Consider the following 274,642-nt stretch of genomic DNA (forward strand, 5'->3'; position numbering starts at 1 on the left):
GCGCACACTGCTGTGGGGATGTGCATTACCCACAGGGTGTGATCTCGGCCACCGTGTCCTAGGACAATCCCCTTGTTCGTCATTGCAGGTGATGCTTCAGAACCAGGAGTTTTTACATCTGTTTACTGGAAGAGAGAGTTTTGGGAGCAGAATATTTTGTGCTGGTTGGAAATTGGAGTTAGTATATAATACCTTTCCCCAACGGAACTGTGAGAACTATAGCTTCTCACACTCATCCAGCCTGGAAGCAGGCCTATCTCACACACAAGAGAACATGCACTATCTGCCACCCAGTCTGGAAGCAATTGTATAGTGCACATGAGAGAATGAACTCACCAACCACCTTCCAGTCTGGAAACAACCCTGCTACACAGAAACAAGGGTGAATGAGATGTCTAGACCCATTCCCACACACACAAGAAGAAAAATGTGTCCACCATCACCTGGCCTGGAAATGTCACCCTGACGCACATACAAGGCAGCTCACTCCTCCTTGGCCTGAAAGTAGTCCTTTCCCCATATTCCCAATACAGAGTGTTCATGGCCACCACCCTCTGGTCTGGAAATAGCTGCACCACCACCCCCCAGGCTGAAAGCTTCCCACAAATACCCGAGAAAGAGAACATGTGCCCCTTGTATTGGTATCCTGGAGTTTCCTCATCCCACCCGTACACACACAAGAGAATACATACACTCTACTATCTGCCCTGAAGGCAGCCTACATGCACCAACCTCACTCCTATCTTAAACTAGTCCTGGAAGACAGCGTGGGTTCACTTTGTTCTTATTCATTCAGCTTAGCCCACCAAATCAATGTGTGCTCCTTTTGCTTCCATGCTGTCCCAACAGAACATGCCTTCACACCTACACCTGGTCCCAAGAAACCCTTCCCAGGAGAGCACACCCACATTGACAAACTGTAATTGAAATAATAAGGGGGAAATAATTGCCTGTAACTCTGCTTTTTTGATACCATGACACAGGATTCCCACTCTTGAAGCTGAGAATCAAGAATGTGAATTCTGCGTGAATGGTGTCTTTAAAGAAAACATTTTCTGTTTATGTACATCTGTCTGTATAAAGATTAACGTAAATTGCCTGCAGAGACTCCCAAAAGTGGGGAACAACGGCAAGATATTTCAAAAACTCAAATTCTCACATATATCAGAAAATTTAGTGACATTCTAGCAATCATCATGGAGACTCAAACAGACATTCTGAATTTTTTTTTTAAACACACAGCAACCAAAAAAACCCAAACTCAACATTATGAAAAAAGATTTCATTGGAACTTCATTCAAATGTAAAATCAGGGGCTAAGCCAAGATAGTTCTGGCATATTTAAATTTTAAGTTCGTAACTTTTGGATAACAAATTTGTTAAAAGTTACTTAAATTATGTATTGCAACAGACTTAAAATGGTAAAACCACTGACAGTTTTAGAGGTTGTAACATTTTAAAATAATTTATCTCAAGGCATTAATCAAAAAGGGAAGAAGGAAGAAGACCTCAAGTTACCAAAATACAAAAGGTATGTACTAACTGAAAAGATGTGACTCTCATTCATAATATAAAAACAATTAAATTGAAAAGCAACAAATTTTAAACTGCTAAAATATTTTTTAACAAAATGCATAATTAATTTAAGGAACTCTCTGCCACAAGATCCTGCTGGTAAGAGCTTATGACGATTTAAGAAATGATTAGGCATTGATAATGAGACCATCCATAGTTACATTAAACAGAATGAAAAATATCTTGGAGGTTGGTGTATACTCTAAAACATGAAGCTTTATATTCCTTCTAAAATATTTTTATTCCAATTAATGGTGATTAAAGGATGTAGAATAACAGGCAACACACAGACACACAAGTCAACTATATGCAATGTAAGCACCACGTAGAAGTCATCTTTAAGACGGACTTAAATATGGCCTGAGTAGGAACTTTGCAAGTGAGCTCAGGAAGATTGTACCATGGAGTATTAAATGACACTGGTAAAAGCACCTGTGTTCTGTCTATACTAGTGTTTTTTCTAGAACCTGTAGAGTTGTCTCAGTGGGAAATTTTCAGACTCATGCTAGGGTTGATAAGGCCTAATTGCCTAGGATTAGGAAATAACATCCTTTAAGGTCACTTATCTTGCACTTTTTTCTGAAACAGCTGGTATCAGTCATTACTGGATACCATCATAGGGCCTAATCACATCAGCCACACTATCAGAGGCTTGTTCACCTGCGCATCTACCAATGTGATATATGCCATCATGTGCCAGCAATGCCCCTCTCCATGTACATTGGTCAAACTGGACAGTCTCTACGTAAAAGAATAAAGGGACACAAATCAGTCGTCAAGAATTATAACATTCAAAAACTAGTCGGAGAACACTTCAGTCTCTTTGATCACTCAATTACAGACCTAAAAGTTGCAATTCTTCAACAAAAAAACTTCGAAACCAGACTCCAACGAGAGACTGCTGAATTGGAATTAATTTCCAAACTGGATACAATTAACTTAGGCTTGAATAAAGACTGGGAGTGGATGTGTCATTACACAAAGTAAAAATGTTTCCCCATGTTTATTCCCTTCCCCCCCACCCTCACCCACTGTTCCTCAGATGTTCTTGTCAACTGCTGGAAATGGCCCACCTTGATTATGACTACAAAAGGTCCTTCCCCTCCAGCTCCCCCGGTAATACCTCACCTTACCTGATCACTCTCATTACAGTGTGTATGGTAACACCCATAGTTTCATGTTCTCTATGTATATAAATCTCCCTACTGTATTTTCCACTGATTGCATCCGATGAAGTGAGCTGTAGCTCACGAAAGCTTATGCTCAAATAAATTTGTTAGTCTCTAAGGTGTCACAAGTACTCCCTTTCTTTTTGCTACAAACTGAAGCTCTGAACAAAGGACTGAATGACCCATCCAAGCTGTGGATGTATTCCAGATACTTGACTTAAGCCAGTACTTTATTCCATCATTATTACAAGCCTGAACCAAGAACTTTGCCATTACCGTATGTAATTGATTCCTTTAAACAATTTTAACTCTTTCTTTTTATAAATAACCTTTAGATTTTAGATACTAAAAGCTTGGCATCAGCATGATTTTTGGGTAAGATCAAAGTTATATATTGACCTGGGTGTGTGGCTGGTCCTTTGGGATCAGAAGAACTTTTTATTTGATGAGACTGGTTGTAAAGAACCACTCATCTCTGAATCCAGTGGTTTTGGTGGTGATATAGGAACTGGAATGCCTGAGGAAACTGCCTTTATATTTTCTTGTCAGCCAGTGTGGTGAAACAGGAGTTTAATTTTGTGGCTGGTTTGGTATACCTTATAAAAGAATAACCACCAGTTTTCGGTTGTGTTTGCCCTATTTCTCAGCAGTTCATCCTGAATATGGCATTCTTAGTTGTGACCCACTAAGGCATGGTTACACATGGTTAGCACATATCCATTTTGTAACTGGGTAGTCTAACATGTTTGCTGTGTAGATAGAGTATCAATGGTACAGAAAGGAAGGAAACTGCTTCTAGTAAGAAAAATATTGTTGCACCAGTTAGCTGCTATGGAAGACAAAATCTCAGCAATATTACAATATTCTTTCTAGAAGCAGTTGGCAGATTTTGGCACATTGCACTCCACTTTCTACCTGACACCTTTTATAACCTTATTTGGAAGATCCTGCTTATGTTTCCTCCCAAATAGTATCAAAATCTCCCAGAAATTTTCTAATGGAAATTTGTATGGATGACAGTTTGAGAAATCCAAAGAAGACAACCACAATATAAGGTCAGTATAAGGCAATTGAAGTCATTGGAGTAGTGATAGAGAAATATGCATTCTATGACAAACCGTCCTATGCTGCTTAAAGCACATGATTGACAAAGGATGTGAGGCAGATCCAGAAAAAGTCAAGGCTATACTTAAAATGCCACCACCTAAAAATAAGGTAGTTCCTTGGTATGATAAAACGTTGGGGGGAAATTGCAGGATGACATATTGGAAAGAATCTGAGAGGTCCCAAGTCTTTCAAAATGCTGGGTGTGATCCTGGATGTTGATGTAGTAGTCTAGGCTAGGATAAGACCTATCACACAATGTGAGATCATGCAAGTCTTGCAGAATACACAGAAGGACAACTTAAAGACCCTCTCATCATGCCCACAGCTATGTTCATTATGCCTGTGAAAAGATAGTACTAGATTTGTGTGAAGAAAAGGAACATACCTCTCTAGTAGTTAGTCATTATTTTTCTAAATTGTAGAAATCCTAAGTCTTGCTGCCATTATCAGGTCATAGAAAATTTTAAAAGATATATTTTCTTGTTTGGGCATTATAGAAGAAATAATTACTGGCAGTAGACCACAGTTTCCCAGCTCTAACTCCCAAGCTTTTGCTATAGAGTATCACTTCACATACATCAATTCCAATCTATCTATGGTACCAATTTAGCCCCTATTACCAATAGTGTCCATGCATCTCACAGTCTTTAATGTATTTATCATCACAACACCCATCTAAGGTAAGGCACTACTCTTACCTACCTGAGGTACAGAGAGTCTCTGTAACTTGCCCAAAGTTAAACAAGAAGTCTAGTGAAGTGGAACATTGGACAAATGACCAGGGAGGAGTATAAAAATATTGCTCAGGCATACAGGAGTGAAATCAGGAAGGCCAAATCACACTTGGAGTTGCAGCTAGCAAGAGATGTTAAGAGTAACAAGAAGGGTTTCTTCGGGTATGTTAGCAACAAGAAGAAAGTCAAGGAAAGTGTGGGCCTCTTACTGAATGAGGGAGGCAACCTAGTGACAGAGGATGTGGAAAAAGCTATTGTACTCAATGCTTTTTTTTGCCTCTGTCTTCACGAACAAGGTCAGCTCCCAGACTACTGCGCTAGGCAGCACAGAATGGGGAGGAAGTGACCAGCCCTCTATGGAAAAAGAAGTGGTTTGGGACTATTTAGAAAAGCTGGATGAGCACAAGTCCATGGGGCCGGATGCACTGCATCCGAGAGTGCTAAAGGAGTTGGCGGATGTGATTGCAGAGCCATTGGCCATTATCTTTGAAAACTCATGGCAATCGGGGGAGGTCCCAGACGACTGGAAAAAGGCTAATGTAGTGCCCATCTTTAAAAAAGGGAAGGAGGAGGATCCAGGGAACTACAGGCCAGTCAGCCTCACCTCAGTCCCTGGAAAAATCATGGAGCAGATCCTCAAGGAATCAATTCTGAAGCACTTAGAGGAGAGGAAAGTGATCAAGAACAGTCAGCATAGATTCACCAAGGGCAAGTCATGCCTGACTAATCTAATTGTCTTCTGTGACAAGATAACTGGCTCTGTGAATGAGGGGAAAGCAGTGGACATGTTATTCCTTGACTTTAGCAAAGCTTTTGACACAGTCTCCCACAGTATTCTTGCCAGCAAGTTAAAGAAGTATGGGCTGGATGAATGGACTATAAGGTGGATAGAAAGCTGTTTAGATCATCGGGCTCAACGGGTAGTGATCAATGGCTCCATGTCTAGTTGGCAGCCTGTATCAAATGGAGTGCCCCAAGGGTCAGTCCTGGGGCCGGTTTTGTTCAATATCTTCATTAATGATCTGGAGGATGGCGTGGACTGCACCCTCAGCAAGTTTGCAGATGACACTAAACTGGGAGGAGTAGGGTAGGGATAGGATACGTTGGAGGGTAGGGATAGGATACAGAGGGACCTAGACCAATTAGAGGATTGGGCCAAAAGAAATCTGATGAGGTTCAACAAGGACAAGTGCAGAGTCCTGCACTTAGGACGGAAGAATCCCATGCACCACTACAGGCTAGGGACCGAATGGCTAGGCAGCAGTTCTGCAGAAAAGGACCTAGAGGTTACAGTGGACGAGAAACTGGATATGATTTAACAGTGTGCCCTTGTTGCCAAGAAGGCTAACAGGATTTTGGGCTGTATAAGTAGGGGCATTGCCAGCAGATCGAGGGATGTGATCGTTTCCCTCTATTCGACATTGGTGAGGCCTCATCTGGAGTAGTGTCCAGTTTTGGGCCCCACACTACAGGAAGGATGTGGAAAAACTGGAAAGTGTCCAGCGGAGGGCAACAAAATGATTAGGGGACTGGAACACATGACTTATGAGGAGAGGCTGAGGGAACTGTGATTGTTTAGTCTGCAGAAGAGAAGAATGAGGGGGGATTTGATAGCTGCTTTCAACTACCTGAAAGGGGGTTCCAAAGAGGATAGATCTAGACTGTTCTCAGTGGTAGCAGATGACAGGACAAAGAGTAATGGTCTCAAGTTGCAGTGGGGGAGGTTTAGGTTGGATATTAGGAAAAACTTTTTCACTAGGAGGGTGGTGAAGAACTGGAATGCGTTATGTAGGGAGGTGGTGGAATCTCCTTCCTTTGAGGTTTTTAAGGTCAGGCTTGACAAAGCCCTGCCTGGGATGATTTAGTTGTGGATTGGTCCTGCTTTGAGCTAGATGACCTCCTGAGGTCCCTTCCAACCCTGATATTCTATGATTCTATGAAGCAGGGTCTGGAACCCAGGTTTCCCCAATCCTACAGTACCTGAACCAGTGGGTAACCCTTTCCCACTATCCATAATGGAAATGCTGCACAAACCAAACACTGAAAAAATTATTAACATTTATGAAAATTTCTGTGCCTATATATAATTTATTTTTCTGTGAAAGTTCATTTAATTTTATGTTTACATATAAAACAATGAAAAACAAGTTTCTCCTTATATTTTTCTTTGTACATATTTAAAAGTAAATCTGTATCATGATCATATTTATGTGAAAATATATATTGTTTACAGCAAGATTAGTTATCACCAGTGGAAATATTTCACTTTTGATACTCTAGTCAAACTGAGGAGTTTCTTCTCACTTTTGCTCTTTTCCTTCTTAGTGTAGGCATCACATGTATGTGGTCATACATCATTAATAAAGGATACTTATCTGACAGCATCAAAATATGTATGTTGTCTATGTATTAGATTTAGCACACAAATTAATGGAAATATTTGCATATATAGCCTTTACAGGATCAGGGCGTAAATTAGTAGCAGAATCAAGATAAAAGCCTGAAATCCATATTTCCATTCTTCTGCTTTAGGAGAATGACTAGAACAAGTTCCGTTCCCATATGTGATATCTCTTCATTTTGTTGGCAGGTTTCCAACCTAACAGCTGGAGAACATAAGAATATTGCTTAAAAGGTGATTGGACATGCAAGAAAACATGAAACAAAATGGTTTTAAAACTATTAAAATTTATTCTGTTAAATTATTAAAAGATGTTGGTTGGTTATTCATTTTTTTGGGAGGTGGGGTGAGTTTCGGGGTCAGAAGTTTTGAATTTCTTCTCTTTCAGTGAACCATTTTGAATCCACTGTGAAAACCAGACATTTTTCCAACATACTTACATGAAAAATCACATGTATTTGGGCTTGGAGAGTTTACTTATTTTAAAAAGAAAAAAGAAAAGGAGTACTTGTGGCACCTTAGAGACTAACCAGTTTATTTGAGCATGAGCTTTCGTGAGCTACAGTTCACTTCATCGGATGCATAGCATATCGTGGAAACTGCAGAAGACATTATATACACACAGAGACCATGAAACAAAACTTCCTCCCACCCCACTCTCCTGCTGGTAACAGCTTATCTAAAGCTTATCTTATCTTTTCATGGTCTCTGTGTGTATATAATGTCTTCTGCAGTTTCCACGATATGCTATGCATCCGATGAAGTGAACTGTAGCTCACGAAAGCTCATGCTCAAATAAACTGGTTAGTCTCTAAGGTGCCACAAGTACTCCTTTTCTTTTTTCTTTTTACGAATACAGACTAACACGGCTGTTACTCTGAAACCTACTTATTTTAAAACACTGCTTCATTATGTTGTGTTAAAGAACATAAATAATTTATTTTTACTTCGGAAGGTAAGACTTTTTGTTTTGTTTACCTAACTGAGACTATATGCAAAAGTACACGTGTTTTTTGGTTACCTTGTACTCCCCTCACTGTTCTCCCACCAGTTTGCCTCTTTCATCCATCTGTTTCATCATGTCATAAAGCCAGGACTGTAAGATTGCAAACCCGCTGGGTTCTTTTTCCTGCATGTTTGTGTAACACCTAGCAGAATGGTATCCAGATTCCTGACTGGCCCTCTTGGATGCTATTGTAAAATAATAATTTTCTATTCTATCTACTTCCAGAGAAAAACAACCTAGTAATTTTGTTAAATCCACATTGGAATTATACGTTAATATAATGAATCATCTGTGAAAGTAGCCTCTTTCATATATTAGTTCCTACACGTATGACACACACAAAAATATTACACACTAAGTATATAAAACATATTCTTTCCACATGAGAGGACAATGGACACATGATCAAACTGTGGACTCCAAGTTTGCTACTTAAAACAGGGCAGGTAACAGTCCTAACTGTACCCATTGTATGTCCCTTTTCAAATGGCTACTGTTATTTTGTACAAAGAAGCTAACTTGAAACTTACCTCTGATGGTGAAAACATATTTCCTTTGTGCTCTAAGAATCAAGTTGTTCAGCAGAAAGTGCATTCTTGCTGAGCAGTGTAGGTAGAACTGAAAGGCCTGTGGTGTGTTATGATTTGGCTTAACCACTAAAAAGTAAAATGAATTTTAACAATAAATCTTGTTTAATGCATCTTTTTAAATAAAACTGCATGGTTTTGATATTTTCTTCAGTTTTCACTTACTTTGTTTTAAGATATATTAAAGTGCTTTAAAACTGGTGTTGAAAGAACAATCAGAATTTAATTATATTAGCCACAGGCGAGCATAGGCTGCAGTTTTCCAGTGTGCTATTCCTATGTGAAGATCTTATCATGAGTGAGAAGACTACAAATTGGCAAAGTGTTCCAGATACATATAGCACAAAATGTAAAGTTCTTTGCTCTTTCAGTGTTAGAGCTAATAGCATATGGTGAACAATGAACTCATATCTGCAGTGCAAGTGGGGAAAAGAGCTTATGTAGGTTTGCAGGAGCTGGACCATTGAAGGTCTTATAGGTCAGAAACAGAATTTTAAAATCAATCCACTGCTTCACAGGGAACTAGTGTAATGAACAAAGAAACTACAGTGTGTTCTGAGGCTTGGGAGCAAGTTAACAACCTGACAGCAGCATTCTTCAAAAGCTCTGCAAAAGTGCCATAGGCCTAGTCAGTGTTTGCATTCCTGAGGCATCCAAAAATATGTATTCCAAGCACTTGGACATATTATTACTTACCTTCTACTGATTCTCTCTATACAACAAAAACAGCAGCAACAACAAAGCTTTACTGTCCAAGAATATTCTGTCCCTTCATGTTTATGAATATTCTTAAGTAAACTCTACAGTAAAGAAATTACATTAAAACCTATTATAATACTAGTAAATAGGAAATCTCTTTCCCATATTTGTAATCCATGCACATGCTTCTGCATTCCACACCAGAATGTGGATTTGTGGTGCTCCCAGGATGAATAACTGTGAGTGGGTGGGGATCAGGCAGTGACTTTCCTCTTGTTCAAGTCCAACAGTGCCAGAGGGGAAGCCTAGGGTCAGGAGAAAAGTTTCCACGCACTCTAGTATCTCTGTCGGAGGGGGAGATCAAGATCCTGTGGTGAATTTCCTATGCCTCTCTCTCTCCCATCTGAGGAAGAGATAGGGCTAGCTCATGAACAAGAGCACAGAAATGCAGGTGACACCCAAACATGTGGAATCCCAAGCAGTCACTTATTTTTCTTTTGCCTAGGCTGCCACCAGGCCCAATTCAATAGCTTTACCACACCCCATTACTCATGCATGTTAATCACTGTGCATGTAAATCACTGTGACCCAGGGACCCTTTGGTGCCAGTTAGCAGATGGAATAAGGGGTGCATAGGGGTTTGATGTCTACATAATAGTTAGCCAAAGGCTAGCATGTGAAATCTCTACTGAGAACCCATAGCCGGCTGGTCGTCATCATCATTGCAAAATGTATGTAAGTATATTATGAAAAAAATTATGTATCTATACTGAAAACTGTGTTCTTAAGATATAGAAGTATAGGCTGGTCACCAGAAGGTGGTAAACAGATTCTAGTCAGGCAAGAGGTAGGAGACACAGTCTACACAATAGCATAATTTGCCCATCCCAAAGCAAGTGCACATAACCCACGGGATCCCCAAAATGGTGACTAAGCACAGGGTCAAGCATGACTGATTGTTTCACGGCTGTACTGTCCTCTGGGTTTCTGTGCCTTGCGGATAGCCAATAGCATCAGGGAGCCCCTATACTGAACACTGTCCCCACATTTTCCACAGAAGTTCATCCTGGAAGATATCTCGCTGCTGAGGGTGACCTGGGAAGCAAGGGAGGTCTTCTACTGCAATGCAGCTTCTGCCCTGGCCCATATGCAGCTTGCCTGTGTGCAGCAATGGTCCGCCTGCCCCTCACGGCACCATGGCGCAGACAAGTTAGCCTTACTGGGACAAGGACCACAGTGGCTCTCCTGAGAAACCTGTGCAAGCTCATTGCCCAAGTTCTGGATGAGACCTTTGAAGAGATCACTAAGGCTGATTAGAGCGATGTGAGAAAGCACATCAATGACCTATTCCGCATCTAGACATGCATGTAGTCCTAACCCTCCTCGCCCCAAGAGCCCACACCAAATAACTTCCTTCCCAAAATAAAAGCTGCTTAACGGGAACCTCCTCTGGTGTTTGTCCTTCCCCAAGCACCAGCCGCTGCAACTGGATTACCTTCCTCCTGGCTTGAGAACAGCTCCTGGCTGCATGCATCTAGGGATTCTGGGGTGTCTTCCTCCGCCTCAGCACCCTCGCTCCCGCTTTGCTCCTCCTCCTCCTCCTCCTACCTTGTTGAACTGGGCTCTGAAGTGTCCATGGTGGTACTTGGAGTGGAGGTGGGGTCACCCCCAAGTATCTCATCCAGCTCTTTGTAGAAATGGCAAGTCGCAGGAGCAGCACCGGAGTGGCTGTTTGCCTCACGGGTTTTGCTGTAGGCATTCTGCAGCTCCTTCACTTTAACCCTGCACTGCAGAGTGTCCCGGTCATGGCCCCTTTCCATCATGTCCCTTGATATCTGCCCCAAGGTATCGTAATTCCTACAGCTGGAGCGCAGCTGGGACTGGACAGCTTCCTCCCCCCAAACACTGATGAGGTCCAGCACCTCGCCATTGCTCCATACTGGGGATCGCTTGGCGTGTGGAGGCATGGTCACCTGGAAAGATTTGCTGAGAGCACTCCACGCCTGGCTAGGCAAACAGGAAGGGGATTTTCAAAATTCCCAGAGAATTTAAAGGGCAGGTCTGACGGTTGGTCACCTGAGGGCAGGGCAGTAGAATTCAAAGTGATGACCAGAGTGGCTAGAACAGGACTTGTGGGACACTTCTGGAGGCCGATCATAGTGCACTAACAGACCAGGGCATCCACACTGGTGCTGCAGCACTCCAGCGGGGGTGCATCAAACATTATTCCACTCGCTGAGGTGGAGTACCAGGAGCGCTCTAGCCGCAGAGTCAGAGCGCTCTATGTGCCTTGCCAGTGTGGACGGGTCATGAGTTAGAGCATACTGGGCTGCTTTAATGCGCTCTAACTCGCAAGTGTAGCCATGCCCTTAGTCTGGTATATCAGGAGAATGCAAAAAGTTGCACTGTAAGCTTCATCTAGTGGACAAGCCATGAGTATGCTTGTCTTGGGAACAGAGGATTAGAACTGGCCTGGTTGTTAAGTGCTGGGAGAAAGACTTTAGGTGAGCTAATCTTCATGAGACAAGGAGCATGCCTTGCTTCTCAACCCAAGGCTCTGGAAGGTTTGTTATGATTTTATTGTATATGTCACTAATTGTTTCCAATATTTCTACTTACGTGCTATTACATGAATCTCTGTTCTTTGATAAATAAACTTAAAGCTGATTTCACTATAAACAAATGTAAGCACTGTGAGTTGAGCAGAGCAATGGTCTTGAGGCAAAACTGGTAAGCTGTGTTGTACTGTTCCTTTGGGAACAGCCGATATGTGAATTCAGTGTGTGTCCAGTGGAACAGGAGTGGGCACTCCAGGGGGATGCTTGGACAGTTTGGGGGTTGCAGTGTGCCTATTGCCTACCTGAAGAGGTGCAGTGGAGCATAAGTAGGCCGAAAGGGGAGTGCTTGTGTTGCCTGTGGCTGGTGGAGTCAGAGAGGTTGTCCTTGCAGGCACAACCAAGGCTTCCTCACGCTAAGGGCTGGTAGTAATCAGGTGTTTTACAACCCTGGGTATCCTCAGGAGGCATCACAATCACATGTGAAATCCTCCCCTCAGAAAAATCCCCTTTTGCTTTGGAATCTAAAAAAGTTAACAATTGTTGCAGCGGAGGATACAGTTGCTATCTAATGAGTAAGAGTTAATAAACTGAAGTGGTAAACCAACATGTGAATTATGAAGGTCTTCCCTCACTAATGGGAATTATTCAGTGTCCCTCAGATGCTCATTATGTATTGTTTATACCCAGCAGTAAAGTCTGTCATTGCTTCAGTGGCATTAGCTGGAAATGATATTCTGTGATCATACAATAAAAGCTATTGAGGAGTTTTGTTCTTTGTACTTATTAATCTATCTCTCTATATGTGCATGTGCGCACACCTGCTATTTATATGAGTAACTATTCACCCTATTTAAAGTAGTGAAAACCTTGAAAACATCTTGATGCAAATTGATTATGAAGAAATCGGAATGTTGACACAAAGGACCAAATTTTGCCCCTGATGTTAATCCACTGACTTCAACAGAGTTACTTTAGAGATGAATATGGGTCAAAAGTGTCTAAAATAAATGTAGTCAAGGTTCAAATTAAAAAGTCGAGCATAACAAGGCATCTGTTGAGTGCTTTTAACGATGCCTTGGTGTGCCTTATTGTGATGCCAGAGTAGCCTTAAGGTAAAAATATGAAGAACTATACCATCCTCATATAATAAGAAGTGTCATAGAGGCAGAGTTAGCATTAGTTTTTCTGGTATGCAAAGAAGAGATCAATTAATCTGATAATCTGGCTTCCGGTAAACGATCCAAAAACAGTCATTGTTTTGGTGTTAACTAGGAATACACAATGCGGGATAACAGGACCCTTACATTTTGAATGCTTTCAATCACACCCTCTTGTCTCATTGAGATTTAAAGGAACTCTAATGTAAAATTTAAGGAAATATACTTGACAGATTTTTAAAAATATTCCTGATAGTATATTTTCCACCATACAAACAGTTCTTCTAAGTTCATTTGAGCATTAGGTTTTAATATACAGAGCATACAAATGATTAGTATATATTGTAAATAGCATTTTTTTTTAAACATTTTTATCAAATATATTTTAAACCTATTAAATAGTACACTGATAAATTAACACTGTTCTACTTAATCTTGTAAGAATAATCATAAATCGTTAGAAATTACATAGCACCTTCCATCCAATAGTCTTAATATGCTTTGCAAATGGTAAGGGCAAGTCCATGTCTGGTCTTACACAGATTTGCAACTGGGTAAGAAGGTACAAGGAACTTTCCCCCTCCTCCTCCTGTGCACGGACTGAGCAAGTTGCAGTCCTTGAATGCCTGGCCAAAAATTTCAAAAATGGGCGCCTAAAGTTAGGCTCCTATGTCCATATTTAGACATCAAATTAATGCAGCAGGGTGCTCAGCACTTTTGAAAATCTGGCCACTTATTTAGGTGCCTAAATATGGATTTAGCAGCATGACATTAGGCACCTGTTTTGGTCCCTGAGTAAAAGAGATGTGCCAAGCTAGCACCACTACAGACACCAGCCTCTCCAAAAGGATCAAACCTTTGCCTTGTACCCTGTACCAGCAAGCTGAGCTGGCTCTATGGAGAAGACAGAAAACATGTTATACCTGTTCAAAGGGTGACACAGCAACCTACACGAAGGGCCACTGTTTAAGGCAGGAGTTCCTATATGGCAGAGTTCCTCCACCTATCTATGGTTGTGACTTAAAGCCATGGTTAAGCCGAGTTATAAAAATATTATTTTATCCACTGTACTGATTGGACAACTGAGGCACAGAGTTATTAAGTGACTTGTTCAAAGTCATACGGGAAGCCAGTGTTAGAGCCAGAACCCCAAATCACTAGTCACTTCTGAAACTCTTGGCCTAAATACGTGGTTTTTTCCCCCTTTTTTAACGATAGTATTAATTTTATAAATAAATCAGACCTATTATTCTGAGTTGTTTGAAATAAATGTAGATCGTTGTGGGGTTTGGGGGTTTTTTTTTGTAAACATCATACGTTTCCCCAGAATGATAGTTAAAAACTCACTTTCTTAAAGGTGCAGTTGTTAGGAAAGTGACTGTAAAAATGGCATTGTGGGGACCCATATTTGTTGTCTCTTACTGATTTCCATATTAATTGTGCAGGGAGCATCTTTTTGGTCTGTGTTTGTACAGCACCTAGTACAATGGGGTCCTAGACCATTAATGGGGCTCCTACCTGTTACCATAAATAATTAGTAAATAAATAATAATAAAATAATAATAATATAATATATTATATTGTTTTTCTCTACTTCCTAACCCTGCATACCCGGGCTCTAAGAATCAAGCTGGGTTCTTTCCTTCACCAATAATAAAGGATTTGCTGCTCACGTTATGCCCTCAACTATATCTGTGCCACCCCCTCTCTTCCAATTATGTTCTGATTGACATCATTCAGTCTCATTATCTTCAGTGGGTTTGCACAAGTGTAACTCATAGCAATTTAGTAAACAATTCTGTTGCTATATGAGAAGGAATAGAATACAGTTTATTCTCCCACAATTATGTTGGCTCAGTCATGCTGCTGTGTTAAAACCCCAACATATTTTAAGATTTCAACAAAAGTTTATTTTAATCTATAAACATGTACATTGTGTCGTCTGCTTTTTACAAAACTTACTTTATATGAAGAAACCACAGGGGTACAGGTTGTCCAAATTACCGTGTTTAACAAATATATATAACATTTAAGGTCTAACTACATATATACAGTGCTGCTCTGGCAGGATTCTGGAGGCTTTTGAAACACAGAACACAGGGAGGACCACTAGATGACTCATAGGTTATTAAAGGGATACTGTACACTACAGTACATAATTTTTTTATTAAAGAAGGGTAAGATGGAGTTAAATAAATGTGTGATTATGTATGTTTAGACCTAGAAACTGGCTTATTTGGAAATTTTCTAGGATCCTGATCAAATCGGTAACTGTTATACAACCCGTTTGGAAGGTTCTTTAGAATTCTCACAAAGACATTATCTGCATTTATAGTAATCATAAATTTACTTTGGTTGGATATTTTTGGTTGAACAAGGCACTGTTCTTTGGACTTTGGGATTTGAGCAGAACAGACTTTCAGTGAAAAAGGATGCCTTTCAGCACTGGGGTGAACAAGACCAACCTTTTCCGGACTGTGACTCACCAGGCTAAAGAAAGAAAGACTAGGATTAGCCAACCAGTTTGTCCCATGGTACCTCAGTAATAGCACCTGTTCCTGTCTCCTGTAAAAGTCCAACCCTATTCATAGAATCATAGAATATCAGGGTTGGAAGAGACCTCAGGAGGTCATCTAATCCAACCCCCTCCTCAAAGTAGGAGCAATCCCCAACTAAATCAGGGGATTCTGCTGTGCATCCCTCTTTCTTTTCTTTTTACCATTTATGTCCTATCATTTTTACTTTTTCAGGACTTCAAGTTTGATCGAGTATTCCAACTGACTAGAGGGCTGTATTCTGGCTGTAAGAAATGAACCCAACCTGATCCTAGTATAGGAAAACTGGTGAGGGAAAGGAGAAAAGACTGGTTTCACAGCTGCAACCCAAACAATATGACCAGTCATGCCAATTGCTGACCTGGTGAGAAAAGAAAGAGAGCAGCTAAGTCTCAGACTGCAGAATCCTGATCCTTCTGCTGTCAAAAAGCTGAAAGGGATTTTTTCTTCCTACCTTTCTGTTCTCCCAGGTGTATGTATGTCTAAATGTAACTGGATCCACCCTTTTGTAAATGTTTAATAAATATTTCAAGTATGGATACAGAAAAAAAGAAAACCAAGTCCCTTGTGCAAACCTATGTACCCAAGTTAGCTGCCAATTGTGGAATATGAGTTCAAAATAGCCTTGAAAATCCTGGTACTAGTTAAATACAACAATGCGAACAGGAACAAAAAGTAATAAAAACTTATTTTAATCACTAATGAAAGCAGATATAATTGTGAACACATAGGCTGTAGTACAATCTACCCACATAAAGTCTAAGGAATTGGGCTGTAGGCTGAAGAACTGGGGAAATTAAATCCATTCCCCAGCTGACAACCAGGGAGTGGGGTTAATGTGCAGAACTCCCAGGTGGCTATTCCAGCCTCTGGATGGGAATAGTAGCCACCAGACCCTTCACATCACATACCCAGTGGTTTGTGTCCACTGCCCATTTTCCTGCATGCAGCTCCTGTTGGGGTCTTAAAGGATGTACAGGCCCTCTCTACTGAAGTGGAATTTCATCCAGGGAGCAGACCTGTGGTTACAGTGATGCAATTTTTATACAATGTTGCCACTTTTATAAACGTTGTAAATCATATTGGGTGCCCTGGTAAATGGTATCTGATTTACATACCTCAGGCTCAGTATAACAAACTTACAGGAGTGAGGAGATGTTTTGTTTGAAAACGACTGGACACACGCAGCTGAGAGAGTTATCACACAGCATTTTAAAATTCTGTTTTCTTCTTTTTGTCCACCTCTCCTGAGTATTTTTGATCTTTACATCTGCATGAATGCTTATATAACACTTATTAATAGTGCATCACTTAAAAAACTCATGTAAGTTTTTCAGCAACAGCACTTTCCTGATGCTTCCATTATGCTCTAAGATCATTATAGCACTAGACCTCATTCCTCCATTTATCTTTCATTCTAATGGCCTGAAAAAAGCAAGAAGAGACCTAATAACTAAGCACTAATTATTGTAACAAATCATACAGTAGTCCTGGGAATTCAGTCACAATCTCTTATGGGCATGGAGCTCTTAAAACTCTCTCTTTCTCTCTTCCTCTGTCATGTTCAATCATCATTGCAGTATACTTTTTAAAAATTAATTTTCTATAAGAAAATGAATCTAAACAGAGCAAACAATGGCCTTCTTCTGAATGTCAGACTTAACATGGGAGTAAAATGACATGTTGCCTTTTGATATGTCTGATCCATATTTACTGTCAACTTCAACTCACATTTATATAATATGAATATTTTAAAACAGTCATTACTATAGCTGAGTACTTACTTGAGTAAATATTTTACAACCATCTCCCTCATCATATTCTTTTAAATGTATATGTTTGCTGATTAGCCATCTGCCCATACAGTGGATGAGCAGAAAATCAGATAACAATGGGAAACTAAAGTGATTAGATGGCTTTGTTTTGGATATTACCTATTCGGTAGCAAGAAAGATTTTTCTGAGTTTACTAGTGTAGTATTGGTAAGAGTTGGCGTTTTAAAAATGGGATGATCACCTTCCCATTTTTACATTAACGTCAGCCAAGGTGTCTTTTGCCTTACAATTGGGTTAAGTACAAGACAAAATATATCTTGTTATAGAACAAGGTAAAGGTCTGGGGAAATGCTGAAACTTATCAGGTCATTTTTGGAGCTTTAAAATGAAGTTAGATATACAAATGAAAGCAACAATTACAAATGTTAAAATAAAACTGATGGTTCACACTTAAAATTATCTCATATTTATAGGTTTCAGAGTAGCAGCCGTGTTAGTCTGTATTCACAAAAAGAAGAGGAGTACTTGTGGCACCTTAGAGACTAACAAATTTATTTGAGCATGAGCTACAGCTCACTTCATCAGATGCATCTGATGCATATTTTCTAAATGGACAACCAATCTAATTCTGAATTACTGAGAGGCAATCTCCACTCATTGATATATTTTGCTTTCCACAGCCAAATCTCTGTACAACTGTTCATGAATGATGTATCCGAGTATTTGGATTCTAATATCTAAACTGTATTGTTAAATCTATTCACCTAAATTTGAGTTATTGCTGATTATGTACTCTATGTATCATATGACTTTTAAAAACTAACTTTCTATTTGTGGATAATCTAAGCACTATACCCAGATGTACATACACTCTTTCCCCAACCTATATATATATATTAACATTAGCTTTAATAAAAATGTTAAATATGTCACTGAGTTTGCACCATTTCACCATTATGTTGTCATTTTATATTTATTTATTAGCACATGTTGTTCCTTCTGTTTATTTACCATTGTGTGCTGGATTATTGTTCATCTGTTCTTGGATCTTGGAATGCTAAATTAGTACCGTCCCTGGAATCCAAGAGCAGCCACAGTGGCTTTCTGTTCTGAGCACAGTCTGGCTGGACTGGAGAATCTGGGCTTTAAGGCTGAGCCTGGGTAAGAACTGCAGGATTTAGCCTGACATCTCTATAGAGAGAAAATGTTTCTTTGTGAAATGTTTACCATTCCAGTCCAGAGAATAACACTAATGCTTGATGAAACTCTCATCCAGCTAAGAGCCTCTGCTGCTGACATCATAAACTGTTTTCCCAAGAAAAAAGGAGTGTGAGAGCTTCAATGGAATAATGCAATGGCAGTGGAATTCTGAGAGCCATTTACTTCTTGGGTGTTTAATCTTAGATTAACTATCAGTGCTTGGAAGATCGTCCGCAGCTGTACAGTAAGAATGGCAGACTCATGAAACCACTGGGGAAGAACAGTTTTCCTTGTAGGTGCTGAGGCAGGAGAAGAAAGCTTATTGAAACATCACATGAAGGCTAGAGGAGGGTTTGGTGGAGGAGTTTTTCTTACTAACGGTAATGGCTGTGCCTCAGGGCGGGGGGCAGGGATGAGTACTGAACCTGGAGGGAACGGCTATTGAATTTACTACTCAAAAAAATCCTGTTGCCTATGTAGGGGAGAGGCGATTACAGAGCACGTGACGCAGGGGGAGCAGGAGGAGGATTTACTTTGGATATGACGTACCAAAAGGATTATTGGACCTGTGACATAGTAGAAAGCAGATTACAAGGAACATTAAGAAGCCTTTCATGGCAGTAATACAGTATAGGCATTGCATCATCAAGATCCTGGAGACCTTAGGTCTCTAGTGATCTCAGTCTGCTAAGAGGTGTTTTAAAGAAATATAAAGAATTAAGGAGAGTGACAGTGCTTTAACAAGACAAATGTTTGCCTCGCACATGCCCCGCATCAGCCAAGATTAAACAGTGTGAGGATGGTGCTGTGTCAGTACCGGAAGAATGTGGAGATGAGCAAATCGACTGTCACAGATGATTTGACAAATTCTGATTTGCTTGTAGGAAAATGTCTGTTAATCCTATTAGGGAGGGAGAGACAGAGCAAGTGAAAGTCAGTTACTTGGAGCAGCTAGAAAAGTTCGGATTACAGGTGGATCTGATTTATTTTCAAGCGTGTGTTTTTTTGGTCTTCCGATGCTATTAGTCAAAGTCCCTGTAATTTCAGGTGTCCGATCAAAGAATCGGTTCCTCTGAACTTCTCCAGCAGGTGTAGGAGTTGTGTACAGCCAGCCACTCACGCAGGAGATGTCCGCTCTAGCTGAAGAGAAACAGCATTCTTCACGTTCTCAGCCTAGAGGAGAGGGAAAGAGGACCTCTTTCCCTTTGCGCGCTTGGGAAACGTTTGTTGTAACTCTTCTTCCCCAGTGTACGGCTGTTCCACCGGCAAGGACTGACTTAGAGGCCCTGCTATGACCTGAGATGGAGACACATTAGTTCTAATGTTCATGTTTATTTCTATACGCACAGGGGGATGGGATGCATTTTACCCAACTTAAGGCCAGTTTTCAGCATCAGATGTTATCTACAGCTGACTTTCAACGTGGAGTCAACACTGCTGGGGTTGCAGGCTGGAGCTTTGCCCTGGCTATGATGATTTATAGGATCTTACTGGGGGGGCTAATACTTCCCTTGCATTAGCCTGTTTGGTACTTATGTGTGTTGATTCTGACAGAGCAGCGTGGCCTTTAGGTTTTTACATGTCTCCTGACCCCTTAATGCCTTAGCCAACGAGTTGTTTGTCTTTGGGGCTTTGTCGGGAGATGGTTAAGGCCAATCCTCAAAGTTGTTGTTGTGTTTTGTGTTGTTTTGCACTATTGGACTAAATAATAAAAGGAGCAAAACAGCCGGATATTTCTTTTCAAACGTCCCGATATCGGCTCGATGTTTAAAGAGCGGTCAAATACATGCCCCCAGCCTGCCCTTCCAACGTGGACTGTACTGTTCAAACGCTGTACATTTAAAAATAAAAGCCAGGCCAATAGGGACAATGTAGACTCCTCCAGTGTGTAATATACAAATTAGTGCACCATTAGGTAGCCTCACACACAGCTCTTCCAAGTGGTGCGATAACTCATTTATGAGGTTAAGGCAAAGAGAGAAAAGGAGAGAGGGACCAGGGGTGTTTAATTTTAAAACCCAATCCGCTGATCTTTTTGGAAATTGAAGTTAGAGATTAAGGACCCGACCCCTCTCCCTCACCCCATATTTGCCCAATTGTTCCGATGCCATCAGTGCGGTTATTTGCAGAGTAAAGCTCTACTCGGGGAGTCAAAGTGGCAGAATCTGCCCTTACATTTTCGCACAAGAACGCGTGCCAGCGTTCGCTATTTGGGGACTGAGTGGCTAGTTTGTGTGCGTTTGGGTTTTTATTTTTTTTCTTCCCTTTGGGTCTGACTGGCATTTTGGCTGTTATGGAGCAGAGTAATCCCATAACTTTTAAAGTTGTGTATTCAGAGTCTAGACCAAAGAGAAACCGCCCCTTAAAGTGCAGTCGTTTATTGCACGCTTTCACTCTGCCTGTGTATTTACACCTACAGATATCTATAGATATGGACCCACACTTTGAACTAGTCCCTAAGAAAATTCCCTGGAAAAGTGGGAAGCAACTGTTCTGTTTATAACGTTTTGCTGCCTGTTCTCTTGCTAGGCATTCAAATATTACATTAATTATTGCTAATGCCTGTAACAAAGTGGACTTCATTATAGTTCAGGGGATTTTTACCCACTTTCAGCTAACATCCATAGCAAATCTAGCCGCATTTTGTACACACATAAATTGATGGATCTCTTTTTTGTTTTGTTTGATAAAGGCTGATTTTGAACGGGAGGGACATTACAGTTGTCTTGTCAGTTAAGTATGATTTGAAAGTGAGTCTGTGTAGTGCTTTAGCCTGCCCTCAGCAATCAGGCTTTAGACTCACGAGGCTTTGATTGTAGGAGTTGCCTTATTTGCATTGATGAGGATGAGCCAGCTGCTGGAGCATACAGAACTGCACCTGACACAATCACTGAGTTCAGGATTAGCACAGGGAATCAGGAATCCACTACGCTATATGGCAATCTCAGCCCTACATTAGAGTCACTCATGCAAAATGACCCAAATTTGCAATGAACACAATTAGCAATCCAAAAATGCATGTTAATTTAGGGGCTGACATTTTATTGCGTTTACTTATTAAATATAACGATTATATACAGTTTAGTATGCAAGGCTGAGAAAGAATATTAAGCTCTCCTCCCCCCCCCCCAACCCTAATAAACATTTGAACTGTTAGATTCCCCCTTGTATTTGGGAAGGCACTACATTTTGTATTTTGCAATACAAAGGCTCTTTTCCTGCTATTTGCTTGCAATAATAAAATATGGAGCAACTGTTTTTTAAAGGATCATTTCAGATTTATAAGATAAAAATCCTTTTGTACAGTTTTCCTTCTGTGTTCAAAACCTACACACACTTAAATCACTCACTACTCTTCTTCATAACAGGAAGATGTTTCATCAAAGTTAAACTGGATGTGTTAGATTCTAACAAAGTAGGGTTTTCTTCCCCACAAGATTGTTGAGTGTATATTATAAAGAAAAAACTGAGGTATGTTTCCCCAGGAATTTAGTGTATGTAGGTATTGAAATTCTCACCTATGCTTTGAAAAAACATTTTGCAAAAACTGAATAAGTGATAATTCGGAGCAAAAGCTTGCAGTTCAAAAGCTAAAGCTCCCATTGGAGAACAGAAAATTTAATGAGCTTTTAATGGAATGCAATGCTCAGAGTAGTAAATTATTTGTTAGTTGAGGATGCAATCAGCATGCTGATTAAGGTTGCTTGGTTTTTTACTAAACATTAACTGAATGAAAACGGTTAGTCCTTGTTGTTCTGCTTGGGGGGCTTTGGTGAAGCAAATGGACTTTCAGAACAGAGATTGTCAATAAAGGTGAGTGCTCTCCAGGTGTCATTTGAATATGGTGATAAAATACTTCTGATAAATATTTAAAAGCATTTTAAATCCACAATGTTCGCCTAGTGTATTGTGATCTCTGTTTAAAGAAACAGTGGGCCTAGAAAGGCCTCAGGACAGATCCCGTTTCTTTCTCTAGATATATAGATAGATTTTATATTTCATTGCTAATTTTAAAAAAATGTTACTTTCAAAATGCAAGTTTAAACATAAATGTATGTAAATTATAGATTTTGGGGAATTGAGCCTGCAATAGGAAACAAAAATAACTAGGACACTAAAGAAAGAATGACTATTCCCTGGTTAGATTAGAAGAAAACGTATAAATAAGCCATTTTAAATCTAGCTGAATTTTATATGTAATAAAATAATAACTGTAAACAAATTTTTTTTTTGCTAAAAAGATGTTATTCTGAAGGAAACCCCATTTTTATATTTCAATTATGTCTTCTTCTTTTAGTGAACTGGGGGGGGGGGGGGGGGAGAGAACAGTGGCATTAACACCACAATAGAGAGGCTGTTTATTGTTCTCTTATGTCTGTTGACTGTAAATATTTAGTCCATTGAATCTTTAGACAAGTCTTGGATTGACTGTGCTTCTGTTTTGAAACAATGTTTATCCTTTTGGTCATCTGTTTGCTTTGGTCTATAGATTTATGAGAGACAAAGGGGAATTAAAAAAAAGAATGATAGACGACGGGCTTTCCATTTTATGTTAACGATTGCAAAGTTCTTCTATAAATCCCAATTAGCTTAATCATCGCGTTGTCCACTAATAATGATCAGGTACCCTTAAAATCCAATAAATAACTATCTATGTGTTTTAACTATTCCTGTTTATGACCCAAGAGGTTAAAAGCCTTTGACTGGCATTTGACTTCTGACCTCATATAAATGTTATCTTATCAGTTCCTGCTTGTTAGCTTGTATTGAGTGCTTGTCCCTGATGGCTTTTAGATAAAGGGGGTTTTATTATATTTCCTATTGAAACTGAACCATTTGCTTTGTTCTTAGTCTGTAGTTTCAGCCCACATAGTAACCTTGTAACCTAACAGTTTTGCTGAATGGGCTGAAACCCAAACTATTTACAGTTTATATTCAGTCTTCTTTTTATCTTAGCTCGCTGGGCAGAATCTGATGATATTGTCATGTGGCGATTTTGTTTTGTTTTTATTAATAATCATAAATGTAGATCATACCTACAAACTAAGCTCTGAATATCAGAGAGTTTTTTTTATAGACAATTTAAAATAATTGTAGGTTTGGTCAAGGCGAGACGAGTTAATCAGACCATGTCTGGAATCCCAAATCTCAGCAATCTTAATGAAAGAGCCATTCGATACATATTTGTTAAAATAATATATCTGAGAATTTAAAATCTATTTTATAAGCTTTTAAAAGAAAAGAATGGTGTAATGTTGCCCACGTCTTTCCTTGTGCACTGCAAAATGAAGTCAGGATCTCTTCTTGGCGTGTTTTTCTGTTGAACTGTGTGTCACACGTACACACGTATAGACTCGTATATATCGGTATGATGACTGATAGGTACAGTAGGCATTGCTACTGTCATATACATATGTAATGTGCACTTGTATTTATATATACCTAAAATGTATTTAATAATTTTTATCACTACTTGCAGGAATTTGGGGGGGGGGGGGCGGAAGGGGAACAGCTCTAGTTCCTCTATCTGATTTGCAAAAGAATAATGTATTACTAAAGAATAGTTTAGATTGATTTTCCTGTAGAAATTGGACTATAATCATAGGGAAAGAATGAAAAGGCAGCCATCTTGTGGGCGTCATCTTGTACTTTTTATCCTTAGTTCTTTTCCAGTCAGCCTTTATTTGGCTATGATATTGCCTTTCACCTTAATTAGTCTTGAAGATAATACATGATATATAAAAATATATTTATATCATTCCTTATGCTAGAGGAAAAGTTGCATTCCCCTTTGGTACTTCAAGCAATCACTGTCTAGTGGTTACAAGAAAACTACGTCTGTCTTGATATTTACTCATACATATGAATGAAACATCATTTTTGCATTGTAAGGATCTGTGTTGTAACGGATTTACAAAAAGCAAAAATGTAAGCAAAATTTTATTCTTAGGAACAAGATTAATTTGTCTGCAAACTAATATGCAGATATACCACTCAATAAATAGGAAATCTGCTGCATGCTCCCATTTGCAAATTAACTTTGGGGATTCTGATTTTATGATACCTATTGCTGGATTTTAGTTATTGTTTTGATTGTTAATACATCCGGCGTTGGCACTGATCAGCATGAGTGCTATGAATATAGACTTTATTGAGATCATATTTTAGTAAAAAGTATACTTACTTCCAATTCCAACTTTATATTTCAACTATTATATTTTTAATTTTGGACATAGGTTAAAGATATCAACTGCAAAAAGAAAAATATTCTAAAAGAATACTGGTTCCTATGTAAATTAAGATATGATCAAGTGTTACCTTCTGCCTTCATAAACAAAAATTCTGCATTCACTGGTATGTTTTTTGTTAAAGACGAAAACCAGAAATAGTACCTCAAAGTTATACCAGTAAACGTGTGAGAAATACCAGCTGGACATATTCATCAATGGAAAAAATGTAGTCAGTGCTACAGACATTTAACATGCAGACACTTTGGTTCAGTATAAATAGCCATAGAGCGTATTGATTATTGGCAATTTAGAAATAAACTGTAAGAAGTAGCATGAAAAGTAGCGGGGGGTTGTTTGGAGACCTGCAAAAATATATTGGAAATTAATTTTTCATTCTTCTTTCTAAAAACTAGGTTTGAAAAGCAAAACAAAATAGCAGCACTAATTAGTGTTTGTTTGTTCAGCCCTTTGTAAATACAAAGCTCTGTCGAAGTGCTAAGTGTTATTAATAACTCTGAGAACCCAGATAATTCGTGACTTTGGAGTTTTCAGAATAATAATATGCACACAAAGTCTACTTTCCATCCTCCGGGGAACATAAACCAAACTTTTGTTCCTTCTATTTCGGGGGGATTTTTAGAAAGCTTTTGCAGACGGTAATTGCAGAGATCTATTTCCAGGAGGAAAAATAAATGAGGATTAGGAGGGAAACAACGATACTTCCCCCAAGAAACCACTTTCTAGTGTGTATTAATAGTGTAATAGACAAAAGTGATTTTTTTACACTCTTTTACTTATCAGATAGTCCCTCTGAGTCTGCTTTGATATGGACCATACTCTAATGACACTTAACCATGGGGAAATGGTTTGTTTAATTTCTAGTGAATGTGGAATTAGAATAAATACGTTTCACATCTATATTTCATCTTATTTCGTTATGGCACGAAAAAGTCACTCTACTTCAACAGTACCAGACACTGAGGGAGTATGGATCTAGACAGAACTCTTTAATTACTACTCTTACTGTGTTCTATTACATCCTCTAACATAGTATGAATATACAAAGAGAAATCCTTCAACTTTTTTTGTCTCCAAACACTAAACTTACTGTTGTTCTAGAGATTGTTGTGCAGTGTTCTTGTAAATGTGTCAAACTTTGTAGTACCTTATGAGCTTGCTTTTTATTCATCAGCTATGGTATTAATTCATGTGACAGGCTCTCCTCCTTTCTTTCTTGAATAGGAACAGAACACCCTACAACGGATTAATTTCCTTGTATGTATTAGGATAATTAACTCATTCTCTTCCTTTTAATGGTATTAGTATTAATGTTCTGTAGAATGGATATGCATATTTCTCCGAATCTGTTCATATTCCGACTCCACGCCCCAAATAGTCTCAACTAAATTCAGATCGCTTATCTGATTGTCTCACCACTTACAAAAAAAAAGACACAGGTCTTTTCAGGTGATGCACCTTCCCCACCAAAGAGCCCCAGTTGCAATGCAGAGAGCTAGCAAAACAAGTTTGTTTGTAAGATGATCGTGCTGAACTCTCGAAAGCTGTAAAAAAGCCGTTTGGCATAAAGTCCCCTAAATCGGACCTAAATCATTTTTTCCGGCTAAGAGAGAGGAAAATAGCTAGAGAGTCTGGGGAGACACGTAAATCTTGTCCTGGGCTTTGTTCGGGCTAGGGCCGAGGGGTTGATTCTCAGTAACTCCCAGCGTATATAGCCTGTTATTTATGTCCTGGGCCCCCTGCAGTGGGTGCTACCTTGTTGTGTATGCGAATTGCTGCCACCCTTCCAAAACACCGCGCAACTCGGGAAAAGTCAAGCACGGAAAAGTCCTGATTTTCATTTAAATAGTCAAAACCATGATGCATTTGGGCTATTATGATAGGACAGCTCCCATGAAAAGATTATTTGAACTACAAAGGCATTCATTTAGGGCTCGCGATGCTGCAAAAGGGCCTGCTAGAAATTAGCAGCCTGTCCTGGTATTTGGAGAGCAAGAGTGACAACTTATTGGAAGTTCTCAAGGAATCATTTATATTTCACACTCCACTAGGCAGCTGATTTGAGATTGTCTGTTAGCATAACAAAGGCTCTGAGCCTGTGAACTTCAGAAACCTTTCGACCTCTTAGCTACTGGCATGAATAGCCCCCAGCCCTGCCTATAGAGATCTCCCAAAGCTCCCCTGTTCGTGGCTAAATTGTTAATCAGGGTAATTTAATATAGTTTTCAATATGCCTCATCTCTTATTGGGCAAGGTATTCACAGATTTCCCCCCTCCCGAAAAAAGCTCTCTTTCATTCAAGTGTGTGAGGGGCAGCTGCAGAGAGAACCCCCCCCCCCCCACTCCTTTCGAGTCCCCCTTGAACTGCGATGTAGCCACCACTGTGGAGATCAGAAAGGGAAATTCACAAGCAGCAGCAATCCCTTTCCCTGGACTCCAACCTGAACCTGAAATTCCCGACTGTTTACACCAGCCTCCCCAGCCCTCCCAAACAGACACAACAAAAAACGCGGGTCCAGCCATAACTGAAGCAATTACACCGCCACAAAGTTCCCATATGCCACACCTCCCCTTTTCCCCACACAAGGAACCCCATCACACACAACAGTCATATAGCCACCTTGCCATTTGCCACTCTTTATACATACATACATATATACACACACACACTCCCTCTGTCTCTTCGAAAGTAAATTTGTTTGCTGAAAAAAGACCTATCACACATACATTCATTTTAAGCCAATTAAAATTAAAACCTAAGAGGCCTTGTAGGACTTTATTCAATAGTATGAAAAACATGTATGAAATTCAGATTTTGCAATACTGATTGATCTCAAAGGAGACAAGAAATGCCTTTCCTTCAGTTTTCACCACTGCAGCTCCGAAGGAGTAAACCCAGCTACACAGATACATTAATACAGGACTCTTATTGCAAATCATGCTTCTATTTCATATAAAGCTAAATTAAAAGAGCTATTTCAGAGGGGCAAAAATACTGAAATCACTATTTACATTTTTCCCACCTCCTCCCCTCAAATTTAAACAGGCTAATCCATGGCTTCCAACTGGGCTAGTGACTTCAAAATTAAAATCTACACTTGATTTTTGTCCTTTCAGATATCTCCTTTCAGTCTGTGTGGTTCTTTATGTGTAATTTTTGTTCTTCCCTTGTATTGTCTGAGTTGGGGATCAGTATATTGCTTGCAGTGCATCCTTGATAATCCTGGGGCAAATTCCTTTCTCCTTCTCACACCCCAAATCTGGTTATTTTAGTTTTCATCTGTGTTTTTGACTCATTGTGTTGACAAAGGTTGCTGAGCCCAAAGTTTCCCTGGTTCAAACTTTACAGAGTGTTAGAGGTATTGATTTTGGATCCCCATCCTTTGGTTTTCTGACACACACCCGATTGCTGGCTACACTGATCAGAGCTGCTGAAAGATGCGGGGACAGTGCTAGATTATTTGCTTACAACATTAGTGAAATGATCATGGGGACACAGGGTCTATTGAAGTCAACTGGAAATTTACCATTTACCTTATCTGCAGCATGTTCAGGTCTTAGATATGCAATATTAATGGATATCTTTATGTTTTTAACATCACATACTTCTTGTACACAGTCTAATATTTATTTTAAAGCCCTAAAATCATGTCCCAGTCACATTAATATCCAACAAGTAAAGGCAGCTTTGAGTAAAGAGCAAAGAAAACACAGCTGTGAATATAACATGTTGAAATCTCAAAAATATTCAGTATTTTTTCTTTCCAAGAAATAAAGCTTCCCTCTCACCCCTCCCCCCCCCCCGCCCTTTGCTTTTTAGATTTTAAGTGCTTTTGCATCTGGTGTGTATAGTAATAATACAATGTTCTTCTTAATTTTGAATTTCCTTATTTAAAGTCTACAGTTCCCTTGATGTAATACTACTGTCTACCACTAATTTCCAGATTTTGGCAAAATATGTGCATAAATGTTTCCAATAAATAGACATAACTTTTACTTTCCAAAAAATGTATCTTGAAGATTTAAACATGAAATAAATAAGATTGTGTCTTTTTATAGCAATTCAGGGGGGAACCTCTTGTTTCTTTTAACTATGAGGTGGTGAAATGACATCATTTACATTTTTTCCATGCTTTTGCTTATTATCACTTTCCTTTTTTCATTAGCTTTTTTCCTTCATTAGAATTTATGATCCATAGCCATCATTACACTTTCACATCTCTGAGTTTCTGTTGAATTTTCTTTGAGAGGTTAACAAGCATAAAGAAGGAGAAAGGATGTCTTTGCTCTATAGCATGCAAAGGTACATTGTATTAAGAGTGTTTGTTTTTTATTTTTATTTCAAATTAGTTCCAGAGTCTTAATCAAAATAGTTATAAATTGAGTTGGAAATCAAGTTCATTTGGGATTAAGGAATAATGTGAGCTTCCTCCCAGAAAATAAAGAACTGTTTTGCTGCATATCAGGCTATATTTTCTTTTGGTAGTTTCAAAGCTGCTTCCATATAGTGGTACAATTTGGGCCTGTTGTATTTGAAAATAAAGGATGTATATTTGCGATGGTGTTTGACAGGGGGAATGAACGCAGACACCAGAACAATTATATTACAATCCCTTTGGGAATGCCAGCACCAAATTTAGCCAGACTGATGGGGCACTGTCTAGACGGTCCCTTTTGTGTATCAGCTGTTTTTTCCCTGCTTTATTGTCCTCTCTGAATGTATGACTTGAACCTGCATATGGATCCCACACATAACCATTCCTGCAACCCTACTTTGCTATAAAAACCTCTTATCAGCATCAGGATAATAATCAAATGCTTTGTGTATCTAATACACACACACACACAATTATACAAATAAATAATAGTATTTTATATGTAGACACAATTATACTATTTATTAGTGTAAGTACATGTGCAAAAGTGCACTCATACTAATAAACAGTATAAAATACATGCACACTTATTGTACTAATATATAACATACACACACACGTCTTATAATTAAAATGTAGTTTGGTAGAATTATCAGTTAAGGTCATAAGGCTGATGAATAAGAACCCTGTGTAGTGGCTGTGGTTCTGGTGTATGTCTTTCTTATTAGAGAAATGTAGATTAGGGTAGAAATGTTGCTCTCTTTTCAAATACTCCACCTCTTCCCAAAAGAAGATAGGAAATAAATAAAACAAGCAGGTTTTGTGAAGAGGCAATTAGGAACTATCTTACACATAGATTACAACCTTTCATTTTTGAAAAGGGCAAAGGATAAAAAGCAGGAATATTTATGAAATGTTTACACTGTAATTAACAGCACAGACTGCTCAGTTTTTCACTTACTAAACCTAATATAGATCTGAAATTAGGCATGTTCTAATAACCCTGAGCACTGGGGGCCACTTGCTTGAATTTTGTTTAGAAAAAAAAAAGGTGCAGACAGGGCTAATATCTGAAGGAAAGTGACTACTGTGTAGTTTAATATGTACTTAATCATGATGGGAAAACATTTCTAATAATCTGAAGTCATCATAGCTAGAAACATCCAATGAAGAGGTTCTTTTTTAAAACCTCCTCGATAGTATGAGCAGGTTAGGAGACTCTACTGCACACAGTCTGGAAAAATCTGTAGTAGCGGGCCCCAGCATATGGAAATCTGCAGTGAACTTTCCAACCCCTACCCTTCACCATTTGCAAATAGCCCTGTTTTCTTAGGTACACTCTGAAACTATTTTCTTTGATCACTGAGATGCCACGTTTTGCTTGTAGCAAGTTAATAGCCGTATTAACTTAGTATCTGTTTTCTATCTTTGTTTATCAAGGACAGTGACCATAGCATTTGGGCTTTGCTCTGGCTCCTTGCACCTTTTGGTAGGCCACACCCTTTTTGACTTTACCAGTTCATTATAGGTATGGCAGTGCAATTTATGAAGTAGCATGTGGAGTCACGTATTGTAGTAGTTAGCGAGGCTCTTCAGCATGCCTGCCAAGAGAACATCTCATTCTTGGGTACAAAACTTCTAGACATGCCTGTGGCTTCAGTATTTTTGTTTCACCTATGTTCCACCTTGCACTGCATGGCACCAAAGCAAGCCAAAGAGCAGAAATCCATGCCAACAGAAGACCTAATTCACAGAATTGAGGAGTGGTAACTCTGCAACATGGTTCTCCCTTTCTTTGTGTTTGCAAAAGCCCTCCCTGATACACACTGTGACCAGGGCGTCACAGGGGTTTGGGGGCCATGTCAGACAATATGGAAGCAGAGCTAGGGCAGCACCATGCTATACAAGTAGATTTCTGTGCAGAAATTATTACTGCTTCTTGCATGCCTCAGTGTTCCAACTGGATAAAATCAGGAGTACAGCTTAGGCGCCGGTGTTGAGCACCATTAGTTTAAAATAAGAACTTAACTGAAATGAACCCAGTGGACTCAGATTAGTTCTTAGTGAGCCACAAAGTGTATTCTAGCGAGCATCAGTTTATGGCCACCTTCACCCAATTCCACACTTAATCTAACAATAGTTCTACTTGTGGCATTAAAGCATAACAACTGTACTTTTACGTATTTACTTTTTTAGTCTAAGGAAGAGTCTCTCGTAGGTTGCAGCTGAAATTAGCAGAAGAAAAGGAAACTCATCGGTATAAAGGAACTTAAAGTATCCAGTTGAGGCTATAACTGGGAAAATATAACAGGGATACCAAGTGCTCAGATATCGTGGCAATGAGCGTAGTATAAATGCCTAGAAAGATAAACTATATTATCAAACATTGTTTTAATAAAATGCTCAGAAGTCTTCCAGAGAATCAGTCTAAGCTGAGTTGAGGAGTATGTATAATATGCACCCTTTTCATACAGTAATGCTTAAATATGACAATGCTGAAGTTACAAGAGTAGGCATGATGCACAGCCCCTCTCTCCATCTTTGTTTCTCCACTCCCAGACAGAGCAACAATCTTCTTTTCTTTCTCTTTTCCCTTCTTCTTCTTCTTCTTCTTTCCAAAAGAATCCTGTCAAATCGACACCGCTAATAGAGCTTTTATGGAGGTGGACCCCTACCCTGCCATAATTCTGTTTTCCAATAGCCATGTTTATTTAAGTTAGAATAAACCCACTGAAATCAGGTTGAGGACAGTTTCTTGTAATCTTGAGTTATTTATAGATAAAATGATTTACATATTTGTGAACTATCTGCTGTGAGCACAGTATTACTGCAGGTTTTTCTTTGGGGATTACAACACCGTTTAAGTTTATTTTCTTGTTTTCTACATCATGTTGTGATCTCCTAAAGGAAATAATTTATTCTCTTTTTCTTTCTCTTTGAGGTAAAATGCAACTTTTGGCTACGTGTTTTCAATAGAGTAATATAGTTTATCAAATAGCTTTGTTTGAGCTAGGATTAGAGTTGTATATGGAGAGTATATGCTAAAAAAAATCACACATACACGCACGCACACAAAAGGCTCAGGAACTTTTCCTCTTGTGGTATGAGAAATCCAGAATATCTTTATATGAAAATGTTGGTATTCATCTAGCACTGAATCTTCACACTCTGGGCTGGATTCTGATCTCACACTACCATAAATCAGGATGAACTCTACGGAAGTCAACTGAATTACACAGGTGAATAAAATGGTGTGAGATCAGAATCAGGCACATATATTACAATACCAAATTGGTATGCAAAGATACTCTGCTTAAGTAAAATGGTTACAACACAAGCCACCCGTGCTAGGAAATTATTAGCTCAGAATATAGTTCTAGGTCATCATTTAATATAATTGAGAATAGGCATTGCCACACACATAGGTGGGAATTTACAATGGAAATCACAAGATAAGCTCTGGGGCCTATCTTCTATAATCAAGAATTGTGCCTCTAAATAGCCTCTCACAGCCAAGGAAGTTTGTTAGAAAATAGGTTTTGAAAAGTGATACATGAAGAGACAAAAGACTATGATGACTCCAAACAACAATAGGATTGTGATGAATTTCTGGCTCATTACTGGGTGAAGTGTTAAACCCTAGAGCAACTGCCAGTCAGCAGAGAACTTCATAACCTCCGGAATACAGGAAAGGGAAGTACCACCCAAGATCAAAATGGACCAGGCTCAAGATACAGCTGCAGCTGCGCCACAGGAGTGCTTTAGTAGACACTACCTACGTTGACAGAAAGGGTTCTCCCATCCGCATAGGTAATCCACCTCCCTGACAGGTGGCAGCTAAGTTGATGGCAGAATTCTTCTGTCAACCTAGCGCTGTCTACACCAGGGGTAAGGTCAGCTTAACAACACCGCTCAGAGGTGTGGATTCTTCACAGCCCTGAGAGGCATAGCTAAGCTGATGTAAGCTCCCAGTGTAGACCAGCTCTCAGGGTAGAGTTGAAGGCTGCTTAAAAGCAGGAACAGTAGGCCAGAGACAGCAGTCCGGAAACTGATTTCAGAAAGAAAGCAGGTCAGCTGAAGAGCTGGGATTGAGAGCATGTCTACACTGCAACTAGGAGCAAGACTCCCAGCTAGTGCATTAAAATAGCAGTGTGGACGTTGCAGCACTGGCAGAGGCTTGGACTCGCCACCCAAGCTTGGACCCACCCGGTGCTCTGGGTCTGAGCTCAGGTAGCTAGCCTGAGCCTCCACCAGTGCCACAATATCCAGGCTGCCTTTTTTTCAGTGCTGTACTTTGAGCCCTGCTAGTGTGAGTGTGTCTGGGAGGCTCACTCCTAGCTGCAGTGAAGACATACTCTGAAAGGCTGAAAGCCAGGCCTAGAAGCAGCCTGTTGCTGTGGAGGGGCTCAGGGGTAGCCATGGAAAGGTGGGTATTTGGAAGCAGCCTGCAAACAAGAGGGCTGTGTGCATGGGTCCAAACAAGATGGACAAAGGGAATGAACTCTGGCTGGCGAGAGCCTGGGGTGAGTGTCCCTGGCACTAGGCCGGAGGAGTCCCACCTTACAACCCCTGGACTAACCTTCCCTTAGGTGCTGAATTAGGAGCTGTTAGTTACAAACAAAATATAAATCTACAGCAATGTGCCTAGAGTAACTGCAGTATTTATAGGTTTCAGAGTAGCAGCCGTGTTAGTCTGTATCCGCAAAAAGAAAAGGAGTACTTGTGGCACCTTAGAGACTAACAAATTTATTAGAGCTTATTTATTATTTTGTGAGCTCATGAAAGTTTATGCTCAAATAAATTTGCTAGTCTCTAAGGTGCCATAAGTACTCCTTTTCTTTTTGCAGTATTTATACGACACCTTCACCGCAAGCCTGGGAATTTAAGTTCCTACCTCTGCTAGACAACAAAAACCATGGACAGGGACACTGGTTTTAAGGTTCATTACAACAATTTGAACAGTTTGTAATACACCAGGTTGCCTGTTACCCTTAACTGTCCACTTTAAACCCTTTATGCATAACAGTCTAACCCCCAATTGCCCACTTCATTTCAAGTGACCACCTCCAACATGCATTACCCTTTCTGTTTAACAATCTGTCCTAACTCCTATTCAGCTAAGGCTTGATCTACACTAGTAACGTATGTTAGTATAACTACATTGCCCCCTTGAGTGACGTAGCTATATTGACCTAAGCCCCAGTGCAGACAACACTATGTCAACGGTGCTAATAAGCGATGGTCCCATAAACACCACCCTATACTGGAAACCTACTGACCACTATGCTTACCTACATGCCTCCAGCTTTCATCCAGACCACACCACATGATCCATTGTCTACAGCCAAGCTCTACAATACAACCGTATTTGCTCCAACCCCTCAGACAGAGACAAACACCTACAAGATCTCTATTAAGCATTCTTACAACTACAATACCCACCTGTTGAAGTGAAGAAACAGATTGACAGAGCCAGAAGAGTACCCAGAAGTTACCTACTACAGGACAGACCCAACAGAGAAAACAGAACGCCACTAGCCATCACCTTCAGCCCCCAACTAAAACCTCTCCAGCACATCATCAAGGATCTACAACCTATCCTGAAGGACGACCCATCACTCTCACAGATCTTGGGAGACAGGCCAGTCCTTGCTTACAGACAGCCTCCCAGCCTGAAGCAAATACTCACCAGCAACCACACACCACGCAACAAATACACTAACCCAGGAACCTATCCTTGCAACAAAGCCCGTTGCCAACTGTGTCCACATATCTATTCAGGGGACACCATCCTAGGGCCTAATCACATCAGCCACACTATCAGAGGCCCATTCACCTGCACATCTACCGATGTGATATATGCCATCATGTGCCAGCCACTTTATCTTACAAATGTCTATATCATCTTGAATGTCCACCCAGCATAGAAAGGTCTTCAGTTTTTAGACTGTGGGAGTTCTAACAAAACATGATTTAAAAGCTCCCTAAATAAAGGTCTTCAAAACACACTTTTTTAATTCATTTTTGTTGCAATCTTTTTTATTTATCTAAGACATGGATGATAGATTCAATTTGTATAAATATTTCCATATGAATTTTATCAGATCCAAACAGTTTTGGCTGAAATAGCTATGGAAGGATCTGTGATGGGGGAAATAACCATATAGTCAGTCCAAATGCTGAAGGGTAGGCCTAAAGGAAGTACCTAGCCCTAGTCATATGGATTTCAAAAAGTGTAGATTTGCTTGCAACTGCCCTGGTTTCCTGAAGAGCCATTATTATCTTGTATTGTGACAACACATACATTTTGAGTAAGGATTTTTCTCCCTTTTGGAAAAAGTACTATGAAAGGTCATTAAAACTAAGTTCAGATGTCAGTAAAGTTGTGACACAATCCATCAAGAGTTAAGCAGTTCAAAATTATGGTTGATACACAATCCTTGCCTCATTCTTATGAGCCTATATATTATATGAATATGATATTAAGTTCCAAAAATATGATATAGTTATATAATATGTATCTCTATCCATAGATATATTGGTCCAGATTCTCATAAACACTCAGGCCCTTTTACATCACTGATGTCGGTAGTGTAAAAGAGCCCTAGAGTGTGAAGAAACTATTCTTACACTATCAAACTGACGTGTTAATGAGAATCTGGCACTTATATGCAGTGTAGTGGTAGCAGTGTCAGTCCCAGGATATTAAAGAGACAAGGTGGGTGAGGTAATATCTTTTTTTGGACCAACTTATGTTGGTGAGAGAGACAACGTGTCGAACCAAACAAACACAGAGCTCTTCTTCAGGTCTGGGAAAGATACTCCCAGCTTCACAGAAAAATGCAAGGTGGAACAGACTGTTTAGCATAGGTAGTTAGCACATATTGTAAGGGCCCATTCAAGGTAGAATGGCCCATTCCAAACCCAAGGGGAGCTAGGGATACTAGGATGGCTCCCCAATATGCCAACCTCTTCATGGGCCACCTTGAAGAATTTCTGGACAAATGCATCTAGGGTGACTAGATAGCAAGTGTAAAACATCGGGATGGGGGAGGGGTAATAGGTGCCTATATACAAAAAAGCCCCCCAAAACCAGGACTGTTCCTGTAAAATCAGGACATCTGGTCACCCTAAATGCACCATGAAACCAATGAGATACCTGAGATGTGTCAATGACATTTTCATTCTCTGGACACAACTTCAACAACCAGCACCTATGCATTAAGCTCTCTCTGGAACATTCCCATGTGAGTATCAACTTCCTCACCACCAAGTCAGCTTCAACAATGGAGCCCTTCAGACAACTATGTACAAAAAAACCCACAGATCACCACACCTACTTTCATAGATTTAGTAACCACCCAAAACACATCAAGATATGTTATCTATAGCCAAGCCCTTACATACCACATAATATGTTCTGAGGAGAAAGCCTGGGATATACACTTTAACACACCTAAAACTGCCTTTACCAACAAGAAGAAAAGGAGTACACGTGGCATCTTAGAGACTAACAAATTTATTTGAGCATAAGCTTTCATGAGCTACAGCTCACTTCATTGGATGCATGTAGTGGAAAATACAGTGGGGAGATTTTATATATACAGAGAACATGAAACAATGGGTGTTACCATACACACCATAACAAGAGTGATCAGGTAAGGGGAGCTATTAGCAGCAGGAGGGCAGGGGGGACCTTTTGTAGTGATAATCAAGGTGTGCCATTTCTAGCAGTTAACAAGAATGTCTGAGGAACAGTGGGGGGTGGAGGGGGGGAATAAACATGGGGAAATAGTTTTACTTTGTGTAATGACACATCCACTCCCAGTCTTTATTCAAGCCTAAGTTAATTGTATCCAGTTTGAAAATTAATTCCAATTCAGCAGTCTCTCGTTTGAGTCTGTTTTTGAAGTTTTTTGGTTGAAGAATTGCCACTTTTAGGTCTGTAATCGAGTGACCAAAGAGATTGAAGTGTTCTCCGACTGGTTTTTGAATGTTATAATTCTTGATGTCTGATTTGTGTCCATTTGTTCTTTTACGTAGAGACTGTCCAGTTTGGCCAATGTAAATGGTGGAGGGGCACTGTGTAATAGGGGCCTTTTGGCTCACTTTAGTATCATGTTGTTACTTTTTTAAAATGCAAAAATCAATTAGATGACAATGCAGAGAAATATTTTCTAATCTTCTTTTAAAAATATTGTAGCACCTTTTAACTTATAGTAACCAAAATGTTATCTTACATCAGAAAAAAAATGTTACATTTACTCACTTTATTACAATTTGAGATAACTGGAAGCTTTGAGAGAAGATCATTCCCTGGCATCCAGATTTTCAGCTAGGAGCACATTTTGTTGTCCTGGAAAATGTTAAAAAGAAAAAGTCATTTTTCATATTTATAAATTCTACAATGCAAAATTAACTCCATTTTTAAAAGCAAGGTGCAAAATAAATGGAAGTTGGTTATTACATTTTAAAAGCTTTTATGGTACTTTACACAAAAACTGCAGGTCCTCAAACAAAAATGTTCGAGAGAAAACAATCCTACATTATTTGGGAGATGAACTGTAAGACGTCTTTTCTATCTCTAACATAAGTTTCCTGCACATGATACGTGGAAAGACCTTCATAATTCAAGACAACATGGACAACTAAGTCCCATATCTAAACAATTTACAGCTATGAAATTATGAGGCTGCGGTTTGGCCTACCTGATTTGGATATTTTGAGAAAATGAAGCAACCCATTAATATGTTAAGCTTAGAAAAACAGTAACTACTTTTAAAACACTACACATGTCCTTCCATATGCAATCTGCCCAATGGCATGAACGTCTATTTGAAGATAACATGCTTTTAGTAGTTTTTAAGGCTCCAATTCAGGAAAGCATCCCTATTCCAAAAGAGCACTTAACTTTAACCAGGTTTTTAACTCCCTTCCAAGTCACTGAGACTAACCAGATGCATAAAGTGTACTTAAGAGATTTTCTAATTTGGTACCTAAAAATGTAGGGCCTGACTCTGCAGGGTGTTGAGTACTTCATGGGAGTTGTTGGGAGCTGAGCACTCTCACTGACTTCAATGGGTGTTAAACCCCTAGCTCCTTGCAGATTAGGGATATAAAATGATAGACAATAGAGTAACAACAATTAATTGGTACCCAGCTCTTATAGTATTTTTCATCCTTAAATGTCAGAGCACTTTAGACAAGTAGTAAGTATTGTTACCCCCATTTTACAGATGAGAAAACTGAATCCCATCCTAAAGTCACTCAGGTGGTGAGACAATCAGGGTGCAGATATCCCAAGGGGAGAACAGGGGGGCAAATAATAAACAATTAAATCAACTGATTGTATACAAAGTGATTGTATTATAAATGTGTATCAACTAAGGTAGTTTATGAAAGCTTGTCTGACTGCCTCTCCCCTCCCAGAATACTCAAAAGCAGGCAACTCTCACCTGTTCCTTACTTCATTAAGGACAAGGGAGAACCTGTAGGTCCCAGCTGAGATGGAGTGTTAGGTGGAAATCCTCCAGTCACCCCTCTGCAATAGTCCCCTGACTTTAGTGTGGGTGGTGCCTCCACCTGGACAGGCACTGTATACACCTCCTGTACCTCAGTTGCCTCCAGGAACAAAAATATAAATAATGGATCTTACATATGCAAAAACCACCCAGACCAGAACCAAACACAATTTTCCTTAAAAGTTATTCTAGCACCAGACAATAGAAAATGTGACAGATTAATATAGGTTAAGTTGTTATAACTGTATCAGTTCAGTAGGGTGGTGCTACAATAGTTCAGTTAATGGCTGCAGCTTTCAATGGCGACATAAACCTAACCAACACTCCTAGCATTATACACACATCCACCCCATCACAGAGCGCACACGGTCTCTTAAGTGTATCGTCGTGGGCCCCCTCTTGCATTGGTGCACTGAGTGAGCAGGAGTTCAGGCCAGCACTTTAAGTCTGGCAAAGGCAGGGCAGGTGAAAGGAGGAGGAGTGAGACAACTTTGTATTATGACCAGCTTACTTTGCACAATATTAGCTGGCAGTAATGACTGTTATATTAGACAGCAATAGCCCCTAAGTTCACCCTTTTTTCTTAGACTGAACGTAGCCACACTGAGTCTAAACACTGTCTCTTCCACCCAGCAAGCATTGCCCAGGGGTAACTCACTCTTCCCTCAGTCATCTGAGCCAAATTCAAACCTGTTGCACAACTGTCTCTGGCTTCCGCTTTCAAGGGCTAGTTGTGGAGAAGGAACCCACGAGCTAGGGATCAGCACTGACAAGATGTCATTTGCAGTGTAATTTTAACCCTGGTTATAAGAACATAAAGAAAGGCCATGCTGGGTCAGACTAATGGTCCATCTGGCCCAGTATCCTGTCTTCCAACAGTGGCCAATGCATGTGCTTCAGAGGGAATGAACAGAACAAGGCAATTAACCAGTGATCATCCCCTGTTGTCCAGTCGCAGCTTCTAGCAGTCAGAAGCTTAGGGATATGTACACAGACTGTACATGTATGAATTCATGTATTTGTGTAGATCTAAAACCATGCTCATAATTTGTGCTGCAACATTTAGCTTCACCTCACAACAGGGAGGTGGTCAGCTCCAAGCACCTAGCATTGTACAACTAGGAAAACACAAGTAATGAGCCATTAAAGCTAATGGGAAAACATTGAAGCAACTTGAAACCAAAAAGAAACCCCCTGTCTAGGAAAACTAAGGGCTTGTAGTGCTGTAGCACTTCAGTGTAGACACTATCTATGCCCATGGGATGGATTCTTCCATTGGTGCAGGTAAGCCACCCTCCCAAGAGGTGGTAGCTAGGTTGGAATTCTTCTGTTGACCTAGTGCTGTCTACACAAGGACTTAGGTTGGCTGAACTACACCACTCAGGGCTATGGATTTTTCACTCCTGACCAATGTAATTATGCCAAACTAATTTTCTAGTGTAGGCCAGGCCTAAGAAAAAAGGAAATTTCCCCCAACCTGAACCACCAAAGTTGGAGAGAAAGAAAAAAGGAAAGTGGTTTGAAGTGAAAGGTGTCCAGAACAGAGGGATAGTCTCGAAGGCCAGGGCTGGGAGCTGCTGTCTTTGAACACTGGATCCCCTGGTCCAGCTAGGAGACATGCTGGGAGACTGAGCAAAGGCAATAGGTAACTTGTATTAGAAAAGGGATTTTTATCTAATGTGTAAATGACCTGAGGTTGCATCTTTATGTTTATTTCCCGTGTAACTTGTGTTTGCTTCCTGGTGCTATTTCATCTTTGAATCTGTGATTCTTCTATTAAATAAACCGTTGTTTATTTTTATGGGAAACAGGTCTCTCTTGTGCAAACTGTATGGAGTTTGTGTCCCAAAGTGAACTGATAGTGGGGGACAGATTTCACTCCTTTACAGGGGACGAACCAGAGGGGAAAAGTCTGAGTGTCTCACAGTTAAGAACTTAGGTAGATAAATTTGGAAAGACACAGGACTGGAAGAGTTGTTGAGGTCACCTTTCAAGAAATAACTAGGCTGGTGGAAGTCACTTGTAGGGTGGATACTGGTGTCAGGGCTCTGAGCCATAGCAGCATAACTGTCAGGGTTCCTTCCCCACTTTGAACTCTAGGGTACAGATGAGGGGACCCACATGAAAGACCCCCTAAGCTTATTCTCACCAGCTTAGGTTAAAATCTCCCCAAGGTACAAACTTTGCCTTGTCCTTGAACAGTATGCTGCCACCACCAAGCATTTTAAACAAAGAACAGGAAAAGAGACCACTTGGAGATTTCTTCCCCCAAAATATGCCCCCCAAGCCCTACACACCCCCTTTCCTGGGGAGGCTTGAGAATAATATCCTAACCAATTGGTTACAAAATCATCAAACCCCTGGATCTTGGAACAATGGAAAAATCAGTCAGGTTCTTAAAAGAAGGATTTTATTTAAACAAACAAGGTAAAAATCATCTCTCTAAAATCGGGATGGAAAATACTTTACAGGGTATTCAGATTCAAAACACAGAGGATTCCCCCTCTGGGCAAAATCTTAAAGTTACAGAAAACAGGAATAAATCTCCCTCTTAAATAGGGAAAATTCACATAAAACAAAAGATAAACTAAGCCGCCTTGCCTGGCTTACCTATACTGGTTGCAATATTGGAGACTTGGATTAGGATGGGTTGGAGCAGATGGATTTCTGTCTGGCCTCTCTCAGTCCCAAGAGAGAACAACCCCGTAAACAAAGAGCACAAACAAAAGCCCCCACCCCCCAAGATTTGAAAGTATCTCGTCCCCTTATTAGTCCTTTGGGTCAGGTGCCAGCCAGGTTAGCTGAGCTTCTTAAGCCTTTACAGGTAACAGGATGTTGCCTCTGGCCAGGAGGGATTTTATAGCACTGTATACAGAAAGGTGGTTACCCTTCCCTTTATATTTATGACAATAGCATTAAGACACAAAAGGTAACAGGTCAGACAGTGACAGAACCCATTACTCATCCAAGTGACCTCCATAACATCACAGCTAGTCAGTGACAGAGCCAGGAATAAACCCAGGTCTCCTCAATCTCCAAAATATGTACATAAATTTTGTCTTTATGGGGAAGCTCCAGAATTTCTCAGAAGTTCTTCAGAAAGAGTGTTCATGTATGTGTGTCTGTGTTTATCTATACATATATAATGTTGCCTGTCTATTAATTGTGTATTAATTATTTTGATTACTTAAGAATTCCCCATTAACACTTTGATGTTCAGTAGGTTCTCATCCCAAGACCAAGCCCAGTATTATTAAAATTACTGTTCTCTTTGGAATCCTAATATGCACATTTGCAACACTCACACTTAGGAAAACCCTTTGTTTTTGTGATAGTTTTGTTAACTCAGTTAGCAAAGTTACAACCCAGCAAGGTAGATAGAGATAACACAGAATGAGTGTCTGAGCATTTATATACTCATACCATCCCCTGAACAACCAGAAGTGTTAGTCGTTATCTTCCACTTCCTCTTCCTCCTCATCTTCCTTATCACCATCACCAGTGGTCATCATCCTGGTCCTTCCAACAGTTACATCTTCCAAGGCACAAAGGCTGGGATACAACTTTTATAATGTGTTCTACTGATACTGAATATGCATTAGGTATAGTGGGTATTTTCCTTATTTGTATTTCCTGACCTTACTAATGTTGGGATGCCCTTCTCCCATAGATTACTAGTCAATTTACCTCAAGGTCATTAGCATATAGTCCATTGATTACCATGGCATTCTTGCAGACAGACATCTGCTTATTTTCCTAACTTAAAAATATCTAAAGCTGGTGTAAACTAGCATCTGTGGTTACCAGTCAGCAGCTTAGTCAGTACAGTCTATTTTGGGATAACTTATGATCTAGGGTTATTCCTGCTTATTAACTGCTTATCCCTGTTTAGCTAAGCTATTATTTTACAAGCCTCAGGCCTGTAGACTCATTGCTTTATTGCCTATGCCTGACCTAGTAAATACCTATATGCTACAATAACCATGTGGTAAATTAATTTAATATGCCCTTTTGATCACCTCACCTTCATGCTGCCCACTGATCTATCTCCTCTAGGACCTTTTCTAACAATCCAAACAGACATCATTTACAAACAAAAAACCAATCTGCTAGAGAAACGTTTCCTCCTCCTTCCCCTGCAGATTTACACCTTCCCAAGAGGATGCATCTGGGAGACAGTAACATTTTCTTTTATGAACAATATTATGAATGTAATGTTGGATATCTTAGCACATGGCTGTTTCTACCAAACAGGAGTTGTATATCATTGAAAAATATGGATTCCCAATGGGAGCTGGCACATGATTTGAGTCCTGGAAAAGCTTAAGGTAAGACTTCCTAGTCATCATCAAACTTCTGGATCCAGAAAAGTTACCTTACATCATTTTTAGAAGCTTTCCTGGCTGTTTCTGAGCCTGCTATAGTTGGACTGATGGTCATCTAACAAACTTGGCTTTGTAGGTATAAAAATGTTAATTGGGACTATTTTTGTAGTACAAATATATCTGTAAAACATTCCTAAAATAGGTTTTTATAATAGTTGATTGAATATACAGAATACCAGATGGTGTGGTGCAGTGTAAAGATTTCAGTGGCACTCATACACAGTGCACTATATAAGTCACTCATGGCTTTGTCATTCACGTGTAATGTGGCTAGCTCAAACTTAAGTGAATTAAATCTTTATACAAGACTACATCATGTGTCCTGTGTGTCTGTTTCAGGAAACATATAAGGTCCTTCTGTCACTTATTTTACCTAATACATTCCACTAGTAAAAATTAAAAGAAAACAAGGAGAAATATTTCTTTGTCTTTTGCCTCCTTCCAACATCTTTTCACTCTCTGCTCCTGCCTACTGCCTCTTTTCTTCTTCTTGCAGGTCCTTTCCGTTGCTCTCCTTTCAGGTCCCTGTGTCTGTCTTTATGTCAGTTTCCTTTATTCTCTTTACCCCTCTTACTGTAGGGATATCTATAAATGTTTGGATCACATTCCTAGAAGGGTTCCCACCAGGGCAGGGTTGAAGGATAGTATAGGAGAGCTTGCACAGCTAGCTGCTCTGCAAATCAAGGTCTTTGGTCTCCAGACTGTCATTCTGATATCTTTCAAGAGCACTAAAAATAAATACATAAATAAAATAAAGAACTTGAAGAAGAGCATTGGAAATGCAGCGAGAGTCCCAGATATAGCATGAGTTAAAAATTCAAGATGATGCAAGAACAGCAAAACCACATGACAGCATGTAATAAAAATATTATGGCTGATTGCTAAAAGCACTCACATTAAGTTGTTTGACACAAAAGCAAAGCTGGTTAAGATGGGAAGATAACTTTGCCTTCTTCCCTTTTGAAGCAGACCACTGTAAACATGTTGTAATTAAAGCTGGACCAAAATAAGGGGAAAGATTTTGCAACTTTTTTCAAGTGTCAATTTCAACCAGATCTAACTGAAACATAATAGTAAATGCTTTGTACTGGCTGATTTTATAGCAAACATATTGGCTACATTTTACATATTGTAATTGTCTTGGAAGACTTCTGTCATTTTTAGCAAAATGTTTGCATTCCTTTTCATATGGCATTGTTCTCCCATTGTTCAAGTTCCAGCAGTAAAAACTAATAGTGGTGCAAGAAGATTCTCTTTTTCATTTTAGAATAGTCAACTACCTATCTTGTGTTCTCTTTTCAAGTTTGATGATTTTTGTGATTCTGATAATATCATTGTAAACATTCCACTTACCGCCATAGCACTCCTGGCATTAGGACACAGCATTGCAAGGGTCTTCCACTTTAGTGCCCCTTTTGTCAACCAGTCTGGTTCTTCCATGGTTCTCTTCTGGGTTACAAAGCCCTTCAGCCAGGTCACACTTAAAGTTCAGACCCCTTCTCAGGTAACAAAAGTCCAATTAAACCACCAGACAAAACATCTAACCAACCCTGCTTCTGCTCCTCTTGGGCCTGACAGGTTTCCCACTGCCTCCCAGGGATGCGAGCAGCTTCTCCCAGGAAACTCCCTTTTCTTGTAGGCCTGATCTGAGGCCTTCCCACAAGAGCCTACGCTGCTCTGTGTGGTTCCTATCCCAGCTTCCTCCTGGCTGTGTGCTCTTAAGCCTTTTTAGCATGAGGCCCAGGTGTTCACTATACTAACATCTGACCCATTTAGTTCTGCCTTCTCAGGCTGGATGCAGTTGATTATAGCATGAGTGGAGCTGTCTGAACAGGGTTGAGCTACCCCTAGGCCTCCTGACCTTTAAAAAGGCAGGCCATCCTGATACAATCATATTCTGTAACTGATATTTTAATGGCTATAGTTACTTTGTAATAGTCTGTTTTTTGTTCCTGTTATGTATCATAGAAATATAGGTCTGCAAAGGAACAACAAAGGTCATCTGGTTTATCCCCCCCACTGAGGCAGGACCAAGTATACTAGACCATTGTCAAACACAGCTACCTGGGAAGCCTATTCCAGTGCTTAACTATCCTTATGGTTAGAAAATATCTAGCCTAAATTTCCCTTGATGCACATTAAGCCAATTACTTCTTGTCCGACCTTTCGTGGACACGGAGAACAATTGATCACCATCCTCCTTATAGTAGCCCTTAACATATTTGAAGACTGTTTATAAGATTCCCCCGTTATCCCCTCCCAGTTTTCTTTTCTCAAGACTAAACATGACTAGTTTTTTTCCACCTTTTCTCACGGGTGAGGTTTTCTAAACTTTTTATCATTTTTGTTGCCCTCCTCTGGGCTCTCCAATTTGTCCACCTCTTTTTTAGGACATGGCTACACTTGCGAGTTAGAGTGCATTAAAGGAGCCCAGTGTGCTCTAACTCACGATGCATCCACACTGGCAATGCACATAGAGTGTTCTGACTCTGCGGCTAGAGCGCTCTTGGTACTCCACCTTGGCGAGTGGAATAACGTTTGATGTGCCCCTGCTGGAGCGCCGCAGCGCCAGTGTGGACACCCTGGTTGGTTAGCGCACTCTGATCAGCCTCCAGAAGTGTCCCACAATGCCTGTTCTAGCCACTCTGGTCATCACTTTGACCTGTACTGCCCTGCCCTTAGGTGACCAACTATCAGACCCACCCTTTAAATTCTCTGGGAATTTTGAAAATCCCCTTCCTGTTTGCTCAGCCAGGTGTGGAGTATTTTTAGCGAATCTTTCCTGGTGACCACGCCTCCACGCGCCAGGCAATCCCCAGTATAGAGCAATGGTGAGGTGCAGGACCTCATCAGTGTTTGGGGGAGGAAGCTGTCCAGGCCCAGCTGCACTCCAGCCGTAGGAATTAGGATACCTTTGGGCAGATATCAAGGGACATGATGGAAAGGGACCATGACCGGGATGCTCTGCAGTGCAGGGTTAAAGTGAAGGAGCTGCAGAATGCCTACAGCAAAGCCCGCGAGGCAAACAGCCACTCCGGTGCTGCCCCCACGACCTGCTGTTTCTACAAAGAGCTGGACACGATACTTGGAGGAGACTCCACCTCCATAGAATCATAGAATATCAGGGTTGGAAGGGACCTCAGGAGGTCATCTAGTCCAACCCCTGCTCAAAGCAGGACCAATCCCCAATTAATCATCCCAGCCAGAGCTTTGTCAAGCCTGACCTTAAAAACTTAAGGAAGGAGATTCTACCACCTCCCTAGGTAACGCATTCCAGTGTTTCACCACCCTCCTAGTGAAAAAGTTTTTCGTAATATCCAACCTAAACCTCCCCCACTGCAACTTGAGACCATTACTCCTTGTCCTGTCCTCTTCTACCACTGAGAATAGTCTAGAACCATCCTCTTTGGAACCACCTCTCAGGTAGTTGAAAGCAGCTATCAAATCCCCCCTCATTCTTCTCTTCTGCAGACTAAACAATCCCAGTTCCCTCAGCCTCTCCTCATAAGTGATGTGTTCCAGACCCCTAATCATTTTTGTTGCCCTTCGCTGGACTCTCTCCAATTTATCCACATCCTTCTTGTAGTGCGGGGCCCAAAACTGGACACAGTACTCCAGATGAGGCCTCACCAATGTTGAATAGAGGGGAACGATCACGTTCCTCGATCTGCTGGCTATGCCCCTACTTATACATCCCAAAATGCCATTGTCCTTCTTGGCAACAAGGGCACACTGTTGACTCATATCCAGCTTCTCGACCACTGTCACCCCTAGGTCCTTTTCCACAGAACTGCTGCCTAGCCATTCGGTCCCTAGTCTGTAGCGGTGCATTGGGTTCTTCCGTCCTAAGTGCAGGACCCTGCACTTGTCCTTGCTGAACCTCATCAGATTTTTTTTGGCCCAATCCTCCAATTTGTCTAGGTCCCTCTGTATCCTATCCCTGCCCTCCAGCATATCTACCACTCCTCCTAGTTTAGTATCATCCGCAAATTTGCTGAGAGTGCAATCCACACCATCCTCCAGATCATTTATGAAGATATTGAACAAAACCGGCCCCAGGACTGACCCTTGGGGCACTCCGCTTGATACTGGCTGCCAACTAGACATGGAGCCATTGATCACTACCCGTTGAGCCCGACAATCTAGCCAACTTTCTACCCACCTTATAGTGCATTCATCCAGCCCATACTTCTTTAACTTCCTGGCAAGAATACTGTGGGAGACCGTGTCAAAAGCTTTGCTAAAGTCAAGAAACAATACATCCACTGCTTTCCCTTCATCCACAGAACCAGTAATCTCATCATAAAAGGCGATTAGATTAGTCAGGCATGACCTTCCGTTGGTGAATCCATGCTGACTGTTCTTGATCACTTTCCTCTCGTGTAAGTGCTTCAGGATTGATTCCTTGAGGACCTGTTCCATGATTTTTCCGGGGACTGAGGTGAGGCTGACTGGCCTGTAGTTCCCAGGATCCTCCTTCTTCCCTTTTTTAAAGATTGGCACTACATTAGCCTTTTTCCAGTCATCCGGGACTTCCCCCGTTCGCCACGAGTTTTCAAAGATAATGGCCAATGGCTCTGCAATCACAGCCGCCAACTCCTTTAGCACTCTCGGATGCAACGTGTCCGGCCCCATCGACTTGTGCACGTCCAGCTTTTCTAAATAGTCCCTAACCACCTCTATCTCCACAGAGGACTGGCCACCTACTCCCCATGCTGTGATGCCCAGCTCAGCAGTCTGGGAGCTGACCTTGTTCGTGAAGACAGAGGCAAAAAAAGCATTGAGTACATTAGCTTTTTCCACATCCTCTGTCACTAGGTTGCCTCCCTCATTCAGTAAGGGGCCCACACTTTCCTTGGCTTTCTTCTTGTTGCCAACATACCTGAAGAAACCCTTCTTGTTACTCTTAACATCTCTTGCTAGCTGCAGCTCCAGGTGTGATTTGCCCCTCCTGATTTCATTCCTACATGCCCGAGCAATATTTTTATACTCTTCCCTGGTCATTTGTCCAATCTTCCACTTCTTGTAAGCTTCTTTTTTATGTTTAAGATCCGCAAGGATTTCACCGTTAAGCCAAGCTGGTCGCCTGCCATATTTACTATTCTTTCTACACATCGGGATGGTTTGTCCCTGTAACCTCAATAGGGATTCCTTGAAATACAGCCAGCTCTCCTGGACTCCTTTCCCCTTCATGTTATTCCCCCAGCGGATCCTACCCATCAGTTCCCTGAGGGAGTCGAAGTCTGCTTTCCTGAAGTCCAGGGTCCGTATCCTGCTGCTTTCCTTTCTTCCCTGTGTCAGGATCCTGAACTCAACCAACTCTTGGTCACTGCCTCCCAGATTCCCATCCACTTTTGCTTCCCCCACTAATTCTTCCCGGTTTGTGAGCAGCAGGTCAAGCAAAGCTCCCCCCCGTTGGCTCCTCTAGCACTTGCACCAGGAAATTGTCCCCTACATTTTCCAAAAACTTCCTGGATTGTCTATGCACCGCTGTAGTGCTCTCCCAGCAGATATCAGGAAGATTAAAGTCGCCCATGAGAACCAGGGCGTGTGATCTAGTAGCTTCTGCGAGTTGCCGGAAGAAAGCCTCATCCACTTCATCCCCCTGGTCCAGTGGTCTATAGCAGACTCCCACCACTACATCACTCTTGTTGCTCACACTTCTAAACTTAATCCAGAGACACTCAGGTTTTTCTGCAGTTTCGTACCGGAGCTCTGAGCAGTCATACTGCTCCCTTACATACAGTGCTACTCCCCCACCTTTTCTGCCCTGCTTGTCCTTCCTGAACAGTTTATAACCATCCATGACAGTACTCCAGTCATGTGAGTTATCCCACCAAGTCTCTGTTATTCCAATCATGTCATAATTCCTTGACATCACCAGGACCTCCAGTTCTCTCTGCTTGTTTCCAAGGCTTTGTGCATTTGTATATAGGCACTTGAGATAACCTGCTGATCGCCCCTCATTCTCAGTATGAGGTAGGAGCCCCCCCCTCACAGACGTTCCTGCCTGTGCTTCCTCCCAGTATCCTGCTTTCCCACTTACCTCAGGGCTTTGGTCTCCTTCCCCCGGTGAACCTAGTTTAAAGCCCTCCTCACTAGGTTAGCCAGCCTGCTCGCAAAGATGCTCTTCCCTCTCTTCATTAGGTGGAGCCCATCTCTGCCCAGCACTCCTCCTTCATGGAACACCATCCCATGGTCAAAGAATCCAAAGCCTTCTCTCCGACACCACCTGCGTAGCCATTCGTTGACTTCCACAATTCCACTCCGAAGACCACCATGGACACTTCAGAGCAAAGCGGGAGCAAGGGTGCTGAGGGGGAGCAATACACCCCAGAATCCCTAGATGCATGCAGCCAGGAGCTGTTCTCAAGCCAGGAGGAAGGTACCCAGTCATGGGGGCTGGTGCTTGGGGACAGAAACACCAGAGGAGGTTCCCAGTAAGCGGCTTTTATTTTGGGAATAAAATAAAAGGAAATTATTCTGTGCGGTCTCTTGGGGCAAGGAGTGTTAGGGCTGCATGCACGCCTAGATGCGGAATAGGGCGTCGATGTGCTCTCACACATCGTGGTAATCTGCCTCAGTGATCTCTTCAAAGGTCTCATCCAGAACTTGGGCAATGCGCTTGCGCAGGTTTCGTGGGAGAACTGCTGTTGTCCTTGTCCCAGTCAGGCTAACATGTCTGCCCCACTGTACCGTGAGGGGCAGGGGGACCATTCCTGCACACAGGCAAGCTGCGTATGGGCCAGGGCAGAAGCTGCATTGCAGTAGAAGACCCTCCCTTGCTTCCCAGGTCACCCTCAACAGCAAGATATCTTCCAGAATGAACTCCTGTGGAAAATGTGGGGACAGTGTTCAGTATAGGGACCCCCTAATGCTGTTGGCTCTCCCCAAGGCACAGAAACTCAGGGGACAGTACAGCCATGAAAGAATCCGTCCCCCTTGACTCTGTGCTTACTCACCATTTTGGGGCTCCCAGGGGTTATGTGCTCTCCCTTTGGGACAGGCAAATTATGTGATTGCGTAGACTGTGCCTGCCCTCCTTAGGTATGGGGGAATCATTGCTCTCTCTCTTGCGTGAGCAATGCTGCCTCTGTTAAGTGTTGCATTTTGCCTTTACAGATGCAACCTTGAGATCTCAGCCGTCCTTGTTATCACCGACTGAGAGGCTGCAAAGAATCAGTAAGAGGCCACGTAGAAGCAAGAGGACATGCTGCATGAAGTCATGCAGCACTCCCTTAATGAAAATCAAAAAGTGCAGAAGTGGCAGGAGAGTGAAAGGAGCGCCGGCACCAAAGCACAGAGCGGCTGATAAGCATCATGGAGCACCAAGAGGACTTTATCCAGGCACTCACAGCCATACAGGCAGAGCACTACCGCGCCCTCCCCCCCTGCAGCCCTTGTCCCAAAACTCTTTCCCTTGTGCCCCCATGTCACCTCCAACCCACTTTCCTTAACATCTGGGTTCTTATCGCCACCAGCTGCCTCCAATACCTGTAGCTTCACCACCCAGCCCTGAAAACTATGACCCTTACCCACTGCACTCAACCCCCATCACCATGCAGTATAGCCATCCTGAAGTGCAGCACTCATTGCACAGCTCTCCAACCAGGAAGGCTGAGTATGACAGGACATACGCAAACCTGTGATTGTACCGTTCCCCACCCCACCCCCTTGCCCTTTGTATTTCCCAAGCAGTTGAGTTTCTTTTCAATAAATCCATTTTCTTTTCATTGCATGGATTTTTTTTGCTTTGAAAACATTCTTTTTTATTGCATAATGTAAAAGATACCTTAGCCCAGGAAAGAAACAGGCACTGCAAGTCAGTGCATCATACGTAGAAAACACAGATTCCTGCTAACATTGGGACCACTGCACTTTCCTCCCATGCAGGGTACCAGACTTTACTGGTGGCTTTCAGCCTCAAATTGCTCCCTCAAGGTATCCCTAATCCTTGCAGCCCAGTGCTGGGCCCCTCTAATAGCCCTGCTCTCTGGCTGTTCAGATTCAGCCTCCAGGTGTTGAACCTCCGAGTTCCATGCCAGAGTGAATCTTTCACCTTTCTCTTCACAAATGTTATGGAGGGTACAGCACGCAGATATAACCTCGGGGATGCTGTTATCGGCCAGGTCCAGCTTCCCATACAGAGAGCGCCAGCGGCCCTTTAAATGGCCAAAAGCACACTCCACAGTCATTCTGCACCAGCTCAGCCTGTTGTTGAACTGCTCCTTGCTGCTGTCAAGACTCCCTGTGTAGGGTTTCATGAGCCACAGCATTAAAGGGTAAGCAGGGTCTCCAAGGATCACAATGGATCATTTCGATTTCCCCTATGATGATCTTCTGGTCTGGGAAAAAAGTCCTGGCTTGCAGCTTCCTTGCACTGTTCCAAAAGATGGTGCGTCATACACCTTTCCAGGCCAGCCTGTGTTAATGTCAATGAAACGTCCACGGTGATCCACAAGTGCCTGGAGAACCACAGAGAAATAGCCCTTCCGATTAACGTACTCGGAGGCTAGGTGGGCTGGTGTCAGAAATGGAATATGCATCCCATCTATTGCCCCTCCACAGTTAGGGAAACCCATTTGTGCAAAGCCAGTCACAGTGTCATGCACGTTACCCAGAGTCATGGTTGTTCTGAGCAGGATGCGATTAATGGACCTGCAAACTTGGATCAATACGATTCCAGTGGTTGACTTCCCCATTCCAAACTGGTTAGCAACTGATCGGTAGCTGTCTGGAGTTGTCAGCTTCCAGATTGCAGTAGTCACCTGCTTCTTTACTGTCAGGGCAGCTCTCAATCTCATGTCTTTGGGCTGCAAGGTGCGGGCAAGCTCCTCACCCAGTCCCATGAAAATGGCTTTTCTCATCCGTAAGTTCTGCAACCACTGCTCGTCATCCTAGACTTGTATGATGATGTGATCCCACCACTCAGTGCTTGTTTCCTGAGCCCAAAAGCACTGTTCAACAGTGGTGAGCGTGTCCATGAATGCCACAAGCAATCTCATGTCATATGCGTTGCTCGCGTCAATATCATCGTTGGAGTCCTCACTGTCACTTTGGATCTTAAGGAGTAAGTTGATTGCCAAACGTGTTGTGCTGGCGAGACTCATCAGCATATTCCTCAGCAGTTAGGGCTCCATTCCCACAGATTGAAAGGGAAGACAGAGCGCGCAGTACAAAAAAGGTTGAAAGATGACGCCAATTGTGGACAGAAGCAGAGGGATTGCTGGGATGTGAACCAATGCATCACAGGGCGTTGGGACAGGACCCAGAATGCCCAGCACATCTTTCCCCCTTCCCACAAGCCACAATGCCAGAATAGGAAGAGGTGCTCTGTGGGATAACTGCCCACAATACACCGCTCCCAATGCTGCTGCAAGTGCCACAAATGTGGACATGCCAGTGCGCTTGCAGCTGTCAGTGTGGATAGATTGCAGCACTTTCTCTACTGCGCTCTGCGAAGGCTGGTTTAACTCAAAGCGCTCTACATTTGCAAGCGTAGTCAGGCCTTTAGAGTGTGGCATCCGAAACTGAACACAGTATTCCAACTGAGGCCACACCAGTGTCAAGTAGAGTAGGACAATTACCTCCCATGTCTTACATACTACACTCCTTTTAATACACCCCAGAATTATAATAGCCTTTTTCACAACTGCATCACACTGTTGGCTCACATGTAACTTGTGATCTATAATAACCCCATGTTCTTTTCAGATATACTACTGTCTTGCCAGTTATTCCCCATTTTGTATTTGTGAAGATTTTCCCTTCCTAAGTGTAGTATTTTGTGCTTGTAATTACTGAATTTCATCTTGTTCATTTCACATCAATTCTCCAATTTGCCAAGGTCATTTTGCATTCTAATCTTGTCCTTGAAAGTGCTTGAAACCTCTCCCATCTTGGGGTCACCCACACATTTTATAAGCATATTCTCTACTCCATTATCTAAGTTATTAATGAAAATGTTGAATAGTACCAGACCCAGGAGAGACCTCTGTGGGACCCTACTTAAATACACCCTCCGACAACAAACCATTGATAACTATTCTTTGAGTATTGTCTTTCAACCAGTGATCCACCCACTTTATAGTAATTTTCTCTAGACCACAATACAATAAATAAAATGTTAATATGATGTGGGATTTAATACATAAGGATTTAGCCCCTCTAAACAATTATGGAGACTGATCAGCATAATAGCAACGCTTAGCCAGTTCCAAGCAGGTTTAGAAAAGAGCTAGTTGCAGCATTGCCAACCTCAAGTATTCAAAAGTCACCTCAGGCCTCAAAAATAAGGAGATGGTTTGTTATTTTTTTTTTAAATCTCATGAGTTTTAAGATAAACATTCTGGGTTAATTTTATGTGTCTTTTGTTTTGTGATCCTTTAAAATCTACTTGAGTCATGTTTCCAACCTTTTCTGCAACCATGAGAGTTAGAAACTTACTTTAATCTTTTAAATGAAAGCTGAGACAACAACATGATTCCAGGAGCTGCAGATTTAAGACAAGCAACATGGGAGACATAATACAATTGTGAAAATTGGCCACACCATTACTACTACACGTGATCCTATGTGAAGTCCGTTAAGAGTGGGACCTCCTTCTCCATTATTTCTTGATTTAATCATTTGACTTACATTCAAATTGACTTGCTCCCACCCAGTTGAGTTTACCAGAACAGACAAAAAAAGGGAAATTTAAACGTGACAATTTAAATATAACTGATAATCTTTTCCCAATTTCTTCCCTGTAACCAATAAGTTTTATCCTTTGGAAGGCGATAGTTTAATAAATGGAAAAGATTGTGTACCTTGTACAAACTTCCATTGAGGTGATTAGTTTCAGTCCAGATGGCTTTGTGATGTGTTTCCTCTTGGCAGTGCTGGGTGTCAGCATGGATTCTTTTAAGATTATGCTTATTAATGCAAAGTCACTGGTTATGAAGACAGATATGATGGTAACTTTTATAAAGCCCCATGTTTACATGTGTAACTAAAACCTTAGAGACACAAGGTGGGTGAGGTAATATCTTTTATTGGAACAACTTCTGCTGATGACAGAGATAGGCTTTCAAGCTTTTTGAGCTAAAACCTTCTTGGATGACACTGTAAGGCTTGGGGTGACACAGGTGTCTGCAGCTAGCTAGAGGCAAAATTCAGCTTGAAGTGAGGGAGGATCATGAAGGTGGTATTTGCATACTGCCTCCAATGAAGGAAGTCTCCTACCCCAAAAGTAGAATGGTTAAGTGTGACCATTTTGTATATGAATCTCACAGTGGGGTTAAAGTGGGACTAGTGATTTTGTGCAGATCACTGTGCTGCTCAGATGTGGTCTATCTGAGATTTAGGGTAGCACAAGCTGCTTGGTTTATTGTTCTGAATGAAGTAAGTGTCCTCGTAGATGAGACTCCTCTGGTCTATCCCAAGTTCTTTGGCTTGCATGACAACCATGGGACTGTTGCAGTTGGTTTCTCAACTTCTGTAACTGACCATACTCTATATCTTATATTTTGAGCTGGGATTGGTGGGTTTATACCATTGTCATAGCCACTGCTTTGTGGTCAGGTTGCACCTTTTCTGCTAGGGAAACCAGGAGTTGTTTAATGTTTCACCCTGGAGGTTAGTGTTTGCCCTTGGTATATTTGCAGATAGTTTGGATGGCGAATATTCTCTGGCCAGCAGATCACTCTGTCATTGGCGTTGTAAAATATTATAATGATCTTTGTGCTTACCTGTTGAGATAGTGGCCAATGCCCTTTTCTTCAGCTTCATCTGCACAGATTGTTGTGATTTATAGATGTCCTGTGGTGAATGAAACAAGAAGGTTGACATCTAGGGTGCTAGTGAAAGACGACTTGTGTAAACCTGACTGATTGTGAAATCAAGATCTATTTATTTATTACATCTTATTCCATATTTGTGTAGGAGGTGAAGAAAGTGCTAGCACGGAGCAACTGTGTGCAGGAAAATTCAGGAACTGCATCTGTAGCTGTTATATGTGCAGGGTGCAACATGGGGGAAGCTTCTTGAGCTTACACACACATGGATTGTGTGACTTACACATGCAAGGGGCCAACATTTTGGCCCCTTGTAACAACCTAAGGTCAAGCGTCAAGAACATTATTGCTATAATTCTTGGTATGGTGTCCCTCACAGCCTGTATACTTTTGTGTGGAAATGTCTGTGGATGCAGTGACAGGACAACATGTGTGTAGTCATAGAACATCAGGGTTGGAAAGGACCTCAGGAGGTCATCTAGTCCAACCCCGTGCTCAAAGCAGGACCGATCCCCAACTAAATCAGGCTGCTGGAAGAAAGTCAGTGACACAGAAGCCTTTTCAGACATCCTGTGGCTGTTCTTGGAGTGTGCTACCATGGTGTGCTGGTATCAAATGGGCATCTTGTCACATCTGAGATGTGACATCCTCAACTACTCTTTGGAAACATTTTGTCCTTTGTCTGGAAAGGGTTTATATAGGATGGCAAGGTAAGGATGACAGTTCCTGCCATTTCTGTGCTTTCCACAAATAAAAATTAGTATAATGTTATGTGTGACTGTGTGGATAAATTATTGTGAATAACTACGTTTCAGTACAGACGTAACGGATGTCTAGCTGTCTATAACTCAGTCTCAGTGTCTATGTATTTCTCTCTCAGCTAGAGTGTAATTTCACCTCTCTGTTTACACTATTACAGTCTCAATTTTATGTCTGTTTTCTAAAAGCAGTTGAATTAGAGCATTTGACGTTTCCTTGTGCTAACGTACTCCTGTACAGAGAGAATCCTGGATCAGGGAGAAGAATAATATTTCTATAGGATACAAGAATGCAATGGGTGTAAGAATGGTAAATGCCATAAATAGCATGTTCTGGCTATGGTACTAGAACTACATGAGGTGTGAATGGGGGTGGTGATCATGATTAGTGGTGATTAGTTATACCATTATTATCTCCTATTTCTCTATTGCCATAGGTCATCACCATTTGTTACAGACCACGTAGGAAGAAGAACTGACCTTAAGAAGAGCTCTGTGAGCTCAGCAGCAGCAGCCACTGCCAGTAGCACCAAGGGGCACAGAGAGGGGGTGCATTATTGGAATATGTTACCCTCGTCCTCACTCCCCTCCTCCCATCTAATATTGTTTACCGCACTCGCTGCAAGTTGTTAGGTTGTAGACTGTTTGGGACAGGGACAGTGTCTGCTTCTGGGCTTGTGCAGTGTCTAGCAGAAAGACGACTCAATCCTGCAAGAGACCTCTGAGCATGCTGAAATATGAATAATAATGATGAGCTTTTGTAAGTAGCTGAGAGCAGTGACACCCCATAGCTGTGTTTATATTATGTGAAAAATCTAGATTTAGGGCACAAGTGTGATCAGAATAGGGCCTTTAATGCCTTAAAAGTTCACTTTGATTCTGGAATATCTAGATGGGGCTAGCTAGTGGGAACCAATTAATGTGATGAGGTGTACAGTATGCATAGAAAGAACTGCAGCCGTCAGACAGGGTAGGGAGCAGGGATGCTATGATCTGTTACGGCTTTAATTAACTACTGAATTATTTTGAAAATACTCTTAGTTGGATTAATTTCTTTTGGTTTCCTTCTCATGTTCCTGGAGCACAATAGAAAGCTGACTAAAATGAAACCTTTGAGGAGTGTTTCATCATTTGAGATCTAGGTTAAGTTAAAAAAATTGAAATGAGTTGACTTATAGTTGTTTCGATTTTTTAAAAAATTAATTTTATAGCAAGTATGGAATTAGTTTGAACTTGTCGTTGCCTTGGCGGGGAAAACAAACATTAAATAGAAGCAAAGTCAATCACATTTGAACATTTGCATTTTTACCATTGAGTGTGTTTACCTGAATTATCATCTTGTAGCAGACATCTCTGCTTTGCTTTGATCTCATGCTACCAAAGATATTTTACACGAAGCAATCATTAAAAACCCCACACACAATTATGACAATTTCTGAAAAGCTCATCAATTAATATAAGGTGCAGGGGCTTTTCATTTTAATTTTAATGTGCTGTAGTGTAGAATTAAAAAATAATGAAGTGTTTTAAAGAATCCTTAGCTTTTACTTCCTCCTAATATAGCTGCAGATGTGTGCTTGATGTGAAAAATGATGGTGAAAGGGACTAGATTGGATGACTTTTAGGATGAAAAAAGGTACCGAGTAATGAACCAATAGGGACCTGTGTGCTACTGAGTTAATAGAAATAAAACATTCTGTGAGACTTGTGAGTCATTAATTCAAATGCTGGTGTAAATATGGTTTCGTTCATCACCTGTTTAAATTATGTTTATGTACAGTTCCTGCATACAACCTCTACTGCCTTGTGTGAAATGCCATTGACTGGAGCTAGCATTTTCATTTATACAAACAGTATTTTCTGTGTTGCCAGTAGATGGGAGAAATAGTAGTCTCTAGTTATCAGTGATACAGATAGGCCATAGAAAAGTCCCATTAATTTCAAATTAGCTTTCTGAATAAGTTTAAATTAAATCATTTCCTGGATTCTTCCTAATATTTGTATGTTTTTTATAATAATGATTTATAACTGATGGGCATTCTATGGCGAACATAGCAAATTAATATGTGATCTTACAGAAAATTATTCTTTCATTATGAAGTATTTTTAGGATAGTAGAAAAGCATTTTAAATGTGTAGATACATGAGATCATCAACCAAACATGATACACACATCTGGAAATAAAAAGAAGGTTTTTCCCACCCCCAACAAAAAATGTTTTTAATAAAAGCATTCCCTGTTTTCTTTTCTAAAGCCCAGTGCCGTACCTTTTTAAAGACACTCAAGCAAATTTGGATCCCAGTCATGCTCCCCCTGAAGTCAGTGGCTAAACTCCCATGGACTTAGAACTGGAGCAGGCCCATGGATATTACGTGACTTATTAAATCTAATGCACAAAAAAATTCAAAGTATCTGGATATGTAGGGCTTTGATTGGCTCATGAATGATTTGCCTAGGACACCTAACAATGATCAGATGATAACAGCTTTCTGTTTCTGCAAGTCCGTCTGGGCTTCATCTAAACATGGCATATAGACATAAATGGCTCCCTTTACCAATCTCTGCCAATTTTCATAAGTGATCAGTCACCATGATTTGAATAGCTTCATGATGATTAAGAGAAAATGCCAGAATCAAGTCCCTGGTTCAATCCTTATAAATTTCAGCCAGGCACTGTCTCAACAGAGCTAGATCAATTGCCTTAACAGTTCCAAAATATGTTCTTTAATAAATGCCTACGTTAGAAAATGTTTGTACGTAATGCACTATTAATCATCTTTTTAATCCTAACATAAAAGGCCTGATTTTTAGCCAGGACTTAATCCAGCCTCTAATACTATGGCCATGATGGCATCTCTTTAGATACCTACCTGTCTTGTTTGCCAGTGTAGTTAGGTATATAATGGGTGCAGGTGCAGGCATAACTGAATATTGAGGCTGACCCTGTGTGTGAATGAGTGTATAATGCAATATTTCCAAATTACAATTGCACAGCTGTCTGGGGAACAAACAATATAAACTTGCATATACTTTCCATGTGTGGAAAAATAATTGCACATAAAATGGTGACATTCTTTATATTTCCATGCTGAAGACAGCATCTTTGCCTGTCAAGGGAGTATCAAACCCTATGCTGAGCAAAGAAAAGTACAAAAAGTGGGGAGGATGTCATCTTAGGCGACCGTTATGTACAGATAGAAGAGGCATTTTTCTTGTGATGTAAACTGTACTGTTGGAAGAATAAGCACACAGGTTTCATGGAGGGCTGTAATCCATTCCTCTACATGGCCACTGTACCCAAGATCTTCTGCGTAGTCCCTATGCAGGTTAGAAGTGGCGTGGAGGATCTTTTGCTAATCCACCGCACCAGGGGTAAATTGAACACAATCTCAATTTTTTCAGTTTAGACAATGCCAATAAAGGGATCAAATTAATGGTCTATAATGTAACACTCCCACACAGGGGAATAAAGTAGTGAAAAGCGCACCCTCACTTTTCTGCACCCACACTGTGGATAGCAGCAGGGGGCACAGAGGAAAGGAAGGAGAGGCCATAGTAGAGCTCCTACTCCTTATGCAACATAGGTGGGTAGGAAGTGGAAAGAGCCTTGGGTCAACATTCTCAATGCACCAGACAATGCAACTATACCAGCACACTTGCGGATGTATGCTGCATTAGGCATAGGGGCTGGTGCAAGGTATGTCTCAGCTGGAGCAGGGGGAAATCTGGGGGCAGACTGCGACTCTGAGTCACCATCTGTTTCATAGGCTGCTCCTGGAGGGGTGCAACACAGTGCTGCCTAATTCACAGGGCTTGTGGCAAAGCCATAAATTTAGCCCATAAGGATTTGCCTAAAATCCATCTCTGGATTCATGCTGTCACCATATATGTGAATGTGGCTATTGCTAGCTCAGGACTCAAAAAAAAAAACAAAAAAACCTTGAGCAAAATCCTCCCTGAATGGCCTTATGCAGTGTGACAAAAATAGTCACAATACCAGGCAGCATGATCACTCCTCAGAAGTTACATAACAAAGTAAAAGATACAGCAGGTAAGGACAAAAGCGGTTTTAAAAATAGCCTGAAATGTAGCTAATATACAGTTCTAAAAATGTGTAGAAAAGGCAAGCCCCCTACTATGTTTTATGTTCTACACCTGGAACGTGCATAGCAAACAACTATGGTTACACTGATATGTAACAGCCTCACTTGGCAATAATTTTCAAGGGATGAACTGAACAATATTTCCACTGTTCTGCACAAATCAGATGTTCACATCATTTTTCTCTTAATTATTAGGAATTAATGCAAACCAAATTCCATTATTTAATTCTGTTTGAGATAACCCTGTCACACTTGGGCAGTAATACCATGGTGATGAGAATGGTATAAAATATCTACGTAGAGAATCAGATTTTTTTTTTTTTTTGGTTTATACATGACGATTTCAACAGATGAAATGCAGAATCCTGTTCCATGTGTGAGCTCTTTAAAATAATCTCTCACTTAAAAGGATCCCTGAATAAATGGTCTGTCTGTTTTTGTTTATAGTGCTTATGAAAGGAGCCAGATCAACATCTTTGGAAATTAAAGCCCTCTTAGTTTATATAGGAAATAATCATACTGCTGCTTTGCAAGACTAGCTCTTTCATAGCAGGTTAACATTGGGTTGTCTCCCTTCAGTAGAGGAAGACCTGGAACGTTTCCTTGACCCCATCATCTGAGAGTATTAGTGCTTCAAACACAATAGACACTGACTCTCTGTATTTTGGGACATCAACAAATAATGAATGAGCAGTTTGTGTTGACAGAGTTTTTATTGTTAGGCTGCAAATCCAAATTATTTGTGGATATAATGCACTGGTGGAGGCTTTTTATATGAGTGAAGAAGCTGAAATATTGCTTATTTCACATAAATATATTAATTTTAATATTACATATTTAAAGTACTCCTTTTGTGGGGAAAAAAGGAGTTTTCTTAGCAAATAATTCTACAATGCTTTAATGGCTACATTTTGCACATAGGTATTCTTCTCATGCACCCCCACTTGGCAGATGCAAACACCTGTGTGTACTCTTGAATAAGTCTAACATCTGTGCCCACAAAAGCCTTAGAATTTACACCCACAGAAATGAAGCAATGGAACCTTCAAAACCCATCTGTCCACCACTTGAAAGTGCTTGCCGGTGGTAGAATAGTGCAACAGTATGTACAGGTATTAGCACATGTAAAGTGTGTGTACATGTATTTTCTTGTGCAATTTTGTATACATGCTGTTAGAGGTTGAAAATCCAGCCCTAAATATAAATATTTTTATCTTGTCGCTTAGAATTCTTTATTGTTATACCTCCACCCGCATTCCATGGGCTATATTTTCATCACATCATCTTAATTTCCTTCCATAGTCATTTGCATATTGTGACAAATTGCGAGCACTACTTTGATGGGTTTCACACTTTCCCTTCTTGGGGAGGGTTCAGGGCACTGTTTCTCACCCGGAACTGGAGTCTTAACTGCCCCACTAGTGTCTTAGGAGGCAGTGGAGAGGGAGGGACCAGGTCCTGCCCTCTACTCCATGTCCCAGCCCAGGGGCCCTAGGGATAGCAGTAAACCACTTGAACTAGCAGTTCCTTCCCCTGGGCTACTTCCCCCTCCTGCCCTTCAACTTGTGGGGCTTCCTGCCCTCCCTCTGCACAAACCAGGTGTCCCTTTACCTAGGGTCTTGGTCTTCTTAGCCCACCACAGCACTTCTCCAAACTCTCCTCTGCTTCCCTCCAAACTGCTCTCTGCTCCAACACCAATCCAATCTGCTTCAACTCCTTCCCTTATCTGATTGAAGCAGGGCGGTTTTATCAGGTGACTGGCTTCAGGTGCTCTAACTGGCTTCAGGTGCTTTAATTGGCTTCAGGTACTTTAATTCATAGATTCATAGATATTTAGATCAGAAGGGACCATTATGATCATCTAGTCCGACCTCCTGCACAATGCAGGCCACAGAATCTCACCCATCCACTCCTGTGAAAAACCTCTCACCTATGTCTGTGCTATTGAAGTCCTCAAATCGTGGTTTAAAGACTTCAAGGAGCAGAGAATCCTCCAGCAAGTGACCCGTGCCCCATGCTACAGAGGAAAGTGAAAAACCTCCAGGGCCTCTTCCAATCTGCCCTGGAGGAAAATTCCTTCCCGACCCCAAATATGGTGATCAGCTAAACCCTGAGCATATGGGCAAGATTCATCAGCCAGATACTACAGAAAATTCTTTCCTGGGTAACTCAGATCCCACCCCATCTAATATCCCATCACAGGCCATTGGGTCTATTTACCATGAATATTTAATTACCAAAACCATGTTATCCCATCTCCTCCATAAATTTATCGAGTTTAATCTTAAAGCCAGATAGATCTTTTGCCCCCACTGCTTCCCTTGGAAGGCTGTTTCAAAACTTCACTCCTCTGATGGTTAGAAACCTTTGTCTAATTTCTAGTCTAAATTTCCTGGTGGCCAGTTTATATCCATTTGTTCTTCACATGTGTCCACATTGGTACTGAGCTTAAATAATTCCTCTCCCTCTCCGATATTTATCCCTCTGATATATTTATAGAGAGCAATCATATCTCCCCTCAACCTTCTTTTAGTTAGGCTAAACAAGCCAAGCTCCTTGAGTCTCCTTTCATAAGACAATTTTTCCATTCCTCGGATCATCCTAGTAGCCCTTCTCTGTACCTATTCCAGTTTGAATTCATCCTTCTTAAACATGGGAGACCAGAACTGCACACAGTATTCCAGGTGAGGGCTCACCAGTGCCTTGTATAACGGTACTAAAACCTCCTTATCCCTACTGAAAATACCTCTCCTGATGCATCACAAGACCGCATTAGCTTTTTTCACGGCCATATCACATTGGCGGCTCATAGTCATCCTATGATCAACCAATACTCCAAGGTCCTTCTCCTCCTTCATTACTTCTAATTGATGCGTCCCCAGCTTATAACTAAAATTCTTGTTATTAATCCCTAAATGCATGACCTTACACTTCTCACTATTAAATTTCATCCTATTACTATTACTCCAGTTTACAAGGTCATCCAGATCCTCCTGTGGGATATCCCTGTCCTTCTCTAAATTGGCAATACCTCCCAGCTTTGTATCATCCGCAAACTTTATTAGCACACTCCCACTTTTTGTGCCGAGGTCAGTAATAAAAAGATTAAATAAGATTGGTCCCAAAACCGATCCTTGAGGAACTCCACTGGTAACCTCCCTCCAGCTTGACAGTTCACCTTTCAGTAGGACCCGCTATAGGCTCCCTGTTAACCAATTCCTTATCCACCTTTCAATTTTCCTATTGATCCCCATCTTATCCAATTTAACTAATAATTTTCCATGTGGCACGGTATCAAACGCCTTACTGAAATCTAGGTAAATTAGATCCACTGCGTTTCCTTTGTCTAAAAAATCTGTTACTTTCTCAAAGAAGGAGATCAGGTTGGTTTGGCACGATCTACCTTTTGTAAAACCATGTTGTATTTTGTCCCATTTACCATTGACTTCAATGTCCTTAACTACCTTCTCCTTCAAAATTTTTTCCAAGACCTTGCATACTACAGATGTCAAACTAACAGGCCTATAGTTACTCGGATCATTTTTTTTCCCTTTCTTAAAAATAGGAACTATGTTAGCAATTCTCTAATCATACAGTACAACCCCTGAGTTTACAGATTCATTAAAAATTCTTGCTAATGGGCTTGCAATTTCATATGCCAATTCCTTTAATATTCTTGGATGAAGATTATCTGGGCCCCCCGATTTAGTCCCATTAAACTGTTTGAGTTTCTCTTCTACCTCAGATATGTTAATATCTACCTCCATACCCTCATTCCCATTTGTCATGCTACCATTATCCCTAAGATCCTCTTTAGTCTTATTAAAGACTGTGGCAAAGTATTTGTTTAGATATTGGGCCATGCCTAGATTATCCTTGACCTCCACTCCATCCTCAGTGCTTAGCGGTCCCACTTCTTCTTTCTTTGTTTTCTTCTTATTTATATGGCTATAGAACCTTTTACTATTGGTTTTAATTCCCTTTGCAAGGTCCAACTCTACTTGATTTTTAGCCTGTCTCACTTTATCCCTACATGTTCTGACCTCAATAAGGTAGCTTTCCTTGCTGATCCCTCCCTTCTTCCACTCCCTGTATGCTTTCTACTTTTTCTTAATCACCTCTCTGAGATGCTTGCTCATCCAGCTTGGTCTACAACTCCTGCCTATGAATTTTTTCCCCTTTCTTGGGATGCAGGCTTCCGATAGCTTCTGCAGCTTTGATTTAAAATAATCCCAGGCCTCCTCTACCTTTAGATCCATAAATTCTTCAGTCCAATCCACTTCCCTAACTAATTTCCTTAATTTTTGAAAGTCAGCCCTTAATTAATCTATAGCAAACTTTCTTCCCTCTACAGGGAATAAGGCTCCCTTCTAACACTCTCCTGCTGCCCTCTGGCCATGTTGAATCACAATATGCAGATGTCATTTAGTGGTCATACCGCCTTATATGTCAGAGATATCAGGTAGCTAGATGTTTAAATAGTACAGCTGTATCTACAAAACAATGGGTACAAAAGAAAGGAGGCTGTGTTGAGGCTGAGATGAAAATCAGATTCTCCTAAGATTTAAATGTGTGTGAAATCCATCTTTTCTTGGTGTGTTCCTGATGAAAAAATGTTTGTTTTCATTTTCTGGAAATTAGTGATCTATGGAAGACTGAATATAATTTCCCAGTTCAAGTGTAACAATTATGTCTATGAAATTTCACACTGAATGGCTGACCGTATTGAGGTAATTGATGAGATACAGACCTCAGAAACTGGAAAAACTCCACTGATGTTCATGATGTCTAAATTTGGTGCATAATCTTACAGTAGGAGGTAATCCATGTACAAAGTATTCTCCTGGTATCAATGAAGGAAATAATGAAATATTGGCTTTGGATTTATGTTTTCTTATTGTCATCTCTGAGGTAAAAAATCAGTCATTTTAGGACAATGGGAATTACTTCTCAGCCCATCATTTTTTCCTGCTTGCTACTGGAGGGAAGCCTTGGGTCTGTGTAAAATGTCCTTATTCACACACGGAACGTGGGAGCAATGGGTTGACAGTTATACATTGGGCCTGATTCTCTGTTGCCTTGATTCTTGTGCAGTCATTTACAGCCATGAAAAGGGAGTGTAAAATGCTACAGTATGGGCTATGATGTGTCACACACAGGTTTATGACTTCGCTGCAGGATAGGATCAAGCAGGAGGAGGATCTGGGCTAACAGGGAGACTATTTTTCAAATACAAATAATTGAAATATTAGCAAAGGGAAATCAGGAAATGATTAGCTAAATAAACTGCTTTTTGTATAAATAGTCTTTTTTTTTTAAAGTTAGTCCCTCCCTATGAAAAGTAGTGCACTCAGTGTAGTACCAGTATGCTACCATAATAGGTGCATTACAAATGCCTACATAGTATGACTATTTGCATACCAGCTGAGAAACCTATTCTATACCCTATAGTGGCTGAAACAATGAAAGGGCTGGGTTTCCTTGTTTCACCTGAAGCCAATTTCTGTAAAACAAAGTAACAGAATCTGTTTTTTAATCTTCTATATTTCTATTTCCATTTCTGTTTAGGGTAATCACCACAATGACATACAGGCACATTTCTTCCAGCTGTACAGTCAATTCCACTGTGGCTAGGTAGCTATGATTTTTCTTCTTCTAAGAAAAATTGGACCAAAAAAGGAATGCCATATTTGGCATGCTGCAATTTAGATGCTGAAATGAATCCTGTCCTTGAGTAGCAGACACTGGAATCTACACATTGAAATGCAAGTGCAGTACACCAGCTTGTCTCTTTTGAATAAAATCAATACGTGCAATATTGACCGTTTCCAAGTATAGAATTCTACTGTTATCATTATAAGAGCACTGAGATAAAAAATTAAAGTTCTAACAAATTAAAGGGAAATTTCATTCAACCACAACCCCATTTTTTTCACCAAAACTTGGTCCAAACTCTTAGAAGTACTTTCGCTGGTGATGCTCTCAATTGTTTTTAATATAAATTAGCTATTCATTTCTTATGCTTTGAATATTTAGGCCAAAGTGTCAGGAATTGGGATGTGAACAGTCTGACCTAGTGATTAGAGCCAAAAGTTAGCCTAGTGATTGGAGCTGGGTACAGGAACTGGGAGTCAGAGCCAGAGTCAGGAACCAGAAGGCAAGCCACTCATCAGAGCTGCAGTCAGAAGATGAACAATGGCACAGGACTGAAGCAGGACAAGAACAAGGCAGGAGCGGGTCTGGAGGAAGGCTTAGAACAAAGCAGGCACGGAAGAGATCACAGCTGCAGACAGACACATTGAGCCAGACAGTGACTACCACTGCTGCTGAGCTTAAATGCAGACTGGTTGGCTCTTTGCAGCCAAACAGTGGGCCAGACAATCAGGCAATTCTGCCACAGCCTAGCTGGGCTTATTAACTGGCCTGAGGGCTGAGCCAGCTAGCCTCAGGCTCAGCTAAGGGAACTCAAGACTCAATATCCTGAAAGAAAGATCAGTTTCCTCAAACATTTTGCTATGCAAACTACACAGGAATATTTCCATCATATTTGGTAATTCTATATCAAATATACCTGTGATTCCAAATTGGTCTGGCAACATTTCAGCAGAATGTAACCAAGAAAGTCAATGTTAACGCTGTGTGGGGTTTATTGTTTCCTGTGTGCTCTAAAGCAATCAAACAATTCTGCAAATATTCTTCAAAGAATACATCTAAAATGTTACTTCATTAAACATCTCCTTGGCCCTCATTCTATTTTCCACTTTGAATTGCTGCATTTAGTTTTGAATGACCTTTTATAGAAGTAAGATTTTCTTAACTCTTTGATCTACTGGCACCTAGCTGAAAATAACAGAAGGGAAAAACAAAAACGCATGCTTTGTAGGTTGCCTTATATAGAGAAGAACATGAAAAGGAAATAAGTTATCTCATTAAACAGATTAGACATTGTTTGGTGTTCCCTTTATCTGCTTAGCATGCTGACAATTAATGTTATACACCAATACACATTCGCTTTATGGCTTTATGATAAATGAAATAGGGCAAATTTTGCTTTCTGATCCACTCCTATAACTCTCATTTACAAAGGGGGCCATGCACATGTATCTGAGGTGAGACTTTCCACTTTTTTCACCCAATAATAGCACAAAGATAAATAAGTATAGGGCCAGATCCTAGTATTACTCATGTGAATACTCCTTTCACAGTTGCATAGGGTTAGATTGGCATCTTGAGTAAAGAGAAGTATGCATTTACAGCAGTGGTGGGCAACCACGGGCTGCAGGTTGCCCACAACTGATTTACAGTCACAGTTAAGTTCCTTATTCCACAGGAGAAGTAAGATTCATCAGCCCATTTCTTGGAACTTATTAATATTTACTTTTTTGTATTACCGTAGTTAGTACCTAGGAGCCCTAGTCATGCATCTGGATCCAATTGTACAAACACTGTACAAACAAATTTACTTTCATGGTTTTCTTTCCCATCTGCACAGATTCAGCATAGGACAAAGCATTTAAAGTCATGGTGGGGGGAATATAAAGAACTAAGTCCACAGGGGATGGGGAGTAGTGGCCCATTGGTGGTTTCTCATATTGTGACCTGCAATTTGCCTGATGCCTCCTTACTCCCTGGCATGGGCATAAAAAAACATACGAATGGTCATACTGGGTCAGATTAATGGTCCATATAGCCCAGTATCCGTCTTCCAATAATAACCAATTCCAGATGCTTCAGAGGGAACAAACAGAAAAGGGCAATTATCCAGTGATCCATCCCCTGTCATCCAGTCCCAACTCCTGGCAGTCAGAGGTTTAGGGACACCCAGAGCATGGGGTTGCATCCCTGGCCATCTTGGCTAATAGCCATTGATGGACCTATCCACCATGAACTTATCTAGTTCTTCTTTGAACCCAGTTATACTTTTGGCCTTCACAACATCCCCTGGCAATGAGTTCCACAGGTTGTCTGTACATTGTGAGAAGAAGTACTTTCTTTTGTTTGTTTTAAACTTGCTGCCTATTATTTTCATTGGGTAACCCTTGGTTCTTGTGTAACGTGAAGGGGTAAATAACACTTCCTTATTCACTTTCTCCACATCATTCATGCTTTTATAGACCTCTATCATATCCCCCCTAGTCATCTCTGAACAGTACCAGTCTTTTTAATTGCTCCTCATATGGAAGCTGTTCCATACCCCTAACCATTTTTGTTGCCCTTCTCAGTATTTTTTTCAGTTCTAATATATCTTTTTTGAGATGGGGCAACCAAAACTGCATGCACTATTCAAGGTGTGGGTATACCAATTATATAATGGCTTTATGACATTTTCTGTCTTATCTATTCCTTCCCTAATGATTCCTAGTATTATGTTACCTTTTTTGACTGCTACTGCACACTGAGCAGATGTTTTCAGACAACTGGCCATAATGACTCCAAGATCTCTTTCTTGAGTGGTAACAGCTAATTTAGACCCTATCATTTTGTTTGTATAATTGGGATTATGTTTTCCAATGTGCATTACTTTGAATATATCAACAGTTATCAACACTTACCTGCTATTTTGTTGCTCAGTCACCCAATTTTGTGAGAACCCTTTGTAACTCTTCACAGTCAGCTTTGGACTTAGCTATCTTGAGTAATTTAGTATCTTCTGCAAACTTTGCCACCTCACTGTTTACCCCCTTTTCCAGATCATTTATAAATATGTTAAACAGCACTAGTCCCATTGCAGATTCTTGGGGTACTCCGCTTTTTACTTCTCTCCACTGTGAAAACTAACAATTTTCCCCTATCCTTTGTTTCCTATCTTTTATCTAGTTACTCATTTATGAGAGGACCTTCCCTCTTATCCCATGACTGCTTACTTTGCTTAAGAGCCTTTGGTGTGGGACCTTGTGAAAGGTTTTGAAAGTCCAAGTACATTATATCAACCAGATCACCCTTGTCCACATGCTTGTTGACTCCCTCAAAGAATTCTAATAGATTGGTGAGGCATGATTTTCTTTTAGAAAAACCCTGTTGTTTCTTCCCCAACATATCGTGTTCATTTTTGTGTCTGGTAATTCTGTTCTTTACTATATTTTCAACCAATTTGCGTGATACTGAAGTTTGGATCACCTGTAATTGTCAGGATTGCTTCTGATGCCTTTTAAAAAAAAATCACCATTACATTAGCTATCGTGCAATCATCTGATACAGAGGATGTGATAGGTTACATACCACAGTTGTTAGTTCTGCAATTTCATATTTGAGTTCCTTCAGATCTCATGGGTGAATACCATCTAGTCCTGGTGACTTATTGCTGTTTAATTTATCACTTTGTTGTAAAACCTTCTCTACAGACACCATAATCCTGGGACAGTTCCTCAGATTTATCACCTAAAAAGAATGACACAGGTTTGGGAATCTCCCCCATATCCTCTGCAGCGACCTATGCAAAGAATTCATTTCGTTTCTCCACAATGACCTTCTGTTCCTTGAGTGCTCCTTTGGCACTTTGATTGTCCAGTGGCCCAACTGATTGTTTGGCAGGCTTCCTGCTTCTGATGTACTTACATAAGAACATAAGAATGGCTCTTCTGGGTCAGGCCAAAGGTCCATCTAGCCCAGTAACCTGTCTTCCAATAGTGGCCAGTGCCAGGTGCCTCAGAGGGAATGAACAGAACAGGTAATCATCAAGTGATTCATCCCCTGTCGCTCATTCCCAGCTTCTGGCAAACAGGCTAGGGACAGCATTCCTGCCCATCCAGGCTAATAGCCATTGATGGACCTAGCCTCCATGAATTTATCTAGTTCTTTTTTCAGCCCTGTTATGGTCTTGGCCTTCACAACATCCTCTAGCAAGGAGTTCCACAGGTTGACTGCGTTGTGTGAAGAAATATGTCCTTTTATTTGTTTTAAACCTGCTACCTATTAATTTCATTTGGTAACCCCTAGTTCTTGTGTTATGAGAAGTAGTAAACAACACTTCCTTATCTACTTTCTCCACACCAGTCATGATTTTATAGACCTCAATCATATCTCCTCTTAGCCATCTCTTTTCCAAACTGAAAAGTCCCAATCTTATTAATCTCTCCTCATACGGAAGTCATTCCATACCCCTAATAATTTTTGTTGCCCTTTTCTGCATCTTTTTCAATTTTAATATATCTTTTCTGAGATGGGGCGACCACATCTGCACACAGTAGTCAAGATGTGGGCTTACCATGGATTTATATAAGGCAACATGATATTTTCTGTCCTATTATCTATCCCTCTATTTTTCTTTTTTAATTATTCCCAGCATTCTGTTCACTTTTTTGACTGCTGCTGCATATTGAGCACCCACAGAGTTGGCATCTATGCAGGTTGTTCCCAATCCCAAGAGACCAGTCACCTACCCCAGGTCAATCTGTACCTTAGATCTCACACCAGAGACAACACTTGTAGCCAATCCTATAGTACACTATCTAAGGATTCATTAACTAAGAAAATAAATGAGAGAGTTACTACAAAGTTAAAACAGGAAAACATATACACAAATGAGTTACAGTCTGTGGTTTCAAAAAGTGACAGAGTTGTAGTAATTGGTCAGCTCTGAATGTCTTTTAGGGATAACCCTGGTTGACCCTGGGGATCTCTGCTTCTGTTTATTAGCTCCATCCCTGTGAGAGTCCAAACAGCAAAAGAGATGAAAAATTTTCCTGTCAAATATTTTTGTTTCCTTCTTCCCGAATTCAACCTGATGGGACGAGCCCTTTTTTTCCCAGCCTCTTCAAGAGTATAAAGGGGCAATTTACAAAGTCTTTGTTTTGTGGCATCCCACAATGGCCTATTTTGTTTTGCTAGGCCTTCTTGATGGGCAGGAGATGATTCCTACCGAGCGACTGGGTTCACAGCTTCAGGGCAAACAAGTTTTACAGTTACAAAGCAAACACTTATAGCATGTGATAAAGAAATTATAAGTGAGATTAATGCATGCAACATCGTACAAGCATGTCATAAAGTCTAAACACTAAACACACGGTTATAAGTTCATCTTAACCATACTAACACACTGGTGAAACAGACAGGTTTCCAGCAATGGATTTGTCAGTGCGCGGCTGAGGCCGAAAGCCTTGGCAAGAGCTAGCATCTGCTCTGCCAGTATCACAGTTAGTTTTTGTGTCTTTTGCTAGATGCTCTTCAAATACTTTTTTGGCCTGCCTAATTATTCTTTTACACTTGACTTGCCAGAGTTTATGTTCCGTTTTATTTTCCTCAGTAAGATTTGACTTCCAATTTTTAAAGGATGTCATTTTGTCTCTAACTGCCTCCTTTAAACTGTTGTTTAGCCTTGGTGTCATTTGTTTTTTCAGTCCTCATACTCTTTGTTTTTTAATTTCGGATATACATTTAGTTTGAACCTCTATTATAGCATTTTTTTAAAGTTTCCATGCAGCTTGCAGGCATTTCATGCTTATGACTGTTCCTTTTAAATTTCTGTTTAACTAGCTTCTGCTTTTTTGTGTAGCTCCCTTTTTTGAAGTTAAATGCTACTGCGGTGGGTTTCTTTGGTATTTCCCCCCCTAACAAAGATGTTAAATTTAAGTACATTGTGGTAGTTATTACTGAGCGGTTCAACTATACTCAACTCTTGGACCAGATCCTGTACTCCATTTAGGATTAAATCAAAGATTGCCCCTCCCCTTGTGTGTTCCAGGATTAACTGCTCCAAGAAACTGTCATTTATGGTGTTTAAAATATTATCTCTGCAACCCTTCCTGAGGTGACGTGTACCGAGTCAATATCAGGATAGTTTAAGTCCCCCACTATTATGGCATTTTCTGTCTTTGTAGTCTCTCTAATCTCCCTGAGCATTTCACAACCACCGTCACCATCCTGCTGAGGTTATCGTTAGGATGTCCCGATTGCTGTACTGTTATTATTCAAGCACGGAATTTTTATCCATTGATATTCTATGATATAGTTTGATATATTTGACTCTAGGCTTTCTTTCACATATAGTGTCACTCCCCCATCAGCACAACCTATTCTGTCATTCCTATATATTTTGTACCCTGTTATTACCATGTCCCATTGATTATCATCATTCCACCAAGTTTCTGTGATGCCTATTATATCAATATCATCATTCAATACCAGGCACTCAAATTTCACTCATTTTAGTATTTAAGCTTGTAGCATTTGTATATCAACACTTATAAAACTTGTCAATATTTTGGTGTCTGTCTTCATGTGATGTAATTGAATGGGGCTCCTTTTCATTTTGACTGTTTCTCTTCACTTCCTGCCTGTATTTTATCCAATTCCATCCTCTCCTCTTTACTAGGATACAGAGCATCCCCTTTAATAAATTCTCCCCTAAGGGATGGCTCTGTCCAAACCATGTGCTCCTCTGTACCTGTCGGCTTTTCCTCAGCCCTTACATTAAAAACTCCTCTACAACCTTTTTAATTTTACATGCCAGCAGAATGGTTCCATTTTGATTTAGGTGGAGCCCATCCTCCCTGTATAGGCTCCTCCTTTCCCAAAAGGTTGCCCAGTGCCTACTAACCTAAATCCCTCCACTGAACACCATCGTCTCATCCATACAGTGAGACCCTGCATGGTCAAGGTACATAGCCATGCCTACACTTATGGACCATTCTTCCTTAGCCCTTACTCATGCCCTTGTTGGGAAGGCCCTGTGGGTGGCTTCTCCATTTATTTTCAGGAGAGCCAGAAAGGTGGCAGCTATATTCCATTGTGTGCTCCTGCCGTAACACAGGCTCGTACACTGTTTTTTCTGAAATGAACATATGCGCAAGATACATCAGAATTTAATGCATACTTTGATATAAAGGTAGAACTTCAGTATGTTCTTTATATTGTATCAATATATATTGCTCGCATCAATAAACATGATTATGTCAAACTAGTTATCTTGTGCATTGTGTATCTTACAAATACTTTACTTAGTATAATCTGTTACAGGAGTGGCCAAACTGTGTCTTATGAGCACACCACATGTGGCTCTTTTAGTTAAAGTGCAGCTCACAGAGCCCCCCCTCCCTCCCATCATTCTCTACCTACCAGATTGGTGGGGGAGCTCGGGACCTCTGCCTTTCAGTGGGGTGGTGGGATAGAGGCTTCTGCCCAGTGGGGAGGAGGGTCTCAGAGCTACAGCCCTGTGGGGCACACCTGCCAGTGCTTGGGGCTTCAGCAGGAGAGGAGCTGAAGCCCTGAGTCCCACCAGATGTGCCCCAGCTCTCAAACTTCTGAAGATTGTTGTATGCGGCTCAGAGGGTGAGTAGGTTTGGCCACCCCTGATCTATTATATCCATATTTAATACCTCCATCACTGTGTTATCTATTCGATTCTATCTCATCACCATAATATCCAGATGCATTTTCCATTTGATAGATCAAGTTCAAAATAGTCATTTTTCTCAAAATCAGGACTACATATACCAAACCACCCCTCCAACTTCATCACCAAGTTAACTTGCAGCAAAAGACCAGAGCTGGGTTAAAAGCCTGGGGACTCCAGGATTTCAGTTAAGAAAAAGTCTGAACAGAGATTTGTCTTAACAACATATGCAGTTTATTTTATTACAAAATTTGGAATTATACATATTAATTACACCACCAGTTAAACTAGACTGGTGGAAAAAATGTTCTGCCAGACAATGGTAAGAAAAATTATTTAAGGCTCTGTTACACTCATAAAACTAAGCTAAAGGTTCAACCTTGAAATCCATACCAAGACAATTGACTTCCCATTGATTTCAGTGGAAGTTTTATCTTGAATTAGGAATGTAGGATTGGTCCCTAACAAACCAATTACATTTTGACATATAGTGAAGCCAGAAATATCAACAAAAATAAAATTCTGTTGATACTATGTTAAAGGTATTTATTAAATGCAATTTTAAATATATTTTGACTGAAAACCATGAGTATAAGAGATATATTGTGATTGCTGAACATGTGAAACAAAAAACATAAATATCAGAAAAGGTAAAATATGTGAAAGAAACAGAGAGAAGACAGAAAATTCTGCAAAATCTTTTAAGGAGTGGTAAATATATTAATTTTCTATAACCATATTTTTCTTGAACTAATAAAATATAATCTTAACATATTGGAAAAGTCACACTTCACCTATTAGCAATGAATCTGGTATTTTCCCTATTGATTTCCATTTTAAAATTATAAAAAATGAAAAGGTTTCTAATAAACCAACTTCAATTACCTTGATATCTATTTGTTCATTACACCTAAGAGATGGCTGTAAACAACTGGATTGATTAAAATGGCCATATTTTCAAAGCCCAGTGCAAGAGGTGAAGGATACAAAATGTGCACCACCCGTTGCACCTGCAAAGCCCTCATCTGCATATGCGTGTGTAACGCCGATAGACCCTGGTCATGGATTGAACCGGGGACCTCTGGAGCTTAGTGCATGAGCCTCTAATGCATGAGCTAAAAGCCAACTGGCAGACTCATTTTAAAACAGCAGGCTGATTTTACCTCTCTCTTTAAGTGGTCTCAGTGCCACTAGATGGGACAGAACAGCACACCCAGGAGGTGTGTGGGTTACATGTGCAGGTGTTTTATTTCTTTGGTTGAATGTGCATATGCAAGTGTGTTTTGGGTCCTATTCTCCTTTTGCTTTCATCACTGTTTTACCTAGGTTTAACTGCATCTGACTTCTGCAGAGTCACTTGTGTTTGAAGGCTGCTTTCCTGCAATCAGAGCTGTGTGGGCTGACATTTATGCCTGCCTGGACCTGCACTGAAGTCAGTGGGCTCTGCACAGTCCCCAGGTACTGCTCACATAGATCTCACTACCAGACTGGGGCCTTACATTTCTACAAGATGAGAATCAGGCCTTAGGACTATATATGCTTTGGGAGTGGCCTGATGCATGAGCCTTTGACAGTTTAGCTCCAAGAGCTAAAGATAAATCTTCAAAAATAAAATGAAAGCAACAATCCAAATAGAATAATAGAAATATTATTATTAATATAATATTTTTATTTTATGGGAGCATCTAGGATCCCCAATCATGGATTAGAACCTCATTGTGCTGCATGCTATACAGGCCCAGAACAAAAAGACATCCCCTGCTTCACAGACCTAAAATGTCACATTGCAGTTAAGTACAGCTGTTATGGTACAGATTGGTAATAATTATTTCCTTCAAGCTAATCTGTAATATAGATAATCAAGACCAAGCTTTTCTTTTTGGTTTCAGTATATTTCATTCAGTCAAAGCTCTGGAATTGTTCCTCAAAAATCCATGTAATTGCTAACCAGACTCCATAAAAGAGTTTAAGAAACTTCATCTGTAAAACAAAAGAGAAAAAAGTTAGCATTTTACCCTTTATTACACAAAGCACAAATACTGAGAAGTAAATTACTGTTTTCCACACACGTGAAAGAACTGATCCATGGCTAAAGGGTTCTCTCTCTTCTTGCTTTCTATTTCATATATTTAGGAAAGAAAAAAAACCAACATCTTTATTTTATTTTTTTACATAAAGATGTGGAAAACCTTTACTGATGCTCTGCTAACTCTACGAAATGTATATAGTTACTTACGGAACAAACAAAAGGATGGAAAATGAACTATACAGTAATTCTTTACTTATCATTTGAAAAAGAAGAGAGAGTGGAGTTCAGAATGCTAAAATTTTTGATTGACTAAAATATTGCCTATGAAAATCTCCTTCAGTTAATTCTTTATTCCAAAAATAATTTAATACAAATATGTTGCTGCAATAGGAAATGTCTCAGTGCTGGACTATAATAGCTTTTGTAGAACTAATAACCTCTTCCACAATGATGGTATATAAGATCAACTTCATACAATTATCACTATAGATAAAATTATTTTATTTTTCTTTGCATCTGTCCAGCAGAAAAGTAGCTTCAGTGGTGTGTGGCCAATAGAGGCTCTGTGAATCTCTGTGGCTACTGTGACTTGTACACTGCTCCCTACTCTGAGAGGATACTTCCTCATTGGTGGTAGCTTCACTGTGCTATTTCAGACATTATCCATTCAAGACTGTCCCTTCCCCCGGAGGAAAGTCACAGACGCTACCAAGTCTGATTGCAACTGGGCTCATTGGGAAATGCACTGAGTTATGATTAGTGTGTCTCCTGACTTTCAAATATGGAGGCAGGTTCTCCCTAGCTGACTGACATTCCACTTCATCCCTGTCAGTCACCCAGGAAAAAGAGAGGTCCAGGGCAAAATGAGGGCATCTCTCATCCAGACAAGGGAACAAAAATTTGAGGGGAGACTGTTGGAAGTCTCTCTCTCTGAGTCTCCCATCATATGATTCCTGCAATTTGGTTCAGCGCCTCCCTATCTAATTCTTTCAGGCCTCCATTTCCCCAAGACCTGGAGTGGTAGTGCTTCCTTCCCACAACAGAAGGAGATTCTTTAACAGAAAATTGGTCAGTCTCCCCACTCAATAAAAGATATGCTTTGGGGTTACTCCATCCCAGCCTCCTACAGGCAGCGCAGTCACAGCAAGGGGAGACAGACTGACTGAGTGAAAGGAAATGTAGAGTACAGGAAGCATGTTACATTTACAGGAGCTTTCCACAATGCCCAGTACTGCAGAGAATGGGTGGCATGGCATTTGTTTTGGTTTTGGGGGATTGGCCTTGGATAGACTTTAAGCTGGTTTTTCTCCAGCATAGTTTGGTCAGAGGCAAATCCAGCACTTGTGGCCTTGTATACAGGCAGGGTTTGGAACGCTGTAGTTACCCTGTACAGAATAAAGGTCCACTTATCCTTTCAGTAAGGTTATTGTCATAGAAGTTACAGTGCATCTTAAAAAGCCAGTATAATTGTAATGCAGAGCTACAGTTTATATTTCCTTAAAACTTACTACATGCTATGAAAAACTCCCTTTTTTATTGGCATGTTAAAATTGATAGTGTTTTATTAGCTTGCACTTGGAAAGGCCTGTCTTGTGGAAACTCTATTCCTTCCCATGTGCTTGTCTTATTTCTCATATTGTATCATATTAGATAATTATCAGCCCCATGTGAAGCTCAGAAGTTTTGGTTTTTTCTTGGTTTTGGTTCTCACAGCCTGAATTTCACTTTGAAATTTTCATAACTTCATCCTAAAACTTCAGAGCAGAACTCAATCCAAACTGCTAAATTTAGCTTTATGTCAAGGTGAATAAACTTTACACCTGTTTACATCTGAAACCATAAATCAGATCAGATTTAACTGAAACAGGCTCAGGCACTTAAATACCAGTGATGCAGGTCCAAGTTTCAAGGCTGTAATGAAATATGACCCAGGAAAGTTTTGTCTGGCTTTGAGTTTAATTCTGAAAGTCTGGGAGAATACTGCCAACAATGCTCTTTTCTTTTCCTCCTCTTCTTTAACCCATGCATGCTATGCAGTAAAAATCTCCACCCTTACTTCTTGGATATATCCTCTGATTTGTAACAGATTTTAACACAATTCAGGGAAAGTAACTGTCTACTTTCAAAGAGTTGTTGAAATGCCATTACAGTTTTTGTATTTAAAATTATACATTACATAAAAGCAGTTATGCTCATGTGAAATGATGATAATAAGAACAAGAAGTAGACTTTTGAAATCAGATGCCTGTCATCTGATCTTAAACATCAGATGAGCTAAATGGAAATTGAAGTAGCTTTTGAAGGTCTAATTTGTTAACTAAATGTAAAGAATTTAAAATTTTTTACCATATCTTCAAATGGAGAGTAAATTACATTGGATTTTTTTCATAATGTTGATATTGTAGCAGCACTGACATGATTATCCAGTAGTCATGTTAATCTCCAAATGCACTGTGTATAGGGTTTATTATATTACATAGATATCCAAGAATCTGGGATGGTAGGTCTTAGTATCAGTTCTTTATTGTTATCATATTATTGCTCCTTTACAAAAAGAGGGCAATACAATTTATATTGTAGTCATATTTCTGGCTGTTTGTATCTTTGAGGGTCAAACAGATTGTGTCTCCTGAAGAGAAAGGGCACATAATCTAAGTTAAGGGGGTTTGGAGTTTTAAGTGTGACTCCTCATTGAATGAGCTGGTATATAGGAGTTCTCAAACCTTTTCTTAGCATGAACTAGAAAGATTGTCTCATGGACAAATCTTCATCCATTCGTTATTGCATGATTAACTCGCCCCTCCCCCCTGCCCATTCATCGTCACATAATATTCCTGAGGGAAATTGCAGCAATTGCTTACAGGGAAAAGCAATATTAGTAAAGTATCTAATGTATTTTTACCTTTTTAAATTTAGTAAGTAGATAGAATATTTAGCATCTTGGGCTAGATCCACAAAGGGGCCTTAGACCCAATTTTGCACCAAATAACTTTAGGTCTACTGTCACTTAGTGGAATCCAGCACTCTGAGTTAGGCATCCAGACTACCTATACAATGCATGGGAAGAATTAGGAACCTAATAATGGGATTTACAAAAGTCAGCACATTCAGTGAGGAGTGGCCTAAATTAGTCAATAGAAAATGGTGATAATAGGGGTGTGGTCTAAACCCTGCACCTCAAAGGGACTCAGGCACCTAAATACGGGCCAGAGGGAGGCACCTCTCTCCACTTGGGAATCACAGCCATGAGCCCTCTCCTAGAGTTAGGTACCTAAGCCAGGTCATAAAACAAATAAAATGAAGAAGAGCCTCTCCTTTTACTGAAGTGGTGAGAACACTGACCCAACCGGTTCTCCGCTCTGCCTGACAGGGACTGGAATGGGTGCTTGTACAGTGCCGGGGATTGCCCTGACCACTAGGCCATAGTCACCTCGCTCTCTCTCTTTGGCCAAATGAATATTTACTTAGTAATACAAAGTGGAATAGTTTCACCAGGAGACAGTGACCACTGCTATAATGGGACATCTCTGTTTACATGTTGTGCAGGGCCTGATTTAGTATACATGTTCTAAGGTACCCTTTTAGTGTTCCTATCGGATCAGGACCCACAGGTGAGATAGGTGGGGGGTACTGCTAGCTTGTAAATCCTGCCAGAGGCTAGGTATGAGCTAGGCACAGGGTGCCACGACTTAGGTGGCTTTTCACATGCTCACTGGCAAACTTCTAGGCTCCAGGGGGACTTTACCTGTGGAAACATAGGGAAATGTAGGCTCCTTCATGGTTAGGCAGCAGCCGAGTGAGGGTTTATAGACTCTAAATTTTGGATTTAGGTGCCTAAAGTGCCAAATAGGTACCTAAATCCTTTGTGACTAGCTCTCTCTCTATACACCACCAGCAAGTTCTCCACGGAGAACCAGCATTCCACAAGCTGCAGTTTGAGATCCATTGCATTAAGATAATCAGTCAATTAAATACAAGATACAGAACTTTTGTGGAGTAGATGGTTCTTAAGAAATTGAAGGAACAGGATGGGGGAGAGGGATGAGGATTGTTTTTGTTTTTTAAATTTCTTGAAGTGAATGTAGGAATTATTAAAGGTTCTGGTTTAATCAAGAAGTAGTATAATATAAGGAGACACTGTACAAGCTTCCGTACACTGCCCTGTCAACATGGCTCAGTCTTGAGGATCACCTCTGCAAGCAGAATGAAGTTCTCTTTCCGCTGCTATCCGCAGTCTCACCCTGGGCAAGTCTAGGTTCCATATGCTTGGTGAGTGAAGTTATCCTCATCCTCATGAATGCAAAGATGGTTCCTGAGGTAGAATGATCCCTGCCTATTAAGGATTTTAAAAAACAGGACCAGAATATCGAACTGGTGCCAATGGAGGATGTAAAGCATCATTGCAACACGTATTCTGTGACTAGTCTTGCTCAAGAGCTTGACAGCTATGATTTGGACAAGCTAGAGCTTCTAGTTGGCCATAACAGATAGCTCTAGTTAGAGTGAGCTACACGAGCTATATAATGTATTACAAAATATTTTTTAATTTATGGGAAAAAGAAAAGAAAGATCAAAGATTGTTTCCACTAGCCTTAACCACTTTATTGGTATTAAAACATATTAAGCTACTTTTATTTTCTAGAATTTGGCATTTTCTTCTGGTTGCTTATTCTGATTCGCCTTGGCCTCCTGCCAAATGTGCATCACGTGTCAAGAGTCAGTTCTAAACTTCATTTTTCCTATAAAATTGAAGAGATATAATTATATTTAAGGGCAGCGTATAAAAAAGTACCCATAATTTACCTCCTTTTGGATAAGTATAGAGTAAAACAATAGCTTTAAACAGACATGCCAAGTGAGCTGCCAGAATGGGCAATATATACACAGCACTTTACTGATGTACAATACAAGGGATCAGCCCCTGAATATGCACATTACTGGAGTAAGTAGCTTCCTACAATTAAGCATTTAGAGCCTAATACTGAAAAATACAGAGTACCACATGTGAGGTAATGGGTTCTTCTGCTCCCATTGAAGTCAATCACATGATTCCCAGCACCTTGCATGGCTGGAATCTGAGAGAACTGAATGTTTATATACTAAGTACTTCAAACTAATACAAAGAAAACGTTCATGTCACACAATCCTGAGGCCTGATTCTGAGCTCACACTCATGTAAATCAAGAGTAATTCCACTGAAGTTAAACTGAAGTAACACACTGGAGAATCAGTTTTTATACATCTAAATGTCATTAACCAGGGATGAAATTAGCCCTTATGTTTACTACACAGTCTGAAATAAACCGGTGAGTGGACTAAATCTTATGAGGTTTTCCAACTTCTAATTTATCTGGATGTACTGCTCTGTAAAGTTCAATATTTACACCTCTTCAGAATGCATAAAGTCAAATTATGCAATTAGCCATTTTTGCTGTTTATTTATTGATTTATATATTGCTAATATATAATTAAATGGAGTAGCAACACATTCAGTCTAATGGGGTCAGATCAAGACTAAATTTCTCTTATGGATAGACAATAAGTAATTATGCAGTTAAGCAAAAGATACTTAAGTGATGTATGCATTTAAAGTATCCAATAGGAGTTAGGGAAATTCAGCACCTTTAAAATCAGACCAGTTATAAATAGTCCACTCTGGATTTAGTGCCTAATTTTAGGCACCCAAGTTAGAACATTTTGGCCTCTGGCTTTTTAAGAAATATGACTAATGTACATATATTAACTGAAGTATACTGTATTCTTATTGGCGGAGTTTCTCCTTCACTCCTGCAGTAAACTCTCCCATAATTAATGTGAAACCAAACTGCAAATATAAAAAAGCACCTAGAAATGATTCCTGGTAAGAGTAAATCTCTACTAAATACAATTTTGCAATTGTAAACAAACAAGTGGAAAAGGGAACAATTTGCCTATGAATTTCATTAAAAATTCTTACTGAAATCCTGTTATATAATCAAATATATAACATTAACACAATGGTCATTTTGGAAACAAGAATGTGTGTGAATGAAAAAGCTTGTTATTGTGCAAGTATAACTACACAGGACAGGACAGGACTGGACTATCATCCATACAAAAATGGAACAGCAAGCATTTTATTAACAGCAATGGTGAGCTTAAGTACAGTTATACTGATTCCTTCCTGCATATCTTAAGAGATTGAAAACAGCTACCTTTGGCTTCAAGTTTCATGTGTGTTGTATGGTTATCCTGTATTACCAACCCTTTGTAGGGTGCTATTTACACTATGCAGTAAAGCTGTGAATTTGGCTACTTTTTTGGGGGGATTCTCATGACACCATGAGGCGTTTAAGCTTTGCCTCTGTGGTTACTATTTTGTATAGAGGAACAATGAAACACGAGAATTTCTTGAGCAAAATACTTAACTCTTATATGAATGTGAAAAGGACATGGCAAGGGTGTATAAGGATTGCTCTTGCGAGGTGTTGATCACCTCTGTTGACCACATGTGAGTTCAGGGTGCTCAATATACCTTGCAAGACTGGACCTTAAGAACACAAAACAGTGGTCTAACCATACAGAAGAAACCACACTTCTCAACCTGCTCTTCTGTGCTACCTCCATTAATTACACTAAGGGCAGGTTGGAACATTGCCTACAACAGTACATCACCTTTCACTTGTTCAAGGTATGTCTAGTCAACAGGGACACCATAGCTCACTGGATTCCAGTTTAACCCATGTGTGACCTCTGTAACAATTAACCCTTTAGTTTCCAGATTAACACTGTGCAAGTCACATCTAACAAATACCATTGTATCAATATCTGAATATTACATAGCAATTCATATATCTGAATCTATCTTGGCAGAGTAAATCAGAGTCAGTATTACTAAAAACAACCTCTTGAATCAACCATATGCCATTTTTAAGGCTCTGGAGTCCTCTGTCAGTCCCTACATGGCCTCCACTGTGGCCTCTGGATATTAACTGAAGTGCCTTGGCCTTTACTCACAAGTTCATTTCAACATCCATTCTAAATGTTTTTGGATGCTTATCTGAACTAAATAGAATCTATAAATCTTTTACAATTTATTATTGCTAGCTGTCTAGTTTGCTGCCCAGAGCTAATAATGACAACTTAATTTATAGTACCATCTTGTGACTTATGTTTTTAGTCAGTGATGCCAGTAGCCATGTTCAAAAAATCCTCTTCAGCCTGCCTGTTTTTGAGATCATTCACTCTGTCTAGCAGATTCACATACCTCATCCCACAATCAAAACGTTAGTTGAAAATCACCATTTCACATATGCGTTTGTAAAATTAGTTTTTAAACTCATTCAGATCTACACCATAATTGCAACTGATATACTAAGTTTTACAATTCTTTTGTTGACACATAAGTACTAATGGACACACAAAACAGCCATTTAATTAACATTTGGATTCTCCAACAGCCTAAGCAAGGGGTCCCCAACTTTTAGCTTAGGTTAGCCTTAAAGAACATTTACAGCTTGCACATTATAGCAGCTGCTATTACCTTTTGGAACCTAAGACTGTATCTCATTTGTGTATACGTTTACCAGCTTTAATCTTGTAAATATCATTCCTTTTTAATAAATTTTTAGTTAGTTTATTATAGAACTGGCTGCAAGCGTTGTCTTTGGTTTGAGATCTGAGGTACAACTGACCTGGCACAAGTGACTGGTCCTTTGGGACTGGGAGTAACTTGAATGTTGTTGTGATTTGTGATGTAATGGACCATCTATCACAAAGGCAGGTTTGCCAGGGTGGCAAGATAAACTAGAATGTCTAAGGGGGACTGTCTGTGACTAAGGCTGCTATAGAGCTTGAGATGTCCACACTGGATGCTTGGTTGGTGAAATCTAACTACAGAACACACAACTGATTTGGCGTTTGTGCCCTAATTGTGGCAGTCTGGCCTGAGGTTGGCAGCTACATTCATGAGTGACTACAGACAGTATGACAACAAGGCAATCCAAATTAATTTTGCCCAATATGGCACTTATAATTTTTACTATATGTGCACAATTATATCCTATTTTACTCCACAGCTTCATCTTTTCCCAAATTTGTATTATCGCCTGCGTTAGGGTGCTCTTCAAACACACCTAATCAGCCTCTGCCATGCCAGCCCCAATCCAGGGGGACAGATTGGGACTGGTTGAAAAGTCTTATGTCTGCCTGGAGATTGGCAACACCTTCCAGCCTGATAGGCCAGGAGCTATAAAGGCTGGGAAGGAGCGAGACAGCCAGAGAAAGAGAGAGAGGTCAGTCAGTCGGGAGGGAGGTGGAAGTCCTCTAGCTGGTTACTGACCCAGCCTGTGCTAGGCAAGAAACCTGTAAGGATTGTATATAGTTGGACACTGGTGGTGGGAAAACACTAAAAGAATAAAGGACACGGGTGTTGCACAGAGTTGAAGGTCTCCCTGGACTTATTTGAGAGGACAACAAGGCCCAGAAGAAGAGGGGCTGGCTGTGCATCCCGTGACATCCCCTTATAAAATAAATTAACGTGCTCCTCTAGCAGGTGCATTTTGATGAACAAACATTCAAGTTTTAGAGCTTTGAAAAGTGAAATGCTGTAAATCCAGAATGGAAAGATGGGATTTGGGGGATTTTTGCAGGGGTTATTTAGTTCTATAAATAGAAGTCAGTCTTCCTATTTGCTTCCAGGTCTCAAATTTCACATGCATGAAACTCCAGGATATTGTTCTATTTAATTCTTATTTGGCAAAAAATTATAAAAGTCTTTGAAAAGTATGTTTTAAAATTGCATTTTTAAAGCATTTCACGTCTCTCTCTTTTTCTCTCACTCCGGTTTGGTGTCTGTTTTTGCTACCTACATTTAACTGTAATACCACACAATGGTGAACTTCTGATGGGCACACAGGGCCCAAAATCAGTTGTTCTAAAGGTGCCCTGAATACGTCACTGGCACATGGACATATGTTGGGGTGTTACATAAGATTCCCCATATATTATTTAGGACCCAAATATCAGTCATGCAGCTGCCTACCCCACATGTATGCCTGCACACCATATTGAAGTACCCTGGGTGAACTCAGAGCCATCTTCAGCCAATGAGACAAAGCACAGTATTCAAATGTAACTGGCTCCATCTCTGTTGGAGAAGGGACCTGGCAGACACTTGGTCAACTCATAGTAGAATGAGCTTGCTCAACAGAGCAAGGAGGTCAAGGCTCAGTGGTAGCCAGAGACAGGGAGACACTGCCAACTGGTTGGGACTTAAGTGTGGGGTGAAGGTCTCTGTTACAATTAGCTCTAAGAAAAGAATCTGGGTGTCTTTACTGCCTTGTAACTTGCTAGTGATGGCTCCAGACTGCCCAGCTAATGTTACTGCCTCAGATGGCTCCAGTGTCCTACTGCTGTTAATAGGTTGAAAAGCTTGGGATTTTTCTCTCCTCTTAGAGATGGTCACAAAAACAGAGGACAAAATGGGGGTGTTCGGGACAGTGCATATTTTCCTCCCCACCATGATGAGCTCCAAGGAACAACTGGAACATGTAATGAACTTTGAGGAGTCCTTGTGGCACCTTAGAGACTAACATTTATTTGGGCGTAAGCTTTCATGGGCTAGAACCCACTTCATCAGATGCATGGATTTTCCACTCCATGCATCTGATGAAGTGGGTTTTATATATACATACATACATTGAATATCAGGGTTGGAAGGGACCTCAGGAAGTCATCTAGTCCAACCCCTGCTCAAAGCGGGACCAATCCCCAATTTTTGCACCAGATCCCTAAATGGCCCCCTCAAGGATTGAACTCACAACCCTGGGTTTAGCAGGCCAATGCTCAAACCCCTGAGCTATCCCTCCCCCACGATTTTTATATATATATATATATATATATATATATACACACACACACACACACACACACACACACACACACACACACACACACACACACACCCCATGGTATATATATAGTACACAAAAAGATGGGAGTTGCCTTACCAAGTGAGGTGGGGGGGTGTCAGTCTAACAAGATAATTCAATTAATAGTAGAATACCAAGGGAAGAAAAATCATGTTTATAGTGGTAATGAAGTGGCCTATTTCAAACAGTTGACAAGAAGGTGTGAGTAACAGTAGGGGGAAATTAGTATGGTAAAATTAGTCCATCCACTACCAGTTTTTATTCAGGCTGAACTTTGTTTTCTTTCCTTTAAAGAAACCATATATCCTTCCCTTTGTGCTTAATATCATGCTATATGTAATTTTCTATTGAAGAGTTTATTTACCTCACAGGGGGTTTGTTTAAGGCAAAATATAGCAAAGTAAGAATTTGCTCCATAATAGAGTGCAATTCACCAGTCTGGATATTCTAGGAACACAGTGACATTGTGCCTGTCTAGGCCAGTAGAAAATGTGTGTAGTCTGAATGAGGACATTCACGTGTGTAAATCCTTGCCAGATTGAGCCCTATACCTGTACTGTCAGTGTTGATAAGGCACAGAACATCACAAACGGTACTGACAGCAAATAAGTCACATACCCATAACATAAAAGCAAGAAGGAAAAATATATCTAGTTTGTTGTCATTTGAATGGTCGGTTTAGGCATATTGAGGATGGATTTAGTTGATCTATCAGTAACAAGATATACAGACAGCAAAGAATTGGCACATCTTTAAAACAAAGTTTTAAAAAATATATATATTTCCCTTGTTCCATATCTCTGTCTAGGCAGGAGTTTCAGATTCATTACAGTACAAAGTCATACTACCTCCTTAGTACTTCAATAGCACTAGCTCCTTAGCTAATAGTCACACATCTCTTCAGCACTTTTAAACATGATGGGTCACATTCTGTGCTAGCAAATTTGGCCCCACATCTAGCTATATTGTGCATGAGGTCCTTTGACTAGATCACTGAAAAACAATAACTACCTTAAAATTAAGTTGGTAGTGAAATTAACAATTCAATTACCACCACACTGAGTATTGTTGAAATCGCCAAAATAACTTGTAGAAGGGGGTGTGGTGGTAACTGAATATCAAGCGTAACAAAATGCTTAATCATGCTCAGAGTTTTCTGTGAGTCTTAATCTAAGGCCAAATTCTGCATTCAGTCCTTGTGTAGAATGTTTATTGACTTCAAACTCCTTGAATCAGGGAGCAGAATATGGACCCTAGAAATATTCATCTTGATCACCACTGTAATGGGGCAGCCACCTCCCAAGCACCTGCCTCAGGGCTGGGGATGGCTCTGCAGCACCCTGACTCAGTTTCCCTCTTCAGGGCTCCTTAATAAACTCCACACACATGGTTTAGGGCTGGAGATAGCTCCTCAGCAAAGTCATAAAGTTAACCACTTCCAGGAGTAACAAAAGTCCAACTAAAAAGTACCAGCAAACAAAAAAAAGATTCTTCAACCCTTCATGGGCTTCTTTTCAAACCATCCTCTAGGCCCTGTTCTCAGCCACATTTGTGTCTTTCCCCTGACCCGCTATAGATCACTCAGTCACCAGATTGATTCCCCTGGAATAGCATTCACCTGCAGACCCTCACTCAGGGCCCTCACACCCCTCTGCACTGCACAGTTCTACTCCCAGACTGAGCTCTCTCAGGCCTTTTATAAGGCTCAGGTGTCCATTAAAGTATAAGATGAGCCTCTTAGTACCAGGCTGGGAAGCAGCTAATTAATTATGGCACAGGTGGGGCTGGTCCCATCTCCCCTTAAAGGACAATCAGCCAAACCATTTCTTCTGCAACTGCTGTTATACCCCAGTGACACTGAGTGTAAATCATTAGAAATACACATTCTGAAATTCAGCTGCCAGAGGTTACATTATTAGTTACAAGTAAGGCTTACTCCCCTTCCCCATTTTTTTTGTTTTAAACTCAATCACTAATGAAACTTGGAGAGCACTTCGGTCAGCATAAGTAGTAGCAAAGAATTTGTAGGTGTGGCACAAAGTTGTAACGAAGTGTTACAGAACCTAAGGATATCTAATTTCAGGATATATAGATATAATTGCTAAAAAAATACTACTGTATTGTTGTGGAGAAAAGTAAAAAATCTAAAAGGAGCTCAGCTTATCAGACATGGAAAATGAAAATAAAGCCACTGAAGGCTGATGAAAAGACAGATCTAAAATGTATTATATCTTATTAATGGTGTCAACAACCCCGGCAGTGAATGATGGTAAATGTAGTGTTATGTGTCCCCCACTGTTTAGATTTGTTAAATAATGGTATTATTATTATTATTACTATATTTGTGTTATCACAGTGCCCAAGAGCCCCAGTCATGGACCAGGCCCCCACTCTGCTAGGTGCTGTTCAGACAGAACAAAAACACAGTCCTTGCCCCAAAGAGCACACAATCTAAGTATAAATTAAGAGGCAACAGGGAAACCATATGAGTATACTGTCCAAATTGACAAGACAGACACGGGGTGGGGTAAGGGGTAGAACACACAACAGAGCAAACAATGTGGTAGCAGCAAATGCCATGTTAGTTCACCTATGGGGGGAGGGGGCGTTACTTAGGAGGGGATCAGCTGAACGGAAAGGGAAGGGAAGGGAGACAGGGAAGGGGAGGAAAGAGTAAGAGTGGCAGGTCTGCTATGGTGAAGAGACTGTGATGGAGAGAGAGATGGAGAGCTGGAGCAAATAGCCCATCAGCACAAGCCAGAGAAAGTCAAAGAACATTCTACAGTTTTGACTGGAATGTCTGAAGGACCCTGCTTTGGCTAGTTCTGTTCCAACCAACTGGAGCTTTTGGCTGGCTTCTCTGTGCAGTTTGTCCCCAAAAGCTATATGGCGAGGGAAAAGGGAGGTAGGCACCATCTGGAACCTAGTGTCCTCAGAGTGTGTATGTGGGTCCTTCCCTACACAGTTCTTGTCTAGGGTATTGCCGGAAGGGCGCTGGTCCCATCTGGGCCCCATTTTAACCTCCTCCCTCCAGTGCAGCAGTCCCTGCTTTGGCTACTTCTGCTCCTACCGGCTGGAGCCACGTAGGATAAATATTACTGAAAATATAAGAGGGGCTGCACAAAAGTTTTGTGGGCAAATCAGCAATTTCATAAAGGCTTAAAAAAAGAAAGAAAAAGAAAGTCCAGACTCAGTTATAGGATGAAAATAATATTACAAAATAGTAAGTCATCAGAACTCCACATTCTATATACTTCTGGAATCACAAAAACCTGTATATGCCTGTTTCAGTAAACAGGAGATCAGGAAAGCATATACCTTCAGCTCCACTCACTAGAATACAGGTATTAGTTTAGTGAATAACTTCTGCCCATTTCAACTGTCCTCTCAAGAAGTTGACAATATTATAAAATATTAGTATGACCGTTGTGCTGTCATTTAACCAGAGTAATCCCCAGATGAATCTGACCCTAGATATAAATTTTATCCTGAGACGATAAAAGAAACTACTACATAACACTGTCACCATGAATAATTTGGTCAACCCACCTTTGATCATTTCTGTATGTTTACATGATCACGACATTCAGATCCAGGAAATATTGAATTTCCTAGATCAGGTCTGTGGTCAGAAGAAAAATCTACATTTTACAAGGACCAAGCAAATTCGAATAGGGGATCTTACTATCATGGCAGGTAAGATACATTATTATTGGCTCTACTTAGCACACCCAGAAGTTGTAATATTCCTTATCTGTCTCTCAGTGGCAACAAATATAACCTTCTTCCCTGCAACTCAAAAAAACTCATTCTTTCCTATGTGGAAAATCAAAGAAATCACTTCCAATCTATTTCTTACAACTGAATGCCAATCGATAAATCAGTGGAAATGAGGCAATATAACAAAAGCAACATAACATACATCTTTTGGAAGGTAAGATTTAAACCATAGAGATGAATGATCACCTCAAGTAGTGATCAGTAAAACTGAATTCCACAGTATTAAAATAGTTACCTCCTCGTGTATATCAGTGGGACCTGGATGAACAACAGCATCTTAGGCTGGTAACTCTTATTCCCACATCTTTCTGTTGTGCAGCAGGTTGATAAACTGAGTTTGCTTCTTTTGACGTTTCTACAGAATAGGGCAGAACTACCCAGGCAAATTATTGTAAATCTGGGAAATATTTGTAAAAAAACCCACAAAAGGCGAAGACTTGGAATGGGAATTTCTTATTTAAAAAAAATCTGAAACATGTTCAAATTATAAATCCACTCCTCTACCATATGCCACCAAATATGAATGTAGCTGACCAGGGAATCAGCAAGAACAATACATTATTTCCCTATACATTGACACCTGTCTGTCTGTGTGTACATGCGCAAAACACCTGTAAGTAGCCACCCCACTCTCAAAATATGATGACAAAACCAACCTCTCCACCCCCCCAACACAAATCGGACAAATTTCTCATACCTGGCCATAGATCAAATGCCTGTAAAAACATTTATCACCCCCATCAAACATTTGTGGCTGTATGAGTGTCATTGCTCAACCAGAACATATTGCAAGTAAGTTGACTGACTTAAAACTTACTGACTTTGGGGGTTGGACTAGATGACCTTCTGGGGTCCCTTCCAACCCTGATATTCTATGATTCTATGAAAATATATTGGGTGGAGGATAAAGTAGAGACAGAATAAATCCACAGAAATTATTTATTTCTTTTCATTATCTCCCTTTTGTGTTTTTTCTCTTTCTCCATTCTGAATTCGAATGAGAAAACAGTGGGTACAATCCCAAATAGTCATTTTAAAGATATTTCCTCTAGATACTGTATGCCCAACCCACTTCTTTTAGTGGTACAAGGCAGATTGGGTATCAGCAAAGGCTTTCTGGGTGTTTTAGGTACCTGTCCAGATTCAGGATCCTGAGTTAATGGTAAGAATGAGATTTTTTTTTCCAAGATCAGGAAATGGATAAAACATCAATGTATGCTTCAGATCTTTGCTTAAATACTGACATTTCTAGGCAATACAGTATATTTCAAAGATTTCCAAAGACAAAATACAACATATTAAGACAAACTCTTGTTTCATTTAAACTAATGAAACCTCAGTAATTTAGGAATACAGAGCCTAGCACAATGGGGTCCTGGTCCTAGGGCTTGTCAGTGCTATGATAATAAAAATAATAAATAATAACAATAACGATTAGGGTAGAATTTGGCGCACAGTATTTTTTGTATTACAATGTTAGCTCAGGTTATAAGCAACCTGCAGCTAGATAAGTGTCAGTTCTTTTTGCATTAATTTGAATTTGTGGCAGGGGGGAGGAAATATTTCAGTTTTTAAAGTTGATTTGCTAACTCTTGAGAATTTGCACAAATTTTGTCAAGAAAACAGTAAGATAATCAAGAATGACAATAGATAAAATAATGGATAATAGAGAATTGAATTTCCTTTTTGTGTGTACATTTTTTCCCTCCACTTTTTGTGTCTCATCTCAGTCTAGCATCGTGGTGGCCTTGGCATAGCAAACACAAATGCACATAGAGAAGACATGAAGTTATAAATATAACTAGGCAATTACATCATTAATCCACTGGATCATATAACATTCTCAAAGTATTTGGCATGAGAATGAAAAAAAATTAAGGAACCTGAAACATCCTAAAACAACAAAAAGTACAGTATTATCCAACTTAACACTCTATAAAACTGATTTTGTTAACGACTCATTCTTGACCCTGTTGAATCACTTTTCTCTATTATGGAAAACTCCAGCAGGAAATGTAAAGTTTTATCTTTCCTGGTATGTTCCCTATTCAGTACTATTTACAATCAATGGATGAACCCAACTAAAGCACTGAAATAGCACAAATATATTACCATGAACAACTATCATATGCTCCCATAAACTTTATGTTTTATCTTTTGAGAAGCTTCTGGTATGTAATAAGATTTAGCCTCTTACTTTTAATCTCATATTGCAATTGCAAGAAAAGACCTAGTACTGCTCTGGCATGTTACAGTGTTGTCATGGATACACAAGTATGGTGTATTACTTCCACCAGTAAATAAACAAGATTCTCAAAGAGTGCTTGGTAGGATTTACTAGCCCTGTAGTATTGTTACCTGCACAGAGTTTTAAATAAGCAAATGGTTTGTAGTTTTTGAATAATATCCAGTGTTGAGGGGAAGCACATATATGCTATATATATTTCTTTAAAAATCATAAGGTACATGCTAAATTGTGTAACTTTATTGTCCTCACTTTTTAATTTAATTTGCCTTTATCTCATATTTTTCATAAAATATTTGCACATATATTGGACCATTTTCTAATATTCTTTACAATTTGTGGCAGTCATCTAATAACTGCTTAAATAGCTGCACAACATGTTTACACGTGCAACTTATAAAGGACAGATTGATCATTCTTATAGCAGATAGTGATATTTGTAATTTAAAAAACAGTATTAGGTGATATTAAAATTGTGTCTTTTCTAAAACAAAGTCCTCTTTCCATTCACAGACTACAGAGATGAAATTCAATCACTTACTAGCATATATGTCAACAGCTACAACAGACTTGACTTGACTCCAACAAATCAGTATCTTATGTTGATGAAGGGATGTAGATTAGATGCCTTAAGCTTATGTTTCAAGAAAGAAAAACACAGATTGTTAAGAATGCTATATTTAGTTCTGTGTATTAAACTTAGCAATAGCAAAAGTCTGACTCATATCTAGGCACTGCAATTTCTCACAGAAATATCTAATTAAATCAGGTAAAAATCTCCGGTTTTACAGCTTTAAAAATATAAACCCTTAGCATTTTAAATAAAATTCACTGAAGAAAATAACATAATTGTGTTTTATGTAAAATTCATGGAACTTTCCTATTCAGAAAGCCTGCATTGTATAATGATGCATTCAGGCACACACTCTGTATGTATATGGCCAGAATGTTCTGTTGGGTTTAATTGTTGGCATAACTTTGCTGATTGGACTGAGAAAACCTAATTTAGGACTAGACAGAGTGAATAATTCACAATGAATAATTTATTTGTTAAATTTAGCCATTTTTTCAACTCTTGTCATGTCTGCAAGCAGATTGCAAGCTAAGGGTTGGGGTTTTGTTTTTTTTTTTTGAGCGGGGCTTATATATCTATATCTATGATATGATTACGAATATTCAAAATCTGAGCTATGTTGGTTTGTTGTGATTGGCCATATACGACATATGGGGTTGTTTCTGTTCCCTTACTGGGGGTTCAATCCTGCAAAGTGCTGAGCTCTCTGCCCACAATCCAGCTAAGCACAAAGGATCAGATTTTTAAAATATTTAGGCGTCTAGCGGGATTTTCAAAAGCATCTCGGTGCCTAACTTCTATTGATTTCAATGGACATTAGGCACCTAGATACTTTTGAAAATCCCAGTAGAGGCCTAAATACCTTTACAATCTGGTTCAAAGTGCTTAACTTTAAGCATGTGCACATTCCCATTAAATCCAGAATGTCCAGCACCCTGCAGGATTGAGCCCTAGGTGAGCACACAGTAAAAATTCTTCTGCATAGAATATAAAATTTGCTTTCCACAAATATTTTGCCAGTAAAACTCAGTTGTGAAAACATTTGCCAAAAGTGATCACAAAAAGGTCATGAACACAGCCATAGTGAATTCATGAAATAATTGGAATGAATATTTGTGATTTGTTGTTTGTTTGCATTACTTACTATTTAAGATACTGCATAATAAGTCATATGGATTGCTTTTTAAAAGATACCAGTACAGCACTTTGAGCTCCTTCGGGGCAAGAACATGGCTTCTTCTGTGTTTGGAAAACACATAGCACACAGGGGGCATTGCTGAAAATGAATAAATAATAATAATTAGTACAATCCTACAATATTTATTCACATGAGTAATTCTTACACATGCAGGTAGTCACACTGCAGTCAAAGGATCTATTCACATGTGCAAGAATTACATGTCAGTAAAGGTTACAGGATCAGACCCAATAGATGTAAGCTGAAACATGAGCAGCTGAATCATATTATGAATGTTCCATGAATCACTAATTTCTGTATTTAAGCATTTGCAGTCTTGTAGAAAAGAGACATTTAATGTAAGCAGCCTTCACACCTTACGGATTATAGCAGGAAAAACCTGAAATACTGATTTATTTCCATATTCAAGCTATAGTAGAGATTTTGTTTAAAAGAATACCTTTGTGCTTCCTAACAGACAATGAGGCACCAAAATAGCTCCTTTAGAAATTAATCTGTTTAGACTATTACTTGGCAGGCCTAAATATGGGTAACAGTTCTGTTCTTTGTGGGAATGATGTTATTGTCATTTAGTAGCCACAATTTCTCTTTTCCTTAGATACTTTGAGTACTGTTTGAAAAGCTGTGCTTTAAATGAGGAGTTCAGTGCTGAGGGAGTTAATTTAAATTTGATAACAAATGGCTCTGCTTTTGAAATGAATGTAGCCTGGCAACTTCAACTGAGAACCCTTCATAGGGCCTCAATTATGTATGCAGCTTCTTTGAGAAATAGTTTCACACATCTGACCCAAGGCCCACTATGTTGTTGCCATGAAATAAAACTGTATGAAGGCAATGTTTCATTTCTGTACACTTTTCACACAGGCAGGCTTTGCCCCCTCCCCCCACCTTGTGCGGATGCGCACACACGCAACCACACACAAAATCTTTTATTCTGAACCCGTTTCTTATATTTTTTCTATGGCTCATGTCTGAATAAAAATATAAAAGAAATAATCAATTGCCCAGTACTTAATGTGTGTGCTTATATTTTAAGAATTTCAGCTCATGCTTCCAAGGCTGCCCTAATCAAAGCAGTAGTGTGAAACCAGACAGACAGACAAACGGTTAAACATCCACACCATTTCATTTTTTTTCAAAATGGCTGCTTTGTCTGTGTGCATACACCAATAGCAAATGTCCTTCTGTTATTGTACAGCCAATTTGATGTGTCAAGTATTCATATGCTAATAATGGTACAGTTTCTCACTTTTTTCAGAGATAAATTGTAAAGATTGTTACAGACAGTGAAACACAAGAATAAACAACCTTTATTTCAAAAGTGATAAATTACTTTCCATTCAAATAACATGCAACACATGCTGCTGACCATTATTGTTTCCATTTATTGCTAGTTTGCCTTCTGGTTTTTTTTCCCTTAGAGTAGTTAGAAAATATTTAGCAGATACAGCAAGACTTGATACAAATGACACGATTTCATTAATTTGCTTTGTGGTTTCATGACATGAACTTCATTTTTTATTCAGTTTTTATAGGCGATGAAAGTTTGTGATTGGAACGGACATTGTTCTCCCACATAGAACATTCACATTTTTTTAAAAAACCCTATAATGTGCAGGATTTTAAGAGTAGACTGTCTCCCCTGCCATTTTTACAAAAATGCCATAACATACCCCCAAATCATTCTGTTTAAAAATGCCATTAGTAAAGAGCTTCCCGAATGTAATTTAAGGTGGAAGCCAGAACAAAATCTGAAAGCTTCTGTTTGGCTGGAATGTGTAAGTTGAATCAACAACTAAAAGGTATGTAAAAAAGAAAGGTAGTTCAATTTTGTTTTCTAAATTAAAATATAAACATTTTCACAACAGTATGGTTTATAAATGCAAAAGGAAAAGAAAAAGGCATAATGCTGAAATAATCAATATGAACAACAATACAGCACTGACAAAATAAACTTGCTTTATATCAATAGGCACTTGTTTTTATCAACATAAAAAATGAGCATGCATTACTACTGATTAAAAAAGGTGGAGTTACACATCACAGTAGTCAAGGATCATATTTGTGTCCTCAGTCCAGACACAAAAATGTATTTACATAACCATGTAGTTGTAAATTCAATCCATAAATGTAAGGAAATGCAGAGAAACACTAGGAGTCCAGACTGACAGACACTGTTAATTAAATTAACCACTGTTATGTGTAGGTGCCACTGTATTGGTCAATTGGCCTGGTTCTTTAAATCCTTGCATTGTGCCAAGGTTCTGTGAGGGGGCTGAGGTTGGTTATGTACTATACCATGCCTGGAGAAACTCTTATAGGGGAGCATTTTCTTGCCTTGGTGGGTTTTAAATTTGAATGTCAGCTAAATTGAATGCAAAAAGCTGTGTTAATCAATGTTAAGTTTGCACTGTTACAATCATATAAAGTTCGGTAATACAAAGTTGTTCCCACAGCAAGATAAGTCCAGCCATATTGTACTGTCCTGTATGTTTATAGTGTATCTTTAGCAATATAAACAGTATTACATTAAGCTACATATTAAAATCAGAAAAACCAGGAATAGAAAATACTATATATGTTAAGTTAATGTATGCTCTGTGTTGAGGTAATGTTAAGTTTAGGAAATTCCTGATCTTTCTTATTTTAATAGTGCACTCTTTTAAGTTGCATTAATCTTGGGGGTTTGTTTTTGAATTTAATATTTTAGGCACAAGGAATTTTTTTGTTTTTAAATAAATGAAAACTGCAAAGGCAAAAGGGCGGGGGAAGAAGGCAAAAATATTCATTGACCAGTTGGCCGGTCAACTGGTGCCTACTGAGTTCCTTAAAAAAGTGAACACTGGCTTAGTTAAGAGTCAGCAGCTACTATGTATCATTGAAAAAAGTGTACATTTCTGGAAAGATGCATACCTGTACAATGTAGCAATCCAAAAGAGAGAACTCTCAGATTCAGTGAAAGTTTTCAGCTGTACTTGGCTAGTACAGTACAATATGTAAAAGTTCATAACTTTGTTAATTTCTTGCCAATTTTTCCAAAAAAAGTTGAGCCATTTTATTCAGATGTCTCCTCTCAAATTAATATGGTGCTAAATTAGGAACTCAAGATGGAATTAGAATTAACAATATTTAGCACTCAATCCTGCTGTCCTGCTCAGGCAAACCTACTGAAGTCAAAGACTGAGCCCTCAGGGCTACTTCTCAACTTCTTTTGTTATGGAAGTGTCATAACCCAGAAGAATTGCTGTAGTTCCATGGTGATAGGGGTTGGGTTGGGAAAGGAATGCAGAGCAGTGTGAGGTACCCACATTTTGTTTGGGCATAGTAACGCTTTGCAGCCCCTAAACCTCCTCATATCCTGCCATAACAGCAATGGAGGAGCTCTACCTGAGCTTCTGGAGACTGATGATTCACTGCTAATCCTATGCACTTGCAAATGAGCACACAGCCTGTTTCCTAAGGCTCTGATCCTCCAAACACTTCCACATATGCTTAACTTTAACCATGTGAGCAGACCCATGAAAATCAATGGCAACAGCTTATTATGACAGTGATGTGTTCTTGCCAGCATATCAAGCCTAACATTAAGAACTAGTATTAAGGTCCTGGTATGATGAAGATGCACTTGCAAAAACTAACATCAAGCATATTATTTTTCAGACTTGGTCATGGAAGTTTTACTCAATAAGGACTATTTACATGCCACATTTCAAGTTTCAAAGTGTAGCTGGTTTTGAGTTAACTATGCCGGGGGGAGGGAGGGGGTGAGGAAGGAACAAAAGTGTAGGGGGAAAGTACCTTTGATGGGCTATTACCAGCAAGAGAGTGAGTTTGTCTGTGGGGGGGCGGAGGGTGAGAAAACCTGGATTTGTGCTGGAAATGGCCCAACTTGATGATCACTTTAGATAAGCTATTACCAGCAGGAGAGTGGGGTGGGAGGAGGTATTGTTTCATGGTGTCTGTGTATATAATGTCTTCTGCAATTTCCACAGTATGCATCCGATGAAGTGAGCTGTAGCTCACGAAAGCTCATGCTCAAATAAATTGGTTAGTCTCTAAGGTGCCACAAGTCCTCCTTTTCTTTTTGCGAATACAGACTAACACGGCTGTTACTCTGAAACCTGAAATTTTCAGGGTGAATGTTGTATTTTTTTCAGACACTCAGAATTCAAAAACAGCTTGAAGCGATTTTTTCAAACATGTTAAAAATAAAAATAAATCTTTGTCTCTGTGCACAAAACTATGCACGAAAAATTTCATCTCAAAAGGAGAATTCTTCAGTAAATTATGAGGAAGTGAAAACATGGGGCTATTATTGAAACCATTTTGCAACCTTAAAAATAGTGTCCACAGAAGCAAAGACTATCATTTAGTTTTTTGATAGTTAATTTCTTTTAGAGCCTGATCTAAATTACATTGACTTCAGTGGGAGTTTGATCAGACCCTTAGGTAGTATATTAAAGAAAAGTATCAACAGCATGCATTTGAAAACTCCATAATTTACAGTATGACATTGTGGATTATTGGGTAACTATGTTACTGCTTTTAGAAATACCATAGGCCATCAGGGAAATACATAGCTAAAAAGCATTTGAAATATGTACTAACTGGATCCAGTAAATAAATAGGGTGAGATAGTACACCCTAGACCTGAGCATGGAGGGGACCCTGTGTGTGTGGTTCTCTTCTCCCCATTACAAAAGGTAGCCTCCATGGCAGAAGTCCCTCTCTTCCCCCAGGCCCATGGCATGCACTCCATTGGATCTGGGGCTAGACTATGGCCTGTTCCACTGTGGCCTCTAACAGAACAATTTTAAAATGAGTCTCTTTGGAGTTGTTTTTTAGATCTGCCACACCAAGACTTAGAGACTTTTAAGGTGATAGATAGTAGATGTTAATGAATCAAAAGGAGATGTAGCAGGTCAGTGAGGACAAAATGTGTCTATGGTTAAATCAACATATGCTAAATAGTTGTGAAATTTTCATTTGAAAACCTGATTGTAGATGTTCAGTGACTACTCTGTTTTTAAGATGAAATGCCATAATCAATTATATTTTTTACAAATTACAGAAAGTTATTAGCTCACACTGCTGACTAATTACCTGTTGCCCGTACCCTCGCAAGTATGGAAGGCTCCATTTGCAACAGACCTGTGTGGTAACACTGCTCAGGACTGGCAATCTATGGGGAGCCCACACAGGACGTGCAGCTGCCTCTATGAAGCCCTACCACAGAAGGGAGATTATGAGGGTGGGACCAGACCAAAGGAAATGTAGGACCGTAGAACCCATGATTACAAGGGTGCATCCAGTCAAACATCTCCCCAGCCCACCGGAAGAGACCAACCCTGAGGCTGGCGTAAGGGCCACCAACTGCCAGTCCAATGATTAATTCATCTTTATCCATCAAAATGATGTACCCAAAATAGAGTTCACCTTGTGTAAGCTGCAATACTTTTCATGTTAGATAATTATCATCTATAATGTATAGAATCTCTAATGATGTTTTACTACTGGCTGGGGGGAGATGGATCAGTGTTCAAGTCACATTCCCCATCAGTACCCGGCCCAAGCCAGGAAAGCTAATGATCCAACCAGTGGACCAAATTCGGTGATGCATCCTGGTCATGTGCCACCTGAGGCACATTGTGCATATGCTAAGAAGAAGACTAGTGGCTGCATGAGATCTCCAGAATATGTCTCCCAAACACCACATCACTGAATATCTAAAATTTTCTTATGCTCTGTTTTTGTTTTACACTTTTACAAATGGTTAAGTTACAAATAGATTTGTAAAATGTTGGTCTTAGTTTTATCATGACTTGAACATTAGAGTAAAAGGATTAGTTTATGGTAGATGGAAAGGGAAAGAGTGTCATCTTTTGTTTTCTGGGACTCACATCAGAAGTGAACTTAAATTATTTTGTAAAATGAAACAAAGTAAAACGCACAAGGAACTAGTACAAGAATGTTACATTTTTAATTCAAAATATAACATCTGTCACAGCTACCGCATTTCTCAGATGAATGCTATTAATTTATATATTTTCCAGATAATTATGAAAGATGAAATGAATAACTTTTTGTATCTGTTGTTTCTTTTTCATTTAGTGTCTCGTTATCTGTGTAAATATAATTACACCTCATTCAGGGTTATGCATTTACAATATTCGGATTTTTCAAATTCCTAGTCCTTAGTGCAATTAGCACTTTATTCAAAAATAGATGAGTCAACCACGAGTTTACCTCTATCATCTACCTCACATCTCATCTATCATTTTACCCTCAAGCACCATTGTAGTTTGCTTTTGGGACTGCCTTTTAAGTGTGGTGGTTTGACATACTACCGTGAAGTTGAAACAGTAAATACAAGGTTATTTCAGGATTAATTCAATATGTGTCAGCTTCCTGAGATATTTGATCTTTCATAATTTACTAATGTACATGAAAACCAGGCAAACTGATCTGTGGTAATGTAGCAATATTCTACATTTAACAACAATGGCCCCATTATAACATAGGTCTCAATTAAAAACAAATAGGAGGGAGAGTATAATAAACTGAGAGACTGTTAATGGACTGCAGAAAACAAGGCTTTTGTCTGCTTGCCTCAAAAAATTGCAGGTTCTAGGTGTTAATTACAAAACAGGAGAAACTTATAGCGAGTGACTTGGAGGTAAGATTTCCAATTTACGGCAAACTACAAAAAGGAAAAAAGAAAAGAATGAGGGATATAAGTGTTTATGACCCTAGAGATTCATGAAGCTGAATACAGGTTTTATAACTTTTAGACACTTTGTGAAAAAACAAAGTTTTCAGCCTACTTCAGTGTGAATTCTATATGTGAGGGAGAAATGAAAGAAACAACTATTAAGAGTGACAAATGAGAAGTATTGAACCTCTCAGTTTTCCCCATGAGAAATCATCCTCCTTGAAACTTGACCATTATGCCTAGTGGTGCTAGAACTAAGAGTGCTCAGGGTGCTGCCACACCCTCTGGCTTGAAGTAGTGATAACAAACACCAAATACATGGTTTCCATCATAAGCACCCCCACTATAAAAATTGTTCCAGTACCCCGATTGTGTCTGTCGACTCTGCTGCCCTATATAGATGCTACCTCAATGATATCTAAACCTATATAGGTTACTTATATTTGCCTTTAATTTTATATACTGGGAAGTTCTTTGTGATACTTTTGAATGAAAAAAATAAATTGGATTGGATTATACTTTCAAAGGTCAGAATGACAGAACTCCCAAATCTCTGATTCTAGAATCCTCCATTTCTCAGTAATATTCTCTGCTCACTTTGCTATTTCCCCCTCTAAGTATGTCACTAGCAGAATATGAAATAATTTGTGTAATGTTTGGATACAACTGAAATTGGTAGGCTATGGTCACATCAGTGAAAAATAAACAATATAGCTATGCACTATGAAAGATATGACTTCCCTGAGATCATCCACAGTCTCTACTCTGATCACATTTAAGTCCCACTTAAAGACCCACTTCTGCTATGCTGCCTGCTGTGAATTTGGTTGACTTGTATAAAATATTCATATTTGTTGTTCCCAGTGTTGCCAACTCTCACGATTTTATCAAAAGTCTTACAATATTTGGTGTTTTTCTCAAAGCCCAAGCTCTTGGCGATAAGTGTTTAGGGGATAATTTCAGCTTTCATTTAAAGAAGAAGTTTCTAGCCCATATAGTTGATGAGAAAATCCTTAAAGCATGCACTGAGTTAACCCTGAAGGCTCAGAAACCAGAAAGCAAATAAAAAATATTTACTATTTAAAAAAAAATCTCATAATTTTTAAAATAATTTAATAGATTCATAGACTTCCAGGCTGAAATCTTATGGGCTTGGGTCCTGACTCATGATTTTGAATGCTTGGCAATAAACTTTGTACACTTGTCCATTTGACCTTAAACAAAGATTACCTAGGACCAGGGACCATGCCTTCTTGAATGTCTGGGGAGCACCTAGAGCATTATAAGCACAACAAACAATATTTGATTACCAGGTTATTTGAGCCAATAGATTACCATTATTTTTGCCCCTCCCATCGGAACTATTTTGCTAGTGCCTATGAGCAAATATGAATACTAGCAGATCAGCCACTCGCAGCTTAATGAGCTACACTGGGGGACACAGGTGGGCAGCCTGACTGGAGCTCAGCGATTGAAATTCCTACCACTCTCATAATAGTATGAGCCAGAGAGCAGGAGTGGAACACCAGTGGAAAATTTTCTGTAACTTACCATCATGTAGCATACCATGTGTCGAGCTGTCCTGAAGTGGCTCAAGAGTACGACTACCAACCTCGGGGCAGACTGTTAAGAAGCAGGGTGCAAACCTCAAATTGGTTGGGAGTTCTATACTTAGATTTCACCAACCAATTAGCAAGCGTAAGCTCCTCAAGCACTATAACTGCCTTAACATGGAATTGCACGCGGTCCCCTTGATTCATTGTGTTCATCTGCAATTTCTGCAGCCTCTAAAATTGTGGGAGTTTTTTTTGTCACAGATGGTTGCCTTTTTACATCATCTGTAACTACCCATAACAATTGCTTCTGGGACATCAGATCAAACATAAGAAATAAGAATGGCCATACTGGGTCAGACCAAAGGTCCATCCAGCGCAGTATCTTGTCTACCGACAGTGGCCAAGGCCAGGTGTCCCAGAGGGAGTGAACGTAACCGGCAATGATCAAGTGATCTCTCTCCTGCCATCCATCTCCACCCTCTGACAAACAGAGGCTAGGGACACCATTCCTTACCCATCCTGGCTAATAGCCATTAATGGACTTAACCTCCATGAATTTATCCAGTTCTCTTTTAAACCCTGTTATAGTCCTAGCCTTCAAAACTTCCTCAGGCAAGGAGTTCCACAGGTTGACTGTGCGCTGAGTGAAGAACTTCCTTTTATTTGTTTTAAACCTGCTACCCATTAATTTCATTTGGTGGCCCCTAGTTCTTATATTATGGGAACAAGTAAATAGCTTTTCCTTATTCACTTTCTCCACACCATTCATGATTTTATAGACCTCTATCATATCCCCCCTTAGTCTCCTCTTTTCCAAACTGAAAAGTCCTAGCCTCTTTAATCTCTCCTCATATGGAACCCATTCCAAACCCCTAATTGTTTTAGTTGCCCTTTTCTGAACCTTTTCTAATGCCAGTATATCTTTTTTGAGATGAGGGGACCACATCTGTACGCAGTATTCAAGATGTGAGCGTACCATGGATTTATATAAGGGCAATAAGATATTCTCCATCTTATTCTCTATCCCTTTTTTAATGATTCCTAACATCCCATTTATTTTTTTGACTGCCACTGCACACTGCGTGGATGTCTTCAGAGAACTATCCACGATGACTCCAAGATCTTTCTCCTGATTAGTTGTAGCTAAATTAGCCCCCATTATATTGTATGTATAGTTGGGGTTATTTTTTTCCAATGTACATTACTTTACATTTATCCACATTAAATTTCATTTGCCATTTTGTTGTCCAATCACTTAGTTTTGTGAGATCTTTTTGAAGTTCTTCACAGTCTGCTTTGGTCTTAACCATCCTGAGCAGTTTAGTATCATCTGCAACAGTTTTCCATAATCACTTTCAGCCCCACCCCCATTATCCATTTTCTCATAAAATCACACATTTTATGTACATATTCAACATGAATCATATTGTCAAACATTGTGAGATTTTTATACTTCAATTGGGATATTATGTATCCCACGTAATTTCTCAAAGGTGGACAGGAACTCTTCTATACAGTCAGTTTCTTTATAAATTGGGCAGATTTTCTCCTACACCCTTGTGTTGTGGGGGTTATACTCACTGGCTGGGGAAGCACCTTTTGCTGCTCCAGTTTTTTGAGCTACATTGCTTGATCTACCATCAGCCTCCTGTTTGCCCTTTTCTCAGCTTCCTTGTTGACTTTGACTGCTGCTATTTGTTCCATGCAACTTTGGTGGGCTTTCTCCTCAGCTGCTTCACTTGCTTTGGTTTCCCTGATCCGCAATTCTGCCATTAATTTCTGGTGCTTGTGTTCTTTCTGGGCTCTAAGGTGCTGCAATCAGGCCAGTTCCACTGCAGTGATCTTCTCTGCAGCATCTGGGGCAAGAGGGTCCTCTCTCTCTCCATCAGTCTCCCTTTGATCAGAACTTATGAGCCAAGCTCTCAGGTCCTGAACTGGGGTTTCCTTTTTATGGGGTAGTGCCTACATAATTGTTCAAGGTCTTTTCTCTCAAGACCATCATATCATTCATTGTGTCTATTCTTTAACCTTTAAAACTCTCAATGTCAAGTTTAAACTTTAACAGCACTGGGGTTAAGATCTATAACCTTAATTGTCCTGTGGTATGTAACTCCTGCCAAGACTATGCAGGGGTCAAGCTCTCCTGGAGTGGCTCAAGAACATGGGTACAAATCTCAGGGCAGATTTTTACAACGCAGGGCGCAAACCCCAAATTGGTTGTGAGTTCTATGCTTAGATGTCACCAACCAATTAGCAAGTATAAACTCCTCAAGCAATATAATAACCTTAACATAGAGTCACATATAATCCCCTTGGATCCTCCAAATATATCTTGCCACCCTGGTAAGCTAATCTTTGTGATAGATCGTCCCTTATACCAAAGATCACAGCAATATTTAGGTTACTCCCAGTCCCAAAGGGCCAGTCACTTACCCCAGGTCAAGTCTACTTTAGATCTCACACCAAAGACAGCCTTTGAAGCCAATTCCATAATAAACTATCTGAAGGTTTATTAGCTAGGAAAATGAAATAAAAGAGTTATTTACAAGGTTAAAGCAGGTAAATATATATATATATATATACACACACACACACACACACAAATGAATTCCAATCTTAAGTTTCAAAAAGCAATAGAAGCTTCTATAATAAGCAAGCTCTATATGTCCTTTAGGGCTAACCCAGGGCAAGCACTTGGGATCTTTTGCTTATGCGAAGTAATCCTTGCGCCTCAGAGTTCAAGCAGCATAAAAGATACAGTCCCTGATTGTTAGTATGTTTTATTCCTTCCCCCCTTCTGCTTCCAGTCACAAATTTAACTGTTGGGAGGAATTCACTTGTAAGTCTCATCTTCTGATTCGGGGTCGGGGTGGGAGAGGAGCAGTGAGCAATAAACAAAGTCTTTTGTTCTGTGATGTTCCACAGTCGTTCATTTGGTGTTGATGGGCCTTCTTTGTTGGACAGAAGATAACACCTCCTGTTGGAAACTAGTATTTCAGACTCGTTAATGCTTTTCTTCTGTCTGGTGATTTACAGTTACTGAGCAAATGTTACGCAAACAGATCCCGGTCATTCATGGGCAGGATTGAACCTGGGACCTCTGGAGCTTAGTGCTTGAGCCTCTACTGCATGAGCTAAAAGCCATATGGGCCTTAGCTAAGGCTGTAGAGCAGACTCATTAATCTCTCTCTCTAAATCGCCTCAGTGCCACTAGATGGGACAGAACACCACACATAGGAGGTGTGTGGATTACACAAACACTTAAATATTATCTTATAACATGGGATACAGATATTATAAGTGAGATTAATGCATGCAACAACTTACAAGGATTTCATAAGTCTGAATACATTCTCATTATTCAAATACTTATTTAAACAATACCAGCATACAGGTGAGCCAGACTGGTTGCAGTTATTTAGTTAGTGCAGTTAGTGTCAAGGTTCAGTTGAGCCCTAGGGGCCTTGGCATGAGCTGGCGCCTGGTTTGCCAATGTCACACCATGCACCTCCCCCAACAAAGGCCATCAGGAGCATTGCAGCTTCTGTAACACCCAAGTGGCCAGCAACCCTTTGCAGGAAGTATGCCAGGCCCTTACTGTAGTCATGAGTCAACAAGCTAAAATGGGTATGATGGGGGAACAGTCCTTATTCATTGGATGCGGTCTGGATCCCAGAAAGAAGGCACTAAGTCCCCACCCCCCCAACTGATTATGTAATCAAAGTTCAACTCCTACCTCTTGAACTACGAGTATAAGCATTAGTTAGGGGAACACCCACATGAACTACAAGTACCAATGTCTTCATCTTCAGAGTGTGGCTGTGGGTGCGCAGCAAGAAGCACAACCTGGAACTCCCTGATAGGTCTGCATACGTCCACCACACTGCTCTAGTCCAGCAGATGGGATGCTTGGAGACACAATATTGGGCATTCATGGAGACATTTCATAGAAGCAACATATTGAAGTCCTGCTCTTTAATGCAGCATGAATTAAGAACAGATGTGTAATGGCGTGCAAAAATGTATAATACCATTCAGCCACTAGGTGACACTATGTGTAAAATATCTTATTTAAAGGAACCTCTGCAATACCTCACAGAGCATTAAATGAGCTTATGATGAATACATCTAATGTGTTTAAGAAAGCGCTGTGACCAGTCCATATCTGGTACAAAAGAACATGACATGGTGTCAGGAGTAAACTAAGAACAGAAACAGAATTAAAACAGCAACAAAGGTTGCAGAACCACTTCATCATCCCACCTTTGGCAAATCTTCAGAATAGACAGACTGGAAACAACATTTTGCAAGATTTTGCATCGCAAACAAATGCCAGAAAGAAACAGGAGATATACAGATATCTTCATTAATTTATGCTATGGGGAAGCAAGCAGAGCATATCTTTATATCCTTTGACTTTACTGAAGTCTGTCACAAAGATGACTATGAAAGGGTTCTGGCTATGTTTGATGCACACTTTATACCCCCAGAGAAATGTGATTTATGAAAGAGTATGTTGTAACCAGAGAAGTCAAGAACCAGGGGAAAATGTTGAATGTTTTATAAGAGCGCTACATACATTGGCTGAAAACTGTGATTTTGGGAATGCAAAACATGAAAATATCAGAGACAGGCTGGTTATTGGGTTAACAGACAAAGATCTTTCACAGCAGCTACAAGTGAATGAGATTTAACCCTAGCCACAGCTATACAAATAACAAAGCAGACAGAATTAGTCAAAACAACAGAAAATAAGGCAGGAGCAACTTGAAAAACCTGAAAAACTAGCTTAGAAGCTATAAACAGATATTTGAGTGTTAAAGTCATTATTGTTAAACCCCTGAGGCAAGGAGAGAGAACTCCCAGGCTAAGAGGGACAATTTCCAGCCTACATGCACAAGGTATGAAAAAAGGCATATCCCAAGAGATAATTCATGTCCAGCCAGAGACATCTGGTGATATCAATGCATGAAATATGGACATTTTGCAGCTGTTTGACACACCAAAGCAGTCAGAGGGTTGACTCATATTACAGACAAATCAAGAGCCATTGTTTCTGGGATTTATCATTTGTGAAGACACAGAGCTTGCCTGGAGAGTGAAACTGAATATTCATGGCAAGACTATTGACTTCAAAACTGACTCAGGAGCTGACATCACAGGGACTTACAATCACCCATTAAAGGATTTTATGATTAACATATCTGGTGTGGATAAGCGAGCTCTGTGACCAGCCCATATCTGGAACAGACAAACATGACAAGATAAACACAGCTTTGGCTGTTTAGGAGGGGCTTGGTTTCCAGTGAGTACTTTGTACACATGTAGAGTGCCTAATGATGGTACACAGATTGGTCAGCTTCTTATAGTTTTCTTGAAATTTCTGTCCATTCTGGTAGTGGTCATGGTCTAGGCAAATTGCATTACTGAAAAACAAATGGGATCAGGATGAGGAACCAAGCCTGCAAGGCATCATCAACAAGCACCCATCAACCAGAACAGGTAATGCCTGTGATTTAAATGTCATTTACTTTAACACAAGGTATGTTGTCTTATGATAATTTCTCATTATTTTATATTATAATAGCAACCAGAAGCCTCAGTCGGGACCAGATTCCTATTATACTGTATTAAGCACTGTACAGATCCTTGCAGTTAACAACTGTATTTTTGACGATAACTTGTTTGCAGATAGACAGTTTAGAACACTTGCACTGAAGGGCAGTGGAGATCTTATTTGATTGCTTGACACCACTTGGGCACCTGACCATTAACTTTTGGTAGGAGGGAAAATATTATTTTCCCAGGCAACAGTAAAGTGCTTGGGGCCCAATAATGGGATACAGTTATTTGTCTGTTTCAGAGATAAAACAGGTAACTATGTGGTCAGCTGGTACAATGTGGACAAGTTTGAGGTTTCTGTGACCATGGCCTCCCTTTCCATTTGGCTGAGATTTCACTTTATGTGCAGATAGTCTTGCCATATACAGGATGATGGAAGATGATCAGGGAATGGCATCAGATATAAAAGAACAGGCACCAAAGATATCTAAGTTATCGCAGTCGCTTCGCTGGATGCACAAAAGGTTTTTTTATGTCATTTTTCAAGTAATGTACATTCCACATGGCTTTCATGGAAGCCCTTTTTCTTCAGCCTTCCAGATCAGTGATCTGGTGGACAATTGTGGCAACAAGTTTGGAGCGCTGCATCTGCCAGCTACAATTGTTCCCAAATAGGATACAACACACCTCTGGTTTTTCATAGAACAACATTGATACGACTAAAATAAAACTCAGCTAATTACTTGGCTTGGGATTGTAGGCATGCCTCTGCAATGGCCTGTTCTGGATCTAAACCGGGCTACACTCTGGACTTGGTTGTTCCATTGCAGGGGCGTCTAGCATGTAGTTGTACTGAGACATATGTATGGACATATATGCAGGGTATGTCTACACTGTAATTAGATATCCGTGGCTGGCCTCTGTCAGCTGACTCAGGCTCGTGGGGCTCATTCTGTGGGGCTGTTTAATTGCATTTGGGCTCAGGCTGCAGCTGGAGGTCTGGGACCCTCCCACCTTGCAGAGTCCTAGAGCCTGGGCTCCAGCTCAAGCCCAGACATCGATACTGCAATTAAACAGCCCCACTGCCTGGACCTTGTGAGCCTAAGTAAGCTGACATGGGCTAGCCGTGGGTTTTTAATTGCAGTGTAGACATACCCTAAGTAACATTGCTGTCTCTGAGGTGATGGTTTGGGTTTTGAAGGGTTGCATGGAAAACAGTGAGATTAGAACTTGACAATGACATCCTGCCCTTCCTCTCCCACCTGGTTACTGTTATTACTATGTATAATGGTGGCCTTGTTTTCCAACCAGTAGTTACAGTCTTGTAATTTGTGATGTGAAAACAACAATTCTATTTGGCCTATTCAGATGGGGAAGTTAAGAACTTTTGTATCAATTTAGATAGTTTGCCTGTAAAACAGAGAGAAAATACAAAACATTATACTCAATTTTTAAAAATTTAATTGATTGTGACTTTTATAGCTTTTTAGTTTGTTTGGTTTTCCACTCATCATGAAAAGAAACATGGAAATTACATCTTCCAAGTTCTATTTTATCTTCCTATACCATTGCTGCTGCTGGAAAAATGCATGTGATATGCTAGATCACCCTCGGATAAATGGAACATGCAAGGTATATCTAATTGCACTGGATGTATCTGCCAGGTCATTCCCCAGCAAAGTGTCTGTTTATTTTTATTTACTCAAAATATATATATTGTTTCTGTACAAGATATGCTAGATGAGTGTACTGTTCGTAATATAAATACATTTGGTAACTATATCTAAGATAACACAATGTCAAGTAACTGTCTCCAACATAAGACAGTAATGATCTTCTCAACTCAGCTATCACCTAGTTGAGGTTCTAATCCTTGGAGGGGGCAGACAGGATTTGCAAAGTGTAATTAACAGTGCTGACATTTAGGAGGCCATTATTAAGATTCAAAGTTAACATTCCGTTAAAATGAATGTGAAAGTTCACACCTCTCCTGGTGTTGTTATAGCCTCAATATAGACAGGAGAGTCAATAAGATGGCACTGTATCAGTTTACACTGTGAAGGTTAACTTTTCAACCAGAAGAATAAAAACTTTATTTTTCTTTTCAAATAAAAAACTTAACTTCTGGTGACTTCAGCAAAATCTCTGATACAATCCTAATTCTATAGGATTCCATGGATTTTCTTTATGCCTAAATTTCTAGTGTTCATGTTTATTAAATGATCCAGGTCTGATCCTGAAGTCCTTGTTCACATGGGGCTGCAGGATTGGGTCATACAAAATTAAAAAATTGATATTGTGAACAGTTATCCATAACTGCATTTGGGTTTTATAGTAAACTGCAGTGTGAGATAAACTGTTTAACGTATTTTAAGTGGAGGATTATTTTATTATCCCAAAGGAAGAAAATAATATGTAATTTATTCACTCCAGGACCAGGTATTTAATTTTTCAAGATAGAGATACTGGAAGATAACTCCAGATAAGCAGGAAAAATGTTTGAAATCTAAGGTATTCTACACTAATCTACCTGTCTGTGTGCAGTCTCCATTGCCAAGATATCTGGGTGCTCAGAATTATCAGCCTTATATAGCACAACGAAACACCGAACTTTGAACATATGCTGTAGGATTAGAAGTGCTATCGGTGAACATAATGTAGTTTGTGAATGTGATACAGTATCTATACGAATCAGAATATGTAAGAACTGGAAATCAGTGCCTATCTTCCTATAATTTCCTGTTTCAAATGGCTTCCAGGAACTGAAGATTTGGTGGAGGATGGGAGAGCAAGAGAGAGAGATAAATGTATTTTATTTCTAGAAATGGACAACTTTTTATTTGCCTAGAGTTGCTTTTGGTTTTCCTGTGTGTTCAGTGTATATATATTTTTTCTTTTATGGTGTATAGGCCTGCTTACAAGTTTTGCATAAGTACAGTAGAAGATAATTTCTAAAGGAAATATTTGAAGAGTAAAGTACATTTACGTAATTTCAGCAATTCCTGTAAGTAATTGTAATATGATGACAGTTTAGAGGGATTTGAGGCAGCCAACACAACAAGCAGATACATAAAGCTATGCAAAAATTTTATAATGAAACCCCAAACCAAGTGAAATTTATTACGTGTCATTAGAAACTTGAAATTTGGGTCAGGGTTCTCAAAACTCTGCCAAGGATTGTGAACCTTTCAGTAAAGCTGGGCTGAATTTTGAGTAAGCCTGGGCCAATTTTTGAGTGAACCTGGGTCAGTTTATAGGTTTGGGTATAATCCATGCAAATCAGATTTGGAGCTGAGATACTTTTCAGCAGCAGCCAGAGGGCTGCTCTGTGGCTGCCCAGCCATATCCCCACTGTGACAGAGCTGGTCAGCCATCAAGGATGGGGAACTATCAGATCCAAAATTCCCACTTGTCATCCACAGGAAATTAAAATGACGTTTGTCACAAAGGTTTTTTTGGATCCATTCAACCCCTCCTATTGTAGTGGGCTGTGACTGAGCTTCTTCCCCTTCTAGTCCCTTCTCTCTTCCTCATACAAGAGGCTCAGTTTGTGCTAGTGTAATCCAAGGGTTACAACTGCCTCCACAGACTGAAGGGGGGACAGGCAGGGCGGAGATAGAGAGGCCATGATCAGGTTATCTAGGTTCTTATATAGCCCACATCTCTAAGTGCCTTTGTAGTATCTGAGTGCCTCTGTAGGTGAAAAGGGAAGTCCTCAGCCTCTTCTGACCCTCCACACATCTTGACCATAAAGCAGCTGATCAGACTCTCTAGGCCAGATTCATCCCTGCGCCTGAACATGACCAGAGGGACACAATTTGTGCCTCCTGTTTTCAAGAGCTGCAAGGGCCAGTGTGGGCCCTCAACAAGCTAGCTACACTCCAGCTTGAATTAACCTTATGGGGCTTTGTAGGAATGCAGAATTTCATGGGCACAGCCTCTCTCCCCATCCCAGCCAACCCTCATCCAAACATACATCTAACCCCCTCCGTGCTCTCGGCCATCCTGCCATGAAATACCCTCTGCTCCCACTGCTGTTGCTGAAGCGGTGCAGGGGTAGTGGAGATTCATCCACCACAGACAAAATAGAGAGATGGTTTGTGACAAATCAGACGTCTCCAAACACAGTGGGGTGTAGGGTATCCATAGTCTGTAGGGATATTTTCCTCTCTACTATTGGTAATCTGATTTTTTGAAGGTGCTTCTCTGAACTGACAACAGTGCCAAGAAAAATATTTCCTACATAAAATAAGTAATTTCCTTTCTTCTGAAGCCATCTCCAGTGCTCCCAGATTCACACACACACACACACACACACACACACGCTTTCTACATTTTCTTTTTTTGTCCATGAGACAAACAACATTGTGTCTGGCATCTGGGACAAACCTCCTAACTTGCCAAGGCCCATGTGTGTACAGGTATGAGACACAAGAAAAATAGCATAAAGGAGATCAGAATCAGGCTTTCTATTTCACCCCATATCATTTCCCCTGGTGACAGTAGGGGTAAGAAGGAGTAAGCAAATGAAGAAAGAAGCTATGCGATTTCAACACCCTACTTAAATATTTTCAAGGATACCAGTCCTATTTCTTCAGTATTTAAAGGCACTGTTGGAAAACCATATACTTTTATTTCTTTATGAATTCTGAAAATTACATGTTTGTTTTTTAAAATGCTTTCCAAATTTTAATCTTGCTTTCCAATGAAAATTTCAGTTTGGCTGCTCAATGTCCAATGTTCATGATTAACGGACAGGCAGAATTATCTGGAAAAGTTGAGCATTTTGCTTTTCTACAGGTAGCAGCTTTTTAAACTCTGGCACGTTTGCTTTACATAATCTATATTATGTTTTTCTGAAGAAGTCAGAATCCTCTGATCTGAGCAGTATAGTAGTGGGATACCACTGTAGCAGCATCACTGTAGGTCAATGTTCTGCAGCACCAGGTTTCTGGTCTTTGTAGTTACTTTGTATGTTAAGACTACAGTATTTTGAAAGAGCTTTTGTTACACAATTGTAAAAAATAATATTGCCCTTGAATATGTGATAGTAAATTAAAATAGTAAATTATCTTGCTAAATTCTGTCATTTTTTCCTCTTTTTATGCAGGCTGGAGCTCATCACAAACCTAATTAAGGCCTGATGCTACATTGTGATCCACACAGAAAGACCAGTGAGCCTGAGCTTAAGTGAAAAGAAAAGGAGGACTTGTCTCTAGTCTCTAAGGTGCCACAAGTCCTCCTTTTCTTTTTGCGAATACAGACTAACACGGCTGCTACTCTGAAACCTGAGCTTAAGTGATGAACTTCAGTGAGCCTAATCTTCAGTGGTGCTTCACAGGGCTTCAGCAATCCACCCAGTGGCTAGCAACTGCGGGACTGGTACCTAATAAAATAAATATTGTGTCTGTTTTGATGGCAAAGGGGAGTGAATGTTTTTTTTTCCTTTCTTTCTTTTTCTTAAGAAATTGGTAACTATTTCAACTCTGTTTCATAGCTTATTGTCTCTCTGCCTCAGGGGGCAAAAAAGTTGTTTCACTGGATCACATTTAAAAATTATTTTCCTGTGCCGTCATGCGACATCAGTGGTTTTGACAGAAATGCACAATAGGAATGGAGTTTTTGTTTCTCAAGCCGAGAAAAGAGCTGTCACATCTGTGTGGCATGAGAGGTACATATTCCCCAGCTTTTCTGGAGTCTGTACTGCACTGAAAACTAAATGAGCCAGATTCTCCTGTGCCATGTGGTCGCTTTACACATTGCTGTTTTTGTAATTTGGTACCTAATGTAAGGGTGATCCTCCCATGGTCAAGAGCCCATATAAGAGCTCTTACATTCCCACAGTGTGGTCTGTATAGCAGAGAAAAAAGGCATTATCGATGAAAGGGGGTGAGGTCCAGATGCTCCTGCACCACACTGGTCCTTGGATTCATTTTGGCCGCTTGGGGGTATTGCAGCATGGTAAGCTATACAGCCCTACACAGAGCTACTGCAGGATTAGGGGAGGACAAGTCACTTGTGTACAGCACCTGCAATTTAGCCATACTCCATGATCTGGCCCAATGAATTGCTTCTGTGGCTACAGTATAGCTAACTTCCACAATATTATTATGAGTCTGATAATGTTTGATTCTTTACTTAAAGCCCCCGTTCCTGGAGACATGGGATTGTGTAAGAATCTCAAGTTTCATTTAAAATAATGTAGCCCTCACGGTTGTGGAGAAAAACTTAAAAATGTGACCTGATTGCATTCTAAAGGCTCAGACACTTGAAGGCAAATAAACAGAACTCAACCTTTATTCCTTTGTAAAATCTGATAACATTTAAGCCAATCTTATGATTTTGGGGGACCCAATTCATGATTGTTGAAGCTACAGGGCTGGGAATATCGAGAAATAACTCTCCCCTTCCCAGATCTGCAAACTCTCCAGACTAGGGCAGGGGTAGTAAATTATTTTTTGTCAAGGTCCACATTTCTTGGTTAAAGGTATAGTCAAGGCTCAGTCTCCAGAGAAAATAATAATAATAAAAACAATAATGATAATCAGTAAATGAAAAGATTTTGGGGTCCGTTCAAAAGCATCTGGAGGTCCGGATTTGGCCCACGGTCCATCTGTTGATTATCCGTGGACAGGGGGTTTTCAGATCTGCCTACAGTTTTGTGAGAAAAACCCATCAGTTGATGGGATCTGAAGAGACTGCCAATGATTTGAGTGTCTTCCAAACAGCCCTCCCTTTTAGGAAATGCAACCAACCAGATGTGGCAGCCAGAGATCTTCCCTCATCCCCCTCCTCACCTCAAAATCCCCCAGGCGTTTTTATGTAGAGGAGGGGGGAAAGGAAGCAGAAAAAGCACAGAAGATCAGGGCAGCTCCACTCCCTCCTACCCCAGCCCCTCCTGTGAACAATAGCTCAGCACACCTCTGCTCCTCCCCACTTCCCTGTTCTCCTCCATGTTACTCCAGGTGTGGGAGAGGGGAGGGGAGTTAAAAGCCCATGGAACTTGCCCCCAGCCTGGGAGTGGGGGTGAAAAACCCCTGGATGTGTCCCCCAGGCCAAAACTAATTGATTTGGGGGCTGGAATGCATGGTTTACAGATGGGCAGGGAGGTGCACCATTCATTTGTGGCTGGGAGCTCAAAATTGATGTGGGGCTGATGAGGTGGGCTGGGAAGTATATAATTAATTGATGTAGGGATGGTATGGGTGCAAAATGAACAGATGTGGGGTTGGGGAACAGATAGAGATGGGGCTGGAGTGGCACATAAATTGTTAATTGGGGGTTGAGGAGAAGTGGGAACCCTTTGCATTGTCCAGCAGAGCTTTATGCACATGAGCTTAATTTACACAAAGTTGTGTACTTTTATGCAAATTAAAATCTACTTTTTGTCATGAGGCATTGGCAGGTGTTCCTTTAGCTTCATCCTACCACCATAGCTAAGTTTTAGCCTCCTAGGTCCAGATTTTCAATGGAGCTCAGCTACCTTTAGCCCCCAAAATAGGACACCAGATTTTCAAATGTTCTTTTTTAAAAATCCAGCCAGAAGCATCACAGTGGGACATGACTGGTGCTGAGCTGTTTTGAAAATCTGACCCTAAGTCCAGTATACAACTGCAGGGATTCAGATATCTGGTGCTTCCTCCATTCATAGGCATTTAGGATTGCCTTGCATACCTAAACAAAGCTCCACACGAGTTGATGTGGTGTCTGTACCTTGGTATGTAGTGGCTTTTTGCTTGTGTGTGTGTTCATACTGCCCCTTCAAATCCCTCTCCCTGCTTTAATTTTGTGTACACACATTGTATGCTCTTTCATGGAGATTTTGCTTTTGTTCTTTCTTGTTTGTTCTTTAAATCTAAAAAAAAGAGCTTGAAGCTGAAAGTATATGTTTGCTTTTCTTTATACGGAGCGCATGTACTTGCACCCCTGAGTTGGGTGGAAGAAAAATACAGCACAAATGTAAGGCAATCATCAAAATGTGTACAGCTCAGCTGAGCAATTGAGAGTTCTTTGTACTGCAACCCTTGTCCTACATCTTCCATTCCCCACCCTTTGTTTGTTTACTACCCTTGTGACCCTATGGCCCATATTCTTCATAGAGATATGCTTATGATATAAATATGGCATACCTAAAAAATATGTTATGCAAGATGGGTGATGTGAGATATCATTGGAAAGGTTATGTTTACTGAATATAATTATCATATTTGTATGCATGTATCATTTCTGTATCTGAAGTTAGGAATATTGACTATGTAACAATTACAACTGTGTTTACACTTGCGGAATGCCCACCAGACTGTATGCAATCAGCCTGGATGGGCCATTTGGAAGGACAATAGGACTTTGAAGATGCTAATCTCCCTCTTTCCTGGGAAGTTTCCTGGAATGCTGCTTTGACACTTCAGAGTCAGGTGATCATGTCACCTGTTACTGGACACCATCTTGGACTTCTAGTGTTTTTCCACCCAGAGGGGTTGGGGGTCAAACTGAGAACCAAAGGATTCCCGCCATATGCAAATCCTATTAAAGGCTGGGGAATGAGTTAATCTAGGTTCTTCTCCACTGCCTTCCCACCCAAGAACAAAGAAAACACCTGAAAAAGGTCTGGCCTGTGAAAAGAATACTTGGAAATTTAAGCTGCAAGCAGTGCAGTTTACCATCAAGAAACTCTGCAACATGCATAAAACGACATACAGGGTGAGAATTTGCTACTATTAACCAGTTAATTTAATATATTAAGTTTAGGTTGCATGTTTTGTTTTATTTGCTCAGTAATCAGGTTTGTTCTGTTTGCTATCCTTATAATCACTTAAAATCTACCTTTTGTAGTTGATAAACTTCTCTTTAGTTTATTCTATAACCAGTTTGTGTAATCATAATGGGGGGCGGGGGAAAGTTGTGCATATTTTCTACCACATGGAGGGAGCGAATTTCATGAGCTTACACTGTATAGATCTCTATACAGCAAAAGACAATACAATCTTGTGTTTACACTCCCTGGGGGTGGGGGGGGAATACACCTGAGTGCAGGGCAATCCCTGGGCTGAGTCTTCCCAACAGAGCTTATTTCAGTATCTGTGTGCCCTTTTGCAGCTGGGTGTGGCCCTACCTGTGTATGTGCTGGAGGAGGCTTGCAGGCCTGGCATAGCAGGACAGCGTGAGGGAGCCCAGGCTGGTGGAACAGGCAGGCTCAGTGGGACCCCAGTACATCAGGTGGGACCCCAGTACATCAGGTGGGACCTTGGAATGGGGGGTCCGACCCGTCACGACCTTCATTTGTGCCCTGAATGAGTGTTGTTTGTAAGTTCTTTAGGGAAGAGAGAGTGTCTTTATTTGTTTATGTAAAGCTCCTACTATGCTTTTATGCGCTCAACAGTAATAAAATAGAGAAAAATAGTCACCTCTGTATGGCACTTGGAGGTTACTTTTTCAGCAACAGTAGTGCCTTATCCATTAAGAACTAGCCAGTACTGATGGTAACAAGTCTCTTGGACCTCACTGCCTCATACAAATCATCTTCAAAGTACTTATAGTGACTTGTGGCCTTTCTGAAGCTTCAGAATGGCACAGAATCAGATTAAAACATTGCTAGGTTATCTGAAGCACTTAAAAGTTTAATGACCTGAAGGAAGTATGAGCTTCAAGGGTATAAACACCATCTGCCCACAGGTAGCACTCTGGCTGGGTATTGTGCAAGACAGAGTAGACTGGTGGAAACCCTCTTTCACGACGATGCTAATATGGAGGTTAAGGAATTGGCTGATTGAGCGTAAGGAAGCTGCAACTCATTCTATTGACATGTTGTACAAATTGTGTAGCGTAAGCAAAAACCCTCAAAAGATCTAAAATGGCAGCATTAAAGTAAAAGATTAGAAAACAAACTATCCCTGCAATGACTAATATGGAAATATCTTCTAAAAGTGTAGCGTTGTTGTAGCTGTGTTGGTCCCTGGATATTAGAGAGAAAAATTGATGAGGTAATATATTTTATTGGACCAACTTCTTTTGGTAAAAGAGACAAGCTTTTGGGATACACAGAGCTCTTTTTCAGCTCTGGGAAAGATACTCAGAGTGTCACAACTAAATACAAGATGGAACAGATTGTTTAGCTTCAACAATGGAACCATACAGACAACTGTATACAAGAAACCCACAGATTACCACACTTACCTTCACAGATCCAGTAACCACCCCAAAAACACCAAGAAATCTGTTCTCTACAGCCAGGAACTCAGATACCACAAAATATGCTCCAAGGAGAAAATTCAGAATACATACTTTAACACACTTAAAACCACTTCACCAAACAAGGACACTCCTCCAGAAAAGTAGATCACATCATGGAACAGGCCACCCAAATCCTCCAAGAGAACCTGCTGAAATACAGAAAAAAAAAGTCCAAGTGTACACCCCTGGTTGTCACCTACCATTCCACACTGGAACCCTTATAGATTATCATTAAACAGTTACAACCCATACTTGATGGGCACCACATCCTGAAATAAATCTTTCTCTAGCCTCCTATTTTGACCTTCAAATAACTCCCCAACTTCACCAAGCTCATCATCAGATGGAAGCTCCCACTGACTCATCAACTCAAACCAGCATCAGACCCTGCCATAACAACAAATGCAAAACCTGAAGACATATCTCTACTGCTACAATGATCAATAACTCCCCCGCCCACACACACACACAACTTTCAATATGCATGGGTCTTACACATGCCTATCACAACATGTGGTGTACCTCATCCAGGGCACTAAATGATTCAATAGCAGCTTTGTGGGTGAAATCAGACAATCAATCACTAGCTTGAAAGCTTGCCTCTTTCATCAGCAGAAAGTTGGTCCAGTAAAAGATGTTACTTCACCCACCTTGTCTTTCTAAATGTTAGATTTAGGATCCTAGGGTGGATGCACTAGGGGGTGATCCAATAAAACCTTGAAGTCAATGGAAATCTTCTGCTTTGAATCAAAGCTAAGGGGATTAAAAAGGAGAACAGATGTGCAATAGATAAACATTTTGTCAGATGTGTGTCACTGATGTGGTCATAACATGAAGGAGGCATAAAATAATAGCTGCTAATAGGTGTTATATAAACATTTAATCAACAGTATATCTTATTTTGGTTTAAATATATGTCAGATCAAATATTGATCAAAGATCAATAAGAAAAAAGTGGTAACTCTACACTATAATAGAGATTAAACATAAAAGCAAACATACACCACAACAACCATTGTACCCTAGCAGCAGCACCTGAATAAAAGTTGTCACAACACAGTTAGTATCATTTAATGTAAAATTTTCCTGCAGTTGTACACCAAAGAAAGGATTTTCTAGTTCCTTCTTGATTGGTATAAATCAGATTAAGTACAGTAAAGTTAATTTATATCAGATTTAAACCTATGTAAAAGGTGTATAAGAAGTGTTCATAAAAACCCTATCACTGCATTATAGCTATTGTACAGATATAAACCAAGTGGGGAAGGAATATGGATTTAGAGATGAACTGACTAGTGAAATTAGCCCCTCACAAAACAAAATCCCCACTTTTGAGTTCTACCTTGCACTGGATTTCAGAAGGTCTAGCTTTCAATGAAAGATATTAAACCTGCAACCAGCTCTAGATTTAGCTTTATTCCTATGTGGGGAGTAAGATCTCTCTAAAACACACACCCAGATTACTTCCTCTGTTCATAAAGCAGGAGAATGCCTTTCTCTTGACCTAGGTTTATCTATGGTTTAAATAGGAGCTTTCCATTGAAAGACACAAGATCAAACATTTTAGGTAAGCATCTGGTTACATCCCTAACAATAAAGAGTGTTGAAACTAGTTCTCAGCATAGACATAGCCTATCCCTTTTTTTTCCCTTTATAAAAATCTAAAGAAAAGTAAACATTTGGAAAAAAATAAACACCACAAAAAATACTGGAAAAAAAGAAGAAAAAGACAACGACAATGATGATGAAAGAAATCTGTCTTTTATAGCCATCGAAGTTTTCTCTCTCTAGGGAAAGGTAATATTTATAGTAATTTTTTTCTTACCTAAGGATTAACTATTCCTCTCTCAAATAGTACTGTAATTTTATTTTTCATGGTATATGTCTTCTCTTTTCATCTGAAAGAATCTCAGTAGTTTAAAAATATTATCCCTGACCAATTTTTTTTAATTGCTTTCTAGTGTATATAATAATTAGAAATATCTCTATATTAAATACTTTTTTCAACTATAAAATGTAATAAATAGAAAGTACAGTTATGGAATTTACAAGATAACCCAATAGCTTATTCACATGAACTTCACTTGAAAAATTGGTTTGAACAGAAAAGACAGTTGTCACATCTATGTATTTTACATAACAGAGAAATGTCATTATCATTTCAAGAAACAAAAGATGCAATTGAGATCAAATTAACAGTTAACTTTAGTAAAGAAATTATAATATTCCATCCAAAAGGAATGAAACTTTAAATTCTGCAATTAAAAACTTCACCATGAAGTACTCAGTTATCATAACAATCACAGAGACTTCAATGTATGCCCTGGCAAGTATAGATTACCTTGCAGCAAAACAACGAATTGAGTTGTCTACTATGTAGGTGAAATTTCAATTGCTTTCTTTTTCCTTTAACAACTGTTTCGAGGTGGGGGGGGGGGAAGAAAAGGAAGAAAGAGAAGTTAACAAATGCTCTGTAACTGTTCTACATGGCTTGGAGAGTTATTTCAAGTTAAATGTTATTTGAAGAAAGTATCTTATCAAAAGCATAAAAAAGATTTCAAGACTTTTCTATTTATGTCTTTGATATATTTCCATGGGGAAATGTGAACCAATACAGGAAACACCAAAATGTAGGCAATTTTATGAGATTTAAGAATAGAGTCTGGTCCAATTTTATTAAGTTCATTGATGTAAGTTTACCAACACTTCCATTGAAAGGTTTTGTTTTTTAAAAAAAGATTCTTTGTTCAGAAAGAATAGTGGGTTTATAACATACAGTCTTAGGTATAATATAATAAGACACCTTTCTAGATTATAGCATGCTGCAAGTTCTTTGATTTCTTTTTTGATAGCCTGACAATGATACTACATTTTATATTATTTCAGGTGTTTCTTATAAGTTGTCTCCTGTAGATGCCAGATACAAACCACTAGAATCTCTGAGACAGAGCACAGGTTTTCATATTGGAAAACCAGAGTGGGTCAGGTATGATTTCAAGGTTTATTTATAAATATAAAGCAGAAAACATAAACAATATGTAAAGAACCTTTTTAAACAACAACCCACACTCACAGCTCATTGCCAGATCGCAGCCCAATTTAGTCTGCCTTATCTTCCATTGGATGAAGGCTTTAAAATAAGTGTTGTATAAATTGTGTCCTGAACTGCATCTATGAACTAGCAGTGAACAGACTGGCTCAAGTTTTGTTTGTGATGACAAACTGTCTTTAAAAGCTTTTTGCTCTATCTGAATATCTCTGGGTTTCCCTCCCCCTACCCATACGCACATTGCTGTTCACAGTGAGTTCAAGTTCATACCTGGTCTGAGACAAATGACATAGAGCTAGTCACATGATAGAAGTTGCATGGTATTACTCTTGTCTCTCTGACTGGTTGAGCCAGGCTGGCTCAACAGAAACTACCCATCGGTTGGTTTCTCAGAGCAGGGGGGGCTGCAGCTCTGCTGAAATCTATGATCCTCTTGGAAAAATCTCCTTTCATTCAACTCCATCTTAAAAACTCATTTATTTTGCAATATTCACAAGAGGAGAGAAAAACAATCCCTTTTCCCCCAACACCAAGTTATCCCATCTCTGGAACATTTTCTAATGTGCCTTTTAGCTTGATAATAACCCCTCTCATATTTATATAATTGTAAGCAAGTTGGGGAAAGGACTATCTTTATTTTTGTGTGCTGTATGACATGGAGCATATTGTCGACACTAAACAATCAAAAGCAAAGCCAGAAAAATTAATTTTCTCGTATTTCTACCCCCTAGGCCAAGTTCATCCTTGGTGCAATTCTTTGAAATTAGCCCATTGTGCCTGTTTGGAATCTGGTACAAAGTGACCTACTACATTTATTATCTTCTGTAAATCCTGTGGGAACCGTCATATTTGTATTTTACATTTAGCCTGACATAAGTATCCCTGAGTTTTATAAGGAGATATTTACACTGATATCTCATTTTTGTGCCAGCAGAGTGAGACCCACAGGAGATAAGGGAGAGATGTGGGGTGAAGGGGATACACTAGTCCACCTGGCTCTCTGAAGTCCTGGTCTTGGACCCGAAAGGCTGGACAGCTATAACAATTTGTTCATCCAAACTTTCCTGCCTTCCTTCCAAATTGCCGCCGCGCCCAGAAGAGAGGGCTGCCGCCCAAAAGCCACCGCGGAATTGCCGCCCCGGGACACCGACTGCCGCCCCATTCTGAATGCCGCCCCAAGCACCTGCTTGCAGAGCTAGTGCCTGGAGCCGGCCCGGCCTCCTCAGGACTTAGATGGGCAGAGAGACACTAACACAGTGGACTAAATTTTAAAAACTTGAGACCCACATGCAAAACCAAAGACGTATGCTACAATTGTGCGTGTGTAGAGCCATGGGAGAAAGAGATACTATTTTTGTTATTAGTGTTTAGTTATTTTGAGTGTGGTGATGTTCTTATCCTAGAAGAATGTTAAAAAATGTTAAATTGAGAGCTCTGGCTTCAGCTGCTTTGCTGCTGTACTCTACCTGCTAGCTCTTCCCTGCACATAGGACTCATGTCAAGGACAGGAAGGGCCCTTCAGGTGGGACATAACATAGTGTTCTGCCTGATCCTCATCGAGTGCAACAGTCTCTCTGGGACCAGTGCAACAAGCATAATTCTGATCACTTTCCTTTCAACTGCTCTTTTGGTTCCCAGATAGCCCAAGCTTACAGCTACCTTTCCCTCTGCTCTTGTTAGCTAAGTCAGGTTCACACTTGGTGCAGGTGAGGATCAGGCCTTGATTATTTCTTTCAAAGGGAAAGTTAAAATGGAAGATGTGGTTCCAAAGTGGACCACTGCGGGAGGTGTCCACTAAGCCTCTGTCTGGAATATGGTGAAGGAGGAGAATGGGTGGGGGCAAATAAAGCTGATGCAAGAAGGGAAAAAGAGTGTGAGACACAAGGGCCACTGAGCATGTGGCCCTTTTGTATTACTGAGGACTCACCCTCTTCATTGAGTAAATGTTTGGATTATCAGAGAAGCTCATTCCAAAATGGATTCAGTGTGAATCAGGATTTGGAAGAAAGGAGAATCGTGCCCAGGGAAGGGGCACAAGGATAAGTTACTGTAAAAGAGACTGTTTCAGTGCAGTTCTGTTCTGCTTCTCAAGTGATTGTTTCCCAACCCTCTTTTGATCCAGATTGCAACGTATGCATGAAGATGAGAGAGAAGGACATAAAGTTGTCAAGTTTGAGAAGAGCAAAGGTGTTATAGTGGGGAGTGAAAGGAGATGAGAAAAGAGAGTTTAGGAGGAACTAGATTATTCTGGGCCTTTGACAGAGAACAAGGATCTTAAATGTGATGTGGAAGAAGAAAAAGAAGGGTGAAGAGGGCAGAAAAGTTTCTCTTTGAAGAGTTTGATGAGATCTTGGAAAGATACGGGAGTGGTCTCTTAAAAGAGACATGAATGTGGAGAAGCAGCAGCACTTGATCAGGCAACAGAAGAAGCGTTATTTTACAAAGATAATGGCCTGGCTGAAGGAGGTGTGAATAAATGTGCAGTAGAGGAAGGCCACTTGGTACTTGGAATATATAGTTCTATGGCATAAGAGTAGAAGTACAGGAAGGGAATGTAAGGGATGGGTAAAGTTTGTGGGATTTTGAGGCAAAAAAATTGATAGAGAGGAGAGCAAAGGATTCTAGGGCAGGAGGAGAAGGGATGCAGTTGTAGGTGGCAATTATGGAACTAACTCAGGACACTAGTTCAAGAAAGGGAGGGCAAAATGCAGAGTAATTGGTGACATTGACAGGTAGTAAGTCTTGAAAGGAATCAGGGCAAGAGGTAGAAGAGGAATTTAAGTGATCAGAGAGAGTGAGCAGTTTCTTGTCCATGAAAGGCTGGCCATGGTAATGAATGCAGGATATGATCCACAGTAACAGGTAAATGATGAAGTCAGGGATAAGAAAGGAGAGGAAGCAAAATGGAAGGGATCTTTGATGTGGGAGGTGAAGTGACAAATGATGATAGCAGGGAGGCTTTGAAGCAGGAAAGAGGGAGAATAAGAAGGTGACATCAGAGAGGAAGCAGGAAGAGGAAACAGTGTAATGACAATGGTCATGGTAGAATACAACTATAGAAAACTATAAACTAAACTGAAAATTCCACAACTATATTGCACTGATATCTTAGATACTACAATAAATATTGTCAAAACCCTATAAATCTGCATAATTAGCTTCAAATATTCCACCTCACACAATTGCCTGGTTGTGTTATTGTACAAATAATATGATAATAAGCAGTAGTTTTCTTCAAAGCCCTTTATAAACATTAATTAATCCTCACAACACCTCTGTGAAGTAAGTATTATTATTCCTTCTTAACAGTTGAGAAACTAAGACAGATAAGTTAAATGACTTGCCCAGCACCACAGAGATTTAGTGTAAATGCTTAGATTGCAATCCAGAAGTTCCTAGCTCCCATGGCTGTGCTCCAACCACTAATCACAGCTCTCTTTCAGTGGTATCTTAATACATATTAGTCAGGAAATTTGAAAATGTGTCATTTTTTCAGAACTGATTTAAAAATGTACATGTGTAAACTTTAAATAAAAAATTAGGTTTGTGCTGGACTCTCCAGATAGATTTTAATCTAATATGAAATGAAGATTTCTTTTCTTAATCCTCTTTTGGGATTAGAAAGTATAAAAAATAGAAATTCTTTTCCAAATATGTCTGAGGGACTCCTATTGCATCTCACGTGATAAATGAAGCAACTGCACATCTTAGGAGCTCCTTATGAAGGGGACACTTAAAAAGAAATGCAATTTCCTGGAAGACTGTTCTGATGAAATCCAGCTTTGGAATCAAAAGGCGCAATCCCTGTTTCTGAAGGAAAACTTGGAAAGATCCAGACACCTGATGAATGCCCCTCTATCTGATGGAACTGAGTTGATTGTGGGGGAGGGGTAGCTCAGTGGTTTGAGTATTGGCCTGCTAAACCCAGGGTTGTGAATTCAATCCTTGAGGGGGTCATTTAGGGATCTGGGGCAAAAACTGGGGATTGGTCCTGTTTTGACAGGGGGTTGGACTAGATGACCTCCTGAGGTCCCTTCCAACCCTGACATTCTATGATTCTATGACCTCAGTGGATGGTAGTTTAAGGAATGCTGTGTCATTTGGTACAGTCAAATCTTTGCTATGTCAGGTGTTGAAGCAGATATAATCTATAGCTGTTTTGCTTTGTTTTCCATTATTAATATGCATCACTAATCGTCCCTTGTCCTTCACTACCAGCATTTTAAAGATACTGTCAAGTTTCTATCCAACTGGTAATTCTGGAATGGCAAGACTTTCCTCAGATAAGCAAATAGCTACTGAAACAGTTTACAATAATCTGGAAATTCAGTCACAAAACGAAATAGTCTGCCATGATGAATGAAAGGCTGGTCTCCATGTTCCTCTGAGAGTCTGTCACATACTCAAATTTCTCCTTCTCTTCCTGGATGACTGTCTCCCTCAAAGATTCAGGAGAAGAAGAAGAAAGTACATTATGTTTATGGGGAAACCTCTTCATGAAATGGTCTCTTTTTGGATAGTACCTTACTTCATGAGCAGCCCCATTGAAATCTTGGAGTAAAGAACCACTCAGGGTGAGTAAGGGTGGAAGAATTAGGTTGCTATTCTACTAAAAGCAGTTAAAAATACCGTAATGCTTTCCAGATCTACAATTGCTGCAGTTGTCACAGGGATGTTGTGTCATCATCACTGGAATTGTGCTTGGGAGGTTGTGAAGGGAGGCAGTACATGACAAAATTTCTATTAAATTGCCACTGGAACTACATATGTGAACAAATGTTCCTCAAAGTGAGAAAGGATTGCAGAATCACATCTACAGATAATGCACATACAATATACCACAAGAAATGGAATAATATACACTATAGACATGGGCCTGAGCTGCAGAGTTCAGGTCTAGATCTTGATACAGACTTTTCCAAAGATCAGGCATGTTGGATCATGCTTTTAGTTCAGAACCATCTACTGTTTTTACAGTAAATGATGTAATACGTTCAAACACCAGAAATCACACAAGACAATTGGTGAAAGAGGTTTCAGATCATAGTCACATCTTTGGTTTCAAATACAAAGGGCTCAACTCTGATGTCGTACCCACACATATATAGCACCAAAAAGTGGAATGAAGTATGCATTGACAGAGCTAATAGCAGATTCTGTTCAAAACCCTAACTGTGCTGGGATTCTGCTGTCCTCTAAAGGTACGTTAGGATGCCCAAACATGTTAAATGTGCTTGTGCTGACATATCCTGGAAAGGGTATGTGGAAGGTTTTAGCCCCTCATGCCAGTTATTTGCAGACTGCTGCCTAACAGTATCAAGAGTACATGTATTCGAAGTGTTTTCTGAAATAAACAACACACATAAGCCTTCTCAGATGTATAATCAATAAAGAGTTTTTTGACTACATAAGATTCCAAATGCTAATTTCAGCACTAAGGGACATCATTTAGATTGTGACTCTATCTGAGAAACTTTGGATCCATAAACCAATAAATGGATTGCCCTAAACTTTATGCAATTTTAGGTTTCCACCTCTACCAGATATACGAGTGATATTCTCTGTTTAATAACTAATGCAAGCATTATTCAATACAAGTTACTAATATATATATATATTACTAATATATATATATATATATATATATATATATATATATATATATATATATATATATATATATAAACCCCTTGATTGTATTTAATTGTTTCAGAACACCAAAATGAGAAACACAAAGAACAGAAATTGCTGGTCGAAAACATGAGAGGGCATTATAATATTTTCTGGCACATAGCATACCCTTCAATGAAGTGAAAAGCATGTCACACTCCAGTTTTTCAGGAGGCATGCTGCAGTCAAAAAGCCAGCTTTGTAATAAGACTTTTACTGCACCAAGATTATACCACCTGACAAAAATTCTGTGGATCTGATTCTAATTCTGGATACATCACAGTTAATTAGGAGTAGCTCTTCTGAAATCAGTGGTGTTACATCAGTGTAAAATCTCTGTGAGGAGCAAATTAAGTACTACAAACCTAACTACAAAATGTTGCAAAGCATGTTGAAGTTGAAAGTAGAGTTGGTTAAAAAATGCTCTATTTTTCCCGGGAAATTTTGGGAAAAAAAATCCTTCAATTTTTTTTTCAGTTGTGATGAAAAAATGTAAGCAACCCCCCACCCCCACCCCAAATGTTTATTGTTAAGTAAAAAGTTTTGGGTTTGAAAATGAATCACCATATCTTTTTACTGAAAATTTTTGACCAAAATGAAAATTTTCCATGACAATTTTGATCAAAAAGACATTTTTATTTGAAAAAAAAAAAAGTTTGGATGAAAAATTTCAGTCAGTTTTAGCAAATAGCCTCAGTGAACTTATATATAATGTTTGACTGAAGCTGTTACCAGAAGGATATGAGAAATAATGATTGCGAATATCATAGAGTTTGTTTCATTGTCACACATGTTGTATGTTTGGAAGCTATGATTTCATAGATATTATGCTAATCTCAGAAACTATTCTTGTCTTCATTATATGCAATAATGAAATAGCTAGGGAATATCATCCTGGATTTGAAAGAGACAATGCAGTAGACAGTAGTGCCTAAGAAGAAAACCAATGCAAATGTATAATTTCAACACTAATTTATATAATTTACACCTTTCTTTTGAAGTTGTTGTTTTTCCAATAGAAATCAAAATTGAATCCTGAGGATCTAATTTTGATCTCATCCTGATGTAAATCAGAAATAACTCAATTGAATTGAATGGAGTTATACCTGTAGCAAACTGATGAAGGTGAGAGCGGAAGCAAGCCTTAACTGTATATATTTTTGCCTGTTACATGTGAACTGAATATTTGTGGAAAAGCCATTGATTCTGAAACATTCGTGAATAGTTTTAAAAAATTAAAATGTTGGAAATAGTTTTAATACAGTCTGTCTATAAAAATAATTCTGTCGAGAAAAATGGATCTCGTCTACAGTTTCAGCTGTAAGTCTCTCATGGGAATGAGAGCTGATACAATAAATAGAACCAGCTTATTGTTGTTGCTCTCTAGTCTTAGAAAAAACTCTGGCAAAGATAAGTCAGTGTTTCTATGAGCACATACATCAGTGCTACTGATTGATAATTGCAAAAGACTCAGAAAGTAAAGAGTTTATTTTCTCTTTAAAAAATTCAACTAATTAAGAAATCTTTTAAACAGATATTTTAGAAGAACCCCTTCCCCCCCCCCCAACAAATTATTGCTTAGATGAGTCTCCCCGGGGGTGTGGGGGGGAGGAGAAAAGGGAAAAAATAGCTCAGGCTCAGTGAAAGACTAAAAAATGCACATGAATCAATTATGAAAAAGAGAAGGTCTCTTTGAATAAGGAAAAGCTGATTGGAATTAAGATAGGCTTTGTTCATATCTGCAAGGTACAAGGAGAGGACTTTTCAGTGGAACAGAAAAGGGGGATTTGGGAGTGTTTGGCTGCTTAATGCTATAGTGCTTCAGAGCCCATGTGAAAATTTGCTGCTAGCTATTAATCATCATTGTGTCCCTGCAAAGAAGCTGTTACAATGATGACTATATGTCATTATATTCCCACTGTAAGTAACGAATCAGAGAGCTGGGAAAGTTGGATATGAGCGGCTGGCAAACTTTTAAGCAGTGGAATCTATTTAAATAAATTTACATCACATTTGGTACTTTCTCTGGTATGGGAATCATACTTTAAAATGAAACAATATGCTGTGTTCATGGGCCCTGGTCTTTTATTCTCCTGTCTCTGAGCCTACTTTCCAGGTCAGACTTTGCCAGCGCTGACAGCACGCTTTTCTCATAGCCTCTCCTTCTCATAGCCTTTGGTTGCTTTCAAGTTCAATTTAGCACAATAAAGTTGTTATGCATGACAGTTTGGAGAGCAGAATAGGTGGTGTCTGAGCCCGCTGTGTCGCTACAAAGTGGGTTCATTCTCTGCAGGCCAGCTCAGTTACTGAAGCCTTGCTGGTGGGACACTGCAGTGGACTTCCAGACGTTCCCATCCTGACAAAAACAATTAGCTTCAAACTGCAAGAAGCCGTGGGGTCACCCTCTCTTTCAGTGAGACTGCGCCATTTAATATGCTGCAGTGGATTTCAGATTCATGTTGATTTATCCTGTTGTACTCCTCTTTTATGGTCTTTATTTACAGATGTGTAAAGGACAGGGAAAGTTTGAGTCTCACATGGTTCAACAGTGTTATTAGAAATCTAAACCATTGTTTTATGTTTATTTTATAAAGAAATAGAGTTGAAACATGTCAGGCTTAATTCCATTAGGCTGAACTGCCTAAAAGAGAGCCCTGAGGTTTTTAGAACAGAATCTGAAAGGAAGTGTCTCCTTTGCTAAGCATCACCAACAAGCTAAACAACAAACAACCCTAAAACACTAACATTATCCGCAGTTATCTGTTATAAAAGATTTACACAAACCCCACTTTAAACTTAAAATTGGTTAAGTTTAAATATAAAAAAATAATTTTCAAACTATTTAAGACAGCATAAACCAGCTTTATGTACTAGCAATAGAACAAAATAGTCTATCGTATCTATTGCTAGCTACCTTCTGACCCAATGTATTCGATCTTACCAGGCAGACATTATTCCCATAGGATAAATATTATTTCATTTTTACATTACTTTAGCTACTAATACAGTGCTAGCTTTCTTTTTTTCTACCAGTCACTACTAGTATTCATACAACAAAGCAAGTTGTGAACTACTTTGAATCTGTCCTGTGACTGATGTATTCAGTCTCTTAGATCTCTCAGTGAAATAAATCAGTTGCCTTGATTACCGCTCTTGCTAATTACAAGGTAAACCCATCAAATGAGTCTGCTTTTGAATTAAAAATTAACTCAAAGATTATTTCAACAATCCTTCCATAAAACAGTTTATATCATGATAGTCATTCTCTCTCTCCCTTGTCCTCCTCCCCTTCTGCTATTTTCTTCCTGGGGAGTGTGTGTGTGTGGGGTGGAGGGGGGGGGGTAATCTGGAAGAGAGAAATATCATTTGGAGGCCTGCCTTGCAAATTGCTTGGTTTGGCTGTGAGTTATTGAGAGGTAAAAGAAAATTACACCAGAGAGTCTTTTATCTCTTTTAAAAAATGATTTCTATTTTTCTAAAGACCCAGATAATGTAATTAAGATGTCTAGGTTTGATCAACACAAAATGCTACTATTACAACTGAAATTCTGTGACAATCTGGTCTAATTGTAGTTTGAGTTTCAGAAGTCTGGTTTTTACCACTGTTAATTAACCTTCCTCCAACAATATCTGAGTAAGACTTGGTGTAATTAGTAGGCCATAGTAGAAAGAAAAATAATCAGGAATCCATTCAAAGTATATATAGCCTCTTAGTCAGAAAAGAAGAGGGAGTTTGAGTGCGTGGTTTTGGTACAATTTAGGTCAGTATGACAAGACAACACAGCTATTCTGACTCAAAGGTTTGGAAAAGATTAGATTTTTATCAGTAAATTTTGGTAAATGTCGATTTCACCATACCCACTCAAACCAATGAAAAAATATTTCCATTGACAATCATTGACATTTACTGATAGGCAAAATAAGAAACATGTTGCTTCAGAACTTATTAGAGTTTGATTTAAAGATATTTACTTTGCATACTTTGACATGTGATGTTGATAATTTGTGTTATAACAACTTTAACTTTTTAGGGCTCAAGATCTACTGTCATTAAATAATTACTGTCTGCCCCCACCCCAACCCCATAATTTTCCACAAATGTGAATATGTAAATAGATAAAAATTGAAAAAAAATGCTTAAAAATCATCAATAAGGTCAGTCAAAATTACAAAAAAAAAATTGAATTCTGCCAAGCCTACTTACAATGCTGCCTTCAGACTTGCAAGGGGGAGCCGGGGGAAACGAGGTCAGAAACTGCCGCAAAAGGTGAGTGGTGGTCAGCTTTGTAGCACTGACTCACCCCCCAGGAATGTGAGGTCGGAAGGCTATAAAGGTGCAAGCCCTGGGCATTGGAAGCCCTTTTTCCACTAAGCACTCACCCTCCCTCCCCTAGAGGTGGCAAATATCAGGTTGGTTTAGGACCTGCTGTGGGCATTTCGCTAGTCTCTCCTTTTTAGGAGACTGGGAAGGAATTTTCCACTCACCACCAGATTGGCTTCAGTGGAGTGAGGTTTTTTCACCTTCCCCACAGCAGGTGTCAGGGGGACCATTTCTGGTAAGAAGAAAAGGTGGTAGGCTATATTTCGTAACTTATTTGGTAAGTGTGGGGCAGATGTCCAGTGAAGGTATTCCATAGGGAAGGCAGCCAGTGACCAGATAAACGGTCTGGTGAAGGACTTAAAAGGAGGTGCTGGATAAAGGAACAGAATGGGAGAGGAGGACTGGGGACTAGTATAATTGTTATGGCAGGGAGCCAACCCCACCCTGTTCTTACTGCCCACCTTAACCCTCTTATGAGGGCAGGTGGATGGTAAGGTTCAAGCCAGGGGTTGGCTGGGGGACCTGGATGGAAAGTGAAGGGGTGGGACGGGTGGAAGCCCCAGGTAACTATTTGAATAAACATGGGTTCATCTACACAGAAAATGAAGGTGTGATTGTAGAGCAGGTAAGTACACCCACAGTCACTTTAACCTAGCTAACACTGGTAACAATATAAGATGTGTTGGCACAGTCTTCAAGCATAGGCTAGCAACCTGAGTACATACCCAGGGTCCCCAGCCTACCTGTGCTGCATTCACACCTTCATTTCCTGTGTAGACTTGCCCTAGAATGGCTAGTTTAAATAGCCAGCATGCCCTAGATTCACAAAGATACTTAGGCTCCTAACTTCCATTGGTTTCACTGAATTCACTGAAATCAGTGGAAGTTAATAGTCTAAATACCTTTGTGGATCTGGGACTATGTGAGCTGAGGTAATTACTATCTGAGGTCTATTCAGTGGCTTCTGTGAAATTAGTTTGGTGGTCTTAGCCTGGTTCCCAGCGGACTGGTGTCCCTATCACAAAATCCATCACGACAATGGTATCCTTGTCGCTGTCTCAACAACGCTGTAACCTCTAGAAGTGGTCTCTGCAGGTCAGAGTTGAGGCCCAGTGGCAGTGCAATGTGAGGTAAGTTTGTTTTGCTTCTGCCTGTGCTACACTTGTTCTGTAAATAAATAAAGGATGTCATTCTCTAGAGCTGTCAAGCCGGTATGTTTCATAAGCAATAAAAGCATACAAAAACATTAAGGGATTTTTTTTAAATGTACAAATTTTATTTTTTCAAATGGAGAAACTGAGTGGTGTATGCAAAGCTAAGTGTGGTTGCAAAGTTAAGAGTCTGCATACAATTCAAGGCTTTGATCAACTGTCAAGCCAAACTTTTAAAAGAAACTATATTTAATATATTTAAAAGAAGTTAAAGAAAATAAGCCCAAACTTTCATTCAGTAAAGCCCTGTTTCTGCAAATGTCAACAGAAGGCACTCAGGAGTTTGAATATTTCCCTTTTAATATCTACCAGTAGGCCTGGATTGTTGAATTTATCTTGTATTTACTTCTTTTTTGCTCCACCATATACTAGTTTAATTTGATTATTTCTCAAAACATTTACATTTTAAATAAAAGAACAGCATTTAGAAGTGCAGTATATCTGTGGCATAAACATTCTTTAAACATTTGTTGGTTTTTATAGGCAAGTAGTTAATAAAGACACATATGTGCTGTTTCTGTAACCACACGCTTTACTACCAGGCCTTAGATAAGCACTATAACTTAAGTTGTCTTCCACACAAAGTTCTGGCAAGCTTCAATACATTCATTACTGAGTTTTTCTGTAGGACTATTGAAGTTCAAAGTGTCCTGAACAATGGATCTAATCACTGTCTCTTCCCTGATCCAAACTTATGTTTTTCCGTTTTTCACTACAGACTCTTATTTCATTTCTGAGCAACTAGATTTCCATGGCAGTCTCAGAACAAATAAATATCTCCCTTTTCCTTACATTCCTGTGTATTTTTTCCCCCTCTATGACTGCCTGTATTTAAACTGGTGTTGTAAATGGCAGGATTTTTCAGGTAATCTTTCATTGGACACAAATGGCCGAGCATTAAAATGCAGATAATGTTACCTCAATTAGCGAGTGCTATGCAAAACTTGAAAAAGCCATAGCTAAATGTTTGGACTAAACAAGTAAGTATATGCTGTTAGAAGTGGGGTTGGGCAAGTTGCAATTTCAATGGCTCCATTAATGAATAAATGTTAGACTGTATCAACAGTCCTGAACAAGCTTGTGGTTTGTGTGTGCATGAAGTGCAATGGTATCAATTGACTGGTTCTTTGTGGTTGCTATAAAGTACCCTTGAATGTGTCAATGGAGAGAAGGCATGCAGACAATAAAGCCATGACAGCTGAATGTCAGCAGCAACCTTGAACCTAAACTGGTTTCACCATTCCAGTGATTTCAGCTACAGTGGAGATATTCACTGCAGCTGGACCTTCAGCATTGCTTGTCATTTCCTCTGTTCAGAATCCAAGCATTTAACTGACAATTTTACCACATTGCTAGACCTTGCTAATAAGCATCAGGGAACGTTCACTTATTAGTGATGGTGCTAACGATATGTTCAGCATTCTAATCAGGCTTGCGTTGGCATTTACAAAACATAAAGCACAGAGCAAAACAAAGCCAGTCACCACTGATCAAATACTTCATATATGCATATGCCGCCAAAGAAGGTGCAAGCTGCTCTGTTATGAAGCAATGTTTTTCTTGATTTGAGTGTTGCTTTACATACCACGTACTTTTTATTGCTGTAAATAACACGTGATTTTTTAAAATACAGTAGGGAAGATTAATTAGTATTTGGGATGCAGTATTTCTTTAATGAAAAACAAAAATTCTCCTAAAGGTTACATTTGTAGTTTAATATGCCTTTAGCATTAATGTATGTTATTAAGAGAGGCTTAATGTGCAGCAGAGCACTACAAAGCCTTTTGTGGCAAAGCACTATTAATACCTGCAAATAATGGAATCCCTTTGCTAATGCTCGCGTTGAGCAAGGTTACGGCAACCCAAGGAGGCTGATCATACAGAACATATACACTGTCACAGGCAGTGATGAATCAAGAAAGAAGGAACATTGATTGGTAGCAGACTTTCAACGAGGTGTACACACGAGAGGGCTGAAATGCTGTATGTTGAAATTTCGGTACAATGGGAATTTCAGTGAATGCCTCACGTGTGGGAAGGGCTTTGGGATGGCTGTTGGGGAGGGAATTGGGCTGATTCCCAAACCCCAACCTTCCCTTTTACACACAAGAAGGGGAAGAAATAGGCTTGGAAGGCTTTTTTCTCCCATGGGAGATGATGGGTTTGAATCCCACTGGCTCCTGTCCTCACTTTCCTTCAGGGGCAAAAGGGAAGGGGCCATTCTGTTCCTGACCCTCACCACTCTCCTCATTTGGTTATGTTTATATGAATGACATGGCAACATTAAATTTAACTTATGCGGGGGAGTAGGTTTAATGTAGCTGGGATCCCTGATTTGCTCTGAATCTTAGCTGGATGCCAACTTGATGTCAGAAAAGAATTTTTCCTGGCTGCAGATTGCCACATGGATTTTTTCTCTTGAGGAGCCAGTAGATTCAGCCAAGCCAGCTAGCCAAACAAGAAGCATGGTTGTGTGTCTGCAATTTAAAGTAAACCAAGTGGTCAGGTGTATTTGTTTAGTCCATTGTAGTAATGGTGGTTTATCATGGCCAGAGCCCAATCCTAACCCTCTGCATTGGGCTGTGAGTAAGTGAGGCCAGGTTATGTGGGTGGGAAGGGGTGGGACAGTGGAATGTGGTTTGACATCCATCACAGATCATGATCCTCCCTTGTAATGGCCCAGATCTTCCACAGACAAAGAGTTAGTTGGGGAATTTTAATTGGGACCAAATTCCAATGTTATAGAGAAAAAAGTCAAGTCCCATTGGGCCATGGAACTGTTAGAACCAGAGAAAGGAAGGCGGGGGGGAAGGGCCCACTAGGCAAAAATTACTTCCAATTAGAGAACAGGAAGTGTTAGCAGTTAGAAACAGGGGTGCTGGAACAAGAGGTGCGGGGGTGTGCCTCACCCCCTGGCTTGAAGTGGTTTCCATCATATACAGGGTTTACAGTTTGGTTCAGTGGCTCTCCGCACCCTGCTATACAAATTGTTCCAGCACCACTAGTTAGAGAAAGAGAGGGAGAGATTAATATTTTGAAATGGTTGGAAAAAATGCCAATTATTTTTTGAGGGAAATTTCAACTATTTTATATATTTTTCAAAAATATATATGACTTTTTTTGTTTTTCAATTGAAGAACCAAAAACTGAAACATCTTCTGTGTTAGGAAACCATGTCTGGTAAAAGTTTTTGGTTATTGGTAAAAATCTTTTGGGGGTTTTGGGTTTTTTTTTGTTTTGTTTTGTCTTTTAAACTTAAAACTGAAATGTTTACTGAAACATTAACATCTTTAGAAAAAAGTTCTGTTTTGAATTTTATTATGTTTAAAAAATTAGTTTCAACCAAATGTTGAAAAAATGTTTCAATGAAAAATATTTTATCAGCTCTCATAATATTACAGGCTTATCAAATAAATATATAAGAACTGAAACCTTGGGTTTGCACCAGGACACAGTGTGGAATCTTTATTTCTGACCTCACATGACTGTGACAAAGCAATTTTGCGTAATGTTAACTGCTAATATTACATGGTGGTGCATTAAGAATTTATGTTAAGCAAATAATACTATGTAACAGATTACATAGACTGTGTACTTCAAGTGCCAGAATTTAAAAATAGTAAAGAACAACAAAACATGAGCCTGCTGGCTGCTAACTGAAGGTCTTTTATCCATACACCTATATGCATAGAATGGTGTGAATCAATTTCAAACCATATGCAGTTTTCTGTCAGGTACTGTAACTTAAACAGTTTGGAATATATGTTGAAAGGTTCATATATCAACAAAGTTCTGAAATTATAGTCAATAATGGCAAGTCGCCGTACAAATTTTTAAAGGCCACACAATTTTGTTTTAATTTAGAACTGGTATTTCCTTAACAATTGAGTTGCCAGTAAAATAAAGCTCTTTTCTATATTTTGAAATGAAACATGGAAGTATGTTTTTCACTTTTATTTTTCATTACTTAATACTTATATTATAATAGCACCCAGCCACTTATTCAGCAGTGGGGCCCATCAAGATTTATAAGTACACAGTTAACATCTCTTCCCCAAACAGCTTATAATCTAAGTGACATACAAGGGTTGGAAGAAATGGATACAATCCAAAATATACAATTTGTATATAACTATTTTTAATATTGAGAAATATTAGCCAAAATATTGCAAATGTAGTTCTCTCTTGCTGTTTGTGTTCATAAAATAAAATTTGTTTTTTCATGTACAGTAATATAATCTACTTCAATTATAAGCATTATATGCTTAAATGTTGTTATAAGTAGCTATCCTTAGCTCAAGGATCTGATCCTGCCATCCTATTTCAGGCAAAACTCCTTTTAATTTGAAAACTTTAATGAGAGTCTTCTCCACATAAAAACTGTACAGCTAGACCCCAAGTGCATAAGAGGAATTTTTAAGGGACTTTGTTATTTTTTATTCTGAATACTTATTTATAGCTAGAGCTCGTTAGAAAATAGAAATTAAAATTAAATTTTGAACAAAAATAGGAATGAAAAGTTTTTGGAAAAGAAGTTTTCTGTTTTTCAACCAGCACTATTTGTAACACAGAGAAGCTAGACGTTTTGCTTTGGCAAACACAACTGTAAACTTCAGAGAGATGAAGAGGACAAAACATCTTAGTCACAAGAAGACCAAAATATAAGATGCAACAATGATCAAAAGTCTCTAAGGGCATAAAGTAACAGAAATCAACCTGATGCTCCTCTCCCTTTAGTTAGGGAGAAGCAAAACCAGGGGCAGGGGAGACATATAAAGGAGAGAGCAGTACATGAGGAACCTCTCTGCAGCAAATCTATTTCAACAGGCTCCACAAAATGGAAGCAGAAATGGTCTAAAGCTAATGAGCAGATTACTGTCAAAGGCACGCTTCCCCTGGTGGTTTCAGCAGAATTTTGCTCGGAAATTTCCTTCTATCAGCATTAACATTCTTCCATTGCTTCTGCATCTTTTTCCAAGTGGAGTAGTGCACATGCAGTTGAGGTTTAGCCAATGACAGCATGGTTCCTAAAGAAGTTATACTGCTATTCATGTAGAGTGTCCTACAGTCAATCTGAGACTTCCTGTATTCATGCATTTGCCCTCTGCCTTCACAGCTCTTTGGGATCGACTGAATTTAAAAGTCTCATCCATCCCTATTCCACTAGGCCACAGATTCCTTCTCTTGGAATGGAGAATTTATATGAAACTATGAGAGGAACCTTATGGCATTTCTACTCAGTTTTCCCCTCCCAAGGTTGGTTGGTTGGTTGTTTCTTTGTGAATGGACTGTCTGGTCCGATATAGTTAATATTTGCATGTTGGACATGGAATGGGCAGAGAGGTCTGGAGAATGGGCAGAGTCTTGTCTCTATGCACCCAGCTCAGAGCTGAGCTGTGGCAGGGGGTAATCTGCTATTGGTAGAGCTCAGATGGAGATTACTACACACAGGATGGAAGCAAGGGTCTTGAAGAGGGGCAGGGGGAATCAGCTCCACACAACCACTTACACAGAGCTGGTTGTATAAGCACTATCTAGCCCTAAAAGAAGAGCACTTAATTATCATCAGTGTACAAGTGTTTGTTTTTATAACATACTCGTATGTCTGCTCATTAGCAGTTTGCAAATTCACATAAATTGGCACTTTAGCAGGATCTCTGTGACTGATGACATCACTTATCAGCTTTTCATAATCTTTATATTTTTTTGAGGGGCCTAGGATTCTTTTTTGTATTGGAGAGATGACATTATTAAGATGCAATATGCAAATACTTAAGAACAGGAGTAAGTTTACTCACATGAGTAATCCCACTGAAATCAATAGTGCTTTCACATGCTTAAGTGTTTGCAATTTTGGCCCCACCTCCTTTAATTCTGAATCCCGGAAGTTCATGTGAATTATGTTTACTTCAAAAATATATCTAATTTTAAAAAAATATTTATATTGGCATTTGAAACATATATAGTTATGACATAAATGTAATGAATACCAGTGAGCAAAATGGCTTTTTTGAAAATACCTGCATTAATCCTGAACCAATAGGTCTGCAAATTGCTCTACTGCATCTGGGCCCCGTCCTGCAAACAGGTACTTGCATCAGTAACTCTACCCATACAAGTAGTCTCATTGCATTCCTAGGGCCCAAACCTGCAAAGACTTACATACATTAGTAGTCTCCTTACATAAGAGAATTTTCTGAGTAATACATTTTCACTTGAGGAATTTACACACAACAGTGATAATCTTCATTAAAATGTGTCACCTATTTTTATACTGGGTAGAAGTTTGCAAAAATACATAGATAAATGAATAAATAAAATAAGAATTAATTGCTAAAATGCACATGGCTAACTAAATTAAATTTTACATATAGAAAGATTTAGAAATGAAATTCAGGTTAACAGGTCACCATAGCATCTACAGCTAGAGAATTCATTTTTGTTAGCCTACATACAGTTAGCAGATTTGATTTAACATAAATGTATGTGGTCATGCCTGAAAATACACCAGCCTTCATAAAATAGTAAAGAAGCATTTTTCATGCACTCATATGACACGTTTACCTAGAAAAACCATATAGAGCTGCAAAATATTTCACTGTTATTACGAATGCTTAGTAGACCAAATTCTTCCCTAAAGTATATGATTACACACATGTAACTGGGGATGAAATTCACCCCTCCCTTAGCAGAAAGCCCAAATAAATAGGCTTTGTACTGGGAACTGAATGGAGGTTGGTGAGGATGGAATATACCAGTCACTCAGGGCTGCTATTTTAGATTATGAGCTGCTTTCCCACCACTCCCCCATGTGCTAGGCATCCTGGCCACTAGTTCCACATACGTATGAACAGAATAACCCCTCCATAGATACATGTTTACATGAAAAGCAGTTTGAAGAGCACCTCCTTGCGTGTCTGAACCTCAGAGGCCTTGCTTTATGGACTATTCAAGAGTTCAGTGTGACTTCTGCGCCATGGAGAGCCTTGCACAGGACCTCCACAAAATTTGACTCTCTGGTGCAGGGTGCCTATCAGGGCAGAATTTGGCCAGAAGGAACCATTGTGGACATCTAATCTCACCTTCTTTATAAACACAATACCTAGATCTTCCCCAAAATAATTCCTACAGCATATCTTTTAGAACAGTGCTTTTCAACCTTTTTTCATTTGCAGACCCCTAAAAATTTTCAAATGGAGGTGCTGACCCCTTTGGAAATCTTAGACAGTCTGCGGACCACCAGGGGTCTGCGGACCACAGGTTGAAAACCAGTGTGTTATTGAAAAGCATCCAATCTTGGATTTAAAAATGGTCAGTGATGGAGAACCCACCACAAACTTTGGTAAGTTGTTCCAATGGTTAATTACTCTCACTTTTTATGTATTTATAATTTTTTAAATTATTTTTTCCAAATATAACATATAAACCAAAATACCAGATTCATCGTAATACACAATGAAATAAAGAGAGTTAGGATAAAGGGAGAGGAGGGGAAGCAACATATCTATCTTCAGAGTCTATGTTAATCCTAGACCTCTATAAAGTCAGCCCAAATTGCTTTGAATTTTCTGGACATTCCTTTTCTGCAGAATGCCAGTCATTTGTTAGCTGTGAGGTCAGCCAGATAACTGAGCCAAGCATCAATATTTCCTGGGGATCAACTTTTCCATTTTTGTAGGATTAATTTTTTAGCAACCAATTCTGCATGTTGGAACCATGCTGCCTTGTTACGTGGTAATCTCCAGGTATTAGGAATACATCCAAGAATGAAATATAAGGGGGATGGCTCCAATTTAGCATCCAACATCTAAGTGGTCCTTTGACCCAATTCATACCAGGAATTTTTGATACAGGGGCACTCCCAAAACATATGAGCTAATGTAGCACCAATGCAGTTACAATTCTAATAGTGATCAGCATTTATGGAGGTCCATTACCCTTACCATGTGGGCACAAATATATTCGAAAAAGTGTCTTTTGATGAAAAAGCCATAGTTCCAGGTCTACAGTAGCTTTTTAAACATTTTGTAAAATTGTATTCCACTGGATCAGAGATACTTGTGTACCCAAGTCTCTATTGCAAGCAACTCTCAAATTATCAATTTTGACAGAGTTTTTTGGGTCAGAAAATCATAAATGGATACCACTGGCCAAGTAAATCCAGGAAGTTTCCTTTAAAATAATAAAAGTGTCGGCACTCCCAATGCATCCGGTACAAATACTAAATACTTTGACTTAAAAATGTTTGCCTTATTTCCAGTCTGAAACTGTTTAGCTTCAACTTCTCACCATTGGATCATGTTATATCTTTCTCTGCTAGATTGAAGAACCCATTATTAAATATTTGTTCTTCATGTAGGTATTTATAGACATAATCAAGTTACCTCTTAACCTTCTCTTTAAGCTAAATAGATTGAGCTCCTTGAGTCTATCACTACAAGGCATGTTGTGTAATCCTTTAATCATTCTCATGGCTCTTCTCCGAACACTCCCATTTATCAACATCATTCTTGAATTGTGGACATCAGACTGAACGCAGTATTACAGCAGCAGTAGCACCAGTGCCAAATACAGAAGTAAAATAACCTCTCTACACCTACTCAAGATTCCTTTACACATCCACGGATTGCATTAGCCCCTTTGGCCACAATGTTACACTGGGAGCTCGTGTTCAGCAGATTATCCACCATGATCCACAAATCTTTTTCAGAAGTCATTAGGGTGTCACAGTTAAAGCCAGAGAAAAATGTGCCCCACAATGTTTTAACTGTTCATAATGTAGGGGAAGGAGGGGGATGAAAGATTATAGAGTAACACTAGAAAATATACATTAAATGATATTTTGAAAATAAGCACGTGGGAGAAAATTCAACAACCCTAGCACAAAGCCTCTTTGGACTTTGTGAAGATCTGGACTTGAAAGCTGAACATTTCTCCTCTCATTCTGCAACTCTCCCAGGTTTTGGGTGCTACTGGGCATGAGCTCGCCTGTTGTACAGCAGTACCACCTCTTATCTCAACTCTGGTGGTGCAGGCAGTTTGCAAAGGCAGCAGCAGCTCTTCTTACAGCCCATTTCTCCACCCCCATCCACCTATTGAGTTCACATCTGAAGGCCCCTCCCACAGCCTCCCACAGCCTAAAGGCCTCAGGCAAACTTGGGGGACAACAAATGAAAAACAGGGACAGGAGTGAGGTCATAAGGCCAAAATCAAGGATCCAAGCAGAGAACCCTAGACGGTGCCCACTGCTCCTCAAAGGTGTCTAGAGAGCCAGTGGACATGGCCCAGAGAAACTCCGCCCGGATATGTGATCAAAGGGAGGAGCGGAATTAGGCTCCACAGGCACAGAGCACCTCTCCAGCATGCTCCTCCTGGTGGAATAGATGGCCACCTGGACCAGCTCCAGGAGGAGTTTGATGAGGTCTTGCGACTTTGTGAGGCCACAGGGAGGGTTTGCATAAATCAGGAGGTGTGGGGGAAAGTGCAGCCAGAACCTAAGAAGACAGCTGTGAAGGAGCTTGAAAAGGGGTGAGGTTGATGCGCGCCAGGGTCTTCCTCATGCCACAGAAGGGACAGGTGTTGGGGAGGGAGGTGAATCGCACCAGGTACACCCCCATGCTCACTGCTCCATGAAGGAGCTGCCAACTAATATCCCCGGCAGGCCCTGAGACCAGGGTGGATCACAGGTTGGCCCACTTGGGTTCTCCGTGCTGAGTATACCTGAGGGTATGTGTGGCTGGGTGAATGACAGTGGGTCAGTGAATGCTGGTGAGCAGATGAATGAATGAATGGATAGGAGCAAATAGGCTATATTGATTATGGAAGACCATGGGACAATGTGACAGTATAGAGAGTAATTGTATGAAGGGAGGTATCCGAAAGGGTGATTATGAGTGACTGTGGGTGAGTGAGTGGGATGGATAGATGGATGAGTGGGGAATGAATACATTTGATGTGACAGAGGAGGGAAAGAATGAGGGAATAATTTAGAAATTAGAAGTAGGATAAGGAGCAACAGATTTAGAGTGTTTAGGAAGGAAAATAATATTATTGAAGTAAGAGGGAGTAGGTGAGAGACAGGGAAAGAGATTGAAAACGCTAGAAAGCAATGAGAGGACATAGTGCAAGGAAAGGAAAACAGAACAGGAAACAAAATGGAGTTAACAGGAGACAAGAAAAAACAACATTGAAAACAGAAAAGGAAAAGATGTTCAAGATACACAGAAACAGTAGAGTTAAGGAGAAGAAAAAGGACAAAAAATCAAAGGAGACATAGTACATTACATTTACAAAAAATGATTTAATAGAAAGCTGAGTGTCAAAATATTGCAATAAAATTAACATGACTGACTGTATAACATATAGATAGATATAGCACTATACAAAGTATACATGCACTGTACAATAGTTACTGCAAACTGTGCCAAAAAAGAAACAAAACAATAAAAAAAAGTTCCTGCCAGAAGAGCTTACAGTCTAAAGACTGAATGTGTTAATATTTAGATTTCTATACCAATGTTCAACTTGAAGGGGGGATTCGAGTGATAAAGATATTGTTGCCTCTGGTGTTTATACCCCTCTCTGTAAATTGCTAAACCAACCCTGACAGAGCTGACTTTTATTCCTAGTTCATAAAGAGTGATTGTTTTGCCTTTGGAATACACTAACTAGCAGGTATTTTCAAAATATTTCCTGAAAGCAGGAAATCTGAATGTTGTGCAAGGATTTAGGAATCTCCCCACCCCTGCACATTAATTTCTGTGCTCTTCAAAAGATATTGTCCGGGTTTCTTGAACTTGCCAGTCCTATGATGCCTGTGTGTTGGGAACTCTGTAAGGGCTGTGTGGAAGCAATTCAGACATACCCAATGCATTAGCAAGCCACAGGCTGTAGAATTGCTATCTACTGCCACTATTCCACACAATGGGCTGGACCTGCAATCACTCCTTCCCCTTACATATTCTCCTACAACCAACTCAGTATTGGCCTGTTCAGAGCTGGCACAGAGCCACTCCTCCATTATGCTCTAGATAGAACATGGCCACTCCACCCACATCTGCATGGCAATGTCCCTGCATCCAGCAGATCCCATGCATCTCAAATTTTGTTGAGAGCCACAACTGAGCGAATATCATCAACAGAAAACTGCTAAAGTGTATGTGTACATACAGTCCATGCATGGACACAAGCAGACACACTCCCAGGGCCAGATCTTGTAAGGTACTGAACTTTGGGAGTTCAGGAGCTCAGCATTTCACAGAAGGTGCTAAGCAACTCACATACTCATTCCCATACTGGGCCAAATTCAGCTCAGCTCACTCACACAGTCACACTGGAGTCAATGAGATTACTTCTGTGAATAAGGTGCATAAGATCTAAATCATCATAATAATAATACTTAGCACTTATATAGAGACTCTCAAAATGGCACATAGATATTAACAGATTAAGGGCTTTAACACCCTTGTGAAACAGGTAAGATATTATCCCATTCATTTTTTGTGGAATTGCACCTGTGTAAAGTAGTATTTGAGACATACCAAATTTCACACAGAAATCTGTTGCAGAGCTGGGAACAAAACCCAGAGTACAAACTCACAATCCCATGCCTTAGTTTCCTTGTTTCTATCCCAAAGAAATTTTATTTTTATCCTAAAATTATAATTATTTATACTGGAAAAAACTTATTACACAAACCATCTGATATCTCAAGAAACTCCTTCTGATTACAAGTTAAAAATATTTAATACATTGTACAAGATACTAGGGCTCAAAGTTCTGTTCACTTTCAGTTTAATCACGCAAGTGCTTAACTTTAACTTCGCATATACAGGACAATGCTCATGCCTAAAAATTTAAGCACGTTCTTAAGTGTTTTGCTGGAATGGGGCCCAACTGCTCAACACCTTGCAGAATCGAGACTTTAGCACCTGACTCAGCTTCTACTGAAGCCAGTGGAAAGACTCTCACTGATTTCATTAGGATTTGGATCATGCCCTTAGTGTACAATTCAGCAACCCTTATACTGAGAGGCATTTACTCGCACAAGTAGTTCCCCTGAAGACTATTAATGTAAGCGTTACACAAGTGAGTAAGAGTGGATTATTCAAGACCCTATTAAATGGTTGGCTGCAATACCATTTTATGCCTTTTTATTGCTTTGCTATTTTATTGGAAAAGAGGCATGTGCAAACACAGATGAATCTTATAAATTATTGTTAATTTTTGCCAATTTTTTCAGGCTCTGTAAATATGGGATCATTGTTATATATCATGCCTGACTTTTTGTAGCAAATCATCAAATTTTTATGGTGGTAGTACTGTACTGGTACATGAAAAACACTGTACAGTAGCTTATTATGCAAGTTCTTTGAAGGTACATGCAGAAATATATCCCTTCTATTTTTTCAACATATTTTCTGAATTTTTAACACAAATTGGGCTAGATCCTACTCCCACTGAAGCAAGTGGTAAAATTCCCACCGACTTCAATGAGATTAGGATGTGGCTCACTGTCATCTCATTTATTTTGAAGACATTTTTACAACCTCCTTAAAAGGTTTTTCAGTTCTTCAGAGAGATAGCTTTGCCTATTTAATTTAATTTTCTGCAAAAATTACTTAAAATGTAAACATTACAAAAAGAGTGCTGTAATCTGCTCCCTGGAATTTGAGGGCGGCAGTACCACTCACTTACCAGCAACACCCTGTTTAAAAAAAATGACTACGGTGTCTTAATATCCTCTCTCTAAATAGGTCTTCATTAATCATATATCTAAATATATGATGTACATATGTGATAACAGTACTGTACTGTAACAGTACTATAAGCATTATTTCTATGTGCTTTTAGCATGTTATGTCCTCAGAACATGGATCTAATATACTATGTGTTGGATAAACAGTATTTTTAAGGAAATATTTATCTATTTTATAATTGTATGTTTAAACCACAAAGACTTTAAGAGGTAAGTATTTACTGATGCAGTGCACTTTGTATAATTTTGATACATAAACGATTACATAGCTATAATTCAGCTGATACCTTTATTTAAGTAATTAGTAACAATGTCAGATACATATTTTTCTTGGTGTAAAAAAAAAAAAAAAACCATGGCCTCATTTTACTTGCTAACTGCACCAATACTGGTTTTAATACTATTGTACAGTGATACTGACATTTGGAAACATCATGTGAAACTCTGTTGCCCTTAATTGAAAACTGAACAAATAAACATTTTTTAAAAAGTCATACACATCTTCATTACCAAACCAGCAGCTTCACAAATATAACTCCCGTGATCACAACAGTGGGCTGTTGACTGGTAACTGCAATACCAAATAATGTCATTTAAATAATTACTAAAAGAATGCTCAAGGTCTTTCTGGGTCTATGAAAGTATTTTGGAGATAAAGATGATTCACTTCAATAGGCCTTCAATCATAAAAACCTTTTGGAAATGATAGTACTTTCTGTGGTTAAGTAGATGTAGCTCGTTTTCTTAACAGAAAGACAAAATTTTCTTATAGAAGTTATAATAAGAATAATGATGTCAAATAATAATATCCCAAAATTGGTAATGTAAACATAAACATACATTTATTGAAAACTTAGGGGCTAGAGTCCTTGTGATATGGGGCCTTATTTTTGCAAATCACTTGCTTCATCTATAATAAGCACTTCTTACTCTTCTTGTCACGGATGCAGCAGTGAGTCAGTATATGAAAATAAACACACACAAAACCTGCTTTTGCCTAAAAAACACTTTAGGCTTTTAGGGTCTTATATTTTTTATATGTTTACATCAAACTATGCATATGATTGATAGATATAAATATATTTAAATGTCAGTTTATTTTATTTAATAGTTTTCATAGCAGAAAGAAGTTGCTTACTGGAAACAATTCTTATGTGTCCCTTACACAAATTTTTCTGAGACACAGCCTGTCATTATGCAAATAGAAGAAAAGAAAGTGTTTTGCTTATGGAACTTATACATAAATTGTACAAAAATTTATAAGAATCAAATGTTTCTCAGAACAAGGTAATGTGCACATTCTTCTGCATCATTGTCTTCTAGAAACATTGTCTTCATTAAACATGCATCTAAGGTTTTAAAGCTATAGATCTATTATGGATCTTTCTTGTACAGGTCTTGCATGCACATTGTGCAACATAGTAAACAGATTATTCAATGAAAATTATCTTGATTTCTTCACAGTATTAGATTTAAAATATACCCTACCAACATTTGTGGTTGACAGGCAGTTGAATGTATCATTAACCAATATACATTTTACAGTGCATCTACATACAATTCACCTTTGTACTCATTGTATGACTGCTTACAACAATAAAAAATTGTAGCATTATGCTCATCAAACTTTCTGGTTACTTTAGTGTAAACCTATATATAGTGTAAAACTATATATTTCCTTTTTCTCAAATGCAATTAACAGAAGACCAAATCCTGAAGTCCTTTCTGAAAGCCTGATCTTGAGGATGATTGAGTGCAGGTTTTTGTCTGTTACGCCTATCCCAGCTAAACTCCAGTTGCAAGCAATGAAGTTTTCTATGATTAAAGACTTAGGCCCTGATTCTTCATACCTTCCTATCACTGAATACCCATGGGTTTCAGTGAGAGTTCTACATGCAAAAGGATTGCAGGATTGGACCCTGATTAAGGGCATCATAAATTTAGCTCACGGAGGTAAAATAGAATCAGGAGGCCAGATTATGAGCCCCTTGCTCACAGTGAATAGTATTTTATCCCACAAGTAGTACTACTGAAATCAGTGGGACTACTCATGAAGTAAGTTTCTGTTCAATGTGAGTAAGGGGCTCATAATCTGGCCCTATAGTAATCTGGAGCCATCAAAATGTAAACATTTAGCCTTGAAGAACTGATTGTCTTTAATAACACAAAATGCTGTGAGATTACTTTCCAGAAGCATACAATTTTATTAATAAAGTATGTAACTAAACACTTCAGTTGGAATGAGGTACCATATTATTAATATCAACATTTTTAAAGCATATGTTTATGGACTCAGACAGTTATTTACAAAACTGTTTCAAATGGAATTTTTGACAAAGCAATTTGCTAGTTTATAATTATGTGGCAATGGCATGATCTAAAAAAAGTATTTACAGAAACAACGCCTCATCAACGTAACTTTCCTCTTTTAAAAAAAAAAAAAGGAATGAGTTCTGTAAAGCAACCCATCTATTGCAGGTTTTATAAGGACAAATGAATGCAAGTGTTAACAAGGCCTAATCTTCTCTTTTGTATTTGTTTCTTCATTAAGCTCTAACTATGCTTTTGCCTCTGTATATTGAAGATTTGATGAGAAGATAGTATGACAGGCTTGGCTTCTCCCAATGCAGCTGGCACTGCTGATGCCAAAAGCCAGAGCCTGTTGTAGTGGGATCATGAGAGATTCGTTCAGAGCGCAGTTTGCCTGTCAGTTTCCCATCCGCCTCAGAGTGTTCAGCTCCATCTCTGAATCCCCTTAATGAGAAGTGGAGGACAATACCAGTATTGTTGTTTCTATTCGGAATCTTGTGGAAAGAACAATCGCTGTTTACCCAAGCATTTGTACTACCCAAACTCTGTCGATAATTACTTCTAGAGCCCCTGATTAACTCTGCTCTTCGCTTCAGCACAAAAAACTATTGAGCTAGACACAGGCCAACCTTTCTGTCTTTCATAGCCTTTTAACAATTTACTGAATATTGCTCGGGACTCATCTTTTTCACAGAAACAACAACGTACCTACATAATTCGCACTCAGTTCATCTGCATCATGTGAAAAAATAAGAAGTCTCTGCATTGGTCTGGTACTGGAAATGCAACAAACAAAGCAGTTTTGAAAAATACTCCTTTGCTTTTCTCATTGCTGGTTCTGTCTACAACTGTCAATAGTAAAAAAAAAACCCTTCAAATTAACACTGGCATGTCTCAGCAGTTTATCCTTGTTAACATTTTATGACAAAATATGTAGTAGAAATTTTCTATTTATGTAATTATTCTATGAGTACTACTATGGGTTTTGTTTTATTTTTATAAACCAAACCAAATGGAACTGTTGCTGTGTCTGTTTCTAGGATGCTGGTAATAATTTTAATCTGTCAAATCATTCAGTTTGTCTTCACCCCTCTCCATCTCTCCACATACAGTCTGCTGCTAGTGCTATGCAAAACACCATCATGAATATGCGTAATTATGGAGATTCATGGTAATTTTTCAGAGTTATCCAATGTGACGTTTATAGGACAGCAGCATACCTCAATTTAAATGAGAGTGACAAATATCTTATCCTTTTTATTTCTATAGTATTTTTAATATTTCCTTGATCTCTCTTGGGAGCAGTGAGAACTAGTAGGAATTTGAATTTAAAAAAAAATCAAATACAAAGCATACTACTTTTTAAAGCTCCATTTTTTGATAGGGTCTTTTATATATATATCTATATATTTCACAACCTGTCATACACAAGAAGGAAGGATGATTTACTTACTTAAAAAAATTAAAGCTCTACTTTTGTTGATATTTTACATTATGTTACCTAAGGCTACAAAGCTACAGTAGTAAAATTTTCAACATATGTTTGGTTTTCTAAAATGAATCTGATCTGTCTAATTGCTGCAATATTCTGAGTGCCCACCTGACAGAATGATTTAGCAAGCATCCCCTACCATTGTATTTTAAGAATAGCTTTGTGGAACAATAACATTAAATTATCTACTGGCAACTGTGGCATACTGGAATTTTGTTCTGTTTCTATTGAACCTCCTAGAGTTTTGTATATGATTTTTAATTCAGAGATTAATTAGGACCTAGTCTAACAGTTTCATGCTTAGATTACCAATTATGATTAATTTTTGCTCTTCTATAGATTTGTTGTGAATTAACTTATAGGGCCAGATCCTCAGCTGGTATAAATCACCACAGCTCCATTGACTTCATTTGATATCAGTGAAATTATTCACACGGTAAGGTGCAGTGCAATGCAATGGTGGCTGAATCAGGCCTCAAAGTATTAATGGATAATACTATACATTAGTATGCTACAGTAGCATTGAGGAGCCTAGCTTTCTACAAAACACAGAATCATAGAAATGTATACTTGTCTATTACACTGCTAATACTTTATCATTGTATATTGCTTTAAAATTAATTACTTTGCAAAAAGTATACGATCTTTAGACAAGCACACACCTTAATAAAATGTTCACACTTAAAAACATGCAAATCAATACTGTATAAGGCCTTTCGTCCAGAAAAAGATGATTCAATGCTATATCTTTAAGTTGAAAAAAATAGCATTTTGAAGGCCAAGATAAAGGATTAAACAATAGCTTTAATCTGTAATTTTGAATGTTTGAATAAAGCTTATTAATTTTTCAGTAAATGAAAGGGTGCAGTTCATTACATAATAAAGCATAGTATGCCATTGCAGCTACACTTCAACTGAAAGATTTTTCCATCCTTTGTCTTACTCCTCATGTCCTATAGATTTAAAATACAGCATTTCCAAAAGGTATATAAACCCAATCCTGCTCTCACATGAACACATCTAAGTTAATGTGGTAGAGGTGTGGCTCCCTTAAAGTTCTTCTTGGATTCTGTCATCGCTCTATTAAATTACAGTGTTAAAAGTAGAAATTGGACAGAAGGTAATGAAATATTTGAATATGAGAAAAACCTCAATGGTATATAAAGTAGGCATTATCAAGTGTAATATTTTATATACATTTGTTTTATATGTGATATATAGATATCACTATATAAATTGAATGTCACACATTACAGAATGACCCTAAACCTGTGCTCTTACTTTAGAAAGGAATATATAGAGTAATGTACATGTCTCAATGTGTTATATCCATACAAACTAATATATCTCAGTAAAGCTATATTTTTAAATAGTAAAATAATTCACAGTCTGTCATACTATCCATCAAAATGAAACATTGGTGCAGCTGTCCTAACAATTTGTTTTCACAAATTATAAATATCAAAATGTGTAAATATGTCACAGGTTTCCCAGTTTACTTTGAACATATATTTAGAATAAAACAGTCGTGCATGGACTTGCTGACATTTACACTGTTCAGTTCTATGTTAGGAAGCGGTCCAAACATGGGAGGTGCTGAGTATTCTCAATCCATGTTGGTTTTACATTGAGGTGCTCTGTGCCTTACAGGAACAACCCAAAAAGCACATATTCTGGGAAAGATTATCAGCTGCTGTAAATTGTCAGAACTGCACTGAAATCAGTGGAGCTATTACAATTTACACCAGCTGAGGATTTGCCCCTATATGTTTTCAATGTATATTGGAACCTTACTGCATATCAATATTTGTGGAATCATCCATTTAAATTGGGCCTATTTTAACCATTTATTTTCAGTTCTCAGACTGGCCTATGTTTTAAATACTATTCAGTAGACACTCAAAATTGACAAATGTTTCCACTGGCTATACTTACAAAGTCATTGGTCCTCCAGAATGCTGAGCATCTCACATAAGGTGCTGAGTATCCTGTTTCAAAGTAATTGGGAAGGATGTGTGGAGCACAGCATCCTGAACAATTGTGCCCAAATATTTTAATATATTTCTTCAGACTGGTGACATGTCAAATCATTTTACATTTGTTCATTAAAAGTAAAGGCTTCGTTTAGTTAACATTTTATTAAAATATAGGGCTACGAGTTTTTATCACTACCAATGGTTAAGACTAGAATGCCAAACATTACTGAAATATTTTATGCATCTATTAAGTGATGAAAATGAACGAGTGACATGGTATAATATCAGTACATATGGCACTTATGTAGTAATCATTCACATTTTACATATTGTATATAAAATTACTAATTGATGTATACAGTATGAAGAAAAAATAATCTACAGAAAAACATGGGACAAGTGTAAAATTGAACATGTCCATATATTTATTTATAGCTTTTGTTCCAAAAATTGTTTTAATTTGGTTTTAAAACCAACTGTCTATTTATTATTTATGGAAAATAAACTTCCAGAATTAAATGGACACATTTTATAAATGCCACATAGTGGATGTGATAGATATTATTCTTTGGAATTGCTAAGGAGCAAAATACAATAATTTGGTGGACAACATATGTCTAATAATTATATAAGAGAAATTCATATGAAATATAGGAAAGATATTTATTTACTGTTACTGCTAAGCCAGCATTTATTTATCTTAGAAGATTTTTCATCTATGAGTAGAAAACAAACTTTCCTTCAAGAGGTCTGTGAACTGAATAATAAATGTCAGGTCTAAATCCTGTATGAAAATCAGTTCAGTTTAATCCTGGATATTCTTCAGCATGCAAATGAATACTAGAGGTTTCCCTTGGCCCGCTGTCATATAGGCAGCCAATTTACAGACACTGGCACACTGTATGTGTTATGGGTTCTCCTTCTGCCCCTCCCCCTCCATCCTAAGACTTGGTCTCAGCTGCCTGCCTTTCACAGAAAACCACAAACCAAGGAAACATATCAGTAATAGCGCCCTGTAAATTAACTTGACATTTGATGCAGAAAAAACCTAAAAGCTTACAAAAGACATTGAAAACAAAAGCCACTCAGGACACACACTACATATATTGTGGATTTAAGAGATCTGGAAGGTGGTTATTGTATTGTAACCAATACTTACAGCTTTCATCTTTGTTAAGACAATTCAGTCACTCTTTGTTTAAGCCACAGTATTCATCAAACAAACAAAAACTTCCTATATTCTACAAAACATACCCCATAAATCCAAATAATATAAAAATATGGCAATTAAGGGTTTTCTTTTACATTAAAATTATGCATTACATTTGTATTATTAAAAGGGAAGTTAGAACTGTCAATATTCATTTACCTAGTAAAAAAGACAAGCTAACAATGCTAAAATATAAATAATATAATGCTAGTGTGCTATGATTGGCATGTACTGTGTTAAATGTGTGATACACAAATATTGTGTCTTAAAAATACGATTACTCTAAAAATTTCATTCCCCCCACCCCTTCAAGCTACAAATCTTTTTTTGTAAAAAGTATTTGGTTCAGAGATGAACTATTGATGCAATATTAACTGATTCTTTGATATTACTCATAATGTGTGGATAGAGGGAGGCATAGCATATTTAAGCTATTAGACATGCAGGAATGTTGTTATGCTTTATTGTGTCTGCCTGTCCCCACCTCTCTCTCTTTCTCTCTCTCTCTCTCTGCAGAGCTGGCAATACTGCATCTTACAAATGTCTGGCCTTATGGTTTACAAGCATAGAAACTGTACTGGTAAAATGCATAATCCTAGCATCTCTGCTTCTTGATATTCATGGATTTATTTACAAGTCCCTGTGTTCTACTTTTTGCCTGTTTCTATGGTTTATATTACTGTCATGCCTATATTCTTGTGGGAATTTCAAATAAGAATCAAGATATAACTGGCAAATATTAGTAATGTAGGCTGCATTTCCATAATTTAGCCGTTTTTTAAAAGAAACAATTTTAAGAAGTGTGTAGACTTATGGATAAATGAAGAATATTTTGATTGGCTTTTTAGTCTTCAACTACTTAAGGTTCAGTTTGTGTAAAATGGCTGTAATAAAGTGAATTTATGTACATATATATGCTTGTGTATATGTAAATGCATTTGGAAAGAAGAAGTTCATAAATCCCTGTCAATTTTGCTGATTAAGCTCAGTACTCTCACACTGACAACATTAAGATATTTCACAAAAGAGTTAACAAGCTGAAGAAAGGGTTATTCATTTTAGTTTTTCATGTGGTATCAACTAAAGAAAGGTTTTAAACAGTTCAAAAGAAACCATTTGTATTCAGCTAAATTTAAATGTAAGAAAGCTTTTCAATAGTACATTTTACAAGTACCACATGGATATTTCTGAAGGAACTTCCTTGTTTAATTGTAAGGGAGTGATACATTTTATCAATGATCTATTTTCTAAATATTTATAGAATAAGGGCCTGATCCTGCAAATGCTTACATATGAATAACTTTACTCATGTGATTTGTCCCAGTTGATCTCAAGTGAACTATTCATATAAGTAAAGTTTCTCCCATGTGTGTTTGTGGAACGAGACTCTAAAATCAAAAAACTGATATTAATATAGATTCCACATATATTGTTCTTTTTCCAGAGAGTCACACTTAAAAATTAATTAACTGCTTTTTAGGGATAGATATTAGTTTAACCAGAATACAGTAATATAAAAAAATAGAAGGTATACTTAGCATGTACCAGTACATACATTATTTTTGCATTCCTTTTGATTCTAAGTTGTATCTATTCATTATATATAAATTCATCATATATAAAATACTCAAGCTACTAGGATGGCCAGTTAAAACACATGCTATGCAGTATATATTATTAAATGAAATTCACATCCTTTAAAAAAAAAAGTTAATTCACAGACAGGAGCTAAACCATTCAGTTTAACATGACTGTCAAGTGGTTTTGTGCATTTGTTTGTTTTGTAAAGTACCTTTGCAAGGCACTGTCATCAGTAGTAAAGTAATTTACAGCGGAGAATATTTTTAGAAGATGTTCATTTAAGAGTCCATAAAAAGGTCATGCAGTAAGATATAAATGTATTTGTCATTCATATTGTTCTGTGTTTCTATTGTACTCTATGCTTCCATCATGGCTGAGAGATGGGAAGCTGGCATGCAAGCAGTGCAGCAGGGCAACAAAAAAAAAAAAAAGGAAAGGAAAGCTTTTTGAAAACACAAGTAGCAGGCCTTTTTTTCCCCAAGTGCTAATTATAACCATGCCTCTTTTATTTAAAAATAAAGAAATATTTATGGCAGTGAAGGTATATATGAACATTCTTCAATATGCATTCTGTTAAATAATATTAATAATCCTTTTGGCCCAAAAGGGAGACGTTTTCATTCTGGCCTTTCCAGAACCTCAGTCTACCCATTCAAAGAGATGACAGAAAAATGAGCCTGAATATGCAGGCATTAAACATTTAAATTTTCTACTCCTTGGTCATTACACTGACTGCCATATTTTACATCTTCCCCTCCCCCACTATACTTTTGCTGATTTTACTTCATTTGCATGGACTCATTATGCATACAGCCTTTGTTCTAGTGATATGGAATACAGTACAGTGACAAAGCAAAACCTACATGCAGAGAGGGATTTGTTCACCTACTGATATTAGCATTTCATTTATCAACATGATTCATTAGTTAAACCAGAGGCATTCTTTCTGCTCGTAAAATAATAATAGATTTACAATTATTTTTAAAAGTGAATGCTATTGTTTAAAGCCCCTCCAAAAATCTTACTATTCCAGTTAGTTTAAACATATATACTAGTGATAAGTAATCAGTAATATTGTATTTATGACAAGTTGGGGTGTCTACTGTTCATCTATCTGTATAGATTTGGATAAAGTGGCCTTATAAAATGTATTTCATATTCTGTATATACAATTCACTGTGGACAGCTAACCTTTAAGTTCAAGGGTTATCTCTTTTCCATGATCTTAAAACAAAGGAATCTGACTCTGTAAGCGTACTGTAAATTTCAGGGTGTTCCATGTTGTGGCGTACCATGTACTTTTTAATTTTATGGAAATTTTGGGGCTGATTCTTCAAAACTTACTCATTGATTTCAGTGGGTCTACTCACAAGAGGAATGATTATTTGCATGAGTAAGATTTCCCAAATCAGGTCCTTGTTTTCTCTATTAACAAAGTATCCAACTGAAAGTGATAATGGGGTCTGAGCCAGCTTCCGTTAAAGACAATGACAAAACTCCAATTGACTTCAATGCGAGCATGATTGGGCCCCTAGCGTAGAAACATACACAACAACATTTTTTTCCTTTGTGTTCAGAGGATGATTAGACTGCACGGGGAATGTCAAGTCAGGTCCCTTGATCCTGAAAGGCGCCTGGCACCCTACACTTCAGTGGAATTATTTAAAGAAGTGATCCTCATCTTGCAGGATCAGCCCCTTTTCTTTGATTTGATACAATCTGTGGAGGCATTAGGTTAATCAACTATAGTCGAATTAAACTCCTTTTTGAACACGAAGACTTTTTAGTGGCACTAATGCTATTCTGCTATGGTAAAACACAAACACAAAAAAGCAAGCTGTTTCTGAAAGTAGAATCTCTTTCATGTTGTTCATAAAGGGGCCAATCCTGCCCCCACCTCCATGGCTTCAGAGGGTCCCTGGCAGAGGAATTGGTTACAATTAATTGATCTGATCTGCCTCACAAAGTGGATCCACAACCTTTTAAGCTGTAGAATGGTAAAATCCCTCCCTCTCTATGATTACTCCCGTGCAGCTGCCTATTCACCAGTTTGGACTGGGTGCTACCATGAGTATTTGGCTCCAAGAGAGTTACATTCATTTAATATTGTCTAATGCAACAATTTATTGTCTGTGCTATTGTGGTTGTAAATTCCTATCTTCAGTTATCTCAAATGTTTCTTGCACTGGTGAAATTTTACCATGTTTTACAACATTTGATTATGCAAATGCATGTGTGAGGTGTACGATGTTGTTATTTAATCCTTATATCCTAGTAGCACCCATGATGTGCTGGGCACTGTTCACATAAACAGGAAGTTACAGTCCCCACCCCAAAGAGTTCACAATGTAAGAATATGTACATTTGGGCTCCAGTTCTGCAACTGATAGCACACAAGCAGAATGCTGCCCCTGCCATTAGCCTCTTTTACTTCAATGAGCTTTGTGCGAGTGCACCAGCCCCATGATGTGCAATCAGTTGTAGGACTGGAATCTTATTCTCTATGCCAATAATTTATACCAGTTAATAATATTTAGAGATTCAATCCTAAAGGCATGTATAATAAATAAATAATAATCATCATCCTACTTTGCTGTAAGTGTGCATGGGTGATAGAAAGATAAATAAAAGATGATGGGCCAGATTCTTGACTAGTGGTAAATCAAATTGAAGTCAATGATGATGCTAAAATCAATTTACGCCAACTGAGATCTGACCCAAGAGCAATATCTCTGCCCCAAGGAGCTTACAATCAAAGTCCCAGGCTGTGTGTGGGACTTAAAGAGTTTGAAAAACCTGGCATAAGAAGTCTCTCCCAAACCTTGTGTAGCCCACATAAACAAGCAGATTTGAAGTCCTTTCACTCAGGAGAGCCCAAAGACTGCTGCTCCCTGCCAGGAGCATACGACACTCCAAAGAGAGGGGAAAAGAGGCATGGCTCCACCTCCTCATGTACTGGCTAGCGGGCCTACCCAGCTATGTGGGGTAGGTGGAATAATCAGTACCTCATAAAGTGGGCATGTTCTGCCTCTGTGCACCCAGAATGCCTCCTTGTGCTAGCCACATGGCCGTGTGCTTTCACACTCAGGGTTGCTGGAGCAATTTGTATAGTGGGGGGTTCTGAGAGCCATTAAACCAAACTGTAAACACTGTATATAATGGAAACCACTTCAAGTTGGGAGGTCCGGCAGCACCCTCAGCACACCTAGTTCCAGCACTTATGTCCACACTTCGCAAGACACAGACATGGGTAAGACCAAAGACAGATGTAACAAGATATTTTGCATGATAAGGAATGTAGGATCAGATGATCAGGATTGAATTTCAAGGTCAGATTCTGCTCTCAGTTAAATGGTTTTTTAATCTGAAGCAAATCAATGGATCAGTGTACATGCAAGTATATTATAAGAGTGTAACTGACGGCAAAGCCTGGCCTGTAATGATTTAATTATGATAAGTGCTAAATTTCCTGTTGGGCACCTTACAGTTAAATATACATGGGCCAGAACCTCAGCTGGTGAAAACTGGTAAAGCTGTGATTTCAATACCACTATGCAATTTACACCACTTAGGATCTGACCCATATATTTAATTTTAAAGTTATAACATTGCAATTATTCATCATTATGACCTGTCTTCGAAATTTGCAAGGAACCATTCTAGAGTGCCTAATTCAGCCTAAAACTCACTCTGCAGGCCTTGTACACCCAGTGGGCTGGGACTCAACTCAGTTAGATGAGTTTTCTACCAGTGTAATTCCATGGAGTTACACCAATATCAAACTGGTGAAACAGAGTAGGGACTTGGGCACCAGGACTTTGAGGTCAGCTCCTATTCCGTGACGGAAGTACAACTTTTGTAATGCCTACTGAATGCTGCCTGCGGCCTTTCACAGACATCCTGCACCCAGGACCAGTCTGCGACTTTCGGGTAAACAAGCTCTTGGGACTTACACTGGATGGGTGGGTTTCCACAATGAGTTATTTCCCAGATGAAAGATCAGTCAGTTGAGGAAGTGTTTTAAAGAATCTGTGGCCATGAGTCTTCAGGCTTTTCCGAGCTGATCATTTTTGTTTTGAAGATGAGCCAGAGAGATGTAGAAATGGGCCAGAAACCCAAAGATTAATCCACCCATACACTCCACCTCAGTCCCAGCAGCATACCTGTGGTCAGGAAGAGTATCCTGCAAAAGAATGGTAGTTGTGGGATTTAGGGGTGGGTATCTCAGCTGTAGTAAACTATTTTCTTGGGGAGTCTCTCATGTACAGGAAATGTTAGTTCTGCTTACATTGTCCAGCACAATGAGATCCTCCTTTTGCAATACATATAATCAATAAATAATGGTAATAGTGATTCAAGGGAGCATGCAGAGCTGTGTCATCCTCCATTTCAGGGTTTTATAGGTAAGTTGGCTAGAGTAAGTTATGAAGCCTGCTGTGCCCAGTGTGGGGAGGTAGAGCTGGGTAAATAATTTTATAATTAATCATTTGCTTTATTTCACCTCTTTCTGTTCTCTTTTGGTTCAATTGTGTGCAAACTGATCGTGACTTTTAAAAAATATATTTGTTATTCATAATTATTTGCTGAATAATTTCTTCACGTAATTCTCTTGTCTATAGCTTTATTGGTGATCTTAGTTGAAATATAACCTGATTTGATTGGGCACATAGGTGACATGGTGTTTCTGTTCTCTGATTGGCTTAACATAACTCTTCAAATCAAGCTCTTGGTGCAAATGCTGATGAGCAGGAGCTGGAAATTCTCTCTCCATGAATATTCTGTAATATTTGCTTAAAATTTGCTGTTTTAATGACCACTCCTGCCAGTAAACCTGTCCACTAGAACATTCACAGAAAGCAAACATAAAAGAGGGGCAAACACAATTAAAGTCAGTAGTTTAAAAATGTGAACAAACATTCTCAGAAAATGATGTGCAGTATTCACCAAGCTCTACTGCAAGGACTAGGTGGGTAGTCCAGAGAACTGAGTGTCCTCTGTGTGAGCATGGTCCTCTCCTATGCAACTCTGCAATTTGAAAACAAGGAGCTGGGTTTTATTTATTTGCTGTTGGCTTTCAGGTCAGGTCAACCTTATTATTGAATTGATTGGCCTATAGTGAAGCCAATACCTTTGGCTTGTGCAGCTCTGAGGCTGCAAGTTATTTCATCCTATTTTATTTGGTGACATTTAAGTTTAAATTGTCAACATCTAACCTCTACTTATGCATGTGCAAAATTCCATGCAGACACATATGCTTCCACACTTTATTAGTGCAATTACCAGAATGTCTATTTCAATATTTCTAAAATATGCACAACTGTTAGTATTCCTCACAAAATGCATTGAAACAAATCAGTTTTGTAGGTGCAAATTATACTATTTATGTGCAAGCAGGTGCTAGATTTTTTTTTAATTGCAGCAGCTGGTGTTTGCATCTGCAAAATGCTGGTATTTCTATGTATATGCACAAATATAGGCCTGGCTGCAAACTTGGACTTTAAACTACCAACTCATTCTCATTCTTCAGAAGTTCACATTGGAGAGGGTTGAGTTGTCAGTAATAAGGATTGTGCTATGTTAGTGTGGACACCAGGTGGATTCATATACGGCATGCACCAATAAATGACTTCCTAAGTCATTAGTTTTTATTTTTTATAAAGTGCCTTGAACAAGATACATAAGCAAAACTAAAATATAAAATATCACAAAAAAAAGATTTATAATAAAAATATTTTAGCACAAACGCAAAGCTAACATTTAGAACAGTAGCTGCAATTATAGGGCCCAATTTTGCAGCCCTCACTAAGGCAAACCTCTCATTAAAGTCAATGGATATTTTGGCCGACCTAAGCAAGCAATAGGGGTCATATTCTGCCCTCTCTTCTACACGCAGAACTCCCATTGAGGCTAATGGGAGTCTTGTGCAGCATCCAAGGTCAAAATTTGGCCCAATAAAAGTTTAACAGTGTTGACTTATAAAAACCCTGGGGGTTATTTTTGGAAGTGCAATAAAAGCATGATTAAATTACCTCAAGCTAATAAAACATGGTATGCAATTGTTCAAGGTATAGATTTTGTTTAATACATAATTTCCCTATCATCATCACTTTTATGGTTTTGTGCATTTAATTTTGAGTTTAGAATGTTAAACCAGGAATGGCTTGAATCTCAAAACTGTGCACACAATTGTGTGCATGATGATCAATTGTGTCCCAGAGTACTGGCCTGCACTGGGAGCTGAGGAGAGCTGTACAGGCACAAGATGAATTTCAGAAAAGGGAGGAAGAATCTTTCCCAAATTCCCCAGTATGACACTCAACCCTATAATGCCTGCCCACATCTCAGGTAAAATGTCAAACATTTATGAGTGATTCTCCACCATTATACCCTTAAGCAAGGAAGGTGCACTTAGTTGATCCACAGGAACTGTTCTAATTTCTTCTAACTAGTTCTGTATTTCTGTTCAGTTCACAACCCTTCCTTGCCAAGACCTCAGGAAGCAGGCAACTATTTATTTTACAAATAAAGTCAATCAGAGCTTATGCAAGCTCACTTGATGAAGAGCTGGAAATAGAACCCCAATCTCATCTACTGGGATACATTGCCTTTCAAACTGGTAATGTCAAATCTGTGTTCTTCACTATCCGATCTGTAACTGCTGCTCTAACTTCTAGACTAAACTTTACCCTCAGAACTAGAAATATAACGTGCAACCCTGATATCCAACCTTTCACAAAGATATGTAACACATTGACAAACTGTGTGTCATGTCTTTCTCTGGGAGTTGATCCCCAGAGGAAAACACACTACCTCTGCTATTAGTTACTCCTTTAGCTCAAGTAGAAGAGGCTTTGCTGTATTTCTGAAGGTCCTTTGTTCAAACTTGGCTGATCCCACATGTGAGAAAAAAATAGTATTTGATCATATAATTAAATACTGTACCCTAATGCATACAAACGGGCCAAATTAAGTTGTACAGGTAACCTTAATTCTCGCATTTCCAAATTTGAGAGCTTGACTTTTTACATTCTTCTTTTAGTATAATTTGTTGTATCTTTTATTTTCCATAAAATTGGAATTATTTCAGGGTCCTGCCACTAACTTAGGAGGGAGTTCTGGGATCCTCTCTCTGCTATATAATAGCTAGCTAGCTAGATGTAAAGCAAGTGAGATAGGTGCTCCTCCTAAATTGAGTATTAGGGACCTTGAATAATTATAATTGTTTTTAGATTGCAAAACACTGCACATAGAAGTGATTTTGGATTTGTACTCACATTTGTTTTATTGTTTGTCTGCATTTTTGTTAATAGGAGCTCTCTCTTTAAGAACAGGAATACTAATTGTAGATGGGTGGGACACAATTGTAGAGTATGCTTGAAGAAGCCTGAGAACAGTACATGTGATAGGTTTGCCCGTGTATTCAGAGAAAGGAAGACTCTGCTTATGTAAGCGCCAAAGAGGTCACAACTCAGTTTAATGCTCTTATTTCAAGAAAGCCACACCTATTTTTGAAGGTGTAACATTAGAGATCTGTAGGCCACCAGTCTGAATTCACCCTAGCTTAGTATGGATTACAAGTTGTTCTCAACCTATGGATGCTTGGTAGCTTTATATGATATGAGTTTAGTGGGTCTCAATTCCAGATCCTGTGTCACAAATTCACCACCATACTTTGCACTAACTGGCAGATTCAGAAGATAGGTCAAGAACTGCATGGGCCATGGAGAATTAAATACCCATTTTATCTCCATAGAAATTCCCACAGAGATCAAAGTTGAGGCATGCTGATAATGCAGCGTGTATTGAAATCTCAGCCTCCTGTTAAACAGAGGACTTCATACGCTGCAGCTTTGAAACCAATACTTTCACCAGCACTAAATCCTCAACAAAGAGTAAACTGAAATGTGTAGTTGTATGCAAATTATTTTCAAACATTAAAAGTTGAAGCTTCACAAAGTTTAATAATATACTCCCTATTGTGTGGCTAGCCAGCTCTGCTGACCAGTGCAGAGATCAGGGCAAGACTATGCCCCTTCTGCCTCCTACATGCTTTCAGGGGTCTTGTACCTTCAGGAGTCTTCAGGGGTTCTAAGGAATAGTCCGTGCACTCAGTGGGCTGCAAGGACCATAACTGTGCCAGGCTGGTGTGTGAGGGCACAAAAGTGGAGAGAAGGCTTCTTGTGCTCTCCCTTTGCACACCTTGGAGCAGTCAGGCATAATCTGGCTCATAAATTGCATATGCCAGTACCATGATTATATACACAAAGTTTCTGTGTATACAAATGGTCAATTAAATTACACATTTATGTGCCAGATAACTGATTTTTCACTTTTAATTATGGTAATGGCAAGTACAGATCAGGCATGCAATTTTGCATACATTTTTGTGTGCATAATTGCACACATTAGAGAGACAAGGTGGGTGAGGTAATATCTTTTATTGGACCAACGTCCATCGGTGAGCGAGACAAGCTTTCGCTTCACTCAGAGCTCCTTTTCTGCTCTTGACCTGAAGAAGAGCTCTCTGTAAGCTCAAAACCTTCTCTCTCACCAACAGAAGTTGGTCCAATAAAAGATATTACCTCAGCCACATTGTGTCTCTAATATCCTGTGACCGACACTGCATAATTGCACACATCATTTTTAAAAATGAGCCTATAAACCAACTGCAATTGAAGATTTTAAATATTTTAGTACTGGTAATTGTAATCGCTTATTATTTTTATTTTATTTTATTAATTCTATTAATACTATTGAAATCAGCAGACAAACTTTTGCATAGTTATATGCCTTATCTGCCTTTGAAACCTCCAAAACCTATGAGGTTTCCCCATCACTCGGTATCTGCCTAGCGGTATATTGTTTTGATAAAACTTTCCTATTTCATTCTTATGATTTTGATTCTGCGTTTGTATTATTGGAATGGTTTTCACCCTCCTCTATATTTCAAAGATGGGCCCAAACCAAAATCCTAGTTCCAGACTCCTCCCAAAGGATGTTCAGATTTGGATCTTAAATTCATAGCTGTAGCATCCCTATGTCATACAAACTTGACTGAAAACTTCAAGTCTGAACTTCAAGAAAATTTGGGTCTACATATGAACTTTGTGATTCAGGCCCATTTCTTCTATAGTTGTTCATTTTAGTAGGGAGGGATAAAACTCAGAAAGGTCAGTCTTGGGAGAGAATTCATTCTAAAGTAAAGAGTGTGTTTTGCACCACTATGGAAATCTGAAAGGAGCCTGACACAGACAGAAACTTGGTAAAATTTTAGGCTCATTCATTGTAACTAAGATGTTTTTAAGAATTTCACTAGTATGTATTAAGCTTTCCTTAGCCATCATTCTCGGTGTTTAAACAAATAATCACTTATATTTTCTGTACATATTTCTGCGATGTACCTTAAAAGAAATACATCTTTTGCTTTCTATAGTTTGGAGGCAATTGGACCACTTTGTTTGGACCACTTATTTCTACAGAGAGAGTTATTATTTACCTGCCTTCAGTTCCAGAAAAAAGTATCAAGGAAAAGTGGAAAGTAACTGTTGATTTGGTGGTCTGAAAGCCAGGATGCTAGGTCAGAGAGCAGCAACCTCATAGTAATTGTCCTTTTTCAACCTAGGGATAGGCTGTGTACCAAAAGGTTACCTCTGGGTGGTGACAAGACAGTTTCATTGAGCTTGATCCTCTAGGACTAACAATACAGCTGGGTCTCATAACAAGGTTTTGAAAGGACCGAGGAAGAGATGGGAGCCAGATGCCAGTAGGGTGGTCTCAGTGGGAAGGGTGGGACATAAAAAAAGAGGAGGTATCTTAATGAGAGATAACCAGATAGACATTTGACCAGCAGAGGAGGCTATGAATATGAGAGGGGCACATAATTCAATAACCAAATAAAACCAATCCCAAGGAAAGGAATTCGACTGAAATTAAAACTAAATTTGCCAATCACAAAGAGCTTCATTACCATGAACAGGAGTTTACACAGTTATTCCCATTAATGTTAACAGGAGTAATACATTAAGAATATAGTAAGAGACAGATTGTAAATGTCCCTAGTGTGCAAGTGCAAATGTGCTCCAGGGCTGGAGCACCCACGGTAAAAAAAAAATGGTGGGTGCTTAGCACCCACCAGCAGCCCTTCTATCAGCGCCTCCCCTCCCTCCCTCCCAGTGCCTACCACCTGCTGCGGATCAGCTGTTTCACAGCATTTGGAGGTGCTGGGGGGAGGGCAGAGAAGCGAGGGTGCAGTGCGCTCAGGGGAGGGGGTGGAATTGGGCAGGGAAGAGGCGAGATGGGGCAGGAAGAGGTGGGGCAGGGTGGGACATTAGAGAAGGAGTGGAGTGGGGGCAGGGCCTGGGCGGAGCACCCCCTGGCACATGGAAACTCGGCAGCTGTGGGAAGTACAAAGGGTAGGATCCACTAAGTGACTTAAGCATTATGATACCGAATGCCTTTTAGGTGCCTACAAAAATCCCAGGAACAACACTGCAATCAACAAACCCTGAGTTAAGCACTTAGGCTCCTACACAATGAATGGAGAATTAGGCACCTTGAGCTACTATCCACAAAAGCTAGCACGTTAGGCAGGGAGCTACCTAAGCTAGCCACTGGAAGATGCCAATGAGAGGGATCTGTGCTAAGCACTGCCCCTCTTTTGTAGATAGGTGCCAAAGTCCAGGGAGGTGCCTGTCTCTGCTTAGTGATCCACAAACTGGGGGCATTCAGCTGCCTAAGTTGATGCAAGGCCTGAAACAAAAGAGCCGGGAGTAGGCAGAAAGGGAGGAGGTCTTTACTTATAAACTTTAGCTTAGGTAATAGGGTACTGTGACCCTAATAACATCCCAGTACAAGAAGGCAAGGGGTTCACTGGTATCTTGTAGTGAGTTTCAGCTGGTCTGATCAATTCAGTGTACCCCAACTCAGTAATGTCATAACCTGTTTCTAAAAGGTGTCATGTAAGATATCAGTAAAAAGCTAATAACATACTGATCGTTAATATTATTGTATGGTGCATGGGCAGAAGACAAATTCAAAATTACAAATATATTGGGAATTATCTTGTTCAAGCATCTGCCAGATAGGACTGAAGTTACCCCACCTAGACAAAGGGATGTGGTTCCGCCTCCTTGATGGTACTTCCAACATACATTAAGAGACAGTGGGAATACTTTTACATAAAAAACCATCAAGCTAACAAGGGGAGGAGATAACCACTCAGCATCACGGCAAGAGTAAGCGATTGCAGGAACAGATACATTCATTTGCATTTTAGCAAACACCAGTATGGGGAGAAATCGGCATAGAAACTCCTTCTCCAGCAAACTCCATGTCTCCTTTCTCACAGCTTGAAGGAACTTTACTGTGGGGGTGAGGGGGTAAAGCACCAGAAGAATCCATTTCAAAGGTTAATTGGACTATAAAATCAAGTGTCAAAGAACCCCAAATTAAGATGGCAACAGAACCAAGCACTTCAGACTTTGTGGAAGATCCTGAACAGAGGGTTCGTCAGCCATTTGCTGGAAGATAGATTGGTAAAGAAACTACCTTAAACAAAGGCTTGTTGTGTTAAGTCTTAGCCATTAGAAAGTGTTTTTTTCACTTTTATTTGCTCATAACCATTTCTAACACTATCTTTTATACTTGAACTCACTTAATATCCTAAATCCTTTTGTTAATAAATTTGTTTTACTTTTAATGTAAACCAACCCAGTGATGTGTTTGAATTAAAGTGACTTAGTTAATGCCAAAGTGATAACCTGAGCATTTTGTCTCTTTAGAGGAGAAAAACTTAATTATTCCTCTGAATGGTCCAGGAGAGGGCTGGACATTGTCAAGCAATTCAGGACTGGCATAGGTGCTGACTCTGTGGGTGCTCTGGGGCTGAAGCACATACGGAAAAAAAATAGTGGGTGCTCAGCACCCACTGGCAGCTCCTTGATCAGTTCCTACTCCCTGCCCACACTTCCCAACTGCTGGTGATCAGCTGTTCAATGGCGGGCAGGAGCCACTAGGGGGGAAGGGAAGGGGTGAGAGCCAGGCACGCTCAGGGGAAGGGATGGAACAGGGTGGAAACAGGAGGGCAGGGATGGGGTTTGAAGGAAGAGGTAGAGTGGGAGTCAAGCACCCCCTGGCAACTCAGAAAAATGGCATGTCTGGGGTGTTAATTGCCAGGTATAACCAATGCTGGCATTAACTAGAGCATTGCTGGGATGTAACAAGCAGGCTGCTGGAATCAGAGTTGCTGGTTCAGAGATGCTTGTCACACAGACACTCAGGGCATGCTTGTCTGTGGGCTGTCAGCATCCAAACTGTGAGCCACAGCAGCAGAGCATTAAGGCACTCAGGGTTACAGGGCAGGTGGTGACACAGGTCCTCACTGGTCTGGGGTGCAATCCAGAACGACAGGTACTCACCCAGGATGTAGGAGATCCCCAGTTCAAGTATCCCTTCCTCATGAGGGAGAGAGGGGATTTGAACAGGGATATGACACCTCTCAGGTAAGTGCCCTAACCACTACACTAAAGATTATAAGGGAGCTCCTCCTCCTCTCCCCTCCACTCCCTTATTTTGTGTAAGGGGCTCAATCCAATAGGTGGACTCTGAGCTCACCTATCATATCAGGCCCCCAGACACTACTTAGGTGGCTGAACACTTATCTTCCCCAGTTCATGAAAAGGATGCAGTACACGTTCTCAGAGGCAGAAACATAGGTTCCTTGGGAGCTTTTCCTATAAAAACTTAAGTGCCAAGTGAGGTTAGTTGTTCACAGGATTAGGTGGCAGCCAAGCCAGAGTTTTGTGGGTCTCACTGGTGCCTAAAAATGGGACTCAGGCACATGAGTACCTTAGAGAATCACATCCAAAAGCCTTTGTCCCACTTACATAGCTAGTGCTTTCAAATTTCTTCAAAAGTCTGTACAAACACTGAATCAAATCCAGCTTGCCTTACTCATGGGAGTAGCCCCTCTGCTGTAACCGAGAGCAGAATTTGACACAAGCAGATTACTTATAGGAATACGGCAAACAGGATTTTGTTGATTAGTTCGTTAATCCTCATAATACCCCTGGGAGTTAGGTCATTTAATTTTGAAAAAAGTTAAATTTTCTTAAATATGGGCAACATTTTGGGTGAAATTTAGGACCATTTTTAATCAAAGCTGCACTGACAATTTAAAAAACAAGCAAAATTTACATGTCTCTTTATTTTAGATGTGAAAACACCTCATTCACAAAATTTCATGAAAAAATGACATTTTTCAGACACAAAACTGCCTAAAATTAAATTATGAAAAAAAAATCCAAACAGCTTGCTCACAGATTTGCATGATCCTAGTATAAAACATTGTGGTGGTCTGAGTGGAATTCCTTGTGGACAGATGTCCACATCATAATACAAATCACCATTGGCCGTGTCAGCAGAAAAGACCAAGGACTGAATGGGTATGGAGACAACACTCCTTCAAAACCATCCTGAGGAGCAGTGGTGGAGCAATGTAGGGAAGTTTCCATTGCTGTACATGTTCTGGACTTTAATAAAGGACTTCAGTCTTCAAGACATGATTTAGAGCCTCCAAGAAACTAAACTTTACAGGAGACTTTCCTTTCGAAGCTAAGCAACAGCCTCCATTGTTTTAGGCTGCACCGTAAATCATCAGCACCTGAGTTATGCATAATGAACAAAAGACTAAGATGCATAATAGCATCAAAATCATTTTGAGATCTCATTAAAAACTGTAAAGAATAATACTAGTGCTACGATTAAAAGTATTAAAGAGAGTAAGCATCTTTTCGTATTCTAAATTAATAAAATATTGTTTAAGTGAAGTGCTCTGATAGTAATAGATGGGCAGGGCATTGGTGTCACAGAATAATATAATATTAAAGAAGTGCTTCAAAACAATCTAAACATTTAAGTGGATTCTAAAATTACAGCCCACTAAACACTAGAGAGTATATTTCCCTTTTCAACATATGCCTAATTCCCAACAACATTAATGAGCATTCCATACTTGGATTGGGCCAAAATCTGTTTCAGTTAAAAGCACCCAGCTCCCACAAAAAGACACTTTGTGCATATGTGTACAGCATTTGTCTTTAAGAGAGGATAATACACCTATAAATCTTACTGGTGAGTTCTAACGCACAGGACATTTATTAACTTTAGATATCCATGTATATGCAAGTTAATTTAAAGTGCCTGATAAAGTTGTGGGAAACTCTCTCATTCAAACCAATTTTTAAAATTCATCTAACTGTTCCTAGTTTCATGCCTATTGCATTTTTTGTACTGTGTGCTTTGTATTACTAAGGACCCAGTTTTGATAGCCCTATGTTTATAGAACAAGTCAAACCTGCTGAAGTAAATAGCATTTCTGAAAATTAAGGATTTGCAGTATTGTCTGTAATATTTTAGAATGTTTTAAATGTATTATTGTATAGCAATTTGAGCACTTTGGTGGGGTGTTTTATAAATAATAAAATTATTATTTATTTATTACTGTGAAGGGATTTTTATAAGATGACAAAAGCATAATGGCATAATATCAGTAAAATCATATTGACTATCTCACCAAAATGATTAGCAGAGACTGAGTACTTCATTTTGCACGGCTGACAACTTAACAACCATTCATTATCCTTTACTATTGTCAACACAACCAAGTTTTTAAATACTCAAAGGGGAGAAACAATTAGTAAAAGTTATTATATAATAATTAATATATTTTACAGACCAGACTGCTATCTATAGTGAAGAGGGAGTAGATAATTTAAATTATGTAACCTTAAGGAAGCAGAGTCAGACAGAACAAGGTATACCTCAGACTTCAATGTATTTTCTGCTCCTGTACAGATACAACTTAAAGAAAAAACATTGTTTTAAATAAATCACACTAGTTTTGATGCATATTGTATGCCAAATCCTGTTTGCTTTATCCACTGGGCCTCATTCTGTTCTCATTTTATACCAAGCTAACTCCATAGGCCTGATTTACACCAGGATAAGGGGGATCAGAATCACGGTCACTGACTCCAAGAGGGCACTCAGACCCTTGCAGGATCGGACCATCTATGATTAACTGTCCACTTTTTCATTTAAAACTGACTGTGGGTTTGTTTGTTTTTTTAAATGGGATGTGTGATGTTGGAAAGGTTTTCTCTACAAATGAACTGAAAACTAGCATGTGATTGTATTTCATGTTCTATAATAGGTTGATTGGTAAATAACTCGTTAGCAGTTTTCACTGCAACTTCAAGACGCGAGCTTGTTGTGACAGAACTTTTAACTTTAATTGTCAGTAAATTCTGTATATCACCTGACGACATGCAGAAGGTTTTAATATTTCTTCTGATCCCACTGACTAAATACCTTTTAGAAAGGGGTTTGTGTTTCCCATGTCTCACAGAGTGATGACATCCCCAGGTTTACCCAGTTTCCTGGCTCTTTTGGCTTCAGGCGTATGGAACTTCTGTCAGGCCTCACACATTGTCAACACACAGTCAGCTGGACACATATCACTTTGGATTTCTTGCCGTTCAGTAATATTACCTTAGCTGGGCAGAAAGGAGACCTCATTCTAGTCTAATTCCAGAATAATTCCAAACAGTCAGTTCAGTCATTCTTCTCTACATCAGTCACAAGCCATCTTCTATTCTGAAACACAGAATTATTAAACTGTATTAGAAAAAGTTGCTTGTTGCAAAGCACGTTCATATTTCTGAGTAAAAAATAACATTAAAGGACAGAATCCTCTCTCTTTCACTTTATGTGCAATACACTAATGCATATGTGTGTGCTTATCTACTGAGAGAAAATATATCTTTCAGTTTATAGATAGCAGGGCACAAAAATAATGACATATTATTTTATGTTTCAGGTAATTTTCTCTTTAACATAGTTGTTGTAACAAATGTATATATATATAGTAGCAAGAGAGCACATGAAGTAGCATTATCAAATGGTCCGAGTGTGGGAATGGGCACCAGGAAACCCTGGATCTTAATCCCAGCTGTGACACTGACTTGTTCCAAGACTTCAGGCAAATCATTCTACCTCTCTTGGGCTCATTACCTCTGTAAAATGGGGAAAACAAGGATGATATACTCCCTGCCACATTCCCTCTTGTGGAGCATATTAAGGTAATAAAAAAGGTTATAGTTACACTGAGGTAAGTGCTAGATATTATATTAATAAAGGTTAACACAATAGACTACTTTAAAATACATTTACTGTGCACAAAAATCAAATGAGAATATGAAATGCAGTGAAGTGAATAATTAGTAAATAAAAGAATGAACCTGTTAATATAACAGGTTTTTCCTGTCATCAATCCATCTCAAAACTCCCATTGACAGCCATGGGAGTTCCGTATGTGGAACAATGGCATGAAAGATGGCATTAAGCTCCAAGTCTTTCCTACAGCCCCCCATCTAAATAACTTTGCTGGGTGCTGGGGAATTCTGGAGGGGCAAGCAAAATCTGTTTGTCTTAGATTTCTGTATGGTGTCTGTTACCATATCATCAAATGAAGTCCCAGAATAGTTGGTATCTAAGCAACTTGAGGTGCTTACATACCTTCAAAAATCTGATATGCCAATGATATACCTGAGATACATTAATGATATCATCATCCTCTGGCCACAAAACCTAAACTCCCTCAGAGGCTTCCACCACAACTTTAACCACCGCCATCCATCCATCAAACTCTCTTTAGAATACTCCTGCATCAGCTTCCTGGACACCATGATTAACTTCAGCAATGGAACCCTACAGACAGCTATACACAAGAAACCAACAGATCACCACACTTACCTCCACAGATCCAGTAACCACTTCAGATACACCAAGAAATCTGTTATCTACAGCCACACACTCAGATTGCACAGAATATGCTCCAAGGAGAAAGTCTGGGATATATGCCATAAGACACTTAAAATCACCTCCACCAACCAAGGACACTCCACCAGAGAAGTAGATCACATAATGGAACAAGCCTCCCAGATGTCCCAAGAGAATCTGCTTCAATATGAAAAAAAAAAAAAAAAAAAGAAACACACCCCTCTGGCCCTATACATCTTATTGTCACCTACCATCCCACACTGGAATCCATATGGGGTTATCATTAAACAGTTACAGCCCATACTCAATGGAGACCACATCATGAAAGAAATCTTTCCTGAACCCTCTCCTCTGGTCTTCAATGGACCCCCCAGCCTCACCAAGCTGATCATCAGAAGCAATCTCTCCACAGACCAGAACACACAAACTCAAAGCAGCAGTAGATCCTACCATAACAACAAAAGCAAAACCTGCAGACATATCTCCACTACTACCACACCCCCCCTTAACGCACTTTCAAGATCCACGGGTCCTACACATACCTATCACAATACATAGTGTACCTCATCCAATGCATCAAATAATCCATCAACAACTATGTGGATAAAACTGACAATCACTATGCTCTCTACAAACTTGCACAGAATAATTATAAAAGACAAAAACACCCTTTCACCCATGGGCAAGCACATTTAAAAACTGATCATCCATATCTGACCTCTCATTCCTTGTCTTAAAAGGAAGACACCTTCAAAAGCAATCCTGGGAATTTCAATTGATAACTCTGCTAGACACCAAAATTCATGAGCTCAACAGAGACACAGAGGTTTTATGGCTCATTACAACAAATTGTAACCGTCCTTTGTTCTATGACTGAAAAGGTGTTAATTGCCTACTGCACTCTAACTGGCCACCAGCAACTTGTGTTAACCCATTATGCTTAACAATCTGTCCCACCTTGTATTTAATGTGATACTCTGATTACTTTTCCCAAACCTAAAGAAGAGCTCTGTGTAAACTCCAAAGCTTGTCTCTGAAATTGGTCTAATAGAAGATCTCACCTTACCCACCTCGACTCTTCAAAAAATCTGGCCCTTTGTGTCCTTTCACTACACATGCAGTGGAACCACATGGTCCTACTGTGTCAATAGGGGAGTGTTTGGGCTTAAATAGGTAGCACACTTCAGAGTAACAAGAAAAAGAAAGAAAGAAAGAAAGAAAGACTGCAGGAATAAATCTGTAAAATCACTTAATTTTTGCTGTCTCAACCCAAAATGTAACATATTCTGTACAAAACAGGCCTCTTAAATGGGAGGCAGTGAAGTCCAGAACTATGCCATTAGACCTGGGCTCTCTTCCTTGGTTTGGGCACTGGCCTAGAAGTTGGGAGACAAAGGTTCAATTCTCTACTCTGCCACAGACTTCCTGTATGATCTTGGGCAAGTCACTTAGGCTCTGCATGCCTCAGTTTCCCATCAGTAAAAATGGGGATAATAGCACTTCCCTACCTCACAGGACAGTTCTGAGGAGAAATACATGTAAAGATTCTGAAGCACTTTGAGAGCTACCAATGAAAGATGTTATATAAGAGCAAGGTGGTATTATTTTGCTGTGACTTTGGGGGAAATAAATCACGTCTCAGCTTCCCACCGGTAAAATAGGGGTAAGGATACCTTCCTTTGTAAAGCACTTTGAGACCTTGTAGGGAGCCAGGGTGGCTTCCCTCCGAACCAGAGGGTAAAGAGCCACCCTCTCAGCCTGAGTGGGCGGGGCCAGATCAAGCTTCCGCCAATCCCCGGATGGGGGGGTGGGACAGGAAGTACAAAAGGCACGGCCCTTTGTCTAGTGAGGAGAGCACCAGGGAGGGAGATAGACACACACACACAGGCTGCTTCCTTGTGATCCTGCTGCCGACCCAGGGGAGGCCCTGGGCCAGGAGGAACCTGACCAGGAGGAAGGCCTGTGGCGACCAGGACTGCCAGCCGCTGAGTACCCGGAGGACCTGGAGGGGCCTGGCTGTAGCCCGGGCCAGTGTGAGCCTGACACAGAGGGGGAGCTGGAGCAGCCAGCAGCGGAATACCCGGACGAGCTGGAGGGACCGGAGAGACCCGCTTGAGAGACCGGGTAGGAAGTAGCCCGGGGCAGAACTGCACTGTGGGGTGGGTGTGTTTGGTCAGCGAGCGCGGATGGCCCCCCGCTGACCCAGGGCCGGGACCTTTGCCTCCCGCCACTGTCAGGGCCCTAGGCTAGAACGCAGTGGAGGTGGGTAGGCCTGCATTTCCCTACCCTGGCGCTCCCTTGCCCGAGGGGCGCGCTGCAGACTCGTGCCGGCGCTCCCTTGCCCGAGGGGCGCGCTGCAGACTTGTGCCGGCGCTCCCCTGCCCGCTAATCCCCAGCGCCCAAAAGGTGTGACTAAGGCCTGCCAGTGGGACCGTAGCTCTCCATCGTCCCCTAGGGGCTCGGAGGACTGACTGAAACCTGTCACAGACCTACAAACAAAAGTGTGTTATATCAAAGTTAAAGATTATTTATCTCAATACATCTGAAAAGATTAGAGATGGATTTGTAAATGAACAACATTTGTATATAGGAAAGTCAAGCATTTAAAAAAAATTTCCTACAGCAATATTTTGTAGCACAAGATAGTGCACAGTATTGTATTGATGAAGGGGAAATCCTGCCTTCCTTCCTTATGGCCACAGAAGACCAACTCTGTGTGATCCCTCCCATCTTTGAGAGCTGCTCCTCCTATTACTTTGGTCAAATAGACTAGGCCCTTTCACACGCACTGAATTATCACACAAAGTAAAAGCAAATTATGACAATTAACTATGGTCCACAGCTGAGAGTAGGAAGTAGCACTACAAAAATCATATATATGCAGGAAAACTTAAGTTTTTTCATCAAACACTTTCTTGTCTGGGTTTGAGTAGTCTGAGTAATGTCAGAAAATACACATACCTTGGCCTAGGACATATTTAAGAAAAATGTTCATTTAACAATGTTTTATTATATATCACTGAATAAAGTCATAACACAATATTGCATTTGAATACTGTTTTGACATAAGAACATTTGATTATAATGTTCTATATAGTCACATATAGAATAGATAAATTGTATTTATTATATTATTAGTAAAGAAAAGGAGTACTTGTGGCACCTTAGAGACTAACCAGTTTATTTGAGCATAAGCTTTCGTGAGCTACAGCTCACATGCATCCGATGAAGTGAGCTGTAGCTCACGAAAGCTTATGCTCAAATAAATTGGTTAGTCTCTAAGGTACCACAAGTACTCCTTTTCTTTTTGCGAATACAGACTAACACAGCTGTTACTCTGAAACCTGTATATTATTAGTGTTAACATTTCCTAACTACTATCATACACTGTGTGAAAAAGGCAAAATATTTTAACCAAGGTTTTATGCAAAAAGATTCACCATTTTGCTCTGGGATATGTTGCACACTCAAAATATTGCCTTTCTACGAAATTTATGTACGATGAGTTTGATTCACAAAGTATGTAATACAGTAACAAGAGATCCAAAATATTTCTTAGAAGTTGTAGTGCTATCCTAGCTATTTTTAAAATATTTTTCTTTGTGGGTTTTGGCAAGTAAATTGGAGATGAAGAAAAACCAACAACACATGTAACTAAAAAAGTGGTATCAATTCTTCATACACTAATTTGCCTGTTGTGTATTTTAGATTGTAAGCCCCCCAAGGCCGGGATTGTATCTTTTCTGCGTTTGCATAACGCCCATAATAATAATTTGTACTTCAGCCATGGCTATTTTATAAGACCATCTCTCCCATTTGAGCTCAATGGGATGACTCAAGTGTGTAAAGTTAAGCATGTGTGCAAGGTCCTAATCCAGCAAGTGACAACATGTGGGCATACTCCTGTATTGAATTCACACAGAGCTCCGCTAATTTCATTAGGACTCCATGTGGGTACATAGTCTGCCCTCATGCTATTGGTTGCAGCAGGGCTACCCAAGAGTTTACAGGATTGGCACCTTTACAATTCATTAAAACAAAAGTAATTTCAGCTAGGGCTTTTTAGTTGACCCATAATTAAACTAAGGATTTCTTTTTATTTCATTTTGTACTAGTGTAATTTAAAAAAAATATAATTAGATATTTTTTCTGATTATACATTTAATTACACTGAAACAGCCATTTGACTCTTCCTCTTGAAATACTATCAGTTACAGAGAAATTGCTGATGTTTTCTTTCTCCTGCACATTTTAATGATAGGAATAAAACATCTACGTAGATGATCCGACAATTCAGAAAAAAATAAGAATTGGTCTGAACTCCACCCAAACACCTTACAGAACACAAAATGTTGGGAGGGTTCTAGTAAGTTAAATGAAGTAACACGCTGACTAAGGATGTTAATGTAATCAGATTTTTTTTTTAAGTAATTGTTTGCAATAGAGGATTACTTTTTCCAAGTACTATTTTGATATAATTTGATTACTCATCCAACGGAAGCATAATGGAGATTTCTTTCAGTTACTTTTCTGTGCTATCTTCTCATTATTATTACTATTTGTTTTGTGACACGCAGGGGTGAAAGTAAAATTGATCTCTTACTGGTACGGGGGCCGGCTTCATCCCCACCCCCGGAAGGGTGGGGCCTCAAGCGGAAGGGGCAGGGCTGGGAGTGAGCGTCCCCCAGCCAGCCCATCTGCACTTCCTGGCCCATGGTGCCTGGGGCTCCAGCAGCGATTTAAAGGACCCGGGGAGCCAGCTGCTGCAGCAGCGGCTGGAGCTCTGCGCCCTTTTAAATTACCGGCCCCAGGGCAGCTGCTCCTTTTGCCCACCCCTGCCATCAGCAGCCAGGAGGGGCAACAACATTAAAGTGCTATTCCTTTGCTGTGACAGCGCTTTAACGTCGCTGCCTCTTTTACCACCCTGCCGCTAGGGATCCGGCAGAGCCACCAACTGCGGGGGGAGGGTGTAGAGGGAGGGAGGAGCAAAAAGGGCAGCAATGTTAAAGCTGTACAGGCTGGTACTGGCAGCCACTTTTTACCGGTACACCATACTGGCCCGTACTGCCTTACTTTCACCCCTGGTGATACGCCTTTGGACCCCAATCATGGACCCAGGGTAGGATCTACAAAGGTACTTAGGTATTGGCAAGTTGAGCATCAGGGTGCCTAGAAAAATCACAGGAGCAACACTGTGATCTACAAAGTCTGAGGTGCTCCCTAACCTATAAATGGGGAGACATAGGTTCCTTAGACATGATCCACAAAAGCCAGGATGCTATATGGGGAGCCACCTAAATTAGCTGGAAGGAGAGGCCAAATAATGGGGTGTGCGCTACACCCTACCCCTTTCTCAGAGATAGGCACATATGTCCAGGCTGCTGGAATGTGCCTCTTTCTGATTAGTGATCCACAAATGGGAACCTGTTGCCTGGAGTCAGTGGACTCAGGTGCCTAAGAAATTGTGGAACTGGACTCATTGTGCTCTGTGCGGCACAAACACAGAAAAAAAGATGGTTCCTGCCCCAAAGAGATTACAATCCAACTATGAGAGAAGAGATAACAAATACAGAGACAGACAGACGGAGGAGCAGAAGGAAACAAAACAAATTCCTGTGTAATTATGTAATGACCAAAATCTCATTTTGCAATTCACACACATGGTACATCATTCTGAAGCACCCAAGAACATTATTTATAAAAATGATTAAGTTGGAATATTTATTTTGTAAGAAAATAATCAGCAATGTAACATGGTACTTTGTGCATACTATAATCCATATTTTAGAATAGAAGCTTTTTCAAAAGCAGTTTTATCAAACCCACCATATACTTTTCTCCAAGGGTTGTTTTTACTCTGTTATAGACCAAAAGTTTAAAAGAGCCTTGGTCCAGCTTCTAATTTTATGCTTTCAGCTGGTTCTAAGTTCAAAATTAAGCCTTCAGCTAATTAGGTGATTCTGATAACACTTAGGCACATGCATATATTTACTCAAGCCAGTAGCCCCCCCAAAGTCTTCGTTTGCCTAAGAGTAGAGCATTAGAAGCTCTTTTTAAAGGTTGTCTCTCTATTTCACAAAATCCATGGTGCAGGATCTCAATAGGTCTATCTACATAACCTGATGGGTCAGCGGCTATTTTCAGAGCTTATGTACTCTAAGGGTACCGCAGGTCAGAGGCATGTTAATGTATCTAAGGTAACAATGAATATAGGAAAAGCTCCAGAGTGTATAATATTCAAAAACAACAGACCACCCCTTAGTGATTTCCAGACTTACCAAACCCCTATCTTTATCCGCAATGATATGGGTCTTGATAGTAACAGAGAAACTTGCATAATGACAGGTTTCAGAGTAACAGCCGTGTTAGTCTGTATTCGCAAAAAGAAAATCCGATGAATTGAGCTGTAGCTCATGAAAGCTTATGCTCAAATAAATTGGTTAGTCTCTAAGGTGCCACAAGTACTCCTTTTTTTTTTTTTAGAGGAAAAACTTGGAAAGAGTTAAAATGTAATTCTACCTTGAGAAGTAACTATACACATAGCATCCCAGGTTCCTTATTTATTATTTCCGAATTGTTCAATATCAAATGTAGTCAGTTTATAAGGAACATTTTTCTAACTACCATTCTCACAAACTCAGTCTTAAGATCTCAAAGTTAAGAGTGGATAGGATAACACCTGTTCATCAGTAATAAAGGTATTACAGGTTAAAATCTGGCCTCAGTTACACCTGTGAAACTCAAGGCCTTTAATAAGGTTGCACAGGTGTTACTGTTTGATCTTGGAATTGAAATTTAGTAAACAAGGCCTTGATGCTGCAAACACATATATGCTTAACTTTATGCATAGACTTCAATGAGACTATTAACTTCTATAAAGATAAATACAGGTGTAAGTGTTTGCAGGTTCAGAGCCTAACTCTATTTTTGATATACAAGAAGGAATAGACTCCAGCTCAGTCTCTCTTAACTATGTTGGGTCTGCAAGACTAAAAGAATAAAAAGTTATTTTTGTCACTAATTCACATGGTATTGTTTCTATTCCCTGATTGGATGACCAAATCTTTATAAACAGGATGATGGGCTAATTGGGGTTTGAAATCTCTCAGGAAGGTGGAATGGGGGAGGGAACTTGAGAGTAAGCAGGAGATAAATAAGCTTAAGGAATTCTGGGCAATGTTAAATCTTTTCCTTACAGAAGAGCATTATACTTAGCTATGTATGTAGATCTTAGATTTAAAAAAAACTAGGGTTCCTCCTGGCTGAAGGAAAGAAATAGACATATATCTTCAATAGAAACAAGATTTATTTGACTTACAGGTTATTTAGCAGACTTTAAAAATGTTTATCACACACATACATAATGTTTTTATTAGTTAGTTAAATGACTGGAGAAATACAAAAGATTCTAGGAATCCTATTTCTTTAACTTCTTGAAAACAATTCCTGGAAAAGTCCCCTTCTCTCAAATGTTGTTAGAAGAAACCCACAAGCTCCTGGAAAATGAAATACTGCAAACACCAGTGCTCACTCTGTCTGACACCCCTTATATTCTGGATGTCTTTAACTAAATAAAAAAAGTTTCCTTTGATATTTAAAAGAAAAAAGGAGGAAAAAACTTGTTTGCAGCAGATGGGTCACATGAAAAGATCATTTCAAATAATGTGTAATGATGTGCAATAGTTCCTGGAAAGCATTAAACTACAACTACTAATATTAAAGTAGAGCTATAACTGCTTAAACAATATCTTGCAAAATAATTTAATTTAAAAAAATCCTTCTGAATAAAAATGGAAAGCTAACAGTACTAAACAAATAAAATTATCCCTTTTCAATGACAGTGCTAAATCAGTCCGCATATATGGTCCAGCCTGCAGAGCAAGGGGAGCTCCTTAGCAGCAAGTTCAGGACAGAGTTATATGTCCCTTATTGCCATCCTCGGAGGAAAGTCCTCTTCAGTACCTTCCTGTATGTCAACTTCCTGCTGCTTCTGCTGCAGACACTGAACCTCTTTTGGAACCTGGTCTTGCACTGACAGTAGCCTCAGGACTTCATTGAAGTTCATCCAAGTTTCCACTGCTTTCCAATGAGACCAATAGCCAAGTGAGTGCTGTTACACATGACATGCTGGCATTAAGCATAGCATGTATATCTTCTTCCACCACATTCACTTGATGTGGTTTCTCACCTACTTTCTACTCTGGTGCTGTTTGTTTTCCCACCACACTATGCCACTGTAAGGAGCTTGTCTAGCTCTTTGTGACTAGAGCAGTGACTGTTTTGGACACAGTACATCACATCCCTTTTAAATGCCTCCTTCATAAGTGGTACCAAAGAATATCAGTTATGAGGCAATCATTCCATCACAATGCCAGGATGTACTCCAAGCAACAATAGGATGATTAAATATCTCTCTATCCCAGAAGTGCTGCAGGAACACTATTGTCACAGCCTTCAACAATTCCCACACCTCCTCAGACTGCTGTTCATTTTATATTTATATGTTTTTGTTCTTCCTCCTGGTCCTCTGTCGAAACCTCCCTCCTTCCCATTCCCACTTTTCCAAACCCACAAAGTTCTTTCAAAATGGCTGTGCAAGCACTTCCACTGCAAATACTTATGTAAATACATTTGTATTCAAATATCCATTGATCTCTTTCTGCAGCTTTGCCCATACAAATATTAATGGAAAGAAAAAAACTGAACATACAATCATCAAAGTAAATTTTCAAGTTTTAGTTGCATGGATGATCTCAATTTTTTTTACAATATTGGCCCGGCCCTATAAATAGGAAACACAAAATGAAGCACAGATATTTGGTGGGAGGGAAATAAAACATGGGGAAAGCAGTCATACTCCAAGAGATGTATGGTTTGGTTTTCTAAAGTTCTGGGTGGTCCCCTTTACTTCAGTAGAAGGTTTGGGTGCCTAGCATCTCTGAAAAGACAGTTGACGATCAACAAGAAATTGGAAATAAGGTTTTTCAATACAGTTTGGCAGAGGGGGAGCTGCTTCTATCTTGGCCTGTATACAAAATGTCATTAAATCAAATGAGTTGGGAAGTGATATTTTTATCTATGCAGTTCTGATTATGCTATATCTAGAATATTGTGTACAGGTCTGGACAATTTAGGACCAAAAACATGTTGACAAACTGAAAGGAAAATAGAGAAAAGGAACTGCATGAAGAAAGTTTACAATAAATGTACTTGATTACATAACCATCTCCAAAAAAGAGTCAACACTAAGGAAAGGAATTGTTTAGGGTGGTACAAGAAAATATAATTATCCGCAACCATACTGTCTCAAGATTGGATATTAACAGATCTCATAAACTAAGTATGGATGGGTCAGGTCAGTGTTTGGATGGAAGACACTCAGGTGCTACCAGAAGTTTTTTTGTTAAACAATAGGTAGCATGCTTCCCTATGAGCGAGAATTAAATCTGTTTCAACATAGTGCATTATTTTGTCAGAAGTATCATGTTTTGGATGAGTACAAATGCAAGGTCATTAGAAATCCCATGGTAATGGATTTCACAAGAGTAGGGTGAAACTCCCAAATCTAGTTATCATAGTATTTCATTAATTTACCCGTCTATCCAATGTGCACATGAATTGCAAACTGTAAAGTCATAAACAATTTGAGGTCATGTGAACACAAAATTTATATTCACATTCACACAAAGTGTGCAGTCACACAGTCTATTAGTACTTATATTTTATAGTGGGCTGTTCAGTCCAGCAGAGAAAGGTATAACACGATCCAATGGCTGGAAGTTAAAGCTAGACAAATTCATACTGGAAATAAGGTATACATTTGTAACAGTGAGGGTAATTTAACCATTGGGATAATTTTGTCAAGGGTCATGGTGTACTCTATCGATGGCAATTTTAAAATCAGGGTTAGATGTTTTTCTGAAAGATCTGCTCTGGGAATTATTTTGGGGAAGTTCTATGGCCTGTGTTATCTATGGCCTTGGAATCTATGAATCGATGCACATGCATGTGAGAAAATTCCCCTTTAGGACTGGGAGACACGTCAGGCAAAACATTAAATGGTAACAATACTAAGACAACTTCCCACTAATTAGGGAGATTACGAGCATGTGTATGGTGTTAAGGACTCTAAGTTAGATGGTGCAAAAGAACTCCAATACACAGATATCAGTAAAACAAATGGATTTCCTCCTTGAAAAACCAGGAGATTCTTTTGTCACACCAAATATTAAGTGGTGAAAATGTTAAGACTAATTGGAGACATTACAGGAAGGTGAACTGTGCATAGGTCTCTGTCCAGGAATAATACAACACAGACCTGTGGCAGATAGTACAAAGGAATTTAGATATCAGTGCAAAAAATAAATGTCCCCTTATAAAACTGAAAGCTACTTACGTCATGTTAAATAAAAAACAAAAATAAGACAGTTCCCAAAGGAATTACAGAAGGAATTAATAAATGTCACACAACAACAAGAACTATGGCTAGTACTAGGAGAAAATATTTTCTTCCAGATTTTTATAGCAAAATCAGAAGGCCCATCTGAAATGTCATTTTTCTGAGAAATCAAAGGAAAATGGCACTTAATCCCTCACTTCGTCAGAGATACCAGAGACACCACTAAGACCTCCATCATCTTGCTTGCCTCACGTGACCAGAACCCTACAAACCAAGCTCAAATTAAAAATACACCAGTCACACATGCCAGGAAAAGTTTGTGGCTACCCATGTGGAGAGCAATAAATATATACAAAAAGATTCTACAGAGTTTTTAAAGATATACATAACATTTGAGTATTTTGATGATTTGCAGATGCAGTTCACTGTCCACATTAACTGATTAAATGTGCTTTTGCAGTTCAAGTCAAACAGCTTAATCAGTGCTAGACATCAGTGATGTGACCAAATTCCAGTTTGGGTAGTTGTTCACCTCCAGTCCTGAGTTATGTATTGTTACTGTGTACTGTAAAACAGTTGCTACCTATCGGCTCAGAGGTAGCTGCACTGAAGTGGTGAACAAAGTATATCAGAATATACTTTATTGGGCCCTAACCTAACTCTCTGCTGAGGCAAAATGCCCAGTAAAGTCTAAGGATTTTTTCCTGTTTAGGTACTTCAGGATCAGGCTATTAATAATACTAATAATTAATATTCATTGAGCATACAAAAGTGTGGTATGTATCATACAATTACATGAAACAAACACAGTCCCTTCCTAAAGAGTTTGCATTCTGACACATGCTGCAATGACAGGATGACAAAAGTGTCAGGGTAGGATGCAGGAGGAGAAACAATGTGCATAGCAAAAGATTGTGGTTATTCAGAAAAAGCACATCCACAGCATGGCTGATTGTATTTTATATTACAATTTACAAAATAAAAAAGTTACCAAGATGAAAAAAAATTGTCTTGGTTGACTCGGTGGGTGTTGTAGAATAAGTGGGCCTTAAGGAGAGATCTGAATAAAGGTAAGGTTTGGTGAATCAGTCTAGGGAGGTTCTTTTATGCAGAGGCGTGCAGGGGGAAAAGGTGCAGAGAGATTGTGAGAGAAGCAAACAGCATCAAGGTTAACATCAGTGGCAGAAAAGAAGAGATAGGGACAGATCAAGAGGCTAGGCCAAATAAGGTGGGACAATGTTATGCAGATGCTTGGCTGCAAAGGGCAAGAAGTTTTAATTTGATGATGAATTTTCATTGAATTTAATAAATGTGGAGGGACTCTCATTTGTGAGGAACTCAGCACTTTGCACGATTGTATTTGAGTTAGTGATTTTCAATATCAATGGAACAACTCACATTAGTAAGGGCTGCGGGATCAGGCACACAGTGCCTCAGGATAGACCTGGAAATAAGATGTTATATAACTCTTAGATTATCATTAATAATAATTAGGAGTAACAACATGAAATGACAAAAAGAAAAAAAAATTAGGCTGTGCAAAAGGAAACACTTCCTAATGGTGAGCTCTATTACAGTGTGGAAAAGTCTCCAAGGAAAGTGGTGGACTCCCATTCTTTGAGACTTTACACCACCACCAGACAAATTACTATCGAATATACTGAAAGGAATAATCCTTCAGTAGCAAGGAAATGGACTAGATGAATAACTAGGGTTTTACCATCTCTGCCTTATATAATTCTCAATATAGCTGGGAAAATATAGATAGCAAAAAACCCACAAATATCCTTTTCAATGATGACTGTGGGTTTGCTTCACTGTTGTTGGTATGACCCCGTTTACTTACTTTCCATTAACTTTCAAGTTACATCTTTATTATGTTGGCAAAAAGTGGAAGGTGTTTCATTCTTGCATGAATGTTCATGCAAATACTTAAACAAATGTATATTTTCCTGCACATTTCGTTCCAGAATTGCTTGTACAGCTGTTTTGAAATTTCATTGTAGGTGTGTGAACTTGAAGGTCATCCAATCAGAGAGCAGAAACAATAGCATGTGAATTAGATGACCAATCACATATGAGAATCTTGAATCAGGAGTCTTGAAAACTTGCATGAATACTTAGTCCAGTGTGATCAATCCACAGGATGAAGATTGTTTGCACAAAGGGTTGGTTGAATAATTAATAGTGTGGTTGGGAGAGGAATAATAACAGTCTGACTGTGGAAAATTACAGAATAAATTGTGTAGTGAATAGTTCATGAAGCTCTAGTTCTGAACTCTTTTTCCTCAAAACATTATTTTTAAAAGATTTTAAGACACTCTTGTGTGGGAGTGTCAATGAAGATGATGAGTCATGTGGCACAGTGTAAAGCCACAGAAAGGAAGTGTGGCTTGATGTGAAAACCAGCAACTGGAATACTGTTATCACTTCTGGATTTACAGATTTAGACCTATGAACCTTAATCTGAGAAAGTATAAGAAATGACATTGTTCACTGAGCAGCTTTTCATAACAACTCCCTGGCCTACAGAAGGAAAGTTGAACTCTGTCAACTCTGTCTGCCATTCTCTAAAAAGGAAAGCTTATCATACCATAAGGAAGGAGCATGTGGACGAACATATATTCTCCTCACTGTTCTTCAGTTCCAGGTTTTATTTTGAACACGTGATGCCACTCTTCTCTAGAATAATATAATGACTGCTAAGCAATACTCATTTGGGCCATCCTGGTTTTCCCTGAAGGGAAGGGTTATGATCAATAGCCAGGATTTAAAATGTCACACAACCAGTACAAGGTCTTGATTGCTACTGTAGTTGAAAAATTTCACGATAGTACTGTACATGCCATTCACTCCACTTTGATTCATTGTTATAATACTTGCACTTGTATTTCTTAAACTACCACAAAGAAAATTTCAGGGATCATTCCTGTAGGGATGCAGTTATCTTAACTATGTAGCACATTTCCTCATCATACATCTTAGTTGTAGCTGGTATAACCCATCTTTAATAAGACGATGTTAAATTCTTTTCTGTAACTTTTGAATTTCATTTCTCACTCAGAAGCTTGAAAACAGCATTGCTTTCCCTGGCAGTGTTGTTGTGTTCAGTTTGGCAAACATTACATTTTTTTCCCCTTAGTTTCTTGCTTTTGATATTTGTCCCTAAGTTTGTTACTATTGTGAGCAACGACCTAAGAAAGAATGCAAAACACAATCAAGGAAAGATAATGTATAATGGAGCCCAAACTCAAATATTTTTGACACACTTGCTTTCTTGTTATTGTTAGCATAATTAACATCATTAATAATTTCATCCATGATCTCAATATGGTTCTAGAACTAGGGCTTGCAGGGCAAAATTACTGCAAGATGTGATTATTTTTAACATTCTAATATATTTAAATTAATCTCTGGAATCCCATTTTACTATATATTTAAAAATTATACTTGTGCAAAATATGTGGGGGAATTTTCAATCCATATCTTTGATATATCCAACAGAATGCATATAGCATACATAATGTAGGGCCTCAGCCAGAGCAGCTCAATGAGAATGGCAAGCTATTTTAAACATCTAGCTGGGGATTCCCCTTGCATGGGGATTACCTGGGTAGCATAAGGCCAGTGTAGCCAACTCTACACCACTTATTCTTGTTCTCCCCTCTTCCCCTCTCCTCCCCCCATTGCATAGAGAGTGGGAATGGGCCTGACTGGAGCATTTTGTGTTTCAGTGATTCCCTAGGGGCCCTCAGCCTGCCCTGAGTTACACTGGAGGTTGATCCAACCCCAGATACTCCCAGGATAAGAGTGACAGAAAAGTGGTTACCTCTGCCCCCCTTCCTCTCATCTTGTGCTGAGCAAAGACGTCTTTTGACTCTCAAAATTCTGACTATAAAAAGTAACTGGCATTTGTGGGTTAACAAATGAAAGTAAATCCATTTTTTCCATGATTCTGGTAGTGAATGTGAGAGAGTTGGTTGAAATGTTCTGAATTTCTATAACATTTTTGTCCAGAATTTGATGAGAAAGAGAGAAGAAAATATTCTCTTTTTCTATCATTTTGGGCAGTTGGGGGGGAAGTGAGAGGTTCAACCATTTCTATTAGAAATTGGAAACTGAAATGTGCTGGCGATATCCTCTCTAGATTCATGACCAGGGCTTTGAAACATATAAGGAAAGGTCCTCTTAAAGCTTTGATGTCAATATTTGTGCAAAGCAGACAAGATTAATAAAGGCCATATTTAGCTATCTTTTTACTCACAGATTCCAGTGCCAAATACAAAGGTAAAATAACTTCTCATTACTGGATCTCTCCTTTAAGTGGCTTCCAGTAAACTGGGACACAACAGAATCACTGAATGGAGAAAAGTATTTTATGAAATTACTCCCAATTAGGTATATTGTTTGGATAACAAAGCAAATGAGGTAGAAGATTTAGCCCACCTTTAAAGTCTCCATGTTCTGTAGTTTAGAATTTACATGAACATGTCAAAGTGATCTTGAGATGTTTTGTACTATGCAGGATTGTACATTTGTCTCACCTTTTACTCCTTATCTGATGGTTAAGCAAACATAAAACGGACTGTGATTTTTGGTCTTGTGATTCTTGTCACAACTGGAAACGTCTTCAAATAATAATTCCAGCAATTTCTACTCATGTGTAGAATGGTCTGATTTTAACAGACTGATGTTAGGATTTGGTGGTTGGTTCAGCAGATCACCATGTAACTTTGTGGAGTAGGCGATCTAGGTTCAAAGATACTTCACAAGCTGAGGAAGGGATCATCCTGGTGAGCCCACTGTCTCAGGCTTGAGTGGGAAGAGGAGAAAGGTCAAAGGAGAGGGGGACAAGGAAGCATGTGCTTCACTGAGTCTCAGTAAAAAAGAAAAATATAAGGGGAGTATGATAGGGGAAATGGAACTGGAAAGAAAGAGATGTGTGAAAGTCAAATAAGAAAAGAAATCACAAGAAACTGTCTGAAGCAGAATTTATCTCAGAGTTCCCACAGGGGAGGTGCAAGTTCCACACTTTCCTTCACTAAGGGCTGTGCCTAGCTGGCACAACTGAGAGCTCTATGAACAGCTAGTTGTGAGTATTTGAAATCTGAGCTGCTTTCATTAGGACAGGTCACGTGATATGTTCCTGTTTCCTGTCTGAAAGAACACAACTCTTAGAATTAGTCTTCTGGTACAAATGCTTGAGATTACAAACTAAAATTGCTTTACTTCAAACATTCTGCCATATTTGCTTAAAACCCACTGCTTCCAAGATCATCCCTACCAGTAAGAAAATTTCCTAAAGTATGTGCATAAAGGGATACAAACATATTATTTAAAAATTCAAGAGAATATAATGGAAAACATTTGCAATAATTCCCCAGCTGTAGAGATATACTGAGTCCCCATTATTCAACACATAGTTCAGTCCAAAGTAGATGGAAACACCCTGTTTTTGTAAGTAAAAATTTACATTTAGAAGGCCATATTTTAGTTTAAAATGAAAAAATATAAAAACATTATTTATGGAAACCATAACTGAAGATTTATATAGGGAAAAATTGTTAAGTTTTACAGGTAATTCACAGCAGTATAAAACTGACAAAATAAATGCAAGGTATTATCATATCTTTCTTCTGAGGATCAGAGAGTGTTTTAAATCAATTAAGATTCACAACATCCCTCAGAGGTATGCATACCCCAAATGTTCCTCATTTCAAATACTGTCACTCATTTTTGTCCCCAGAGTATCTACATTCCACTCAAATGTGGTGTCCCCCTCAATTTTATTGTTGAAAATTATTCACATCTGAAATAAGGAACAGAAGTTGGTCCAGTAAAAAAATAGTACCTTACCCACCTTGCCTCTTTGTTAGTCATTTATCCCAAAGGTATGTCTACACTATAGTTTTTAAATTCAAGTTAATTAATTGACAATTAACTTGAGTTAATTAACATGTTTGTACATACTAGTCTGGACACTCCACAAATGTTTGTGATTTATGTTTATGGTACATCTATGGTAAGCCTTCTGCTGTCCTACATGATGCCTGTGTTGGGAGAATTCTTCCCTGACTGGCTACAGCAGTTTTATGGTTCTTGAACAATGCTACAGGGTGTGTGTGATGCAGTAGGAAGTGTGAAAAATTTCACCTCTATTTATTCTGCTGACTCATTTTGCATATCATAACACTCTTCCCTCTTTCCCACTGCTTAAAAAATAGCCGATTTCAAGCTTTTCAAGAGCCAGATTTCTTTCTGTAAAAGTTTTTTTTATCCAGTTTAGGTATTTGGCTCCTTTTTGCATAGTCAGGACCTATTCCTATCCCACTGAAGTTAAAGACAGAATTCCTATTGAGTTCAACTGGAGCAGGACTAGCCCTCTGTCAATGCCTGTTACATCTTTGTAGCATCTTTAGGGTCTTTCAAGTAGTTCAATTGCTGATCTACCACATCTTGAGCTCCTGGAACTCTGTTTCAGCTGACCAGTACTGGGATGTTTGATCTTTTACCTCTTTATCAGTAAGTATCCATGCCCATAAGAAAGGGGAGGAATCCTTACCCAACATAATCCATATTTTCCATGACACATATCTTTCTCCTTCTGTGGAAGCAGCAGTTCTGCTGTCTCAGGATGGGATTTGTTTGTGCTGAGTCCTCACCTTCTCCACAATGTGGAACCTACCTCTGCAGGAACTCCTTGTACATAGTGACACCCCACGGGTTTGGGAGTGGACAGAGGGAGGAATAGGAGCAGGACTAATGGATTCACCACTACAAAGATCTACCAGCTATTGCTACTTGTCAAATATCTGGGATTACGGCAGCCTTTAGGGCTGAAGAACAACTCCACTGCCACTCCATGCCTGGACAGAGGGGGTAGGAGGGAGATTCCCTTTATTCTGAGTGCCCAGTGAACTACCTGAATTAAATGCAGTTACTTAGTTGAGTTAGGTATGGCATTGGAGAACAGGATTTAACCCAAATCAGTGTGCCACCTATATAATAATACACTGCCTACTGAATTTTGCCCTACATTTTCTGAATGAATCAGAACTAAAAACCATGTAGACCCTTTGCGATGTATTGTTCTCTGAGATATGATTTTGTTCATTGCCATATACTGCATATTATTCTCTCAAAAAGCAAGGATTGTCTCAAGTCGAAAAGGCATTATCTATATTATTGATTAATATGTTAATGTTTATGCAGAACTGTGACTATACAAAATTTATACCGTCTAAGAATTATTATTAATTATTTGATTATTCCTATAACTCTGAACAATAATACATATATTTTTATTGAGGTTACATGTACTAGAAATTCAGTGTGATTCCATCACTTTATTTTCAGAAAATCAGAAAGATGCAGGCTCTGTGTGTTAGGCTTTCATACATTATGCCCATGAATGTCACAATCTCTGCATGCCTAAGGCCATATCTGTCAGAGGCAAACCCATTTTTAGCAGCGCATGTTAGCATGTACATTACAGAAGTGAGTCTATATGATGATCTCCTTCCTAGGAAATATACTGAGTGTCCTAAACTGTTTTAAGGAGTTAATGCTTTGCCTTGTTTTCACTCTATATATTTCCTTAACATTTAAGTATAGATTATATCAAAGAGGCCTAATTTGTATATGGATTAAAGAGTATTTGATTACCATCAATAACTTGTAGGAAAATATAAAAATAGTAGAAGCATAAAATACTTATTAATCTCAGAATTTATATACTTAAAGTAGCCTCATCTGAACAGTAAAATGTTAGGGTCCAAGCCTGTAACTTTTATTCATGTAAGTATCATTCGTGTGTAGTTCCTCTGGGATCTCACACTGGTATAAATCTAAAGCAACTGCACTGACCTTAATGGATTTATTCCAGATCTACACACTGCGAAAGTGAGATCAGAATTTGACCTTTTAACTTCAGTGGGGTGCTTGTGTAAATGTGGGTTATAGGATCAGATCTTAGGTATAAAAACATTATCACTAGGGAACTGTTTAGAAAGAGGTTTTGGGAGGAATGCTTGGGTCCATAACTGGGCTTAGTGAAATCAGGACCAGTCTTATTTACCAATAATGGCAGCTTTCTTCTGATCTTTTAGTTAACCAATCCCTTTTGTCCCCAAAACATTCTTCCAGTTTTAAAATACATGCTGGAATACAGAACAAGGTTAAAGGCAACATTTTGTCTTTGAGGCCTTCCTCAGGCTGCCAAAGAAATAGAAAAATTTTTGGTTTTTAGACCATGGCCTGAAGAAACCCCAGCAGCCAAAACATCACCTTTAACTTGGTTCTATTTCTAAATATTGTTTGCTATCAAACAGTCTTTCTCGTTTCAGTCTACAGACTGATGCCACACCATCAGTACTTCCAGCTTATTCTAGTTTTCATAGGGTATTATATTTGCTCCTTATGAAGAGTCTCACAATGGTCCAGATCATGCCATTGATTTTAAGCAGAACTCCCCATTAAAGTCAATGGGAGTGCTGGTTAGAAATCAATGGCATGATCTGGTCCAATGTTACTAAACATCTCTCTGAGAATAATAGCAAATGACTGCCAGCTAAAGAGGTGGAACAACAGACCACGTTGATGTTTTGAATGGGCCTCAAAATTTGACAGTCATGCTAAAGTGTGTTCATACTTAAAAGTTTTTTTGAGACAAACCCTACTTGCTCAACTAATATAAGAAAAGAGAGCTTGATTTGGCGTCAGTGGGTTACAGAAAACAAAGACTCTGCAAAAGATAAAATTAATATCAATTACCTATGAAGATCATTTGCTGTATTTTAGACCATAAATTTTTCTTAAGACACAAAAATGTACTTGTAATCATCAACAGATGTCTCTGTTCTGGATTTTGAAAGTGTAATTCACATTAAAAAATGACAGAGCTACCGCTGGTAAAACATATTATTTGTAATTAAAACAACTGCTTCATAGCAACTGTAACACTTTAACATACCAGATTTGATTTTACATTATATATAACGTAAATCAGTATAAATCACTTTATATTATTATATTTTATATGTATTGATCATTAATAACAATGTTGCCTAATTTAGAAGTGAGGAAAATGTAAGTATCATTTTTCTATTTCTTTTCTTTGTAGTTTATAAATAATAACCGAAGTAAAAGTGGAAGAATGATAGCAGTTTCCATTTTAAATGGTTGTTGATACTTATGAAAGTTACAAAAATCACAATAATGTAAGATACTCTTCTATTTATTTTCCAGGTCATTGGATGCAATTCCAATGCAAGGGGCTTCTCAGTGCCTAAAGCTGGTGATGTAAAAGATGGTGGAAATTTAGCTTCTAAACAAAGTAAATCCAGAAACTCATTGTCTAAGAACCAATATATTTTTAAAAATAGGATTTTAATATCTAAGATGTGTAGCCATGATTTTAATCTACAAAATTTGTTTTACTTAAACATTTCAAATTAGTTTCTTTGCTTGATGTCAAGATAAAGTTTGCAAAGACTATGACAATCAAACCGGAAAAATATTTTCTTTCCTTATTTAATTTAGACCAGTCCATTTTGTGTGAGGTGAGCATGTATCAGATAACATTCTTCATTTTATTGAAATAGTAGACTAGAAAAATAAACAAGAAAATCCCATTTTTATTTTACGTTTACATGCAGATGAAGCATTTAAGTCCAAAAATGGCTATGTTTAATAGACATTCCAATTCAATTTTGAGGCCACTTTTTAAACGTTCAGAAGCACTTTGTTTGTGCCAAAGTTGCGTGTACAAAATGCCCAATGCACAAGGGCAAGCCAGGTTTGTGCAAGCAAAATGTGCAGACTAATACAAATTAGACATGCATATCTGCATTGGACTATATGCACAAAAGTATGCATGCACTTTTAAACGTGCATGGAAGATAGGTCCATCAATGACTAATAGCCAAGATGGTCAGGGATGCAACCCCAACACTTGGGGTGACCCTAAACCTCTGACTGCCAGAAGCCAAGAGTGGATGACAGGGGTGGATCACTCCATAATTGCCCTGTTCTCTTCACTCCCCCTGAAGTTCTGGTACAAGCTGCTGTCCAAAACAGGATACTGGACAAGATAGACCATAGTCTGACCCAGCAAGGCAGCTCTTATGTCCTTAAAAAGGCAGGCCTGATTCCAGATTCTGGGTTTGGGAAAGTTGTTTATATGACTCTCCCCAGTCTATGGTTAAAAGTAAAAATGGATTCTCGGAGTAACACTAGTTGTAAAAGGAAACAGACAAGGATACCCTATTTCCTCTTTACAGCCAGATTCTGCCACCCTTACTTACATGGAAATCAGTAGGATCTCAAAGTACTAATTACTATGTGTAGGGTGGCAAAATCTGGCTTTTAATTACATACGCCTACATTTTCAAAAGTAGCCACTGACTCAGAGTCCTTCAAGTTTTGGCTGCCCAACTTGAGAGAGGTTAGTATCTGCTTGGTCAGAGGGGAGACTGCATTACATCCTGGAAGAAATAATCCAGCCAGGAGAGAGTGGGGGCCCAAACTACAGCACCAATGAGGCAAAGCATAACAGAAAAATGTTGAATTAACCTGAAACAAAATATTTTGTCAGTTTTCCCAATGGAAAATCAAAAAAATTTAGGAAAATCACTCCAGAAGCAGTGTGCTCAGGTCTTAGGGAAAGGAAATTATTGTGGTGTTTGCTCTTGAGGAACCACAGAACAATATTCACAACCAGCAGATCAGATACAGATCTTGCAATTTAAAATGTGTCTAGCACACTTCAGTTTATTAACATAAAGAATTCAATTGTATAACAATCACAGATATAAAATAGATTTGTTTAGGTATTTTCATATTATTTCTAATAAATTATAGTTACATAATATTTGCTTCTCACTCTGGCAAGGATTTATACCAGTGCACAGCTTTTGATCTCCCTGCTGTGTTTAGGATAAAGGTTCAGGACTTGGGGAAAAACAGGCATTATATGTGATAATTCAGCTCTCTGCATCCATAGGGAGGACACTTGCTGAGCTCTCTGGGATTACTGGGAGATTTCATTGTCCATAACACAGCCTTTGACCACTGTGTGAAAATTTGTTTGTATTCAGCCAGTCTATATAACTAGTCAAGGTGCCTCCATCAAAAGATAGAGATTTCTGACAAGATGTAGAAGCCCATCCCAGCTCCATGTTGGCAGCCAGCAGCAAATTTTCCACTCACCTTACTTCCCCTTTTCTTTGTTGTTGATCGGTATTTGGTAGTTGCCACATATTGTTGTTAAAGGACTGAAAGGAATGCAGAAATCAGAGTTCATAGGATCTCTGATGCTGTTTGCTGTGTCAGAGATGCCTGATGTCATACAATTAGGTTTACTGATTGCCAGATTTAGGCCAGAAAAATAAATTTCCTAGGGGGCATGTTGACTTGGTCTTGAGATTGTATTTTCTCTTTCTTTCCCCTGTTGCATTTGAGAATGCAATGTAAGGCTTTTGAGGTGCTGAACACTTATTGCAATGTACTGAACAGCCTCAACACTCTTTAAAATTAATGTGAGCAAGGCACAGGAGGTACTCAGCCCCTTTCAGATTCATTGTAGTACCTTGCAGACACACTATGTGGGGTCCAGTGGAAAATGACTTCACCTTACTACACTGTAAATGTTTTCAAGAGATTTTAGATCTGTACAGTGTACTCATTGGTGGTTTTCTGATTATAACATGCTTTTATTCATTGTCAGAACTTTAGGAGCTACAGCCCCTTGTGATTATGTTAGAGGGTTTAGCCTTCATTAACTTAATGGGGCTGGGGATTGAGGACCAGGAAGGCTAAATTAACAAATCAAAGTAGGGTCTGGGTTGAGATCTTCAAGGTTATAATCAAGGCCATTTTGGACATGAGCCTGATTCTCCCTACAGGTGAAGGGCTGTTTCTTGATTCTTGGTCTGGGAGATGACTCTCCTGGAAAAGCTAGTCATGGAGTTGTGCCCATGCATGCTTTGTGGGAAGGTCTGTTGGAATGTGTGAGACAGGGAGATTCTGTTACGTAGTTATTTCCTTTCATTACTTAATTTACTGATAAAGTTGCAGCATATGACCTTAAGTCCAATTTCACTTGTGTTTATCTTACTCAGAGGACAACCACTCAAGTTTGTGTTCCTGACAACCTTCATTCTATGTCGGAAGTACTAACAAAAGGCTTTTTCCAGGTGTCTTTAAGTGAGATATGCTTTTAGACAACCTTTGAATTAAGACTTCTCTCATTCTCCTTCAATGATGTTTGTGATATTTCTCCAGAATAATTATCCCCTGTAGATTTATTTCATTTATTTATGTTTTTGGTTTTTTTTTAAATAATATCAGGTTAAGAGTTTTTATGAAAAATTATAGCAAAAGAAGATTAGAATTTTATTGTATGTTTAACTAAGTCAATAACTGATTTAGCTAAATATAGAAGACAGTCTATGTTGGGATTCTCAGAAATCTTTTTCCACTTGGTTTCCAAGAAATTAGCTTGAATCAGGACTTGACACTAGGGGTTGTTGTTGTTGTTTTGTTTTTAATTGGCATACAGCAACACTACACTGAGCTGATCACGCTCAAATGCAGTGGGGTGGGTTTAAAGATTTACTACAGCTCCAAAAGGACATAATAATAAATCAGATTATGTACATAGACTAATGAATGCTCATTACATTTTACACTGTATTACATTTTATGTCTGGTTTACTAATTTTTGCAACTAATCCCTGTACAGATCCTAAACTGTCTACAAACTACAAAATGTGTTAGTAAACAAAGCTGCATCTGCAAACTTATCACTCATTACTCTTCCTACTATTTCTTTATCTACTAACTACCTGTTGTTTGGGATGCTTTGTCTATTGTTAACCCCTCTGTTGCCTTACTTCTGTTTTGTTTCATTGTTCGTGCAAGGTGTACAGTACACTGTATTATTTTCTATATGACCATTCCACTAGTATCTTTTGACCCTATCAAGAGGATCCACAGGCTTAAAGTCCTCTGCTCTGTAGTGAATTTCAAGATCGCAAACTTGGCAGAGTTTTATAGATCTTCATGGACCATTTGAACCACTTATAATCTACATCACATTTTGTTCTTTTAAACCTTAATCTAATTGGACCCCACAGAATATATGAAACTAAAGCGATTTATTTTCTTTTTGCATACATTATAAAAAGCCTATGAAAAACAGGTATTTTGTCTTCTCTAAAAGGTCGATGCCCAACGCTTCTTTAATTGAGAAGAATTGAGTTTGTTGCTTCTTTTTGATACATAAAGTTGGCTGCTTGTTTTTTACAAATAGAAATATCAAGAAGGTAGGAATGTTAAGTTTAGTTTTCTATGGTTTTGCTGAAGGACATCTTAGGGTCTGAGAGCATGTGTACTGTGAACAATCGTAACTTAATTCAAGAGGCAGGGGAGATGGATTTTTAGCAAAGATATCTCTTCCGAAATGTACATTAGCTGTTGGAATTAAGTAAATTTTAAAATCAAACGAAAAACAATGAGCTTTTAAGTCTCATTAATTAAAAAATCCCTTTCTCTCTGTTTGGTTTTCAGTTTCTTGACTCTTGTGATGTCATAATTTAACTGGTCACCATCAGCTTGTCCACACTTTGAAATTTTCCCATTGCTGACAACAGGAGTTACCAACAGATACCAACGAGACAGTTATAAAAACAGTTCAGCTGAAAGTTTGGGGAGAACCAGAATGTTTTCAGGCCATCTTCAAGCAAGGGTCAAACTAGGGCATCTGAAAAAGAGTTGAATATGATTTGGTTCTACCTAAATTTGTAGTTAGCCATTTTCAGCATCAGTTCAGCTGATGATTAAGCATAATTTGGAAAGTGCTTGGATATAAAGAAAGGCAGTAGCCCTTATTCTCATCCTGACATACACCAATGTAAATAAGAAGAGAATCCAGTCTTTTGTAATGTTATCCTTTATTTGGATGCAGCAGAGATTTTAGGATGGACAAAATTTAATAAATATTTTTTAAAAATTCATATTAAAATATTACATCAGATCTGACCCATGGGGGCAGGTTAAAAAAAGAGACCAATATTCTTCCCACAAAACCACATAACATTTGATTCAGATGTTGCAAGTATTTTTTGTCTATCTGCCTCTTGTTTTCGTTTAGTTGGTTTGGGGTTGTTTCCTATTAGTTTTTCATCTTTGTTGACAAGGCCTTGACAGTTTATATTTTGAAATCTTAATTATGACATTCTAATTCATTTGTAATTTGCCTCCAATGTACAGTGTACAAAGATTCATTAGTAATGTATGATTTGAAGTAAGACAATAAAGCAAAAACAGAAAACATATCAATTAGGTTTCTGCTTACTATTAAATTCACCTAGTCCTAAGACACTGAGAGATAGGGAAGAGAAAAAATAATGGTATTTATAATTATTTACTAACTTGTAGAGATTAAGAACTTTAGAAATTACACAATAATAAATTAATTGATGTCTAGCCCTATCTACTACAGTAAATTAAATAAAACAAACAATTTAATCTATCTTTTTTCCACATATAGCTATGAAAATATATTTTCATACACATATAGCTGTCAAGTGAATAAGATGTTGTTGCTAATTATACTGAAATAGAATTCTATTTGGCAATCACTGTTCAGGGATGCTGTACAGTTACTGATGCTAAACTACTGTATACAGTTTTTTCCTAGCTGTGTGATTCACCGAACTGTGATTGGCTGAGGGGTTCTGATTTGCATAATCACTGTACAGTTCTTTCCTCTTAAAGAGTACATTATGCAAATCCCTGAATGCTGTCTGACAGATATGATTAGCCAATCAGAGAGCAGGGATTTGCATAACAGCGGTATGGTTATTTTTCTATAACCACTCTCTCTATTCTTACGGCAGCTACAATCTCTCTTGTTTGGCTCCTGCACACACAATTTTCAGGCTGATTGCCAGCAGCAAAGATGCTGCCTCAGTTTCTCATTCCCTACTGATGAAACAGGAAAACTGCAAACTGTCCATTGAAGATAAAATTAAAAAGGGTAAAATGTAACTAAAATGAGGCTGGTGAAATGCTGAAATGAAAAATGGGGCTTGATTCTGATCTGACTTAGATCAGCACAAATCCAAGATATCCCTATTAAAAGAGGGTATACCAGCACCAAACTAGTACTGAAAGATCAAATCATCCTTTGTATTTAAAGGTTAAATTCTGTGACTTATGTCTCTCCTGCATCTCAGGGATTTCATTTGAGTCCCTCCTGTTCCCCATCCTTCCCTTCAGTCCCCAAAGTCAGCAAAGCTCTTATCCCCAGAGTAAGTGCTATATATTTACTTACCTTGCTTATTTATATTGGGAGAAGCCCTGACGCTCCTTCCCTATTCATTTTTTAAACTCAGTGTAAACAAATTATTCGGCAGTTCTTCTGGAAATAAGAGTCTTGCTGACCTGAAGGGAGGGAAGGAATGTCGGTGGGGAAAGGAAATAAAAGGAACAGAAGGAGGAGGGGAGGCCTTATTCTCTTCCTGATTTAAACCAGTGGGGAAAGGTGTGGAGTAGGGGGGATTTACAACACATTTTAAAGCAGTTTTCAGCAGACTGACAGCTCTTATCTGTAATTTTTCTTGTTTCTTTTTCTCCTATATTTTTCCTCTGTTATTATTCTTGATTTAGAATGTGAATATTTCATTTAAAATATCAGTAAAATAATGGGTTTCAGAGTAGCAGCCGTGTTAGCTTGTATCTGCAAAAAGAACAGGAGGACTTGTGGCACCTTAGAGACTAACACATTTATTTGAGCATAAGCTTTTGTGGGCTACAGCCCACTTCATCGGATGCAAGAAGTGGGCTGTAGCCCACGAAAGCTTATGCTCAAATAAATGTGTTAGTCTCTAAGGTGCCACAAGTACTCCTGTTCTGTTCTTTTTAGTAAAATAATGACAAGTTGAGGCTCTTTTATCTTCAGGGCTTATTTGCTTTTCAGCCACAAAGTTTTTAACCCCAGGATTTTGGGCCAATGCATATGATTGGACGTTGATCTTATTACCATCAGTAGTTCCATTGACTTCAGTATGCTTATTCATTGAAATTCCCTGAAAAAAACTACTATAATGGAGTTAAGGTTAAGAGTCCTTATCTGTAACAGGCCGGGGAGGCACACTGTAGTGATGTTATAATTATTCCCAAACCAAGCATTCTAAACCCCAGAAATTGAGAGTTAAGATTAAATTTAAAAGAACTTCAAACATGTAAAGGTATGCAAATGTACAGTTAGGGCACCCAAACAACCTTAACTCTGCTCTATAGTGACACCATGCAAAAGGATTAAGGCATTTTCGTGTTTGTGGTCCCAGATTAGATTAAATTGACTTGTAAAGACTTTTAAAGGTGGGGGTTGCCTCCTGCATGGTGTTCTCAATAAGAGTAAAGCCAAATTACCCTCAAGATGTTGGTCCCTGTACTGTTAGAAAGCAGAGACACCCAGTCCCATTGAAAACTGTGGAACAGAAATACTCTTCCAAAATTTGCCATCAGCTACATAGAGCTGTCTTCAGTCCCACTGAGAACAATGGAAGATGGCAACCATTCTGAAAGAGGGAATTTCTTCATTGAATTCCCTTTAGAGCATTATTTTTCAACTTTTGCTTCAGCTATGAAGAATAATAGGTAAAAATGACCATTGATCCTAATAAAAATCATTCAGATATAGACAATGGCTGTGATTTCAGTGAGTTTTACATATATGGGAAGTTTAAAGAGTCTGTGTGATTCTGTTATTAAGAAAACTAGGACAAAAAAAATCATCTGCTACAGGGTGCTAAATTTCTTTCAGAATCCATTTTTAAAATAATTTTAATTAGTAAACTAATTAAGTGATTTACATGTAACTTCTAAGATTATTCATGCAGTACAGGAAGTGCTGTAATTTTAAGTCATTTACACTGTGTCCTTCATATATAACAGAGTGATTGAATCCCTTCTTTAAGTGCAAACCTAAACTTAACTATGGAACCATGACTGGTGCATCTGTAATTAACCTGACTTGCCACTGTGCGAGTGTCTGTCTATAGATAATTATTTTTAAATGATTCCAGAATTAATGACGTTAACTTTCTAAATCAACACAATGGAAGATATAGATGCATAGGTCTTGAACTTGCACCATTGCAAGGTTTTGCCCTTGACTTCAGTGAGAGCATGAGCTGGCCCCAAATGAGCAATACAAATTCTCTGGACACTGTGACTAGAAAAGTGTATATTTAAATTCCTTTCATTTATAAATATATATCTTTCTTACATTGTATTTGTAATGCACTTGTTCACATAAAATAATAATTCTGAGGAACTGTTTTATAGGAAATGGTGAAAATGGCAAAGACAGTACATATCTATGTCAAATAAATGGGAATAATGTGCCTATGTCTAACATAATTATACCTTTGGGATCTTCAGCATAAGGCTGTGCATCTTAAACCAGCCATTTTCATTTCTGATTTTTAAATTTATATTTCAGGCCAATCTTTGTATTCCCATTACTCCCATGATGGTACCTGGGCACCAAATACTATCACAATAGGCTTCTATCATTGGAGTTTCTCAAAATCTCCATGCAAATGAACTATTAAGAGTTATCTTTAAAAATCAAGATTTTATTGGAGGATTTAATTGTAGGCAATAAAATCTCTTGGAATCAAATTAACAGAGAATAATAAAACTGAGAAATAGAAAAGATCTATTAGGTGATCTAGTCAATCCCTTTTCTCTGCAGGATTGTAGCCTACAGTGTATTCTCTGGAGCTTTCTCCACTTTAGGTTTAAATGACTCAAGCAAAGGAGCCACCACTATTTCCTTTAAGGGGCTATTCCAAAAGCAAATAGGCTTGTCTTGTTAGGGAATTTGTCCAGATATTCTGCCTACATTTCCTATGTTCAGTTTCTCCTAGTATTAGTCCTAGTTATAACCTCTTAGACCATAATTCCTTCCCCCTCTTGAAGACCAAATTCTGTTTTCAAATGAATCCACCAGGCTTCAACTGATGTCAAAAGAAAGCCATGTGCATGCACAACCACGGGCATAATTGACACTCTGTCAGGGCTTGGAGATTTGGCATTTTCCCCTCTATTTTTATTCATCAGTTAGTCAACTTAGTTCTTTCAATCCTTCATCATGAATCAGTGTCTGCAGTACCTTAATGTTATGTTTTTTGGTTTGGTTTGGTTTTCTTCTGAATTCCCTCAATTTGATTGATACTTCAGGTTCAGATTTGTCCTGAAGTTGCCCTATATGTGGTATTCTCGATGCAATCTCAATGCCATATGGAATTTATTAATTCCCAGGTTCAATATATACCTTTATCTATGCTGCATAAAATTGAATTGCATAGTGTGTGTGTGTCTGTCTGTCTGTGTTTTGCTGCCATACTACATTTTAATCTTATATCCAATTTGCTACCCACTTTCACCTGAGCATCTCTTCCAGCATTATTGCTTCCAAACTTTCTCTCTCCCATTAAATATCTGTGTTTCAGATTATTTTCTCCCAGGTGTGTATTAGCTTGTATTTTTCCAAGTTGAATCCCATTTTGTTATTTCTTGACCATATTTCTAACCCCTCTTGGTTAGTTTTTATTATACCTATCTCCTCACTGGAATTTATAGTGCCTCCAAATTTAGTAACTCATGTTCTGTTCCATATGCCCTCTTCGCTATTATTGTAAAGATGTAAATATAGTAAATTATACCAACATAAGTGGAGATGCATATTTATACATTCATAAGAAGTAATCATAAGAACTAGATATCCCAAAAGCCACTGACTGTTACTCTATTATAATTTAGTTATATGAAGTGCTAAAGGATCTTACTTTGTACACTTACATGTTATAAAACTTTCACTGGAATAAATAATTCATCACATCACCCTTTAAAAATTCTCTCTTTTGTCCTTTGCCGGGATTAAGAAAAATGTTAACATATATTCAAAATAGTAGGCTATAAAATAAATGTAACATTTCCCACTTATCTAATATTGTATAAATATTTGATTTCATAGATGTTTTTCAAAATGGCAGTTGCTCACTTACAGACTGGTATAATGTTAAAATTAGATATTGCTTTATTTAATTGTAAGTTGGAATATACATATTGCTGAATGTGCTTTTAAATATCCTCTCTGCCTTTAACATTTCATTTAGTTAATGACTGTTTAACTAGAGGATTGGGTTTCATTTGAGATAGCAAAACCACGTAGATGAAAACATATACAAAGCCGATAAAAATGGCTACCTTACTCAATTTTAAACCTCACATTATTGTAGCCTTTCTTGCAATAATAAACTATTTTCACTTGATATACTGTAGGCCCAATCTAGACACCGTACTTACTTTAATATTGATTTACATGAGCTGTCCCATTTAAATCAGTGGAGTAATTTACATAAATAATGATTACTTGAGTAACTGAAGGTTGCAGGATTGGGCCCTATATTTGAATAATGGATTTCATAATGCCCTTTCATTTGTCAGTTTCTTTGCCCTTCATTCCTGTAGATATTCAAGTTGTATATTAGTTCTGTTTGCTAAAACAATTGCTTACTATTTTAATTTATGTTTTTTGTTAGGCCAACATGCTATAATATTTTAAAATAAATGTTAAGTTAAACATATATTATTTACATTCTGTATCACATGTACAGAATGTGTATGCATATATATATAATATGCTATGTTATTAGAAAAAATGTGCTCATCTGGCTGACTTTCATTTACATTAATTATGACTTTTTTTCCTCACTGACATACTGTTTGTTTCAGATTGAATCAGATGTGAACAAAACTAATGAACGATTCTAACCAAAATGCCTCAAAATCTCATACTTTCAAAGTGATGGAAATATTTAATTTCCTTAAAGTGTTGCATTGAAGTTAAAAAATAAAATATTTCAGTGGGTGAATATACATATTGTAGTATCATCTATCAATATCATTTAGAATAAGCTATTCGTATCTTTGAAATGCAGCGTTTACAAGTCACCACTTGTCATTAGATGTAACTGTATGTTCAAGAGGTTTGTAATAATAGCCTTTAATTAAACTGGGGGCCATTAGAGGGTTTCTGTTGCTCTTTGAAGTTCTTAATTATTAGTTGTATCCATCCTTTTTTGGCACACTTAAGGTTAAATTAAATAATTAAAATATATCTCCAAGAGAAATATGAAGACTTTACAAGTTTTAATTAAATCTCTGAATTTCAGGGTTTTTTTTAAATAATAACATATGTTTTGATTTTCTTATGACGGTGTAGTAGAATGCTACATACATTAAACAAAAAATTGGTAACTTTTTATGGGAATAATCGCTAAGCATGACGCATGTAAATGAGCTATTTTCTATGCATGGCTGGCAAAAGTGCTAATTAAATAGTTGGTATTCAAGGCTATGCTCGTTCATTGTTTAGTGACACACAAATCCAGCGATGTGTGCCAGCAGACATTTTAAGTTGAATGTTTTCTCCTCTATGGTCTTTGTCATGAAATGGTGGCACCATGATGAGAACACCAATGTAAGCAAAACACTGAAATATGCTTTAATAATGTTATAACCATGTAGCAACATTAGTCTAGTTTTCTAATGAATTTTTAATTCCTTTCTTCTTATAAGGATGTTACGAGTTATTGCTGATGCATATTAAATCATATACATGAGTTATTTTCTCACTAAATTTGCATAAAATGGCTAAATGCTAATGCACCAAATGGGGCTTACTATATATGGTACAGTAAATATGCCCTTGCAGGTTTTTTGCAATCAATCTCCTGTATTTCATTAGCAGCTAGATAAAGGTGTGGCCTGAAAAAGAAAAAAGACTATTGTGCATAAACTAGACACTTATGATATCTATGATGATTTCTACATGATGATTAGAATAGAATCTAGAATTAGAATTTGCACAAGACTAAACATGAGGTTCCTTGAAAGGTGCAGTGAAATGAGCTTTCTGAAAGCAGTCTACTGCTGTCAATAGTCACTAGTCTGTTCACTGTGAGTTTTCACATTTAGTACAGAATGTCAGTTTTAAATATAGAAAACTCATCATTTTAATTTTGAAATGCTTGCTTTGTTATAGATTTAGTCTTTATGACTGAATCTATAGACACTCAAATCCTGCCAGTTCCCCACTATACCAGTGTGACTGTTAAAACAGATACTGTTTTGTTACTGATTATGGAGTCTCTTCTTATGCCCCATATTAATTGTGCTTTTCTTGTACTAATGATAATAGAAATCACATCTCTTTATCAAAATGTATATTTTAATTACCAGACTGGTATTATGGTCACTGTAAGAATGACATCCCCCTCCAATCTGGAACATTTTTGTACCTGTTTCAAAAAGGGCTATTTAAAAATAAATGTATGCTTTGCCCTACAGTTATTTTGAATTAGTCTCGATAAATAATTAAGTAATGCATAATATATTATTTAGATGCAATGGTCTTAAGTATTTCAGTAGTATTTCAACTACAATTATAGTAATTTATTTATCAGTGAAAAATTTACATAATCACACTTCAAAATCCATTGGACTGGAGAGATATCAGAAAGACACCCATGAATGTGGTAATAAGTCTGAGCATTAGATTAAAGTAATAATGTAGTGATGTGCAAGATGTTATAATATCTAACTTTGCTAAATTTGATGAATCCTTTTTAAATGATGAAATTATAAACATTGTTATCTCCTTTTAAGTTATATTCTATGCAAAATGTAATTTTAAGTACAAAATAGGATTAGAAATCCCCAAATCAAATAAAATATTTCTGCTAGAATAGAACTAAAGTTAAATATAATCAGTTATAAAATCTAAGTCTCACTTTTCCAACAATCAGTGGAAACATTTGTTTTATTAGGGTAATAATCTCTAAATATTTATTTGATTTTGTTTGTTTGTTTTAAATGATCCTATTGATCATGAAAGTTAAAGGACAGTACATGAGAGAAATGGAAGTCCTGTCTTCTAGCCATATAACTTGGCAATGGAGGCAACTGACTCTGTGTTACCAGTCATACTATGTATCTTTTCTTAATAGCTAAAGTAAATGTAGAGGTAAATTTATCAGAAGAGTTTGCAACATTTGCAGTGTTCTGCCCCGTTCACTTAGGTTTTGTAAACTCATTTCACTTAACACCTTCAAACAGGTACTGAGTATGGGTCTTTAAAGGTGAAAATACACTTTATGCCTAAACCACCCAACAACTGATGGTTTCAATTTGGTTCATTTATATGTTTATAAAATAAAAAGGCATCTTTTCCTTCTCCATGGTACTCATGCATTAATCTAAGATTTAATATGTAAATCAACATATTTATTGCCACTTTTGCATTATGTATAATTAGATGAAGATATAATATTCATATTCATATTTTCTAACAATATATTTATGGTTACTGGTAAAATATTGGTACCTCATAAAATCTCTAGTAATCAGCAAAGCACAACCTATATAATGTATGGCTCCATCAAAGACTTATAAAGTCATAAAGAAGAAGATTATAAAAGTTCTGGTTTGAAGCACACATTTCTCATTGAAAAATTTGTCATGAATTAGAACTAGTTCCATTTCAATCCTAATACTACAAGGCAATACTCTTCCTATGCAAGTATGGAGAAATCTTAGGTGCTACAATAGAAGCAGCCATCTGCAATAGAAGGTGACTAAGAACAATAATTATAGGTTGTACAAAATAGTGTTAATTTTACATTTTCTGATATAGCCCCAATGGTTCCTGAGCTATACAGGTAAAGGAAAAATTACACATGTACATTCCACCCTCACTTTACAGGCTTTCGGATGTAGGTCTAACTTGCTCTGGCTCTCTCATATAAGGTTATTGTGTCTTAGATTCCAGTTACATTAAACCATTACTGTTACTCTCATGATAATAATAATATTATTTTATAACACCCCAAATTTTTGTTTCCCAAAGATAGTATATATTATAATGGAAGTGAAGTGTATTTTATTTTAACAGTCCTTTCAGTAAACTGACATTAGCAGAGTAAACGTATCCTATTTGAAAAGAAATGGTTTGTTTGTTTGTTTGTTTAATTAAAAAGTCTGGGTGGTTGTTTTTCTAGTGAACATATGGGGAAGGACCCAAGACTTCCTCCTAGGATCTAGCGAGGGTAAATTATTGTGCGTTTTCCACCGTCTCTTAGTTGTAACTTTTTGTCCTGTTTCCTATTTCCCCCAAAAATTATATATAAATGAGAAGCAGATGTTTGAGCATTTCTTTAGCTGCTGCTGTCGTCATATAGGGCTCGGCGATCCTGTTCACTGAGGCGTTTTTACATATTACAACTTTACTTGATGCCGAAAGGTTTGCAGTATCATCGGGGCCATAATTTGCTAATCATTTCCAAAATAGGAAACAAATAGAAAAGGGCATCTATTCGTACCATATCACGCTTTAAAATATATGTATACATAATCTGTATGTAAAATAAACTAATAAAAATTTCAGTTTATGATGTTCACTTGCTTTCTAATGGCACGTGCCTCAGATTTTAGTAGAACTACAAAGGATTGAAAGACACATTCCCAACTCCACACACACAATTAGTCAAGACCTGAAAGAACAACCGAGTTTTAACCGTGGACTTTCTGTGCATGCCTGTAATGTATAATTAGTGGGTGTGTATTAATGTTTGTGTTCTGTATTCCTAATGTGTGTTTGCCTGGGCGCGCCTGTGTATACATCATTTCCAAAGCATCTCACTATAAATTATTTCACAGATACCTCGAATCTAGGTCTTATGCTCAAATGCAACTCTCTCTTAAAAAATCAGAGAATCAAGGTAGGTATATATTGAACCAACACGACTACAATAACACTTCAAACGAATTCAGAGAATAGCAGTAACCAGTATAAAAATAGTTAACATTACAAACACGTAGCTACCAATAACACATCGTTTGAAAAATACTACTTTTTTCCCTATATGATACCGAGCATGTCTATTTTTGTATGCCAGGAATTCAAGTTCATAACACCCTATATAATTGGGCCTACCCTTACAGAGCAAACCCAATGACAGAAACGGTTACTGTTAACGATTCAGAAAAAAACAGCATTTCCATTGTATCAAATCTTGCGCACAGTTAGTTAAACCAAAACAATCTAGTATGCAGAAAATTAGCCTTCCTAGTCAATCTATTGCGAAACCCCACTAAATCAGAATTCTGTGATATATCCCATCTGCTGCTGTTTTTACCTATGAAACAAGAAACAGCTTCGCCTATCCGCTGAATAGTCAACATTAGTCGTTAAGGGTGTATTCTAAGAACGCAACATTAATCTGAATATTATTGCAATATTTACACTGGCAAATTTAACAGGCGTATTAAATATCTGGAACTGAGAACAACTTAGTATCCCTCTCCCTATCCCTCTCTGGACAGGTGTCATGGTGCCTTCTTTGCTTTTTCTCCTCATCCTCCTCGGCCCACGCAGACAAGGAGGAAGGCAACCTGTTTGCCATACTGAGGTGGATTTAGCTCCCAGTTAAAGAGTTAAGATGGTATCATTAGCTGCGCACAGCATGATTTCTCTCTAATCCTCTCTGGAATTTACAACAAGTTTAAATGTCCATGCATGATGTTATTAACTGGCTTTGGTAAGTACTTAAGACCCAGATGCGGGCGGGGGGGGGGGGTGGAGGAGGCAATCTCTGGACAAGTTATACTGTATCTACCAACCAGGGAGTTCGATCTTTCCACCAAATCCCATGCCAGAGAGAGATGAGCTGGGACTGGTGGGAGGAGGAGGAGAGAGAAATTCTATGAGAAGCGTCGCTGAACCCCAATTTAACGTTCCAGTTTAGAGCAGTAACACACAACTGCGTCTGCAAAGTTTCGCATAACTGCACACAGTAAACGTGAATCTTAGCCATTATAGACTGTCAATCGTTTATTTGCAAACTGTTTGTCGAGTTAATTGTAGTTTTGCAGTGGGGTTACCACAGGCGGAGTGATAGAGAAAGTCACGAGTAGCCTAGTCATCCCAAAAGGAAGGGGTTAGACTTTGGCTATTGGCTAAGGAGCAGGCGCACCGGCAGGGAAATGCCTTGTTCTTTTTACTTCATCCACAGAAGGAGATTTCCACATGCAAATGGAAACACTGACATGATGACAAATCAATAGTAATAATAAGTCAATTACTTTGCGATATGATATCTGGTAGGAGGAGGGGACTTTGATAAGGTTTTTATGAGACTGGCAGACACAAGTTAATGCCTCTTAGAAAATAATTAATAATGATCACTAACAACAATTAATAGTTGTCATTAATAATGCAGACTACGTAGGCCTGCAAACCAAAAAAACCTATGTGATAAACTATTACTGTGGTGGAAAGAAACTCAGCAACCCCCGGGGAGTGGGAGATTAGGAGTGAGGGGGGAGCGAACTTTGACGAGCCAAACCTGACGAGGCAGAGGACTGGGAAACCACTGGGCTGCCCTTGTAGGGGCAGAGCCTGCGCTGGAGGGAGGAGAAAACAAGTCGAGTCCAGGAGATCAGCCATCCTGTCTCCCGGGAAACACCAATCAGCGCTCTCGCCAGGGAGGCAGGGGATCGCTCCTCCAGGAGGTGCTGAGACTGGTGCCTGTCACACAGTAACGTGGTACTGCCCAGCTACCGGCTCGCTGCTGCTGCTGCTACCCCAACCCTCTCAGCAGGAGCAACAGCCCCTGTGGGAGGCTGAGTGCAACCTGCATTCTGAGTCATGCGCACCTCCTGCACCTACTCAGCTTTAGGAGGAAACAATACATTCACTTATTGACAAACAGGCTATAAGGTTCTGAACAAAACAGTATTTTTTAGCGTTTCCTCGTGGTTAAGTTTTCTGAGTAAACTTGTTTACACACTTGAAGCACCTCGCCTTCTCCCTTTGCTCTCCCGAGCATAGCTGGTAGCCACTGTACTGCTACAGGCCAGCTAGCCACATTTGTCTACCCATCCTTCAGTGTTATATGACGTTCAGCATCTTACACAAAGAAGTGCACTCAGCTCACATTGCACCGTACCAGTGCAGAGCTAGCATGAAGTGTGTGATGACAATAATAGCAACAGTGGTCAGTTCATTTCCTTGCCATGCTATGGGACAACCAACATTTAAAAAAGAAAATAAAATCCAGTATTCTGATTCCCCCCCCCCCAATCAATATGCCAAATCAATATTGTTTCCTATTTGTGGGTTTCTAAATATGTTTCCTCTCCCTCAAGTGTTTATCTGCAAAAGACAATACATTAGAAAAATAAGACAAAAAACACCTTATACTCAATCTAGCAAACTAGACATAGATTATAACAGATTTCTCTAGTTAATATTGTCAGATATGATACAGGATGGGCACCCAAATCAGTTATGTAAACAGTTACTTTTACAGCCCGTTTCCTATTCTTGCTTAAGTAAAAGGGGGGGCGTGGGCGGGGGGAAAACCCGTAGACTTCAGTAGAGGCAGGACTGGACCCAAGGATTTGATTCATTAATGGCCTGGTCTTGCTCTCATTGAAATCAGGGAGAATTTTCCTATTGATTTCAGTGAGAGCAGTAGTGGGTTCCAAATATTTCAGTTGGACTTCCCTGATTTGGGGCCCAATCCTGCCCCCAGTGTAGTCAATGGCAAAACTACACTGGAAGCAATATCTGGCCCTTGCTGTCAATCTTCACCCCTGGTTCAATCCAGATATAACATGCTATTGGCATATTTCAGTTAATAGTAAAAGAAAATAAGTACTAGCTTCAAGGGGAAAAAGTTAGTTGTTGCTAAATTACAAGTGCAAAGTCAAAGAGCTTCTATACCCCCAACAAAATAGGCCCAGCGTGATAATCTTATGCATTTCCGAGGAAATTATAATTGTCAAATATTCATGTTTCCTTTCTCCTAAGTTAAAATAATGAAAAAAGTGTTTTTGTTGTGCTATCTATGAAAGTGGTGTGTGTTTTTACAAATGAATGGAGTTTTCTCTATAGTGTTTCTGTAGGACTGTTCTGCCCCTCCCCCATTTCTGGCTAGCCAAAGGAAATAAGAAACAAACATTTCAATCCAAACAAGAAATCCCACAACTCAACTAACAGAGAACAAACACTGTTTAACTACACAGTGCAACTAAAACAGATTTAGTGAAATGTTTAGTTTAAAATATTAATAATGAGTTTATCTCATTTTTAATAAATATCAAAGGTAACATTAGTAAGGGGTAGATACAGTTACAATTATGTCCATTCATACACTTTCTGTAGTGGAAAATATAGTCTGCTATTTTTTGTACAATGTTATTCTAAGGTTACTGCCAAACAAACAGTTCCATTAGCGTCATGATTTGCAGAGTGTTTAAAAAGTTTTGACTCTTCTGTCTACCTACTATGAATGGAATTTGATTTTTATACCTGTCATTATGCTCTCTGTATAATTGCTAATAATTGCTACTATTTTTCTTAATTTAAAAGTTGTTACAAGATAAGTTACCACTACTGGTTAAGAAAATGTAACTTTTAACTTTTTTACAAGTCATTTTGGCTAGTCTCTCTTTCATTATTACACAGTAGGATTCTGAATGTCAAATACTGCAATTAATGTTCCTGCTTATACTAGGTAATGGGCTGGCAAAGATGTATTATTCAGCAAAAGTGCAGTTATTCATTGTTTTCCAGTTTCATGTTAAGAATTGTATGACATTTTGTGACACACTAACAAAATTACAGTCCATTAGATTTAAAACATAGACATTCTAATAAAACATATATAACTAACTCCTTGTAATCTTTTTGAAATATTTCCTCGTCTCAGTTTGCATTGTGTATGCTGCCAATTGATATATGTGAATGCTAAATGCAAGACTAAATTGATTAGCACTTATAATAGAATTTATTATCAAGTGAAAAAAATAAGAGAAAGTAAGAGAATTGGAAGCATTTCTTATGGTACCTGAATCTCAACTGGGAAGTAGTGATGCATTTCTGCAACATCTGCAGAAATATATTTCCCACCATTGTGTTTGTTAACTTCAGCCTTATTTCTAAAATATTCAAAGAGAAATCTTTCTCTAGACTCAACTAAGAAGAAGCGACCCGGGTGATACAGAGTACACCTATGCACGTTTTAACGGTCCCATGCTAGACTGTTGCAATAGTTGCAGGATACAAGTTGTTTACATAGTTTATTTTCTTAATTACATAAAAAGCAGTTGTGTAACTCGAACTTCTCAGGAAAGGATTATTCAGTTCTACATGCCGAATTAAAGTTCCCATCAGAAAATTAAAATGTGTGTGCTCAAAATAACTTGTAAATGAACTCATTTTTTCATTTCTTTTTTGTATTTTGTGCATTGTAGACCCTAGCAATGATATTAGTTCTAGTGTGGGAAAATATTATAATTGAGATCTGGTAAGTTATTTGCAGACTTCAAGTTTTTCTTTACACTGTGCTGACATTTAGTACAGCCCCGGTGAGGAAAACAATACTACCATTCATGGCTCTAGACGTAGATTTCAATCGACTTAAGCGGGCACAATGAAACTTGGTCATTCACTGGTTACCCATATTGTGTTCTCAAATTTTCTCTCAGCAAAAGTATAATGACTCAGTATTGTATGGTTGCATAGACAAGGGCTCAGAACAAGAGACACTAGTTTTGTCTGACGGTGTGAGAAAGTCGTGAAGGGATCTTTTCTTCCAGATGGTGTTAAATTCAGCTGCCTTTTTAACATTGGCCTTGCACAGCAATCTGCTACTCCCTTTTCACAAAGAATAAGCCTGGGTTCCTACTAGTTAACATGCATCCTCACGCAACCTGCAACTTCACGCCAACTGTTTTACAATGCAGTGGTATGCTAAATAAACTTGATCTGGGCTATGCCAATGTTAAAACTAGCCTTCAAAAGCCTACTCAACTGATATTTACAGTTCTTTTTATTTAAAATTGTATATAATATTTGAATATTTTAGGTTTTGAAGAAATCCCATCTTATTGAGAGATCATTTTATAAAACAATGTTTACAACTTGAACTTCTGGAAACATAAACTAGGTGGTCATTCTATAGTATTTTAATATAATTTCTTTCCCCCAGATCAGAAGTTTATTGTGAAATGTCGAAGAAAAATCTGGGACATGTTGCAGCGGAGCAGTGGAAGAGCAATAATAAAAATAATATAATATAACATTGACGTATTTTATTGATTGATCGTCATGTAACATTCACATGGTACAAAACAATTTTGATATGACAATGGCGAACACATAATTATAAAACTGATCATTTTCCTTAGGTGTTTTCCCTAACAAATTTACATAAAGGACCAAGAAATAAGCAAAAGCTTAAGTAATTTGACTCAATTGAATGCTTTCAGTAAACAATAGGTTTCCTCAGAAAACATCTTACTGCCTTAATTGAACCTCTTTGAGGGGAAAAAAAACCCCACACACGTTGTAATGTAAATGTTAATTGTACTAGACAATGGCTCTAGGTAAATAGCACCCCTGGACATGCAGTAAATGAAAGGCATACAGGCACTTAACAATGAAAGGTTGTTCTCACAAACAGTGCTTCTAGAGTAAATAAACAAGGGTCTTCTCAACGGTCACTACAGTAGTAAAACTCCGGCACGTGTGTAGCAGCCAAAGTGGGAATTTATGTAAATAAAGTCTGCCTGGAGTTCTAGCTGAAACTAAATTAAAAGACACTAGTAAGCTCTTTAGACATAAAATGACATATATTTTACAACTATCGATAATATTTAATGACCTTTAAGGCAAATCTTCTATTTTAAATAGAAATAGCCATAAACACAATATGTATGCGCATGTGTGCTATTTCTAGATAACTCTTTGCTATTTCTCCACTCCTTTTCTCTCTGCATGAGTGATGTGACCAGATATGATATAACAGGGCAAATATATATACATTATATATACAAATATATTTTACTTGTTCCTTCTAATTTGAAAAAAATTCTCAGTCTGTAGAAGGTTGGTCCTTCAGTTTATGGAGAAGACTGAGAACTGTTTTCTTTTATCTGATGTTCATCTACTTTTGAGAGGGTCTGTTTCCAATATAGTATTACGCAGTAGTGTGCCATTGGAAACATAGTTAGGGCAAGGCCAAGCAAAAGTGCCACCCTTCAGAATTAATCCTGTTCAGTTGCACTTTTAAAAGACATCCAAACTGCGGGAATTATAATGACAAATGTAATATAAATAGACATTTATTAAAAACGTGGGACCGTTGTAAGGCCAAAACATTATGCCTGCGAATTTGTGACTGGGGAAGATAGGAACACTGTAAATAAATTGACTTCTTAGAATTGCTTCATATTAGTTTCTCTGCCTTTCTTTTCTAAATATTCTGTGAAACTTCAACCACAGAAGAAAGGCTAAACTTGATTATAAGAAGCTTAAAGAGTGGTTATAGAATTAGCAGAAACAGACAGTATGCAGCTCCAGAACAGTTGGTGTTCCCATTTGGGAGCCTGCAGATGGCTGTGGGTGGGAAATGCCTCTACTTTCTTAAGCGATGGAGATGAGTATGGTGTGGTGCACTTGATGTTTTTTTCATACCCCAACCCCCAACAGGGCTGTCTGTCATAGGCTGCTGGGGCATGGCATTGCCACTTGCCCCCGAGCGTGGGAATGGGAGCGTCCAGCCGTTCACATCTCCTGCATTCCGTTTAACGGAATCAATTAGGCAAGACAGACCCTCAGATTCCCCACCCCCTTGCCATTTTTGTCAGGTCTATATACGTCCTAATTATTTCAGTTTGGGATGCCAGAGCAGTTTCCTGGATAGATCTGATCATCCTTAAACAAAAAGAGAGGAGGCGCACACGTGGGTTTTGGAGTAAATGTCACTTTCATTTCCAATGCTAGACGCAGAGTAAGACACAGAACATTTTTTAACACTTTGACAAGGGGGGAGGCGATCTCGTCTCCATCATGTCTTTCTGCTTCAGTAGCTTCCTCAAGGAAACCCTCTTGGAACAGAGAAGCATCTGTGCTTGCATTTTGAATAGAAGAATAAAAATCGGCCATCACTTTTTTCATCTTTGTGCAGCTCCACCGAGTTCTCCGCAGCTATAAATTATTAAGCTTGCCTACACTCCAGTGTAAACTTTTTTGAAAGTCTGATTTCATATCATTTGAAATATAACCCCAACTGCTTTGTTTAAGGTCCTCCCAGGCAGATATTCCCAAATTAGTCCACCCCATATTATTGTCATCATCAGCACTAAGATCTTTATTTATTTATTTATTTATTTTAGACTAAGGCCTTTTAAGTGCGTTGAATTATTTTGCAAAATGATACTCGGCATTTCTAAATGTCTTTCTAAAAATTACTTCAGCCCTTCAAACATTATTTTTTTATTTAACAGCAAAAGTTGCACATGCATTGTTCACTAGTACCATTTCCTCTTTGCAGCATATAACTACCCATGCTATGGCATCTGACAACTTCATATTTTGGAATATGTATGTCATCTAATTTCCTCCACTCTCACCTTTAGCTGTAAAAATGTTAGATTCAATAAGCATTCCTGACCTTTCTCGGTTTTTACTGTCTCTTGATGTAGTCTTTCATTTCCACAGGTTTCACGATGATCATGAAGGAGTTTTTACTTTCGGTTATCTAGCTTTATGAAGACCAACACACTCATACAGCTAGATAACCAAAGATAACAACTCGCTTCCTCACAGGATTTTTGTTTATTTAGACATTTCTTTGCTAGAATCCAGATTTTTTTCTGAGAAACAGACGTGTTGTTTCCTCCAAGAAGTACTAGCGGTGCCTTAAAATATTCATCCTCTTATGCAATTGTGACCTGATTTTGTGTGTGTGTGCAGCTAATACACATCCAAAAGAGATCTGTTGCCTTCAAAGTTTATTCCGAACTTTTTCTTTCAACCAGTAATTTCCGGCAGCGATAGCCAACAATGCATCTGTTAATATCAGAAAACAAAACCAGCTATTGAGGTGCATCAAGCTGTTAAGAGTGGGAAGCATCCATCCCTTCACAGGCCTCTATTTGCGTTGTAAATTGCTTCAGTCTCAAGAAAGACTCTTTAGCCTCTATGAAGATGTAAAGCCATCGGCAATTTCCAGCGCAGTGTAAGGAGGAAAAAAAAAATCCCATTTCAGTAGAAAGTGACAAGATGATTCGAGGATCCAGCTCCTGATCCGTTTAGATTATGCACGGTATAGAGCTTTTTACCAAATGGTGGCAGCTTGATTGTAAATATCTTGTGTGTATGTGTGTTTTAGGGGGGAAGCTCCTCGATTTCTCAGGGCTCCTAGAGCTGGGGAGAAGAAGATGCGGTCTTGCTGGCTTGCTGCTGCCCCCGGTCTGAAAGAAGGAGAAAAGGGCCATCATTGGAGGGCTTTCAGTGCCAAAATGTGGACCAGCCCGGCAAGGTCAGAGGTCCTGGACCGCGGGAGACCAAGGTAATGATGATGTCATGAGAAATCTCAAGTACACACGGTTATTGATATGCATGAGTGATCAGCAATCTGCCCCGCGCCATCAACAGCAGCAGCAGCAGCAGACAGCACTGGAACAATTCCTATTCTCCCAACCCACATCTCCTCCTCTAGCACTACAGACCGCAGGAAAAAATCAACCCGCCGCCTTTTACCTTCCTTGTTGCTAGCGTAGATTGCTCTAATATCCAAAGACTGGAAGAAATCTCTCTCTAAGGACAGATAAAAGCGTTTCAGATCTGGGTAACGTCTTTGCCTGCATTTCTCTTCTGGCAGACCCTGGTTGTGCAGGGAGATGTGAGGCACTTTGCTATTGCTTAAAGCAGGGCCTTGCTTTCTGCGACTGGGAATCAGATCTGTATTCGGCAGTGAGTCGATGTGTAATTACATTGACAATTTGCTCTGGTGTGTTGTGTTTTAATGGCTTCACATCTCAGTCCTGTTTTGTATCTAGAGTGATGTGCAGGTACTAGCACCATGGCGATTGTGCATTTTTGCTCTGAATGTTGATTCTGAACGCTGGCAAGCAGCAGACTCCAGCCCGGCTCCAGTGTATTTTATAATATCTAGTCTCTCTCTCTCTCTGTCTCTCTCTCTCTCTGTCTCTCTGTTAGAATGCAACACCGGTGAGCCTTGCAGCACTATTTTTCTAACATTATATAGCATTTTGGGAAATGCCTTAATAAAAATGCTGATGTATTGTTGTTGTTTTTTAACCTCCTACATATATTGAAGAACCACATGCTTGTATCACTCAAGGAACTGATGACGGCAAGTATTTCTAAATTGTTAAAATGCATTATGTACCGTTTTAGCATTTAAATCTCTCAACTCCCCCTCCCGGGAAAAAATACGTTATACTTTGAATTATGGAGCAGTATAATTGTATAGAGTTTTTAAGCCTAAAGTGCGAACTCTGCAAGGTCTCTCAATTATATGTGGCACAATGAATTTTACAGCTGAGATCTACAATGTTTACTGTTCAGATTAAAAAAAATGTACTTCAGCAGCTCATCCATGCTGCAGTTTAATATAAGATGCATATTGAAAAATTCAACACAGATATATAATATTGAATGCTCTCCACTTATAAATGAATTATGAGTTAAAGATCATGCTTTTACTATCCTTTTAAGGAGCAAAATAAAACAAAATGTAGTATACTATTTATGGCAGTGTTATTTATAGGAAATTTTTCAGAGTCAATTTAAATGTTTTGTAAATTAGCCTGTATTTTCATGGCCTGATTTATTTGGGGTAAACATTGCTTTCACAATCTGCACAATTATATTGCAACTCGTGCTGTATTAATTCTATAGCTTGCTTACAAAGTAGGGCATATTCATGTGTATGTATGTGGAGGTGTATACATGTCTATATATGAGTGTGTGTGTGTGTGTCAATATGTGTGTGTTTTCAGTGTAAAATGAGAACTTTATAAAGCAGTTGAATAGCTGATCATAGATTCATGTTGGAAATAACATGAAAATGGGAAATCAAAATAATTTAATAATAAGACCAGACCCAAAATTAACTGACTCAAATACTGCCACCAAGAAGTGACCTGAATATATTACTACTATGCCAAATATTGCATTCAGAAATAATACTACTTCTGAAACCATTCATGTGTTTTTGAGATTCTCAACCTTTGAACTGAGCACTGTACTGTTAAATATATGTAATTAAATAGCATCACATGGGAAACAAGGTTATCTGGCATCCAAGCATGATATATAAGACAGTATGAGCTAGTCGTGCCTGTGATTTTTTTCCCACATTTTTCAAAATCAAGCAGAAAATAGTTAGAATTCTTATGAACACTGCACTATGTAGTTACTATGCTTCACTATCTCCCAGGCTGTACAGGCACAACAGGACCACTGAATTAGACATCTGATATGTCTAAAGGCACCTGATCATTTTGATATTATGTGAAACTCGAATGAGCTTTTCTGAATTGGCAGATAGAAAGGTTTTTCCCAATGGCTAGAGGCAGCAGTGATCAGGCATCTATTACATACAACAGGCTTGTGAGCTGATGCATTGAATTCTTTAAGTAACAGACATGAAAATTCAAATAATGTTTCTATGTATATGTCTACACATACACATATGTCCACATTAATTAATGTTTTTTAAAATGTAACCATGTGATAGAATTATCATTAAATGCAAGGCATGATATATCATATTGTTTTTATTTTAAATTAAGATGTTTGAAAGATACAAAGCATAGCGTTAACACATTAGGTTCTATTCTAAAGACCACCTCACTTATCACACACTATCTTAATAAATAACTGTTATACACAGGTCACATTTTGTAGATTCAGTGGAGTTCTTGGAAGTAAAAATAGCCAACATGAGGATTATAACCTCACTGTTCATTAGCCATATTATCAATTAAATGTTCTACCTTTCAGTTAGCTAGTTGGGTTCTAAGAAATCTACGGATGTCCAATAAGGCTTAGCCCAAAAATACTTGCTTATTCTGAATATCACAAAGATTTATACATCAATTGATCATATCCATTTTCAGTGACTGTATTACTGTCGAAAATGTGAGAAGTTAAAGCAATTGCAGTTCAGAAGTTACTTTCATATATTGAATGTAAATTATCAAGAACAATTGTTAACATGTTTTCAGATATTTCTGATTTACTTGATCACAGAAAACTTATTTTACAGTTAGAATGCCAATTTAGAAATAATCTGCATACTGGAAGATACTGAATCCAAATAATTACACTTGCCTAATCACTCTCTAATAAATTCCCATTAATGGCCTGTAGATGAGGATATGATTGCCATGCTTGTTTTCTAATCTTTTTATAGGTCTCCAGATGGCTGTGACATAAAGTTGAAACATCCTGCATGGATTTCTTAGGAATAAACAGTCTCTCACATTAAAGAAGAAAGTTGATGATTTTCTACTTATTAGAATCACAGTTTTGTTCTGTGCCAATCTGCCAATCTGACCACCTTGTTACCAGTGTATGGGATGCATACAGGAATTCTATTTATATTCTATGCAGTACATAAGGGATAAGGTCATTGCAGGAATACCCTTTTCATACTTAGTTTGTGTGTAATTCACATAGATGTAAACCACAGTCCACTAATACAATCCAGGCAATCATTTCCTGTATAAAAGCCATTTAATTATAGCTATTTGTATACCCCAAGTAAAGCACTTGACTGGTTTGCTTTCTAATAAAGTGCCCTATTATTTATTGTGTCCAGAATTAATTTTTATAGGCAATTGCAGATTATATTTCTGTTATGTTTGACATATAACATACAGAGGCCTATATAATATAAATTCAAACTACAAAAAGAAAGAAAGAAACTTAGACTACTGATAATTTTTAAAATTCCAAACCCCATTCAATAATTATTACATGGAAACACTGTATGGGCTGTTAAAGAGCCAATATTCGTATTTCATTTTTATGTTATGTATATTCTATTGGTTGGATTTTATTAAACATGAAATTTTAAAATTACCATTTCTTGATGATTGCCATCCCTTGTGATCCTTCTTCTTAGTCTGAATCTGCAAAATAGCCAAAAAAGCAAATGATCATAATTTTAACACTTACAGTCCATGAATTTTGTATGTATAGGGTGTTTGACAATGATAAACATATGTGTGTACAGAAAATGTGATGTATCTCGACATTTAATATAATCAAATAATTGACTAAAATACTTTAACTCACTATAGTTCCTGCAGATAATCTAATATGCCATAAAGCAGATATAATGAGTAGTGTACTATGGTATCTGAAGGGTTAAACATAACTAAAATTTAAATGGAAATAATAATAATAATTAATAATAGGGAGATAATACCCACAATTCTTTGGGAGGAATTTTATTATTAAGAATAGCAAAAATATTTTGGGGTTGTTGAGTAGAGGGGGCAAAACTGTGAAGGCAGATCAGATATTTGCATTCTGTAAGCTGCCAGTTACTTGATAAAGGATAGAGGCTCCACCTAGCCTCCAGTTTCAAAATATGCAAAACACATTATGCCAGTATTTTCAAGACAGAATTTTCAGGTGCTTTACATCAGCGATGTCCTAAAATCAATATCATTAGAAAGATATAGGCTATATTTAAGGAGTTCAAGACATTGTATGTGTGAATCTAAATAATGTAATCATATCGGTTAAATTAGTAAGAAATCAATGAAAAATTAGAAAATAACAAAGACATTCATTGCAAAGTGATATGTATTCCTTTATACTTGCATTTGAAGGATTTCTTTTTTATCCCTTTCATGAATGCTCAGTGTTTTTTCTTCTTTTGGAAGATGAACACTAGTGCATAAGTGCATTGCCTTCAATTATGCTGCCTACTGGAGCTCTTAGCCCGGGTGTGCGTTGTAATTACTAGTACTAAGGTCGGGGATAGACAGCTTGCCTGCGGACTGTATAGTCCGCTATGTTCGGCCTAAACTGCAACCTGTGCAGCAGCCTTCAGTTGCTGGAAGGTCCTCTGACCGTGGCCCTGACATACTGGGAAACTCTTACCCAAGTTCTGAGCTATTCAGCTGCTGAACTGACCCTCACAGACATTCCCTGCTCAATAACCCACAGTTACACTAGCAATAGGAAATCCAGCAAATACACCGGTATAAATTGATTGCTCGGCGTCTACAATATTTCACTCCTCTGCATACGCATACTACAGAAAGGTGTAGATTTGAATCCGAATTTAGTCTGTGTTAAACATAATATAGCTTCCTATGCTGTGTTGTCCAATATATGAATAGTTATAATATCATGCAACCTTTACCAATCAGCCCGACATAAAATAATACGTATTTTGATTAGGGTGCATTTTGGATAACCCAGGAAGTAATGGCTGCTCGGATTGGAGCTATCCCACTAAACACGGATATATAAAAATCTTATTTATCAACTACATTAAATAACCCTTTTCACATTTACATAAACAAGCGTATGCTTTCATTATCAGATTAAAACAAACTTGAAAATGTGAGAACAACCAGTTTTAGTTACAATGCGCTAATGACAGCCACTGTGAAGAATATTTTTGTGTTGATACATTTGCAGAAGCCATCCTGGCGTTGCTAAAAAGCTTTCTCTCTCTATCTTTACACGCTCAAGCTATCCGTTTACTGTCAATCTGTTTGATAATTAATAGTTCACAGACCTAACTACGTACAGGACCAACAGGTTTAGCATCGCACGTATTAAATCAGTTAACCAATATAAGTCATCATGTAAACTCATGAAACTCTGTCCTGTTAATCAGATTTCCCTCACAGTCATCACTGCAAGTTATGAGAGTGCTAATAAGGCAACGTGTCCAGTCTGCTACCAGAAGAAGCAGCTACTGCCCCTGAACCTGACATAGAGACACTAACCGAGCTCAGACTCATAAAGACACGTTTCTGGAAGCACATGTGTGATATGAAGTTCAGTTTTCTCCATTTAGCAAAGAATTCTGATCCTCTATATTCCCCCAATTATACTTACTTTTTTTCCTTATAAGAAACATTTGACCCCCCGATCTAGATGTAATGGATGAATCTCCGACTGCAAACAAAGATCCCACGGTCAAGCCCCCCTTAAAGCATAGACAGCGGGTTCCTTCAGGTCTCCAGAAATGCAGATCATCACCTTTATTTGAAACTGCAGCTTAGTTCCATGGTATAATTCTTGTATGGTTGGTTTAAAAAGACTTAGAAAGCGCTTCTATCCAGAAAAACAGGGAAGAAATAGAAAAAAAAAAGTTTTTTCTTCCATATTGCTTCCTAAGCCCCAGAGTAGAAAGTGAAGTGTTGTACGTGAGGCTCTGCAAGTTTTTTTGGGGGGGGGAGGGGGGGTTGGCCAAGGTCTAGTCCAGCCCTCTCTGCTGAGGAGGACGTGCTCTGAAATTCAACCAATTTCCCCAACGCTTTTGTTGCTGATGAACTGAAGCCCTATTGTTCATCCATTGCCACGGTCTTTTTCAGTTCCTACTATAAGTTATGCGTTGCCAGACATAATGAATTTGCACCAAACCCTCTCATAGTCCCCTTCTGACAGACGGAACAAATTAGAAATGTCTAGTCTAAAGAAGAGCAATGGCTACATTTTCCTATAGCAGGAGGGAAGCACTCATTTCTTTGGAAACTTACAAAAATTGCCCCAAGAAGTTGCGTTTTCTAGCATGTTTTCATCCAGTTAACTTTTGAGGAACAGCTTCTTCTGCGTCTTGTTTCGGGAGGCACTGCCGTTATGTATGACTTTTGTCCATATCAAAAGCAAATGAAACCAAAACCTCTTTCCCTTGCAAACTTGTAGAGGGACCTCTCGTCATCGCATTGATTTCTGGAAGGAGGGTTGGTTTTGTTTTTCAGTGCTTTGGGCTCAAAACAAGGGGGACAGCATCGACAGTTTTAGTAAATGGATTTTAGGATGGATTTATGGAGCTTAGTGGGAGCCATTGCAAAGAGAGAGAGCTAGAAGGGGAGTGTTTTAAAAAGTTGCGGGGGAGGGGTTGAGCCTGTGGAGAGTGTAGAAAGAAGGCCGGGTATTATTGTGTGTGTAGAGATATGGACATGCATTAGTGAGACGGTGAGGACTCACAGTGTAGAAGCATGGTTGTTTGCGAGAAGGAGAACATGGGCGTGAGGTGTGCGGGGGAGGTGTGTTTGTGAAGGAAGGCTGTAAGAACCTTTGTATAGGGTGTGTGTTTGTAGGAATGTTTGTGTGCAAGGCTGTGTGTTGATGGGGAAGGTTGTGTGTGTGTGTAAATATGTCTCTGGGTGGGTGTGTTTGTAGAATGTATCTGTGCATGGATAAGCGTGTTTTCTCTATGGTGGTGGGTTGCTTTATTGCATGTGTGGGTGTCAAGAAGTGTGTGGGTGAAGAGTGTGTCTATGTGCAGGGTTGGGTACCGGTGACGAGTGGAGGCGGGCGGGGGAGGGGCAAAGTAACAAAAAAAAAACAACAAAAAAAAAAACAAACAAAAATCAGATGAGTATCGCGTATGGAAATGTGGCTGCAGGGAGATGGGAGGCGGTAATGAGAGACGCAGGCTGAGAGCACCGAGGGCTCTGCCCCCAGATTTCCCGCCAACTGTAGCCAAAAGACAGACGGTCACTCGTGTCCTTGTCAGTGGCCGCCACTGCAACCTCACTGCCACAATCACACCCACAGCCACACCATGGGGCTCGTAGGTGCTGCTTCCCACCTATGAGAGAAGACAAAGATTTGTGTGTGTGTGTGTGTGTGAGAGAGAGAGAGAGAGAGAGAAGTCGCTAGCTTGCAGCTTACATATTTCATCTGGTTTACTATAAGGCTGATGGTGTCGAAATCTACAGAAAGGCCATGAAACATACCACAGTGGCACGAGAAAAGGAAAAGTTAGATATTAAGGAAACATGTCTATGATTTGCAAAAACGTGACTGCCTCTAATTCTGAAGCCTCATCTCGGGAAATCCCCCTGCCCGTAAAGGTTCTTCAGGCCTATGTTTCTATAGGGAGAGCAATAAAAGATAAAGTCAGAGAGAAGGGGAAGCGCAGCTTCAGAAAGCCCCTCTGACATCTGCTCTCTTCTGTCTCCGTTTTAGTTAATAAGGCACGTTCAGAATTCAGGGTCTCCTTAGATTCAGCCTCTCCCTTCAAAGGGGAGAAATGAACGCAAAACCAAGAGAAGTGCTTATGACCAAGATTCACTTGCAGATCAGTGCCACCCCTGCGTATAGCAATCAGGTTTACAAGGCATGCGGGTGAATCGCTACGAGCCTGGCGATTCTTCTGCTTTCGGTCTCTTCTTTCCAAACCGGCATTGTCAGCAGCAGCAGTTCCCTTACAGCCACTGTACAGAACACTGTATCACTAACCAGGTCCCACAGGAAGCACACTGATCACTTAAGCTGACGATTTACCTGCACCCATTGAACTCACGTCTATCTTTTAATATCTGGGTTTGCTACTGTTGTTGGTTGTTGTTGTTTTTTTTTGGGGGGGGGAGGGGTAGTGAATGCCGACGTTGTAGATTTCCCGCTCATTATCTTCTGGAGAGCAGCAGCAAGTGTGTCCCATTTTTGTTGGTGGGATCATTTACAGGACGTTGCGCTTGTTCTGCTGTTGTTTGGGGAGGGAGGGCTGGAATTGTTATAACGTTTATTTTACGGGATGGAGGCGCTGATCAGCTCAGGTGGCTTGCAAAACGGGGATGGAGACGAGCCAGGCAGCCGAGGAAAGCTCTTCACACGTGTCCAGCTGCCTTTCCACGGCTTCTGCAGCTCAAGATGCTGCTGCGGCTGCTGGCTGGCTCCTGCCTCCGCCGCCGCTGTAATGTATCCCCTCTGCTGCTTGTGCCCTTTTCGAGCTGCCAGGCTGCATCTCCCCCTCTCTCTCGTCAGTTTTCCCCATCCCAGCTTCACGTTCAAGGTTTAACAGCGAGGTCACGTCCATTGACGTCAGCTCGAGTCTTACTGTACGTCCGGCTGCATTTACATACATCAAGGAAATTAGGGCATTAAAAATATGCAAATCCTGCTGCTTGAAGAAGAGACTGTAGATTCCCAGAGCGATCGTCCCTGTTATTGAAGATTGTAATTAAAGGAACAGAAACAAACCAACCCTCCCCCTCCCCCCCGCATCCCCCCAAAAAACAACAACAACCGAAAACCCCGAATGACAAATATCTGTTAGGCACTGAGAAGAGATTTCTGCTGCTCCGGTTCTGTGGCTGACTGAGGACGGCCGGCCTGCAGCACTGCACGGAGAAGAGAACAGGTTAGAGGAGGCTGCTCCAGACGTCTCTCTATGCATAATCAGGGCTTCGCCGCTGCGCCATTCTCCTCTCCTCCTCCTGCTGCTGCTGCTGCTCCTGTTGGTTCCAGCGTGTATTATTTTTAATACTGATGCATATGTAAAGGTATATTTGCATTTTTTTAATTTACTGAAAGTTACAGGCTAGCGCATTTTCTTTATATTTTCCTCCTTGATTTAAACAAAAAAATCCTTTTCTTTTATTTTTTGCAAGACTGCTCTGCTGTATGTGCTCTATATACAGTTTCCTCCCTGCTTCTGGTTGTATAAGGTTACCAAATATGCACATTGTTAATACAATTCAAGCTGCACAACATTCTTGTTTGGTCTTAAAAGGAGAGGCACATATTACTGACGTGTACCTTGATCAGCTGTAATGGCAGCAGCTCGCGAGTGAAAGTTTGACCTCCTAATTAACTTCATATTAGAAAAAATACCATTTTAGGGGACAAGGCAATCTAGATAAAGAGCGTAATAGGAATTGTTTCAAACGATTTCTAATATTTCGATGCTGAATTATTACCTATATACGCACGTATTTCTCTGTTGATTTCAGGAATCTTTGATTTCAAAATATTCTCTTTAAATTGTGTAGATCTAGGTATGGTCAGCTTTCTCCAAGGAAGACATTTTCAACCATGTTGTACGTTCTGTCTTAACGGCTACATTAATAATGTGTTACGTTTTATTTTTAACTTGTGTGGCTTAAAACCGACACCTATGTGATTTGAAAAAGCATTTTCATATGTTATTTTAAAATATTGCCGATGTCAATACATTTTATTTATCCTAAAATCCACAGGCCTTGAAGTATGTTAAAACAATGTTAGGTTATTTCAGTTTATTTTAATGGGGGGAAATATTCTAACCCCCAAACAAATAGTTTAAACTGTTTAAAAATAAAATATTACCGTCTTTCTAGCCATAGTATGCTTTTTAAAAAATGTAGAATTTCGTACCATAAAAAGAACAATGCCCGCACGTACACACACATTTTTAAAATTAAATAAATCTAAGCATATGCATAGGTAATTAGTTACGCTATGAATGACTTACCTGCACGAACGAGTAGGGCAAAAGTTAGCCCTCCGCAAAGATTGTAATGCATATATTTCGAAATACATATCAGAGTGTAATTTTCGTTCTACATTATTCAGCACCTGTTTCACAACATGTATACTTTAATTCTTTAGCGATTCTTATGGTATTTCAAGCGCTGCCTCTTGCTCTAGATTTACAAGCCCTACACTAAAGTGCTCATATGATAGGTCACCCAATAAAAAGTGGTCAGATGGCCACACGTAAAACATTAAAAAAAAAAAAAAAAGAAAGAAAGAAAGAAAGAAAAAACGGAAACAGGCACTACCATCCATTAGGTTAGTTCTTACCTTACCATATATAGCACCAATATATTAGGAAAGTACATTTTCTACACATTTTTATGAATAACTGTAGGACTCTACAACTGATTGCAGAGTCGCTCGTTTACATGTAACGTTGGGGACACCTAGCTGGCTAAAACAATTCAGTCTTCTAGGCTGATTTGAATGAAAACCTGTGAATCATAGCTCTCTGTCTCTGTATTAAGAGAGAGGGAGATGCACACTTACGTGCACGTACATATGTGTGTGAATAACACGCGTAACTTGTATATGCACAGGTACATGTTTGTACATATAGACACCCATCTGTGTGTGTGAATGCGTGAACATAGGTCGGCACGTTACATATATCACTGTTATATAATGCACAGCTCTCTGTGTCACACATCTGTCTGTGGTGTACACGGTATGTCTATATGGGTAGATAGATGCTGTAACCATATCTCTATCATCTCCTTCTCTGTGCCTGGTCTCCCTTAGTGGTGCAGGGCAGTGCCCGATGCGCCTGGATGGCCGGCTGCCGCTGCGTGTGCTGCTGCTTACCCCGGGGCCGGTGGGTCGCTGGGTGCCGCCGCTGGAGGGTGGGGAGAGCCGCTGCCGCGCTGCCTCCGGTGCCGGTGCTCTGTCCCAGCCGGGCTGCCTCGAGAGCGGTGCCTGAGCCCCCCCCCCCCCATCACCCGACACCCCCCCCACACACACACACCCCCGCCCCTCGCTCTGTATTACCATATGGAGGCCGAGTCCCTGCGAATCACAGCAGCAGCGGGCGGCATTTGAATAAGCCCCGCAACCAGCACAAACCCCAACTCCTCCGCACGCAGCTCTATCTGCAAGGGCCACTTTCCCGGCCCTCCTGCACCTTGCAGCCCCTCCCCCTCCAAGGCATGTGCCACAGGGAGAGCAAGGGACAGCTGTCACTTGCTTCAGTCACTTTCCACTTTAACACTAACTTGGCCAATAGAATAGAATATGAACAATAAATATCGCTCTCCCCCCCCATTACGTTACACGTTAGTTACCTAATACTGAGCATTTGCAAGCTAAAAATACAGGGATATATATTTAGCGCCACATCCATACATTTCACCTGTGTTTTTTAAAATACCACAGAAGGATCATTATTCGTTCCACATATTTTACCCAGAAAATGCCTAGAATCTGGATAAACATTGGATCTAAGAGATGGAGCAAGGTGTTTGTAAAAAGAAACTTTAATTCTTGTTTCAGCTTTTTTTTTTCTTGCTTGCTTGCTCTTTAAATGTAAAAGATACAGTATATCACCCGATCATACTGTAAATAATAAGACCTGTACAGGCACACTTTACAGGTGGGCACTCATTCTTTGGCATTCTTTACAGCTCATTTTAGCAGAGAGAAAAAATGCAGCTCTGGAGGACTGTCCTTTTCACAACACCCAAACCCCTTACTGTAAGCATTAAAAAAAATTAACATCAGTGCCCTACATTTTAAAAGCACCTGCACTTTTTCAATAAGACACAATTCTATTTATTAATTTAGTGCCCCCACAACATTACTAAATTGGGACAGTGGTTTCCCTGTACAAAAGCTTCCCTTAACTACGGTGAATACACCTCACTAGGGCTAAATCCTCTCCTTTGGAGACAAAAAATCAAAACAACCCATCCTTTTGCTGATTAATAATCTCTTACATGATATCCCAAGGCAGAAACCAAGAGCAGCGGCAGGAGAAGAGAGGACAAGAATTTTAATACCGGGGAATTTAATTCACATTTCAGATAATTGCTAAATGGTTAGATTTTTCGGAACCGGGGGCGAGGAGTGGGGTGACGTGCGGTAAACTCTTTGTTAGATACATTTTAGTGAGTCAATAATATTGTGAGGCTTCAAAACGCTAACTTCAGCATCAATCATGGATAAGTAGCCAATGCAGCTGTGTTTCTATGCACGCAGTGTTCGTAGCTTTAGCACTTACGGAATAAGCATTAGCCACTTTTTCCTGATGGCTTTTGTGTTTTATTTTCTTCAGCACTTTACACATTGGCATAAACATCAATAAACTCAAGATTTCAACTGACCCATTATTTCACTGGTTTCTATAATAATCTGTCCAAAATGCTGATTTAACCTGGTTGGTTGTTTTTAATCCACCGGGGTCGCTGAAGTCCACCGCTGATCTTCTAGTACTGCACAGAGATCAAGTGAAAAGGTGGCGCGGTTGGGGGTGGGTGGGACAGAGGTTGGATTCATGTCCCTCACCCCATTTATTTCTCTAGCCCCTTCCCAATAACTGACACAACTTTGTGGCCCTGTCCAACAAAGCCCCAGTACCATGGGCAGGTGAGAAAGGTGAGATAATACTGTCACTAGGAGAATATTTACAGCCCTAATAGATCCCTGGGGGAAAGGGATCAGGCGGGGCAGTCTGTGCCTTTGGACGGCTCTGGCCAGCAGGGGGATAGCGACACCTACTGGTCGCCCACACAAACCTACATGGTTGCGGGGGGCTGTGTGGGGCTGAGTTTAAATAAAAGGCTTAAGCAGAGCCACCATCAGGTTCGCTTTTCCTATCGAATACACTCGGTAGGGGAGGGAATAATGAAACCAAGCTCATATGTGTAACCCTTCAAACTCAGAATTTAACAAAGCCAAGGGGGCTCGTCAAAAGATTTTAACCGAAATAAAAATAAAGAACAACAAGCACTGGAGAGTCAAAGGCGATCGTGATATTCAGCTCACGAAACGCTCTTCTAAAAGAAATCGACCTACTCTCCCTGTTATATAGGCATAAGAGCTCCGACGTACATTGTCTGAAGTTAAAATTCTCCCCCTTTCAGTGATGATCAGGATTATATTATTCAGACATTACTGACCTGATGAGAATCCTTTCAAACCCTTAAATGCGGAGTAGGTCCTTCCCAGGAAGTTGGCGAAGGACACAGTGGGTACCAGGACCGAAGAAGGGCAGCACTGGCAAGTCCTTCATATCGCCCCCACCTCACCCTTTCATTCACCCACGACTGTGCCCAGGTTGAGCCTTTGTCCTGCTATGGTGGTTGTTTTTAACAGGGGCGAGGGAGGGAAGAAGGAATATTCTAAAAATCATTTCAGCAGGGACATTTCCCCAAGGCTTTAGCTTTCCAACGTTAGGACCAAAAGATAGTCATGTAACAGTAAATGTAATTTACTGTTAAAGGCAGCAGTATTTCACAAACCATTTGAGAAGGGATGAATGACCTTGACAATAATATCATAAACAATAATCTAGTTTTAGTATTCAATCTTCAAAAAGAGAATTTGTCTTATTTAATTTGTGTTGGTACTGTATGGAAATAATACATCCTAGCTACTCCCAATGTCCATTGAGTAACTTAAAGTGTTTCTTGTTGCCTCTTTTTTTTGTTTTGTTTTGTTTGTTACCATTCTAAAATTAAGGGTCAGGTTAATCTTACCACAAAGATATGTTTACGAATGTAAACACTGTTTAGAAGTGATAATCTTGTTAGCCTGGCTAGCGGGAACACACACGAAGATGTAGATTATACATTTGATTGGATTAACTGCTTTTAAATGTTTTTGTTATTTTTGGTAGTCTACTAACTGGGCCTTTACACACTCAGTTTGGATTGGTAATTGATTTCCAAGACTTCATTTTAGCATTTATTTTTAAAATAGGCTCATATTTAAGATACAGTAGGAGGGAAAAAACAAGCTTACTGTCATTCAAGGACATGTCTATGTACCTGCAACAGTTTCTTTCTTTCTTCCTTACTTATTTAGTTTTTTAAATAAAACGTCCGCCTCTTTAACCATTACGAAAGAGTGTGCCTCAGGCCTATTAAATATGTATTTTAAAAGGTAATATGGCTGACATATGCTGTTGAAAACGTGGCTGTGCCACAATTACCTTTCAGAGGTTTTAACTTCCTTTCATTCTGTGCATCCAGATGTAGGTCCCCTAAGCATGTATGCTCTCAATATACATTAAGGATAATAAACAAAACTTAGCTATCTCTCAATTACATTATATCTGCGTCTGTATGAGCCCCATATCCATAACATAATAATAGTAACCTCTTCTTTTTAGAAAATATAATACAATAAAAAGGAAAGATACTGACAAAGATATTGTATCTGGTCAAGGATCTCACCTATAACCACAAAAACAAAACGAAAATCAGATATGTCTTTAAGTATCGAAGAGGTATATAAATACTGGGTGATCACACCTGCTGCAATATGGATAATAACAACACACCACTTTCCCGCTAATACAACAGTTTATTTGCCTGGATGTTTTTGTGGAGATTATTGTTCTTTTGTTTTAATGACCCCAAACAGTGTGGATTTTGTATCTGGCACTAAGAAATGTAATACCTTTCATTTTGCATTGAAAATAATGAAGTGCCCCCAACCTACACACCAAAAATTAGCTATCCGTGGGGATTGCTATTGCATATTTAACAATATTCCTAGAAACAGCACGGATATGAATTTAAAGTTTGATCCTGTTGCAGAGCAATCGGCTTGTTCTAATATATTTCCACATTTCAGAAGAATTTACTAGTTCTAGATGTTAGTACCTTTATTACAATATCTTTTGTTGTGGGGTATATGTGCGTGTTAACAAATACTTTCGGGCATCTCTTAATACATTTTCGTGTCTGATAATATAGTAACTTTATTTAAGAAAACACCGTAGGATATTAAATACTATAAACACACGAAATCAGCATTGTCCTTTGTTCCCATATGTTAACTACAAAACTCGTTTTCTGTATTAAGAGCCCTCTCTCTTCTTTTAAAGCTTTTGGGTAGGAATGAATGAATAAAGAAATAGGGCTACTGATCAGCAACACAGTCGACATGCATTAATCAAGACATGAAAATGTAAACCTCTAACAATTCCCACCGATAAATTGGCGTGCTAGCTGGGCAGGCTAATTGTGGCAGCAGGCATATTGCATGAAACCCTGGGAGTGGCTGGCCAAGGGATGTAGATTGCAGATGATCAAAAGGCTGATGTTGCGGGGAGAGGGAAGGGTCATGGCACCTTAACCCATCTTTCCAGGGAAAACAGCCCCAGCGCAGAATTGAGGGATTTTTTTTTAAATGGAACATCCCACTTCATGTGAAAGTTCTTTCTGAAGCCCCATCTGTTTTGCCTAAGCAAGGTATACGTTTCTTTCTTTGAACCGACTTTGTACCTTTCTCTCAGAAGTACCGTCACAGAGACTCTAGAACTTGGCTCAGTTGCGTTTCTGTTTCCTTCAGCTAACAGAAAGGTAGCCAATGCCATGGGCAGGGCAAAAGTCAACTTTATCCCCACCAGAGCGAACAGGCATCCCGGCTACACACCCTTACAAAAGTCAGCCCTTATTTCTTCAATAAATACACCATAGCTAGATGGATGGCAACTTTATAATGCTCACGCATGCAGTCTCACACTAATGTGCGACGTGTGGCTATGATCCTGGGCGTTCCAGCTCTCCCTGAACCCGTGTGCGTATAAATTCTTCTTCCCTACACGTGCTGCCCCTCATTGAATACAGCCCGCAGTGTGTGTATGTGTGTGTGTGTGTGTGTGTGTGTAAATACGCCTATAGGCAGGTCGTCATCAGGTGATCAGGCTTGTAATCCAATAGTATTTTTTCGGGTAAATAAGATTTGTCATTAACAGTAAGAAATTAAAAGAAAAGAAAAGGGAGATGCGAGCCCGGCTGGTGAAATGGCTTCTAGCTTTCCCGTGCTGCTGCTGCGCACGGCGCAACCCACTGAGCCCAGCACTAAACTTTCTCTCCGTGTTGCAGGAGATCAACGTTTCCTAGGAAGTAGGCGAAGGGACCGAGCGCACCCAGGCTATCTGGGAGGGGTATGGGCAGGGAGGGAGGGGGTGCTGCTGCCGACATTCTCAGCCCACCTCCTCCGTTCTCCCCCCTGCCCCAGCGCAGGGAAAGCTCCCGAACCACCCTCACCCACCGAGTGGGTTAGCATCGCCTCGCCGCCTCCAAAGCACAGGGGGACCCTGCTGATCGGGACACACCTTGCCCCCAGGGCCTGGGCAGTAAGGGGAAAGGCCATCAGAGTCCTGCCAGGTGACAGGCAGTGCCCAGTGGCGGCGGCTGCTGGTGCCCTTGTACTTACCCTAGCGATGCCAGTGTAAATGGTGGCCGGGGCGCTTGCACTCCCACTCTCCCAAGGCTGCCTGCTTGCGAGAGGCTCAGCTCCTGTCTCCTCTCGTCACCCTCTCCTCATGACACACGCACGCCTTCACTCACATAGATTATTGACTTTCCGAGCCAAGCCCTGCTCATTCAGCCTTAGCCAAGAGCGAGGGAGAGGGGAGGAGGGGGGACCAGGATGCTGCCCTCACCGGGCTGCAACATGACGCGCCCTCTTCGCCAGACACCAACCACCCACCCCTGGACCTGGGGGGGGGGAGCCTCGGGGGGAGCCTGATGTGCACGTCAGCTCCGAGCTGACCAAGGGCCGGGGAAATACAAAAGCCTGTCTGCTGGGCCCCCTTCCTGCCTGTTCCACTGATTAAGCCTGCAGGCGTCCGAAAGGGTGGGAAAATCCAGGGGAGCGGGGCCGCGAGCCACTTTCATCTCCAGCTCGGTTTAACGAGGGAGATCCTGCAACCCCTGCCTCCCTCCACATCCCGGGCAGCAGCAGCACCAGCAGCCGGCGCTTCTCCTGCCTCCTTCCCTCACCTCGGCGCAGCAGCCCCTGCATGTCGGGGATGCTCTCCCTAACGAGGGCAGTTCCTCCAGCCCCATGCAAACGGCCCACTACACAGCTTTAGATTGTGCCCAACACGCTCAGTGACTTTTTCCTCTTGAATTTATTTTAAAGGATTTGGGGGGGGGGGGGAAGGAGGTAACCTCGACACAATGTATGTTCATTCCCTCCCGGGATTTGATCCCACACAAATGAGTTCAGCAGAGAAACTGCTGCACGGTAGTGATAATGCAGAGGTGTCACTCAAGGTCCAGGTGGGTTAGGATTCAGCAAATGAGCACCTCGATTGTTTCAAAAAGCGCTCCTTTCCCAGTCCTTCAAGATGTGTCTTCAGAAAGGAGACAAAACACAACATTAAAAGGTATTTAAAAATGGAAACTGACAGGCGCGGGGTGGGGGTGCTTTAAACAACAAATTAAGACAGATAACATCTGGGAAATCTTGCCAAAGGGCTTTTAGTGCAAAGTGGGCATAGACAGACACTCAAATAATTTTATGGATTTGGTTAAAAAGCTGCCTGTTTATCAAGCCAGCCCCACCGTCGGTGCTCCGTTAAACACAATCAAAGCAGGCCTCATCATTAATTCGATAGGAGGCTTTATGAATTATAGCTCCCTCGCTCGCTCTCTCACCTACACACACACACACACACACACACACACACACCTTTTTGGGGGTTGGAGGGTAGAGAAAAAAAGCAGTGGAAACTTTCAGTATTGAAAGACACACTAACTGTCTTCTTGATTTCCTTGGTGAACTGCAGGTGAACTGCTACATTTTTACAAACGATTCATCTACACAAAAACCTGTTTACCTTTATATTCCGCCTAGATGTTACAGTACAGAATACCTAAACAACCCGCTTGGAAAACAAACCCCATACATTTCTAATTGTTACATTTACCACAGTTTGTTAACGATTTACACAAAAGTTCCATCAGACAAAATCTCCTTTCCTCTATAATGCAAATTATGGCACAATATGATTTGGCAAATAACTGACGGGTGTGCATAGCACATCTGCAAGATTGTGGTTCGTGCCGAGTTATGTAAGTGGTATGTGTCTGCACAGAGTGGGGGGTTGCAAACATTAAAGTACAAAGACTTTGACGCTATGTTTTAAGATGAATTTACCTGGCATCTTCTATTTCAAAATAACCGAGTTAAATTAAAGAGCGATTGTATCAATGATCTTGAAGTAAAATGGATAAACAGGAAGTTAGTTTTATTTTAAAACTAGACTGGTTATATCAAAATAAAAGTGACGTTTGCTTGGTGTAGAAGGAAAACAAAATTAAATAATTGTGAAATAAATAATTTAACCCTCTATATAATGTTATAAACCTAGGACAATCTTTATTTTCCCCCCTGATTTTGGCATTATGCGAAGTGCATAACGTTATGAGTATAAATATCTGCATATAACTATGTATAAAGTTATTTTAATATTTAAACTATATCATAATAAAATTACCTGAACTACATATTTTTCATTAAAATGGTTATCTAATCCTTTCCTCATAATTTAACTTATTGTCTTTCAAATCAAATCCTAAAATTTGCTTTAATTAAGTTTTAAAGCTGAACTCGCTTAACCCCCCTCCTCCCACCAAAAAAAAATCCACACAGAAATGTTAATATGTTGCAAACTGCTGGATAACGAGTGTCTGAATATTGTTTTATAACATGCCACAATCCGAAACATGAAACATTTCGACAGATTATCATTCAAACTCCGGGAATTAGCAGAGTAATTTTTCCTTACATGTTCCATAAAAAATGCCCAATGACTACATTAACTTTACTTTGGTCCATCAGTTGCCCGGTGTATATTTCTTGCTGAGGTAGTTCACATTCAGGTTTATTCTTCTCCAAAGCAGTACCTATATATACAGTAACGACATCATACTTTTCAATGTATGCCTATATTGTTTTCAGCATTCAAAAACAGCTAATCTGTTTCTGGGCATGTCGACTGCAGCGACGAGAGAAATGAGTTGCTGTCGATCTTTAAGAATTCAAGAGACAAAAAGGTGGAGAAAAATAATCAGATTGGTCCTACTGCCATTGAAGTCATTGGGAGATTTTCCATTTAAAATAATTAAATGGGAGCAGGATTGGGCCCACTTGCTTAGATTCTGTCTAAAATAGTTTGTCTTCTAGTTGAAAAACGGTAGTTCTAAAGCCAGTTTATGATTACAACTGGAGACTTGATTCTAAAAAGCAAATGTAAGTGAATGTAAATGACTTCCTAGTGTTTACAAACGAGATTTAAGACGAAAAAAATGTTTAATTTTACATGATTTATTAAACCCCGTTTTTTTTCCTGTCCATTAATAGTATTGGGTTTTTTTGTCCATTAATAGTATTATTCACTATTTTATTAAGTATAATGAATCTTATCAAGTGGAATGAGATTTACCATGAGTTTTCTTTGAAGCTGTTTTGATGGAGACAGAGACAGTCCAACCAGTTTTAAAGTTCTGCTTTATTTCTGAAATTATTTAAAATTGTGTTCTCTCTTATCTATTACTACTTTGGCTACTGAAAGCTTTACTCTGCTGTTAGTACGTTTGCATTTGTGCTTGCAGTTGGCGATGCTCTCTATGGACAATACAGTCTCGATGTGCAGTCAACAAAAATACCATAGCAAAAATCGTATTGCTTAGTAAGTACTGGTCATTTCATGTCATCGATTTTTAAGCAGAACTCTCCTGTGAAGTCGTCGGAGACTTCAGCTTTAAAAAGATGACACTATATTATTCCGGTCTGCATAAGATTAAATCGATTAAACAAAAATAAGTTAGAAATGTAAAATATATTATTTTCGTCTATGGTAGCTTAACACAATTAAAAATAGAGCTCCGTCCTTCAATTTCTGCTGACGCAAAACTTCTATTAACTTCATTTGACGTTTTCCCTGAGAAAGGAATGTCAGATCGAGTCCCTTACTTGTACAGTAGCTATAATCAGGACATGTATGGAGTAGCTGAGGATATATATATATATATATATATATATATATATATATATATATATATATGCCAGTTCGTGTCGTGATAAAATATATATGTTAAGTAATTAATACAATGAGAATTTCTGAAAATTCCTTGGTTGTATATGTGTTTGACTTTTTAAGATTTGCACATGTGGGTCCAGTTCTGCGCCAACTGAAGTCAAAGGCAAAATTCCTATTGAATTCAATGGCCACAAGAAGGGCCTTTAAATTGTATTTGGTTTACCTCCCAAAAGTTTTGAGTCCATTTCTGTGTCTGAGGTATACCTGCTAATCACGGTGTGCTTTATAACATTCAGAATGGGAAAATGAGAAAGGGCCTTATGACACATTAAGATTTTCTACGTAAAGAAATAAAGGCGACCAGATAAACCAAATACCGCGTTTGAACAAATTAAAAAGAGAACATTACACTGCAAAATAGAAAAGTACCAAGCTGATCATTCTAATCCGAAATGTTAGAAGAAATCAAACCAAAATCTGAGTTTTATAATTAATATCTTTTTTTTTTGATATCGTTGCGATTGCTAGATGCACGTGAACAGCTAAATAGAATAGACTTCAGTTGGAATTTTTTTGGTGGTGGCACTTTCCTGATATATTCTGGGAAGGAGAGTTTTCCCCCATGGGAAAGAAATGACAAGCGTTATTTCCCAAAGACTTTCCTGTGGGTTTTGTGCAAAATGCACATCCACAAAGGTATCTGATATTGCATAAAACAATTGCTCTCCAATGTGCTTAGTGCCTTTAGGATCCATTGAAGTTGGTATTGAGGGCGGCTAGAGTCTGGCAGGAAGTGCTCAGCAACTTGGGAGATCGAGACCAGCAACCCACTTTTATATGTGTGTGTGTGTGTATATATATATACACACATATATAATGCTAAGCGTCTAGCATCTTATTTAAAGGTGCAAAGCTGGAATGAGCAAGCATTCTGGGCACGTGTCTTGCAAGAACTCCTGCCAGGGGAGCCCATTCCTTCGTGCACCTGGGTCTTCTCTTGAGATGAGCTGCATCAGAAGTGAAGAAATAGGAGCTGTCCTCCATCTAGTCCAAGAAAGGGTCCTTTCTCTTGTACAGACGTTCCCAAGCAACTCTGCACTTAATCATTTTCCAACAAAAGATACCTGCTGGAAATCAGGCACATTCCCATAAAAAGGGGGTAGGGTAGAAGTGGGCGGGGGGGGGGCAGAGAAAATTCTCTTGAATTCTGTCTGGTAAGAGCCTGTCTCGGCCAAATCTATGACACAATGCTATTCACAACAGACACCTGTGCAACAAAGCTATAATGTACCTGGGTCAGATTTTAATTAGCTAGTTCTGCGGGATAGATCTTCAGAAAAAGAAGAATGAACCATTTAAACAAGTTGCGTGCGTGCATGCTGTGTGCAGTATATATTTGTATAAATGATATATGGATACATACACATACTGTACATAGCATATAGACATTTACAAACTCTCTCTATGTATATATCTATAGCTAGATGGTAATGTGGCAGATTTAGGTTTCACTTCGAGAACTTCACCACAAAGTGCCATTGAAGAATCAAGGATCACGGTCAGAAAACAAAAATGAGCATTTTTTACTCTGGGCTATGCTGCTTTTTGATTCTGACATCCGAGTGTCTCTTCCCCTTTATAAAGGTCCCTGTGACCCGGAGATCAGTATTTGCCCCCTCTAAGTCACTCTCCTTCTTTTGGACAGAGCTAAACAATTATCCGCTAAAACAGGGACCCTAACCCTATGACAACTTCCCACTTAATCTCCAGTAAATGCTTCCCACCAGATAAACCAGGGACAAAAGGAAACAGACCCAAGTAATCAACACTTTTTTTCAAAAACTAAAATGCAGGGAAAGCCAGATTTATCCCTGTCTTCTAGGAGAGGAATACAAAGCTAAAGAAAAACAATGCATATGCCTAGCATTTTGTTGAACAGGTTTGGTAACACGGAAAATAAATATGGTAAATTAAATACATTTGTTAAATACAAACGACATAGGTCCCTTTAAAAAAGTCTAAATGGTTTTTTAAAATATCAAGCAGTAAGAAGTGAACATTTCAAGGTCATGTCATGCTCAATCCAAGAGGATTACTGTATATTTTCTAAGAAAAACGCAAATGGCCCAAACTTTATACTTCGTATGTAATCTGTGAATTTACTCCACTTTATTATTGTTGCTGAAATTTGTTTCCTTCAGAAATATTTATTGTCCCTAGAGAGGTAATCAAACTCAATAATACGTGTTAAATAAACTTGTCTGTATCAAGCAAGCTAGATCACTGGAATTTTTATTCCAGTCTATGACTCAATTTACCTCCCGACCTCCCATACGTTCCCCCGGAGACCAGCAGTTGGTCTTGTTTCAAATGAACGTGGAAAATGCTTTTGGACATTCTCCTTACATGCTTTTGGAAACATAGGTATCAAACGAAATACAGATATTTAAAGACCTTTCGGGGATTCAGAAACAAGGCACGCGACAGAACATAAAAATAAAATAAAAGTATACACCTATTGCTCCAGTAAGTGTTATCACACACTTTTGTCTGGCCCCTTTTAATTATTTTACAGTAGGAATTAGAAATCTGTTCGTTTTAGTGACGTAAATCCCCGGCCGTTTGTTGCATTGATTTCACCCATCGAATTGAAAGCCAACATTAAAACCTTTCATCGTTTCATTCTCTAATAAATGTTCCCCCTTTAGGTTGATTTCTGTTTCTTTTCAACACCTAGACGAGCAAATTCCTAGCACCTTTTCTTAACTGAGGCTGGGAGCACCACTGAATCTGTGTGCTGGCCAGCAGCCTCAGAGAGACAGAGGAGGGGAGTGAAAACGCCAGTGATCCTGCACAGGGAGAAGAGATTTCACAGCAACTTAGCAAGCGAACAAGACAAAAAGTTAAAGAGTGATGGCACTATACCTTGCCCCCGGTCACTCAGACGTGCGCTTCCCATTTTGTACATGATGAAGAGTTTTGGTAGGTGCTTTTTATATGTGGTTTGGTTTGTCTATATAAGCTCTGCTCCTGTACTGTACAGAGAAACGCCCGTTGATGGACTACAGTGTTAATTAACGCAGTGCTAATTTGAGTAAGAGGAAATGGAGGTGGAACTAGGTGCAGCGAGACTGCGATGGGCCAGTGACCTCTAGTGGAGAATCAAGGACATACAGTTGGGATGAACTGTCACAGGAGAATAGACAGTAAATTTCCTCAAAGCATCTTCCCCTTCCACTCCAACAGTTTACTTGGGGTAGAAGGATCTGTGCGGTTCTCCAGTTAGGAAAAATAAACTGTGTAAAGCACCAGCGCGGAAGATGTGATTTAGCCCAAGTGGCTTAATCTAGTTGCACTGCCAGTTTAAAAAAAAAAACAACCGTCAACATTTCTGACTGACTGACATTTTCGGGGGAGCAGGGAGGATTTGGAACATTTGGGGAACATGCTCAAGACATTTGAGGTCACTGTTAACACAACCCAGGGTCATGCTGCAGCATCAGAAGCTACCTCCCCAAATATCACCCTAGGGGAAACAAACAAACAAACAAAAATGTCAGTCAGCAAATAGAGATTAGCAGGCAGGACTTTATTGTAAAGAGCATACTTGACTAAACAAATAAAATGCACGGAAAATATTACTTGTGTAAATAACAAAAGTGACTATCAAACATAACCCCCTTCCTTCCCCAAGTTGAAACGATTAGGGTTATTAAAAAGTTAGAAAAATATTTGAATGGGAAATTTATTTTAACCACCAGATAGTTACAGAGCATGTTGATTATAAATGGCTTTGAGGTACCTTGAATATGAAAGGAGTTTATGGATGCAACCACTTTGTAGCATATTTAGAGCTTGAGCATACATGTTGAGAGTGTGTCTGCAACATGAAACACCTCGTGTGTTACACATAACCACGTATTTAATTCTTTATTTTCGTTGATCCCAGTAACAACCAGAATAAAACTTTGAAAATCGGATAGAATCAGTTAAAATCATTCTAAAAAGGCAATTAGAACAAACTCATGATTGTGGCTTTTTGGAAATGCCTAATGTAGCATTCTGGTTTAGTTTAGTTTATTTACATTTCATAGCAAATAATGTATCAGGAAACGACAGCTGGGGGGAAAAAAAGACAATTCACAATTAGTATTTTAAGGTAATCTTTACAACTACCTTTCCTGTAATCAGCCCTTTTTGGGTATGACCCTTTGTGCCTTTATCCCACATCTTGCAATCTGGATCTTTGCACTTTTCTTTTCGCTGTAGGCAATAGTTTTAAGATTCATAAGAAAGACAGAAAGAAAGAAAATACATAAAATACCACCCAGTGCAGTGGAAAATTAAACCCAGTGTAAAGTGAAGAGTAAAAGTAAGCACAAGGGCAATTTCTCAGTATTCATTCTCTGCAAAAATCTTAAAATCAAAATCAGTCTTAAAACGTGAATATAAAAGCGCCGTTCTGTTAGTAAATTATTAGCTAATCCTAATGCAGAAAAAAAGGAGAGATTTCTGCCGAGGCATGAGAAGGGACTCATGTATGTACACTTACTACTAGATATGGAATTACTTAAAAGTCTTGTAATGTCTTGACTTAGAAAACTCTGCTCTGGAAAACAGACGACGAGTAGAGCAGGAACTCAAATTAATCAGGTAGAGAAGGGAACATGGTATAGGAGAAAACTTGCAAACCACACCAGTAAGGACTGAAGGTGTCCGATCGCTTCGGAGGGCGGAACACATTTCGGAAACTTAAAAAGTGAAACAAATGAACTGTATGAAGAAGATGGGACAAAAGTCCCAAACTTCGGTTAGCTTAGCTGCCTGGAAAAATATTGAGACAACAGAAATAGCTGACACAAAAGTGATTACAGATCTCGAAGAAAAGTAGGGAATGTATGGGGAAAGTTAGAGAAACGAAAGCATTTATTCAATTTCAGCATTAAAAAAAAATCACAAAGAGGTCTTACTGCAATTAACCAAGTAAAACTGTTGAGATAATGGCATGAGTTCATAAAGAAAAGGATGAATAGAGAATGCGGGGAGGGAAGGGGAAGCCATCACTAGAAACCTTAAAATCTCTCAGCTAGGAGAAAAGAAGAGCTTCCCCATATTGTATTGATTTTTATTTTCTGTTTAACCCAGCAAGGGTTTATACGAGTCGTGGCAGAAAATTGCCCTCCAGGTTCAATAATTAAACAGAGGCAGGGTCGTTTTGGTCCAGGTTAGAGATTAGGGACTATTATTAATATACAGTGTAATGAAAAGACTGATCGAAATACCCAAGCAGTTAGTGTGTGATCCAAAATACACCTTTTGAAAAAGTAAGTATAGTAGCTACACAGGTTTCATAGATTTTCTATACTGTGACAGACAAGAACTGGTTTTTGCTCTTAAATAAAGGAACCAATATCTGACAAACAAAAAGAAAGAAAGAAAAACACCCTCTGTAAACAAGGAGACAAAATATACTAACTCCGCCCATACTCTGGATGTTCACCACCAAAGTGGGGAAAGATCCATATAGTTAGGTATCTTTCCCACATTAGTGAAGTCTGGAACTACCACAAGGAAAGAGAACTGGTTTTGCCCCACAGATGTAACAATTCTAGACTTTTTGGGACGTGCACAGTGAACAGTGTGGGTTCAGAACTGTTCAGCAGTGAACAGTGTGGGTTTTGAATCCTTATTTTTCTGACTCTGTAGAGAATTTTCTGAACAGCATTTTCTTTCCCATTTAAAGGCAAATGGCGTTAGGATTGATAAGAACCGCTGACACATGAATCTTTTACCTGCACTAAATGAGAGCAGGCGGATAGATCAGAGATTCTTTAAAACATGCAAATAGTGGGAGGTTAAAGCCTAATCATAATCTGTGATCTAGAATTAAAGATCTTACTAGTCATCACCCTCTAAATCAATCTACCGACAGTCCATCATCCATGTTTTATTTACCAGAGAAACACCTGTCAGGTTATCACGGGGAAATCCACATGTTTTAACCAACAGCTTCAGTACAATGAATTTCGGACTGAATTATTTGCAATTTTCTTCCTTTCCAAAATTACTTGCACTCTGTGCAGAGATTGCAGGAGAGCCAGTCAGCTGAAGGGTTTTCAGAATATATATCCCCTGACATAAGCATCCACTTCTCTAGAACTTCATGCTATGTCTCTGGTTACTTTCCTACCAGAGGACAATATTATGACACACACATCAAGTGTCTGAAGCCGATTTCTGAGCATTAAGATCTCCTCTCGCTTTTCCCTTCCATAAAAGATCTCGCTATTATGGTGCCAGTACGTGAGATGAAGGAAAGGGGACATTCCGCATGAAAGAGTGAAATGCATTTGAAGAGTTCATGGGCTAACATTGAAGGAATTGCTAAAGCACCACCCTCACCATCATCATTATCCCTGCCTTGATATTCATTCTCTGGAGAAAGTTCAAAGGCAAAAAGCAAATTTCTAACCCACTTTAAAGTCACAGGTTTCCATGCGCTTGCAGGATAGTTTAGATCTATGGAGTTGTATTTAGCAAGGTTCTTTCTAGTCTTCTTCAACAGTGGATCAAAGGGAATGATAGGACTGAACTGATCCTAAACTGGTTGCTCAGTTGTGATATGTCCCAGTGGAAAAAGTTTAATTTCAGAGAGAAATAGGTGTCCCATGCCATGAAATACTACAATATCTCTTCACTTACAAGAGATTTCCATTCATTTGTATTTTCTCATACATTCTCATGCAGTCTGGAACAGTTACATACAGTGATGGCTATTTCTCATGTCCTAATAGCTTGTATTGAGTTTTTTCTTATCATTTCTTTTAGGAAACTACGTCTGAGTCCAATGGATCGTTTGGTTTGTGGAATCAAAGTCCACCTAAGAGTGGCACAAGCCACTGGATATCCCTGAATGCTGGATTTTGTACCTGGATCACTGATTTAGCCCAAAACCGTGTAAAAACTCACTATTGTGCACTATTGTGTAATCTATACAGCTGAGCAGACTCATGTATCTTGTTTATTTAAGCAGGGGAATGATTAAATTTGCTCTAGATGCACTAATTTCAGACAAAAGCATATACCAGTGTATAAGACTAAAAGTTCCCAAATTTAATTAAATCACAACCCCTCTTCAGAATCTTCCATTACAAATGTATTAGCCTTTTAGCAGACAGACGTTTCCTGGCACAGCTATGGTTCTGAGCGGATGCTGCTGCTAAAACATTGCTAAAATAACCCCAAACCAGTGGTGCTCCCGCTTGTGTGCTATGCACCAGAGATCAGAATTGAGTCCTCAGTGTTGCGACATAATTGAAAAACTCAAACAAAGGGGAGATCTTAAAGGAGGAGGCTATTCTCTGTGCACAGATATTTTGGTAACTAGTAATAATCAGTAAATAATAATAAAATCTATGAAATAGCTTAACGCAACATACTTAGGCTTAATTAAATAACCCGTCTGTCTGTTTAACCCAGGATTTTCCGATTTTTTTCCCTTATGGACCTCATTTTATAAGAGACATTGTCTTGTGGATCAACTCCTTTCCTAATTTCAATTGTTCAGATCACCTCCCCTCCCATTCATGACTGGGGCAACTATAATTTCTTAAAGGGGGAAGTCATATTAGGAAAGTATCGAAGGTCGTTTTCACCATCTTTTCATGCCATTTGGCAGATGGAAAGGAGAAGGAGAGTTCCATCTCATTACCAGCCAGCTCTCTGCAGAACACCGGTAAATTGTTCTGTGGATCAGGATAAGAGTTGCTGGTCTAATTTCCAAATATAGGGTTTCTATAGCACACGTAGTATCTTAGAACTTTCTTGTGCCCCCAGTTTCTAAACAGGACTCCCCATCACAGACAATGGGGAGTTGTGATTAAAATTCGATGGCAGGTTATAGCCTATACTGTTTACAAATTGCTTCTCTGGAATGGGGTTCTTTAACCACAACAAGTTCAGAGGTGAATTGATTGACACGCACACAAGCAGGTGCCCTCTATTTCTGCTTCCTATTATCCTGCACAGTTATGGGAGATCTTCCCCCACATCTCTGCCCTGCCCTCTATTTTTATCAAAAAAGAAAAACTAATTCCATCCGAGACGGGAACTCAGAATATATTAATGAATGGAGATTATCTATACAACAGGGAACAGACGTCTGTCAATTATAGGGCTCTCCTCTGGTTTCTCCCCAGATTGTACCAATCTTTTCCCTTTTACAAGACTACATTGCCACTGAGAGTAAACTTCGAGTTTGTGGCATTAGCAGAAAACTGCAAAGCCCTCTTTAGCCCTAGCCTGATTATAAACTGCCCCTAATTCAAAGTCAGCTTGTCTTAATTTTACACTGGTAAAATACACAAATCCTCAATCTGAATCCACCGTTGTTTCTTGCTGTCATTGTTTGCCCTGTTGGAGGAGTTGGTCCCAGGGTAATAGAGAGACAAGGTGCGGGATGTGGTATCTTTTATTGGCCCAGCTTGTGTTGACTAGAGAGACAAGCTTTCCAGCTATATAGAGCTCTTCTTCAGGTCTGGGAAAGGTACTCATCCCTCCTGCATTTCTCCTTTTCCCTCCTCCTGGCACTGTTGGGTCTGGAGCTGGATGGAGGGTTTTAGTTTGTTCATTTGTTTGTTTTCCAGAAAAATTTAACAAACATGATTTTGTTTGTTCATTGTCATCGTTTTCAGCAGGAAAAGTTGCCTTTTAATTGAAAATCTGAAAACCAATTTTTTCTGGCTTTCAGCAACTGAAAACCATTTTTTGTCAGACATCCCTCCAACCTTCCTCCCCAAATCCAGCCCGAGATGATGGGCGGTTTCATCTGAACATTTTGGGGTTTTGTTTCTCTCTCTCTCTGGGAAAGCAGACACTTTCCATAAACACCTTTGTTTAGTTAAAAACCCATTTAAAAAAATTTTTGAAGGAGAATTTTTGACTGGCCTTATTTGCCTCTCCATCCACTCAACTTGGAGTGGGCTTTTCTCATTCTCCCCCTTCTCCTCTTTAAGATCCCTTTTCTGCAGAATCTAAGCTTTCGTTTTTTTTAAAGTATGTTTCTAGCCCTCCTGTTGGCGAAGTTAATATTCCAAATGCCAAAGGGAGATACTGATGCAGTGTTGTCTTCCAGAATCTGCAGTCAGCCTCACAAAGTGACTGAGCAGTGTGAACTCCCCTCTTCCATTCATCTCTGTTTTTACTTGTCAGCACTCATTATTTCATTGCCGATCATTTTATCAGCTGGAATAGGAGAAAGGAACGAAGCACACAGAGTGAACTGGGACTTGGGGCAGGGAAAGAAACAGAGTGGAAAGAAAAGAGGAGAGACACAGAGATGGGGAATGTGAAGAGAAAGAAGGGCCACAATAATGGTGGTTCTAAAGATGAAAATATTTCCCACTGAACTAGTGCAATAGGATCATCTGCCTCCAGATTACCCTCTTGTGACCAAGGGTGCCTCCGCCATGCCATGCCTCTGTTTTGCCCTTCTTCAGGGCTTCTTAAACAAACTCTAGTCTTTCTTATCCACTCACAGCCCTTCTTGGGGTCTGGTTTTATTAACACAAAGTTCCAAACACAAACACATTTCTACCTCGTCTCAAGCTGACACAGCCCCTCCTCACTGAACTACTGTGCACTCCTGCTCTCTAAGCAGCTACAGAAGATGCAAGGGCTGGCCTATCTTTTCCCAAAGGAAAAACAAACCTTTGAGCTGGGTCTTCTTACCCATCCGCAGCTCCCTTCCTCAGGGACCACTGCCGAAGACCCTCTGTCCCTGCAGCTTCACTCTGTACTTCCCTTTCTAGCTCTGTCTCACCGAGCCACCCTCTCATCCTTCATAGCCCAGGAACAGCTCCATACATGCCCCCCCTCCCCTTAATTGGCTCATCTGAGAGCACCTGCTCTGGCACAGCAGCTCTTTAACATGGGCTGCGTACAGGCTGGTACCAGCTTCTTACTGGTATGCCGTACCGGCCCGTACCGCCCCACTTTCACCCCTGATTGTAACTCCTATGCTGGACAATGACTGGTGATGTCTGTTCAGCACCCACCTGGGTGTTGGTTACCACTTCCCTTGTCATAGTCTCTGAAGAGCTAGTATCTAGGCGCTTCCCAAACCCACAACATATTTTAGTGAAAACCATACACCACAATTCTTATAATTTTATATGCATTAATTACACACATATTTACATGGAATGATGGGTTTCAGCAGATCGTAACCTTTCCCCGATACCTCACATGGCATGCTTTATATCCAATATCACATTTATATGTAAATGAGGAATATGGGGCTTACAGGGTGCTCCACTAAGGTACAATGTCAGAAACTCCCCTACTACTGTGTATCAGTGCAATACTGTAATTGTCATGTGCATAATTATATCAACATCGTAACAGCTTCACATTCTGACCTGGAGCTGATGTAGTAGGGTCAATGCCCCTTCTGAGTGCTGTGTGACCTACTGGTTTATGGCTTGATCCTATCTCATTAAGGTCAATGACAAGACTTCCATTGATTTCACTAGGAGCAGGACTGGGCCTTTAGCTCTTCCTGCAAACCCCTTATAGATAGAAAATATAGAATAGGTCATCATGATTTTGAAGGAGTTGTTACACAAACATTATAAACATTTACTACATTTTAAAATTATTTAGACATACATATAGAAATCGATGTGATTTCCTTATTTTACAAAGTAGGGAGTTTGAAATGATAGCAGGATTTACTCTTCAAGAGCAATATCCAATATGGGAGTGGAACTCTTCCTATGGGCTGATTGGCAACAAGTATTAAAAGTATTCCAAATATTAAAAAATATTAATTGATTTTTTTCTGCTGGCATTTATTGCAGTGGAACACATCGGTGTTGGTAATAAAGGTGTGACACAGAGGAGTGCTGGTAAGAAACTGAATTCTATTTCCTGGTTGCTGGCACCTGACATGGATCAGGGCTACAAACATTTATTACCACTGCTGTGTGACAGGAATTAGTATACAGTGACTTCAGTGGTTGCTGATACTGTTACATTGGGCAGGACAAAGATTTTGTGGTCAAGGTGATCTGGCTATGAAGACGGTTTCAGTAGAGTGGAGCAGGGCAGATGTAAACTTAATTAGTGGAGTCCAGATGGGAGCGGGGTGAGAGGAAGATGAGACAACAGCAGTAGATGGCACACTCAAGAAGCAGGATATTTAATACAAGAGAATAAAGGTACAGTGAAGGGTGCAAGTGTTCAGCTGTTTATTAGGAGAACAAAGTCTGCATCACCTCTGACTTCGAGACAAGCTGTGAGCAACTGGCAGAGAAAGCTGTTACAGAATGCCAAATATAATGTGCTATGATAACCTTACAGTGACAGGAGCAAACGTGAGAATCAATGTTTGGACAATTTATGGGTTTTTTCAAAACTGGATACAATATGGTGGAAAGCGGTAAAAAGCTGCCTTTACCACAAATACAATATGATGATAGAAAGAATATTTTATATGTGGATGTCAGCAGTCTTAATCTGAGAGCCCAACCATCAAGTACCATCTGAGAAATACAGAAATGCCCGAAAGTATACCAAAAGGGGATGGGAGCCAATCAACAAGACTTCCATCTTTTGGCAGTTTTATCAAATAAATGTACAAACAAATCAAGATATAATATGAGAGCTGTAGAAATGATTGTGCAAAATGGTCAGTAATTCTTACAGTCCAGGAAAAATGTATGTCACACCCATCTCAGAATGATCATTTCATTTTTGCTGCTGAACAGTTCAAGCCCTACACCGAGATCAGTACCTCTCCATCATAGTTGGTACTAATTGACAGGGCTGGTTTCAGTTGCAGCAAATGACAAGGTCAGTCATGAACACAGATTCCAGCCCACTCCATCCTTAGAGACAATCCCTCCAGCTCAGGGTTGTATTCCACCTGTGGTGGGGAAAGCTTGCAGTCCCACTGCCAATGCTATACTTGTTCGGTAGATAAATTAAGAACTTTTGTTCGCCAAGGCTGCCTAACTAATACTTTTCATTAACACTAAATTCACTTTTCAAAATGTAGGGCAATCTACAGGGACAATGTATTTGGAAGAAAAGAAAATGTTTGAATATAGGGACTGGTGTCTGTCTAAACAAGTACTTCTTTGTTTAAAACAAATAAATAGCAAAACCACCCTATATAACTGCTTCAGTTTTGTCTGTCTAACTTAGGGTGCTGTACTGCCGTCCATTACTGTAGTATGTGAGCATCTTCCATGTAAAACCAAAAGTAATAGTGAAATCCCTCGTGGAGTCTCTGGTATTCTGGTATTCTCCCCTTTTGGTGGTAAAAAATCTGCATGAAGTCAGTTTTGTTTTGTTTTGTGTGTTGTTGATTTTTTTAAGACTTATTTGTTTCAAATCTTTTCTGATTGGTTTTTGGGTTGATTGGGGTCTTTAGATTGAAGGGGTGTCATCTTATGGTGCAAAGGCCTTTTTGAAGAGAGAGGTTTTGCAGCATTTTTTAAAGACAGTCAGATTCTGGATTCACCTAATCTCCTCTGAAAGTTTATTCTGTAGCAGGGGTCGGCAACCTTTTAGAAGTGGTGTGCCGAGTCTTCATTTATTCCTTCTAATTTAAGGTTTCGCGTGCCAATACTACATTTTAACATTTTTTAGAAGGTCTCTCTCTATAAGTCTATATATTACGTAACTAAACTATTGTCGTATGTAAACAAGATTTTCAAAATGTTTAAGAAGCTTCATTTAAAATTAAATTAAAATGCTGATCTTACACCACCGGCCCTCTCAGCCTGCTGCCAGCCTGGGGTTCCGTTCACCTAGGCCGGCAGCGGGCTGAGCAGGGCCTGTGGCCAGGACCCCGGCTGACAAGGGGTCAGCAGCCAGAACCCCAGACTGGCAGCGGGCTGAGCGGGGCCGGCGGCCGGGACTCCAGACCAGCAGTGGGCTGAGTGGCTCAGCCCGCTGCCGCTTAGCCCACTGCGGGTCTGGGGGTCCGTCTGCCGGCTCCTGCCAGCCAGGGTCCTGGCTGCCAGCACCGCTCAGCCCGCTGCCGGTCTGGGGTCCCGACCCTGTCCACATAGTGTAGGTACCTACTTTCTCCCTGGTTCTGGCCCATTCTCTTCCTCTCTCTGCACTGAGATGAGGGTGGGAGTGCGCTGAGAATAGGGCTGGGGGTGAAGGAGGAGGCTGGGGGTTGGGGTGCAGGGTCTGGCCAGAAGCTAGAATGAGGGAGGGGGCTCAGGGTTGGGGCAGGAGGTTTGGGTGTGGAGCGCTTACCTGGGCAGCTCCCATTTGGTGCGAGGGGTGCAGGTGGGAATGTAGGTATGTGTACAGGAGCTCCCGTTTGGTGCTCAGGGTGGGGGTGGGTATGTGGATGTGGGGGGTGCAAGAGTCAGGGCATGGAGTGTGGGGGGCTGGGTATGTGTGGGGGGTATAGGAGTCAGGGCAGGGGGCTGGGTATGTGTAGGGGGTGCCGGAGTCAGGGCTGGGGTTGTGGGAGGGGGTGCAGTGGTCAGGGCAGAGGGCTGGAGGGTGTGGGGGGTTCAGGGTCAAGGCAGAGGGCTGGGAGTGTGTGAGGGGGTGCAGAGGTCAGGGCAGAGGACTGGGGGTGTAGGCTGGGGTCGTGGGGGTACTCCCAGCCCCCTGCCCTGAGCGGCTCACGGCAGGGGGCTGGAGGGGATATGCCGATTCCACCCCCTTCCCCAACATCCCCGGAGCAGAGAGCGCACTGCGGCTCTGCTTTTCCCTCTCCCCCTCCATAGCAAGGGCTGTCAGCTGATCAGCCGCAGGGAGGGAGAGAAGGAGGGGCATGAACCCTGCACGTCGGGGGAAGAGGCGGGGGGAGGGGGAAGCTTGCCTGCCCTGCAAGGAGAGAGCGGTGGGCGGAGAAGAGTGGGCAAGGAGAGAGCGGTGGGCGGAGAAGAGTGGGCAGGGCCAGGCAGGATTTTTAATTGCTCACTGCTGTTCCCGGCAGACAGCAGCGTGCCATTAAAAATTGGCTCGCGTGCTGTCTTTGGTACGCGTGCCATAGGTTGCTGACCCCTGGTCTTCACCAGAGTAACTCAGCTTTCTCCTCACCAAGTTTATGACCTCTACTCTTGGCTCCTTGTTGTGTTGCTGATACTACGGATGGTCTTCTTCTCATAGGCATAGTTTGACTTCTATATTTGGGGAGAAAGAAAAGGAGTACTTGTGGCACCTTAGAGACTAACCAATTTATTTGAGCATGAGCTTTCGTGAGCTACAGCTCACTTCATCGGATGCATCCGATGAAGTGAGCTGTAGCTCACGAAAGCTCATGCTCAAATAAATTGGTTAGTCTCTAAGGTGCCACAAGTACTCCTTTTCTTTTTGCGAATACAGACTAACATGGCTGTTACTCTGAAACCTATATTTGGGGAGGAAGCCCCAGTCAGCCAACAGGGCTGCACATGGTGGGGCAAATTCCACACCTGCCCAGGGCTTGCAGGTTGCAGCGGGGAACACCCCCTGTTCCCTCAAACTACACCTGTGCTCCTTCTCCCCAAGATCCCCTTCTGCTTGTGCTTCAGGGACTCTGCCTTCTCCTGATTATTCTAGCTCAATGATCATTCCTTCAATATTGCGTTCAGTGGATTCTTGTTTTCCCTCTCCTTTTCTGTAGGTGTTCTCTAAGTGTGTGGCCACGGTCCTTTCTCCCCCATCCACTCTAAATTTACCCCTTAGGTGAGTTAATTCGCTCCCACCCTTTCAGTTACCAATTACCACTTTTGCTGAGGTGAGCTTTTCTCATGTCCATCTCTGTTCTTTCCTCCACTTTCCAGAGCCCTCTTCAAAGTAGCAGATAATCTCGGAAGCTGCAGTGGATGTGGGGGAGTAGTAGTGATGGAAACAGTAACCAACTAAGTAACATTATGCAAATTAGCACTAAGACATTGTCAGCATCTTTATGAAAGACCATGAACTGCATGATGTCTAATGATTTACACAAGCAACCATCGTTGAAAGCCTAGCTGTCTTCCAAAGTGATCTATTCTATTTTAAATCCATTTTTAGTGTCTTGAGTCAGTTATTCAGGTAAGCATGAGTGGAAAAACGACGTTCCTCATTAGCTGTAGATCCGGAAAAAGCATCGCATTTTCTTAGCAATGTGTGGATACTGTGAAAAAACTTTCGGCCACATGGAGTCAGAGTTGTAGCAATAGCACTAGATATGGTATCCTTTCCTTGCCAGTGTCACTTCCTGGTGGTATCGAGTAAAGATGATCAAATCTTTGCTTCCAATCCGGAGTCCAGAGTCATATGGAGTAGTTTTATTGTTTGGTAATTGGGGTCCATTCAAACAAAATGTTTTAACACAGCTCAAATGCAAGATCTAATATCTAGAAGCAAAGAATGCAGATCATACCGTACAGAATGAGAGATAGTACCCCAGAAAGTAGTGACTCTGAAAAGGATTTAGAGGTGATTCCAGACAGGCAATTCAACATGAGCTGCCAGTGCAATGCTGTGGCAAAAAGGGTTAGTGCAATCACTGGATGTATAAACAGGGGAGTAGTGTTAGGGACAGGTGAGACTGATACTGGAATACTACATCCAGTTCAGGTGTTCACATTTTTAAAAGGATGATGGGAAGACATGTTGTGCCAGGAAGAGCCACAAAATGATTTGAGGACTGGAAAAAAATACCTTACACTGAGATACTTAAGGAGCTCAAATCTGTTTAGCTTATCAAAAAGATCAAAAGGTGACTTGATTATGGTGCATTAGTACTTTCATGGGGAGAAAATACCAGGTAGTAAAGGGTTTTTTAATTTAGTGGAGGATGGAATAACAAGAATCAATGGCTGGAAGTTAAAGTCAGACAAATTCAAATGAGAAAGAAGGCACACATTTTTAATAGTGAGGGTGATTAACCATTGGAACAAAGTATCAAAGGAAGAGGTGGATTTTCTGTCTTCAAATTGAGACTGGATTTTTTTCTGGAAGATCTGCTTTAGTCAAGTTATTGGGCTCAGTATAGGAATAAATGGGTGAAACTCTATATGGCCTGTATTATACAGGAAGTTGATTACGTGGTCTAATGTTCTCTCCTGGTCATAAAATCTATTAATTCATAATATAGGTTTGATCTGGCACCAATGTGTGCAGCAAAATGATCTCAGCATTCCTAGTCACTAATGCTGGTATTCAAAAATAGTTAAAATTTTCCTTGAAGGCTGTGCTGACAGAAGTGGTGGTGGGGCAGGCTTATCAAGAAATGCTGGTTCTGGAGCAAGTGTGGAGAAGCAGAGAGTTCAGTTAAGAGGGAGGAAATATTACATTAAGTAAATTGGATTGGATGATATCAGTGACAAAGCAGCTGAAAATGGGATAACCTGAGAGGATAATTCATGAGCTGAAACAGGAGCAGATGTCAATAGAAGAATGCTTGTCTGGATGTTTGGATGCCAACTCCCTAGCAAGAATAGTTGGGGGCAATTTTATCAGACAGTTTGTGAAGTTCAGATTAATCTGTGTCAGTCATTTGTTAGGAAGAAGTGGCATTCTGCTATGGGCAATGTTTGCTGAAGAACCAAAACTGGTAAGATAGAACCAAAAGTTATTTTTTTATTGCAAAATCAAGATGCTAAATGATAATCCTTTAAAAATGAAAAATCCAGCTGCAAAACTGGAATCTTCCCTTTAGAAACAAACAAAAACAAATAAATAATATGGTTTTGGGAAAAGGAAAGCAGTTTATTCTAATATTTATTTATGTATATTGACTTACACAGATATCTGTTAAAAGGGAGCACCTATCTCTTTTCTTGGTAACTACTTGATAATTCTTCAATACACAACCATAAAATAAAACACTCTTGTAACTGCCCCTCTTAGCGGCTCCTTCACGGAGCTGTGAGCACGGGCGTGTTTTTGACACGGTTTACTTCCATCCTGGATACTTGCCCTTTTTGTAATGTGAGGGAAACCCTGGTGCACATCTATTTAGAGTGTGCCAGATTGCAGCCCCTTTTTCGGTTCCTCACAAATATTCTGTTGTGCTTCTGGCTTCATTTTTCTCCCCACCTCTTTATCTATACACTCCCCATCCATAACCCCACAAAATCGTGGGATCTCCTGGTTAACCTCCTCCTAGCTTTGGCAAAAACAGCCATTTATAAAACCAGAGAGAGGAGGTTGGCCCATGAAACGTCCTGCGATTGTAGGGCCTTTTTCCTATCCTCAGTACATTCACGTATCTGGGCGGAGTTCCTCTGGGCGGTGTCTACCGACTCCCTTGACACCTTTGAAGAGCGGTGGGCGCTGTCCGGGGTTCTCTGCTCGGTGACCCCATCCGGTTCCCTCCGTCTAACCCTTTGCTAGGAGGGCCCTATAATACGTGGGTGTCTACCCCCCCACCCCCAAACTGCCCACCCCGCAGCCGTGCCCATCTTGCCGGGCACTCTTAGGGGGGGGATAATCGGTGACACTGGGCGCGGCACTAGGTAACTCGAGGGGGTGGAAGACCACGAGTGTCGAGGAAGCCCCCCCGCTCTAGGCCACCAGGTAACTCAGGAGGGTGGAAGACCAAGCCCCCCGCTCTGGGCCCAGGCTAGCCTGAACACTTCTCCCTCCTGAAAGCTGCTGTGTTATACCTTCTGTTTGCGTTGCTTTGTTGCATACTTTGATTTGGTTCTTGGTAATTCTTGTAACTGTCACAATAAAATTTTTTTTCTGTTTTAATAACAAAAAAAAAAAAACTGCCCCTCTTACCTTCACTGAACCACACACCTTCTGAAGAAGACCATATCCTAGTTGTGGTCAGCTCTAAGTGGAGTCAATAGTTACCTAGGATAGCCTCATGATTGCCCTGGTGACTATGAAGTTTAGATAAAATTCAAAGGATATGTCACCCGTGTGGACACTGAAGTTGTGAAGCATTATCTACCTAATTATCTGCCACTCCTCCACAATGGTGAGTGTGGCTGGTCAGGCATGCCCCATCCCATCCTCGGGCGGGGCACAGGTCTTTATAGGCCTGCAGGGATGCGCGGTCTATCTGCCAGAATCAGTCACTGTCAGGATGGACTGGCACCCCAGGGTGGGCTGTGGCCAGGACAGGGGGACTGGGCCCTCCCTCTCTACTGGGTTCCAACCCAGGGCCCTGTTGGTGGCAAGGTTGCCTGCCACTAGCTCGGCGGGGATCCGGCCGAAACATGCCAAGCTAGCCTCCGGTTGTCCAACCAACTCCCCACAAGGACTCCCTGGGTTACTTCCTACTCGCTTCACCGCATCTTGTGACTTCCCTAGTTCCCCTGATTCCTTCTCCCTCCATAGCATCCAGAGCCTGGGGGTTGAGGGTTGCTGTCAGCTGGCTGGCCTCCATGTCATGCCCATGGCCCTTCAGCTGGAGCCGGCAGCACACCTTCTTCCCCTATGGTGGTCAGCCCAGACTGAGCCAGGCTACTCCCTCTTACATTGATGTTGCACTTCCAGCATGTCCAGTAGGGCAGTGGGGGTATGGCTTCCTCAGCTCACAGTGAGGGGTTAACCCCCACGGTCCCAGTGCAGGGTGTGCACGCCCTGTCACAGTGAGGAATCCCAGAAGGACTCTGCAGTGCAGTGAGACAAGTGAAAGGCAAAGGCACAAAATGAATTACACCTAGCAAGGGACATAAAAAAGCAATAAAAGAGGTTATTTAGATACATTAGGAGCAAGAAAAAGATGAAGAAAAGTGTAGGTCCTCTACTTAGTGGGGAAGGAGGGCTAATAACTGATAATATCACGAAGGCTACAGTGTCTAATGGCTATTTTGCTTTAGTCTTCACAAAAAAGGTCAGTGGTGACCACATACTCAACACAAATAGTATTAACAACAAGAGGGAAGGAATAGAAGACATAATAGGGACACAAAAGGTTAAAGAATATTTAGATAAGATAGATGTATTCAGGTTGGCAGGGCCAGATGAAATTCACCCTAAGGTACCTGAGGAACTAGCTGAAGCAATCTCAAAACCTTTAGCAATTATCTACAAGAACTCGTGGAGGATGGGTGAGATCCCAGAGGACTGGAGAAGGGCAAACATAATACCTATCTTTAAAAGGGGAACAAAAAGGACCCAGGGAATTATAGAGCAATCAGCCTAACTTCAATATGTGAATGGATATTGGAACAAATTATTAAACAATTAGTTCTGAAGTACCTAGAGGATAATAGGGTTATAAGGAATAGCCAGCATAGATTTGTCAAGGAAAAAATCATGCCAAACCAACCTAATTTTCTTCTTTGACAGGGTTACTGGACTATTGGATAGAGGGGAAACAATAGACATGATATTTCTTGATTTTAGTAAGGCTAAAATCAGTCCCACATGACATTCTCATAAGCAAACTAGAGAAAGGTGGTCTAGATGAAAGTACTATATGGTGGGTGCACAACTGGTTGCAAGACCGTACTCAAATTGTAGTAATCAGTGATTCACTGTCAAACTAGGAGGGTGTATTTACTGGGATCCTGCAGGAGTCAGTCCTGGGTCCAGTACTATTCAACATTTTCATTAATGACTTGCATAATAGATTGGAAAGTGTGCTTATAAAATATGTGGATGACTCCAAGTTGTGAGGGGTTGCAAGCACTTTGGAGGAAAGGATTAGAATTCGGAAAGACCTTGGCAAATTGGAGAATTGGTCTGAAATCAGCAAGATGAAATTCAATAAAGATAAGTGCAAAGTACATTTCTTAGGAAGGAAAAATCGAATGCACAACTAAAAATGGGGAATAACTGGCTAGGTGGTAGTACTGCTGTAAAAGATCTGAAGGTTATAGTGGACCACAAATTGAATATGAGTCAACAGTGTGATGCAGTTGCCAAAAAGGCTAATACAGTTCTGGGATGTATTAACAGGAGTGTTGTACATAAGATGCAGAAGGCACTTGGCCCACTCTGCTCAGCAGGGGTGAAGTCTCAGCTGGAGTACTGTGTCCAATTCTGGATACCATATTTTAGGAAAAATGTGGACAAATTGGAGAGAGTACAGAAAAGAGCAACAAAAATTATAAAAGATTTCAAAAACCTGACCTACAAGGAAAGGTAAAAAAAAAACTGAGTAAATTTAGTCTTGAGAAAAGAAGACTGAGTGGGGCTCTGATAACAGTTATCAAATATGTGAAGGGCTGTTATAAAGTGGACAATGATCAATTATTCTCCATGTCCACTGAAGGTAAGACAAGAAGTAATGAGCTTAATCGGCAGCAAGGGAGATTTAGGTGGGATATTAGGAAAAACATTTTAACTATAAGGTTAGTTAAGCTCTGGAATGGGCTTCCAAGGAAAGTTGTGGAATTCTCATCATTGGAAGTTTTAAGCACAGGTTGGACAAACACCTGTCAGGGATACTCTAGGTTTACTTTGTCCTGCTTCAGCTCAGAGGGCTGGACTTGATGACCTCTGGAGGTCCCTTCCAGCCCTCTATTTCTATGATTCTAAGATTCTATACTCTAACGCCAGCCCTAACTTAATTTCCACCTAAAATATCTCCCCTCCCTACTTTCTTCATCTCCACTGACAGCTTCACAGTCACTTAAGTTTGCGAACTTGGAATTATTTTCAATTCTCACCCCTGTCCTTTTTCTTTCTTATCCAGGCTCTTCTCAAATCCAGTCACTCCTTGTACAACATGTGAGAGTGAGACCCTCAAAACTCATGAAAATGATTAGTTCAGAAAAAATTCCATAGCAGTGTAAATAAATCAGGTTATTGTTGTGGTGTGACATAAAGCCCTAACTTCACTTTTAATGAGCTCACATAACCTTATGTTCTTACACATTTTACTTCTGGGGATGTTAGTTCACATTCTCTGTTGATTGTTTTATTTTATGACATAAAATTCTAAAACCAAGATGAGAATCTAGATGGATTTTTCATATGGCCTGTTTCCTGTGAGGAGAGATATGGGCATGTTCTTTTAACATGGTGCCCTCGCTAATACCACAATGATAAGAGAACAGACACTGGTCATAAACTTTTATCTCCTAGTGTTTTTACACAGAGGCAGAGCTGTTATATTAAATTTATGCCTGCTCATAAACATTTATATTTCTGGTTTTTGAATGTGTGTTATGAAGTAATAAAGATACTTAATATGCGTTATTTATTATTATACCTTGTGCCTTCTGTAGAATATTTGCTATAAAGCCATTAAGTGCAAACCCAGATTCAATTATTATTGATCCCCAAAATCTTTTCAAAGCAAAGCACAAGAAAAACAAGAGTCTCTTTTTTAAGAGGGAATATAATCCATAAAATATCATTATGTTTCCATTCATAGATTTTTAAGGTCAGAAGGGACAATTTTGATCACTTAGGCAGACTTTTTTATAACTCAGGCCCCAGAAATTTCACCCAGTGAGATGATGGGAGCTATCTGTTTACTAAAAACATGTTACTTCAACTACCAAAGCAGCAGTGGCCACTTCAGTAGCTGTTCTGCCCAATTGGAGAGGCATCCATGTACGTGAGGGCAGAATTGGGCCCATAGAGACTATTACTAAGCTAGGGTTTTACTTCCAGATCTATCAAAACATATGGTTATTAAGGTAACCACACTGAGAGAGAAAAGCACATGATTACATTCAAAACTGGCATTCCAGTGATGCTGAACTTGGGAACTATAGATCATACAAACAGTGGGATAGTGTCACAACACACATCGTACCCCTCCCCAACTTTGACAGGTACCTGCTTCAGTAGAAGAAAAGGAGTTCCTGCTGCTTATCCAAGAGTTGGAAATAGGATTGTTAAAGAGGGAAGCAATGCTAAGCTCCCACTAGGGGCATGCGCCACAAGGAGCTTTCAAATCACTGTTAAATTGCTTTGTCATTTTTCCTTGTGCAACTCATGTGTCAGGAGCAGGGATTAGCCGGCTAAGGGGTAGATCATGCCTGTAAGGCACAGTCTATATTAAGGGGTGCTGCAGAGTTTCACCAGCCCAGAGGAAGAACTGGGAGCTGCTGTGCAGGGGAACTAGTGCAGGCTGTTCTACCCCTTTACAGAGTATAGTCTGACCTTTCTCTGCGTGGTCAGCCAGCAACCTGAACCAGTAGAGAGGGGAACAAGAACATGGCTCTGATTTCTCCCCGACCATTTTAGGGGCTAATACATCTGCAGGGAATGAGTGAGGGAGCAGTCAATGCATTCCCTTGACCACACAAGCCCTGATCCAAAGCCCACTGAAGTTGATGGGAATCTTCAATGAGCTTTGGTTCAGGCTCATAGGCTGCGGTTTCACCTCACTCGTACATATGATGCACAAGGATTGTGTGTGCGTGGCAGGAGGGCTACACTCCTTGTACTCTCCTCCCTACTCTGCACCCATGTGAGGACCATGCAGAGCCTGTCTCTAAGGAAAAGTACCTATCCTGGGAAATACTGAAGAAGAGCTGGGTGTAGCTCGAAAGCTTGTCTCATTCACCAACAGAAGTTCGTCCAGTAAAAGATATTACCTCACCCACCATGTGTCTCAGCACAATGAACACATTTGATAATGGGATGAAAATGAATACTGTTGCTGGAAATGTTTTCAATAAAGTATGTCAGGTACGATACATGGTGTGATAGAAAGGATTCAGTGGGGAAGGCTGCATTACCTATGAGAGCCAAATCCATGAGGGGGAGATGCAGTCATCCCAAACAGGCGCTGATAAAATCTTTACACACCACAGGGATTTCTCACACTCATACAGCCACCCATCACCTCCATAGTATCCGAGTGGCCCAAGCCACAGTCATGTATTCTACGTATGCCTCATACCATGACAGACAAGCTATTTTAGAAATGTTTTTAAGGCTTTTATTGGCACTATGTCTTCTACCTCTCTGCCTGCAAATCCAGGTTGGATTAGTTCCACAAATGGTGTCGGGAACTGGCTCTAAATATAGACATGGCCCCCTCTCAGATCATGAGGATTCCCCTTGCCAGCATGTAACTTCGGCCAAGTCACTGATTTTCCCCACACATAAATGGGGTTGCTCATTTGTACCCACCGTTGCGAATTCTGGGATCTACAAATGAAAGTGTGCCCAGCTGTGTTATTAGATACTTTTCAAAGATGGAAAAGTTGAGAGACAGATATTCTGAATCCCTTTTCTGGATGTATTTATGGTGTATTTAGTTATATGGATTTAAATAATAATTAAGAAAATAAAGGTGCTTATACAAGGCTCTAGGCACCCTAGCACATAGTTCAAAATAAAATAAAATCCCAGAAACAAAAGTCATCATTTCAAACGGGAACTCCACCAGCCAGCCAGCATTATAAAAAACTCCTTTCCATCCCTCCATCATTCTAGGAAGCATATCTTCAGCCCTCTCCAAAAATCCCAGCCTGGGAAGCTAAAAGGAGTGACATAGACAATCTTAACTTCATCATATCTTTCAGTATTTCCTGACTTTGCATGCTTCACTTCACTAACATTCTTTTAATGTAGATTTTTTTTCAAGTATTGGTTCTGTCTATCTACCCACTCACAGTATTATCACAATTAAAGGTATAATTCCTCAATATTTACATCATTTTGAACTACCTCAGCGTTAAAAGAAAACAGGGTATTAGAAATGAGATTTAAGGGTGGTGAGGAAGTGAATTTATATGTTAAAAATATTGTAAAGCTCTTATGACTGTAATGTGAGGCACTTGCAGGTATTGCTGCAGACAACAGAGGAGATGAGACAAAAATCAAGACCTGGATTAATTGATTTCCTTCTGAATCACACACACCAGGTGTCGGATGCCAAACTGTTCTACTGACCTGAGAAAGAGCTCTGTGAAGCCTGAAAAGCTTGCCTCTTTCACCAACAGAACTTGGTCCAATAAAAGATATTACCTCATCTCTCATCCTGGGACCAACACAGCTATAATATCACTGCAAACTACAGCACTGTGGCACACTCTTGGTATGTCTTTGACTTGCCATCATTTCAAATGCCAGCACTTCAAAGAATGCCAATAAATGCCCCCATACTACGCCCCTGTGCAAAGTCTAAATAAATAAGCTTTGCATAGGGGTGTTAAGTGGGGGTTTGGTTTGAAAGAATACTCTCCTCTGCCCAATGAAAGCATGGAGAGCACCAGTGCATATACTTTGTGCATGATATTACAGGCCCTGGGTGACAAGAGTGTCTGCACTTGTTTTCCTTACCATTGCATTAGGCACTGTGTCACTGGACTTGTGTGGACACAGGCCGTATCTCCACCATTTCTCTTCCCTGTTCCCCGTCCACATGTGAGCTGATGTGGAGCATGCCACCCTGGGGCACTGCTCCAGAGCAGGCAAGCATAGGGAGTCATTCTGCATGACCACTCCATTGTGTACTCCCCTGTACAACAAAAACATGTTGTCCTCCTACTTTTGGGGGCAATGGGAAAGAGAGACTTTGGACCACATATTGCAACAACAAGCAATAGAGAAGGTTTTACACTGTAAATTAATCCTGCATTTTGATTGGTTAAATGTATCCTGGCCTAACGTGCATTTGGTAATGATAAAGTACTAGGCTTATTTTAAGTAATTTGGTAATATTCCTGCAAAACAGGGCAGAAAAAACATCCTGGAGAGTCTGGCAATTCTTCCCTATTTGGCAAAATTAGCTTCCTCCTCCTCTACCAGATTGGAGAGAGATCTGCAACCTCCTCAGAGGATGGGAAGAGAAAGGATCTGGCTAACACTCTCTCTTTAGTACCTATTCATTGCTCTCCTGAGGATGATTGACGTTAGCACTCTCAGAAATTGAGCTCAGGTACATGGCCTGACCTCGGGTGGCAGAATAACTATAGAAGTTTTCTTAGAAACAGTGGTTGGTCTGTTTATCTTAGGTAGAGGAAATCGATGTGAGCTCATACTCATACATCGTATCTACAAAAGCCTTCGTGATTAAAGGCTAGGTCAGGGAGGAAAAATGGAGGGAGAGTTACACTAGCAACTAAACAAGTAAACTTTAACAAAGGTTTACTGCCTCTTCCATAGACTTCAGTTCAGCTGAAAAAGGTTAGTCAAAACTGTTGAAGGTGGATGGCCCAGGTGCAACTAGGGAGGCAAATAGACCAAGCAGTTATGAAGTGAAGTGGCTTTCCAGAGGTTAACCATTTCTTGTTGCTTTATCCCATTTTATCTTCCTTTTAGTCATGATGAGTAATCTTTCAGTTACAAAAGAATAAGAATGTGTTTCTATAAATTACTGCATATTAAGGCAGTGAGAGACTAAGAACTTTGAGAGAGATGTAGAGTCCTTGATGCAAGAGCTTTTGGCACAGTTTGGTGCTTTTGCAATCACTCACATGGTGACAACAAATGATCCCAAAGCTTCAGACTCCAGTTATAGTAGCTAAGTTAAGAGCCTAGTGTGAAATCTAATCAATAGAGTAATCATTGATTTTACTCAGGAGAGAGGTTTCATCCAATGAAAAGTTATAAAGTCTCTAGAGTTATAAGTGAACCAGTAAATCACATTTTAGCAATCTTTCTTTCTCTTCCTGATGCATATTTCTACTGAGGTGGGCAAAATCCTCAGGTTCTCACTTTGTTTTAAGTCAACCCCTGATTTTCAATGGGAGTTCTCCTGTATATAGCATACTTTAAAAAAAAAAGATAGATTATTACAGCCTTTACTGAGTTTAGGGTGGGTAAGTCTTCCCCCGTTCCCAGGCTCAGACTGTGGCTCTGTGTGTTATGAGGCAAGCAGAGCCTACTCACTCATACTCCCCAAGAAAGGGGCAGAGAGGGTTGAGGGATGAGAGGAGTGCTGGATCTGCCTCCCCTACTTGCAAGCTAGAGTATTTGTCTGGGAGCACAGTCCCATGTAAATTGTTCCACCAAAAGGAGTGAATTAATTAATTCGTTCCCAGAGCAAAGGGGAAGCAGGGGAGGAATTGTGATTTGAGTCTCAATTTGTTTTCTGATCAGCTCTTGGGGTAATGCAGCTGCACACCACATCTAACCCAGTGCACACTGTAAAATTGAAGTTACGCTCTAGGCGAAGACCTGAGGACTTGGCCCTCTGTCAATAATCACTGTGATACCGGAGAGGCATTCTAGTTGGTATTAAGCATGGAGGAAAATATTATGGGCTTGCTGGATTGAGTATTCTCTATTGGTCATATATGCTACTGCTGAGTCTTGTTTAGAGTTAACGTGTTAATGAATTTTATATGTATTTGAAGAACTCCTGAGACATTGCATAATTTGACTCTGTCAACACCCAGAGACATGACAAAATATGATTTCCCCAATCAGTATAAATCTCTCTACAATACACAAGCCAAAAACTATGAGCACTGAGCAAACAAAGTTAATAAATCCAATCCAATTTCCATTGAGCAGTTCAATGGGAGATGGATTGGGCCTTTAGCTATGTGGAATTCCCCTTATACTGGTATATAGTATTCTTCACATGCTCACAAACCCATTTCTCCATGGTGAAGCTTTCTTAAACATGTAAAGTGACATTTGAGCAGCACACTGTAGAATGCCCCCACTAATTCTCAGTTTATTATTTTTTTTAATTAAAATGATTTTGCACTGGAAATCTATTAATCACTCTCTCACACTAACATATAAGCACCTGCCTTATGCGCCACAGTCTAGGTTATGTAAAAATATCATCAGAAAAATTAAAAATGGAAAAAGTAGCTTCTCATATACATGGGATATTAAAAAAAGGAAAATCATGACAAGTTAGGTAAAATTTTCTGACATAATTTTGCATATGGAAAGCATGTGAAAACTTAATAAAAATATGCCAGTACAATGAAATGTCCCCATGTTTTAGTGTGTGTGTGTAGTAATGTGTGATCAGACTAGTAGTAGAGAGGCAACTGCTGAGGTCCTGAAAAAGAAGGGGAAGGAAGAGTTATGCTTGGCTGCTCCTGAGCCGACCCTCTCCTAATGCAGCATGCATGTGGACATATGCCTGTGTGAGGAGGGAAGAGGGTTATGGAGGAGTAGAGGTTTCCCCTCCATCTGCTGCTGTCTATCAACCAAGCTGTGTGAGATGGGGAAAGTTAACTATATCTCATGCTGTTCCCCTTGCTGTATCTGAAGTTCTCAGGGCATGCAGTAACCATTCTGCTATGGTTGATGTTCTGCCTTTCTTGCCCTATAAGGGAGGTATAGTTTGCCTTGCATTTCCAAGATGCTGTGGGTCTGACCGATCAGCAGCGTTTGGTATCAGGATGGAATTTTTCTCTCTGGGCAAGATTGACAAGGTGTCTGGCAGGTTTTTATACCTTCCATGCTGCATATTGGAGGGCTGGTTACAAGGAGTAAGGACAGAAATTTAAAAGCTGAGCATTTAATAGGTGGAGTTTGTAATTTCATGGCAATGTGCAGCCAGTGTTCAGAGCAGGTGAGTCTCAAAGGGACCACCTCCCAGAGGTAAACAAAAGAGAGAGACCTAAGAGTTAACTGGTGGATCCTATTAGCCGGAGAAAGAAGGGGAAACTGTAAATCTTCGCACACTGAGGTATCCGTCATGTGTACCCACATTTCCCCTTACAGAAGGAGGGTATAGACACTTCAGGATTGGGCCAAATCCTAGGGATTAGGCTGAAGGGAGTCTGCCATGAATATTGGTTCTATAGGATGGAGGCAATTTAATACTATATTGGTCTCAAGTAAATGACTGGTAATTTTTTTGGAGAGGAGGGGCAGTGTTAGCTCCCAACATTAAAATTAAAAGTAAATAGTAGGGGCCTAATGCTTTAAAATTCATCCCTCTGTCATTATTAGACTCCTGCTTGTCCTGATCAACCCAGGCCATCTTTGTTGTTTTGAGAAATTGTAAACTATGAAGCCATGCTCCATCTTTCCAATTTCCTATTCCTTAAAAGGGTATGTAAGGGTATGATTATGTAAAGTTCATAAACCAGAGACTGATTACAGTTACTGACATTTCTGAATAATTGTCAGCCATTTAGACTTGTGAGCCACTCTGATACTGTGGTGATGCAGGCTATAGGTTTATAGTTAGACACACTGCCAGCGCTTTATAACGGTACAAGGTTGTTCAATTTTCACAATTCAGATTTAGAACTGTTTAGGTATAAAATAGATTTTTAAAAAATCCATGGAACTGAAATGATGTTTGCACACGATTCATGGACTCTTCTTATGAGCTATTTCCCTTCCCCATCACTCTCTCTGTCTTATCTGTTGAAACTGTAAGCTCTTGGGAGTGTCTCTTTCTCTATGATCCTGGTCCTGCAGATTCATGAACCTGCTTAATTTTACTTACTGCAACTAGTTCCATCAAAGACAATGGACTACTCACACAGTGTGTAAAATGAAGCAGGTGCACAAGCCTTTGCAGGATCAAGGCCTATATGTTTGTACAATGCCGAGCACAATAGGGCCTCAATCTCAGCTAACTTCCAGGCATATGATAATACAAATTTAGATGGCTGTTTTATTCTTTTATTTATTTCTGTGTCCTAGCCATATTTCATGTGTTTCTAAGTTGAATTCAGTTTATAACTTATCACTGATTTCATGGTTAGAAAATTAGTGATATGACTGTCATTACTCATTACTGTGAACTGATCATGATAAGTTTCTGAGAAAATCATAACATACCACAGCAAATATTCATTGATCTTAAAGCCAGAAGGGACCATCATGACTAGAAGCTGAAGCAAGACAAATTCAGGCAGGAAAGAAGGCGTAATTTTTTAACAATGAGAGTAATTAACCACTGGAACAATTTACCAAGGGTTGTGGTGGATTCTACATCACTGACAATTTTTAAATCAAGATTGGATGTTTTTCTAAAAGAGCTGATCTAGGAATTATACCTCCTCCTGCCCCAGCCCAGAGCCCCCTTCCACACTCCGAACCCCTCGGCTCCACCCCCCAGCCTGGAGGCCCCTCCTGCACCCCAAACCCCTCATCCTCAGCCCCATCCCAGAGACTGCACCCTCAGCCAGAGCCCTCACCCACTCCCACAATCCCAACCTCTCAGCCCCACTCCCCAGCCCAGAGCCCCTTCCTGCACCCCAAACCCTTCATCCCAGAACCCGCATCCCTAGCCAGAGCCCTCATCTCCTCCTACACCCCAATTTCCTGCCCCAGCCCAGTGAAAATGAGCAAATGAGTGAGGGTCAGGGTCAGGGAGAGGGAGCGGGGATGGAGTGAGTGGGGGGTGGAGCCTCCGGGAAGGAGCAGGGGGTGCGACAATGGTGTTCAGATTTCTGTGATCAGAAAGTTGGCAACCCTATGGTCAGACTAAATGATCACAAGATAATGGTCCCTTCTGCCCTTGGAATCTGTGATCATCTAGTCTGATTTGCATACCACAAGCCATATTACCTCACCCACTAATTCCTGTGGTTGAACTAGAATGTATCTTTTGATATAAAAAGTCCAAGGGATGAAGAATCGAATTACATCCCTTTGTAAACTATTCCAATGGAATGTTGGTAAAAATAATCAAATGCCCCCAGACCTGAACATACTTAATGTGGTTTATTTATAAAGATGGTTTTGGGGCCTCTGATTTGGCTACTAATCAAAGTCTCCTTTTATGTCATAGTGCCTGTTTTAAAATTTGACGTTTTAGGGCCCAATCCTGCATATATTTACATATGTGAGTAATTTTGCTCATGATGTATGCAGTCCCAATGAGTAAGTGGGCACTGTGTTGATACCCCTAATTTGGCCTTTGTGCTCTGCCCTGGTGGTTTAGTGGGGCAGCAGTATGTGATGATATATCCCTGGGTCTAGATCTGTCACCCTTCTGTTACCGCTCCCACCCCCACACTTACTCACACATTGATATTGTCTCATTCTCCTACGTGCACGTTCATTCTATCAATCACTCGTCCTTAAATGCACTCATGCAGCTGTAATTTATGCAGTTATTCATTTTAACTTGCTCTTTCAGAATGTTTAAGCAGGTGCATGTTTATACTTAAGTCAACTGGGTGTGCCTCAAAATATTAAACTTCTGGCAGAGCAGTGGTATGCTAAACAGAAAAGCTTGACATTCTTAGCTCCTGGCTTATTACCTTTAGTATGCATATGGACTTCTTCATGCGAATTGGATTCACAGCTATTGTAGTGATGCTGAACAACCAATAAATGCAATTTTAAAAACCAGGATTAAAAGAAAAAATGTGATGGATGCGCTATGTGATGGCTGGACAAGTGCGGTGAGTCATGTAACGTGATGAGATTTGCAGAAGGGCTATAAATATTGGGGTACCTCTTTTCAGTAATATGTCTGTCTGTGTGTGACACTTGCCAGTTAGTTGCTGCCTCTCTCCCAGATATTAATGACTGAAGCACCTACTTGAGAATATGCTCTCCATTTGAAGGCCTGCTTCTCTCCTCAGACAATGGTAGGAAAAAAATATGTGAAGAGAGGCATACTTGGTATGAGTGGTGGCTCGGACAGGAATGATATGATAGGAATGTACAAGCATGAGTGCCTAAAGTCAAATGGCAAAAATCCATAGTAAAAGATCTAAATAAAAGAGGCCTGATTTTCAGATGTGCTGAGCCCCATTAACTCCCTTTTAGCTCAGGGGGATTGTGAGTGTTTGGCACCTCTGAAAGCCAGGCTACTTTTATTTATGTGCCTAAATATGATTTTTAGCTGCCTAATTTAAGCACCCTAGCTTGTATATTTTGGCCTCGGGCTCTCAGCTGGAAATTCTTTGTAGCTTTGCCATATACACTTGTATATAAAGCAGTAAATTATAAGCACAGGAAGCAGCTCTTGTCCAATAAGCACCTCAGTTTTTATTATAAGTAGAAAATGTCAATGGAAAACAAAATAGTTCTATTTCAATGTATCAGGCCCAGCTTGGAAAACCTTGTTATGTCTTGTACCCAAATAGCTAGCCACATAAAGTTGGGAATTAGGCTTTTTCCCAGAAGCTGCTTCCTTTGTGATTGCCTCATTATCACTAAATTTCTCATCACGGGTTCACCCTTTTATAGAACACTTTCCCAGCATGCTTTTCTGGTAGCTGGCAGTGGATAGCGTGTACATAGATTTTCAGAAAGCCTTTAGCAAGGTCCCTCACCAAAGGCTCTTAAGCAAAGTAAGGTGTCATGGGATAAGAGGGAAGGTCCTCTCATGGATTGGTAACTGGTTAAAAGATAGGAAACAAAGGGTAGGAATAAATGGTCAGTTTTCAAAATGAGAGAGGTAAATAGTGGTGCCCACCATGGGTCTGTACTTAGACCAGTACTGTTCAACATATTCATAAGTGATCTGGAAAAAGGGGTAAACAGTGAGGTGGCAAAATTTGCATATGATACAAAACTACTCACGATTATTAAGTCAAAGCAGACTGCAAAAAGTTACAAAGGGATCTCACAAAACTGGCTGACTGGATTGCAAAATGACAGATGAAATTTAATGTTGATAAATGAAAAGTAATGCACACTGGAAAACATAATCCCAACTATACATATGAAATGATGTGGTCTAAATTAACTCTCAAGAAGGAGATCTTGGAGTTATTGTGGATAGTTCTCCAGTCAATGTGCACCGGCAGTCAAAAAAGCTAACAGAATGTTGGGAATCATCAAGAAAGGGATAGATAATAAGACAGAAAATACCATATTGCCTCTACATAAATCCATGGTATGCTCACATCTTGAATACTGCATGCAGATGTGGTCATTCCATCTCAAAAAAGATATATTGGAATTGGAAAAGGTTCAGAGAAGGGAAAAAAATGATTAGGGGTATGGAATAGCTGCAGTATGAGGACAGATTAATAAGACTGGGACTTTTCATCTTGGAAAAGTGATGGCTCAGGGGGCATATGATAGAGGTCTATAAAATCATGACTAGTGTGAAGAAAGTAAATAGGGAAGTGTTATTTACTCCTCATGACACAGAAACTAGGGGTCACAAAATGAAATTAATAGGCAGCAGGTTTAAAACAAATAAAATGACGTATTTCTTCACACAACACACAGTCAACCTGTGTTACTCCTTGCCAGAGGATGTTGTGAAGGCCAAGACTATAACTGGGTTAAAAAAAGAATTAGATAAATTCATGGAGGATAGGTCCATCAACGGCTATTAGCCAGGATGGGAAGGGATGGTGTTCCTAGCCTCTGTTTGCCAGAAGCTGGGTATGTGTGACGGGATGGATCACTTGTTGATTACTTGTTCTGTTCATTCCCTCTGGGGTACCTGGCATTGGCCACTGTTGGAAGACAGGATACTGGGCTAGATGAACTTTGGACTGACCCTGTATGGCCGTCCTTATATTTTTATGTTCTCAAACTTTATTGGTTCATGTACCATCTTCTTAAAAAATTGATGTTTGAAGTACCACATGCAAATTTCTCCTTTTTCTGTACATTTATTTTAGGTTTCAATAAGCTTAAGTTTTTCTATGCTTGACAGTAAAATAAAGCCTAAAATGTTTGATTATTACATCCCTTTTAAACACCTCAGGTTTCTAGGTAGTGAATCAAAAAGTGACACAACAAAGTATCCATTATTATTTATGTCTTTGGTGTTACAAGAAACAATTAAATATGTCATAAATAATGTCTTGATATATTTTGACATGTTGCCAAACTATGTCAATGGTTTGACTTTTTAACTTGTCTAATTGAATTCTGAATTTCCTGCTAATTCTTATCTGGATTACTGTTGAATGCAAACCAAAGTTCACTTTGCTTACCTTTTTACAAAACTGAAATAAAGAAAAATGCAAAACATTTTGAGTAGCTCTCAGAGAAAACAAAGAAGGTGCCATTAACGAGAAGAATATTATTAATCTAGTTTTACAGGACAATAGTTGCTTTATGTCAGGTGTCAAGCTTCAGAGGGGTAGCAGTGTTAGTCTGGATCTGTAAAAGCAGCAAAGAGTCCTGTGGCACCTATAGACTAACAGACATATTGGAGCATGAGCTTTCGTGGGTGAATACATCCCACGAAGTGGGTATTCACCCACCAAAGCTCATGCTCCAATACGTCCGTTAGTCTATAAGGTGCCACAGGGCTTTGCGCTTTTATGTCAGGTGAGATATTGGTGAACTTCAGCCAAAGGTCTGGTTATGCATTGAGATTCATCCAGTACTTGTTTTTTAATGGCTATCAGGTTAGAAAAAAACATTTGACAGAGACATGTAGTGCTGAAGGATGTACAAAATGTCAAAGCTCTGTCTGATATCAGGTTAAACTCAACTAATGTCACTGAGCTGCATTTTGCTGAATTCAGGCTTGAGTCCTCCACCACATGACAGTTCAATCAACTCTTTCCTTTCCTTTGCCAAGAAGCCATCTGGTAGGGTGTCTTCTTCTATTGAAAATGGGTCCTTGATCCAATTCTCATTTGTCACATTGGCGGGAAAGCATTCATTAAACTTGGTGACCAAATTCAGGCAATGTTCTCTTACGTTAGCAATGAGATCAGGAAGAATTTTCAATTCATTTTCAATAAGGATTTTTTCCAAGACTGGGAATGATTTGCAATTTCTCTTTTCTCCTTCTCGTGCTATGAACTGCAGTTTCTTATCATTGCCCTTGTTTTGTCATGAGAAAGCACAGTGTTTAGTCCTTGTAAACTGGCATTCAGTTCATTAAGACATGTGAACAAGTCAGCTCAGTAGGCTAATCTTGACAGCCATACCTCAGCTGCAAAGCAATCAGCATATTCAAAACTAAAATCACTAAAGAAAATGTCCTCCTCAGAATGGAGTTCAGAGAGGAGTCAACACCTTCCGATGTGATAGCTATCTCATTTCTGTACAGAGAAGATTTTAATGATCACTTCCCATTTCATTGCATAAAACTGAGAACAACCATGCTTTCATAAAATTGACCACCATTATGCCTGATCCAGAATTACTTACAGATTGATGTGCCTTTTCTGAGGTGGGAAAGAGGGGGAGGGGAGCAGAACTAGTGCCTCACAGTGAATACTGCAGTGAGTATACTTAATATTAGGCACCATTTATTTAATTTTTGCCAAACACCACCAAATTTCCCAGTCATTGCCAGTGTGCCATCAGAGCATGTACTGATGCAGTTTTTCCACTCTACACCATTTTTGGTGATAAATGCATTCAGTTTGTTAAAGATTTCTTCTGCCATTGTATGTCTTGATAGAGCTTCACAAAAAGAAAACTCTCCTTTAATTGTCATTTCTGATTCAAACCTTACATATGTAAGAAACTGAGCAAAATTAGTAATATTAGTACTTTTGTCTAATTGTAATGAAAATAATTTACGCTGTTTTACATATTCTCTTCCTGTTCTTGAGAAGACATGGTTTGAATTCTTCGTGATACACCATTAAGGAAATGACATCAAACTGTTTTGCAACTTTATCCCCAAGAATCGACAACAGGTAATATGAGAGTCTCACCGATTGTATGAAGTTTCCCAGTTTGAGCAATGCTCAAGCTTACATGGTGTGATGTTTCTAGGGCCTTCACATTAATGCCACTGAAAGATTTTTTTTAGCTGTTTTTAAAACACTTAGCTTTCTCTTGAAAAATTTGAGAGGTTTTAAGCTGCTGTGCTTTGATATCAAAGTGACATTGAAGTAGGGAAGGTTTAATTGAATGACTGAATAACTGTTCATAGCAAAGGACCCACTGGTTCACTTTTTGATTTAGTTGGGAATTGGTCCTGCTTTGAGCAGGGGGTTGGACTAGATGACCTCCTGAGGTCCCTTCCAACCCTGATATTCTATGAGTCTATAATTCTTCACCACTTAATGTAAATCCAAATGATAAGTAGCTGGGTGGGATCATACCTTCTAACAATCTTGTACTGTTTATTACTTGTCTCAGGAAGTTTACCAGCAGTGCCTGAAATCTCTTCTTCAGTTTTGTCCCTCTGGTGTTGACACACTCTATTGCCTGTCTCATCAACAGGCCTTTCCTGTATTTCCATATGTTTCCTTTTGCAGCTACTGCTAGTTAGCTACTTCTACATAGTGGAGGTCCACACTTATAAATACAAGACAACTTCCACAACCTCAGGCAAATGAACAGAAGTGACACCAAGGCACTCAGACGAGCAGGTCAAAGGCGGATGAGGATTTCTGAATATTTACAAACTGCTTTTGTTGAACGAAGGCTCAGGCCACCTCCCTGGAATGTGCAGGCCCATTTAAAGGTGTCTGGCTGGGGACATCTGCCTGGGGAAAACTAAAAGAGACCACAGCTTGGCTCAGGGAGTCTGGGTGGGAGGGTCAGAGGATATGAGGTTAGATTGAGGGTAGAGGTTCTAGCTGGAGTCCAGGGGGCTCTAGTGGTGCAGGGGGCTCAGAGATGGGGTAGAGAGGCAGGGAGTCTTGACTCAAAGTGGAGCTTTACACTTGATATAGCCCATCATTTTCTGTATCTGGAGGAGCTCCTCAGCTGGGAAGTAGCAGAGGGAGCTTTTGTTCTGGGTGGCTTCCTGTGTGTGTGTGTGTGTGTGCTCTTTGATCTTGGAGCGCCATGCAGCTGCAGGCTTTGCAGCCCCTCTGAATCAGCCCTGTATGTGTGCGTGTTTTTGAATGAGGGGAGCTTTGGCCATGTCACATGGAACTTCGTCGGTTCATATCAGTAGCTCGAGCTGTGTGATATAGCATGAACTGAGGGCTCGGTCTAGCAGCCAGCCAGCTGAGTGCCTGATGAAAGAACATCAATCAGCACAGTTCCCAATGCATTGCAACATAAAACTACTATGCTGGCCTGGCTGGCGAGTGTTATTCGTTCTTATGGCTGAAAGTGGCCAGGAGAGGGCATTTTGCTTCTTGGGTGTCTTCTGGCACACGGCAATGTATGTGACACCTGTTCGTTTAATTTGGGAAGATTTTTTTTAAAAAGTTTTTGGCATCCCACTTCCAACAAGCTTACATGTACCGCTGCTCAGAACCCCTGGATTGTAGTTTAGGAAAGACAAACAATTGCATCTATAACATGGACATTTTTCACATGGTAGCTGCATCCTCCCTTCCAGCTGGCAACTATGGTGTACTTCTATTGTGTTTTCCTTTCATTTCCTTCTCCTCTGAATCCTGAGTAGATAACACATCTTCACACACAAGAATCAGAGGAAGCTGTAAATTCGAGGAATAAACATCCACTGTGAGACCAGTGATGACTGGCCTATGGAGCCCAGGTGAGTAGTTCCTCCAGATACAGAAAACGATTGGCTATATCAAGTACAATATATCTGACAGCAGGATTGTGCTTCTTTTGACCAAATGGGCTTCTCATGTAAACATGCCACTTTTAAGTTCTATGTTCCAAGGAGCGGACCACTTCATGTAGTGGAGATGCAGAGAAACAAAAAAAATTAGCCATTTTACACCCCCCTCCTCCCAGCAATGGATAGATCATCGACCAGACAAGGAATAACAAAGACTTTAATGAAAACTAAATTGAAAGCTCCAGGCAGAGGCATTGAAGAGCCACAGGCAGAAACATAAGGATACGTAAATGAGAGAACTATAACTGCTAAGCGTCACTTAACTTTTTGGAATCAGGACTTTTTGAACCAAGGCACTACATCGTATAGCAGAAACTTTGAATACACCAGTGCAAAGGGGTTAAGTACACCAATCATTGTAAACTGCATTGTTCCTGGATTTGTAGGGTACGGGTGGGGCATTGGGGGAAGGGGTGGAGTGGGGGCAGGGAGCACCCCCAGGCAGATTAGAAACTCAGCGCCTATGTGGGGGGTGGTGCCTTGCAGGCAGGGGCAGCACACAGAACCGCCAGGCTCCCCCGTGCCTAGGAGCCAGAGAGATGTGCCAGTTGCTTCTGGGAGCTGACCAAGCTAAGTGCTGCCTGGCTGGAGTCCACACACCAAACTCCCTCCCACACCCCAAGCCCCTGCCCCAGCCCTGATCTCCCTCCCACACCCAAACTCCCTCCCAGAACCTGCACCCCAACCCCTGCCCCAGGCTCAGCCCAGAGTCTGCTCCCACACTCAGAACCTCTCGTCTCCACCCCCCTGCCCCAGCCTGGTGAAAGTGAGTGAGGGTGTGAGAGAGTGAGCGAGGGAGGGAGAGGGGATGCAGTGAATTGGGGGCAGGGCTTTGGAAAAGGAGCAGGACAGGGGCATGGCTTTGGGTAAGGGGCAGGGCAAGGGTGGGGCCATGCCTGGCTGTTTGTGGAAGCACAGCCTCCCCCAGCCTATGGTACCCATGCTCCTTGGGCTCAGGCCTTGGGGCTGTTTAATTGCAGTGTAGACATCCACGCTCGGGCTGCAGCCCAGCTCTGGAACCCTCCCACCTGGTAGGGTCCTAGAGCCAACACTCCAGCCCAAGTCCAGTCTACACTGCAATTAAACAGGCCGTGAGCCAAGCCATGTGAGACCAAGTCAACTGGAACAGGCCAGCTGAGGGTGTCTAACTGCAGTGTAGACATACCCTAAAAGCACACAGGTCTAGCATGATTGGACCCAAACACTGTGGTCTGGTGAGCGTTGAGCAGGGAGTGTTTTGTGACAGATGTAAAACCAAGCTCCTGGGAACTTAAATAACTTGTGGTCATTAGCGATTCAATAACCCTTGCAAGAAAAAGTTCATTAGTCCTGGACTAACTCCAGTGTGAGTAATTACATTGTAACTACCTTATTCACCTTGCAACATCGATCAGCTAGAGTCATCTTCATCATTTCCTGCCTTACAATATTATGTACAGTTCTATGCACTGTTAAACAGCTGCCATGTTCATCCCTAGAGGTAAATTTCTGTGATTTCCACTGTGCTTCTTGGAGAGCCAATGGGACTAGAACTTTAGGACTAGGCTAATTTCTTTTTTGTAGCATGCTTTAAGATTCTTAAGGATGAAAAACAAGATGTAAATGCAAAACATTGCCAGGAATGGTACAGAGATTATTTTCTGCAGTTTATATGAACTTGATATGATTTAACTTTTCTAGGTATGTATTGGGAGGCAAATAGTGCTAGCCAGAACTGCACTTAGATGCTGTGATGATGGGTGCTCCTGAAAAAACCTGAGTGATGAGTGCTTGGATGTTAAAGGTGAGAGGTTTAGTTATTCCGTACACTTTACTTCGGAGTTGTAATGCAAAGGCACGGTTCCACTGCGAATTTAAGATGAGGGGGCTTCGTAAGAGGAGTAAAGTGATTTTTCTAATTCCTTCTCAAGATGCAGATTTTATAATCTTATTTTTTTAATCCCTGAAAGTTAAAGCAAGTGAATCACAGTTTTTGTACTCTTGGGGGCGAAAAAAAAAAGAAATCTGTTTTTTAACTAACAGCCTTCTTTCTTCTCTATCCATTGATAACATTTCACTACCAATCAAATGTATAGGAAGCTGACAACAGGAGAAAGAGGTCATAAATCTGACCTCTCTGTCCAAAGATCACAAAAATATTACACATACTGTTACATGCCCAGAGGAAATGTGCAGAAGTCTAGTTAGCCCTGCAGGTAAAGTAGTGCTTTAGCTGAGCATGAGCAACACACATGCACGTGATACAACACAAATAATGCCCTTGAACTTTAGCATCTAATAGTTTATGTTGGGGCCAAACTCACCAACACTAGAAACATTTCTGTTAAAAAAGCAATTGTGTCACTGAATGCATGGGCAGCCCCAGAATTCTTCACACGGTATACCCCAGGGCTTGCTGCTGCTCCTAGCCTGGCTGGCTCCCCGGTGCAGCTCCTGGAGGCAGTCACTGAGCAAGTCCTACACACTGTGCGTAGGAGTGTGGGGGCAGCTGACTAAATGTAACGGTAATTAACGGCATGGCTGTTTTCTTTCACCAATATATTTAGAATCTAGGTCTTCTAATGTTATTTTTGAAATTGTCACGTTCACCGAGCACCTTAAACTATGAATAATTTGTCTGTCTCTAACACTAAAGTATGTCTTGCTGAAAGAAACTGAGGTTCCTATTCACAGGCTCCAAAATCATAAGTGTACTGCGAAAAGGGGTACTGCAGTACTTATGTACTGCAATACATACGTTACTCTTCCTTTCGCCTGCCACAACTGTTAAAAGAATGTCACCCAAGCAATATGTTAAGCAAAAAAAAAAAAGTGCACTTCATGTCGAGGATAGTCTTGTAGTTAAAACACTGGGCTAGCACTCAAGAGACCTGAGTGATTTGATCTTGGGCAAGTCATTTTGGGGGCCAAATTCAGATAAGCTTATACACACTAAATAGCACCAACTCCATGAGTGGTTCCATTGAAATCAAAAGGACCAATGCAGAGTAAGGAACTATACCCAGTGGGTGAAATCCAGGTCATGCTGACTTCAATCGCACAGGATTGCACCCCAAATGAGTACAGGTATCAGAGTCTGGTTTGTAATCTCTCTCTGCTTCAGATTCCTGTCTGTAAAGGCGGGGATGATAATTTCCCTGCATCACAGGGATGCTGTGAAGATAAATTCATTAACATTCGTGAGGCCCCAAGATACTGTGGTGAAGAGGCCCCTATAAGCATATACATTTGTAATTACCATTTTACCCCATTTAGGAATCAGATATAGAAAACACTGACAACAGTTGCAATTGTTTGTTGCAGTGTTATTTTTAAAAGTACTACAATGGCATATAATTAAACAACAAAACATGTAATCAATAAAAAATGCACCACAGACACTGTATCACTAAGAAAGCCAGTAACTTTACTGATTTGTCTGCAAAATACAAATTATACCTTATTTCCAGCAGGAGAAACTTGTGAAATTTTCCCATTTTTGTTCACTACAGACAGCTGAATTAAGTCCCTTGAGATACACAGATGTGGTTTAACTTAGTTATAACATCTTGTCATCTAGTGGCGACAAAGTCCAGCTTATGCCGCTGTGAGCCTCTATTTTAATACTTGTTGCAAATGCTTGTATATGCCCCCCATTTACAAGCTTACTTTTTAATTACCATTGTTTAATGGAAACAACTCCCCAGAAAAAGAAGAAGAAGAAGCAGGAAACAAAAAGGATACAACAAACCATCTGAAGCAATCCAAGTATAATGCCTAAGGTAACTCAGGTTTTACATTATTTATTCCACAAAGGACACAGGTACTGCATTTTTTATTTGTCGTTGAACTGACCTCTTTGAATCAAACTGAGGTATGGATCAGTCTGAGGTATGAGCAGGGAAGGGAAAATGCAACACCTGATTACGAAAATAATCAAATGGAGAATTTTGAGCAGACGGCGTGGCTCAAAGCTTGGATTGCTCCACATCTTTGGTTAAAATATATTAACAAAAGCCTTTGATTACATCTACAGTCTGAAGCATTCTAACAGACACCAATGTTCCATCAGTCCTTCAAGAGCTCTGTAGTGGCAGGAAATTAATGCCATATAAGTGACGACATCACAGCAGATGGCATAAACAGGAACAGATGAAGTATGCCATGTTTAGGCAACAGCCTTTATTGAGGTTTCAAGTGGCTTTTAAAAAATTACAACGCATTTACTTTCTAAGAGAAGAAGAGGAAAAAGAAAACAAAACAGCATTGGTACGTCTATAGTTAAAAGATGGGTATATAGGATAATACATACAATACAAAAGGATTGACATTCTTGAAAACAGTATATTGAGTTGTTTTATTCTTACTTTAGCTTTACCTGAAAAAGATCTGAGAACAACAAATATTTTTATATTATTCATTAAAAAACATTAAATTCCACGTTTGGGAAAAATATAAGCCATTTTGTTATAAAACACAACTTGTGAAAAACAGTGAAACGATAAAAGCTCCATTGTGAAAGGCAACAAAGCATACAATATACAGATTGTGCAACTGTGTATATCATATCATTGTTGCCAGCAATTGGGCTAACTGAAAACACCTTTTTAGAGAAGGATTAGTTTAGATACAACAATATTTGGAGATGTACTAAATGCCACTTAAGGTATTTGAACTTGCAATTAAGAATGTTGCCTAAAACATTATATACCATGGATTAATGTAAAGTAAATGTTAATACTCTTTTAGGGCTCTGCCCCAAACTCCTTAAATACAAAGGAATCACACGATAAACCCAAATTACCTTTGCAAACACAATACATGGTAAGTTACAGATAAAGGAACAGGTAAAAGTAGACAGTTATAGTTTACAGAAAGTTACTTCACAATCAAAGTTGTGCTTCTTTTAATTAGATCAGTTTACAGATATGTATTATCCCCCACTATCTTGCCACTACACTTTCGTTGAGCTCAGTAGCAGGAACAAAAGGGACGACTGGCATCCGTATTCATGTGATTCGATTTGTGTTTGTTTGTATAAAACCATGGTTAGAATTACTAAAAATTGCCATGGCAATACCTTTCATGCTACTTTCTGCTAGTGACTTAAGGTAATGTATGTTATACCACTACTGTCTTAGAATCTCAAATTTCCTTTTTCTTGTGCTGCTGAGGCAAATTGTAAGATAAACTATTAATATGGCTATTCTTCATATTTCAATAGACTGACTCCCCTGCCCCCATTGACAAGTTACTACTAACAATACTGATAAACCTAAGGTTTTTTAAATGGCAAGGTACATTTGTGATATATTTGCATATTTTAGACACATTAAACTTTAAAAATCTCAGACTGAGAATATGAGAATAGATTCATTTTAAGGTGAGGAAATGTATTTTGAAAAAGAGTTTTGTGTTTTAAAAAAGCTGATTATGGGCACTAGTCTCACTTTTTGTTATCCACACATATCTTTATTCTGATCCCACAGATTGCTCTATGAGATAGGATGGATGCAACAGCAACATGTTGTTCTGCTTAGAGAGCATCCAAAATACGTAGCAATGCACTAGCCTTTGCATGACCGAGTGTGCACTTGTAGTCAGGCTGCATATAAAGGAAGAGCCCAAGTCATAATGCACCATGTACACTATACACCATTTGCTACCACAGAGAGGTAGACTTTATCAATGAGCGGTGCACAGCAACTGATGGGAAATAGAGGGTATGTTTCCCGTAACATAACCTCTCCATGTTGATACTTAGACAGCTATTGCAGCTCGATTCCTTACTGTGTCAATGCATCTAAGTGGGAGACAGAACTACTCTTGAAAAGAAGAAACATTATCAGTTGTATGATGGCACTAAAATCTTAAAGGGGAATTGCGCAAAAAAAAAAAAAAGCCAACAAATCCCACCCAACATAAATGCTGAACTAAAAATCCTGTATTCCACCATTTTCCTGTAATAGTACATGAGGGACAAAGAGGAACTAAAATGAATGGGATATTCTTTCTGTCTAAGTGATTTTAATTAAAGAAAAAAATATATGACAGGAGAAAATGGTGGATGCCCTATGCAAAACCTGTTTGGGTGAAATACACAGGAGACATTGTTCAACAACATTCCCTCTGTGCGACAATGTGTGAGAATTATGGTGACCTGTTGGCTAAGTATTGGTTGTACAAGATAAATCTGCTTTTGAATGCTTCTTTTATTGACCACCCAAATCTCTCGAAGATTTCTAAAACTCTATAACTTGTGTTTCTGTGCTAACTCCTCACTTTTGACTCCTTTCTCCACTATTTGTGGAGCTCTTCACCTGCACTCAGTTATCTGGCAGCCTAAAAAGATGCACATCCAATTCTAGCA

General features: G+C 39.5%; 4 long non-coding RNA genes across 13 annotated transcripts; 2 read left to right on the forward strand and 2 right to left on the reverse strand.

The window, feature by feature from the left end:
* Nucleotides 1–7,064: 7,064 nt before the first annotated feature.
* LOC141987470 (uncharacterized) lies at nt 7,065–38,960 on the reverse strand. Its single transcript, XR_012639545.1, has 3 exons — nt 38,603–38,960; nt 37,417–37,503; nt 7,065–7,191 (listed from the first exon to the last, which is right to left on the reverse strand). It is a non-coding gene; the product is annotated as an uncharacterized LOC141987470 (long non-coding RNA).
* Nucleotides 22,182–50,771, forward strand: LOC141987469 (uncharacterized). The gene is made up of 4 exons (XR_012639544.1): nt 22,182–22,336; nt 42,923–42,996; nt 49,201–49,438; nt 50,176–50,771. It is a non-coding gene; the product is annotated as an uncharacterized LOC141987469 (long non-coding RNA).
* Nucleotides 43,509–235,366, reverse strand: LOC141987468 (uncharacterized). Of its 10 annotated transcripts, XR_012639538.1 has the most exons (10): nt 235,023–235,366; nt 215,682–215,730; nt 167,946–168,050; nt 156,350–156,579; nt 103,461–103,543; nt 92,706–92,837; nt 91,529–91,621; nt 54,786–54,855; nt 44,407–44,549; nt 43,509–43,781 (listed from the first exon to the last, which is right to left on the reverse strand). It is a non-coding gene; the product is annotated as an uncharacterized LOC141987468 (long non-coding RNA). The 10 variants fall into 10 exon arrangements; XR_012639534.1 differs by lacking the exons at nt 43,509–43,781; nt 44,407–44,549; nt 54,786–54,855 and adding an exon at nt 73,254–75,002 and having other exon boundaries at nt 235,023–235,353; XR_012639537.1 differs by lacking the exons at nt 43,509–43,781; nt 44,407–44,549; nt 54,786–54,855; nt 235,023–235,366 and adding exons at nt 73,254–75,002; nt 228,482–228,745.
* A 26,811-nt stretch (nt 235,367–262,177) lies between these two features.
* On the forward strand, nt 262,178–270,076 carry LOC141988165 (uncharacterized). Its single transcript, XR_012639678.1, has 3 exons — nt 262,178–262,258; nt 266,351–266,434; nt 269,974–270,076. It is a non-coding gene; the product is annotated as an uncharacterized LOC141988165 (long non-coding RNA).
* Nucleotides 270,077–274,642: the final 4,566 nt, after the last annotated feature.

Source organism: Natator depressus, chromosome 5 (assembly GCF_965152275.1).
Source record: "Natator depressus isolate rNatDep1 chromosome 5, rNatDep2.hap1, whole genome shotgun sequence".
In the NCBI taxonomy this organism is placed as follows: Eukaryota; Metazoa; Chordata; order Testudines; family Cheloniidae; genus Natator; species Natator depressus.